The 288,358-nt window shown below is 40.4% G+C and overlaps 6 protein-coding genes and 1 non-coding gene across 10 annotated transcripts; 6 read left to right on the top strand and 1 right to left on the bottom strand.

Annotated features, from left to right (window-relative positions):
- The first annotated feature begins 31,119 nt into the window (after positions 1–31,119).
- On the top strand, positions 31,120–31,875 carry olig4 (oligodendrocyte transcription factor 4). The gene has a single exon (XM_075448465.1). It carries the CDS (start codon positions 31,120–31,122, stop codon positions 31,873–31,875), a length of 756 nt encoding a protein of 251 aa, XP_075304580.1.
- Positions 31,876–36,067: 4,192 nt separating this feature from the next.
- On the top strand, positions 36,068–44,722 carry bsdc1 (BSD domain containing 1). Its single transcript, XM_075447945.1, has 11 exons — positions 36,068–36,274; positions 36,826–36,880; positions 37,556–37,672; positions 37,784–37,951; positions 40,799–40,853; positions 41,264–41,379; positions 41,495–41,563; positions 42,173–42,257; positions 42,348–42,833; positions 43,000–43,103; positions 43,189–44,722. The coding sequence occupies exons 1-11, from the start codon at positions 36,264–36,266 to the stop codon at positions 43,216–43,218; spliced, it is 1,296 nt and encodes a 431-aa protein (XP_075304060.1). The 5' UTR covers positions 36,068–36,263; the 3' UTR covers positions 43,219–44,722.
- Positions 44,723–161,387: 116,665 nt separating this feature from the next.
- On the top strand, positions 161,388–164,245 carry marcksl1a (MARCKS-like 1a). Its single transcript, XM_075448112.1, has 2 exons — positions 161,388–161,702; positions 162,851–164,245. The coding sequence occupies exons 1-2, from the start codon at positions 161,619–161,621 to the stop codon at positions 163,394–163,396; spliced, it is 630 nt and encodes a 209-aa protein (XP_075304227.1). The 5' UTR covers positions 161,388–161,618; the 3' UTR covers positions 163,397–164,245.
- A 745-nt stretch (positions 164,246–164,990) lies between these two features.
- On the top strand, positions 164,991–165,072 carry trnas-gcu (transfer RNA serine (anticodon GCU)). The gene has a single exon. It is a non-coding gene; the product is annotated as a tRNA-Ser (tRNA).
- Positions 165,073–171,687: 6,615 nt separating this feature from the next.
- Positions 171,688–187,317, top strand: adi1 (acireductone dioxygenase 1). Of its 3 annotated transcripts, none has more exons than XM_075487998.1 (4): positions 171,688–171,945; positions 172,126–172,245; positions 172,783–172,962; positions 175,030–175,269. In XM_075487998.1, the coding sequence occupies exons 1-4, from the start codon at positions 171,823–171,825 to the stop codon at positions 175,144–175,146; spliced, it is 540 nt and encodes a 179-aa protein (XP_075344113.1). In that variant the 5' UTR covers positions 171,688–171,822; the 3' UTR covers positions 175,147–175,269. The 3 variants fall into 3 exon arrangements, with proteins under 3 accessions (XP_075344113.1, XP_075344112.1, XP_075344111.1); XM_075487997.1 differs by lacking the exon at positions 175,030–175,269 and adding an exon at positions 187,157–187,317 and having other exon boundaries at positions 171,731–171,945; XM_075487996.1 differs by lacking the exon at positions 175,030–175,269 and adding an exon at positions 173,277–173,594 and having other exon boundaries at positions 171,731–171,945.
- trappc12 (trafficking protein particle complex subunit 12) lies at positions 176,803–215,370 on the bottom strand. 2 transcript variants are annotated; one of them, XM_075487995.1, is made up of 12 exons: positions 215,313–215,370; positions 213,570–214,880; positions 212,260–212,376; positions 195,290–195,403; positions 193,501–193,639; positions 190,544–190,656; positions 188,978–189,050; positions 187,962–188,035; positions 185,936–186,034; positions 182,437–182,540; positions 180,991–181,078; positions 176,803–179,028 (listed from the first exon to the last, which is right to left on the bottom strand). In XM_075487995.1, exons 2-12 carry the CDS (start codon positions 214,872–214,874, stop codon positions 178,786–178,788), a joined length of 2,469 nt encoding a protein of 822 aa, XP_075344110.1. In that variant the 5' UTR covers positions 214,875–214,880; positions 215,313–215,370; the 3' UTR covers positions 176,803–178,785. The 2 variants fall into 2 exon arrangements, with proteins under 2 accessions (XP_075344110.1, XP_075344109.1); XM_075487994.1 differs by having other exon boundaries at positions 213,570–214,875; positions 215,313–215,362.
- Positions 215,371–215,509: 139 nt separating this feature from the next.
- On the top strand, positions 215,510–288,136 carry eipr1 (EARP complex and GARP complex interacting protein 1). Its single transcript, XM_075447735.1, has 9 exons — positions 215,510–215,674; positions 216,074–216,157; positions 226,304–226,436; positions 229,266–229,422; positions 245,402–245,501; positions 256,185–256,321; positions 276,464–276,631; positions 281,915–282,082; positions 287,842–288,136. Exons 1-9 carry the CDS (start codon positions 215,633–215,635, stop codon positions 288,014–288,016), a joined length of 1,164 nt encoding a protein of 387 aa, XP_075303850.1. The 5' UTR covers positions 215,510–215,632; the 3' UTR covers positions 288,017–288,136.
- Positions 288,137–288,358: the final 222 nt, after the last annotated feature.

The following is a 288,358-nucleotide window of genomic DNA, read 5'->3' as shown; positions in this document are numbered from 1 at the left end:
TTTAGTTCACTTTCTTTGCCATAATGAAGAGGTTCTGTTTTCATTTTTCTTTGCTAATTCTTTTTTTATGTTGAGCTTACAATTCATTCCCTGCCCAGAGCCAAACTGCTTGAAATTGGCAGATAATGGGCTCAGATAATAAGGGCACACATTACCAATGTGTCATATTAGAAGCCCTTGTTCTTGGGAAGAAAGATTTCTAAATACCCTGTTGATGGCTACATTTAAATTTTTTTTTTTTTATTACAATAAAATAACTGAATGCCAAATCACCAATTTGAAATGATATAAATTAATATACTCGAGTTGAGGCCTCAACACAGACGGCTCCCCTTCCAGGTGGCAAGACACTGACAAATATTAAGAAAATATAGGCCGAGACATAGAATGTAAAAATAGAGCTGGTAACGTCACACAACAGACGGGTGTGAAGAGGCATATTGTGAGACGATTGTCCTTTGTTGTGGTGACCTCAGCATTGTTTCTGGCATTGTTACACCAGCTTAAATTTCTACTATACAGTATGATAAACCTCAAAGGTCTGGGAAACAGAAATAAATCTATGCTCTATGTTTGTCACAGACAATCACAGCCAAACACAAATTACTAAAACAGTCAAGTATATTAAATAAGATCTCAAAATAAAGATACAATAAGCTGCGAGTTGTGTCTGCACAAACCTCTGACTGACTAATCTCAAATCAGCTTAGTAAGTATCACACTAACAGTTGAACAGAGCTTGGTCGATTAGAAGCAAATTGCAAAGGTGAAATCACATATAGACACTGCACATATTGAATATTACAGTCACCTTCCAGCTTTGGAATATGTTACCAACAAGCTGTGCAGCTTGGTGTTCCAACGATTCAGTAGAGATATCAGCACAGCATGAGCACGCAGGCAGGGGAGGGAGAGACTCAGCCCAGCTGTGACAGAGGTGCATGATCGTATCTTTCAAAATCTGTTCAATCCCATCTGTCTTTGGTAAAAGTTTGTCAAACTACCAGGCGAATAAATCAGGTGGGTGTTGCTGATAATAAAATTGATCCATAGTGCGTTGTAACTCCAGTGAGTAGGTGCACATAGAGTCCTGTGACAGCGCTGTCTGTGCAACGTTAACTTGACCTTTTATTCGAGCCGATCTGATTCACTGAGCTGGTGTGCCAGATCTGCAGTGGTGCTGCATTTCAGCTTTGCTCTTCAGAGCTCCAGTTTTTTCTTGTTTTTATCATCCCACTGCAATTCAAGTAGACTGCCCATGCTCTGCAAATCCTGTCATTGAAGGAAGTCCAACACCGCAATCCAGAAAAAATATATAGTTCTTGGCCTTTTAACATGCTCTAAGCAACTGTTGTCCCACACATATAACATGTTTCCATTCAAATATCTAAATGTGCTTTACTTTAACTTTAAAGTCCCGATGACAAAGCTAATGGGTTACCAGTGAGTGTGCGTATTTTGCCTAAAGTGAGCCTGTGAAAGCGAAGAGACGCACATCATTTTACTTTGAGAGGAGGTAACTTAAGTTGACTGCGATTGACTGGAGAATTATTCTGGTCCTTTCATGCTCTCTGCTCCTGGTCCAGCTTCTCCTCTGTCCTTCTGTTTCTTGCTCCTTCTCATTCATCCACTCACTGCATGTGTTCAGCTCTTCCATTATGTCTCCTCTCATCAGAAAATGGTGCTTTCCCTCATTGTCCCTATTGCTGGTTATCTTGCAGAAACCGGCCACCTTACATCCGAGGACTCGGAAATTTAGGCTGGGGCAGACTCTGAGGTCCCCCTGTAGAGCGCTCTGCTACCAGCCTCAATCTTGAAACGGACCCTGTTCATGTTTTTCAATAAACTGTTCCGCCTCACTTTAATGTTGAAGTGTGGATTCACGTAGGTTTGTGATGATGGGAGCTCTTATCCAAGCATGTAGTCTGTGACGATGAACAAAGTGGTCAGAATCAGGCTGCATATGTCAACCAGACGGGGCTATTTCTTCACTCTTCTGTGAATTTTTTTTCTTTCTAAATTAGTTTAAACAGAATTATAACCACACTAAATTGTGATTAGGGGACACTGACATTTCCTCCAGACATAACAACAGCCACTAACCTACTCATATTTACTTCACAGAAACTTACATGTGCAGCACATTATGCTGCTTTAATTATTGATGAAGCTGTTTTACTCCTTTATTTACTGATTTGACAAGTTTGACATCTGTAATGCATCTGCTGCGCGTTTTATGTTCGCATTCAAGCAGGACAAAAGAAAACTCTTCAAAAGAATCCTTTTGATCCACAGAAAAACCATACTGTGATTCTTTAGAGAATACAATGGACCTTTTTTAGAAGGATCTTTGTTGAATATTAAATAATTTTGGATTTACTCTGAAAGGACTGCTTTGTTTGAAATGTAAAAACTAAAGTTGTGCACAACAGCTCAGCTGTTTGCTTGTAGGAAAGTATTTAATAACATCATGGTGACATGATGACATGTAAATAATAAATGAGGTTACTCTCCTCTCAGTGTGAAGACATTATGCTGCAGCTGTTCAGTGTAGGAAGAGGAGGGAAATATTCTACACTCAGTCCTGAAAACTATGAAATCAGTTTTGTTTCAGACGGTGTGATATGGACCCAAAATTAATCTCTGACTCTAAAAGGCTCAAAGTGACTCTGAGGAATACAGCTAATACACACAAACACACCAAAACAGCCAGATCAGTGTTATACATTCTGTCAGCTTGGGTGAATATTCCTATCATAGTGCTGGGATATGTTTTAAAATGAAGTTTTAAAAAGAGTTTATAAAGATGCATTTTAAGTTAATTACACTCCACCTGGCCTGTTTTGACATTTTCTGACATTTTATTTATCTAAGCAATGGCCTGCTTTGCACAAAGGCCAGCTTTGTTGGGTTTATTGCTTAAAGTGGTCCTTATGCACAGATGCTGCAGTCTCTACTGAGGAGCTTCCTCTTCAGGGTTACCTTTGACGTCTTTGTTCCCTTTCTGATTAATATGTCATAGTCTGTGGTGGTTTTTTTACGTGTTTTGTTTTTATTTTATTTTGAGTTTTCTAGTGTTTTTCGTGATCTGGTCATTTGATTTTTTGGGTCTTTTGTTCCATTCTTTCAGTCCTGTGTCTAGATTCTGGTCATTATTCTTGGCTTCCTCAGTTCCCTCCTGTTCTATTTCTCAGCTGCATTTCCACACCTGTTTCCTCGTCAATTAGTCTCAGCTGCAGCCCCTTCCTCATTTGTTTCTCTCAGTATACATTCCCCTTGGTCACTGCTATCCTCATTATATCATCTCATGTCACCTCAGCCGGTCATGTTCTTGTTCCCATTTTCGTTCCGTTTATCTGGTTCATTCTTTAGATTCAGTTTTTCACAGTTAGGTTTATTTGGTGTTCTGGCTTGTTTTGTTCAGTTTTAAAGTAAATCAGCTCAGTTTTCTCTCAACCTCCTGCCTCATCTGAGTCTGCCTTGTGGGTCCTTCACATCTCAACCATCTGTGACATAATGCCCTTCTTGCCTGGTTTCTGAGTTTTTGTTGTCTGCCTTACCTTGTTTTGATGTCATATTTAAATATATTTTTCTAAATGGTTTTAATGGTGTTCTGTGGGACAACCCCTTCCTTAGTGTTGTTGCCTGGAGCCCTTAACAGTTCTCCCTGTTGAACACATTTGTGTGACACGAGAAAAAATGATATTATAGTGTTAGTCCAACAATAAATCATGCAAAATTAGGCTTCTCAATTCTGGAAGAATGTGTCTGGAGAATGCAGGAATAAATCAGTCCTGCATGTATACAGCAGAAGCTGAAGCTGTCCAGGACTTCAAATTACTTGTAGGACAATCAGTGGGGGTCTGCTCATGTACTAAACTATAAATATGTACTATAGTTCTTTTTTTCTTTTGTACTGTGTTATTTATTCTATTTTCGTGTTTTGTTTTGTCCCTTGTACGTTCAGTTAGTCTGTAACTTTGTGTTTTGCTGCTGCCTATCTGGAACAGGTGTCTCTTGCAAATGAGACCCTGGGTCTCAATGAGATTTTACCTGAATAAATAAAGGTTAATAAAAAATAAATAATAATAAATATATACACTCAAACTCAAAAATCACCATAAAAGTCACTTAAAGACAACGTCTGTGCATTGAATTCAGACATATTTACATGTACAATGATCTCCAACAGAGCAAGTCAGGTAGAATATCTTGAACATTTTCTCATACAGCGTCACCACATCAGATGAACTCCAGTTAAAAACTTGATTATCCTCTCGTGGATGTATACCGTTACAAGAATCGTGTTGTTACATGGCCCAGTCCATCTGTAACTGGAGCTCAACGCCACTCTGCATGTAATGCTGCTGACTGAGATCATGTGACACTTGGCAGCATCAGACCCCAATTTAGGGCTTGCACATGCACTACTTTTCACTTTAAAATTCTTTTTTTTTTTTTTTTTTTAAAGAAATCTATAAAACCTCTTTTGATATCACTTTACCAGTTTGGACCACTATGCGTAACTCCATGACACCCTAAACCACATCCATTTAAATTACACGTTGGAAAGCAATAACATAGGAAAAACATCAAAACCCCAATCTGACTTGGATAATCAAAATGGGTAGAACATCTCTAAAACTCTTTCGGTGGGCAAAATGAGCAAATTTGATTTAATTTAGGATACTACCTTTTGCCATAATTTCTGAAAATATTAAATTGGTCTGTGCCCAATTATGCCTTCATATAAACACACAATTAAGGATTTGGGGTAGAATATCTGTAACTTTTCTCTTTTTTACTGAATGGTGGGGATGCATTTGTTCTTCTTGTTCCATTGCTCATGTATCTACCCTGTTTGTCACTGTATAGTTGAGTCATATAACAGTAAGTTTACAGTTAACATGAGTAAAACTTTATGTATATCTCTTTGGGAGGAGAAGGCAACCACTCTCGTGCTACCGTGGTATTTAACTGTGTCATAAAACTGCATCTTTTTGTTATCATTTGTTGTTTTCATATATGTTTCAGATATGTTTCTTTGACTTTAAAAAAATAACATTAAGATAAATCTAAATGTTGCTTCTGGACTTTAACAAATGTCTCAGCCTTACACAAACTATAATAACCATGCCTCGTTCAATACTTTGAGTATAACTGATTTTAATGGCTTTTTGAGTTGGTTTAATTTAGATTCAAATGATCTTTTAGGTCAAAGACTTGTGTCTTTAAATGGATAAAAAAAAGTGTTGTAATGAGTGATGTATTTCTCCCACCCCCTCATTCTTCTTCTCCCCTGGGCTTTTGAATCTTTCTTCTTCTTTTTTAAGTGGATACGTTAAGCTATCGTTCACCTCCTCCACCATGCTCCCAGGGGATCACATCATACCCACCGTCTCCCATGGATACCTCAGCTCTTCCTCCCATCACCGTGGAGACCCAGCAAGCTCCCAGCAGGCAGCGGTCCACTGAATATCTTCACCAATAACATGCTGTTATCAGCTGCCCTAATAGAGCCATTTGCTGGCTCACATTCCTTTAAATTCCTCATAAGTTCCTGCACTGATGGACTTCAACCTATGGTTAATTTTCGTTTAAGTGTAGCATATTTAGTGTGAAAACCTTAGATTAATAAGTTTACACTTCCACAGACCTTCTTCAGAATCCTGTTTGAAATCTACCCTCTCTGTTATTTGCTCATTTTTGTCATATCTGAAACAACCACTTTTGTTTTATGAATTGAAAAGTATATATCATTTTTTTTTCTTTCATATTTTCGATTCCTTACTGGTTTCTCAGCTTCTGCTACTATTCTGTTCCTCTGCTTATTACTTCATAAATTGGCCCACAGTGATGCCATTGTGGCATATATTCATCAAAAATATGTATACATAAATAGTAGGTTTTATATGCCTTGTGGCTATAATTCGTAAGACCCTATTTAGACCCTGAAATGAGAACATCCTGTGTCAATACAAAACACACAAGGTCAGTACTCTTCTCTGGTGCGTACAACAGCAAACCCTGACACATACAGATTCAAGCATCCTTCTCCTCCTTGAGAGCCCTCCCCTGAGAGCTGCTGCCCTTAATAACCGAACCTTTACAGAATACTCACTTCTGAGGCACCTTCTATAGCAGACACTCAACAGTTATTACTTATTATTTTATTTTCATTAGAGCTGAAAACATTTGAATTATGAGCAAGATGTCGTTGTTGGTCTGGTTTGCCGACCCTTTAACAGCTAGCTTTTTTTTGTATCATTAATGTATAGAGACACAAGCTGAATGTGCTTTGCCATGGTCTTTGTTAAAGAAGCAGTGCTTTCCTTAAAAACGATCCAGATCCTAGCTTTTGAACAATTGAGGGATAACAATTGAGATGGGGTCTGAAGTATTCAGCGTTCATGATTTTTAACCCAGTGTTAACAGGTGTAATAGTCATGGCAAATGAATCTATTGATCGGTGTTCACAGACCTGATTTTTGCTCTATTTTCACGCAACTGCAAACAAAAAATACTCCTTTGAGAAGCATCTCATCACATATTCTTTGTTGCTTAAAATTCTATGGGTGGAAAAACATCCACATCTGAAGGATAGCACTGCACACATGACTGCTAAGTGGAAAAGCTGAATTCAAGGCCAGTGGTGACTGCAAGGTCAAGTAACTACTTCGATATGTTTTTTCAGTCACTTGCCCTCGCTGTTCTACACATCCCAAACTACCTGGTTAGGTATTAAAAGTTAGGTATTTGAAATGATGTTGACAAGCTCTATAACAGTCACTGTAATAATGTATCACATCAAGGTAGAATTTTCCTGGATTAAAACTTGTTGGACGCAAGAACCACACGTCCCATTCGACTGATTTTACAGTTGGACTGGGCTGGAACTTTATGAGCTCAGGTTTAGAGAAGGTGAAGTGTATGGACGCAGCAGACAAAATGGAGCACAAGGCGCATGAAGAAGGCCGAATCAGGTTCATTTGGGTCCACAGCTGCATAGGTTCACCAAGTGCATACTTGTTGCGCGCGCCTCCGCGCGCCTCCACGCGCCTCCGTGTAAGGCACGGACATAGACTGAGAAATAAACACTTAACACAACCAAATAAGGAAAGATTTGAAAGGAGACATCCTTAAGTTAGACCATATCTCTTGGCTAAATGCCTGGACCAAGACAGTGGCCTTGAACAGGCGCGCTCTTAAAAGAGAGGCTTCCTTTCAGGACAGGGAGAGGGTTTTTCATCTGGCTAATTGACACATACTCTCTCCAGGAGATGCATCTTTTCTGTAAATTTGAGACGGACCTGACGACAAAAATAAAGATTTCTTTGTTCGACTAAGTCCGTGTCAGCAGACTTCTTCACCACTCATCTCCACATCGGCTCGGAACAGATTTTTTTTCTTTTTCAGAGTTTCTTACATTTGTGAATTATGTGCTTTCACTTACAGTTTTTTTTTTGTATGGACTCAGGAACATTCAAGATCAAAAGTTTTTGTACCATACAATGATTTTCATGATGAAATCGTGCCTGTTTTTAATGCAATGCTATTGGAGGTAAAAGGGGAAGGAAAAAACAACCAACAACAAAAACATTACAACACTTTGGGACTGGTTTTTGGCTTTGTTCTTGTATTTTTATGTTTCTATAAAAACAGAAATTCCATGTCCAGAGTTATCTATATCAAAGCGCTTATAAGGTCTGACTGCAATCAAGCAGTTCCTGAAAGTGCTAACAAGGTTTTTCTTCCCTGGGATTTGAGAAAACACCAAAAGCTTCTTAGCAATTATGAAAACTGTCAGACTGCTGTTGTGGCAAATAACTCTCTTGCTTATATCATTTCCAGCCGGAAGGAAGAGGTGAATAAATGTTCACTATAGATCAAAGCTGGCAGTATTTTCGGTATCAAGTGTTCCTTCATAACTCAACATGATTTCGTGTCATTTTCATCCAGCTTATACTGTAATTTATCCTGCGTTTTTTTTTAATATTGTAGTTTCATTTGACTAATTTCTGTACAGGTCATTTGGTTGGTTTATTTCTGATATTGTAACTCTTACATTGTAGATTGATTCATTTTAATTTGCTTTAAAGTGCTTTTATGTTTATTGTGTAACTGATTATAATCAATCAGGAAGTCAACATTAGCGGTTAATATTGTGAGCTTTTCTGCCTCTGTTGCTGAAGAAATCAGTCATCTGTTTTCACATGTTTATTTGGTTATGTTCCCATCTCAAAAGAATGCCTTTGATACCTTCACCAGTATAGCTCACAGCTGTCTGATACTGACATGTTTAGGTCTTACATTACACTGATCTGCTCACATGGCCGCAAAGCAAAGTTTTGATGTGAGAAAGAAAAAACATTTTCTTTAATTGTTGCAAATAGATGTACACGGTTTGTAGTTTATGGCTTCTACAGTCACATTTAGAGCACGGCATAAACCAAAGCAACATAAGAGGAGAGGCAGAACAGTGTTTTTCGTTTTCTGGTACGAGACATCTGCAAGCTGCTCACGGCAACTCTAACTCAACAAGCTGACACCCACCATTTTAACTGCTTCAGCTCCACAATCAGCAAACTCGCTTTTGGTTTTCGCAGCTCCTGCCCAGAAACATTTTTCCATGAAATTATCAAAATATCTGTGAGATATTAGTTAAATGTAACTGCAAAATGTGCTCTCCATTGTCTATCAGTAACAATGCATTGCTGTGTCACTAGATGTGTAAACAATATCTACCGAACAGACTTGTAAAAGTAAGGTTGTTGTAAAAAAGGTTGCAGTGTATTTACTTATTATGGTAAAGAAAGTGAGTCTTTTTGAAAACGTTTTTTTATGAGGGATATGTGGCTTTTTGTACAGCTACTAGGAAGCGCGACAATGAAACAGGGGGAAGATTCTTGTTCTCATCCTTGGAAGACTTTTCTTTGAAGGAACCTCAGTCTCAAACTTTCCTTTGACTAAAAACTATACAGGCTGGAAATCCATCAATCCAAATCTCCAACTTCTTATCTTTCATTAATGCATTCTTTTGTAATATTTTTACAACAATTTTATGTTTTAGCGCTGACATTTCCCTTTGGATCTCTCTGGGTTTAGTTGTGTTCTTTGTTTGCTTTGGCATGGATCTCTGGATTCATGGATTTCCATGTTTGGTCTTCCTTCTGTTCCCTACGGGCAGCAACACACTGTGCGGCGCTTATCTGATGAATTGGGTTATGACATCATGATTGATGTGTGCAGACTGTACGATGATGATGATGATGATGATACCTGCTGAATCGTAGCAGACTACAACTGTGAAGAGCAGCGCAGATTGTGAGCATCACATTAAAGTGGAGTAGATTTTATGGCTGACAGACTGATGAATGACTACTCTGTTTACTACTGTGTGTCTGTTTGTTGGGATGCAGCGTGCAAGTTCTGTGAATCTGCACCAATACAGAATGAAGCCACAGCAAACAGATACAGAGATTCTTCATCATCCTGTTTACATGTGTGACAGGCGAAAGGCTGATGTATGATAGTCTGTACATGTTATTTTAAGAAGGACGCAAGCACACAGGAAAATTGGGGAGTTCGAAATGTAGCCCACGCTACTCAATTAGGGAGTCAGCACATAAACAAGTAAGGAACAAACTTTACCCGTTTACCAAAAACCATGTGGCTCACTGTCAACTTTATATAACTGCTAAGAGTAAGAGTGTCTAACAGTGATCAGAACTTTTCTTTTCTAAAGAAAGCATAATTTTATACAATCATCTATTAGTATGTCCACTGGTTTATTACTGAGAAGTTGCATTTCCTCTGCCATTTTCATCCACATCTTTCTTTGATCCTGGTCTGAGGTGGAGAGCACACAAATCAACCAGATTCCCTTTACTGTTTGAATGTTTTGCTTGTTTGGCTTTCAGCCACACTGTTCAGGTCTGCTGTGGTTTCCACGTGACGACCCCAGCATCTCTTAGGTGTTCTGGTCTTCCTGTCACTGGCTTCTTGTGTGAACTTGAGGTCTGCTTTTACCAAATAAAATAGTCATATGCTGGACAGAAGCTCTTTCACTGCTGGAAATGAATCACTATTTCTTTTCTGAAATTAGCAGTCAAGTCTTATGAAGCCTGTCTCGCAGCACCTCTGTAGCATTGCTCCTTTTTTTAAGAGCCCACTTAATCCTTTTTGAGTTCCCATCCTTTTACAATGTTAAAGCTTTTTTGTGTATGATTAAGATCTGCCAAGTCACAGAGCCCAAAGTGACTTCTAAACTGCCCAATGTGATTAACATCACACTTTTCTTCCTGGTTTTGATGACATCATAAAAGACATTTTCATTTACCCTGAGTACCGGCTTGTCCGGCACACCTCAAATAAAGACTGAGTATATACCAACCATTTTTGACCAATCAGAGAACCATGGGCCTTTTTTTTTTAGGAAAGATTAATATTATTAATTAGCAACTTTGCTTTTGTGTCTACATCTTTGTTTGGGTCTCATAGCGCTTGGCACTGAAATAAAGGGTTTTAGACAGAGGTCAACAAGAGGTGCTGCAGCAATCTAGTATAAAAAATATAAAAATCTTAAGCAATAAAGGCTGTGAGTTTGTTCAAGTGGACCTCCACATAGATTTATGTACCAATTAATGAGCATAATATGAGCGCTGAGGGAATTCCATATTAGGTTCACTTCACATATCTGGTGAGTTTGTCCATTAGTCTCATAAAGTCTATTTATACTTTCATATAACATGAATACTGAGGCATGTCTTTGCTTCTCATGGGTAAACTGACAACTCCTCTCTCCTCGCTCTTCCGCTTTACACACACTGCAAGTAAAACAGTCTCCAAGGACGCCCCACAGTTTTCTGGCTCTGCGAGATGTTTCAGGAGATTTAAAAGCCCTCACAGGGAGATACTTGATATCAGCCCTCTGCCTCTTCCTCCCTATAACTCTTTGCTTATTTATTCATCTGTCTCTCCGCCAATTAACACAATGAGCAGCAATTATCCAAGCTGCAATCAAATCTTTGATTCTGCCACGAATCGTGATTCCGCTGCGAAGGATGTAACACGGTATGGTGGCTGCTGATGTGTGACTTTTGTTTGTGAGAACATACTAGGTCTGCTGGGAGATCCACAGCTCCCCCTGTCAGTAACTGGGTACAACACAAGGCAGATATTTCAAAGTGACACTCTGTTTTATCGCACTGCAAAAGCCTCAAACAGGTCTGCATGTTAACTGCACAGTGACCTGCAAAACACAATTTCTTTTGCGAAGTCTAAAACATTCTCTCTAGCAAAGCCCCTCACATCCCAGCTCTGTCTCTCTCTGATCCCCCCAGCCCTGGCTGTGTCCTCCAAGACCAATGAAACGGTGCAAAGTGTTCTTTTGCCTGTAAAGACGCCATAAAATAGATGGTCCTGAAGTGGGGAAAGGTTCTACAAAGTCACGGTGTGGAGGTGGGATGAGAGTGCTGATGGAGGTAAGAGAGTGTACACAGATGAATATTTCACCGCCGTTCAGAAACATCATTAATCAGGACTCTACCTTTTCTGTCAGGCTGTGGTAAGACCGCCCCGGACAGACACTGGCTGAGGTCAGGTTGTGATGACTGATACTAGACATGAAAAACTCCCACTTTTACTGCCACCGCCCTTGTTTAAGCCTTGTTTCCGTCTTTGTTTGGTGTCCTTTTAAGGATATATTAAAAATACATGAGAAACGTTACATTTGGATGTTTATGGTCACAAGGAATGCCGGTTTTGATGTGAACTGTGATAACAATAACTAATTTTCTTCAATAATGGGGAAATTAAAAAAAAAAGGGACTAAAAAAAGAAAAGCTAACAAAACTGAGCCCCCGTGAGCTCTACCTTTCCTCCTCTTCATCTCTTTATTCACAGGATAAACTGGCAGCAGCCCTAAATTACTTTTCAGAGGAGGAGGAGGTGTCATTAGAATGGGCAAGGATAGGAATTGGCTTCCTCTGCCCAAGGACATCACCCCTGTTCCCTTTCTTCAAAGTTGAGAAGCTTTAGTGGAGCTATAGATATAGAGGAAACTGCGAGGCAATAATATGACAATTCTTCTGTGAAAAATGAGTGGGATTCCATAATCCACTTTCACTCTCAACATGAAGAATCGTTTTTTCTCAGTGATGTGCTGTCAGAAATGGAGTCATTGAGGCAGTATGAAAAGAATTAAAGGTGTTAAATAAGCTGAAGTTAAGTGAATGGTCTCTGTGTTCTTTCTGAAGGACATTTTGAAACTCAGTTGGCTTCGTTCACATTTCTCTTGTGTCTTACAGATTAGAAGAAGCAACAGAAAGTTGCACAACACTCAGTTCGAGGCGGGCCAAAGGACCTCAAGGGAATCGGGTTGTTTTTGCAGAGCTTCCTGCCGGTGTTCTTTAATCAGAAATGCAAGTGAATAACACCTGAAAAGCCTGCCGTGGGCCTGATGGTGCACAAACAGCAGCTCGGTCTTCCAGTGTTTATTAGCATTACCCGAGTATACAATATGCTTAAAGTAGACTGTATGTCAATGAGGTCCACAACTCTTCCTTGCTGGCAGCATGGTTTATAAGTGCTGCTGATTTGTAATTTCAATGTGCCCGCATGTCTCTCTGAGGAGCAGATTTTTGCTGCATACCCTCACACTGCATTAACTCATGAATGATTGAGAAGGCACGTGTTGGCTACAGTCTGGGCCACTTCTTAAGACAAACTGATGTCATCAAATATAAAAAAGGCACATATAAACTGCAAAGAGCCAAGAAGAGACAGGTGAATGAACAAACAGAAATTCAAGATATGATTACCAAAGGAAGAAGGAAGCTTATTCTTGACATTATAAGATTTTATCGTCAAAGTGATCATACAACTGTCTAATTGACTTGAAACCCAACAAAACAGGACATAAACAGTTAAATTGACTTTACACAAAAGCTGAGACCATTAAAACACCTGCCACAATGATACAATGAAATGCTTCAACCTTCGTAGTAACATTATGGGACAATTAAACCCCAAAGGAATATTTATATACCGTTTTTTATTTTAAAATACCTGCACTCCACTTTATAGCCAAGCCCAGCCAAGGTGGTGACTTCAAGCCCTCGGAGGATAGTGATTAATTCCAGCAGGAGGGGAAGGTTGTGGTGTGCTGCTTAGTTCAAAGGCAGGGCTGTCAAGCACCCTCATCCACAGCGCTTATGTGTGCCTGCCTCTCAACTTGACAACCAAATGGACCTTATCAGCTGCCTTCACTGCATTATTCATGGAGAGAGTGGAAATGAGTGACTCAAACACTCCATCTATCTTAAATGAATGTCTTAGCCATTGGCAGAGCACAGAGAAGTCAGGGCTGAGAGCTTGTCTGTGTGTGTTTGGACACATGAGAAAAGTGAACACAATACTCTACAGCTGATTAAAGACGAAGCAGTCACAGCCATTCAAATGACTGTATCATGCTTGTTTGTACAATGATGCATGAAAAAAATGTAATTCCGGTTAGATATAAGATATTTTTATAAAGGGCCTGCAAAGAATCTCATCCAGTGAGTGAAATAAATGTCAGAATGTGTTCAGCTTCACAAGACTGAAGATCTGGTGCTCCATGCCCTGAAGTGTGCTGCGGTTCAACAGTAATGACTTGTATGAATGCTACCACTAGAGGGCGTTAGAGGGGGTAAGTCTATCGTGGCTGCATCATGGATGGGTCACCAGTCCATCACAGAGCCACACAAAATTCAATCATGCACGCTTTAACCTGCAACAGAAATAAAAAAAAAAACTAAAACAAATAAAAGACAGACCAGCTGCTTCTCCTGATGCACTTGGAAACATTGCTTGTCTATCTACGGAAGCTGAACATTTATTCAACCCAATACACCACTAAATAAATAAATGAACGAAAAAAATTCATATTGAACTTTCACCTTATTTGAATATATACATTTTGTTTTCGTAGGAGCTACAAACTCATAATCAAGGATCTTTAGAGGCTAAAGCGCGCATTAGTCAATGAACGTAAACACATCTCATAATTCATGGTTAACTAAACACTAGATGGGCCTCAGCTGGACACTTCAGTACTTTTGCATTTGTTTTTGACTTTATGGTCCTACTTAGGTTTTTCTGAAAATGTCCTCTTTAGTTTAAGTCCTAAAACAACTGCAAATTCTGTTGTTCCTGTATTTTGTTTAGCTTTAAACAGCTCTTTGCTGGTATTAACACATGATAGATAAAGTAAAAAAATCACAGTATATTTAGTAACACACTGTGAAATGCTTGTTTAGGTATCTAACATAAATTTAAGCATGGAAGCATTATCGAGAAGAGTTTTAGAGACAAACAAAGCAAAGTTCTGCAAATTATAGTGTGAACCTGATCAGTCTATTCTTTAAAATACTTCCAGAACCGGTGCGAAGAGCTTTGATCCATTTTGAAACTGGAGTGTATGATATTTATCAACTGTTTGAACGTATGATCTGAATTATACCGACAGAGATGATGGACTGAATGATTCTCAGTGCTGCAGATGTAGCAGAGTGGGCATTACACTATAGACAACTAAGTGTTTGGTGTAATCATCTCATAACAATGGAATGATTTCCACAATCTAGTAAATCTGTATGGTAAATTATTTGTTTGATAGTGTATGGGATGCCGAAGAAGTTGATTGTATTTTGAGAGTGCCACATGTGAACTAACACAGATTTCAGTCTCATCTAAGGGTTTAGCACTGGGTGATAACAATAACATCGAGGAGGTTTATAGTTATATGTCTATTTCTTTTCCATCAGAATCAAAGCTTCACCTCTGCTATACTTTTATTTCACTTTGGGGGTAGAAATTAAGAAAACTATCCAGGGAATGCTAACCTGCTTAAGAACTTCTGCTGCTGCCTGGAGACATATCGCTGTGTTACATGGGGAATTTTTAATGCTAAATTAAATTTAGGCAAGAAAAAGTCCAAGAATTATCTGAAAGTCTTTTCAGTTTGTTTTGATCTCATTCCTCTCTCCTCGCGCTCCCTGTATGTGACCCTTTCCTCGAGCCCCAACCAAAGCCATGTAGATTTTCTTTGGGGACAAAAGCACCTCCCAGAATCCCGCTGACTCTGTGGCAGTGAACCGGTCCCATGGCCGCGCCACACTGAGTCTCCTCGGGGGCTCACGTCCCAAAGACTACAGCATAAAAGAGATCTCAGGTCAGGGGGCTGAGTAGAACCTAGTTTAACCCTCCCTTGCCCTTTGAATCACAATGTGCGTATACGTTCCCAGTCTTTAATCCTCACTTTCCCCACAATATGCGTATATGAATGTAATACTTCGTTCCTAACAACTTCGAGTGTCCCTCCCACTGTTGTGTGACATACAGTTCACATGGACTCAGGCTATATTTTGGCTTGAAAATTTGACCTTGAAAAGGGAAACTTTACTCTTAATTAGTGAAAGCCAGGACAATAACTAACTAAATTGCTTTTGATTGCTATTAATATCATGTAAAAACAATTTGTCTGGAGAACAGTCCTGACATAAAAGATCCATCCTGCAGAGCACTGATTTAAAATTTCCTTCTTGAGAACTTTTGTTTTTTCTTAAATGAAAACAAACAACAACTATCCATTTGGTTAAATAGCACAAAAAAGTTCATGGCTGTCAATTAATTATATTGTCAGCAATCACTCACCTCAGATGGCATTTTGAGTCAGAGGAAGTAGACAGTCCGAACTTTTCGGGGAGAGCTGATGGTCCCACCAACCGTATTAATCCATCCATAAAGATGTCAAGGCATTCCAAATCCCTTTATCTCTCTGCCATTTCCACTGAGATAGTGATTATCCATGCCGAGTGAGGCACATTATGCAATAGGGTAACAGACTTGCCATTCAGAGTTAATGGGATTATATTTCGGCCTGTGCTGCTCTGACATGTCTATAAACAGGGTTTTGCTAAGGGGGAAACTTTTTGCAGCCAATATGTTCCAAGACACAAAGGCATTACATTCAGTGTGGTTGATCTATTTTGAGACATTTTCAGTCACTTACTGTAGCACCCTTGAGTATTGAAATAATTGTGCTGAAGTCAGGATTTATAGGGGAGCAAAAGGCTGGCAACAAAAAATAAACAAACTTCTTCACACAAATACAGAAAAAATATCTTCTAGTCACTAACATTTCAAAATTCAATTTATTGTTGTAAGTTGGCTTTTCAGTGGGATGCAGTTGTTTCAAAGGGGACTTGGTTAACTACACTGGGAGGAGGAGAAGTGGAGGGCAAAGGGCACAATCTTACATGAGTTTCCTCTTTCTCTGATGCCCAATAAATTTGTGAAAGGGCTAAAAGTGAATGGCAGGGATGGGGTCACTGAGAGGCACAATAGTAAATGAGAGGAGAGGAAATCTAATCAGCTTGGAGATGCTAATTTTATAGAGCACCAATTAAGCAGAGTTTTTTATGACACTTTTTCAGCAAACAAAACAGCAGAGCTGGCCCCTCTTCGTTGAGGGGCTCCCGGCCGAGTGGCCCTCTGCACCGTTAAACGCCCCCGCCCCAACAACCTCGCTAAGCGGCATTGAACCCAATCTCTAATGGGATGGCACCTTCTTTCTGCCTGTCCTCGCCCACATTGGGGAAATGAGGCAGTGTCTGTTTGTTGTTCTGGATGACTGTGTGTCCCGTTTATCACTGTCAAATCACAGAAACACACAAAAAAGAGGAGGGGGGTGCCTTTGCTGTCCAATCTGTCCTGCTTTGGGTTTTACGATCACAGGCCCCACGTGGCGAGTCCCTTACTCTGGACCCATACATCTCCATATCTGCCTTTCGGGCATCGACGGCCTTTGTATCGGCTCACTCCAGCTGCCAAGATGTGTGTCTGCACTGCTAGTGGGGGCCTGGGTAAAGCTCCCAAGGAGACAATGTTGGAAGATCCAAGACTGCCAATATTTAACCAGCAAGCTGCCCACTCACACCCCTGCTTGGCCACACAGCCCCATGTGCCTTTGTGGACTTTGGGTTAATCTTTTAAAGGCCAGAGCTGGGACACTACCCCTCCTACCCACTGTCCCCTAAATATACTGCTCCACAGTCACTACAGCTATTCTTTTAAGGGCCCTTTTTTGTTCTTTTTGTACCACTTGTACTCTGCCTTTACGGAGCTTCATAACTCCATGAGCCTTAAATCTTTTTAGGAGTTAACACATCATGAATAATAGATTACACAGAAAATTAAGTAGAGTGCAGTGCTTTTGCTTGGTAAACATAAATGAAATACTTAATTAAAACCACTAAAAATGAAAGCAAGCACTGCAGAATAGATTCTGAAAACTAACATGGGTTATAAAAACACAACGAACAACAGCTGCAACAGGTGGCCCGTAATCTGATTCCCTGCAGTGCTCTTTTCATATTCTTTTAGATTTATGTTCTCCACTTCTTTCCCTTTCCTCTTCCTCCCCACTTTTCAACTTCATGCACCTGGGAGAAACACTCAGTTCTCTCTTTAATTGCGTCGTCCCTGTAACGAGAATTTACGGGCCCTCATAAACACGTATTGATATTTAATGCCACACTCAGTAGGGCATAATCTTTAGGGCCAAACGCAAAAGCCTGTTCTTCTCCTAGATGGGAAAAGTGAGACAAAGAACGATATTAATAACAAAGGTGCTATAAATCTACACTCGGCAGTCATGTCTTTTACGAGCCACAAAGCCATATGAGAGTGACCTGTTGTGGCAGCTGAGAAACACACTGTTGTTTTTAAAGTTGTTACGGGAGAAATCTCAGAGGATGCTTTCTCTTTCACAGAAAATAACGAGTCATAAAATGGCAAGATGCTTTTTCACAAGGAACATATTTGCATATATAAATAAATAGAGATGGTCTACTCGCTCAGTTTGATTTCAGTTAGATGTTTTGTTGCATGACCATTACATAAAGCAAATAAGTTAAAACCATATGTTAATTCATTTTAGGGATCTGTAAGGTAAATTTGGGTTTATGACTGCCATATATTTATTTAAAATTTCTTAATAATGTGTTTTCATATACAGCATGCATTAATTTAATTTAGTCTGTCTATAACAGAGAAATGTCATTTGAATTTTGTAATTTGAACTTGTCAACCAGCCACTGCTTGGCTGTTACTTCACTTTAGGTGACCAGATTGCTGTACTAATGCAACCAGATTAAAGATCATAACGTATGTTTTCCATTGGGGAGCTCACCAGTCCACCATTACCCTGACTGACCTCCTAAAGTGCCCATCAGCTTTTTGGATCCCTTCAGGTTAAAGACTGACTATGATCTAACTCCTTAACCTGATACCAGGTTCTGGAAGATATTTTCTTCTCAGAGCTACAGGGTACAGGAAGAAGTCTTCAGATAACAGCATTCAGGAATATCATAGACATATAACGGGAGTGAACGGCCGATGCCCCTATATATGAATATACGCGGATCTAAATATTGCCAATATTGCAGAAGGACGCCGACTTTCACCAAACTGTTATCGGTGAGTAGATGAACGTATTTTCTGACAGAAATAAGGTCCAGGTTTAAAAAAAAAAAAACTTCTCCTTTAATGCAGAACAGCACTCCATAGCATACACCCAAGTATAGTTTAGCCAGCCACCAAAGGCCTCAAATATGGCCAGATTTGTATTGCCCTCTTCCTCACTTAAATCCCACTGAGAATTTGTGCACCCTTTTCAAATGTAACATTTACAGCAAGGAAGAAAATGCACCTCTTTCAGCTTTTGGAGGCTTTGGTTGCTGCTTTAGTGAAAATTGAAGACTCACTCGATGGAAGGTAGGAATTTAAGAGTGGCAACCTTTGTCACTAAAGAGTTTTGAAAAGCCAAAAATATTATTTTACAATCCTCCTTTTTATTACTTTTTTGTGTGTCAACTTGTAAAGTTATTTTTGTAAAGTTGTTTTTTTTTTCTTACGAGAAAGACTAATCTCATGCTTCAATTGTGAAACGTGTTTGAGATTCAATAATTGTGCAAATGCTGTACTCTCTTGTTGCTTTTCTTCTTCTATTGTAAAGCACTTTGAATTGCCTCTGCAAAGTAATATGGAAATAAACTTGCTGAGGGATATGGTGAGCCATGCTAATGTAAAAATGTTTAATTTATTCCCTCAATGACTGAGCAACACCTTTCATTAATGAGTTGCCTGTAAATTACACTACAGCAGTTCAGCACTTAAAGTGATACTCCGGAGTAGATTCAACCTGGGGTCATTTGAACCGTGATATCCAGCCAAGTAGCCCACCCGCAGTTTTTTCGATATTGGCTGAACATCAGCTGAGTTACTGAGTTATCCCGAATAGCTTCGTACAAGGATTAATGGATCCTGGCAGTATCTCCAAAATTACCACACTAAAATCACATGCCATGACACCAAACTTCTACAGTAGTACAAATATGGTCTGTACTCACAAAACGATGCATTTGGAAGTTTGAAAATAGTCCAGGAGTTTATTATTATCAACACAAGCCTGATAGCTTTTCTGCTGCTAAAGCTGCGTCGACGTCACTTCTGGGAGCTGGGAGCTTCAAAGTAAGATGAGGGTTGATCTACTACTGTAGACAACAAAGTAAATGCTATATTCTACATGTTTTTTTTATGAATTTTTATGTTGTAGAGTTGTGAAATTATTTTATCAATGGAGAAATTGAGCAGCCTTGCTTTGTTGTCTACAGTAGTAGATCAACCCTCATCTTACTTTGAAGCTCCCAGATCAAGGAAGTGACGTCGACGCAGCTTTAGCAGCAGAGAAGCTATCAGGCTTGTGTTGATAATAATAAACTCCTGGACTATTTTCAAACTTCCAAATGCATCGTTTTGTGAGTACAGACCATATTTGTACTACTGTAGAAGTTTGGTGTCATGGCATGTGATTTTAGTGTGGTAATTTTGGAGATACTGCCAGGATCCATTAACCCTTGTACGAAGCTATTCGGGATAACTCTGTAACTTAGCTGATGTTCAGCCAATATCGAAAAAACTGCGGGTGGGCTACTTGGCTGGATATCACGGTTCAAATGACCCCAGGTTGAATCTACTCCGGAGTATCACTTTAATCTTGAAATTGGAGATACGGGTAATGATTGCATGTAATTATCATACAAAATTATAGGCTAAATAACTGATCTTAAATTGGTTGCAAAGAGAGCCACAGAGAGACTCAGAAAAACAACTAATAGCTTTTTTTTTGTTTTGTTTTTTTAAAACAATGTAAAAACTGAAGGAAATATGGAGCAATAGCAAAGACACAAAATTCCAAGAAGATGAAATGTATTAAATGGAATAAGAGGTATTTTACTGTGCCGACTTACTGGTTGTGAAGAGATCACCTGTAAATCCAATTTCATTGTAAGGACAAAATGCATTCCACAGTTAAGTCAAAAGTAACCATGAAATACTTCAAGGAACCTACTGACCTAAATACAAACCCAACCGAAGTTAACTGATTCATTTTGAATGAGTAGGAGGGTCAAAATGTCTGACTGGTACTGTATGTTTCACAAAAAGAAAAATCTTATTTTACAATTAAAGAACATTTATAAAGGGACCTTTCTGCCAGCATGAACAAGGGAATTGAAGTTTTTAGGATTTAGGACCAGCGGTTTGTCAGTTGGATCCCCAGTGTGTCGAAATGTCTAAGTATCCTTGTGTAAGACCCACATTGTCCCTGATGTGCTCAATGGGGCGTGACTTTAGAGAAAAAGGTCTGCATACTGGATATATAGGATGCATTTATACATGATAAGAAGAGCTGTCTGAATGGATAAATAAGTCAATATTCAAGTGCTTTGTAGAACTTAGACAAGGTTACATAAGTAAGTGTGGACCTTTTTATCATTTATCTTTTGTCATGTTCTGTGTTTTTGTGTATTCTTTAGTTTTGCCATTTCTCAACTTTTGCCTCAGTCTTTCTCCTGTCCTGCCATCAGCTTCACTCCATTCACCTGTGTTCATTATCATCAGCTGCACTCACTCACCAATCACCCCCCATAGTATTTTGTCTCCCGGTTGGCTCATGCCAGCTGTCAGATCCTACTGTCAAGGAATGTGGTGCAGACCCGAAGATGCAGACCCGAAGATGCAGACCCGAAGATGCAGACCCGAAGATGCAGACCCGAAGATGCAGACCCGAAGATGCACAAACCTGACTTAATATGGGGTGACGGTAAGGATCTGATTTGTTAAAAATAACGCAGAAATTTGAATTAATCATAATTATTCCAGCTTTGTCATGAGTTGAGCTTGCTGTAAGACAGTAAGGGCATCTGGTGTTGAACTGCTTTTACTTATCACAAATGCTCCTCTGTATACCTTAGCTGAAATAAGTTGAGCAAATCACTGCTGCCTTACTAGCAGCTGAAACCTGTCTGGCCATTTCTCTTCATTAGTGCCCAGAGAACTTTTCTCTGTAACCATATTTCAGAAGATCAGCTGTTTCTGAAACACTCAAACCAGCGTGTCTGGCAACAACGGCTATCCCATCTTGATTTGAATTTCACTCTTGCCTACCTCAGATGGTTTCATCACTCAGGTCCTCCTTCTAACACATTTACACTTATCAGGTGGTTGGATGATGAAGCATATGTCTATCAAAGTCGTGAGAGAACTTCAACCGATCGAATGAAATAAGCAAAATCACATTTAAGCTGTCAGTGAAAAGAAGTATCAACTGACTGCTGTCACACCTGAAACCTACCCGCAGTTACCCGCTTGACACTGATTGATCCGACCGTTTGCGTTTCTGACACTTACTGAAAGCTTGGAGCTTTTGCAGATGGATTCTGTTGTCATTAAGGCCTCATTCATCTGGGAAGAGCTTAGAGTAGAGCTACTGCATATCCGCATGGAAATGAATCGGCTAAGGTGGTTCTGGTACCATCCCTTTGGAAGTTATTAAGGCGTGCTGGAAGGCTTATATATTTCGTTTGGCCTTGGAACACATCAGGATCCCATAGGAGGAGCTAGAGAGAGGAATGTCTGGTCTGTTGGCCCCAGCCTTGGATAAGCAAAAGAAAATGGATGAATGCGAAGACTATGATGGGGACTGAGTTGCCACTGGGAAGTGGTGTAAATCCCACGCATGTACAGGAAGAACATGCAAATTCCCACTCTTGACACTCAAAGATTGGTGAAGCTAACAACTGGATGGGTGTCAGGCCACGACTGAGGTGCCCTTGAGCAAGGCACTGTACCCCCATGCTCCCCTGGGCGCTGTAATTGGCTGCCCACTGCTCCAGTGTATGGCATCTGTCTCTTTGAGTGTGTGACACTGTGCATGTGGTGTGTGTTAAACAGGTAGCAACCTGGATGGGTTAAAAGTGGAGGACAAATTTCGTGTCTCCCTTGACAATAGATGTGATCTTAATCTTAATACCAGGATCAGCCCCTTCATCCTTCTACAACTGCAGGTCTAAAACCACTGGATCATTCAGTTTGATTAAATTCAAGAACACTTTATTATTCCCCAAAGGGAAATTATATTGGTGCATTATAAGTTTTCATTAAAGATATACCATTGTTATAGGTAGATAACAAAAAATATTTAGAATTAAGATCAATTGAGAAACATTTTGAAAGTGTAGCAAAGATAAGTCGTAGCAGACTCCGGAGATTGCAATGAATTGATTGAGGTGCTGTTTTTGTTGCTTGGCAACAACTTAAATGATGAGTAGGTGGTGAACAGTGTAGACAACATGGACTGGAACTCACAGCCAACAGCTCAACATCTGGAGTGCAGAAACACTCCTTCTCAATGACTACACCATCTGTTGTTCAAAAGCACTTCAATCCCTCCTTCTTCACGGTTACCTCTGTCTGCAAATTTCTGTTTATCTGTATAAACTTAAAGCTGAGCAGACAAGTGTTAGTTGTTCCTACAGCCATGTCCCAATGAAAAAAAAAGTATTATTACTATCCTGATGTAGCTGCTTTATCCTAATCAAGACTCCAATCTTGTCCATTTTATCCATTTTTGACCTCATACTTCCGAAGATGATCAAGCGATCCTCAACATTTCCTCTTCAAATGAATTCCATTCATCACCTGGGCTTTGAAAAGCTCAATCAGCTGCTCCCACATGCAAACAACTTTCTCGCTGCCATGGTTATACATCATAACAGATGTTAAAAAAGTGCCATAATTACCAGCAGAAATTCCTCCAGCAGCACACCATCTAAACCAGTTTAGACATAACATTTGTGTAGAAAGACATTTAAAAAATAAATAAATCATTATTTTCACAAAAGAAGCTCATTAGAAAATCCTAAAAAGCTGCAGAGACACAATTATTCAGAGCTTCTGCAGCAGGCTGCCATTAGTGCAGCGCCAGTCTAGAATGGCTGGAAGGTCATTCAGTGAAATTGAAAAAAACAGCACAACCACTGTTTGTGCTCAATGTTTTTTTTTTTTTTTTTTTTTTTTTGAAAGTCTGTGTGATTTTCCTGCATCCATCTTTCACAAATGACAGATACAGTTCAGACAATGCAGCAGGAAGTGTCCATGTTGGAAACTGAATGACAATGGGCCATAGGATCAGATCTCCTCATCAGTATTCAGATCCAGCCATAATGTGAATTAAGGTTTAATGTGTGCCCGTAATCACCCACCTGAGCCTCTTGCATGGCTTGCATTGGGAATGTGTGTATGTGGCGACATAAAGAGAAGTGAGAAGCAGGGGTAAAGAAGAAAAAAGAGGGTTAGGGGGACCATGAGTCTAAAAGCAAACAGGAGAATATCAAAGAAATGACCCGAATACAAAGATACACAAGATATAAATCTAACAGCTCTATGTGGCTCACTTATGCAATTTTCTAGTGTCCAAACTCAGCATGTGCCCATCAAGCTAAATTACAGTTTGGTCATTTCACTATATCAAGCTAAAAGTTAATTGTGTGTCACTAACTAGTCTGATGTCTTCAACAACAAATGCTAACAAAAAAGACTCGCTTGACTCAACGGGTCTGCAGAAGCTGAATACCCACATAACACATGTAGGCGCACTCACACTCAAACCATTGATTAGCTCGTCAATCACTGGCCAATGAGGATGGCCAGTGGCCACCAACACTCAGGTTATTGTGCGCGGTGACCCCGGGGTCAGCGGTAAGTAGCCGAGTACTGAGCCTTACACAAAAGAACTGCATCATGTACTTTCCACATACAGTGGCGTTGCCGCCGGCACCCTTATGAATAGACACATGGCAGGCCTACCCACAGATGGGACAGGGAAGGGGGGGGCTGTTGCCGTGGTGAAGGAGCACAAGTGGAGGTAACAGACTGAAACAATGGTGCTGATGAAAGGCAGGAGTCGTGCCTGGGCTTCAGGGAGGAGGATTATTGGGCGAGAAGTTCCCCAGTTCTATCAGACAGGATAACACGGAGACAAGGGGGAGTGGAGTAGACGGGGGTGGGGCAGAGCAACAGAAGTCTGCAGATCGCTGACACAAAGCCACCCCCGTGCACCAGTGAGCAGCCAACTGTTCAAAAGTGTGACTGACACAAAGCCAAACAGATACACTTACTGTGTAAGTGTGCGCATTTGTATGGGCTTGTAGTAATTTGTGTTTTCTGGCTGGAATGTATCGACAGTGTTTCAGTCCCATTCTCCAACAATTTATCGCCATAGACACTTAATGTGACACTATATTATAATCAATCCATGTTCTTTACTTTCAAGGCAAGATGAGTGATTATCACAATATTCCGGTTCTGCATTATTACCTAACAATAGACTAAAAAATAAAATGCAGATTTAAGGATATCCTGCTACTTCAGTCCCGAAACTGTATTTTGGGAATCTGACAGCAATAAAAAAAAAAAAAAAAAAAGTTCAGCTGTACAGACCTCTCTTTAAACATCTCTCGTGTAAATATAGCAGAAAGTTTCTGCATAAAACCTTTGAGAGAGTGCACTTTGGAGAATCCTGAGAAACGGCTGTTTAAAATGTTATTTTAACCACATTTCTAAATGTCTTCTTTTTTTCAAGGCCATGTGTAAGATAAGTTCAATTCATCTTCAAAATGTCCGAATCAGATTTCTGAGGACGAATAAAACCAATATGTACACGCATGGATGGAAGTGTTTTTGTTGACTACCCTTTAAAAAAGCTGATCTTTGAATAGTGAACATGTCATTTAGTTAAATGTGCAAGTAGTAGATAATCATCATCATATGATGTAACCACATGCCATTTGATATTCAAAAAGTTTGTATATAATTAACTAAACATGGGCCTTTCTGTAATCTGATTATGTGTGGGTGTTCTCCTGGTGCTTCAGCTTCCTCCAACAGCCCAAAAACATGCATGATTCTTTTTTGGGGGGCACTAGTGGCCTTTATTTGATAATGGGTAGATGGACATGGGGCAGATAGTGGGAGAAGACTTGGAGTAAAGGGCCCATGGCCAGGACTAGAACTGCATCGAGAAACTACAGCCTCTGTGCACGGGACGCCTGCTCAACCAGTTGAGCTCTAGAGTGCCCCAGGTTAATTGGTGATTCTTAATTGACAGTAGCATGGTTGTCATGGCCCTGACTGGCGACCTGTCCAGGATGTACCATGTCTCTTGCCTCATGGCAGCTGAGATAGGCTCCAGCCCCCCTGCGATCAAAAATGGATGGATAAATGGATAGATTGATACAACACAACTGTGACCAGCAATACCCAAAGGAAAACTGAGTCTGAAATGTGATCTATTGACTTATATCCTTGAACACAAGACCTAATTTTTCTATGTGTGTGTGTTTGTGTAAGGAATTGCAGAACTGAGTGTTTCCACTTTTAAAGAAGCCACAAAACCTGTTTTAAGAGGATGGCCGGGTCTGTCTTTCAGGATACCAGAGTTCTTTTCATGTCTAGAATCATCATTTTCCCACATTTTTTCTCATGCACTTTGGTTTTGTTTACACTTCCTCTTTACTTTATGCAGCAAACATGAGTTGGTAAGCATTTGTCATTCAAATCTGCTCAGTTAGACAGAAAGACTTCATACTCTCTCACTGTAAATTAAGATGCAACTCTATTGTTATATTGAATCCTTTGGTTGCAACAACAATCTAATAGCCCGGTGTGACTGTAAAACATTTTCCTGTCTGACTCTGTTGCACTTACAGAAAAGTTCATTAAAGTTCACTGTCCATGTCAAATAAACTAGTGAATCTTAAAAAGAAATTAAAAAAAAAAAAAAGGTCTCATGTAGTGAAAATATTGAATCATCATTAGGCTGTTTCTGTTTTTAATTAATGCTATTTTTCCCATTTTATCGATGAGGAATTTCTCTTTTCTCAACTCTGAATGTTACTGATGATGCACTTTTATGTTGAAAGTGTCCAAAATCTCAATTACAGCTATTTGATGAATTACTGAGTATCCATTTCACAGACCGCAATAAATAAGTGAGCAAGAGAGTGATTTGGGGGTTTGTTAACTTAAGACCCTGCTCATAAAGTGAAACTATGTAGTTTTTGCTAAACACAAATGACCTCTCTTTAATGCTACAATACTGCACTATATTGTGGTGAAGTACAGTAATTATGTACATTTTATGGCAATATCTTCTTTAAATGGTCCAAATTTTGTCTTAGCCTTCAGACTTATGTACTGAACAATACATTTTTCATGTAATTACATGTAAATTTATATATAAGAAAGATGCTTTAAAGATATGAGTATTTTTCATGAAATTGTGACAGTCTTCTGGAGGCTGCCTTCGTTTGGGTCCCGGCAACCTGAAGGCCAACATCTGGACCTGGTCCCTCCACCTCCTGATAACGGTCTGCTTGGCAACCGGTTCTGCACTGTCCCCTTTCACTCTCTCCCCCTCTGGCCTGTCTGTCCTCTCTTAGTGTTTCCCCCCAGGGTAATTGTCGGGTAATTTATGAAGTTCTAGCAGCATGGAGCAGGCCAGTGTATAGGACAGCATGCTGACCGAGCCCTATTCAGCTCCAGAGGAGAGGGCCTGGGTTCCTTTCATCCCGCCCATAATCAGCCTCTCTCCCTGGGCCTGGACACCTCCTCTGCCTCCCCTCGCCCTGCAGCCTTCCACAGCATGCAATCCTCCGTGGCCCCTTAGAGATGAAGGGGAAAGTTATTGGAGTCTTTAGTGACTCATAAACATCCCAGGGGATTTTCATACAGGCTTTGTGTCTTTTTGTTGTGGCCAAGATAATGCAATTGTTTCAGGCAGTGTAAATGAATAAATCACTGAGGAGTTTGTCCAAGCAGTGATAACAAAGGGCAGCACTCCGTGTTCTCAGAAACATTTGTCAGCCTGTTCAGACACTTTGTGAAACAATTTTATATCTCTTCCCCCAGACAGTTCTTAGAGGGAAACGTATAGATACACCGATAAAGCAAACCAATTCCACACATGAGCTTCTAATATGATTTAGGAGCCTTGATATGCAAGCAACATTTATAAAGATGGTGTAAACCAGAGACTGTTGTTTGTCTGCTACAGACTCTGCTCTCTGGGCCACATGCCCAGATTGAAGCCCAGTTTGTGTGTGCGTGTGTGTACAGATCAGTAAGATCAAACCAATGATCCCATTAGACAATGACCAGCAGAGAGTGAAGGAGGCCTGATGGTACACAGCACAGGTTTGCTTTTCAGCTCAGCACTTTATTAAGCCATGATAGGCCTTAATCTCGCCTGATCCTCTGTCACTACAAGCATATGCCTGTGATAATGCCCTCATTTTCTGGTCACCTGAGCACTTTCATTGGGATGAACCCCATGAGGCGGCAGAAAGCGGGTCTCTAAAGCCTAAAAACAGTCTGTCTCAGAGCTCAGAATTGGATTGGTGCTGAAAGGTGACATCCAGAGAAGAAAGTTAAACACTCTAATGCAGGGTTAAAGATTGAAGGATTATGTAGAAACATAGAGGGTGGCTATGCTTTCATTTGTAAAATGCAAAGCTCAGAGATCCTTGTGTCTCTCTGTGTGGCCCATCGCCTCTGTAAACACATGAATAAGAATAAGAATGAGGAGGAGAATGGGATTTATGTGGCTCATGCATATAATAGCGGAGTAAGAGGAGGACTGATTACAATCCAGTAGAACTAGAGTCCCAAACAACAACCCCTATACATGCACTCATTGATTGTACTTTCACTGCACAACTCTTCTCGGCTGTTTTCTCATTGATGTGGTTTAAATCCTCATTCATTTTATACGAGGGACAATCTAACTAATCCAACATCACGTACAGTTAATCAGCAGCCTCGTACATTTTCTTCAATTTATAGATTATATGTTAAAGATACATTTGTATTTTTTTTTCATTTCCTCAGAGTATGAAAACTGTGGCAGAGAACCAACCAGTAAAAGGTCTGAAAAACTGGAAATGGTTGGACCATTGTGTCCAACATTGTTAATTAGGACCTGACCCAATTAGCAGAGGAAAGTCCTTCAGCCATGTTGGCTTGGAGCCTAATGATGGGAAAATCCATATGCTCCAAATAAATGGCTCATGTTGGCTCTCAAGTTTCCCCCAATTATAAAATTACTGAATATTGGCTGAGCCAAAGCACCCTGCGGGGCCCCGCGATGGAGCTGTGGTGGGGGGTCCTGAGGGCCCTCTTGATTCCCTCTCCTAACTTTTCTTTTCTGTGAGTGGAATCAATTGAGGGGGACTTTGTGCTTTGAGATCACACACAGAGCGACATGCGGACCAGTGTGAGACTCATCAATATTCAGAACATAGAACGGGATTTCATGCAACGTAATGCATGTCCAGTGTTTACACTTCTTTGCAGCAAAAGGAAAGAATATCGGTGCAGAGAAAAAAAACACAGACCGTAGTCTGGCGTCAGTGTTGACTGGTGTCAGAGCCAATAAATACCTGCTACAATTCCAGAGTCATTTCACCTGGGACTGAATACAGATTTTCTCATTACACTCAAATCCAGATGTTGGCAGGCTTCGTAAAAAATATCTTTAACCAGTGTAAAAACCTTTTATTGAAAAAAAATATACAAAATGACAAAATGAGATACTGGTGAAATTGCCGCTTAAGAAAGATGCAGTATGTATTTCTAAAAAGAGCACCTTACAGTTAGATTGGGTGTAAGTTCTGAAACTTTTGTTTGGTTGTTGTTTACTTTATTATAATCACCATCATTTTTATGATTTATCAAACCAACTCATACGATGAAAGAGATTCTTGCTGTGGTTGGTCCATTTGAGAAAACAACCTAACAAACAAAAGAAAAGCATGACAAAATTACAGAAAACACAGCAACAAAACAGAAAACATGCTACCATCGATATTTATTTTCACATAAAAGGTTGAAAATGGCAAAATCTAAAAAGTTTGAATGTGCATGATAGGAGATGGAAACAGCTTTTGTTTGAATTAGAAAAAGCAAACATAAATAGCATAGTCATAAACATGGTCAATATTCACTGATTTGAAAAAGTAATCAAGACATACCATGTTGAAAGCAATTCCTGAAGATTTCTCTCAATTTCTAAGTTGCAAATGGCCAAAATAACTTGCTTTGAAAGATTTTTTTTTTTTCCCCCTTAAGGTTTTTCTTTATGTTTGGCAATCACAACTGCATTAATTGAAAAAATGCTTTGAAGTTGTGTTTTGCATATCATGAAGCTGCCACAGCTGGAGAAGAAAATCTACCAGTGTTGGGTAAATATAAACCAGGGTGTCCTACTGTGTTCCATACAGAGAAAAGCAAACAGTTTTTTCGATGAGCTGACGGATAAACTCAAGACATTCCAGCCATGATTGTGTAAAATCTTTCTTCCATTTGAGTGGAATCAAATCTTGAAGGAAAGCTTATCCGTGGCTGCTCTCAGAATCACTGTAATGCCTCAATCCAAATTTTGCAAGTTTTTCTTTTTGTACTTCTCTTTTACTGTTCTGGAAGGTTCATTGTATACGTGTGTTGTATGTATGTTCTAAACCTCCATTTCTCTGGTACAATATCACCAAAGGATTTGTTAAGAAATCCCTGAGCTCAGTGGTGAAATCCACTCTCTCCATACGACAGAGATGCTGAGTAGTTCTGCCAAGATTTATCAGCAGATACATGATGAACATAAAGCCTGAAAGGCTTTTAGATGTCACAAACAAATCCTCATTAAGAGAAGATGCTACTGGGTACATTTTGTGAAGTATACCTCGATTATGAGAAAAAAAACATTGTAAAAATGAGAAAGTGTCAGCTTTATGGTTAAAACAAGGAAGATAAATGCTGCCCCCACTCATTTAGGTTATTTTTAATGACCTTCTCTCCAACTGAGGGACCCCTTTTGCGTGATAGAGATGTGATTTCACAGACTGTTCCAGTAGCCAAGTGAAATTTATCTGACCCCTTTTGTCTTAAGCTCCTGGTTAAATTGTACCTAGTCTGCCATTAACGCTGCTCTTTACATGTTTAAGCACCTCATAGGGTGCCTAATACCTTTCTCCAAAGTGTCTCATGGATACCATATGTAAATAAGGCCTGGAAGGCATCATCTATCTGGTGTCATTGAAGAAGGCAATAAAACAGTGGCCTGTTGAACTTAGTGGTGAAACTCCCACTTTCACTTAATTTCAAAATGGCTATACAATAAAAAACTTAGTTTGGATCTAGTTTTATAGTCAACCACATGGCAACAATCTACAATGGAAGTTTTAACACAATCATTGTGAAATCCTGCACGCAGAGCTTAACACAACATGTGAACATGCCCCTGCTTTGGTTAATGTGTAGGGGGATTCATCAGCTTTGGGGGAGTTAAAGGGGGTGTGGGAAGGTGAAGTGGGGACTGCAGGAAGGAGGTGTGAGAGGGGGAGAAAGTGTGTCCCTTCTGTTATTGGCTGCAGCCCTAAGTGTCTCATTATGCAGCTTATTGTTCCTTTGTTGTGTTGGCAATATATATATACACCCCGGTGGGCCCTTAGTGTGACAGTTGAGACACTCTCACTCCTGTGGACTGATCATCAGACTGAACAGCACAGACTGTGTGGCTCTGTGGAAAGCTAAAAAAAAACTTAGAGGGCATCTGTAGCATTTAAGTTCCCAGCATTCAAGAGTTTTTTTTTTCTTCAATTCCTCTTGACTTTCAAACTAAAAATGGATTCCGATGCCAGCTCGACCTGCAGCCGCTCCTCATCCCCAGACCTGGTGGTGGATGACTCTACTGGGAGCTTCTTCTCCAATAAGATGTTCCAGAAATTCTGCCAAGAGAACCGAGCAGACAGCGAAGCTAGCCATGGCGGGGATGGGAAAACCAAAACTAGGTCTGAACCCAGCAAGGACGAGGTGCAAGACCTGAGGCTGAAGGTCAACAGTCGAGAGAGGAAAAGGATGCATGACCTGAACCAGGCAATGGATGGCCTGAGGGAAGTTATGCCATATGCTCATGGACCTTCTGTTCGCAAGCTGTCAAAAATTTCAACCTTGTTGTTAGCTCGCAACTACATCCTGATGCTGTCCAGCTCCTTGGAGGAAATGAAGAAACTGGTCGGAGATGTTTATGGTGGCAGTGCTGCTGCCCAGAGCCGCTCTGTTCCCCACCCCTCAATTGCCTCGGCAGCCACGTCTGCCCACCTCCCACTACATCCTCTGGCCCAGTCCCTGCACTCTCTGGTGGGAAGCACGCCTTCAGCTCTCCATCACTCCTCTACTCCCTCTTCAGCTCCAGCTCCACACTCCCCTCCATCAGCCAGCTTTCTGGGATTCCATGCTCCAGTCCAGGGCCTACTGAAGGACCCACTCCATCTGAGCAGCTCCTACAGGCACTTCCCTGGCATGCCATGCCCGTGTGCACTGTGCCAGCCTCTGCCCACCGCTACCTCCACATTGCACAGCCTGTCGATGAACAAGTGAGCAGGACTCTCTTAAAACTGACCATTACTGCTTGGATCGATATAATGAACCAAACAGCTTACTAATGAAAGTACTGATAACATGCTGGCTGGTGTCAGAACTTGTATATATTGTACATCCAAACTGCTGCTATTTGTTATCAATTGTCGCTTCTGCTTTGTTTATGCAGCAATAATGTAAATGTACTGGGGATTTTATCAGAGTAGCAAAGTCTGTAATTTATCTGCTGTCAATGGTGATCAAACATTGTTAAAAATTGTAATAGATGTATGCGAATGTACAGCTTTCTATTTTCTTAAATTAAAACTCTGTTTTAAAAAATATTCCAGTTAGCTTTCTTCATTTTATACATTTCAAAATGTACAAAGTTGTCCTGACCGCAGTTAAACAAATGTGAAGATGTAATACTTCTTTAATTAGGCAAATATTTTTCGGCAGGAACAAATGTGTGCACAAATGTGTAGTAGTATAAGATCAACAACGTAACATCTTTGATAACAGAAGGACTTTTATTGGTGCTTGGACAAGCTGAGAGAGCAGCAAAAAAATGGGTGTTTAGGAAAGGGTGTCACTCATTGCTAACCAGCTTTGGACAGACTAGCCTCTAAAGAGCTAAAGAGGGACAGCAGGGCGAAACAATACAACAGCACAGAAGTTGAATGCGGTGTTCTTGAGCCAGGGGACCATCCATCTTCACCTCAACAGGGTGTAGGAGATGAAAGGACGACACAGGCGCCAGGAAGGCGCGTCACTTTTGTCTGACGCAGGCGAGGGACACAGCCATGTCCTCAGCTCCAGGCCAGCCATTTGTCACTGTCTCGTAGGATTATGAATATAGACACACAAAGGGCAAAATTAAAGCAAAGGACATAATGCGGTCATCTTAAAAACACTTGATATATTACACACAGGGTCACACTTTTGTTTCACATGAACATTTCCACTTAACATCACCACAATGATGCAGTCAGCTTTTGATTGCAATAGTGACATTCAAATTTAAGCTGAGTCACAAACAATGTTGCTCAAATAAACCTCATACTTATCCATATGTACACAATACACACTGAGTGCCATGAACATGATTTCTCAGCCATGGCTGGCCTTCACTTAGCAACAAATCAAGCGTGTAAAATACATGCTTATCCTCCCACGGCTGACAGATGAGTCGGAGATCAGGGGAGAAATGAAGAGATGTAACTCATTCTCACCCACCTCCCTCTCACCCCACCTCCTCCTCCTGAGACCACTGAAAAGATCTGAACAATAGCCATGCGTGGGACACAAAGGCAGGGGGAGTCCACACTCTCGTGCCTGGGACACAGACCCCCCCTTCATTCAATCTACATTTCATCATAGTAACAAGCGCTGTCGGGCCAAAAGGCCTGACACCCTCGGCCGCCACAAAGGCGGTTAGCTCTAATATATGAGGCTATTGACACTGTAAAGAGCTCCTGTCAGTGCTGGGGGATTTTCAGCTGTGGGATGTCTCAGTGGGGGGAGGCAGCTGCCAGCCAAACCAAGCGGCGGAGCTTCTGTCGTGGGGACCTGCTCTGCAGCGTCACCTGGTCCCTGGTCCCCCAACACAGAGACCCCAGTCCTCCCACAACCCCCCTCACCTACTTTATCGGGGCACAGGTGGGAATGGGAAGCAGAACACATTGTGGAGATTAGTGGGGATCGGCCTCCCTTTGCTCAAGGTAGATAATTAGAGACACTGACTTGTGCAAAGCTGGGGCTTCCTGATCGGCACCAGATGGTGTTAACCCACAATGTGGCATCAGTGGTCTGGAGAGTGTGTGTGTGGGTGTTATGACTGCGGTGTGTAATGGATATGCTTCTTAAATCATACAATATGGGCATGTCCTCTGTGTACCATTATGGTCAGCCTCTGCTGTCATTACGGTGGTCTTTAGCATACGCTAACCAGCAGTGACAGCACTGGTTTTAGTCATGATGTTGTGCACAATTATCTCTGAAAATGAAACACTGGGACAATTTTAAATTGATATTGGAACAAGCATTCAGATACTCTATTTGTAAAAGTAATAGTGTTTTAGTTTTAAAATGCTACAATGGGAAAGTTTAGCATTCAAAATCTCATCTAAGCAAATATACTTGTTTGATCAAGTAGCTGTTTTCATTATGTCATATGCTGCAAGACATATGGCAACAGTGTCACGTCAGCATGTGTAATAGCTATGTTGGTCCACAGCACAAAATGTAGCAGTATTGTGATATGTCTGTCTTTTAAAATTGTAACATACCAACAACTTACACAACATGAAACTATTTCACAGTTACAAAATGCTCAAAGAACTGTTATAAAAATGTCGACGGGGATATAAAACCATGGACTGTCATGTTAGAGAGCCTAGTTTGAGACCTATTGGACCTATTATTATCATTATTCAGGGGGAGGGCATAAAAAACATGCATTATTAGTTTTTGATATCAATTCAAATCTGAAAGCTGCTCTGCTATATAAAATGTCACCATGGAACCATTTCTGTCTTTTTTTTTACACTACTACATTTTGTACATGTGGACAAATATACCTATTATACCATTCTTTTGGAGATCAAGCTTGATATGACCAGTAAACCTGGTATAGTTGAAACAGTTGGAGGTTTTGACAAATGTAAGCCTGTATACCTGCAAAAATAACTTTTTGAAAGATTCTCTTTGATATTTTGATAAAGAATTGTAATAAGAATATTTCAATCTGTTTCTAATTCTGTCAGAATCATCAGTCCGATTTAAAAAAAAAAAAAAAAAGTTTGTGAATTAGTGTCCATATGTCTCGAAAAGCTCCAGATAATTCTTGAAACCAGATAATTCTATCACAAACAAGATATATTCTTATATATATATCTATATATTTTTTTCACATCAAGCGCTAGAAGATGCACATTTGTATTTTCATTCATATTTCATTTACATTGAAATGTACAGCAGTGACATAGAAGAGGAAACTGTTTGAGGACAGGACTTTAGCAAATGCACTTTGTAACTTCTGATATCTGGATTTGAGTCTTTTCCATATTAATCCTGATGAATATGAGTAACATGATCTATATGAGGAATGAGGAATATGAGAAAATGGCTTAAATTAGACATTTTTCTATATTTTCTTCCAACTTCAAACTGAGTCAAAAATGCACTTTGCTTTTCTCTTCAGCTGATATGCAAGAATTACACAATTCAAAGGTAGAAATGCCATTAATAACACAATGGATGAAATTATATTATTACACATTCCCCTTTTGTTGAATTAATGCTCATGTAGACAGATGGATAAGTTAACTGCTTCAGATACTGATCAATAAAGGAGTGCTTATCCCAACTTGGCTCAGCCCAACCTGCACTGACAGAGTTAATTAGGGGACTGAAAGGCCCAATTAAGTGGATTGAGGGGCTGCTCCCGCAGACATATTGGAGGACATACGCACATATTGTGCAGCGTCTGGAGAAAGGGGAACTTCAATTAAGAGAGAACACACGTCCAGAGGCTTGTTGCCTGTTCCTTTTCATTTTATGCTCTGTAAAGCCTTGAGCCCCCACACCCCTTCTTTTTCCACCCAGAATACTGATGAGGGGAAAGGACAGCTGCGTGGGGTCAACACGCATATGCAATAGGGTGTGCACATACGCTCACATGCACATACACAGATGTACAGAGAGGAAGACTGATGGGGGGTCTCAGGCAGGAATTGCTAAATGCTGATTTGTCAACATAATGGCTCAAGACGGAAAGCTTTAGTCTTCATACATTTGTTTGGTTTTGTGTACAGGTTATTGGTTAAATTAGATTGAATTAAAAGAAAACAATTTGCATATGTTTAAACTGTTATTGTCCATTTTGGTTGCTTTGTACTAAAGTTTGTTCTCATTTGATGGACTTCCATCAGCTGTGCTCTAAAGCTGGACCAATAGCAACTTAAAATGTATTTATTGAAACTGCTGACGTCATTAAAAAAAACAGTAAATCTAGAAAATGTACACACTCAAATATCTTGGCCGGGTAATCTTCATAAGTCACTGGACTTGTGATCCCACAGCTGCAACTGAAAGTTATATCCTCTTGATGATCAGATTTCTTAAACGCAGTTTCATATAATCCCGTACCATCCATCACACAGCTCATTTTGTTGCGTTGCGGATCTGTTTGGGTCTCTGCAGCCACCATAGACATTGCAAGAAAGAAGAGGACAATTTTTCTGTCCGTGAAGTAAAGAAAAGTGCTAAAGTAGTTTTGTATGTGTGTAAATACTTTATTTTTGTACATAAGGCAGAAAGGAAATCAAACTGCATCACGTGAGGTTTTTTTTCAAAGCCACGCAGCAAGGTTAGAGTTCAGTAAATACTGATGATGTCATCGTCTGAAGATGGCTGAAGGGTGAGACTGAAGTCGCAAAATAATTTCTGTTTTTCAGTTTATTATTACAGAGAGCTGTGATTTCCTATAGGTATCGTGTTCCTTATTGTGTTGTGTGACTAATGATATTTTTTTATAATTACTTTGTTGTAACTGCTGAGTTCTACTACCTACGGAATCAGTTCAGGAAGTGTATTTGTTTACAAAAACATAGCATTGCTAGCGTTAGCTTGGCCTGTTTAGCTTTAGCATAGAGCCATTTAAATCCCGCAGAGACAGCTATCGGGCTGTATACATTAATTTATTTTAGATGCAGCTTTTATGTTCAGGGTTTACATTGTCTTTTATTACTTTTTTTGTCGATAAATTGTCTTCTGTTACTCCGCAAGCTGGCGTTAGCTAACTCGTTATCTTGCTAGGCTGTGTGGTAGCTAAAAACCTTGAAAAAGTCAGCAGCTGAGAGTTGATGAGTCCCGCTAAATGTACAGTTGCGGTGTTCAGTTTGTATTTATAATGCCTGTGCTGTTTTAGCTGCGAAGAACGGATAACATTTAGCTATTTCTTGATCACAGAGAAGGCTGGTGGGGAGGCTGGCTTCAGCAAAGCTTCCAGACCGTCAAAGACAAGGTAATCCACAAACACAATGAATCCTTATTTTAAAAGAAGAGTATTCCTACTTTTATGCTAAGTTTCTGCCAAGGATTGCGATGTGCTATAGTGTTGATACCATTACAGACGGGCATTGTCTTTGTCACATCAGACAGTTTGCTCTGCATTATTTAGACAGCTGGCAAGCAAGTTGACAGTTAGAGGCAGCAGATGGTGAACAAAAAAAAAATATCAAACATAGAAATCTGAGCCGCACTCTGAGAGGAGATTTCAGAAAAGATAGGTGTGTAAGAGAAATGTCCATCTCATGTGTATTATGTTGCAATTTAAAACATATGTACCAATATCATGTCTGCAGTTCACAATACCGAACATGACGCCATCTGACTTCATGAGCTATATCACTACATTAGGGACGTTGGCATACGAGGCAGTTCAACAATAGATGCATCTGTTTCAATTCACAAATAGTAAAGAGTCATTGCATTTCCACACAATTATTTTGGCAACATATTGTTAACATAAAGTTATGAGCTTAAATATCTTTAAAGTCTGTGTACCGATCCACATGCTTGTCTCATACTGCATGATGTTATTGTGATATTCATAGTGTAAAACAACTACTTAATCATTGAGATGATAAGCCTTTTTTCTGGATTTTGATCTTATTCTTCTGATTTTTCTCTCTTGCAGTCATCTGAAGCCTTAGAATTCATTAAGCGAGACCTGACAGAGTTCTCCACTGTCGTGCAGCATGACACAGCCTGCTCAATTGTGGCTACAGCCACAGCTGTCAAAAACAAACTTGCTGTAAGTGGCAGTCTATAGCCATATCATTACTTTTATTGATATCTCATGGATACCTGGTCAAAATCTGACTGTGTTAATTCACTAATTGTGCACATGTATGCTGCTTTCCAGGTGGAAGGATCTTCCGAGACGACAGAAAAGGTGAAGAAGAGCCTGTCTAGCTTCTTAGGGGTGATAACAGACACACTTGCTCCACCCCCTGATAAAACCATTGATTGTGATGTGATCACATTGGTGGCAACGCCAGCAGGAACCACAGAGGTCTACGACAGCTCTAAGGTGGGTACTAACTGACTGAAATATATTATCTTTAGAGAAACTGGCAGTTATATTGTTTGTATAAATCCAAGTTGGTATGATTTATGAAAACATTGAGCGTCACTTTCAAGGTACTTAAAGTTGTGAATCCAAAGAATTGTTGGTAATTATGATATCCTTTGCTTTCTGAAACGACGGTACAATGTATCTTATTCTAAAGGAGAAAAAAAATAATTAAGCTCCTTTCCTTACCATTTAAGCCCTTTTCATACATGATATTCATTAGCTTCCTCAGCCTGTTAAAACAATGTCATCCAGTCATTCAGACATCTGTCTCTTTGATGTTAGTGCTCCTCACAGCTTCATTCAGACATGCCTACACCAGTGATGGAGAGCGCCACGCATTGTGGATGGTAGTTGCGGTTCACACGAGATTGGGCAGTACATTATTTGAAATACAGTCTAATACAAAAGTCTACAAGTCTACAAAAGTAATACAAGAGTCACTGTTTTTTCCAAAACATTAACTCATCTTGTCACAACAATTTAAGCTAGCATGCCAAGACTGCAGTCACTGTGTGAAACATACCAGAGGTGGATGGAAGAGTCTGTGTTAGATTTGTAGGAGTTCATTAGCACTATTTTAAAGCAATACTATGTAACATTTCTACCTTAAAATAACAGCTTGAAAAAAATTGTGCGGCTAGAATGAGTTTTAATATTACGATTGGCCTGTCTCCTATGCCCTTCGGGGGTCTGAGTTGGAATAACTGCGCTCTGTAACTTTGCTGGACTGGCCCGGGAGCGGCCCGGGACCTGAGCGGAAGTACTTCGACTTGCTTTCTGGCACACCTACCGCAAAAACAAATAGACCCCTCTCACGCTCCCAGGTACATTTGATTACTCTTACCTTCTCGGTCGAAATAGCTTGCACCTTCCGACTCCTCGCCAGTTCGTCAACAAACGTGAAACGTGGAAGCGAAAGGGTGTTGTATTTACGACAGTGTAACCGTACATTACCTCCAAGCCTGTAGGGGGAGCTCCATAGTGGGCTTTTTGAGAAGTTACATTGTATTACTTTAACAAGCATAGCTGTTATCAACTCGAGAAAAAATTTGATCTTTTATTTCACCCGAGGGCACGATTAAAGCACGCCACAGCTTTATGTTTGGTGAGAAGCTGCAGAACCTCTCAAAATCCTTAAAGTTCTTATAAAGTAACTGCTTTCTCATAACAGCATGTTATTTTTTAAATTCATATCAGCCTTATGGGAACACTACTTTATGTGAAACTAAACGGTGGTGGATGGGAGCAGTTACAGATATTGATATATAGTCGGAGAGCAGAGCTCAAGTGTTTAAGCTACAGACCAAATGCTTTTAATCACGTTCTCCTCTCATTTATTTGGCTTGGATGATATGAAAAAAATGAGTTGTTGCTACAGCTGACTAATGGTGTTAAAAGTTGGACTTCACTATTAGTTTTTATTGATACGATAACGCAGTCAGTAAAATTCCTCTGAACAGCTTATTATAAGCTAATAACTGTGCGTTAAATTGACTGCAGCAGTTCAGACTTGTGCCGGGTGGAAATGATAAACATGTGTTACAAAGTCCGATCCAGTTAGGCTGCTGTAGAAAATTATTTATTTCACACATGACACAGACATGTTCAGTTGCAGTTGGATTAATCAAAGCTGTGCATGAGTGAAAGGGAGTTTAGAGAATGTGATTACCTCTGGTCATGTCTACAGCTTGCATACCTTCATCTCTCTCTGTTTGGGCCCCTTCTAAGTAAAGGTGACTGTTGGACTGGATCCTGTGTTGTGGTATTATCTCAGTATTATCTATTATCTATTGTCAAATATGTCCAAATCTGAGCCATAGTAAATGCATCACAAAATAAATTGGGACCTCTGTTACAATCTCCACTCGCACGAGTCACACGATTTGTCTGTATTTAGACTCATTTCGGTCACGAGGCGTATTCAACTTCATGATAGAAATCTTATCATCCTTCTGCTGCAGCTGCTGAACATCACGATGTCACATGACATCACATTTAGAGGGAGGAAGGTAGCTGTGGTCAGGACAGGTCAGGTGCTGCTGCTCTCTTCTGGCTGCACAGATTTTGAACCACGTTTGTGATGACACAATTTTGTCCTCATGGGCTGATGTCTACATCGAGTCACATACTGTGTGATGCCTCTTCTCTTTCTTGGAACTTCAGATCCATTATCTCCTGTGGTTATCACTCACGAGGGTGGATGTAATTTTCCTGATTCTCCCTTTATGGCAGCTCTGTACTTGGAATCCCCAAATGTTCCAGTTTTCATTTCTGGCAAGAAAGCTGTTAAAACAACTTAGTTCAATAGTTGCCGTGCTGAAAGTAACGCCCTTGAGTCTCGTATTTTCTTATTTTTTAGGTGCGTTTTTTTTAAAACTCCTGGCAATATGATTTAACGGTATTCTCAAGTATATGGTTCAATAAAACAGAAAGTAGTAGAAGATCATGAACTCTCTTTTAAGTGTTGCTCCAGCAGGTATTCCTGCGAGATCAGCCATTAATCTGATAGTCCATTATAGTCCACTTCTGACATTGGTGGCAGTTTTTGGTTGATCACCAAGTCAGCCGGAGTTATATTGGAGTGCACCTAATGGATCAGATCTACGACGATGGTGTCATGTGCAAAGCTCTGAAACAGGAGTGCTCTTGAGCAGGATTCAGGACTACAAAAATCAATCTGTGTGCTTGTTCAGGGTATATTTGGTTTTGATTTATTTGTGAATAGATGCAAGATTGTAAGTGAGCACATGATGTGCATGTGGAAGTGAAACAAGCACTGCTAAGCTTTTGTTTTCCCCGCAGGCACGTCTCTACAGTTTGCAAGCTGACCCTGCCACATACTGCAATGAGCCTGATGGTAAGACACAAAACCGTGAAGTAGCTTTCTATAAAGACCAGAAATGTGGTTTGGGAGGTGGAAGGTTTGTTTGATTTGTGAACGGAAGCACTGTTGTATTTCATTATCTTAGCATGCATCTGTCTATTAACTTCTTTTTAGCCTCTGTGACCAGTGTGGCATAAACATGTTTTTTCTTACTGCTTTAGATTTTTGTTTATTTGGTTTTGTTCACCCATTCCAAGAGCATCACCAGCATTGTTATGCCATGTGTTGTAATTGCATCTCAACAAAAATAAGTGAGATTTTTATCGTGAACCTTTTTTTTTTTTTTCTCACATCCATAGCATAAAGGAAAGGCTGTGGAGATGAGTAGGTGGGTTTCAGGAAGGCTTTCTGAGTGTTTTTTTTTTTGTTGTCATTTTTTGTAGGTCCACCTGAGCAGTTTGACAACTGGCTTTCCACGTTCGGTCTGGAAGACAAGAAAGGAGAAATCTCTGAGCTCCTGCTCAACAGTCCTTCAATAAGAGCGCTTTACACCAAAATGGTATCCCTTGTTTTTCCTGCCAACACTCAATCTTCAGGAGCTCAGCCAATTTAATTTTTTTTTTTTTTAAACAAATATATCAAATAAAAAGAGTTTCTCTTCTTCTGCTGCACAGGTGCCAGCTGCTGTAGCCCATTCAGAATTCTGGCAGAGGTATTTCTACAAAGTCTTCCAGCTGGAACAGGTACATGTGCCAGATTACCTCAGCTGTGCCTTGTCTTTGGTTCCACCTGCTGGCCAGTTTTTTTTACCTAATTTAGGACGTTTGACCTGCAGGACGTGGGTGAAAATGTTGGTTTGAGCTTCCTCAAAACAAGCCGAATGTGGTGCTTGATCTATGACTTAATGAGCTTTGTTCTCTGTTTTATTTCTGAAATATTAAAGTTATATCATATTCCATATGTAAAACTGTGTGCATTTGATTAAACTTTTCAAATACTATTGCAGCTGTAGTTTGGAATGTTGGATTGATCTGACCAGAATTATGTTTTATGTTAGCATAATTTCTGCACGCTTGAAAAGCTATTTGGAGTTTATATACAGAATCCCACTTATACTATCATTGATCCCTTTATTTCTGTTATGTATTCAATCTACATGTTACTAACTAACGAGCCTTGTATGGAGAGTCAATTATACTTTTAATGGCTTTTACTGGATTTCTGTTGTTTTTTTTTATCCCTAGTTTTGAAGCATTATTAATTTGTGTATAATATACGTTAATTACTTCTTTCAGTATGACGATGTGCACATGTTTAAAATCATTAAACCTCAGTTTCACTGTGGTATGTAGGAGGAGGCGAGGAGAGTGGCGCTGAAGCAGAGGGCGGAGCAGAGTGCCCACACAGAGACCCTGGGCTGGGAAGAGGAAGAGGAGGGTAAGCGAGCAACAGTTTGAAGTTGGTCAGCTTTACTTTAAAAACCTGTCACTTACTCTCCCCCTTTGGCATTTCTGCTGTTTCACTCAGACGACTTCCTCGGCTCCACGTCATCATCTCAACTAAACTTCACATCCTCGTTGGACAGCAGTTCTACCCTACAGCCCAGCAGCTTGACAGCTCCCACAGAGGCGACTCTGCTGAGCCCCGTCCTCTCTCCAAGCGAAGAGCGGGAAGCCACCCTCTCAGTTAGCAGCGACAGTGTCAGCCTACCAACACAGGTGGAAGTGCAACAAGCACCCGTTGCCACGGAGCTAACCGAGAAATTGGCAGAGGCAACATTGAAGGATGTTGTCGAGACAAAAGACGAGCGGGGACCTAAAAAGAGTGACTTGGATCATGAGGCTGCAGCAGAGGCTGTAACACAGCCAGAGGTCCCTGCTGATGGGTTGTCTATTCGAGCCCCCGCTTCGAAACAACCAGAAAACGCAAAGGAAGAGGGGCCGCAAGACCTGAGAGTGTTTGAGCTTAACTCTGACAGCGGGAAGTCAACACCCTCTAACAACGGCAAGAAAGGTACAAAGTCATGTGAGCTGGCGGTGGGAATCTCACTGTTCCAGAGAAATATTGAAATGAGATTAAGTTAAAGGTTGAGGTTGAGCTTCCTACTTAATATGATTTGAAGAAGAAGTAGCAGAGCCCAAGTCGCAGAGTCCCAGATTGTCACGTCTTTTTTCCCCAGGCTCCAGCACCGATGTGAGCGAGGACTGGGAGAAAGACTTTGACCTGGACATGACAGAAGAAGAGGTCCAGATGGCTCTCTCGAAAATAGAAGATTCTGGAGAGGTTAGCGTTTTTATTAGTTGGATGACTGTTCATGTGTGGAGTTGGGGTCGTTTTTACTAACTCTTTCCTTCCCATTTTCCATCAGCTGGATGAAGACTGGGAGAACTGGGACTGAGGGCCTCCGAGACAGTGACCGTGTCCCGCTATTAAAGCTGGTTGTCGGCAGATGAACCATGCTTATTGTGTTTTAACTCTTTGTCCACACTGTCACCATGTCATGATTGTCGGTTGGGGGTTTTCTGGCTGGTTTGGACCATATTGGTAAACCTGTTCAATACAGCAAGTGGAAGACCAAGGCAATGAGAATTAGACTGCTTAGCTGTCAGATTAGTGCAGATAGGACTCTAAAGAGGGCAACGGCTCAGGTCTTTGAGTAACTTCTCACTTAGAGAGTATATGACAGGTTTCAGTCATTCTGACCTTAAAGCTGAGGGACATGCAGTGACAAGTAAGAATGGTAAGGTTTCCCTGCAGAAGCAGCAGAGGAGGAGCTGTTTTTTCCTTTTTTTTTCTTTCCTTTATGCCATTAAATACATCTTGTATGTTGCAAGTGTATTTCAAGTTGACGACTTAAATGTGGGCTGCAAAATCGCCATAAACTGTAATGCTGCTTGTCACCTCTAGAAAATACTTTGAAAGTGATTTATGAATGATGGAATCTACCTGCCCCCCCACCTTTTTTCTTATCTTTATTATGCAAGTGGATCTTCAAACTGGAAAAAAAGCATAGATTTTGGCCTTGTTTCTCAAAGCACTTTTCATTTTGGATTATCTCCTGACTCTAGATGTATGGCCTTTTAAAACGCACCGCTGGGTGATAAAGTTATCCAAATGTTTTAGTTGCATTCTGTGAAACATGACCAGCTTACGTGTCATTAGTACTTTCTTCCTCCTCCATCTCCTTGTCATATCATTATCATATGGTTGATTAGATGAGCTTGTTGCGAGTTAGTTTCTGTCACTTTTAACTTGTGTCACTTCCATGAGTCATGATGTCTTATTTGGGTAGAGGGAACTCGTTTAATCAACTTTCATGGATAAGGGGTCACCTTCAAGCCGATCCTGGTGTCATAATACAAAATCCTTTGGTTTGAACTTATGGGTAGCATCTCTTGTAATAGGAGAATTGACCTGTGTCATTTTAAGTTTCTCTGTTGGTCAGATGAGCCCAGCAGAGTGTGCCAAGTAGACCAAGAAGCAGTGTGAGTACGCTCCATTCTTTTCCGATTTCCTTTTCCATCATCTGTAATGTAATTGAAAAAAAGTGAGCCTAGGAGCATAATATTTATACTAAAATAATTGCTTAATTATTGTAATTGCTTTCAATTGCATGTCTGTACAATAACTTTATGCAAAGCATTGTGCAGATGGTTGCTGTTGAGTTGTATGTTTTTGGCTGTTCTTCAGGTTTTTGTGTTCAGACGATGTGTTGCATGTCTGTAATTCTCGGCTGTGTATTCCCCTCAGATTCACACGTTGAACTAATCGGAGCTGTTCTACACACGTCTGTTTTCAGAGCTGTCGGGTTCTTTTGTTTTTGTTCGTTTGTTTTTGTTTCCAAGTTGAGTATTTCACTATATTTTTCAAATGATCATAGTCATTAAAAGATTCATGGCTAATTGGATTTGTGTCTTTGATTAAACCAAACCAGTCAGCATTTTTATTATTAAGTTTTGCGCTTACTTTGTAAATTACACTTCGTTACAATAGTCATAGGAAGAAGTACACCAGAGGGGTGGTGGCTATAAATACAGTTTGCAGATGACAACATACTGCGCAAAATCTGATTTCCCCTTCTGTATATTTAATATTCAGATTTATTTTTAGAAAAATACAATTCTTCAGGGATAGTGGCTCTTTGTATGGTTAGAAAACGGTACCTTATATTTTACTCTTCAAACGACAAATAATTGAAGTTTTTATTTGTCATGGCCAGCCCAGCCAGCAGATGGCGCTTTTGCTCTGTTGAGACCACCTGAGTCACAACATGCCACTCCTTTTCTTTCAGCTGCAGCATCCATCTCACGGACCTGGATTAGCCACATGTTTCTCTCACACAACAATGTTTCTCCTCAGTTGCACCGATATTCTAATTCCTGCTATTATTATTTTGAACAAAACATCTCTCTTAATTTGCTTTTCTATGGTTGTCTTGAGGGGTGAGTCACTCTGTGTGGGGGGGGTGTTGGTGGTGGCATCAGATGGGCAAATGTAGGTCACGGTGGAGGGACACCTGTACAGCGGGCTGCCTCTGCAACATGGATGCTGCTTGTAAAGATGGCTACTGGCTGGGGCTTTCTCCTACACACAATAGTGTGTATGGTGGGTGTGGTTTTTGGGGGGAGGGGCGGATGATGAGCGTGCGGATGATAAAACAGACATGCAGATGCATAATCATCATCCTTTTTCACCAATGTCAAGCTTAATACAGAAAGTAAATTTAAGGATGAAAGAACATTTCTCATGTGAGTATGATTAGGCAAATAAAAATGAGTTGTCTCAACATTAGAGTCCATAAGTACTTTGACACTTGAGATGTGTTTTTAATGACTGCAATGGTTGACTGTTTATTTGTTCAATAATAATACTACTCTTCCATCCATACTCCCCATTGGTAATGGATTGTGCATATGTTGCCCCAACTGGACCCCAGAAAACATAGACACCATATACATTACACTCTTTCTTGCCCTGTTCCCACTCTGAGGCCTTAGTCAGCAGAAAGGCTGTAAAGGAATTTCCTGTTGTAGCCCACCGCTCCCTGCGCCTGCTGCCGCTTGTGTGTGTGCTTTACATTACGACTGGCTCTCACCAATGTCATGTAAAGAACATTTCAACATGGACAGACAATGAAGAGGGGGAGGCCAATCATACTGTGGAGAGAAATAGCTCTCTCCGGAGGATCTCCGCAGCGCCTCCCGCTTCCCCCTCATAATCCATCCTTGACGGATCCCTTCCTGCTTTCTGCCTCTTTGACTTTCTCTGTCCTGGTCCACATACTGTCAAAGATGCAAACAGAGTCACAAACGCACACACACACACAAACACCTTTAGACCCTCTCAAGCAGACACACAAAAAAAATGTGTGCACACAGAGAGTCAGGATGAGGTCATTGTCTTGAGAGCGACTATTATTCTCAACACCCTAAAGGGAGAAACCCTGTCACCCCTCTGCCTTTCAGTGAGCACAAAAGACTCCCTTTGAGGGAGGAGGCAGCTATGGAATGTGTTACCAGGGTTTTCTATACCAACTGCCCTCCAAATTCACAACCATTTCAAGTGTCTATGTGTGTGTATCCTCGCATTAATGTGTGTGTGGTTTGGTGGCTGAATTATACAAACCGACATCTGTGTGTGAACTACAAATCCAACATAGTTTCGTTCCTGCCACAAAGACAGAAAATGCTGCCACCAGGCTAAGTGTTGATGCATCTCTGAGCTTTGTGGGGGGAATTAAAAAAAAAAAAAAAAAAACTTCTAAGGACTCTTGAGATGCCTCAGGATTTTTCCATGACAAACCATCGCCTTTCCCAATGCTGAGCGGTGGGAACTGGCCACTTTGTTTGTATGAAGCAGTGTCTGTGAGGAATGCGGGGTTTAGTCCGGGAGGGGATGGCTGGGGGAAAAGCATGATAACTCCCACTCCATTCAGATTTATGGTGAAGACAGAGGGGCTCCTCTAGATGCATGTCAAGGGACTAGAAGAGCGCCGCCCCTCTATTCCAAGCCAGCCAAAGCAAATGTTTGGTCGAACAACCCCTGGCTTTTCTTTACATCCTGCTCTGTCTTTCTCTTCTGTTGGCCTCTCTTCTATCATATGGGAAAGTTAACAGCAGTCCTGGAAAGCTTTTCACAAACACTGCGTTCATATTTCAAGCTGCTCTTTGTGTGAACAGCAGTTTTTTGTGGTATGTGGTGAGCAGTTTGAAAGTTCATTATAAACCAGAGTTGGCCAAGATAAAACTGGAGGTTTAAACAGATCACGTAATGTGAGAGGGTTCAGGTTTTAAAAGTTTTACCTTTAAAAGGGCTCATTTCCTTTTAATCACCTGCATTAGGAGTTTGACATCTGGTGGAAAAGCCTCTTTAGGAGAGCGTTAGATAATACGATAACACTTTGCTAGCGTGTCTATACTAAATGTGAAGCTATAACCAATTAGATTTGAAAGTAAAGATTAAAAGTAAAGTTTAAACATAAAGAGGTTAGACTTTGCACGTTTGCAACTGCACAAGACTCCAGAGGGGTGTATATGATCTAAAGATGGTCATCAGAGAGGGTACTTGTGTCTCTCTGCAGACAATTGAATACCTAGCAGTTTTATTATGGCCCTGCGTCATTAATTCAATATGCACATGTGCAGCAGACCTCCTTCTGTAGATGTCCATGTACTGGAACATCAGGCTTTATGCAGAAACTAGAACAGGTATGTTTCCACCAGGGATAAAAGTTTTTCATGTGCACTTCCAACTGAGTATTATTAACATCTAAGATTTCCTGATGTCACTGAAGAAATAGTCATCTATTCAAAGAGGACATATTAAACTTTCTGGGCATCTTCTTTTTGCATCAGTGTGTGTTACACAGTGACCGTGTGTACAAAAGGTCTGCATTGTTGTAAAACCCAAAGTCCACACAAAGAGTTAAAGTCTCTCCCATCGACTGGCCTAACTTGTAAATCAAGCTTTTCTTACTTTATGTTCCTGCATCACTGCGTAGCGCATTAGCTTTGACATTAACCTTAAACTAAGAATAAGCTGCCGCCTTGAACTTGACCATTTTTTATCAAAAAGCTGGCAAATCAGAGCAGCCAAAACACAGTGGTTTTGACAGTGAGAACTGAACATTATGAGTAGGTTTAAGAACACTAGAAAATGCAATCCCAGATCCTAATATATCTGAAATAGAATTTTTGATGAATAAATAGATACATATGTATGAAAATACAAAATCTAGATTTTTTGGTACCCGGAAGCTCTTTGGTTTTCACTTGTAGTGCAAGAAGTGTAGGAGAATTACACTTTTTTAGTCATAAAAAAAGACAAAAAACTACTTGAACCATCAGCTATCTTCTGACGCTTCAGTTGTAATGCCAGGTGCACCGATGAGGATGTTGTGGTGTAGAGGGCTGTTGTCTGCTGTCTAGATATCGGTGACAATGAAAGGCTGGAAATATTAGCTGTTATGTTATTACAGTATAGCAGGAGGGCTTCAGATGAACATAAAAACAGCTATGGCATGATGTCAAGTCATTTTTAAAGGTGCTGGAAGGTGTCTTTTACTATCAGATAAAAGAGTAAAGCTGTTCTGGTACTTTGTACTGCTATGCTATTGAGCTTCATGTTTACATGTCAGGTAATATTGTAGGTAATAAAGCTACAACAAAATGTCAAACTATAGAAACCTTTAAGATGAGAGACTTTCCTGGTTGTCACCAGGAATCAATTTTTTTTTTTTTTTAGGGATAAAACTTTTAGAAAAAATTCTTCAAAAGCCATCTGTTCCCTGGATGAGCCCGACAGACACAATAGCACACAGGCCTCATTTCATCCTCCACTTCTTTTAACAACCGGACCAACCACTCTGAATGCCCTGTTTTTTTCTGTCGCTCCTCCTCTCCACCACCTCCGTTTTTCATTACTGTCCCATTCAGTCATTTATTCATTCATTTATTCTCTGTTTTCTTCACTGCTTTGGGACACCCTCGGCCCCATTCATCTTCGCCTCTCTGTGCTCCTCCTTCCCTCGCTGGTCTAATCAGACGATCACACTCTCCCTCATCTCATCCGGTGCCTAGTAATTGAAGGTGAGATTGTTTTAGCAGTGAAAGAGAGTCGAGGCCAAGCTGCCTGAGCATTCATGCAAATTAGACTGTCAAAACTTCCCTGTTGTCTCCATTATTCTATAAACAAAAGCTAACACAAAATAGCCTGTTACATAAATCTGCCTTGTAAATTGCAGCAAGAGGGAAACTGCTGCTGAATGTTTCTTTGAGAAGAGCAAAGAGTCTATTTGAGGACAACTGCTTGGCTAACTTATTTTTGGTTTTTAATTGAATCTACAGCTTATTGCATCCTCTTCCATTTCCTCTAACCTTTAACTCTTAACTCTCAGGATTTTGTTTATTTCCATTTTGTCAACGCAGGTAGTGTCTCTAAAATACATAAAGCCAACACTTGCTTGCTTATAACCAATTTGAATAATAATATATTATACTATTTAGAGTACTATATTATAGTACTACTATATTATTACAATAGCATAATTCTCTCCCACACAGTTTAGTTATGTTTAAGAACAAAAACCAGTTTGACTCATGAATATGGATGCCATCTCCCGTACCTCAGGCAATGAAATAGCTGCAATCAAAGATAAGTGGCATAAGAACTGTGACAAAAATAGGAACCACTCATCCTTGAGATCGACGTACCTCTATAAGCTTTATAAGAATTTAAAGTGTTTAATTAACACCAAGCCCCTTTTGCTCAAAGCCAACTATTGTTTATGACTAAAAACACACAAGAAAAAAAAGTTCTGCATGTGTGTGTCACGCTGACATTTCCTTCAGGCAAATACGTGCTTTAAATCACCTCTCTTAGAACAAAGGGTGTTCAGACACTTCTACGGTTTAACATGCAAAGCAGAATTATGAATGCGTAGAAGACCAAATCCAAAGGCTGCGTGTGTTTTTCTATAAAGTACGAAGGAACAAGACGGGTTAATCCTAATCCTATGCTGTCGCTGTGTCCAAAGTCAACCGCTGTGCTGAAAGTCATTTCTAGGTCTGGGCTTTGCCTTTAAAAAAAAAAAAAAAAGGTGATGGAACTGTCTGCTTCCAGACTGCTGATGTTGTCTCTGGCCCACCAAAACCTGCAGATCCTGGCACGGAGGCTGACAGCCGTATGCATACTCTCCTCCTCCGCTGTCCCAATCCAAGGGATCTGATTGACACTGTGGGAGTGCCATCTGCCCCATGACAAGATTACAAGTGCACTGGGCCAAGAAATCCTCAAGCATGGCAGATTAAATATGAAATATAGGGCAGGAATTGTGCCACATTGCCTTTCCGTGTGTGTGGACCTAAAAGAGTTTTTCCAGCAAAATGTTTGGAATTTTCTTTACTTGTCATTCTGTCTTTCCATTATTTGTGTGCATTTGTCTGGATCACAGTGCAACACACATGAATCTTTTATTGCTTTGTGTTTTTCAGGCGCAATTAATGCAATCCACCTTTGTTTGTTTACTAAACTTGTTGGTGGCTGTTTTACTAAAAAATGGAAGCTGTGAGAGAAACTGAGAAAAAGAGCAAATCGAAGAAAGCTGAGAGCGAGCAAAGACAACCGCTTTGTCTGAAAGTGGTTACTATAGAAACTGTGCTTTTCTTTCCTCTCCTCTTGTCGATTTGGAGTTGCACATTTTTGTTTAACGGCGAGAACAAATTAGCAGCACCCACCCATCCCTGTATTCTATGCATCAGTGCTAAAACACTAATAAAGGTCCATTTAAACCTTTAATGTCTTCACTGAGAAAAATGGAAGAGGTAGAGATGATTTAGCTGAGTTAGTTTTCACAAATGTTAAAGAAATTTTTCTACCAAATGGTAGAGCTGCACAATAAATGGTTAAACATGACCAAAGGGCCATTAACAACCCAGTTTTTTGTTTCTCCTGCCTATTGAATGAATGACGTCCTCGTCAGGCTCTGAAGGGAGGGTTGTACCATCTCTTGGCTACTTCAGAAAGGGATTTCTCCACTACGCTTGAAACAATCCAGATTTGTTCAGCAGTAACTCTCCCAGTCCAAGCGGGTTTCACGGCAAAAAGTGATAAAGTCATATAAATGTAATCTATTGATTTTTGTCCACAGACACAGTTTTTTTTTTAAATAATTCCACGGAGCAACGCAGCATCACATGAATAGATACTCATTTCCATGAGACTAAACTGTGCAGTCAGGGCTGTACAGCTCTGCACATTGCTGCGGTTAAAGCTCTGATAGTGTGTAAGTGACTTATCACCAGTTCATGTTCTGTGCCTGGTAACTGAGCTTGACTTTTTGGCTCTGGTTCTCAGTGCCAATTTATTGCATCATTCTCTCAAAACCAAGGTTTTATCATGCAAGTTTGTTTTATTTGAAAAGCTTTATGTGCTGGCTCCTGATGTGGTTTGCTCCATATTTACGTGGATCATCTGCTTTTTACATCTTTTTTGCTCCTCTCCTTCATTGTATTGTTACTCTCTTCCCCCCAATCCACTCCTTCTTTTCGCCACATTCTTCCTCCCCACCCCGCTACCTCGGGCTCATCAAGCCTGGATGCCAAGCTGTTTTCAGTGAGTGCCCATTTGTAGATTACTCACTGAGAAATCATGTGGCACAATTGAATTATCAGGGCTTACAGAGACTTCACTTATTGCTGAGGCATCTGGAGAATGCACTTTTTAACCAACCAATTTCAACTAAAACATCCATGATCCCAGCACACAAAGAGACCCTTCTCCATTGCCCTTGTTGCCCCTGAGGCGCTTTTGTAAATCCTTGCTTTTTATCCATATGATATTCTTCACACACAGGAAGCTTTTATACATACAGGGATAGCCCAGAAATTATGTTTCAGCTGGTATGAATTTTAAGAGAATGCATCTTTGCTTCTGCTCATCCATTTATGAATCTGAGTTGTGTTTTATAAAGCTGTTCCTTCCCTCCCTCGGTTTTTTTCCCGAATTTTTCCCCTTCTTCTTAACAGTACAGGGTGTAGTGATTTCTAACTGGCCTCCATCCACTGCTGCAGATGTTCTGTCTATTAAGGAGTCCACCATAAAGATTTCATATGCACCTCTAACATTGCTGTCCACACTGAAAAGGCATCTGTATCAGCCCATGTGTCTGAAGGGTAAGTGTGTTTTATCATTCAGAGGATTGCTTTTTATAACATATTTGATTGAAGACTGTTTAATATACTTAAAGAGCCTTTTTATGCTCATTACAAATCCTTGATTTTTTTTAACTCTAAAATAGAATTTATACACTTTAATGTTAAAAAAATCTTTTTTTTCTAATACTGTGCACTGCTGCAGCACCTCCTGTCACCTTCTGTCTCAAACACTCTGTTTAAGCTCCTGTCTCTTTGAGTCTATGCACTAAAAACAACTAGACTGAGCGAGTGAGCAGTGTGAGGCCGTAGTTCATGATATGTTTGAGTTGCATCGAAGAGGCCACAAAGTGAGTGTCATAGAGATCTGTAACGTGATGATGTAGATACGTATGGTAATATGGCCTGGATGAAATGTTTGAGCCAGGCAATGTCTCCTGAAGCACCAAAAAAACTGTCTTTGGCTTTGTAATTACTCTCATCTTTTACATCTTTTACATACTTGTTCTATCCAAATCGGGTCACAAGGGGACTGGAGCCTATCCCAACTCCCACTGGGTAACAGACACACCCTGGACGGGCATCAACACAGAGACAAAGGAGAAAAAACTACCATACACACTAATGCTCACTCCTATGTTCAATTTAGAACCACAATTTTTGGACTGTGGGAGGAAGCCGGACTACCTGGAGAGAACCCACGCATGCACGGGGAGAATGTGCAAACTCCACACAGAACAACCGGAATTCAAACCAGAAACCTTCTTGCTGAGATGGTGCTTACCACCATGCAGCCCTTGTTAGTCTATTCAATACTTCATTATCCAACTTCCTGGCAAGCTTTCACTCTTCGCAATTCACTGCAAAAGTTAAATCTTTTCAGTATACACAAGGCTAATTTCAGAGGGGGAAACAAAAAGCTGCACACCTATTGAAGATTACAGGAATTCCTGTAGGAATGAGGTATATCATTCAGCATTAATAGTGCCTTCACACATGTGCAAATGACCCATGTCATTCACGCTATTCCACCCCTATGCCATCATGAATGCAAGGCTTTGGAAGTACTTGCTGAAAACAAACCTGATGATCCCGCTTCTCTTCAGCTGTGTGATACAGTGCCCATGACTTCCATAAAGAATTTCGAGCTTCATTAATGCTGTGAGTTCATTCAGAAGGGGACATGGATTTTTGCGCCATGTGTCATGTCGTGGTAATAGAATGTCTCTAACAAATAATGTTTATAGAAATGTAACAATTCATTTTTAGGATGTTAAAATATATTCCGAGTTACATGAAAATCTGACCCCCTCCTGGCACATCATAAAAAATTATTTGGATTACAAAAGTTAACATCTATTAATCTGAGTATCAAGATTGGACATTTCAGAATTAATGACCGTCCATGTAAAAGTTGATCTTATTTACTTACGTCTGGACTAAAGGCATGGACAGAAGACAAGTCAAACATTCATATTTCCACATAGTAATGCAGCTAAGAGCTGGTGGAGAATGAAAGAGAGAAAGAAAATTAAAAGGCAAGTAAAATGATGTGTGTGTGTGTGCGTGCAATGGATGTGTGGTGCCTTTGTACCTCAGCGAGGTCCTCAGACGTTTTATTACCTGGTCATTTCCCTTTTCAGAATGACAAATTTATATTCATAGTGCTGCTATTGAAATAAATACCAAGTCCTTTAAAGGTTAATGAAATAGCTCAGGCGCTCTCCCACCACCATCACCAGCAGCCGGTCTACTGCAGGCTGCCTTGGCAACACACTCTCTGTTGATTTATGCTGCAGATAATTAGGAGCAAAGATGACAGTGCCCAAAGGTGTAAACACAAGCACTCACACATACACACATTCATACATGCACTCAGACACACACTCCGCCACAAAAACTCATTCCCAAGTGGTTTTGCTTCCTGAAATTAATGCCCCCTCCAAATTTGGCAAGTGCTATCATTGTCCTTCATTCCCAGTCAGACTGGCATCTTGGCCGACTCTCGCTGCAGATACAGTTTCTCATATTACATGCACACATTTGTAACTTGCCAACATGCAGCCACGCCTCCATTAGTCTGCAGAAGTGAGCAGCATCCCTTTGTGGGGGAAAAGGCGGAGCCAGTAAGCAGAGGTTTTTCTTTCTCTTCATCACCCATCTGTCTGCAGCTCACTAATCCTGATTGGAGGCTCCCTTCACCTCGGGGTCCATTGAGAGTCGGAAACTAATCCAGCCGAATGGGTTTCATTAAGTGAAATGGAAAGGTAATGATACCTCTGGCACCTTGGGCCCCTAAATGTCGCCCTCACTATTTTTCTTCTTATCTTTGCTTCTCCCCGTGCCATGTTTTGGGAGGTTTTAGATTTCTGCTCAACATAGGCGGAGCCTTTCTTGGATAATGGTTTTGTACTTCTACACTTTCATTCTTACGGAGTGCACGTTCAAACATTCACGCCCTCACACAAATGGGTCTGGAGTCGAGGAGAGCTTAGAAGAATCATCCTTCCACCTGACAACCCATATCCTCCCTCGTCACTCCCCAAAGGCCTTGCTGTAGGGTCACTCAACAGACTGAATTTCTACACTCGTAGGTGACATCACCAGATGGATGATGGGGGCCGCTGCAAGGCTGATGGCTCCTCTTTCATCGAACCAGTTTTTCTTAAATGTGAACACTCCTCCGGTGCACGCTCACACACACACACTCGATTGGCACATCTCCCTCCCCTTTACCACCCGCTCCACACTGCTAAAATGTGCAAAACTAAAAGTTTGCTACCTCAACTGTAAAAATGATGGATGGTGGCGTGAAATTTGACCTTTCATTTAGCATTTTTCTGCCACTCTCTCTTTCTCCCCCCTCTCGCAGTACTCCTGCATGTCTGATTTGATTTCACTTGGTGGACATGGTTGACCAAGAAGTAAAAAAAAGCTTCACAGGGATCTGTGGATAATGTGGACGCAACAGAGGGAAAGGTTTTTGGAATCACATACCATACTGTTAGCATTTAGCAACAGAATATCTTTATATTTTCAGAATATCTGAACACTGTAACCATTTATCAAAGGTATAAAGATTAAAGGTAGGGTAGGAGATCCTGGATTTTGAGTCCAGCGAAGCTGCATTTTGAAAATACACAGGTAAAAAGTCCCAACCCTTTTCTTCACTTTCCCCCCCAAGGCACCGCCTCTAGAGTACATGAACGCGCACGAGCACGAAGGTGCACAAGCGCTGTTCTGACAGCAAGCATCGATCGTTGCCGTATTTAGTATTTAGTTTATGCTAACTATACGTTTAATAATGCTAGGTGCTAGCCAAGCTGGCTCTAGTTTAGCTTCCTGCCAAGCTTCTGGACGCGTAATTCGTTCACGGAGCATGGTACGCGCACAGGGGGGGGAAGGAGGGGGAGGGAGGAGCAGATTGCAGTTTGATAGACGGCATCAGAATCCAATCATTGTGAACGGTCCGTTCACAATGATTGGATACTGTTTTTCCTAGATTGTACGTTCTAGAGGCCACTAAAACTTTTCATATTTGTGTCAAAACTTTTAATTAATTGGTTGCAATGGGGGTGTGAAGAGTATTTCAAGCAATATGTAAAAAAATGTTCCAGAAAAAGATCCCCTACCCCGCCTTTAACTGACACTACCTGGAACCTATTTTCAACGTTAGACATGTATTTACATTGGTAAGCTGATTGAATAAAATTAAGCTGGATTGAATAAAAATAACCATGGCCCAATTCTACATTTTGATTGTCCAAGGTTTTGCCTCAGATCCTTTACAGGGTAATTGCAAGATTTAAAGCTATAATGTGTAATATTTCACGGACAATGAATGTCTCCATGTCGCTCCGCCATTTTAAAACTACGGGATTTGTAGAAGGACATGTCATCAGCTTCGCATTTTCCGTTTCCAATGTGTAAACGGAAAATGCGAAGCTGATGACATGTCCTTCTACAAATCCCGTAGTTTAAAAATGGCGGAGAAACATGGCGACATCCATTGGGGTGTAACACTCTTATGTACATTCGCATGCTGAATATAAAGAATATAAGAACACTGCACTTTTGTGATGGAGGTAATTAATAACGATTGAGGTAATACTTGTGAATGATAAGACTCAAATTTGTTAATAGACAACGTGAAATATTACACATTATGGCTTTAAGTGATAAGGTCAGGATAAAGCATAGAGTGGGTCTGCTTCATGGCACAGAGTGAACAGAGTCTACTTACATAATATCGCTCTCCCCTGCTTTATGGGAATGAATTGTTTGAATTGGTAGCTGATTAGAGCCGTTATTGGCTGCAGGTTATTCAGACATGTTTTGGGTAGTCATTTATCATGATATTTTTTATAAACCAGTATTTTCTATTAATTGTTGTGACTATATTCATTGGTATAATGATCTAATTAATGATTTTAAACTTGTTTTTCACACTAAATAAATAGAGTCAAGATCACATTATTTAAAGAGAGAAACCCATAGTCCCTTTCAGGAAAGACAGGATCTGAACCTGAAAGCTGAATGCTCAGCCTCACACCAGAACCAGGAGCTCTTTTGGGATAATATGGTCCGATGCTGTCTTTAAGAAAAAATCGAACTTGTTAATTAAAGGCTTTGCATGTTTGGAGAAGGATTTTAAATTCTACTCTGGATTTCAGAGGCACCCATTGAAAAGGTGCTAAAATGGTATAAATACAACTTCTCTTATAAAGTAATCTCTGAACACTTCCTGTTCCATTTTTGATCATCTGGAGGATTTTCAGAGAATTACTGGGACATCCTGATGATGAGAAAATGCAAGAAATGTGAGTGGTAGTTTTTCAGAATCACTTTTAGATGTACCAAATTAAGACAATGTTGAGCAGCACTCTAAACTTAAAAGAGATGATTCAACACGTTTTTTGCCATCAGTTTGAAGTTTCTATTCACAACTTTTCAACTATTCTGGTGTTCTTTCAGTTTTTTTCATATTAGTTAGCTTTAGTTCCTTAGCTTATTTTCTACTTGTTTGTCCGTGTAACCCCTGGAAACAAGAGAAGTTTCATGGTTTGGGTTTTGGTTGCGTTTGGAATTTTCTGTTTTCTCCAATTTTTATAAGATTACTATTCATGTCAGATTGTATGTGCTCATTATGACTGGCCCTTCAGTATTCTTTGCCCACATTCCTTTTTTTATTTATCTCCGCTTGTTTTTTGTTTTTCTAAACCCTCATATGTAAAGATTACTACACTGACAGTCTTCTAGGTTCAGACCCTTGCTCTGCCAATACTCACCTTATAATTTTATCCTATCTGTGTCCTGCATCTCTTACCTACATCCCTAAACCACCACATGAAGCACCTCTCACATGTAGAAATCTCTCATTGTGAGATTGGGGAGCCAAGAGTAATTCTCCACCCAACAAAGAAAAATCCCCACATACCAAACCATGACACAGTGCTTCATAAAGGCGTTCACCCAAAAACACATGTTTACATGCAAAACACAGACCACGCCATTAATCTTTAGCTGTCCAGTGGCATTCTGACTTGTGAGGTGTACGCTCCTTCAGCCTGTGGCCTGAATTCATGAGCTCTTTACCGGCGAGTTCAGTCATTGGTAAACTTGTGAACACCAAACTGCAGCCAGCTGAACATGCTTTGAGGAGCAGATGCTCTAATGACTGCTGACTCCCCATCTGATTATTGTTGTCTGGTTCTCATAACTTACAAGTATGACACCAAGTGAGAAACGCATATCTGATATGGTCTTTTATTCTTTTTTTTAATTATCATTAAGCTACACAGAAATAAGGAAAGTGGAAACATGGATTACAAATACATAAAATTTTCAGGCTTTTACATCATTTCTTGTTTGTTTGTGAAGATCTCGTACATTGTGAACATATTCTGATAAGATTCCACATTAAGAAGTTTTCAAATTTAAAGCAGAAACAGCTAACTTAAGCAGTTGCATTACAAGTTTCTTTCAGGCACTGAAAAGGGACTAAAACAATTCAACAAGACTTATTTGAGAAATGGATCCAAAAAAAGAAGCAGCAGAATGTTTTGTATGTTTTTCCACACAGTCTGCAGTGTCACAGCACTAGACAAACTCTGGTCAATAAATACATATTTCAATATATACTTATATTCAATATACAGTATATGATTTTCTCATAGAGCTGCACTGCTTCGAAAGTAATCACATGTTTTGTGAATATATATCTGTTATATGTATGGACGGCTATAAGTGGGATCTGATTCTGTGGGAAACCCTACATTTCTACAAGGTGTTCATTTGCATTTGTTCTCGGACACACATCTGTAACAATATCCAGAACTGGGAAGCAAACTATTTAGAAACATGCAGGAATGTTTTGCTGTTTGAAAAACAGACAATATCTGCATAAGGAGTTTGGAAAGGTGGTGGATGGTGTAAATCACAGAATTTTTACCCTGGGGAATGAAGTTTGACTCCCAGCTGAGAGTACAGATTTTCTCATTTTCTTTTGTTTTGTGTCTTTCAGGGTTCAGCCTGGGCTAAAAAAACTACTTGGACAGAGTCATTAAAATGTAATAGATAGCGCCCCGGCCCCTACTGAGGGGCAGCTGGAACCCTTCATCCCTCGGGATGTTTTTTAAAATGTTGCGTGGCTCCCCAAACACTGAGACTGTGCAAGAGGCATTTCTTATGCAAATAAATATATCAAGCTGCTTTATTACAAAACTAATGTATGATGTTAAATTCCTATTTAACATTCCAGCTTTTTTGGAATTGGGGGTTTACTAACCGTGTATATCATGGACTGAGAGTAAAACTTGGATCACATTTTGGAATTTGTCTGTTTGAACACATTGGATGTAACTGTAGTATGGACAAAATCTTAGTTTGAGGGCACCCAGGATTTCTATCGTTTGGTCCTAGTCATTGACCTGTCCCCCAGCTGCCTCGTGAACATCCTTCACCACATCCAACTGTGACCCACAGCCTCGTGTTCACAGTGTTGTGTCTCAATCAACAGGTGAAATATGCAACACAAAACAACAAAGCAACTCTGCTCACTATCACAGCACATTCCACATTTCAAACCACAACACTCAAAGTAAAGTCACAGTCTTCTGTGGACTCTGAGTCCTTACATCCCTGAACACTTGATGCTCCAGAATAAAAAGTGAGGGCTGGAGCTCCAAAGCAGAATATCACAATAAACCTCCCCACCCCAAATTGTGGTTCCTCGCCAAGCCTCAGATATTTCACTTTTGTCGACAAGACTCTTTTCATTCCAGCACTTCCCCCTTTACTGCACCCCTCTCTATCTCCTCACTTACAAACTATCCATCCCCATGTGTACAGCGCTGCATGCACAATGAAGAATCAGAATATGAATCATCACAGATGTTTTGTTGGATGTCCACACAGTAGAGAATTGCGGTCGTGCATGAAGTCCACCCCTTTACACGCTCAACTCACATATGGAAGAGTTTACATCAGGCGAAACAAAAACTGTTTTGGGGTCGGAGCCACTGGAGTCCACAGGATCGAATGTTGGGGAAAAAAAAGCTTCACTTTTTTCACATTCGCACCAGAAAAGGTGGAATGACCGTAAAGGCAGCGTTCCCCTCTGACCGCATCTTTGACTCGCATGTGTTCTGCATTACATCCCCCTACTTAATTTTTGTCCTCCTCTGTTTCCACTTGCAGTGCTTGCCACCTGGTATGCACTCACGCATGACCATCGATGACAAACCTGAGAAATATTTATGCATTTTGCCTTACTCATGTAATTTCTGCAGTAATTCTTCCTCTTTCTAACCCTCCTCATTCATTGTCTCTCCATACTTCATCCCCACACCATTTAACAGTAATAAGTGATGAAAAAAGGATGCTTATCTCCTGTCCTCCTCCCTGTATCCAAATAAAAAGAGCTGTCTTCACAGAGTTTTATGTGGTGTGTGGAGCAACACTGGCCCCATCTCTCCTATTGGGATGGCTGGTGAAGCAAAGAGCACAAGCTTTCAGTTAATGTCAGCTGCAGTTACATTAGCCAGTTGTCCACATGTTTCTTGTTGGACCTGTGCTTCTTTGCTTGAAGAGAAACATTCAGGCAGTCTCATCTCAGTCTTGAGTGCACTTGGCCTTTTTTCCCAGGAATCTCCATGATCTCATTATTGAACCGAGGTGGCTGTAATAGTGCAACTGCTTTGCTGACCTTTGGTTTGTTTGTCAGTGCTGCAGAGCAGTTCTGGATAGTGTGTGAAATCCTCCTCTCATAATCAAAGCCGTGAAGCACTCTCGATATGCAAAATTGCTTTAGATATTGACTCTGCGCTTCCTTTCATATCAGACAAAGTACATTTATTTTACAGTATTTTACTCCAGATTGTTTTAATGAGACAGAAAGAGAAATAATGTGTTGGGAAACTTGAGCCAAGCTGTCTCATAATGTTACTGTATTCTCAAAAGGCCCTTCACACCCCAGCCCTTCCTTGGCTCGTGGGCTGTTGATTTTGGCTGAGATGAGTGGGTAGGACAGTCCATGGGGAGTGCAGAAGGCGAGTAATGAGTCCTCATCTCTGTGCATAGGAGGACTCCCTTGCAGCTGATCAGCATCACCTTCACTTGCTCCATTGTACATCCTTCTCCAAAGCTCCCTCAGCTCCTGCTCTCTGGACAGTTACAGAATATCTAATATCAGGAGCGAGGCACATCCGGACCAACTGTCACACCCATGTACAATGCATATGGAAAGTTTTCAGACCCTTACGTTGTGCATGTGTTATGTTCCATCTTATATGGAATCAAATACATTTTTTTTGCATCCCTTCATCTAGCTGCTTCTATTTAGAACTTGGGAAGAGTACACCTGCCACAGATGGGAGCTTCAGATCCTCTTGGGAATGGTCCTACAACTCTGGCAAACCTTTAGTAGAAGAAGTAGGTGAATGGCCATTTTCAAGTTCAGGTTTTTTTAAATACTTGACTGGGTTCAGGTCCAGTGTCTGGCTTGGTTACTCTAGGGCTTTGACAGTTTTCCTCAAGCACCCCCTGTAAATTCTTGGTGGATTGTTGAAGTGTAAACCTTTGTCCCAGCTCCCGAGCACTCTGGAAAAGGTTTTCATTCAGAGTTTGCTCTACATTTTTCTGCATTCATCTTTCCCTGTTTTTCAGTCTTTGTGACAGAGAAAACATAGAATTATAATGCCATCACTATGTTTGTCCGTTGGAATGGTAGTTATCAGGTGAATCTCAGTTTGTGGTTTTCTCCTCACACACCGTTGGGGAAATGTGATGACGAAGACCCTCCATCACTTAATACAGTTATAGGAAATCTGTTAGTGGTTCAAACCTTTGTCCATCTCAGAATCATTGAAGCTACTGTATTTGAAAGCCATAAATGCTACAAAACCTTTTCTGGCATCCTTTCTTTGGTCTGTGTTTTGTCTCACATGACCTGATGGTTTGGCTTTCACACTGACAAACATCATCAACTGTGAAAGTTTATAGACAATGAACTACTGACTTTGTTCACCTCTTTTGGGAGGAGGAAGGTAATTGTAATTGTATAATGCAATGAGAAAACAAACAACACTTGGTTATAGCTGTTTAGTGGGTTAGCTTGTGCGTGTATGGCAGGAACAACTCTTTGAGTAGTTGTTATGAAATTTGTGGCCCGTTCTGCCTGCCAGAGGAGAGGAAATACCATCTGTACTTTTTACAGAGCTCCCCCCGGTGATCTGGCTCTGATGTGGGGCACAAGCTTTAAATCACCTTCCAGCTATGAAATGATGGACTCATGTGAGATGTTATGTTTTCAAAACCCGAAGCAGCTGTAAAACATATATTCAGAGTTGATCATTTTACTTTAATTAAATTTAGTCTGACCCTGATTGGAATGTAAAAAGTGGGTGTTCTTTGGTGTAGGGATCATTAACTACAACCATATGGGACAATCTCTCTTGATCCACACCCAACACCCATGTTCAGCATACATGAAGCAGTGCAGCCTTTATTACAAGGTAGAAAATAAATCCTAAACTCCAGCACAGACATTTTTATGCTCTTTTTTTCTGATATCAACACATGGCAATCCTAAAAGCAATCATGTCAGAGTGGTATGAAGCCCGTCCCAGGATGTTGTCACTTTTCCTCACCCTTAATTGTTGCTCTTCAATCCCATAAAGATGGGGAAAGTTTACACCCCCCCAACCTCTTGGATGCAGTTAATGTAGGATGTCTATCTGTGGATGAATCAGGCTGCAAACAGATAGTTTCTGTAAGGCAAGAGAGGATATTATGTGTTATATGGATGGGAAATCCACTTTACATAATTGATGCGGACTTACAAGACTGAATAGTGCTGCTGTTTTTCTATGTATTCTATTCTATATAAAGCATTATTGGAATTACGTCTTACAGAAATGTAAAAACATAAAGCCGAGTGAGTTTTTTTTTTTTTATGTTACATAAATTATAACGTTTTACAATCCAAGTAGTACAAAGCTGTGACTCATGTTTGTTGCAAATTAATTCAGATTTTTACAAATAAATGATAAATTAAGCTATTTCAAAGATAAAATGAGCTGTATGAAATCCAATATTGAGGAGATGTCTAATGTTCACAATGCTCTTTGTCACAGCATCTATTAATGGAATATATGGCAGAAGATAAGCAGTTAGTGGTTGTGATGTAGTTAAAGAGCCAAAAAAGTTCAGGCTGGATGGATCCACAGTCATTCATCACCTATTTGAAAGTTAACATTTCAGTTTTGATTTGAAAAAGAAACTATATGTCCAGTCATGAACCAAGGCACATGTAGATGTTCCATACTCCATACACGTCATTGCACAAATGGCCCTCTGCTCTGTGCAGCAGCAGAAACACGAGCATACTGTGTATTATTGTATCAAGTAAGGGGCCAAAGTCCTAAGTAGTGCAGTAGTTTGAAACAATTTGCACGCCTTTGCAGACCTGCAGTTTTTAGCAAGAATTTTAGTTGGTTAACTGTAGCTACGCCTTTACTAATAATATAAAAATACTATAATATAATTTACTATAATCCAATGCAGGTTTTTCATATGCAAATTACTGTTAACGTTTTCACAAGTGATACATGAGTTTGAAGTTCTATTTACACACATCACTTAATGTGTGTCACTGGTAAATATATGGGAAAACACACACGCACTGAACGCAAAATACTAGTTTGTATTTTTAAAGAAACTGCCAGCAGACCAACATGAGGCAGTCACTGCAATGACTGCAAAGGTCCATACAGCCCTCATTTTTGTTTAAAACCACAATCTCTGTGTTTACACTGCCTGAAGATAAAACTGCTCAGATGACGTTGGTCGGGTCACCTGCACAGAAACAGTTTTGTTTTTTTCTTGTCCAAATCTGACAAACATACAGACCACTTTATCAGCTTTTGGTTTGGTCTTGACTGTATTTATGACAAACAGGAACCATATCAGGGTTTTTTTCTTGGAATACGATTTGTCCAGTGCTACACATGAAACAAATGTTTTGTACCATCAGTTATACATGTGTTTGCTGTGGTATTTGAAAAATTCATGTGCATGTATGGCAGAGACAGCATGAGAAACTTAAAAAAAGTTTTTGCTGTTTTTAGTGAGAGGATGGGCAATCTAATCCTCCAGTGCATGGAATTAATTTGGTTTTCCTTGACTCCCTGGCCCAGAGCGTAAAGCCATATGGCACGGCTGGCCGCTGTTTGCCACTGGAAAACGTAGCTTCGAGCCAGAGGTGAACCAAAGGACGAACATTTCTGTTAACACCCTGAATCAGATCAGTTCAGAAGCCCTGAAGCCCTGAATATTAGCTTGAAAGCAGGAGTGACACTTTGCATGTCTCTGAGGAATATCCTGGCTGGCTATCCTGCCACACTGTGACATCTCTGATTGACTTTTTCAGAACTGCCACTTCCATTGTGTCAGACCTGTCGTACTTGTTGCATATCACAGAATCAAGGAGAGATGTTTTTAGCGACGGTGCTCTGTTATAACAATTCCTGCTTCTCTCTAACACGCTGTGCCTCTCACGTAGTCAGCAGACATTCGACAACTGACCCCAAAGATGGAGGTAGTGACACGGCAGTGAGGGCACTAAACTGTAGCTCTCATAGAGGTACTGCCGAAAACCCCGATGTTAAAGCATTTAGACTGACACTCCTGGATTTTACTGAGCATCAGCGAGGAGTGTAAAAGTGCTGTTTGTTACTATGACGATTTGTTGAGTGCCTGTTGATTCTACCATCACTCTCTAATGTACTGAGGAGTTTCATAAATATAGACACGTTTCATTCTGGGAAAGCGAAATACGTCAGAACATCGCCACAACACGGCCATCCCACCATCCTCCTGTAGTTGCTAGTGGCAACAGAATCTTCCTGAATGTCAGGGGAGTGAGAGATGGTGCCGGGTGTCTGATTATGACCGAGCGAACAGACTACATGCTGAGAAACAATGCAATTATCTCCTGCGTCATCGCTCCGGGAGAGAAGCTGTGAGGATGGGATGTGGAGTGTGTGTTAGTCGTTTGTCATCTCTCATGCATCCATCAGTTTGATAATAGTTGCTTTTCTCAAGAGGCTGTCAGGTTTGAACATAATAGAAAGCTGAAATACAATATCTTCTGTCAATGAATTTATCACTCTCTATCTTTCTCTTTCTCTTGGGCCACTTGATGATTTGTTGTACTTTATTCCCCTGCCTTGAGGATCAATAGGCTCCTTTTGATTCTTCTGTACAACATAAATCATCTCATTAAGACATCTTTTGTTGCAAATGGCATCTCCTCCTACAATCTGCTACCCATTCTCTCAATTTCTCCCTCTTTATCCCATTCTCCAGAAGCAATCTAAAGAGCTCCTCCGGGACGCTGGCTTTGCTGTAATTCAGGAGTAGATTAAGAGAAGATACGGTATCTGAAGGCAACAGGCCCGAAGAGAGACAGCACTTTAGAGACAAAGAGCAGGGGAGAATGAAAGAGAAAGAAAGACAAAGACGGAAACAGAGAGTGGCAAAGATTGATGGCTGCAGAACTCCTGGTATAGTAAGCAAAAGTGGATCAGATAACGAAGAGAGAAGAGAGACACTTTGATAGATTCAGACAGACAGACAGACAGTGTTATTGGTCCATGGGGACAAAGTTAGACCACAGCCATTCAGTTCCTCTTAGTCTTAAAGACTCCTTTTTTAATCAGACAACATCATAGAGTTTCTCCTGGTGAAGCTTTCAGAGGATCGGTCCGAGACGCACATCATAAGCTCATAAAAATGCACCAAACATCATGATAACATCTACAGGCTGCCTGAGACAATTTAAATTTTCTCAAATAAACTGCAAGTTACTTTAAGCTTTATTTAACAAAGTCTGATGGCAGCCAGCTAGTGAGGATTAAGCTGCATTAGAGTTATTATAGTGGTACACAGTAGCCATCTTAGAAACAGTCATTTTGGCTTAATAAGACCAGGGGCCAGATGCATAAATGATGTGAGCACAAAAATCATATGTATGTTTCCTATACACATACTGGCATTTATATGTGCAATGAGAATCTTAGCAGCTTAAATAGACGTTTGAGTCTCTTAGTTTATAGAGCAATCTAACCCTGATATGGGGAAAAAAAGGAGCACGATTTAACATAAAACTAAATCATTTCACTGGAAAGTGGGGGATTTACCTCTGATCAATCCCAAATTGATCTGTTCTGTTAGTTTTTTTTCCCACTTAGCGGTTTTCATTGTTTTCACAATAAACCAGATTTCTCCTCCAGTACTCTTCAGTGGCAGATCTCTGCCTTATAGCATCTATGGCTATATAAGATAAGACATTAGCTCCCTGCTGTTTGGAGGACTTTTGGTTTTATTTCCATCTCTAAAAAAAAACAACATCAAATACCAAGAATGAAAAATCACAAAATATGTAGGCAGGTCTGCATTTTATTTACAGTCGATGACTTTGGTTGATTACCTTGGGTTGTCTTGAAAGACAATGGCTAGAACAATTCAGAGCAATTAAGACCTACTTTGAATAAGGCCCTGCGATATAAATAGCCTTTTCTTAACCCTAATAAGGTCATATTTTGTGTGCTTGATAATCAAATTGAGGTTTGTGGATGAATCTAATCTTTGCCACGTTATGATGACAAGTACACTCCATAATCACACTATTGTGGCCTACTGCACTTTCACAGCATCTTGAGAGACTGCCGCTTTATGCTTTAGCCTCCAGACTTGCCAGGTCAGACTTGTTTTTAATAACACTGTTAACCCTCTTCCCTCATGTTGCTTGTCTCTGTCACAAGATCTGGCAACACCAGCTCTGGCAGATTTTAGTGTTAAACAGGAGTCCTGCAGTTAAAAGAAGACACATATTGGGCCAGTTGAAGCCCAAGTAAAGTAATGTTTTGTGTTTTGAGGGAGATTAAATATTATCTAGATATTGGATGTGCTCAAATATTGCAGTTGAACTGGATATAATGTGGGTGTCTATTACAGACTTTGTAAGGTGTCAACGGGAATGTAATATGGAAAATCAAATCTGTAACCCATGAACACATAATTGGAATATTGTCATATTTAGAGAAAGCTCAATAGCTGGGATGTTGTTTTGCATGCAGTCCCTTTTTTTTTTAGCTAAGCTACAGGATTGTTTGTTCACAAGGCAGTTCAGTCTAATTTCTAATTTCACGAGTTTTTTTTTGGATGTTTCGAGTGGCAGGGTTTGGGTTTTGCTCATCTGCAGGGTCAAAGAGGTGGAGCGGTGGTTTAGGGGATAGTGGCAGGTGATGTTGATTAGCGCAGCTGTGATGCATCACTAATCATTCTCCCAGTCTTTGTCTGCAGCAGTGTTCTGCTCAGCCAAGCCAGACAGACGGCGCGTTGCTTTATACCGTCCGGTGCGACTTCTTTGTGTTGTGTCTTTGTGAGTGTGTGTTTTTCTAACTGGGCTCCAGGGAAACATGTGGCCAATAGGAACTCTGAATTAATCAGTGAAAGAAGTCATCTCCTTGTGCATGTTACTCAAAAGAGCCCACTGAGTAATGTTAAGGGTGGGACAAGAAGGGATTCTAACAAGCACACATAAGTGGTATTCATAAGCTTGCTATGAGAATATCATTTCTGTAACTATCTGTCATTCACACCAAGTCTTGCAGCTTCTGGTTCCCCTTCACTGCAGACTTTTTTCAACTGAATTGCAGATCTTTAAAATGCAACACAACCTGAACCAGCTGATTTCTCCAACTGGCTGCTGATTGGTTATGGCCATGTGCATGTCAGATTTGATAATGAAGTGAAGCAAAATGGAAATTGAGTCAAATTATCAGACCACGGTGAGGATTGATATCAAATAAGCCCAAAGCACTCATTGGGTTTGTTCAGGTTCATTATTTTTGCCAGCAGGACCCCATTTCCTCCACCTGCAGCCCCACCAGACAAACGTGATCCTTCAACCTGCACAACTCAGAGCTGCTCGCTCTGTTTCCCCCCCAGCTGTCTCATCCTGCTGAGCACGCCCGTCACTCTGTCATGGCTCTGTGTGTCTCTGACAGCTGGGACACGTTAAAGAACGGGTTATCTGGCCACGTCCCAGCTCAATGCAGACAAGACGCTGTTAGTCTAGCAAACCTCACAGCATCAGCAGCTTGTCTGCTGTGGTCGGGATGATATCAGACGGGAAGCATGCTGTGATGAAGGGGCTCCGGTGGGAGACAAAAGCAGACTCCTTTTTTACACCTGCACGTTTAATTCAGCAAGATAAACCAGACTTCTGTTACTTGAAGGTGCATGGTGGGCTGCCCAAAACAACACCACATACATTCAGTCTCTGGTACTAGAAGCACAAAGATGCACCCTCATTATAAAAGCTCCAAATATTCAGTAAAAATTCGGGTAATGCAATGCACTGCTGTGCACTGCGCTGTCCAAACAACACCATAACATGATGATACAGTCTGCCCCAACAGGCGGCACCCTCTGTCTTCTACTTTCTCTTTTCCTGCCTTTCCCAGAGGGGGGGCCCCCGCACCCCAGTAACAGGTTTGATTGGAAAGCATCTAGCCCCCGGCAACCAATCCCCCAGCAGTACCACACACACTCATAGACACGCACTCATAGGGTTTCCGTGGCAACTGTGGCGCAGGGGGTAGACGGAATGATTCGGTCTATGGAGCGAGCCAGACTATGGCGATAAAGGGACGAGGCCTCTGCCAGAGAGTGGGGGGAGGGCACACACCACTGGTCGAGAGAAATCAGACAGAAAGGAGGCTTAATCAGGGAATGGTTTCTGAACCATATAAATGTAAGAATGTGCACTCATAATACCTATTCAAATAATTTGGGCTCACAAGGTATGAAATATGGATGCCAGTCTAAAAGGGCTTTTCAAAGAGACGTCTGCAAAGTTTTTATCCCTCTTGGTAAAAATGTTCATTGCAGCAACTCCTCCTCCTGTTTGATTGGGGGATAATTTTGTAAATATGTTGCTATTTCAAAAAATGTGTCCTGTTCTTTTGAACATTTGAGAAAATGGGGCTGTAATGGCTGATGAGCTGGCTGTCTGCCCCTTTTGCACTTGGAACCGGACGTCATGCCGCTTCCAAAAACCGGGCTTTTTGGAGATTACTGACTCTGAACCAGTTCTCTCTGGTTACTGGAATGGGATTAAATACTGCTGCTGTGTGTGTCTGTGTGTAGGTTTTTGTGTGCATGCACACACATAATGTATGTGCATGTGTGAAAACGTGCTAGACCCAAGAGACAAGTCTTGTGTGTTTGTGCTCAGCATCCTTTGTTGTCTGGCCTGATGAATATGGCTTAGCCCTGAATCGTCTGTTTAATCTTGCCGCCATTTTGTTGTCTGCTGGTGTCTATGACTCCTCTCTATCTTTCTCATGGCAGTCACACATGTAGCGGCAGGTTTTAAGTTCCCAGAGTGGTTACTATAGCAACACTGGTGAACGTTTATCAGTGGCCATGGCGACGGCTGATGCGCTGAGATGTGGCTTGCTGGGTTTTTGGGATGCAGTGGAGTAGGGGGGGAGACAGGGGATGGCAGCCACACCTTGGTGAGGGAGATAGGAGATCCGAATTGTAGACTTAAAAGCTGTTTTTTTTTTTCCAATTACGTCATATTCATTCGGCAATCCACCAGCCTGTGTCTGGTCTACTTGTGGTTTATTTCTAAATAAAGTTGGAGACATACATGCATGAGTAAAGAGGACATTTTTTTCCTTTTTTGTCTTTTCTAGGTATGTCACAGACTCATTCCTCTGTGAGTCTGTGTGCGAGACAGCTTGACTGTGCAGCAATCAGTCCTGTCTGGTCTTAAGAGACTCAAATTTTGCCTCTCCACTGAGGTGAGAAATCTCAAATCAATTTCTCTGCCACTCTCCCTCAACCTGAAATGGATTTTTTTTTTCCTCTTCTCAGAAGCAGCTGAATCGTAATTTAAAAAGCGTTTGGTGTAAATACTGCTATTGTTGGAGGCGTAATCAAACATTCATGAGGGAGGGATGCAGGGAGAGGCAGAGAATCTAGGTCACGGATGCACTGGCAAGTCTCTGAGACGGCTGCTTCATTGAGTCTTTCTTTCTAAACCTCTCTTTATCTCTCCTCTTTGTCCTCTTCGCTAGCTCTACTGTCCTTCTCTTCTCCCTTCATCTCTTTCTATCATTTCCCTCATCTTGTCTTCACCCTTCCCCCACGTCTTTCTCATTTGTATTCCTTCTCCTCTCCAATCATCTCCCCCCTTTGCAACTTCCACACCTTTCTTTTTTCCTTCCTACAACCACATTTTCTCTCTTTTTGCCATACAACTGTAAGAAACTCATTTTTAAAAAATAGATTTCTGCCATCAACTTTGGAGATCCGAAAGCACACCTGCATCCGTGTATAAACACATTGTAATGTCTGCACACAGACCAGCCAGTAGCTCAAAGTAATAGCCCTCTTGACCATCATCTGTCAAGGAGAAGGTCATCTTGTCAGTGCTTTTACAACCATCTCCAAGCCAACTGTGGCGCACTGAGCAACACATTAGCAGAGGCTGACCTTGTGAGTGTGTCCACATCATCAGGGAGGTTGAGACAGAGGCTGCCAAAGGAACACCAGGAGCAGAGAGATGCCAAAAGGAGACATTCGGTTCTTCGGTAGCCTTTTCTTAAAGGATAATTCTGGTTTATTTCAAATTGAGTCTGATTTTGTTAGTATAAAGTGTTTGTGGAAGCTATCATTTTGAGAAAATAGATGAATGCCAAGCGAGAGGGAGGCTGCGGGTTTCTGTTTTTAAAGATGTCAAAAATGTGGATCATTTGTAATATGGCTCCCCAAACAAAGCAACACTTAAATCCAGCTTTGAAATCCATTTCTCTGTAGTAAATACATGCATTTACAAAATGAGTCCCGACTTATATAGGGGTAAGATACAAACTAAATTATGCTGCTTTTAATGTTAAAGTACTGTTAGTTAACCATTTCAAATAAACTCCATATTATTGCAGATTTACTGTGACGAAATTAAGTTTGCAACTATAGAGCATTTCTGTTCTCATATTACTCCACACATATGATTTATAGGTTGGGCATATGAGGGCGGTGACAGTATATCAATTATGGTTTTATTTATCTTGGTGTGGCTCAGTCGATGAGTTAAATAGCTGCAGTCAATTCAGACAAAGCAGTAATAATTGTAGGATAAAGAAGACTAACAAAAAAAGCTGAAGAAGAATAGGCATTGTTTGTGGGGAAAGAAAAAATTAGCCAGAGAAGCAGATAATTCCGAAAAATAACCGGCAAGTAAAACCCAAAGTCGAAGGGAAACTTTTGTTTATCAATTCTGGAAGTGAGAGTATAATTAAACTGTTGATGGATGCTTCTGTTGTTTGTCCTCAAAACTGATTACTTTCTTTTTAGACTGTGATTCTTCTGAGAAGAAAATCACTGGCTGTAAATAAGTCGTAGAAAAGACAAATAAAAGTCCTATTTAAACTAGAATTTGAACCATTTAAACCAAATTGGATCTTTGAGGTAGAATTGATTCCAGAAGGGCTTCCAGCATGCTGATCTCATCAGAAGGACTAAATTTGGCAAATGAGAGCACATTGACCTTAGAACTTGGCTGGAATTTAGGTTAATATTTTTTGAATAAGTGTAATTTAGACCCAGAGATTTTTTTAGAGCCAGCTCCTTGTGGCTGGTGGACTATTGAAAAGCTGGAAGATGACCGAAATATTCAATATCAACATGTGCTTTTGGGATTTCACATCAAAGCAGTTTGCTTTGGGTAAACTGAACTCTGCTCTGTTTTCCCCAGTGGGTTTCACCTGAGATTATCAGAGATCTGTCAATCAGGGTGCTGTACAAACACAAACCCAGCATCTCAGAGCAGAAATCACCTTGCTTTCTTGTGAATTACAGATCAAACTTTATTTACTTGACAACTGCTGTGATCATTCATGTTTGGCTGGATGATTAACAGCACATTTATCTGTGATGTGACAAACTCAGGATGTAAATTTGTTTCTGTTTACTTAACTATAGGTTTTGTATTCCCATCACTATCCATTTTCACTTTCAATGAGTTTGAAAGTGAAAATGATTCTGTTATGATAAAGAGTTTGCAGAAGCTGTTATTCTTTTAGAAAACAGATGAATGCCAAGCTAGAGGGAAACTATGGGCTTTGGGGAAGTACTGAACTATTCAGTTTCATTTTCCATTCCAAATAACTTTGAAAAACCTGAAGCCTTCTCTGATCGTTTGTGTGCACAATATTCAAAGACTGCAAGGCACCATGATACTATAAAGTACATTGAGAATGAATTATTATCTCTTATGGTAAGGAGGTGGCAGAGCTTGCATACTTTCAGTCCTTCAGCTTACCTGCAAACAGGTGTGGTAATTGTATCCACCTCTATCTTTGCATGTTCTCATCTGACCGCTTTGTAATTTTTTAATACCGGTCATGTCATACTCCAGCTGATCAAGAAGCTAAATCCATCCCACTGCCTCTTCCCTCTCTCCCCCATCTGCAGCATTATAGAGTTCGAGTCCACTGGCCACTGCAAGCCAGCAGGCCGACTCGCGTTGAACTCTCTCCAGCTAATCCATTTGTATGTTTTCAATTACATATTGGGGGCAAGGGAGCAAGTGGTCAGTAATCTCTTGGCCCCTGTCAGGAAAACGCAGTCCTCTCATGACCTAAATATCAGGCTAAAGAATAGGGTTTTGGGTGGGGGTTAAAACAAAACAAAACAAAAATAGGTCATATATTCCCCAGTTCCATGCCACAGAATTGAAATGAGCTGAAGAGAAATAATCACTGTCATGTTTGAAACTGACAGGCAAATTGCTGGACCACTGACTCCCAAAAGTCATCGAGGACAAACCAATTGGCTGGAAGAATGACTCAGTTTACTGTGGAGAGCAGTTCATAGCTGTAACCCCAGCTGAAATAAAAAAAAAACGTCTTTTGTCTTCTGTTTGTGGAATTGCGGGTTTGTGAATAAAGTAAAAACTCAGAGAAATTAGCTTACAAATCTAAACCATAATATTCCTCTACATATTACACGGTTGAGATGTTCAGGCATAAAAACTGGCTGGACCACATTAAAGAACATGACCAGGAGCTATTTTAAAATCCCCAAACTCTTTTACTATTTTCTCATTTCAAATTCCTCCCTCCTTCTCCCCCATCTCTCCCCTATCTCTGGTTTTCTGTCCAGCTCCCACTCCTCTGTCGTTTCTCCTTCTCCTTTCTGTCTCTGCCCATCGTTCACCGCTATCGGCAGAACCACTTTTAGGCTCACCAGACCTCCAGCTGAACCTGTCCACTCACCCCGGCACTCGCTCTTTCTGTCTCCATGTTTTTCTCCCTTTGACTACATCCACCCCACACACATACCACACCCCTGCTTTCCACAACCTGATGAAGAGCAGCCTTGACAGTCTCATCAATAACTCAAGTAGGCTTTAACACACCTCCAGCTCCAACTGGGAGCTTTTATATTAAAGAATTAGATGCTTTCGTCTTACTTTTTCCTCCTCCAGTTTACAAAACTTAAAGCCATCATTCTTTTCATTTCTGTCTTTGTCTTTGATGCCAAACTCATATTCAACCCCAAGTGCTTTCCTTTTTTGTAATCCTTCCTTTGCTCTTCCTGGCTGAATTTCTGAAGGCTGGACTTTAATAAATACCACATCTCATCAAGCAATCTGTGAACAGACAGATGCAAAAGAAAAGTGAGAAAGAGAAAAGAAAAGCAACAGGGGAAGACATGTTACTGCCATTCTTAGCCTCCCAACCTATAAACTTTGAAATAAAGCCACATCAAAGGAGTTTGGAGGCAGGGGAGAGCAGGATGACAATGCATTTTAGTTTCCTTCTTTCGTCTTCCAATTACCTCATTTTTTCTACATAAATGTGTGTGTCGGGTGATTTTTTCAACCTTAAAACACAAATAAATTGACAAGCTTTTATCTCTGCCTCTTCTTCTTCACCTTCTTTAATAATGACAAATAATGATGCATGGTACTGTGGAGGACGTGAGACCTTGAAAGTCCCCATGATGCTGCAGAGAGATGTTTTTTTTCCCCCATGAAGGTTGCTGTGAAAGCCTGATGAGCGGAGAAGGAGGACAAAACGAACACAAACTTATATTTGTGGATCTTTAGCAGAACATGTTTATGCATTATTTCACACTGGAATGCTTTATACACATGTGAATAATATGTGTGTTTTCATTCTTTTCAGGGGTGGAATGTAAGTTTGACTGATGTAAGCACATGTTGCAGCGTTTACTCAAACCTGACTTGGTCTCAGAGCCAGCAGGCTCTTATGTATACTTCCTGTGTCTCGCACGGCCAACCCAAAAAAACGGCGCACAGTTTACCCCCGCATGCTTCGTTGAGTCAAGTATCAAGTTCGCTCCACTGAGCAGGGGAAAGTTTTTCATGTTTGGCATTATTTCAAAGTGCTTCTTTAGAAATGACTCATGCATCAGTAATCAGCCCTCTGAGTGTGGCTTTACTACAGTAGCTAGTTTGACCCTCTGTGCCCCATATAATGTAACATCTGCCATCAGGGAATCAAAGCTTGCTGCCATTCAGGCTTTTATTAAACAATGCTCAGCTGCACAATAGATGTGTCTGCTGCCTCACCACCATGTCTGAGCCAGACAGTAAACGTCCCGCTATCATAGCAGCCTTCTGCTCTCAATTTCACAGGAGAGAACGAATACAATACACTATGTTATTGTTTTTTTCCTTTAGTTTTTGGCTTTGGAACTGAACCATGAGGCCTGTTTTTCTCTTTCTGATAAATACATTCCAATCCTGAGATTTTCTGGACATCCAGTATAGCTGCATGTGGGAACATTAATGTCTAAATCAAACAGACTGGACAGAAAGGTCCAGGTATAGCATCCAAATGAACCCCTGCATGAATAAAGCAGATAACTGACATAAGATTTAATGTTAAGCGAGTGTACAAACTGCTGATGACTGCTGCTCCTTCATCTTTGCTGCTTGAGTGTTTCATATTAACCCTCCAGTCTATATTTTGGATATTTGCATTATTGATGCCAGAGCTAAATCAGTCATTACTTTGGGTTAACCAGCACCATCATTCATCCACAGTCCTCGCAATGCTTTATAAAAACACACACTTTGATTTCTTCAGCACACTAAATGCTTAATGTCCTGCAGACAGTGCTATCTGTGGAGTCTGCACACCACTGGCATTGGTCTTCTAGTTTCTCAACTGATCAATTGATGAACAATCATGAATACATAAAATATTCACAGAGAGACCTTTAAATCTCCTAATTTGCTTAGTTCATGATGACATAATATAGAGAAATGACACATTATAGAGGCAGGAACCTGTGAGCATTAATTGTTTTTTCTTGAAACTGTTAAATCCCTCGTCAAGATGTTTGCTCATGAAATCTTCAAATCATTTCAAATATTAGTCAGTAAAAGGATCATTGGTTTCTTATATCCACATAAGCAAATAGAGATAAATGAAATGGTGCCATTTTTAAAGCCTAATGTTACTCATCTCTAAAGTGTATGACACTGAAGATGACATAAAGCTATAGTAAAGCATGACTCAAAAGTGCTGAATGTCAAGACTCAGAAAGAGCACATCAAGCAGAATGAATCTCAACGAGATGGACTGAGAGACAGCAGATCCCTGTAGGAACTGTTAATTCTTGAGGATGCGTCCACAGGGAAGACGTGGGTCTGAGCTCTGCTTCTCAGGTGGTGTCAGGGGGGTCAGGCGCTAGGCGGCTGCTTCTAATTAGGCTGTCTAAATGACAAGTGTATTTGCAGCCTTCCCAGACTACGCCACGCAGTGCAGGACTCAAATGAGCGAGTAATGAGCACCCAGAGAGAGAAGTGTGCCCTCACAGGCCCCTCCTTCAAGATACTTGGCCAATTAGATGAACAGCAGGTAATGGCAGTGGGACCATTTTATTTCTCTTTGAGTTATAGTGGAGCTCTTACATTCTGTGTGTGCCTTTCTGAATGCATGTATGAGAATGTGGTATATGTTAACTCTGATGGACACCAACTCCTCACCACCTGCTCAGGAAACATTTTTAGGTCACCATGTGTCAAATGAACATTAGTGCTTCTAATAGACCACTGGTAATATGGTAAAAGCAGCCTAAGGCCCAATGTGAAGTGTGTTAGCCAACTTTGTCAGCTAAATCAAATTTGTCATGCTTTGTGGATCCTCTATTAGAACAGGATGCCTCTAAAAAGTAAGAATTCCTCCCAATTTGACCATTTAGGAAACATCAGTGCTTAAATTTAATGCAAGTGAGTTGCATATACTTGTGAGTTTGCTCATGGGTGGGATTCCAGTGAAACACTCCCACTCCCAATCCCATCATCCCGAGTGGCAGGAAGTGCAGAGGTTGCCCTTTGACCTGTCTGGAATGTTTTCCTCCCCTGCCCCATCACCAGCTGATAGAATGGAGCCTGTGAAATAACACTGTGACCTCCTGCACTGCCCATCCATCTACATACGGATCCATACATGTGGTGGATGCCCCGCATGTACACACAGCCTCATTTTTAGACCCAACTGTTCTAAATTTATGATATCATCACACAACTCCAAGTCTGTCATTTCACAAAGTGTGAATAAATGTCAGAGAGATGATGCCTTTGATATGATGTGACAGGTAGCCTGGCAGGCTGGGAGGCTCGGCCTATCTCTCCCTGTGGCATGCTGCCAGCCACACAGTGAGGTATTGCTCCGTGGGACTGGGTGAGCTGCCTTTGGTAATGACTGTGAATGGGCTGTATCTATGGCCCATTACTCTATGGACTCAGCTGAGGCAGCATAGTAATGCTGACTAATGGAGATGAACTTTCCAGCTGATAAATAGTACACCCCGCTGATGAGGCTTCACAACGGCCACTGTCCCCGTTTCCTGATGCTTATTTGTTCGCTTGCAAACCATTAAAAAGGAAATTTAGTTGGCACAGAGCTGTAGCTTGTTGTCGAATGGGGGAGGGGACTGTTTATTCTGGCTGGCTATTTGACTGTGAATCTATTAGATTGTATGAACCAGACAGCAAATTAATTTGGGCATGTATTTACTTTATTGCAGCAGTGATATTGTTTTTCCCGCAAGTAAGCTCTTTCTTAATGAGATGTGCAAAAACCAATATTGCACTCACAAACAGAAGTATCCTTTACAAGTTGATGGTACACTGTGATACTTGCTGCAGATTATAAAGAAGAATTTCCTTCTTTTTAATAAGTCATACATAGGTCAGTTGAATGAAAATGGCTGTTTTTCCCCTTCCACCCTTCATTGACCATCTCTGGCATGTCACCCTCAGGCGCTTCTCAGGATGGCTCAGTTTCCTCTTATCACCTATTAGATCCAGATGAGACCCAGGCCTCCCCCTCCTCATGACCACGGCCCTGTCTCAACTGATCGCAATTCAAAACAGATGGCGGTTAACACGGGCCAAAGGCGCCTGCTGAAGCTGCTACGGCGTGTATGCGCCAGGAAAGGATGGGGCCATGTCAGCCAACTCAAAATTTTTCTTCCATTAAAGGGAGTGTGATTGAATGTCGGGGTCTGTTAAGCTGAACTTAAGCTCATATACTGGAATAATAGTTTGATTTGAAAACATGGATTTAAAATACTGTTTTCCTTTTTGTGCAACAAAAGCTGTCTTTTATGATTATATCTACAATGGGGCTAAGGCATGATCTCATGAAGGTCTGAGGGTAATAAAAAACAGAAGACTGAGGAGACCCCTCCCAAACACACAAATCATCACACCCACACAACCCAGAGATATGGAGCACATCATGTAGAAGATGTGTGATACTGTCACACACTTGTGAAAAGTTTGTATATGTGTCTAATGTTTGCTTTGAAGCTGCCCTGAATCCTCTTTCTTATCGATTTGACACGCCTATCATCACTGAACAATAAACGTACACATGATGTAGAGCCAAAATATTCCTGGAATGGATTCATTCTTCAAAGGTTTGGGACATTTATCTGTAAAGATCCATCATAAAACATTGAAACTCATCTTAATACAATAGTTGGGTTCGGTTTTAACAGCGTTCCTTTTTTATACTTGACAGAATGTAAAAGCTGGTTGTTGAACTCCTGGGGGCTAATATTTGTTTTGCCATCTAATTTTGATCTTATTGAACAATTGATTTAATCTTAGTTAAGAAAAACTAGTGTTGTTATTTTTCTGTAGAAACTGGGTGTCAGAACATGTCACGTCTGGGACAGGAGTGCTGTCTTGAATAAATCGCTCACCCATTACCTTTTTTTTTTTGTTTGGCAAAAAACAGCAAAAAGTGGAGAAGGAAGAGGAGATATAAGATGGACCTGACTGAGAGTAATTGACTCACACTGCAGAATGCTAGAGCTTCTAATCAACATGATTCAACATGAATCAACATTGGAAACAAAAAAAAAATCAATATAATGTTTCAAAAAGCATCCAGCAGTGTCTTTATTTCATAAAGTCATATGCAGTGAATTTTTAAATCTCTATAATAAAGATGTTTTTTTGATCTTGAAACTTATTATAAAAGTTCTTTTAAACATGAAGTGGACAGTTTGCATTAGATTGTGAAATGGACTGAGATATGATTTCAGTGGCTGATTCTACAGTTTCAGAGTAGAAAAGTGATCCTGATGTTGGAATTCCGGGTCTGTGTACACAAAAGACAACCTCAGAGCTATCGGGAATACAATAATGGGTAAAAACAAATTGACTCATAACATCAAGTTTGCATTCTCTGTAGCATTTTAGCGTAAGACTGCAACAAGAATCCCTTTTTTAGATGTACAGTCTCGTTTAGAATCTACACTTATATCTATACAAACAGTTTGTTTTTTTCCTAAAATAAATTGAGCTGTATCATGATTTGGCTGCACACCAGTGTCCTGTGTGTTGATTATCTCACACCTGTCTCCAATTAGTTATTACCTGCACACATGCGCTCACTGACTCTCTTTGTTGCTGGTCAGATTCTCCGATTAGCTTTTCTGTTCTGTATCAAGTCTTGTTGCCTTGGTTTTTTCAGTGTTTCTTGAGCCACCTGAACCTGCCTGGTTGTTTTTTGACATTTTTTCAATAAATAAAGCTATTATTTCCTTACTCGACGAACCTCATTCCCATTTTTATACACCAACCAGCCACAACATTGAAAGTCATTTCAGCAATGTTTTGCAGGGAAAGGATGCATCCTGGCATTCACCTGGAAGTTAAATTGTCCCTTTCTGCCAACCTAAACATTTTTACAGACCAATCATCCCCCATACACTCCAGGACACCCTCAGTTGTTCATCCACACCCTGACTGATCAAAAGTCTTTCGGCTGTACGAAGATGACTCAATGAATATTCAGAGGGGGGCCATAATGCTATGGCTGAATGGTATAAATGAAGTTAATTCACCAAGAGATATGTATGCTTTCAAATTCTGCCCAACAAAAAGATAGACTATATAAGCTTTGTTCACAGATCATGATATTAACGATCAGCTGGATTTCTTAGCCTAAATTAGCCAGGATGAAGAAAAGGATTATCAAAGTTGGGATTTGCTTCTGTCACAGTTAAATGATCCTATATTAACTTCAGACTTCATATAGGAAATTCCTGTAATACAGATTAACATAGAGAAGATTACCTGTGTCTCAGCAGCTCACTTGTGAGTTCCTGCAACATGATTGTTTCTTAAAGCAGTTTAAATATGAACCAAATGTAACAAAGAAACATGTTGATTCTTATATTTACACACTAGCTCACCTCACAAAGCTCACCTCACAAAATAAAAACATGTTATGGACATCTAAATTCACTCTTATACGTACACTCAATGCTAACACTTTAACCATGCTGACAGAAGGTATGGGGCGTGTTAGAGTCAAGGATCTTTTGTATACCTTTAATGTAAAACTAAATCAATAAAATTTACCCCAATTAATTTTTGTTTGTTAAATGAACTCCTCCTGATTGACAAGTTGGTGGATCTTCACTAAATAATTTCATAATATTGATATAAAGTGTCACAAATAGGCGTTTGGGGGCAGATGGTTTGACATGCCTGAGAGCCAATGAGAGTGACTGACAAACCGACGGGGATATGGATCAGGAGGTTCTTTCATTGCTGGAGACGAGACATTTTCCTCTTTTGATTCTCTGCTGTTTTTATACCTTTTTATACCTTAATTTATACACCTAGAAATCTGGGTGTAGTGATGGACTCAGACCTAAATTTGGAAAAACACATTAAGGCAGTAACAAAGTCAGCCTACTATCACCTTAAGAATATATCAAGGTTAAAGGATCTGATGTGTCAGCAGGACGTGGAAAAACTAGTCCATGCATTCATCTTCAGTAGGCTTGATTACTGTAACAGCATCTTTACAGGTCTACCTAAAAAGTCAGTTAGACAACTGCAGCTTATTCAGAACTCTGCTGCTCGAGTCCTCACTAAGACCAAAAAAGTGGACCACATCAGTCCAGCTCTGAAGTCTTTACACTGGCTGCCTGACCATCAGAGGATAGACTTTAAAGTTCTGATGCTGGTCTATAAAGCTCTGAATGGTCCAGGACCAAAATACATCAGTGACCTCCTGACCCAGTATGAACCTTCCAGACCCCTCAGGTCATCTGGATCCGGTCTTTTATCAGTTCCCAGAGTCAGAACCAGACATGGAGAAGCTGCATTCAGCTTCTGTGCTCCACATGTCTGGAACAAACTCCCAGAAAGCCTCAGATCAGCTGAAACACTCAGTGTATTTAAATCCAGGTTGAAGACACACCTATTTTCAGCTGCGTTTGAATAAAGCTCAAAACTTAATCACATTTTAACTACTGATTTTATCTGATTTTATCTATTGTTCTTATTTCTTTCTTTTTATTTCTTTCTTTATTTTTTAATTTAAATCGTGCTTTTTATTTCAACTGTTTTAATGTCTCTGTAAAGCACTTTGAATCGCCTTGTAGTTGAATTGTGCTATACAAATAAACTTGCCTTGCCTTGCCTTAATTTATCAATGAAGTGGACAACAAACTTTCCCCAGCAACTTTCATGGCTTCATATTGATTTTGGTTAGTTCTTTAATTGGACCAACAGACTCTCAGAGGACTGATGTCCATATTATTTCAAGTAAATGCCTTTTTTCTTAATAGTTTCTTGTTCTAAAATGCTTTCATGTATTTTTTATGGATACATTGCACCATAAATGTTAATGCATTTTTTACAGAAAAAATCATCATCCTGTCTTCATAGTACTGTTAAGACGAATTATTGAGGCATCTTGGTAACAAAGCCGGTGCTAGCATTAACTGATGACTCAGCACTTTAAATATGGTCAATTTTGGCTCAGAACCCCAAAACAGCTAAATGCTAAACTTGAGGTTTGAAAACATAAATCAATTCATTTATAAAATATATACCAGAGGCAAATATAATGGTGTGCTTGTAAAATTGTGGGAATTTTAGACTAAAGTTTTGTGATGTGTGTGTGTATACATGGTTGCGATTTTTCTACTTCTTCTACTTTTTGTCATTTCCATTAGCATATCAAGTTTTATTGTCATTGCAAATTGAATATAATGACATTTGGTCTGAAATACCACTCCAAATAGCATCAATTAGTAATTTAAAGTGCATAATTAGTTAAAAATTGTCATAGAAAGTCATATATACAGTGAAATAAAAACCATATGTAAACGTACTATGTCAAAAGAGAGAATTGTGATAATGTATTGAATTAGCAGTGTATTGCACTTGTGTATAAGGATTGTATCTACATCATGTTTTCTAATTTTGAAAGTGAGTCCACAGCTCTTGGAAAGAAGCTGTTTTTGAGTCTTTGCGTTCTGTCCCAGATGGCTCTCAGCTTGCCTGATGTTAAAGTGGTGAACAAAGAGCCTCCAGCGTGTGAGAGCTCCTTAAAAATATTTGCGGCCTGCTTGATCAGACAGCCATGGTGGATGTCACTCAGATGTGGTAGTGGGGAGCCATCAATCCACTAAGATGTTTTTACCACCCTCTCTAAGTCTTTCCTTTCCACTGCAGTTCAACAAGAACAGTTGAAAGAGACAATTCTGGTCTTTCTTGAGGTGTTATAGGACCCCAGGTGAGATCCTCAGATATATGGACTTCCAGAAAGTTGTAACCTGGGACCCTCTCGACCTTCTCTCTACCAATGCACAACTCAGTGTGAAGGGCTTTTTATTTGCTGAAGTATATACTCAAATATGAAATGCAACCTTATCTGTAATGTAACGCATAATTACTGAAATAAAATCAATGAAGCAGCGACATTTACCTCAACAAGGGAGTTTATGGTTGAGAGAGGGTTCTAACTGCTCAGTTAAGAGTCTACCATGTGAAGTGATGTCATTGCTGCTAAAATTGTAATATAATCTAATTCATTAAGTTAATTCAGTACTTATAGTATCAGCCTCAAATCTTATCATGAAAATAAGGTTATCAACAAATATTTTCAAAGCTCACGAGAATTAGTGAGGGATGACATCAAGACTCAAATTCCAGATATAGATAAAAGACCAGTAGCAGCGCAAATCAAAGCAAAGGCAGACATTCCAGGTCTCAATATCGTCATGCTGTGTGTGGCTGCTTCCCTTTGGTCTGCTGCTGATATGGTGGGGTTCTCTTCCCTCCCTGTTTAATCTCTGTTTACGTTGCTGTCTGTCCCAATTTGCCCTGGTTCCATCCCCCATCGTTTCATGAAACAGGGTTTCCTCTCTGACCCTCGGCGCCTGGTTGACCTTTGACATTGCGCTTTCATATCTGCATCCACACTCGTACACCACCAGGCCTCCACCCAAAACCTGCAGTACAGGACACAGTTGCAATCATGTTGAAGAAGAGGGAAAGAATAGGGAACAGAAAGAGTTGGGGGATGAGTGATGTCATCTCTCTGTCTGTCTGTATGTTTATTCTTTCTGTTTCTCATCTCTTGCCCTACTTCACTCATCCTCCAATCTCCCTAACAGCAGTTTCCAATTAAGATTGGGCCCCTATGTGGAGGAAGGCCAAAGCTTTTACTCTGCTAAGTGGTGAAATTAGATGCGATAAACGATTGGAAATTAATAGGATGTAATAAATAAATAGTGATGACGCCAATAAAGATGCTATCAAAGGTTTCCAAACAAACCTCTTGATCTCATCCAATGTGAAACTGCATATTAGGTTGAATAACTAAATTTTACCAATAATTTTGTAATTCTTTTGGGAACAATTAGCTTCCACATCATACAAAATGGCTATAAATTCTTTGTATAATAGACTATTTTACAGGTCCATACGTGTATGGTTTGAAATGAATATGTGTGTTGTTTTATCAAAGTTCACACTTCTGAAGAAGTGAAAGGAAATTATATTTGCATTTAAAGAGAAATATTACCAATAATTACGCTGTTAGATGTAGATATTGGCCCACATATGTTTCCCATTCCTTGCCCACCATTTAACCTCTCTGCTCAGAAATGTGTATGAGTTAAACAAATGAAGTGCATCATGTCACCGTCAGAGGATGGTCAGAAGAGTTGGTAATTGGAGCCAAATTAGCAGTTTACTCCTGGTTAATGTCTACCAAGATGGCTTGGTAGTAGAGCACCATAGGGCTTTGTGTGTGTGTGTGTGTGTGTGTGTGTGTTGGAGTGTGCGTGAGAGAGTGTGTATTTGTTTGTTTATTTTTGGTGTCCCTTTCCATTGTGATACATGTATGTTTGGCTTGCTCACATATTCATATACACTGATGGTAACTAGCCCATACATGCTGTACATTCACAAGGACCACAATGGAAACAAGCTCCCCAAGCTTTTTTGTGTTATCCTTTTGACATGTTGTACAAGGTTTTCAAGACATATTTACTGACTTATTTATTTGTATACCTTTTTAATGCTTTGTACAATGTCAATAAACAAAATCAAATCAAATCAAAATCAAATCAAATGTCTGAAGGTGAGTTTTTACCAACAACACCCAGAACTTAAATTTTCCAGGGCTTTTTTCCCCAGGAGGTAAGAGGTTCAGGGTAAACTGAGCAAACCAAGTCAGCTGAGTTTTGGTTCTGTTTTTAACTCCTCTTATTTTTTACAGTCTTGTCATGTTTCAAGTTTCTTTCATGTCTTAGTTATGTTAGTTTTCAAGTCCATGTTTAGTATTTCGTTTTGCCATTAGTTTCTCTTGTCCTGCCATCACCTTCACTCATGTCACCTGTGTTTTTCCCCTCAGCTGCCCTCACTCACCAATCACTCCTTCAGTATTTAGTTTCCAGGTTTCCCAGGTATCAGCGCCAGATCCTCACCTTATCCCCAGTATTTTCACTGTTATTAAGTCAAGTTTGTCCTTTTGTTTATTCATAGTCATGGTCATGTTTTCGTTTGTGTCATAGTCAAGTTTTGTTTTCACAGTTTAGTTTTTGTAATCCGGCTCAGCCACACCTTTTGTTTGTTCTCTTGGAAATAAATCAAGTTTTTGTTTTTGGAAACTCTGCATTTGGGTCCTCCTTCTCCTCGCACAACCACCGTCCATGACATGAAGAGGCGGTGGTGCCCTGTGGATCAGAGCCCCCTACAAACAAGGAAGTCCACTTTAACTGTAAAAATGTGTCCATGTTACACATTTCTGTCAGGTTTCGTATGTCTTTGTGTCAGAGCATGACCGCTATGAAAAAACAGAGATTACCACCTCATTGCTTTGATTTTACTGCTTCCTTGTCAGTCAGAACAACCTCTCATTCTGCAGCTGTTCAACCACTGCAGCTCGTGGCTGCGCTGTGTCTTTTCAGTGGACTCTGTTTTAAGACACACAAAGAAAGTCCTCATCAGCTCTACTGCCTTAAAATCTGTTAATCGACCACTTTCCTATAGGGTTTTGGGTGTTTTTATTTGTACCTTGGAGCTTAATCGTTTTCTAACTCAGATAAATGTTTAATTGCTCTGATTTAACTTTTTTGTCACAATCTGTAACAACTGTTCCTGCGATACAACTTAAGGTTTACTGCTTTTATCAGCTATTTTGGATAATAAACATGAGATGAATGACAGAAAGGTAGAAATAAACTGCTGGGAATACTTGAGCAATCAGAAATGTCCAGTTGTGAAAGCCCCGCCCCAAAGTTTAGTCTCAGTTCCACTTGCCTACTAAAATATCTTCAGCAAAATAGTTTTTGGTTCCTGTGTTCAAAATTGAAGGGGTCCAAGGAAAAGATCGCCCAAAGTCATTGGATGATTAACATTAACTGCACAAATTGCATATTTATGTTCTGCCAATCTATCCTGTAGACTTCTTTTAGTCCTACTAATGTAAAAAAGCATTGACGTTATAGGTTTTAGATGACAAAAGAAGTTTTGCAATTTATGAAATGATTGAAAGTTAATGTGATTGGAATGCAGCTTTAGTGACTTCTTGCTGTGGGCTCATGACACGTCTTTGAGGAATTAAGATTGTAATTACATTTCAGTGATTTAATAAACACCAAAGTGGCTCTCAGAGTTTCGATACTTTTGAATTGATGACATTTCCTTTTTGAGTCTTTTTGAGTTTGCTTATGTCAGATGCAGCTAATTTACAGAACTTCCCCTTTTGAGTTTACTTTCTTCACTCTCAGACTGAATCAAAGAGGTTTTACAAGCTGCAGACTATTACTCGCTCTCGTCTTCATGACAAACTAAGTGAAAGCCGAGTTCCATGAACTTTTTGTGTTTCATCAAAAAAAGTCTTATCACATACCGATACAAGTTTTCAAATAGAAGAGGCATATCTGTCTTTAGTTATGAGTATTTGTGTTTTTCCATCTGTTCAGACCGTTTTGACAATTCCTTTAAAATCGATGTGGATTCATGGACCTCCCTCCCCCTTTCTTGAGGTGCTATTAATCTCAGTTTATGAGGCCACCAAACGTCTTCCTTGACATATGCTATTTGTTATTCCCCCAGACAGCTTGGCCTCTGCCAGTGGATATTTTCTGAAGATGCCTCCTCTCTATGAAATGGAAAACATTTTCGAGAAGTTTTTTTTTTTTCTCCATACAGTGACAGCAGATGTTTAAGTTTCTCACTAAAACAGATTATCTTAAATTCATTAGAGTGTTAACAGACCTACTCATTACATCACACACAGACATAGTCTGGTCAGCATCCACTGTATGATCGGCAGAGACGAATCAGAGGCTGTAAGAGGTATGCCTCCTCCAGAGAGGGATTACGCATCTTTTCATCATTTACATGTGTGAACAGTTTGATTCACAAGTGTTTTATTAGATTACGTTGAGACAATAATTAGGTGGTCTGAGAAGTGTTTAGTCCCTGTGTCTAGACCCATGTGTGTGCATGCTGTCCATTGATTGAGCTCTAATCCCAGAAGTAGACGACAAGGTAATGGATGATGCTGCTTGGTGCTATCTGAACCTCCCTGAATGTCGGCTTTACTGACAGAGCAGGGAGAGGATCAGAGCACAGATAGAGATTTAGCTACATACCATTCATCCCAATGACAGAAAATGGCATTTTAGAGCTTAGAGACCAGAGCCACTAATTTAATTCGATTGGTCTCCAAAGAGTCCTAAAGACAGCAACTTGTCTGGGAGGGGTGATGAAGGAGTAGGATGAAGGGATAAGAAGCAGAAAGATGGAGGATGGCTGATTGAAATGAAAGCATAAGGAAGATAAAAAAGAAATAAAAAAGTGGTCTGTTGAGAGGAAGCTGGGATTTACTTTTGTGGGTCAAAATGTTTCCTCAGTCGAGTGATCTTTCAAATATGGATTTCAATCAAATTACCCCCACAGAGCCAGAGCTATGCAATGAAATATGTTTTTTCATAATATAGAGTGCCAGTTATGTTGAAATCCTGTGTGAGTGCTGTTTGTCTGTTTGGATCAGAGACTGGAGGCAGAGCCGCCACCCTGTAAGATGTGGCAGACCACAGAGACAGCCCCATGGTGTATGGCCTTTGTCCAACACTCCACCATCGTGCATTCCACAGTAGAGCAAAATGGGGATATCGAGGAGTCACAATCACTGAGCATCAGTGCTCTTATCCCACTCTCCTGTGAGGAAGGTCCCATGCAACCCTTTGTAAGTCTCTCTTGGCATTCTGTTTTTTCATTGCTCCACCGCCACGTGGAGCCCTGTGCAATCTCAATGCTCAGGTTTCCAGGATTTATAGTCACGCACTATGGCTGTGTGTTATGCATCTCCACATCTCACAGGGATGACTTCCCACAATGCCACTCAAGTGTCCTCGTTAGCAGACATGCATACCACAGAAGGATTAAAGTATGTCAAGTGTGTTGGAAATAAATCTAAAGCCAAAAAAAACATAGTGCATTGTTGACTAGTTGTAAATAAGTTGTAAATCAAAGCCATTCTTTTGGGTGTTCTGTTTTTTAAAGCATGCACTTAATGTCTGAACACCAGAACAGATTTTTTTTTTATCACCAGCTCTTGCAGTCCAGTTCCAATAGTGCAGCCAATGTTGAAGGAAATGAGAGCACCACATTTAGTTTTTGCTGAGCTCAAGATTTTCCTACATTTCTAAAGAAAGAAACAGCATCCCAAGACAAGGGGGAAGTGATGACAGTGAACTTGCTCCAGAGTAAACTTTCTTTGCTTCAGTTAGCCCTGTAGTATCATTTGAGTGGATTTCCACTTGCGTCAACCATTTAGACTGTCCGCAGTTGACCTGCTTCCCTGTGGTGATTTGGGTTGCAGTAAGGGAGTGGAGAACAGCACATTTATCCTCTATCGATCTACAGATTGCTATCATGTGGAGTTAGTCTGCCAACTCCAGCTCAGAGATGGGCTTCACATGTGGCAGTGAAACTGCTATTTTCTTTACTCGAGTGAGTTTGTAATATTTGTATTGCAAGGAATTTATAATTCTCACATTTTATGTACACTACAGTGTCCTGTAACAGGCTATTTCAAGAAATCATTTGGTAGTGATGGAAAATGAGCAAGAGGCTTGTGTTTCTTTCTGTGTTTTTCTACTGAATGTCTTCGAACCATCATTGCATTTTTTTACGATCTCAAGTCAACAGCACCATGAGCCAGAAATTTCCCAGATACATAGTCATGTATAAAAACAGTACACCATATTTTTAGTGTAAAGTTTAATGTACCAAGGCATAATTAAAATCATCTGGTCCTCATCGGGTCTTAAAATGACATCAAACAGCCTCAGAAGAACAACAACACATGACACACCATTTGATTATTTAACATTAACTAGGCCCGAATGAAGAAGCAGAATCCAGCCCATGATTCAACAGCTTGTAGAACCACCTTTAGCTGCATTTACTTGAAGTAAACATTTTCTATGTGATGTTATCTCTCACATGGCACTGCATGACCCAGTTTCAGCCAAGCTTTAGCTGGTGGACAGATGGCCTCACATTTGACTCTTGAATACTCTGGTATACAGAGGAGTTCATGGTGGACTCAAAGACTCAAGTCCAAATCATCAGCCCCCTCTACCACAGTTGTGTTTGACAGTTGTTATTTGGTTTTAGCCCTGTTCATCACAGCCAAATATCTCAGTGTTTGTTCTGTCTGTTCAAAGGACATTGTTCCAGAACTCTTGTGGTCTGTTGCTGGGATGTCCACTCATGGGAAGATTGACAGCTGTCTTAAATGTTTTCCACTTGTGAATAATCTTTTTTATTGTAGAATAATGGAGTCCAAGAAGTTTGGAAACAGCCCTATAACCTTCCCCAGATTACTGGGCAGCAACAGTTGCTTCTCTAATATCACTGCTGATGTCTCCCCCCCTTAGCATTGTGCCAACACACATCTAAATGCTCCCGACCAGAAAACTGACAAAACTGCATTTTATAGAGGTGCTCACACTCGCGGACGATCAGTTATGTGCATTTGATTAGCAGCACTTGGCTTTTACTTAGCCAATTAATTCTTATGGAAGCAGTACAAAATTACTTAGTTCTTCACACACTGCTACTGCATATTTTTCTTTTTTTTGTTGAATAAATAATGACCTGGTGTGTCTAAGAATAGATCCCTGGCTGGTTGTCAAGATGGAAACCACATTTTCAACTATTTCTTCAGCCTGCGTAGGCTCTAACAATGACAAAGTTTCATCTCCTAAAGAACCAAAAAATAGGCCAACATCAAGGTTCAAACATACTCGTTTCTTCTTTTAACTCTCAACCAAAACAAACACTGGGATCTTAACAGATTAGTTTCATAGCAGAAATTAATTTTCCTCTGTCAAGTTGCCATGAAATATAACAAAGGACACTGGAAGCACAGTTTTATCAATAACCACTATTTTGTTTATTTTTTATACTGTGGCCATTAAAACTTTATATCCATGGGAATCAGAGGGGTAGACATTGGTATGTCAACACTTGCCAGTAATATCATTTAAACTATTTCCTGCAGCTTATTTACACTCAGTCTGGTGTTGAACAGCTTTAATAAAGATCTCCTGAAACCATTTGGAGAGGCTTATGTGTGGTATTACTAATCACCATTCAGTGCAGTGAATTACTAAGAATGTGGTCAAATAACAACATGCAACAAGTGTCATTTTCTGCTAAAAAAACTTTGTGTAAGAGCGCTTCCTGGATTCATCCTGATATTAATTTGAGTTGCTCTTTAGATTAGGTAGCATAAACTTGACATTTTTAAAGCTGATTTAAAATGCCTTTATTTGCATGGCATAGTCATGGTGACTTCTAAAACACCAATGCATTTCAGCTTGCTAGCTTTCTTCAGGAAGTCAAACAGATTGTTTGGAATCCAAGCTCCTTGGAAATCTCCACCTGTAATGGAATTTTCCATCTGTACGACTCCTCCCATGGGAAATTTAAAAAAACAATGCATTAATGCAACAGGAGATGGCGTCATTTGGCCCATTAAATATGTCAAAAGAGGATGGAACATCTGATGACAAGAAATGTATAAATTTGTAAACGAAAAAATGATATCAACAAGTATCAAGAATTTGTGACATGGAGTTTGGAGAAATGGTATCATGTTTTGAAAAACGAGGATACATAAACAATGCAGTTTGGACAGCATACATGAAAGCCAAACATCTGAACAAACAAACTTTACTAAAAGAAAGAAATACCCCTAAACAGAAAAAAGACAGTACAGTACAGAGGCAAAAAAGATTATGACAGAAAATCAACAAGAACCGGCGTATTCTTCAGTGTGACACAACATGGAAGAAGATTTGTTTTCTGAACAAGCAATTCAAACAATTCATGCAGGTAATAGATAGATAGATAGATAGATAGATAGATAGATAGTTACTTTATTCATCACGAAGGAAATTCAAGAGAGGTAATGTTAATTATCCTATGGCCAGACACTTGTTGGATCACCATGATAGTGATCCATCTTCATTACAAGTCTTTGGAATTAGTCATATTCCCCTTTCCATTAGAAAAGGTGATAAGCAAAGGAAACTCAACCAAAGAGACTTTTTGGATATTCAAGTTTCAGTCTAAAAAATATCCGGGCCTGAATGAGGAGTTTGATTTTACTGTCTTTTCGTAAACGGTTATCACATTGGTTTGGTATCATATTGCTTTTTTGTTGACTAATTTATATATTTCTTGTAATCAGATGTTCAATCTTTTTTTGACATGATGCCATGTCCTGTTGCATTAAAGTATTTGTTTATTTAAGTTTCCTCTGGGAGGAGTTCTACTGATGGAAAATTCCATTACAGGGGGAGAATTATTAGTTGAATTCCACTTGGAAAGGGGCTTGGAATGCCCTGTGACGGACTGGTGACCTGTCCAGGGTGTACCCTGCCTCTCGCCCGTTGACCGCTGGGATAGGCTCCAGCCTCTCTGCGACCCGACCGTCAGATTAAGCGGGTATAGAAAATGGATGGATGAATGGGGTTTGGATTCCAATCAATCTGTTTGACTCCCTGAAGAAAGCTAGCAAGCTGAAATGCATTGGTGTTTTAGAAGTTGCCATAACTATGTCATGAAAAAAAGGCATTTAAATCTGTTTCTGAAACGCGAGTGCCTCGGACACTTCTTTACATTCAAGTGTCGTTTTCTGTCTGCAGTCAGCTACAATCACAGTTTTGAGTTGGTTTTGAAAACAGTGTGGGGCAAGCTAATTGTCCTTTGTGCAGCATGGTGGTGGCTTTTGCCTGCATTAGGCCGTAAGGTGAACCTCGAAAACTCCTTCAGAACACCAGGCTTGTTCCACGCTCTCCGTACCAAACACACTTCAGCTCATAAAAAGATTGAGTTATGTTGAGGTTTAAAAAAAAGTTTCGCCGCTCAGAACACAGTACTTTTTTAGTTCGCAACGTTTAAAGGAATAACTAGTGCCTGGCAAGGCGTATGTACATTTTCGGCAGGCGTAATAACAGTTTGGCTCGCGAGAGGTGCCACGGTTGAGACGTCATCAGAATGGACGAATCGGATAGCTGGTATGTCAGCTGAGCTTGTAAACAAACAGCACCGCAGTGGCAGCGCGATCATCCAGCAGTACCGAAGAAGACGAAATTTCGACCGAAAGACTTGTTACATGCACATATCTTCTGTTAAGCATGAGGAAATTTCACCTGCACAAGGTGGAATGGAAGGAATCAGAAGGAACAAATAAAGAAGCACTTGCTGAGTTCTTATACGATGCGTGGCCACATGCTGATCTTACAGCAGTGGGAAGAAACCTCAGCTTGTACATAGCACATCAACCCCAATGTCACTGTGTGACTGTACTGGAAGGTGTGCAGTCTGTTCATGCTGTGGTAGACCTGCAGTGTGACCACGACGAATGTGACACTGTTGTTTTTGCATGCACAACATGCTGCACAGGAACAGAAGACTGTCATTATTAAGAGCCCTGACACTGATGTAGCAGTCATTGCTGTGAGTCTGCAGAAAGATTTGCCATGCAGCTTGTACTTTTTCACAGGGCAACAGAACACGCATAATGGACATTACCAAGGTGTCATCAGCTCTCGGAGCCAGTGTGTGTTCAGCCTTGATTGGGATCCATACATTCACTGGGTGTGACACCACAAGGCAAAAAGAAGACATTTGCTGTGGCATGCGAGAAAGATGTCTACCTGAACTTTCAGAAATCTGGGGACTGAATTTAACTTGGACCAATCTACATTTGCATTACTTTGCAAATATGTATGCCATTTGTACGATCAGCCAACCGCAGAAAACATCAATGAGGCTAGGAACAAAGCTTTCTGTATGGCATCATCAGCCTTGCCAGAATTATCTATCCCCCCAACAAGTGATGCCCTCCACCAGCCCTGCAAAAGGGCAAATTATCAGGCTAAAATAATGAGGTCATGTGTAAAGAAAAAGATTGGCGCTCCATCTCCCACTGGACATGGTTGGCATCTGGAAGATGGAAATCTTGAAGTGACATGGATGACAAGAAATCCACCTCCTGTTTCTCTGCAGGACTCTGTTGTACAGACTTGTGCAGGTGTTCCAGCTGTTCAAACACCACAAAGGAAACAGAGGATAAAGAAGATGACAGCTGCCCTGACACTGACAGGGGGGAATAGTGTGTGTGTGCGCGCGTTTTTTTTTTTTTTACCTCTATTCTATTCCATTTGTATCATTCCTTTTATTATGGTTATGTATATAAGTTTATGCTGGTTGATGTAAATGCCGGTTGATGTGTATGCCCTGCTTGTTTTGATTTTGTAATGTGTTGTATAGTTATTAGTGAATACATCAGTAAATGAATACCTGAATGGTCCTTATCATTGATAATTAGAATTATTTCCATTCATTAATAAAAAAGACAACATGAAAAGGTAACCTTTTCATCCACTTGCACAATAGTTGTTTGTACCACAAATAAAGCACTGTTTGGAATCAATTTAGCCCACGTTACAAACACGTGGGTGGTTATCAATAATTATTGGAATTCCATTAATTGATCAAAATGACAACATGAAAGGTCACTTGCATAATTGTGCTTCGTGCTGTAAATAAAGCACTATTTCGAATTTATTTGGCTCAATTCAGAAATACATGAATGAGCATTATCGTTGATAATTATTATTTTATGTTCACTTTAAAATGATATTTTGCGAGATTCCTTTCTGTAGGTTAGATTTGACAGCACCTGGCAGGTTGTCATTTTTCCAGTTTGTTGTCGTAAATCGGCAACGTGATTGGTCCAGCGCGGTCATGTGGTATCTTGTGACGTCAAAATCGTCATTCAGCCCTGCGGAAAATATTTCTTCAGAAAACGTCTCGGTTTAAAAAAAGTACAGGATTCTGTGACGCGAAACTTTTTTTTTATGTGCAAAATAACTTGGTCATTTTTATCAGCTAACGGGCATGTAGTTCGGAGAGCACGGAGCGAGCCTAAACGAAAACGGGGTTCACCTTACGGCCTACATGTCTCCTTCCCTTTTCTGTGTGACACTGAGCAGTATCTTCTGTATTTACAGCAACAGAGCAGCTGAGAGGCAGCAGCGGTGTCGCTGCTAACATTGAGATCAAACACACGCACGAATAAAGTAACAACCCTCTTACAGATAGATGAGCTGCAGAAATGTTGCACATAGTTTTAACACAACTCAGCACAGATGTTCATTGGAAATTTACAGAATTTCCCTCTAATGGAAATAAAATTCTGGAATTTCAGATTAACTGACAGGATAAAGTATACACAGGACATATACTCACAAACATTCACATTCAGTTTTTGTGAAACATATGATGAGGCACTATAAACAAATACTCAGGTCATATGAGGATATATCACCACAACACAATGTCAAATTCATATTGATTACAGTCTGTGCTAACATAATCTGGTACCCCATCGGCCAGTCTAATATCATATCTCTGGGAGCAACAGACAATATTTCTGGACCTAGATATAAGATAACAGACATCCAGAAATCCAGGCCAAAACTTGCACTCCAATCATTGTTTGAATTCAGAAAATAACATTAAAAAGATTCAATGTTGTCAGGCAATAACAAATGGTTTCAAGGTTCTATTTGCCAGTGTGTCCACTGCCTTTTCCCTTCACACAATATTTACATGCATTCAAGCCAAACTTGCTCGTAACTAAATTAAATAGTTGTACTTTCAGTTTGATGTTTGCTCGCAAATGTTTGTAAACTAACATATTAACATTAATAATCTATATATAGTAAACATTGCACCTGCTTAATACTAAAACAGGGTTCTCAAGTTTTCAAGTTTGCTTGGAGTGAGATTCGGGCGGGGCAGGGGCCGGGCCGTGCGCGGGGGTTTTCTTTCATTTTTTGGGGGGGGGCTGGTCCCTTGCAGTATCCCATCGCCATAAACTAGCTACTTAAAGAACAAAGAAATTGTTTTATTTATACCAAAATCACAAATCTTCACTTTTACACTAAATTCTGCTATATTTTGAAATAAATTGTTTTAGGTATGCAAAGTCTTAACAGACAAAAATTTTTTATGAGTGTTGTTGTAAGTGTTTGTGGCAGATTTTGATGCTTGATGACTGATATTGGGGGCTCCCATTTAAAGCACAGCCATTTTCACAGTCATGATGGATGACAGAGTTCCATTCAGAGCCAACGTGTTCCTGGTCTTGGTTTTATTGAGCCCCACCATGGAAAAAACCCTCTCTGCATCAGCATTTCAGTGTGGCAGAACTAATACCAGTTTGGAAATTGTAGATAGCCTTATTGGGAATCTGCTCATACCGGTCACCTTTGAAAAAAATTAACCACGGAAGCCTAATTACACTTCTACATATTTTTCATTTTTCATTAAGTTGCTCATGTCAAAGGGTGTGTGCCGAATATTTAGGCCTACTACTCCAACAAACACTTTAATCGGCCGGTATTGGTCTTTTACAAGGAGTAGGAAAACTATAGTAACTAATAAAAGATTCAAATAAATGAAGATATGACCTGCTGATGATCCTGACGGTTCTCTTCCACCTCCAGCTCGTCTACAACTTCTGCACGCATTCAGAGCATTATAGGTTATGTCCTCTGTGCAGTCATGGAACGCATGCTTGCAGCTGAAAGCTATTTCAGACCCGGCAACAAGAAATTCTGTTTTCTGATTGGCTGAAAAATTCTATTTTGTGATTTGCAGATGGGTTGCTAAATCAAGACAGCTGTACCAAAGCTTTAGTCCTGAGCTGTAGGAGCGTACAGTAACCTGCCATTGACTCGTTTATAGTATAGGCCATTAGAATTTCTGTGCGACGAAGTTGATCATTTCTCAGCGTGAGAAATGGCATGTGTGGCGTGTGAGCGTGTGAACTTGTTGAAATGCGTGTGTTTCACGCTCATTGCGTGAGACTTGAGAGCTCTGCTAAAATGTCAGTATGTTCACTGTGAGCATGTTAGCATTTAGCTCAAAGCAGTAATTTCTAGCTAGCTGCCTCAGGGTTTCACACTCCTGAACAAACTAACATGTCAGCACACTAAACTGAGCTGCACATTCACTCTCGCTAATTTATTTTTAGTGAAATTATGTTTAACTGAGTCATGCAGTTTCAGTAACTGTTGGTTCATAACACATTTCCTCTTTGGTGTTATTTACACCTAAATTAGTGCATTAAAAAAGATTAAGAGTGCTGACTTTAATTAGGCTGCTCATGTATAACTGTATGTAATAGTCATGGGTAAGATCCTCTGAATAGGTCATTGATGTGCAACCAGTGTGCTTTGTATGCAATCATGTGTTCCATACAAAGCTCCTTTCATCAACAGCTTACACGTCTATTGAGAACACCACAGCATGTATAATAGATTTATCACTTGTGTTAGATGTTTCTGAAATAGACATTTGAGCAAGGGGACAGATAGTGTGTCATTCAGCTCTTAACCCAGCTGACACGTTGATGCGCCTAGCGATGGAAAAGATGATCATAAAGCATTTTACGTAAGAAGGAGATTGAACTAGATTATGACTGCGGGAAATGTACACAGACTTGCACATAAACACAGTGTTTGTGGTCCAGAGCAACAATGCCACAAGGTCACACAAACACAGATGTGATTTGGGTCAACCAGTAGTGGACCATGGTTTTAGATTCTGCAAATGACTTAAACCTGTCTGTCTCCTCTGAGGCCTTTTTGAAGGGTGGGTTCTGCCAGAGTTTACAATCTGAGGACACACTGATCAGTTGGCTGCTAGTTTTTGCTGTAGCTTTGGCTCTGATGAAAAAAAAAGAGATGAAAGTGGAGGGAGAAGCAGAGACTGAGTGTCTTGTTTCCTCTCCCCAAGTAGAGGAAATACTGATTGAGCTAGGGTGTGGGAACACCAAAGCCAGCAGCTAAGGGCTCAGCAGGGCACCGACAGGCTCCTTGGCAGGATGCAAGCAAAAGGGAATGTGGGAAATTACACGGGATTAGAGCGGGCGTCTAATGCTCTCATCCAGCGGGACATTTTCATCAAGAAACAGGGGCTATTGGACAGGGACAAAGCGAGAAGGAGCGAGAAACTTCAGATGACCCTTTTCTCCTGCTCCCCAGGATTAGACCTTACAGAAACCAACTTTCTTCTTCTTTGTGGTGCTTATTTGAGAAACTGTCCCTGCACATGGAAAGAGTGTGGAGACAATAACAAGGAGATAGACAGCAATAAGCATGCTAGCGGGTGAAAGTCCTGCAGTTTAAATTGTGACTGGGTTTGTGAGCCTCAACCACAATACTTTCTTTTTGTCTCTACACTCCATGGGGTTTATACCATGATAGCTTCTGGTCTCTGCACAGAACCCACTGCCTAACCTACCAGAACCTGCGGGACATCTGTCTGTATGATGAGACCAAGCACACTAATTATATATCAGAACAAGAGCAGCATTATTTGAAAAGTTTGTTAAAGTTGTTCCAGGGTGTTGGTAGCACTTGTTTAAAAATATATCATAAATACTAGACCTTCAAATAAACCCTTTGCTCGTACACATTAGTACAATTTCTCTGGTGTGGTTACAGTTCATCCTGCTAAAAATGACATTGTTGTTGAAAATACCAGTAGAAAATGTATGATTTTAAATGCCTGAAACCAGGTCCACTCTCCAGTATTCACAAGTAGTTTGATCTAAATTGTTTGGAGTTTAAAAAAAAGTTATTCTGTCTGGTGCTTAAGGTCAGTGTGTTCAGATTTTAGCTACGTAACCAAAAAGACTATCTTTAGAGAAAGAAATTCCCCAGAAACCTCTGTATCTTACCAGGAAACAGGCTATCCTTCCTGAAAATACATCTGTGTTTCTCCTTCTTTGTGGTTCACTGCACTCACAGTGGTGAGTGGGTAAAGCCTAATGGAAACATTTTTATTTAAATCTTATAATGCAATAATGCATTATATAATAATGCTTGGAGCTAAGATTTCCAGGTTTTAATCAAGTGCTTCATGTGGCCCAAAATGTCAACATACAATTGCTTTAACAATTTAAACTCATCATCGTAACAGCAGCAAATATTCCTCCTCACACATTGTTTATGTCCCTATAAAGAGGGCAAAATGTTCATATGTCCACATCAGAGAGGAAAACTGTTCTTTGCTCTATATTTTCTTTGCATTATATGAAGGTAACTGTAAACAAAAACCTAAAAAAATCCCATGGGATGCGTGGCATAACGGGGAGAAAAACTTTTTCCCAGCCAAATCCTTGCCGAAGCCAGCAATGGTGCTGGAAACTGAGACCAGTGGTATGAAATGACCATGTTTACCCTGCAACCCACTGGATCTAAACTGGTCATTAGCATGCTGAGTCAGATAACATTAGCACACTGAGGATGGCACCCTGCTGGACAAAACAGCCACCTTTCAATTTGAAGAGTTCACGCATTCTGACCTTTAACGACAAATGCATCAAATTTGACATTATGATGTGCACAGTTAGCAAGGAAATTTTGTCATTGCCACTACTCTACACTGACATTTGCTGTGGTGTAAAAAAGGATATTTTTGTCTTTCTTGAGACTAAAGCTTAATTTAACCTGTAACCTGATGTGGCCAATAGTGTGAATTTTCACACCCGATTTTAAGCATTTTGTTTTTTAATTATAGTGATATTCATATTAATATTCACAAAATGTAACACTCTCCATAATAGAGAGCAGGTACTTTTACAATAGAGTTGCAAACTGCAGGTAACTTAATTCATACTGAGGGGTCATTGGTTAGTCGCCTCTTTATTTCCAACCGCTGGTTCCTCAGTTATTATCAGTCAGCTTAATGGCTAGATCAGTAGCTGGCTTCAGTGAGGATATATTACCAACAGGATAAAGAACTCAGAACTGTGTTTATAAGCTGCCTGTAAAGAGACAGAAGTGGATACAGATGTGAGGCATCAGCAGGATAAAAATGGGAAAGCTGTGATCCTCACACTAAGTGCCACATGTGGAGCACGAGTTCTTCCGTAGTCAAAGTCAAATATTCAAATCACTTGGAGACTAGTTGCTACATTTTTGTAGGTTTGTGTGTACTTTTTAGAGTATGCAGCATGTGGTAAAGAGGAAAAAGGATAAATCAGAAAACAGCAGTAGTATGAATATGTTTTATATGTGCTTTAGCCAACAACAATAGCTTGCTAACCATAACTATACAACATATTCGTTTGAAGTTTTTAGGTTTAACTGGTATACATTCTGGGACACAGATTTTTTCCCTCTCTGTTAACATGGCTTTAAAGACATTTTGGTCCGTATCTAACGGATTTTTGGAAACTACCAAATCTGACAACAGAACCTGGCCTGCTGTATTAAGGACTGGAACTGACTCCTAAAACTCTCTTTAGTTGTTTAAGGTACTCCATCTTTCTTTATATTTGAGGGCATATTTTTAAATTGGAGTTAATTTCACACAAGCCCCACCATATTATGGCAATTACTTTTAGCTAATATTTAGCTTATCTGTAGAGAATTTGGGATGCTGTGTGGCATGGTGAACCGTGTCATAGACAGTTTTTCCCTGAGGGCCCAAAGATCTCAGACATTCAAACAGATTTTCACCAGTGTCCCTTGTGGACAAAGTTGTCTCCGGATTCCTGTAAACTTTTGATGACATTATGCATTTACTTTACTTTTGAGACTCTTGTTGAGACTGCCAATATTACTGACCTGTTACCAGTTATTCTAATTTATTGCAACATGTTCATCCAGCTGTTTATTGTTAGTACCACTTACTTTTTCCAGTCTTTTATTTTCCAATTTCCAACTTTGTTGAGACTTGTCGCTCCATTCAAACTCAACCTGAACTGATATTCTTCATGAAATTTATCATGTTCTGTTGTGAATAAAATATTAGTTTATAAGATTTGCAAATCATTGCATTCAGTTTTATTTATATATTACATAGCGTACATAGCCAACTCTTTTAGAAGTAGGGTTGTAGAGAGAGCCATAATTGCTTGTTGCGTTTAGGATATTTGTCATCTCGTAAGTGTTTATTATAATCCCCATGAACTACTGTCATAATGTGCCTCGAGTCAGTGCTTTGCCCTCAGCTGAACTGCTTGGTGTTTGAGGCAAGGAAGTCCATAAAAGTGACAAAAAGAGCTTGATCCCTGCTGCCTTTAATGACAGGCTGTAAAAGAAGATGCTTTTATGGTCACTTTGCTCATCCTAATGATTCAGGACATTTAAACTTACTGAGGAATGAAGTAAAAAACCTTTCTCAGCATACACTTTCTGTGGTTAACAAGATTGGATAAACAGGAAAGTCTTTGTCTTTATAAGGCTAAATAAAACCTTAATAAGCTTTAATATTTGGGTTGCCAGGCACTGCCCACTCTGGCATGCATTTCCCCTTTGACTTGACTTGGTCTGTCCTCTATGGGCCTCTGTTGAATTCTGTGGGAGAAGCCATTCACTAACCTTGTAGTGGTTTACATGCCAATTAAATGAGGCTTAAACGGTGCCTATATAGACATGGATGCTTCATGTAATTAGTCATGGAGGGATAACTGCAAGGTCACCGACTGTTATTGTGTGCAATCTGATTAAAAACCTTTAATTTCTGTCCAGCCACCAACTAAAAAGATGTCGGAGATAACGGATTAATAAAGCTTTGCAGAGATATTCAACAAAGCATTCAATTTTAACCCTTACCACAAACCTTAAATACATTCATTTTAATATCACTCATACGCCTCTATATTAGAACCAGATTTTTAAAATTCAATTCACATCAAAAAGTCAGATTTTGTCCTTCATTAGCTTTGAAATAAATTTTTGATTAGGACACAGAGACATTGTCTGTGTCCAACTGCAGAGCAAATCGAACTCTGGACGACTTCTAAGGCGTTTTTGTGTTATTACAGTAATGGGGATTTCCTTTTGGTGCCTTCATATTTTGCTCCTTTTTTTCCATTCTCTCTTTAAATATAGCTTTGAAATTAGAAATCGAGTTATAGAATTTTTGCCCATATTCACCCTGCAGGGCCCCAAGTTTTGCTAACTGGTACAGGAGGCTTTTGTGGGACAACAAACTAACATCAAACTTGAATGTGAATGCTCCTCACTTTTTATAAGCAAATTATTTGGAAGCCATTGTACATTTACTTTCTCAAGATGATAATAACTTTGGATCTGTTGTGGAATAGATCTACAACTTAACACGAGCTGAATCCCTGGTAGCTGCTAGTGCTTGGGTGTATTCTTATAGAAGATCAGCTAAATTAAGCCCATCAGCCCCATTAAATGGATATTATGATTTGTTCTTACTTTAAAATACATGGTGAAAAAAATTTCAGTTTTTAAACAATTCTTGAGATAGGAGCTTTACACTTAAAACATGCTCACTGTGGGTATGGTATGGCATGTGGTGACAGCTTAATGTCAAGGCAGAACATACCGCATAATAACTATATTGATACATAGAACAAAAGGCTAAAAATGTACAATGATGGCATTTTCTGCACTCGTTTCTTTTGATGTACACGTTGAGCATCCACCTTCATTTGTGCTTCATGGTGACATTAAACTTCTGTCGCTGCACAGTGACATGTTGCTACAAGATAGCACACACACATCACATACTGATTTGCTCACATATAAGGAGGAGGAGAAATGGAGGATGTTGTTGGACTGTTGACTTTCATACAAGAGCCCACAAGACAATGTTTTCAACAGTCTTCGCTTTTCTACTTCACTCTTACTGCAAAAGGCTAGGGTTAAATGTTTGAAAACATGGGCTCGGGATTAATGAATACACAGTTAGGGAAACAAAAAATATTAATTGTTAGTGTTATAAGTTTTAATATTCTTTGCTCCTCCACACAGCTTATACGTTGGCATCTTACAGTGTATAACACTGAATAGTTACACAACTATATTTTGAAATGGGGACGAATGTGCTTGTTACATTTTCTTGTGACGCTGAGCTGGTAATGACATCCATGCTCGACATCCACGTTCAGTGTCTCACTACAAGAAGATCTACTCATTTGACAGTGTTTTGGCAACAGAACAGTTATAAAGAGGAGGTATGATTGGAGTTGTTAGTGCACAGACTTTGCCATCTGGCTGGAGAGCCCAGTTTAACTGAACTTTTTCTTAACCTGGTTAAAAGAAGTTTGTTTGAAGTACCGTTGATCCAACTCTACGATGCACTTTGTGTACTGTTAAACCGCTAGCAACCGCCCAAGTTGCTTTAAAACATTTACGTATTTACTGTATGTATCCAGCATAATTGAACATGAAAGCAACACTGGAGGAGTTTGCACTGCGCTTCTGACTTGTTTTGAAGCACACTGACTTTTGTAATGAATGTCTCAGATTGCAGAGCGCTCTGGGGCTGTGATACAGCAGTTCACATCTTTGGTTTCCTTCCCCGCACCACACTGTTTGGCTTTACGGTTGCTTGACATTTTTGTGGGCTAATGATGACGTCTTTATGGCCTCTTCAACATGACAGTATGGCTGAACATGAGCAGGGCTCGCATGAAGATTTGTTTTTATGACGGCAGTGTTACATCCCACAACTGTCGTGGAAGCAAAAGAGCAAAAATTTGGGAAGTTCTCTGGGGAGTGTTACTAGTTTCTCTTAGCCTGGCTGACGCATCCACAATCTCGATGAGATGGTGGTCTGGGAACTAGGTGTGCATTTTCTCGTATTTGAGGCGTGGTTTACGAATGCCTAGAGCCGTTTATTGGGCGCTACGAATGTCTATCAAATGGCGTCTGGTTCTTCCCATGCTGCTTTGCGCGCAATTTATAGCCAATTGTATCACTTATACCAGATGACGACAGAATTTTGACGAGGAAGAAGAAGAAAAAAAAGTAAAATAAAAGTAAACTTGCGCTCTAAGCTACTTAAAACACTTTTTAAGGCTGCATCGAACGGTAACGTTGTGTCCGCTGCCATGTTGAATTAACACTCTACAAGCTTCGGTGTAGCGCATAGACGTCGTCATTGTCTTGCTGCCCCCCCCCCCCCATCCCCCATCCCCCCCGTTCTGTGATTGGTTCCCAAACTCAGATAAAACTGGTGGTTTCCAGGCTGACTTTGCAGTGAGAATGAAATCGCTCGCAAAGCAGCATGGGAATTCCCAGGCTAAGTTTCTCTTTGAATCTGTAGTAATAGGAATAAATCTTTGGGAAATATTCAATTTGAAGCTTAATTATCTCATACCACCAAGCACAAGATTTCCATAGTTTTCTGGAAAATAACATAATATGAAATCAATATAAGAACACCTACAGAACAAAATTTTATTCATTATTGGGTGAAATTCTGTTAGGCATTCAGCACAGGATATTGTAGTAACCTAATATTATTCAATGTTGCCCTCACTGATGTTTCTAATATTTAGACTGGCCAGTTTAAGACAGAGATCCTATGTTATTTAGCAGAGAACACAATACTAGTTCACTGTGACTACTTCGTAGCGCCAGAAACCACAAAATAATCCTACAGTCTCAATACAAACTGAATATCATGACTTCCAGATCCTTCACAGAAGTTTTGGCAATCGTTGTTGTTTCGAATAAACTGGCAGGAGATTGTGTATTAAATAGGAATGCAGTTTAATTAATGTTTATTGTGATCCACGTCATTTACAAGCACTTTGAGTACAGCACAGCCTGTAAAGTCGTACTTATAACACCACAGATAGTATGCTGCAACTGCCAACCAACACAAACTTGAGGTCGCATGATTCTGGTTTACTAATCCTTCCAAGAATAAAATCTGCAGGCAGCAGGACTTTCCAAAGCTGAGCTCTACTGACACGGAACAACCACAATGAGGGACTTCCAGAGAGTCAGTGTTCAAAGACTGGTTCTCCTGTGTATCCTCAGGCTCTCAAAAGTCCAAAATGCAGCAGAGTCCCTCTGTTCAAACCCGACTTCCTTGTTCTATAAGTGGCTGCACATCCTCATTGTAGCAATGAATCTCTTGTATTTTATGATGCATAACAAAAGTGATTTGTCAGAGAGGTAATTATTCATTTTGGGAGGAGAGGGGAGAAACCACAAACTTTGTCGGGGAACTTTTAGATTTATTATTTCAACTTCCCTTCAAGTTACCCAGAGTAGGCAGGATATGTAAAAGATGTGGTTTCTGTGTGTAGAGTTTAGTATTTACCACAAATAACATATGGTGCCTTTATTGTATGCGGGTATTTGCCCTTAGTCTTCCTCTGTCATATCAGTGAGTGGATTTCCCACCTCAAGCCAAACTGGGTGTGAAGCATAAATTAGTTGGATAAAAAGTCAGTCAAAACTTGAGAGAAACTTGTGGGTTTATAAGCCCAGCAACGAAATTTAAACAGTTTTAATCTCAAACATATCTCAGCTGTGAAACCTTTACATTGTGCCGCCCTCATAGGGGGAGTTTCACACATTCAGATCAAAACGATGTCTTTGCATGTTGCTTTGCATTGCTGCTCAGCAAGCGACTCATGTTTGTGCAACAGCGTCAAGACAGGAAGTAGCACACTCAGCTGTGACTTAAAAAAGAATAAGGTTCATGGGTATTTACATCACTGGCATTTTGCTACTGCAGAGACCAACATCAGGGGATTCTCTTGGAAATGTTGAATCATGATCTAAAAACATAATTGCTATCTAAATTGATAAGAAATAAAGATGAATTTTCAGAAGAGAAGTGTTTAAAAGGTTGTAGTGATAAGTTACCACAACAAACATTGGCAGGTTTATTTCACACACTGCCACCGATGAGTGAACTGAATATACAGCTTGTCCAGTGAAGATCAACAGTGTCACAGCTGGCAGCCAGTTTGTGCTGCCCAGACAACAGTTGAGCTCTTTAAACAATGGTGTAGTACAGTTGCTGTCCCACAGCTCACGTACAGACACACACATGCACCCCAGCTCTTCACTTGTTTGCATTCCCTGCTGCATGACATCACTAAACGGGGTCAAAACCCTGTGAGCCGATTGGTTGGTTGTGGCAGAATTGCTGATCGGGTCCAAAGATCACAAAGTCGTGCCAAGAGGTGACATCAGCGTGTGGAGCTTAACCAATGGCCGAGAGATGCCTGGATGACTCTAAAGCAACATCCTATTTACACACACATACACACACACTCACACAGCAAATGCAACCTGCGATGTGGCTCTTTATTCCATCCAACCAATGTGTTGAAAGGGATGTGAGGCAGCTAAGAGTAAGTTGTGTCGTAAATAAAAAATGTGCTGCTGTCGAGCTTCAGGTCTCTGTTTTTCATTGACTTCACTTCCACTATTATTGATGACTTGACAATTAACTTAATGGTTTGCTTTCACCCCTACGTGTGTTTGGCTTGTGTGCAGGTACCTAATCCGAGTACTATTGTGCATTAGTGTTACACCATGAAAAGCTTAGGACTATTAGTATTAAAGCAGGAAACTGTACTGTAGAGAAGATGATGAGTTCTTGTTCGTTGTGATAACTCCAAATTTCACAAAAGTTTAGTAAATCTGGGTTTACATTTGAGTCAGATCTGGATTAGTATCTGCTGTATGTGTAATTTCGGAGTTAACTTGTTGGAATATTTTCTTAGTATTTATCTGTGTAATCTGTAACATTTGCAGAATAAAATACACAAATGATATATATTTTGTTGACTGATAATTATAATGATGATTATAATAGGGTACATTTTCGGACACATACACAATGCTGTAAAAGACCTTAAAGATATAGATAATGCTGTAAAAACAATGTAATATTACTCAACAATGATGTAGCTTTAATACAGAGGGTGGCAAGTGGCCCATGCCAAATACAAAGGAAACACATGTAACCTTCCAACATTAAAGGTCTTTAAAGATTGTTTGGCCAAAGATAAAAGCACCAGGCTACCTAACTGAATAAATTCTCCTCCAAATAGTAGTTATTATTATCTTATTATAATCTACTAAGAGGTGCCACTGCTGTAATGTAAGCTGCTCTATATGGACATGCATATGTTCAGGATTAGCGTGCTGTAATACATGTGTGACTCAAATCAAATTGAAACTCACACCAAGTACTGAAGATAATTTTGCAATCACCATTGAATTAGCTCACTCTAATTGTAGCTTTTGACTTACAATGTTATTAAATGACATGATCCTACATGAACAAACATGACATGAATAAAAAGGTACACATGAACACATGAACTGGGAGGTACACAGTTTGTTGCAGTCTGCATCTTTATCACAAGATGTTACTAACATAGGATCCATACAGACGTGATGAGATATTGCTCTTCTGTGGGCAGGCCTGACTTTTGGAATCGTAGGGACAATCAGTCAGGCTATTTGATTGGCTGGCACCTGTACTGCCAAAGTTAAGTGATCTTCAACTTGTAGAAGCAACACAAGACTGAACTCCATTCAAAGTGAATGAGAAGCAAGACCACTGAAACCTGAAACATGTTCATGTGAATCCCCCCTAAATCCTGCATACTGCTCCTTTAAATCACCAACTCTTCCATGAACATGTTTTTGCCCAATCAATCTTATCGTCATACCATTCTAAGTGTCATCTGTGCTCATTCTGCTCATACACATAGGTCAGTAAGTACCTACTCTTTCTACAAGCAGCCTGAAGTGTTTACTTTTAAAAGCCACAAAGTCCTGAAGGTAGGATGACACAAATGTATGCAGCCCTTTCAATAACAGTTTTTCTCACTTCTTTATTTCAATTGACTCCTTCTTTTCTTTCAATTTCAAGCTGCTATATTTAATACACAATCAGTGTTAAATAGAATAAGTTTTACTCATTCAACAGTTTTGTTTGGTCTTATTTGACCATTTTTTTTCAGTAGAAAATGTTTTGGTTACCTCAAGCAATATGTTATAACTTTCTAACACAATGTAAAATTCGGTTTTCTTTCTAAATATGTAATTTATCCTTTTTTAAAATGCATTCCTGCCACATGTAAAGATTGAAACTGCTCATTATACCAGTTAGCTGGTTAGCATTGACCTAACATCAACTCTAATGAACACATTTTGTCTAAGTTGTTTAATCTGCACAAATCCCAACCCATCTGATTTTATAGGAGGTTACATACTGAACTGTGTCTTTGCCATTTACTGTTTGGACATAAAACTTGTAGCAGCACGCTCCTTTATTAAGCAAAGATGCAAATAAGTGTACTTGTCAAATATGAGACTGATATGTGAGGGGTGGGGGGAATACAGAAAATGTGTGTTTGTGCATGGATGAGTGTCTTTACAGAATGTGCCTTAGCTGAGTGAATGAAGCCAAAACCACCAAAAGAATCGTTATAAGTGAGTAACCACTTGATGGGCAGCCCTCATTAAAAGCTGGCTCTTCACAGATCAGTTCCTGGAAGAAAATCTTTTATCAGCTCAAAGTGTGTCTGTTCACAGCTGTTTGAGTTTTCATTAAAAGCGAGGAGGCCTCAGTTTCCCTTTACGATGACACTGATGAATCATTTTACTTTGAAACTGTGGTTAACAAACTTTGACGAACCGGTCTCCTGGAGAGCTTCCAACAAAAAAATCCCGGGAGCACAACAGGAGGCCACATTTACTGCTTTAGTGATGTGGATAAAAGTTGGTCCCTGTGGGCCCTGTGAGACTCCAAAAAGAGACTTTCTCTGAACTTGACTATCTGGTACAAAGACTCTATATGCTGTTCAGCCATATACTTTTACTAACTGTTAATGATGTATAATAGCTTCTTTTTCTGCTGTCCACCGTGAGAAAATTAGACTTAGAATAAAGAGAAAGAGGGATCTTTTTCCATGCTGACCTCCAGTTTAAAATTTTGACATTGCTGCCCTGAAAATGATGAAAACCATAAGTCCCTCTAACACAAATGATTTTGCGGTTGACACATGTATTTACAAAGTAGCATTTGGGATTTGGAGATTTCGGTTAAGCCAGTGTGAGCTTTCTGACCCTGTCTGTCTGCTGCTCAGATACAACAAGGAAAGATTACATTTTTATAAAACCTCTGAGTTTAGGGACTTTTTACTCATAGTTATTGCTGAATATTTACCCAAGTTCATCTCCCAGTGAAGGCTTGGAAAATAGGGAATCCTTTTTTAGCATCTATTACAGAAATTCAAAACATCTCCAGAAAAATTAATCAGAAATATGTTACTTCTTTTCCATTTTTATTTCTCAAATCTTTTTAAATTGCGAGTCAGAGCAAAATAAAACTTAAAAGAGAAAGAGTGCAGAGTAGGTGGTGACAGACATTTTGCCCCACATTTCACAAGACAGCCATTGTTTAGGGAAGCACAATGTGTGGTAAGTCGGTGAAGGTTGAATGACATGCATTTAGAGCAGACTGTTAGTCATTGTGCTTAACAGTAGACACGTCAAACAGTCATCTTACTGCCACTGAAATCACTGTATGAGAAAGCATGAAATCTCATCAGAAAGAACAATTATGTCTCAGGCACACTCATACATACCAGGGTAACACAGAGCCCTTCACAGCCTCATGCTGGCTTTACCTGGTGATAGATAGGTTAGTTGGAAGGTACCAGTTGAGGACTCTGTGTGGCTAATAGTTTAACTCAGCTCTCTGTCACTGAACATGGCTGGTAGTGGAAGCTTTGGGAAGTTTATCTGACAGATTGAAGGCTGCAGGCCTCAATTAATAAGATGACAGCCCAAAAAACAAAGGGGATAGTTATGTGATGCTTTACTTGAAGTTTGCATGGCTTCCACTTGCACAAAGTTCCCCTGAACAGGTCCTATATAAGGTACCATAAGCACAGCTGAAGCCAGGAATTTAGGTTCACAGGGGGTTAGCATTTCTCTACATTTTATCCAAGTTTCTTTTGTAAAGCTACACTTTTTCTTCACTCACATGAACTTCTGATGCTAAACAATGAATGTTCACAAACTTCTCTTGTGTTGGTTTAAGCTAAATGCAAATACCAGCACGCTAACAATGGTAATGCTAACATGCTGATATCTACAGTGCTAGCTATAAGTGTTTAGTTTTCCAAAATTGTCCAATAAACAATTAAGACAACTTGGGCTCATGGGAACACATTTTTGAAGGTATTAAGTCACAATGTAAGAAATATTTTCTTTCACCAGACTTATTTGAAGTCATGTGACATCATATAGCCGTTTTAATGATGACGGAATGATGAATAATTTTTTCCACTACCAGATAATTATGACATGGCTGGTTGCCATGTGCCATCAATGGATAAGAGAAGAAGAATACACTATGCAGTGGCAAAGATCCAATAGTGTAGGCATTTCATGAAGCAGTTCATTTTGTTGGCCAGCTTATGAGGTAATGAAACCGGACAACCCATCAGCGATCATTTTCTCTTCTGATTGTGGAGACTTGCACTGTCAGCAGAGTCTAGTAGGCTACCCCTCTCACAAACAACAATTTCTTTTAGCCTGAAAGTCACAGAAATTGCTACCAGTAAAAAGTATGAAACAATAAGTTATAATCCTGATTATCAGAGCAACAATGATTCAAATAAAATGTCAATCAAATCAATTGACAATACAATTCTCATACATTCTATCACTTCCATAATTAGTTTTTAAACGTTTTCATTACTTCTACCATTGTGGAAACCTTCCTTAAATGATAAATGGTAGATATTGCATTAATTTCAACACTGGGTTACTGATGAAGCAAGGCTTTATATCCATTCCATCAAGACTGTTTTGAACTAATTATCTTTAAACTAATTAATTACATGATTGATCAGCTACTACTTCAACTATTTTTAGTGCATTCATTTTCACTTTTTCTCCTTCTAAAAGAAACATTTCGAACTTGTGCTAAAATTGTTAAAAGTGAAAGTTAAGAGATTTTGATATGTTACTGACCCAGTCAAATTTTTATAGAAAAATGTTTCACAACAGCACCAGGGTGCTCATTCAAACATAAAACCTATACTTTCAGTTTCTGTCTTCTCAGTGGAACCCAGTGCATGACTGAAGGTAGCTGAAGTTAAAGATTTATTACACCAATCCATCAAAGTGTAAGAAAGTGGAGTTAAGAAACATATCCTAACATTGTAGTGACCACTTTCCTTTTTAAAATTCCATTAAATCTATATGAAAATACAAATGATCAAAAATGTTTTATTTATTTACTCATAATCATTGCTGTAGATTCTAGATACCTACTGCTGGATTGATTAACATTGATTGTGGGTATGATTTTGTCCAGAAATAAACATGTTTCTGCATGTCTTCTATCTTGTGCTTCTTATCGTGTAGTCTTTTCGCTGCCAGTAAACCAACACATCTAACAGTACAGCCATAACTGAAAATGAAAAAGTAGTGTCATTAAGTGTGGTAATTAGCAGCATAGTGAAATCCCGCTGGAATATGATGGATGGCTTCTGTTAATACATCACTGTGTCTCTGTCTTCTATTTTAATGGATTCTTTGAAACAACATGCCAATCTGCCAAACAAGCCACAGTCATTTTCTGGCACGCTACCTACTTCTGAAGTTATATTAAAATTAACGATACATGGCGTTCAATGTAGCGAATGAGACTGACCAGAAGACCAGACCCGGGTAACATCCCGCAGCGTTGTTGCAACGACGAGGGCCAGGTAATGCACCTTATCCACACCTCTGTGTGTCGTCAAAATTTCAGAATGTAACTGTTCAACTGACTGTTCAAGTGACGGGCTAACTATAATTTTAATCTTTCATAAATTAACAGTAAAAACTCCCTGGAAGTTTGGACATAAACTTCATTACCCAAGCTGTAAGCATTAACTGGTGCTGAATGGCACAATTTCTTTACAAGTCCAGCATTAAACTGCCCCCAGTTGGTGAAACAGTCTTAAGAATGGTGGTTGTTACACACACACCACTTTTGCTTACTCTCGTAGGAACATTACCCACAAATATGAAGTTTAACCACAGGGGTCATATAGGCTGAGGCTGCAGTGGATGTCAGATGCATGCTGACAACAGAATATTTCCAAGCAAAGCTGGCTTCATCATTCTAGTGGGATGAATGCGAGCAGGCGGGGGTGAGAGGTCAAGGCCAAGCAGGGGAGGCTGGGTGAACTCAACATAAGTGGCCTTAGATGTCAATGAAAACTTGAACAGGTCACTGAGAGAGAGATTTTCAAACTTTGGGAAAGCAAAAACTAATTTTTCAGCCCAAATATGTGCTCCAAAGAACAGAAAAAGTGATTTTTCTTTTTGAGAATGTCCCCTTTGAATTATAAACTGGCTGGTGCACCTGATGTTTTTGGCACCGTGCACAATAAACTTTTTATCTGTTTGGTGATAAAAAATCTTTGCCGTAATACAATTTTGCTTGCCAAGATTAACTACACAGTGGAGCTGCATTGTAAAACATTTACTAGAATACACTGCAATCATCGCTAATCTTAAATGCTCTTTATGTCGACATAGTCAGGAATTTTTCCCAGGAAAGCTGATTTTTACAGAATAGTCTACAACCTATACAATAAATCAGATTAGTAAATATCCTGCTGACTGACAAAGGAGCTGCTATTACTTTCAGGGCTTTTACATAACAAGACAGTCGGGTGCGTATCTCTCTATCAAAAGTCAATTCAGTAAATAACCAGATACATAGGGTATGAAACTATTCAAGGATGATACATTTTTATTAAGAACCATTTGGTTTATATATCTAACAAAAGATCTGGGAGTATTTTATTCGTTCTTTACTTTAATATACAACTCCATCACTTTCAACCCCACTATGATCATAAATCTTTAACTATAACCACCTTTGACCTCAGCGAGTTGTTAAGTTGTAGGTGGAAAAAGTCTTAAAGATCCATGTCTTTATGTTGTATTGTTCTTGCTCATGCTAGCTATTTCAGCATCCATAAATTGGTGAGTTTTAAGATCTGTCACGCCACCAGTGCGCTTAATTGATGCTCTACAGACTTTTGTCCGATGTTACTTCCGTTCAAAAAAATCCAATTTTCTATATTTGATGGTGCATTATAAACACCACTGGTCATCTAACGTGTTTCTTTTTACTTCAAAACAACAAAATCAGTGTTGTATCTTTGGTTTGCAGTCTCCACGCACTCAGTACAGTGCCGGTATATTGATGGTGCAGACCCACTCTTAACGTTTACTCTGAAGGTGATGCGAACCTTAAACCGATTCAATGGTGGTAATCTTTCCACTAGATGAATAATTGCTTCTCGTCAGGTGTCTGTGTGTGTTTTCACAAAATGCTTTCCAGCTCATTCAAACCCAGACAACCTGAGGTGACATCTAAAAATCTAATCTTGAGAGAAAATCTCTTCTCCAGCTTTCCTTTGTAACTAACCGATTGTATAACAAGAGTTTACAGACCTGTTAGGGCTGGCTATGCAAGTGGACTCAGATGCAGCGAAGCTTTAAGAAAATGCTAATGTCAGCATGTTAATGATAATATGAAGAACCTGCATTCCCTGTTTTTGATCACTGGTTTTCTTGTTGTGTCACAGGTCTGACCTCAATGAAATGAATGAGGAGATTGCAATAATTCGGTGTTCAACATCAGCTAACATAGCACACTGGTGTTAACGCATATTGTACATTTAAGAAAATGGACACATCTCCTAAGTTTGTGGACAACCATCTTATTCCCTTGAGACTATAACTTATGAGTTAGTGGTAAACCAGAACTATGCACATCTACTGGAAAGTGACACGTCACTGAAATGGTAGCTCCTATCTTACACATTTATTGTCTATTTTGCTCCAAACAGGACAATAATCTATATTAGATACATCAATTATTTAAAAGAAAAGACTTGACAGTAAAAACTAAAACCTTCCAAATTGGCTTTATTTTTGGGAACTTGAGTTGTCTTTTACATGCAGTCAGGAGATACTATCTTATCATGTATTTTTGTCATAAACAGACATCACTGATGGTTGACCGAGAGAAAAAGCCACAGGATCAGCACAATGAGGATTCCGTCTAAAAGTAGACCAACCTGACCACCACAGCTCACCAGAGAGCTACCGCAAACACGAAACCAAGAAAGAAAGAGAGTGAACAAAAAGGAAGCAGCAAAACAACAACTGTCTTTATCATATTGAGACATAATGAACATTTTTGTGTGTTTTTTTCATTTTCTAAATATACCGCAAGTGAAACTGACCTCAGCAGTTACTTAACTATTTATGTCTCCCTTCAAAAAGTCCAAGGCAATAGTTTAGTTTCGGCAGAATTTGGGTATTTTCGTGGTCCTGCACCTGAGAGAGAGAGAAAAGTGAAACATCTATGGATTTACCATCAGCCCTGATGTGACCCAGCCAGGTTTCCTGTCTGTTTCTGTGGTCTCAAAACCTTCTCAGAATCTCAAAGAATTCAGCACATCTCTTTTTCTCCACTGTGAAAGTCTTAAATAGTTGAGGTTATAAAGAAGCCTGATGAAAAGTGTTGCATAAGTGAGTGACAGGTCCTTGTCTGTGGTGATATTGTGAATATTTTATTTTAACACTAGCTGGAAGAGTCAAAACATAAGTGGGTTTCTGGAATTTAATCTGAGCTGCAATAGCATAAGGCCTGTGCTTTTCAGCAAGCTTTGATACTGAGAAGGCAGCGCAGTGTTTTGACAGCTTTTGACTGTGATGGAGAAAAAAGAAAAGGGGGGAGGTAAAAAGAGAGTGATGGGAGAGGAAAGGGGGGTGGGTAAAGACCGGTGGGTGTGGCAGAGAAGGAATCCTGGGCTGCTCAATGTCACACTGCGGGGGAAATAAAAAAGAGGATGGGGGAGGTTAGAAAGGCAAGCTTATCAGTTTGTTTGTGAAGACAGAGGGGAGCAAGCGACTGCCTGAACCACAACAGGATGGAGAAGTAATCCAAAGGGCAGGAGCTCATGGGGACCCACACATTTCATGTGTGCCACACCTCCAGCCCGGCTGTCTCTTATACACATTATGTCGAGTAACACTGCAGAAAGGCTCAGGGTGTATGGATATTTAATGAAACACCCCCATCTCATCCTCCACCAAATCTGCTCACTAGCAAAGGAGTCCAAAGGAGAAGGAAGAAGAAAGTAGGGCACGTCTGCAGATTTAATGAGGCAAAAAAAGCACTGTATGACAGGCTTATGTTTTCTTCTACACCAGAACTACTCTCATCAGAAGACAGACTCCATTCTCTTTTGACATACAGCCACAGAAATGCAACATTATTAAGACCATCCGATATGATTTTATTGTGTAACATGGTGGATTTTGTGGATACTTAACAGTGGGATGAGAGAGAAATGAGTCCCATACACAGCATGTCAATGCAATCACGTTTGATCGTTTTTAGAATGTAATCCCATTGAGGAGGCTTACACTGAATTAAATCTCAAACCCCCTTCTCATTTCCGATGTGTATTAGGTCAAGTCAGAATGCGGTTTTCAACAACAATTATTCACACATCATTAACGCAAGAATTTGCTTTATATTTTGAATCCACAGCGCACAAAAAAGCTAAAAGACTGCACTGGGATGGAAGGGGAAGAAATCTGAGTGCAGTAATTAAGATAAAGTACAAAAGTGACCACAAAAAAATAACTTTTTAGATGATGACTAGGCCTGAGGGCAAACCAGCCTAAGGATTTATGCTATTCCTAGCTTGGCTTTTTCCTGATGCATCTACAGAGCTCTGGTATTTCAATTAAGATATGCTCAAGCTGATTTCACCTGAGGGGATTTTAGTTGCTTAAACAGGCGCATGTGGTATGGCTAAAAGAAAATAAAAAAACGCCACCACATGCAAATGGGCACAAATGTAAATACTTAACAGCACGTGTGCATACTCAGAAGAAATAGTCTGGCTAGAGTCAAGAAACCAGACAATACCAGCAGCCATGTATCCAGAAACAGCTGAAACAGCTAATTACATCTTGAGGTAAGCTTGTGTTTGTCCCTCATAAGACCTTGTTTACCATTTGGAACTGATTTCTGCCTCGTTCTTTATGCTGGTATTTAAACAATATCATTGTGTGTCTAATTGAGGACATGAGATGTTTTCAACAAGGACACCTTGAATGAACTGACCCAGTGTGCAGTGAGGGGTAACGTGACTTCCAAAGGTTGGCAATTTGTTTGTCAACATTCTTACAGCTGGGATGGTATGACATAGTGGTTTGTAGTCAGGATGATATTGGGTTAAAAAAAAAAAAAAAGTTTAGGAACTGCTTTTAATTATGATTTTTAGTACAGCATTTTCACCATTTGTTTCAGTCCTGCTTTTGTTCAGTGTGTCCTTAATTTCATTTCACAGCTTTAGTGCTTGAAGTGCCAGCCATTGCTGTTACATAAAATACTAGTGTTTCTTTTTCCATGTGTGTAAAAAAGTGTCTGTCATTTTCACGCTGGGTGAAATGGAAGAAGAGCGGGGGGTACAGGTAGTGAGAGTGAAAGACGGATGCTTTCCAGAGGTCATTTGATTGCTGTCTGATTACAGCTGTTCCAGGAGGAATGCGCTGAGACCTCAGTGAAGCCATTAAAGGCCTGCTGAAATGAAATGGTTTGCTGTACATCACCATCTGAGTTGGGACATATTCTCATTCAGAATGAACTCAAACACCCAAAGAGGCACTTTGAAAAAGCAGCTGGAGACAGGCTGACATGGTGGATGTCAGAGCTTTCCAAGCAATAATGATTTGATAAAATGTATTCAGTTTGTCATGGGACTATACACGCTGAAATGCATTTGACGTTGTCATGCTTAAAGAGCATGAATACTCTATGTCATAAAACTTGCTCTTGCTTAACAGTGGTTTTATAAAGGGTCTCTGCTTTGCCTCGGGTGACTGAATCAAGCATCTCTCATCAGAAAGAGATGGAGGAAAGATGTGCATCAGACGGAGGCCTGTGCCAAGTAGGCCTTATGGTGTGTGGGTGTGTGTTTGGGGAGGGAAGGGGGGGCAGTAAGTGGAACTGAGGCCCCTTCCATACCCCTGTATCCCCCAGGGGTCCCTCTAAAGTTACCCACTGTCTGTGGCTGCAGCCAACAGGTCTCACATCGCTACATTTATTAAAGGCCTGCTGTAACCAGATAGGTTAACTTAGACCCACATCACCATCATATTTTGCTCGGCTTGTATGCGGTCACTCAGTCATGTCTATTCACACACAAGGTATACAGTATACATTAATCATTCTTGTGTATCCTTTTCAACTTCTCTTTGTCAGCTCTTCTTACTATCCCTAACCGTCTTCCCTATAACACTGTGCAGTGCAGTTTATTACCGGTCCAGTGCAATTAATGAGAGATATGAGGAGCCAACATGGTGAATCACTTATCACGAGACTGATGTGGTTCTGTGACAAACCTGCAAATGCCAGACAATGTGTGGGCAAGAATAGAAGAAAGAAAAGGTTCAAGGAAAAAATGTTGAGTTAAATTTCTCTTTGTTGGCTTATTAGTCAGACTCGGATGCCTTTTTGCTTCGTGTGGTGTAGAAACACATCAAGATTCTGATTAATCGTCATTCTAATTACTAGTTTGAAAAGGCTGATATCACATGAGTTTCATGTGATATGTTTCATATGAATGTCTTTGCTTTTATGTCTGCGATTAAAAAGGGCCACACGGCAAGGAAATGAGTACACTATAGGTAACACTGTGGATGTATTGATTTTCTTTCTCTGTTTCCCCCTCTTTGTCTTATCCTTCCCTTCCAAAGGAAGGCAGCTTCGACTGATCCTGTACAAGCCCCTGTAAGTGAGGTGTTCTTGGAGGCCGGAGCATCCCATCTTCTCCAACAAACATTAGGGAAATGAGAGCTATTGGTAGAGTCCCCAGAGGTACCAGGATGTTTAGTCTACAATGAAAGAGGCACAGCAACTCAATGTGGTCTTCCCTGGAAGCAAGCTATGAGGTCTAAATATTAACTATACCACCACCTCTGGTTTTAGTGGATCACAGAAGAAGGGTAGCATATGAGTGTGTGTGCTCTTGTGACGCCTGATTCTGAAGAGCCTCTTCTTATGTAGAAGTTAGTTGTCAGCACTCTGAGCAAAGCAGATGACAGACCAGTAAGTACTCAATCAGCATTCCACTGGCTTATCAGAGGCCAGGCGTGGAGCCACAGTCAGGAGCTCTCCTAACGCTGTCATCCTAATTGTATGTCACCATGGTCACATCTTTACACAGGGGCTATAAGGCCTGTCAGAAAGCTTGTATGCATACAAGGTTCTCATCTTCTCATCTGAAAGCATGCCCCCCTCTCCTGTCATTGCTGTAGTTATCATTGACCAATGATACTGTCAAGAGTTCATCAATATAGGAAGGAAGTACAGCAACTGAACGCTTTAGTGCTTTGTGTTATACAGTTAGCAAACCTTAGTGACACTGGTATAAAGAAACCAAAACATTTACCCAAGTCTTTTGATAGCTAGTTCACTTATACTTGTGTATTCCCTTTATATTTTCATATTCTATGTATACATCATGCTACTATAGTAACTGTGTAAGTCAGTATTTTACAATGTCCAGTTATGTTATCCATTTTTCTGGGGTTGCAACTAGCCTTAGTTAAAATCAGCATGCAGTGAAAACATAGACTTGTAAATATGGAAGCTGGTTTGTTTTTATATACATGAATAACTATGCCAATGTACCACAGTAGGGCTATCAAGCCTTCCAAGGAAACCATGCTTGCAATATTGTCTTTTTTTTCAGTTTAGCCATGCTAGCATGCTAATATTTAACTTTTTTGCAAACCATATCACAGATTCAATTTTGGGAATGTCTTTTTATTTTTTTTGTAGGTAATTACCCGTAAACTAGAGCATTGGATAAATACAAATTTTGGCCAAATAATAACCTAATAGCATTAGTTTAAAATTTTAAGGCTTCTTTGTGGAAATATTCCTGATTTTATTCAGCAAAATGAGCATGTACTGCTGGTAACACTGGTACGTATAATAAGAATAGCAGCTTAATCTTATTTTTTTTTTTCATTTATTTTCTAGTCATACAAAATACACCAATATTCTCAACAAACTTATCAAATACTGAAGCTTTTTGTGCATTTTTTTTTACTTACAAACTGATTTACTGACAGAATAAGTGGCAATAAAAATTAGCATGTCTAGCAGTGTGTGTTGTTTTCATAATGACTACATTGGACCTTGAGCCAATAAATACTTAGTGTTACTTTTACGTGCTATAAATTACAAATGAACCCAATAATTGAAGGCAATAATTCCTTGAGCTGAAATATTAGGGAAAAGTGGACACTGCTAAAAACACAGTTTATGGAAAACCCTTGCCTTTTATGTACCCAAGCTTAGAGGAAATAAGTATGTTTACAGCCTGGTACAAAAACAGTTCTGGTATCTATAGCTGATTATCCTAAGAACTTTTGTAAAACACCCATTTTAATTATTTTAAAGGATAAACGTACAGTTTGTAGTGACAGTTAAGTGCAATAAGTTACCTCAAGTTCAGAGTCAGATATATCTCTTAGGTCATCTCTGGCATCATAAATCCAAAATTTTGATGATAACATGATACATTTCTGACTAAATTGGTAGTCCACAAACCAATGGGTGAGGTAATGCTATATCCATGTGTTATATACAGTCGATAGCCAACAGTATGTTCATTAAACCTGGAAAATGTCCATTTGTCCAAAACAAACATTAGAATTTTCCCAATTTGTGGTTGTAAAATGTGAGATAGCAGCGCATCTCTCGGCTGTTGTTTTCTGTTGGGCAGCTTTGACATGACATGAACATCAATGTATGTAAGCCATCAACCATGCATTTTACAACATGTAGACCAAACCATGCACTTTTATTCTAACCCTAATCATTCACAGGTGAGAGCTTAGTAGAATAGTCAGGAAATTGTGAGTTGAGGGGAAGTAGAGAAGTGTTGAAAACAACTTGTAAGGTGAGTCTCAAACCAGCAATTTATTTAATGAAAAAGCCACAAAGACCTGGACAAATTTAAATTAGCCCCTTCTCTGTTTGCTTACACATCGAATTAACAGTACTTGCATGCAATATTATACTATGACACTGGAAGAGAATCTGTTGGTGCACAATAAGATCATTTTTTATTTCTAATACTTACAGTACATAGTGCAATTTTGAAGCTGAAAGTAGGACCAGGAACTGCCAACAAAAAGTCTTCAAACTCCAACTTACACAGGAAATATGAAAATATTCTCTACCCTTCCAGCTACCCACATCCCGCCCTATATCCCCCAAGAATACAAAGGGCACTGGGGTAAATGCATGCAGAGTGTTACTCTTCATGCCCATCTCACTGTCATGACAGTCAGAATTGTTGTGATTGTCAACCGTCCTCCTCCCAAAAATGTGTCCATGTGGAGTTTGTTCGTTCAGGCAGATATGGCCAAATAATACGTTCAGAGAAGATGCACCCTCTCATGGTTGTGATAGTAACAGCATGTGGCGGGTAATAATGGCATCCATCATGGTAGGGTCGCATTTTAACCACTATTGTTCTCTAACTCTAACCAAATGTTGTATTTTTCTAAAGCGATCCAAAAAGTGACATTTTAGTGCGTTTGGTTTACATGTAACCAAAGCAACCAGCAAAATGGCGTTCACAAGCGTGACAGTCACGTTGTATGAAGAATGTATTTTAAACCGAACAATGATGTTTCTCTAAGTTTAATCAAGTAATGTTATTGCCTCAACCCAACAAGAAAATGGCAGAAGTGTTATAGTAAATTGTTGTCATGTTGATGATGGAACATATTAACATGATTGAAAGTGTTTAGCTGCTCCATCACTCCCTACCATCTCCCACATTCCTCTTTATGGAGACTCTGTGGCTTCTTAAACAGAATGATGACTGCTCTGATGTGGAAATGCTCGTGTGAGTTGCAGGGGTGGTACATTACAGGACGCTGTTATGAGCAATATTGAGCGGCATGAACAAACAACTTAAAATGTTTAATTTGGAGGATAAGGAATGTTTGAGTCTTCCCTCGTGCTGATTAAATTTTCACTGCAATGACAATTGAGGCGATAGATATAAAAACAGAAGAGATGAGGTGGCAGCAGATCCACAAGGAGAAATTAAACAAGCAAAGTGAACACTTCAGCATTAAGAGGCATTTTCCGGACTAAGATATAAAAAGAGTAAAAGCATCAAACGTTGGGACCTTTCTAAAGAACAACGATAAAGAAAGATTTGAAATGGTAAGATATGGTTTTAAACAAAAAGGAGAAAGACTGATGATCGGGAGGGAAAAGGGAGCGTGAAAAAAGGAAAGAAGTGGAAAGAGAGAAAAAGCCAAGGGGCTAATGGGCTCGTGGCTAATCAATCCTGACTGATGGCCACTTTAGAGTGGGCCAGGCTGACAGATGGAGACCATCCCTCTCCCCTGACTCCTAACTCACCACACCAGAGCACATCAACACCCAGCAACCCTTACTCTGAACCCCCGGAGAGACTCAGACATCAGGCACACTCAGAGACACACACGGTCTAGCCAGCGTCTGTCAGATGAGATAATCTATTTATTGTGTAAGATGCAGCCATACTGTCATTCCAGACATGAAAGAGTTTGAGTGAGTGCAGCATCAGTTGTAGATTGATTCTCCATGGAATTGATTGGACTAAATGAGTGCTGAGATCGATTGCTGGAGATAGGTGGGCTGCACGGTGAGTGAGTTACAACTCGGTCAGCCACATCTACTTTTGTACGTTTGTTCTCACTTAGGAGAAAGAGTTGAGTTTGTTCCATTTACACACTGTTTTTAAGTCAGTCATGTGCCACCACAGAAAGAGTGACACATTTTCCACATTGCTATGCAGACCCACAACATGTGAAATGAAGTGGAGCGGAGGAAAATTTATGGGGGGAAGTATAATTGATGTTATTCAAGGATGATGGAGTTCTGTTTAAATACATAGGGATTGCAGAAATGTAAAAATACCTCAGATGACGATTTCATAATGTCATGTTACTCGGGACGAAGACCCCTGTATTGCCACGTCACCCTGTAAAAACACAGCAGTTCACAACCCAGCTCGTAAAGTCATATTTCTGTTTCACCCACATCATCACCAGGATTGTTTCAGCATTAAAGGTTGTTTACAATGTTGTACTGAAACTAATCCAAATACCAAAACAGAGCCAAACAAGAAAGCAGTGTCATAAATTGCTCTCTGCTGGCCCTGTTAAAAAAGATTAAAGGGAAGAAAGTGCAATCCAGTGACAGGCTGCTTGGACAAGGGGTGGATGGAGGAGTGCTATAAGCTCCTAAGAGACAGCAGGAGGGAGGCGAAGAGAAGGAAGACAGCACAGAGGTATTTACTGAGAGATATTCAGCAGACAGTTGCTTTCTGCCCTCACTATCAGTAGGGACACTGCCACTGGGTCATGCTTCCAGACACACAACCTTCTTATATGCTGCATTGTCAACAGCTGCAAGACTCCAGCTGCTACTGTGTGCACACATACATTTGTCACTCTCATTTATTTCTGCACACTAAATCAACAAGTCTTACAATCCAGTGCATTGTCCGTCCCATTCTTTACCAATCCTTTTGCAGGGGAATGGCAGATTTCTTCACCCAGCTGTCGCATCAACAGTCAGTAAGGCACCAATACAGTTCTTACCCTAGACCCCACTAGAGCTTAGATCCTTCACTTCCTGAGCCATGGAAAAGGGTCAAAGCACAAAGCACAGATGGCAGAACCCAGGCTGAGCTTTGGAGAAATCCAACTCTGCTGAGAGGTGGAAAGCTGGGAGGTTGAAAAGGCAGAGAGAGGGGAAAAAGAAATAGATCTGACTGGAAATGAGGGAGGAAACTGAGCAGAGACAGGCCGTTTGTTTCCACAACCCTGTGTGCACACACTGGAACATGTCCATTAGGATTAAGCCAAAGTCTGCATTGCTTTACAGATCATGAGCTATTCTTTTCAAAGCATATTCCTCTTCATACCTGTTCACAATTTACAGGCTTAAGTTTCGACAGTGTTCACTTTACAATGATGCATGTGAGTAAGATCAGAAGTACTCCAATGCTTCTTCTTTCTTATCTGTGAATAGCACCTAGAGAAGAAGTAAAAACCCTCCGATCTGCTGACAAAGCCTGGCCTCTTGGTGCTGTGAGAAAATCAGTTGCTGAGCTTGGTAGTTGAATGGGGCTGTTCTGCTATTATCACCTCAGAGAGGCTGACATGCTCATTAATGAAGTCTTTGGTAATTATGTTAGCTGATTAGAGACCTGATGTATAATTAAATTGACAGAAAATGGTTGTGAGGATAGTCTTGGTTTCACTGTAGACCTTTTTGGTCTTTGAAAAGGTTCACAAACGGTAACGGTTCACTTTATGTTAGCAAAATAATTCCTTGCATTGTATGAATAGATTAAACATATTTGTAACACCTACTTTACCTTTGACTTATGAAATATTATAGACTGAATATGGTATTTTCTACTATTTCAATGTATCATAGCTCACTGCAATATGGAGTCAGCAGACACATTAATCAACCTAGTAGGAGGCATTTAAATGTATAGTTGTTGGTCGAATGTTGACATCTAACCATCATGGACATGAAAGTCACGGTAATATTGGGCTTTTGTGTATTTCTTCGAGGTGCACTATTTGCTGGCGCAGAAAGACTGAAAAATTGAATGATGATAAGCAGGGATTTTTTTTCTGCAAGTGAAACGGGTTAATTGTACAAAGTTGATGGAATAATGGAGCTGGAGGACTACTTTAGGATTGATCCTATGCTAAAAACAAACTCAAGTTATGGTTAAATAGAACTTTCTGTTGCAAAAGATCAACGACTGAAGCCTATTCATGGCTACCAAAAGCATCAAGGTGCTACTTTCATGTACGATGATCTCCCACAGAGGCACTTAGAAGCACCAGAATGTGTTTTCTCACAAAGTCCAGAGTGTTGCGGAAATACTTCAGTCAATAACTCGATTCCATCCCCCGTACGTATCCCCAGTTACAAAGACAGTTATATGTTATACGGCCTATACAGTTACAGTCAAGCTGTAACTGTAGCTCTACTCAACTGTGTTTGTAACCATGCTGACTGAGAGCGGCTTTTTGGGGAATTTGGCTGTATTAGGATACAGGTTTCAGGAACAAGAAAAGCAGGGATAAACAGAAAGATTAAAAGGGCTGACACAAAGCACTATGCAAATGCACTTGCTGTAGTAATGAATATGTTAATTAGCGCATGACATGTGACACAATTTTTTTTTGCATACTTTACTAATATTCCATTGAAAATCGTTTAGCTACCATGACACTAAACTCCCAAACTGTTAAGATGAGAAAAATGTATAAGTGTTAGTAACTATTTAAGTAATTACTTGATCTCAAGTGAGTACTATAAATAAAACAACTACATAATACAACTTATTTCTAAGTAACTGGCTGATGGAGCTCACAGGGAGAGAGAATGATTAACAGCACACTCAGCAGTAATAGACTTTTTATTTAGTTTAAAACTAATTATAGTAAAGATCATCCATCCAGGAGCCTTTGAGCATTCTAGACCATAAGTTGCAAAACCAATGAATGATTTTTCAATGGTGTGACATGAAGTAGTCATGAAAGACTGAAAAATTTGATTAGTGTAGGACTAATGCTTGACAAACAACTTTTTCATCACAGCCTCCCCATAGATGCGTGGAGTATCCGGTGAAAAATGATTCCACTGGGCAGAAGGCTGCACGCTGAACAGGTGACAACACTACCCCGTCCCTCCCTGAGATGGCCAGCCAGGCTCAGTTTACTGTAGAAAGTCTCACAGCAGATGGTGTCCAAGGAAGTGAATTAGCTCAGGGTGGCCGTGTCCACATGCACCAGATGGGGGTGGAAGAAAGACAAAGAAACAGGGAGAAAAACAATGACATAAAGGCAGAACAGCCATGGTGCAGAGGAGGAGGTTAGGGTTATTGAGGCTTTGTTATGGGCTCATTAGTTTGTTTGCTTGTGTACGTTTGTGTCTTTGTTGGGCCCCTGGCTAAGTTCACAAGCTTGTCAGCTGTGATTGAAACCATTCTGTGACTCACTTAAAGTCAAAATCTCACAAACTTCTCATTTGTATGACCATGTTACATGTGTTGTGGAAAGCAAAGCTGTTCCAACTCAGTTGTGTTTTGTTAAAAATCCCCATGATATAGTGCCCTACCCTTTTCTTGTGTTTTTTTCTTTTCTTTTCCAAAAATGTTCTTGTCCTGTGAGACTTCTCGGTGACTTAGAGTGAATGTGGAACCCTGACACACGACACCCACATGTTATATGGGTGAAAAATCGCTGTCTCAAAAACAGAAACTACTAATTTAATTTGTGTAGGAGCTGGAAGGAACCAACCATTTTTTTTCTCCAGGTAATCTCCCAGTGTCAGTGGTTCAGGAATGGGCTCCGGAATGTTAATAAGAAGGGGAAAAGGGCAACATGACTTAAATGCCACACAGATGTGGCCTATCAGTGATGCAATCTTACAAGGAAATGAGTTGTAGCACTCAGCAGCAGTACTTTGTTGGAGGCTGTTGCACATAAACTGAACACAAAGATGTGAATGAAAATGTCAGAATAAAGTGTTGCTATCCAACTTTGAAAATGTCCCAACTCTATCTTGTTTTTCTATCTCCTCTGTCCACACCCCTCCACAGCCCATCTGGCTGTGATTATTGGCTAAGGTCTAATCCAGCACCCTGTCCCTTTTTCACACAATGGGAAGGGCCAAGTCTCTGTTCACGTAGTCATGCTTCTTCTTCTACTCATTTTGTTTTCTCACTTTCTTGCCCCCCCTCCCTCTCCCTGTTTAGTATTTTATCCTCATTCTCTGTCTATCTGTCTTTAACTCCCGTTCCTCTTCGCTTTTTCGCCTGACTGCTACTGCATCTGTCACCAGCAGAGCGGCAAGCGTCTGTGTGGCACTCTGCCAAAACCGACAGCTGGCAGAGAGAAATATGGAGAAAATATACGGCGGAGGATAAAGGGCAAAAAGAAAAGGGAGGGCGAGAAGGGGGAGTCGATAAATATCAGTACAAGTCAAAAAATCCAATATCACCTTTCTGACTGCACACAAAATTGAAAAGTTGCAAAGGAAATCAATAATGGTGCGGCAGGTAAAGTATGCCAACAAAAACAACAGACAAAAAAGCTTGCATGAGGAAGCAGGTGGCAGAGCACCTTTTGTCCCTTAACTTTGGCCATATCACTTCTCTTATTGTTTCTTTTTCAGAACATTCACTTCCTTTGCCTTTTGGCCACATTGAAAGTAGTTTGAAGAAGTTCTAAGGCCCTCTGTCCCTTTCTTCTCTTTCTGTTGGTCGGCAGCCGTGTTGCATGACATCAGAAAAAAAAAACACTCCACCAAAGTATTTTATTGACATTTTGCTAATTTACAGGGAGACAAAAGCAATCAGCAGATGGATTCACTGTCCGAATGATCATTAGGTTGAACTCGAGGTCTCAACATTGTTTTTACCTTCCCCTTAGAGCAACACATACAAGATCCCTCTGGTGAGCTGCAGCTTTCATGAAATGAATCATAAATTACACAAAGATGGACGAACTTCTTTAAAAAAAAAAAAAAAGAAAGAATTCCTCTAAAAGTCCTCTAAAGGACAACCTTTAGGACTCAGTCAGGACTCATAACTTTACTTATCCTGGTATGGACAGTAGCGGTGGCAGCTGTTGGCTAATGTTGGAAAACAGATATTGCTGTGTAATGAGGACTTGAAACTGACAGCTGGTTCCAGTTTAGGTCCGGTTCTGGGGATTTCTTATTGAACCCTTCAACTCTTGTTATTTATTATAAGAGCATATCAGATTCTCAATTATAGCTGGCACTAACCATTGGCTGTAGTCTTTATTTGTCTCAAGTAAGGAAAATTCTGGCATAAAATCAGTGTGTTACAGCTGTTATTTCCATGCGGTGGAACAATTGATATTAATCAACATTCCATATCTTTTGCTGCACAGCTCATTTTCCAGGAACAGCAAAGAGACGTGAACAATAATTAGTTTAGCTTCATAAATGTTAATTAATTTAAATGGCTCATCAAAGATCTGAACTGAACTATTGAGTTGTAATCATTTATACGTTAAGTCACTTGCATATGATAAAGCTAAGCTAATGAGATTTGATAAGGTATTCAAAACAAGAGGATAAAAGGCCATCAAACTCCCATACTTGTATTGACATTGTTTCATTAGTTCATTTACTTCATCAGATCATTGTTATAGTAATCTGTATGTCACAGAGTTTTTCTAAAGCAAATAATAAAGCAGGAATTCAAATCTGTCTTTCTGTAATGTAATTACCACCAGCTACAACTTGTAAATGTGACACTGATTTGCTTTTAGGTTTGTACAGTAACAAATGCAGTTCTTCCATTGCAGGGCTAAAATCAACTTGACCCCACACATTTAAAAGGCCAAGTACTTCTCTCTACTTCCCTTTCCACTACAGACAGTGGGTGCTTTTCAAAGTCAAGGACGCTTCCTTGGTAGAATGAGTCGCATCCTTTTTTTTTAGGTTAGGACAGATTCGTTGTATTCAGAAAACACTGAACAGTCCTAACTAGTTGGCATGTGGTGCATCCCAGTAAACTCTGAAGCTGGAGGTGGGAAAGGCATCATTCCTGAGTTGACTGTGTTCCACACCAATATGCCAGTTAACGGAGGAGGGAGGGTACTATCTGCATGACCGGTTGAAAGAGTCACAAACTGACATAACTGATGATAAACATTTTCAACTGCTGCTGTCACCACTTTTTATGTTGAATTTTGAACATGAGGTATTTGTGATTCGTCCAACTTTCCAATTCAGAAATCCGACATTCAGGAGACTTTCCAGTTGACTTTTCCAACTGGGAAATTCCAACGTCCAAGTTTAAATGGAGCGCACCATTAGGTGATTGCGACATTCACGATGTCAGTTACATGTGACTCACACAAGAGCTGAAAACCTGAAATGGATGTTAAATAGCTGGTAGCTGGCCCTTTTATTCCCAATAAATACTTTGCTGACCTTTGATGGAACATGTTGTGATGCCAACAACTTTAGCGTCTCAACAAATATGACAAAGCAAACCAAATATTTAGATGCATCTTGCATCATCTTCCATCTGCACCATCACTTTAGGTGCTTTTAAAAGTCAACTGTGCGTAAAGGATTGCAGCTGCTTTGAGAACATCAACGACACACAAGAGCATTCTCTAAATTTTACAGAACGAAGGACTAAGTCCTTCAAAAGATCCCTGACATTAAAACATCCTCTCTGCAAGATTTGATGACAAGCCATTTTATAGCCATTAAGGTTATTTCCCTCAATTTGAGAAGTACCTACTAAACATGGGTATGATCAACTGATTACCATGGCAGCACCATGTTAAATCATTGTGATAAAAAGATGGGGCACAGAAAGCTTCTGCATGTGTGTAGAGCAGTTGAAGTTGTTTCACTTCAAATTATGAAATAATCTCAGAAAAAAAGTTATTATGTACTGCAGAGCTCATCCTAATTTGGCTGAGAAAAAGTGAACCACGTTTAAAACAAGCTTTATAAATTGTCTCTTCTGGGGAATAAAAAAGAGGTTTGTAGGGTACCAGAGGGGATTATGTCAGTGTATGTTACATGTCACCAAGTTAAGTCCCAGGATGCATTGCTTTACTCAACATCCTGTTGAAAGATGGACTGCAGCTGACCATGCTGGGCTCCTAACACTTTAGGGTGGTCTGAACCAAAGTATCAAGTTAGACACAATTTTAAAGGAGAGCTGTGACGTGTTTATGTTGGTTAATACTGCAAAGAGAGAGTTGGTATTAAAATTTAACAACCGTGAGAAATTAAACTCCACTTCATACAAACTTGTGGTGCTGCAAAGCACCGGCCCAGCATGCCAGCGCTTCAAAGGTGTCAGATTAGAGAATCGCCTGCACTCCTGCTGCAGCATCTTTCTTGTGTTAGTATTTAATCTTACGTGCAACGTCAAAGGAGCACACTGGATGACCCATCTTACATTTTCTGCATGTTTATTTGGCAGCCCAACGCTCTTCTTTCACTGCAGAGGTAAAACAACAGTGGCATGTTTATAATATATGCATACTGATATATGAGAGTCCCAGTGGAAAAATATTTCTGTATTTTGCACGCTGGAATCTCAGGAATCACAAGGGTCCTTCCTGTGACAACAGAGAAGAGGAGTGAAGAGGGGATTTTGGGGGGAGGGACAAAACCCAAATGCAGCATTCCATCGATGAAGACGGCTTGTTGTTGTACTTTTTCAGACTGTGGTAGAGTGAAAATAAATGCATGGCTGGGATAGACTAGAAGCGGTTTATTGGAAAGATAAGCAGCAGGTCGAATGAGGAGAGGAGGAAAGGGAAAAGTCCATGTTTGATTCTACTGTGGTTCTTCAGTTTAAACAGTGGGAATGAAAACGGTTGAGAGAAATTAAGCTGTGCCTGTGCCGAAAACAAAATGGCTCGCTCACATTTAGGAATGAGCTGGCTGTAGTAAGTCTGATTAAACGGTGGGGGAGGTGGGCAGGGAGAGAGAAAGGGAGAAAAGGAGTAAATCTCCATTTTTCCATCTGGTGAATGTATGTCAGTGGGCTGCTCGATCTGCCTGCCCCACATCTCCCTTTCACTTTCTCAGCCTGTTTCAGTGCATTGAAGTACAGTAGTCTGTTGCCAGAGCAGCCAATTTATATTCAAAGCGTGTTCCCTGCACGGTTGCACAGCTCACACTACACACTCCCATTGACTGGCTAATGGATGAATTGAAGAGGTCACAGTTTTTCTACCAGAGCAGCTTTTTTACAGACTCAAACAAGGTAGGGGAGATTGCATAATGTGTAGCATATGCAAAGTGAATCCAGAATAAAATGTAAAATGTATACAGATTTGACTTCATTTGTATGTACGGATGTGCACTGGAATACAAAGAAAAAGGTAAATATATGCATATATCCATGCATATAAAAGTCAGGTAAGAACAGAAGTTATGCATATATATATATATATATATATATATATATATATACACAAATCTCTTCAGATTCCAGAAAGTGCAAGAACTGCAAGTGAAAGGCAAGAAATGAACAGTGTATGCACTACTGCAAAAGTTTAAATTTTGTGTGTCCAAGTGTAAAAATCCGACTTGCTTTCGGTCAGAAACTCCTTTCCAGTAATTTGGTTTTCACCATGTGACTGCTGAGGCCTCCACCTGACCTCGGCAGTTTACACAAACCATTCTTGGAGCATAAAAAGTCTCAAATGAGGGGGCACAAGAGGGATCAAAATTCAGTCAGGGGGAGGCATGTGGGAAATCAGAAAACATTTTGTGAAATAAATACAGCAACTGGCTTAGAAACTTCCACCCTCTTATGCCCTACACAGGAAAAGTAGTGCTGCACAAAAGCAGAAAATATAAACAGAGAAACTGTTTTGTGTTGATAGTTGAATGCAGATTTGGGGGGCAACAAAACTCCATGACAATCATCAAATTTAGTGTTGACATGAGCTGAAGTCTGGACCTTGCAGGACCAATTAAAAAGATGAGGTAAGCATCCAGCAGACCCTTAGATTTCCAAAAGCTTTGATTTGGAGCTGTTATCAAAAACACCAAGATACTTCCACCTGCACATGTCTTCAATATCCTTCTCATTCACTTCAAGAACAAGAACACTGCTCACTGACTTCTAACTTATCTCAAATACTTTTTAAAAGATAATCAACTGTATTTATTGCATCTGTAAGGCGTTTTCTATTATGGGCGTTTTCACAATCAGCTGCGGGAAGGCTTATTCAAGAATCCTCATTTTAACAGATTACTGTAAAAGACCTGACTCCCTAATATTTTCCTTAACGGTGTGATGTGCAACCCCAGAAAAACCCTACAGTATCACACTTGAGCAGGAGACTTCAAAACAAACTGACTTAAACAAAAAGTGAAACCGACATAATATGGAAACCAAAACATAGCTCACAGACAGGTGAAAACTAACCTAAAAAGGCTTTTGTGCTTGTGACACTGACCCCAGACATTGAAAACAAATCTCAAACAAGGTTTCCCAGCATAAAAAAGTGGCTAAAGGTTTATGTATTGTCATTTTTATTGTATCTTTGATGTCAGCAGTCACACACACTCGATCGTAGATATCAGTGAAGCAAATTTTATTTTATAAATTTATTTCTAACATTTTTCCCAGATAAGACGTTCCACACTACCTTTTTGTTACAGAAAAGTAGCAGAGTGCTTATTCAGGCTTAAGATTTACACTCAGTTGCCATCGAATTAATGGAAAGGACCTCATTTGTGAAAGTACCTTCAGGTGAAAAGATTTATTCCACTATTTATGCATCCAAAACAATTTGAGATAGTTTGAGATTTCTAAATTGATTGAAGTTCATGTTTATGGTCATTTCTTAGTGATTATCTCAACAGCAAGGCTCCAGTAAGTAACAAACGTGCAAAAATATAACAGTGAGATATGAGAGTATCATTTTTTTAAAACTAGAAACAATTAAGTACGTTTCTCAGGGCTGTTCAACACCTGAGCTCTTTGAGAGATTTCAGAAAGGATGTTAACAAAAGAAATTTACAAGTGTTACTCAAAGAGGAGTCACAGTCAATCCACTTCCATCTAACAGTAGCATGGATTTTAGAGATGGGACGCCACTTCTCATTAGCTCAAATGATCCTGCCGTCTGCCTGATCAATAAGACCTTGGAATGCATTTCCTAAACAGCTAATGCAATTCAAAACTTTTTAGGTTATCAGCAGCAATTGGAGAAGCATCCCCTGGACACAAACAATTAAATGCAAAAAAGTATTGCCCCAGAGCCCCTCCTCCATGCCTGAAATTGAATTGAAACTGTAATGAAGAAGTTGCTCACTTCACTCAGTTGAACCCTGAGAAAGAGCAAAGGCACCGCTGGTCCAAACAGTGGCCACAGCCTGTTGCCTCATCACCTTTATAGAGTATACCAGTTGATTTCTAGTTTCTGCTTGTGCATAACTTAAACAGACAGAGAAAAGTGCTCACACTCTGTTTCCTGTGTTGTGGTTCCAATGCCAACAGCTGTAGGGGAAGTCAAAGGGTGTTTGTGGGTTCAACATTTGTTTGTGTGTATCTACGCGAAATGTGTGTGAGGGTGAACAACATGTTCCTCCGCCTCCCTGCTGGGGTTGTTCTATTTCCTGGTTGCAGGTGCGACAGTGAGATCACGTCCTGCCGGCTCCCCCACTGTGCTCGTGTCCGTGGGCTCCAACCTTTTCCTGTCCACGGGGAAGAGGAAACTATAGGAAACAGGATGAGCATCCCGGGCGGGAGGGGTCACAAAGGGCTGGGAATGGTGGAAGGGGGGGGTGATGACCCTGGAAATGGACCAGGACCATAGATACATGGACCTATTAGGACATGTTTGCCTTGTTGAGAGCTGATTGTGAAGGCTTTTTAAACATTACGAGACAGTCGTATTGTTTTCTCAGATGGTTGAAGGGAAATCCCAGAATGTTTTGTCTGAAGTTCCTCTTTATTTTTCAGCCATTATTTTTTCTTAATATGGAAGTGATAAACAGGATGAGCAGACCAAGGTGCAGTTTGACATTTTACCAGTTCTGCATTCTCATCAAGAGCTTCTTTGTTGATTACACTGTCAAGTCTACAATACAGAAAGAATGAGCTCAATAAACACCATTAGGAGATTTCAAATTTCATGATTAGAAATATAGAATAGGAGAAATGTTGCCTTTTTTTTTATGTAACACTAATTGTAACATCATGTACAGGTTACAACTTTGTTTTCTAATGGTAGAACCACAGCCCTCATAGAGGCTTTTGAACAACTCACATCTTTAACCAGAATGGGAGGCAGGCCCTGAATCTTTGATTAATTATCAAAGGAATAACTTAAATGTCTATGATTTAGTTTTAGAGATTGCTTCAGACTTTGAAAAAGTCTTTGCCTTTATCCTATGCCGTGCCTGGAAGACCATGCCCCCTGACCCTGATGTCAGTAATATAACCATGTGATGTGATGTGGGTGACACAAGTTAGCTGAGTAAGTAACGTCACAAATTACTAACAAGATCAGGGGGGGGGGGGGGGGGATCAATCATGAAGAGTGAATGAAACATGGAGGAAGCCTTCAGCTTTGGGGTGGGGCTATCTTGTGATTGACATGTAGCAACCCAGTGAACATACATAGTTTTTCCATTGATGTTTGTGATTAATTTTTCAAAGATGTCAATGAAAGAAGACTGAAAACATTTAAGAATGAAAACTTCATATTGCATAAATGTATGTGCTCGTTTTAGTTCATTTTTGCCTGTTTCAGAAAAGATATGATACTCATTAGAGGACATGGAAACTACTTTTTGAATCACATCTGATCTGAAAAGACCAAAACTACTTTATTTACCAACTGTTTCCACTCTGAGCCAGCAAACCACAAACTAACATTACTGGCTGGAGTCTTCCCATGGAAGATAATATCCCAGATTTTCACAGAAATTAAAGTAATTCCTCAAGATGAGGTCTCTCCGTTTTCCTCTTGCGGATGTGCACTGCAGTTGTCGATTTCTTTCCGTATGACAACTACTTTTTCTGTGGCAGTATAGGCTACAGTGTTCTTGACCTATACTGCCAACTGCTGCAGACAATGTACAGCTTGGTTTACTTGCTTCAAACCAGTTGCTGAAACATGTCTGATTCATATTTCTTCTTTTTAATCGGACATGTTTTTGCTTCTTCTCAACGGATCCTGTTCAGACACCTGACTTCCCTTTCTCGATCAGATCCAGTCTTTCTAGTATCATCAGGTTGGCAGTTAAATGTCTTAAGATTTACATAATGGAAGTCATTACATTTGTTTCATTTGTCTAACAGTTCCCCTACCATACTGCAACATGTGTAGATAAAACAAAGTACAATCTAGCTCTTCACCCCAATCCAATTGTGCTTTTAAAAGTGAAGAAAGGATTATTAACTATGCTTATTGAATCCTGTCGTATAAAATCTCAAAGGACTGTTTCAATGTCAAAAATCCATTGAAATGATTTCTTTGCTCTGTGAATTTTCAAAGATCTTTTTGTTTGTTTTGTTGTTGTTAGGATGTGGAGTGAAAGTTATACAAAACTACTAAACATCCGTTTTGGCAGCTAATTTCTAATTGAGGTTATAGTGGTTGCAGCCTGAACCGCCCAGATTTCCTAACAATCGAGCAATGGTCTTGCTGAATAATAGATAGACTGGGCACCTGGTTTTCACACAGATGAAAAGTGCCTGGAAAATAAGCTGACTATGCAATGATAAGGAAATGCAGCACGATTGGAATTCACATAAATGAACTGCGCACTGCAGCGACAGAGCACAGAGATAACCCAGCCAGGATGAGTTCAGGTCAAAAGTCAGGATGACGATGACACAAACCCTCCTGTTTTTTTCCTGCCTTTAGCTCTGTCATAATTTCTGTAACTGACACGAAACTTCCCTTCCTACCTTGCTGTCACAAAGAGAAACCGACAGCACAAGACAGATGTTAGTCATGTATGCTGACATGTAGTCATACCTACTTGACACTCTGACACATAAGCCCATTCATTACAGAACTCCGTGGGCCGTGCGAAGGGCAAGCTCAGGCACATAAGTTTTACCTCTGATATTTCCACACCGCCTCTCGCTGTGGGTATTATTGTTCTCGCATTCGGGGGAAAAATCCGGTCCTGTGGTAAACATTTTGTGCTGTCACCTTTCAAAGATGGCACGGCAGGGAGGTTATTTCGATCTTTACGGCCGCTTTTGATAAATTGCTGAAGCGTTTCTGAATGTGCAATGACTTTAAAAAGGCTCGTGTGATTTAAATCTTTTTATCATTACGATCACCTGCCCTGTGTTCACAGTAAATTTAGTTTAATCTTTAGGGTCACCTTCAACATTCACTCCCTCTGTGTGTCTTTTAGGGAAAAGAAGAGGAGAATTGACCCTGAAAAGCTGAGCTTTAAAGACATGTGATCTGAATCTTTCCTGGAAATTCTTCTCCATTTTTACAGACTATCTCAGCTCAATCTGAAGATGAGGGTACATCCTAAGCCAAGGAATGATCCAGTTCCTTCTTTTGTTAACCCCTTAAACCACCCACACAAATACCAAATTAAACCCATCTCTCAACTGACCTCTGACCTTTGTATATCCTGTCAAAATTAGTTTCATCTCAGCAACTGACACTCTGAGCTTCATCTGCTTTCATGTGCTCACAGATTGAGATTTATGAATGAACCATCGAGCCAAAGCCTGGCAGAGCTTCCTGGCTCGATGGCGTGTGTTTCGATGGAACTTCCTGTGAAAAGATGTGTGCTTTCCCGTGCTCGCACAGCTGTGCTGTTAAGTACTGTGGGAAAACACCCTACAGGGATACTTGGAGAAAATGGTTTGAGCTAAACATGCCACTCCAAACGAAACTGAGTTTGCCTACGTGTTTCTATAGAATGGAAAGGAATAAGTCCCCATCTTTAACTGTCAGATCCCGGCTTGTTTTTTTTCTTGAGCTAGTTAACGGCCTAGAGGCCTAGAGCATTCTTACAGCCACGTGTCATCAGTCTACTCAAATATGCCAGGAATGTAAAGAAAGACAGATGGGGAGACGCAAGATAAAGGATGGAGATGGTTTAAACATGTTAGTCTTTGAGATTGCCAAACGTGAAGCCATAAAACAACACAAACCGTGCCACTATTGATCCAAAATCAATTCATTACATATACCATTGGATTGCTGCTGCATGGAAAGGTATGTTGTTAGTCAAAACAGTCCACTGACCTTTCACCCTTCACTTCAGGGTTTCATCCTCTGGGAAACTTGAGGCTCTCACCGAGAGAAGTTCGAAAGAATCATGTGAAATGTATGTAAGCATTCATCTCAGCTGAGTGGAGCGATTGGAATCTCTTGTTGGTAAGATGACTGAAATGATAGTCATCATGAAAGAATGCAGACCAGTCATTTACAGATCAAAGATAGCTGGGACACTCAGACAAAAATAATTAGATGAATATCTTTTTGCTTAACAATGGTGGAGTGGTGGTGATGAACAGCATTGGCACTAAGAATTGATCATTTTGATCCATAGTAAGACACTTCCTGAAATACTGACAACCTAAACCTCCATCATCTCATTTATGAGGTCCTAATTGGCAGAGGACTGCCTTCAAGAATGAGCCAGTATGGGGCCACAGTCACACACTCGAGTCCTCTGATCTCTCCTGGGGGGCATGTTAATGGGGCAGGATCAAGCAAACAACTACCTGGTCAGCCAGTCAGCCCCCAGGAGGAGTGTGTCACAGGGCCATTAACGCTTTGGCAAAAATGGAACTTTTATATGAGGTGTCAAACCTTAAGGGACAACAGATCTCTGCACTGTAAAAAAAAAAAAAAGAAAGCTAAACTAAGAAGTTATGTAAGCTGAGTGAATTGGCAAACTCAGGAAATCACGATGACAGGTGATTAATCAGCCGTTCAGGTATCAGTATGCATTGTTAGTCTGAGGTGTAGCCTCTCTGGTCATGAAAGGATTTCCTGTTTCCTTTGAGGAGCCACAGCCGGACACACTATATCCAACCTTAACTGCATATCCTAATCTTTCATATGCGCTACTTCATTGACCCCACTTATCCAAGCAGTTTATCTCTTTAATCACTAATAATAAATGGCAAGTTATCAGTGTTTGCGCTTCACAGTCTCAGTCTCATTACTTTGTGACTCAGCTTCAGCGCAGACACTCTTGCCCAACATCCTCTGGTCCAGGCTTCTGAAGATGTTGTAAATTCTTTGAAGGTTTATCAGCCTGGTACTCTGACCCTTCAAATCTCTCTCTGTCTCCCTCTGACAATCCTTCACACATGTCATCCCCTCACATCTCTGGGGAAAACATGTAAGGGCACTTCCTCTTCCTGCTGGATGCTGGCCAGGCATCCTGCTTACGCTCTGCTGCCCAGCAGGGTACAGTTAGCGGTGGTGGAGGGGGAACCGAAAGTGCTCGAGGATAAAAGTCACGAGTGTTTTTCAAACACATTTGAATAGCATTCTAGGTGTTGTGCTCACCTCAAACTTCTTTATGACTTGATGTTGTGATCATTTTAAAAGCCACAGAGGCTGAGACTAAAATGAGTGAGTGTGCAATGGCTCCCCGCTCACATAAATGCAAGTCATTAGTACGTTAGTTTTCATTCAGAAATGGTTCCAAAGCTTTTGTCCTACTTTTGTGAAGCTATTTTAAAATGGAAAGAGAAGCTTCCAGCTGAAGAAAATGTGCAGCGTGTACCGCAGCAATTAAAAGTTGATGAAGCACAGAGGAATGTGATATAACCAGTTGAAATTAAACAAATTGTCACAATGAATATGTTCAAATCTAATACAAATCCATTTCAATAACCTCACACAAATGTTTTTTAAATACAGGTTCATAACATTTTCTTACAAATATCCAGTGTGCTTTTAGACATGTTAGTGCTTAATAGGATGTTAAGAAGACTAGTTCTCTAAAATGACTTCATATTTTTGCTTTCACTATGTTAAATGGCTGGCTTTTATATATCACTTAACTTGTTTTTTTCTTTGTACACTGACCAGGTTGAGTGACTTGTTCAAGGACGCGTCAAGATGTGGTCTGGGAAAGCTTTGGATTGAACCACGAACTCTTGGTTTGATGGGTAGACGACTTGCTCTTCTTCCTGAGCCACAGCTAAAAGGTGGCCTTGAAAGAGTTGCACTACCCTGAAACATCTTAAATGAAGTCTCACCTGTGCAGGTCCTTCACCTTGTCCTTCAGCATCAGACTCCAGTTCATGGAACATGGAACACTTTACTCACCTTTCCAGCTCCTAACAATACTTTCCATAAAAATGCATTAAAAGCAAAACCTTTTGAAGTTAATATCATTGATCAACCATTACAATGAGGGACTCTAGGGTCCTACAATCATGTAGGACCCTAGAGTCCCAGCTTTCTTGGATGGGGATTTTACTCTGAGATTTATCGCACATGAAAAACTAAAACCTATTTCACCACATGATCGCAACATTTGAGCAGAAAAAAAATAAACTCATGAAGCTGCTGTTGTTCTTGTTTGGTAATTTACACAGAACAAATAAAAGCAGCACAGAGAAGAGCCAAACCCAGCCTCCAAACTACCCTGATAAGGTTTCTTTGAACATCTGGTCAGGCTCACAACCAAAGCGATCCAACTGATCCGACCCCAAAATCCTGATACATAATATGAGTAGTATTTCAATTCTGTTGATATAATGTTTCAGAATCAACTTCCACTGAAAGATCATTGGATTCAGGTTAAACAAAAGGCATGCCAAAATAACACTGTGTTGTGACTGAGAGATCAGACGACTTCACGCCTTTTACCAGCTCTGTTTTCTGTGTGTAGTTTCACTCACATACTATCTACTGCAAATTCCAAACAGAGAAAGAATGCACTTACATTTGTGCAATATAATTACAACACAGAGTCAACAAACATCCCCTGCTCTTCAATGTCAAAGAGGAGTTGTTGCCGCCACGTCAAGATTACAGATTTCCGAGGAAGTGCCACAAACATACTTATTCAGACACAAACATGAAAAGGAATGCAGCCGGGCATGCACATGCCCGCTGTGAAAAGTGGCACCGCAAAAAGTGTCGGATTGTTTGCACTATATTGTTACAGGTGTCTGTGTGTGTATTTGCATTTTGCAAGCAAGTGTAAACACTATCTAACTCATAGCTTTCATAGCTCAGATGCCTCTGGTTGCCCATGTTTTTCAAACAACAGGGTCTCTGCAGTTTGTGCGGCGATGGATTTATATGTTGATCCTGAGGTGTCCTGAGTAAAACCAAACATACAAAATTATGAAAAATAACACAATACAAAACAAATAAACAATGTTTTAAAAATGTCCAACAAAAACACAAGATTTTATGAAATGCAAAGAAACCAAAAAACAACATTTCAGAAAATACAACAGTCAGCGGTGGTGGACGAGGGACTGAAGGTGCATGAGAGGATAAAAGTCATGAATGTTTTTTTTCAAACACGTCTGAACGGCATTCCAGGTGTTGGTTTCACCTGAGTGTGCGCTCACATAAACATGCAGGTCATTAGTGTGTTAGTTTTCAATCAGCAATGGTTCCAAAGGTTGTTGCTCAAATATTGTTCTGAAAATATCATAACAATATTGGAATGTAATAAAACATTTCACAAAACCCAATAACAAACCAATTAAAAACAGAGTAGTACACATGATACAATAACTGAACCAACAATACCACAGTTCACCATCTCTTTACAAAACCAAAAATGGCCTGATTTCACAAAAGAGCAAAACTGAAAACAGTTTGAAACAGGCAACACTTAAAATTACAACCAAAAGTTTCCTTTAGGTTGCATTTTCTGTTTTGTTATTGGGCTTTTCTTCAGAGATGTTTATTGCGTTTGTGGTTTTGCTGTTGAGTTTTGCAGCTCAGAGCCACTGTGGAACATGCATTTGAAGCCAGTGAATTACTTTTAAACAAAGACTAAAAGTTTTCAGGTCTGGTTGAAGCCTAAGTCCCTCCTGAACTGGATATCTTACTCTTCATCTTCCTCTGAAAAAAAAGTATCTACCTTTGTTTGTGCTTCACTTTGTTCTAGCTTTTAAACTGCCTCTTTCTCCGTGATCCAGGGACGACTCCAGACTTTGTGCTGGAGCTCATGGGAAATTGAAACAGATGCCAAGCACGTTTATGTGTACAGTCCAAGATAGAAAGGAACCTCAAATGTGGAGGAAAGCACAGCCCCTCAGCATCTGATATCCTGGTAGAAATCCCAGAATTCCATATAAAGCAGCAATAATTGAGCTGAATGTGTCACAACACTAATTGACAAAAATCTAGCAATCAGATTCATCAAAACAAGCTTTTTGTTGATTTATTCCCTCTATACATCCAGTCTGTTACTGATGTGATCTCCACCAAAGGTTTATTACAGTGATAAAAGATACATGCTCTCAGATCCAATTGCTCAGACCACTTCCAAAGGAGGTCTGGGACAGTCTAAACGTAAAGCACTGTCCACAGGAGCACTGGAGTTTTTTCTAGATTTTCCTTGCTCTGTCAGAGTCTGGAAAAGCTTGCTTTGTGTGGGGTTCAAATAAGCAGAAAACCTTCTACACGCCCTTTAATGATATTTTCTGCAGTGACGGTGAACAAAACCCCTGTAGGTGCAGCGCAAAAAAAACGGACATATTTCTGCACATTCTGTAATGTAACTGAGCTACCAAGAAACAAAGAAGCTTCTTTTACTTCAATCTCTTACTGTATCTGCTAAATAATTAAGCCTACTGAAATGTTTTGGTGCTTTCTGACCACATTTATGATTCTTATAAGAATGCAGAAACATTTGTAGACTTTTTGGTGATGTCCTGTTTGTCCACGAAATTTGACGCGTTTGTTTGCATATAGAACGAGGAAGTAATAAATGGTCCCTTGTGACACATGTGGAGACACTTTTTAATACCATGTGAACAACTGCAGGTGGATCTATTAATTGCACTCTTGTGCTGATGGATGGATGTATTCAGAAGTGAAGAGGCTTTCAGATGAGAGGGGAAACATCTTCAGGATCCAAGAAGAAGTCCATTTGCCCTTTTTCAAGCTCTTATGATTACTATGACCTGGATGACTGAGAATTTTCATCAACAAATGGACATGTCTGGCATCTGATTCATAAACATGTTCAGAGTTCAGAGTTTTTCTATCTGTAACCAGTATGTTGGCTCTAACCGTAACCATGCTGTTGTTGCCATGAAAAGAAGATAGTTCCCTAATGATTGGGGCAGAAGGCCATGCTTCCTGGTTCTGCTAGATGATTGTTCCTGTTAAAAGAATGATGGCACGCTTTTCTTGTCCACTTTCTCCTTGTGCATGCATAGGGTGTGAGAATGAATCAAAGGGAAGTTTCGATGCAATCTGCTGGTTTGATTAGCTAGAAAAAAAAACATTATTTATTGCATTGGCATTACATGAGTTGGAGCTATTTGGATTCAAATTAATTTGCTTTAAAGTGATTATAAATGGATTACAAGGAAATGGATTATAATTGCTTTGATTAGACTGTAGCTTTAAAGTGCCCTGAGATGATATTTATTGTGGTTTAGTTATATGAATAAAATAGTTTAATCTAATGTAGCTGAATTAATGAGTATTAGGGATCCATCGCTAATGGCTAAGGCTGTTTGTTCCAGACTGAACTATCTCAGCAACTGCTGGACTGCTGAATACATTTTCTGTACTCAGAGAATCACCATTTCCTGATTCTCTCACCTTCAATCTTATACCATCTGGACCACACTGGAAAAAATGCCCCTCCAAAAATATGTAAGAAAAACAACAAATACAAGACTTTTTTCTTGAAATAAACAAAACAAATCTGCCAATGGAACTAGTGAAAATCGGCTTGTCAAGATTTCTTGAAATAAGATGTGATATTTAGTCCCTATATCTGGCTGAAATAGTACTTGTTAGGCAGTTGTTTCTTATATTAAGTGTATTGAGATATTTTGACGAGAAATGAAACAAATGTACTTGGTAAGACTTTGATTTTTTTCCAGTGCAGAGCTTCAATCTGTGACATACCTCAACATCTGAAGGAGTTGACTAAGATTTTGTACAGAATTTTGTCATAAAGCTTGCATGCTGTACTGTACAAGTAGCACCTCCTACACATGTATGAGACGTTTTAAGGGGCATACTTGGAATTTGGTAAATAAATAGATATACCAAATAGATATAGATATATACATAGATTTTTGAGCCTTTTAGGTTCCATCTGAGTCATCAAAAAATCTAATCCTGTAGTCACCAATCATAAAATGTGTTTTGAAATGCATTATGCAGAAATTTTGGCTTTGTTTACAAGGCTGAATTTGGCCTCCCTGTCAAACCCTGTGTGTGCTGAGAATCAAGCCTTTTCAAAGACCAAAGCAAGACTAATAGTGATGCCTGAGGGTTGTGGTGTTGGGGATTATTAACTGGATCATGTTCCCTTCTGAAGACCAGGGGGGCCAGACCACTTCCTGGGGCCATGCAGTAAGCACCAAATCCCATAAAGACAAGACCAAACAGATGGACAGGGCAGTGCAGGGGAATTGAGTATTTCCTCTAAAACTGAAGCTCTCATCCATTTCAAATCAAGGTTCCACCTCCTGATTCTTATATACATTTCTGTTAAGCTTTATCTCCTTGTTTCATCAGGCTCATTTATTTTATGCACCCCTCTCTGTCTTTTCATTCGCCTCTGCCTCAGCAATATTTTCCTTTAAAGCTCACACCTCATTTCCTTTGAGTCTACTCCAAGTTCATCTCGTGCGTCTGCTTGAACGCAGCATTCCATCACAGCTTTGACAACATATAAGCCTTGCATCGTCTTTGCTCTCCAAGATGAGACAGTTGTGGGACAGGAGTGTCAGATTTCTGACGATGAACATCTGGAGAATGTTAATGTAATCAACACAAATCAAATTCCTCTAACAGTCACTGGCAGGAGTTCAGGGCTCGGGAGGGAGAGATGGGCTCGGGAGAAATGGAGCAAAAAATAAAAGGTGGAGGGAGCCAGCGAGGCAGTGAAAGAGGAAAAGGCTGCTGGTTTGTGTCGCAGAGATCTTAGGAGGCATGCTGTTATAGAAGTGGCAAGTTCTATTTTCTATCATCGACATCTTTCATGCAGAGATTAAAGGGAAAACACTTAGAAAAGAGTGAAGATGGGGCCCATTTGTGGCCATAATTGTAATTCCAACCCACAAGCTGTATGGTGATCCAGCATGGAAGCAGAGAGGGGTTCAGAGTCACGTATTTGTGTGTGCGTGAGTGTGATTAGTTTGGTTTTTAAATAGTTGAACGTGAGAGTCAGCCATTTGTATTGGTAACCTTTGGCCTCTCAGTTCAGGGCTGTCGAAACTACGTTTCCTCTCCCTTGGGTAAATGTGTGTGTTTGTGTGTGTCCACATGTAATGTCGCAGTGGGGGAATCGGATGTACTTCCTGGTGCAGAATCTGCCTGAATCCCAGCTTAGTGACTGACTGGGAAAATAATGATAGTGCAGGAGCAATGAGGTTATCCAGTTGAAGGACTGTCTCGTTCTCTCCCAGCCTCTGACTGACCCAGATTGCTGCAACAGCCAAATCAGATTTTGGTCCAACCCCCAACCCCTCCACTCCCATGGACAGAGCACGGCCCCCGGGCCTGAACACACTTCTCTCCATAGACACACCGACTAGCTTTATCAGTGTGAGGCTGTCACACTGAGCCACGAGTAACCATAACCATTAATGACTTCTACACATGCTCCTGCGCAATGCTACATTCACAAAGCCTGTTTTTGTCTTGTACTCCTTCTCGTTTTTGCGCCTTTAATTTGTATAATTGTGAATATTCACACAAAAAACATGCTATGTAATGTAAATATAGCATGTTTGTTATCTTTTGTGCAACCTCTCACATAAAAACAGACCTGAAAGGAAGGAAGGCAGACGAAAGAAGACTCAAGTTGAAGGAAGGATGTGAAGGACAGGATGAGGTATAGAAGAAAAGATTCACTGAGGGAAGCCTTTAAAAGGTATTTATCCTCTCCTATTGAGCTGACTAAAAGAGAGCTAAGGAGATGGACTAACAGGCGTACAACCATTATAGAGGCAGATGAACAAAGCCAGGTTGAACCACAGTATGCAATCAAAAGTGGAGGATGTAAAATTGAAAGGTTTCAAGCAAAACCAGACATTGTGTACTAGATGTAAACAGCACAGGGCAGTGAGGGTTGATATAGTCTGGAGGACAAAGTTTATACATATTTTTAAATTTTGTTTATTTATTTAAAACAGGGACAATGCACAAAAGCATTAATCTTGAGAGAAGAGATACTTTGCGCCAGGTTGTAGCAACATTTGCTAATTTCCACCTGTAGGCCCTGGGCACGTAAAGTAAGAACAGATTAAGATTGTAAAATATGACAGATAAAAGTAATATGCAGACCATAATATTTAAAAAAAAAAAAGACAAAATACACTGGCAAAAAAAGAAAAAAGATGAATATAGTGACACAGAAAGCTGTTATATTGTGTGGATGGCATTAATAAGTTTCCTGACAGGAATAAGTAGCAACCCTAGGTCCACACCTGACCAAGAACCTAATGAGAACCTGCCTACTTTCAAACCTTCATCACATATTTCACTAGCTAAGGCACTGGCATAGGCAACTACATTTCTTGTGTATTGTTTACTGCTGTTAATCTGCTGTGTCAGATCTTTACAGAAGGACAAGCCCTTCACCTTTAATTGATGCTTTATGGGCCAACTACTGGCTAGAACCTATGATTACTGATTGGAGTTTTGCCTTAGGTTGGAAGTACAACTTAACAAATATGTCTTCTTCTAAATGCAGCAAAAGTAGTAAAAATCTTTTCCCATTACACTTTACTCATTAGATATTTCACAATATTTCACAGTGGAATAATTGTTTCTTTAACTTTATTATCCAGCTGCCAAACAATCAAATCACTCTTTTATAATTGGTGGCCTGATGAAACTACATCTAACTTTCCTTTGGCATCCTTGTCATTACTTTTTATCGCAGTTAAATTGATGGTTTATTGATTGTAGAAAAGGACTATACATTCTACAGACATTGATTGACATGATACCCAGCCAAATGGAGCATCGCGTTAGTTCTGGCAGACCACGTAGTCAACGCGCCCTTTGCCTATTGGCTGACGCCGACCCAACCCTTATGGCCAGCTGCGCTCAATGGGTAATCAGCTGCTGCTCGCAATTGGATGCTGGCATTTGGGGCACTTCATTTAAACTTGGTTTGCTGTCACTGTTTTTTTTTGCTCTCTGCTTGCACCCACCACCTCCCCTGCTCCACCGACTTCTCATTGCCAAACAATGTCATACTGTTGTTCATTGTTGCTTGCTCTGTTCTAGGGGGTTTGTTGCCTTTACAGCAAATGGAAGGCACTCCACCTGAGGATGCTGCTGTTCCCTGTCTTGGCTTCCATGGAGCTCATGGAAAAGTCGGGAACTTCCTCCGAACAGAGCCATACCGCCAAACATAATTGTATGCATTCAGAATAAGCTTCTGAAATTCATCTCTGTTATCGTCTCGTTTTGACGAGAGTGGTTCTGACAGAACTCTAGTTATCTCTATTGGATCTTGTTCATGGATAACTTATTCATTTTGGCTGCAGCTGGATCATATAGGGGTATACTTTACATCACTGTGATTGATTGTTGTATTGTGAAGCAACTGATGATGCTCCAAATGAGGTTGTAGGGATGAAAAATAATTGTGAAACTTTGATTAATGTCATATCTTTCTGCTTATGGCCCTATGACCCTATTCGTATTTTCATGTGATTATGCACTAATGAAAACACAGTTATGAATGTTGGATTGCATTTCTGCAGTTAACCTTAATGTTATGTCCTGGAACTTTCAACACAAAGAAATAGAACCAATACAATGCTAGATAAAGCAAATTATTCCATTATTTAAAAAGGGAATGCCCTGTTTCCTTTTATTAAAGTAATATGTTGCTCCTCTGCTGGTTTCCAACGCTACAATTGTGTCTATCATAATCTGAAAATTATTAAAATGGAAGATATTTTACAATGCAGTTAAAGATAAAAACACACATATACCAATATGAATGCTGTGCTGATGCTGCTGAACAGAAATGGCTTACTCAGTGGTCTTATATGTTACTCCAAGTGGGAGTTATGTTGAAGGTCACATATTAAAATAGGGAATTGTCATATCCCAGAAGGTAATAGATAACAGATAACAAATGTTGGCCAGGCATTAGGATAAGCATTGTTGGATATAATACACGAGGGGTCATGTGAGGACAGGATATGTGCCGCTCAGCTTTATTGCTATGCAGACACAACAAAGCTTTACACAACCATTTAAATAATCTTTTCAGAAAATAAACTCAGCAGTGAAAACTGTGAAAACACATGTAGGTTTTATAAGCATTTTATGAAGAGTGTTTTTCTGAGAAATTATGTATCTGATTAAGGCAAAGGGCAGTTATACTATGAATGAAGGCCAAATTGAAGAGAATAAGATGCTGTTTCAAATTCATCTCAATTATTGTAGACGCAGCTTCAGCTATGTGAGCGTGACGAGGGTCAAACTATCACCTTTCTGCCCTGCGGTTATCCCACAGCTGCCACCTCCATCCCAAAAATTACTGTCAAAAGGCCCTGCTACATATTACACACCCTCTCTGCCTCTCTCTCTGTCAAACACACACACACACATACACATAAAACACACACCGAGACAGACAGCAAACCCACAGAGGATTGAAAGATGTTGGACTTTCTGTGAAATTATTGTGCATTTTTTTTACTACTGAACGTCTTTCTCTGTATTCTGAGAGTTTTTCAGAACTTCCACATTCCACCAAGGAGCACTTGTGACTCGTGGTAGGTCCAGTTAATGCAGGCATGTCGTGTTGCACTCTTCGCTGGCATGAGGCACTTAACCTACTTTCATGAAAGCATTAAAACCCAGTCATGACAATAGTGTGAGCCAGAGGCCAAGACAACTTTGGGAGTTTGATTTAATAACTATTCTGGATGAAATTTAGCTCTTACATTTATATTACACGTGGTCAATACTGTTTTTAGAGATATAGATGACAGTGTGTGGTAAGACTTGACGGATGAACAGAGGGCAGTTGTCATGACCCGTAAACTTCACACAGAAATCAGTAATCAACATAAAAGTTTGTGACAGCCTCTGAGGATAAGATGGTGGTAAAACCACGACGCATAATGAAATAAAGAGCTCAAGGCAGCCTTTAACACAGTAATGTTATTGAGTTATCCCATAACTGGCTCAGCCAAATCCGTCTGCTGCACTTTGCTTAATGTACAACAGCTGGTGGCAGCTGGGGCCTGTGGCAGCCATGATGGGTATGATGTCACGTCACAGTGCCCGCCCATTCTAACCTCCTGTGATTGCTCATCTGCTGCAAGCTCCAGGAGACCAGCGAGAGTGTTGGAATGAATGCTTGTGGTATGTAGATTGTCCACAGTGTTTTTTTTCCCCCTGCAAAACCTGTTTCTTTTTCCTCACAGATGAAGAACTGCACCCATAATATGAAGAATCTTCTTACAGGCACAATAAATCCTCTCTGCTCCTTTTTACAATTCCCACAGAAGGTTTTCCACATTTTGTTTTGTTTGACTCATCAATTTATCATTTTCTTTCCACCCAACTGAGTTCTGGTCCACCCTGCTTCTATTAATTGTCGTTGAGATGCATCCACAACTTGACTTCAGTCTATGGAAATAATTGGACATGGAAGGTGCACACCTGTCAGAGGAAAACTATTGAGGTAATAAGTTTGGAACCAACAGCAGCTTTTTGAGGAAAGACAGCCAGCGATGCAGCACTCCACCAACCAGGACTTGTAGCCTGGTCAGACAGAAGCTTTTCTTTACTAAGAGCCACAAGATTGTTACAAGTTTTAAATTGAAGATGGCAGCATCCCTTTGTGTGGATGTTTTCTGTTGCAGGGGCTGATCAGGGACTGAGGAAAGACGAATGCAGAACAATACAGAGAAGTGAAAACGGAATGCTTGCTGGGGTGATTGTTCACATTTCAACAAGACAAGAACTTGAGCAAACCAGGTTTTTCCAACAGTGCTGGTTTGGAACCAGAGCCTTACATATAACCAGTTCTTTCTCTTTTGACCACCAAAGCTCTGGCTCAAGCCCCAAAATACCTGTGGTACAGCAGCACCAATTCTTTGTTGGGCCAGGGCAAATAACCACTTATGTAAGGGGCTGAGAGCAGACTTAAGGAGACCAACCAGACCAGCTAAAATGTTGTGACCACCATGTTTAAAAATCCAGAGCCAGCATAGCATTTAATCCGCTAAATCAAAGTAAGTAAAAAAAAAAAAACAAGCCTCAAGCACTGGCGATATTAAGACATCAGTCTGCAGTGACAAAGAGAGCAGTGCTGTTATCTGTGAAAATAAATCGTCTCTGTCTGTAGTGGTAATAACACAATGATGACTCTTTGGTTGCTATATCTGGTTGTGGAAAATCAAACCAATTCTTATCCAGAAATCCAGAAATGGCACATCACAGCTTTAGACCTGAATCCTGCAGAGTATCTCTGGAGAGAAAATAGCTTTGCAGTGGTGCTCCCTATCCCATGTGGTTGAATTTGACAAAAAAAAAACAGCCAAAAAGTATAGGAGAAACTTCCAAATAGAAGATTTGCCAAGCTTGTAGAGTCATTCCCCAGAAGACTCAAGGCTGTCATTGTTGCCAAAAGCACTCTAACAAAGTGTTCAGTGAAGAGTATTAATGCTTTTAACAGCATATTTCAGTTTGTTCATGCTGGATACCAGAATTTGCCTGTTTATCAACTGCACTCTTGCTATTTATCCACAGCCTTAACCAAGTAGCCTCACTCTAACATTAAAGAGGAACTTCACAAATTTCACACATTAAAGTCTGTTCAGAGGTCATGAAGTGTACAAGTGCATTTGTAGAAAAAGCTTTGTAAAGCTTTGCAGTGTTTTTAGAGTGACATGGACACAAATACCATACTAGATATGCACAGATAATGGAAAAAGCAATGATATGAGAATACATATACAGACATACAGAATCCATCCATGCAAAGCTGCAAGACATGAGGTTCTCTGAGTTCAAACTCCTCCATTCATATGATCCTCAAACCAGATGCATTCCATCACTGCTGTCATGGCATTGTCATGGCAACCACTCAGCTGCGTGTCACTGATGCCGCTGCTCAGTCAACAGGGAGAGCAAGTCGGAGGGTGAAAAAGGGGCAGCAGGAGGTGGAAAGAAGATAATGTAGAGTCACAAATGACTGGGGGAAATTCACAGCAAATGAAAAGATGGAGTAAATCTTTAATTTGATCTGACCATTAATCCAATTTTTATGATGTTTGGAAGCTGTGACTTCCTGCTGACATAAGCGTTACTAGTTTCACGTGATTCTTTGACTATGACTGTCCCATCTTCTCTCCGTCCTGCAGGGATCTGGGAAAAAAAGCTGGGATGCACAGCAGGTACATGGTTAATTAATGCTTATTACTCTATTTTGGGACTCTGTATGAGCAATGTTTGCCTGAGAGGGAAAAAAATGCTCAGATCACAGATTTGATTTTTAGCTAAGGGCACAAAGGCTCGCTTCTCCTTTTCATCTGTGTCATGACAGAAATATACAGTAAATGTGCCAAAAACAATTCAAAAATTTAATCAGTCACTTCTTTATATTTATATATATATAAAGAATATATAAATCTTTCCTGTTTTTGTTTTTGTTTCCCAGCTTTCACAAATGGCTACTCACACATGTATGCATATTTCACTCTGCCCTGTCACAAGCACACCACTCTATCTTCCCTTCAGACAAGAAGCTACAAGAATATTGCATTTGCACGGCACTGGAGGGGAGAAAGGATCGACCAGAGGGACCAAAATAAAAAAAAAAGGGAAGGGAAGGGAAAGTGCACTGAGGAAGAGTCGGGACTGTTTCACTGTAGGGATTTTACAATCAAAGACAAACAAATGCACAACAAATGTGCTTCGTACAAATTATAAACGTAAATTATTAACCTTTATTTAACATGATTTTTAAGATTTTGCCATTGATTTGTTTCTGCAAAGGTATGCAAGGCCACTGTGGATGATGTGTGACATGTAATGATACAAGCTGATGCAAAGTGAAAAGAGACTCAGCAGGAAAATGAGTTTCATGCCTGCAGGGAGCACGCCACAGAAGATGAGAGATGTCTTGCTCTATATGAGAGTGCATCCCTGCCTGCGAGAGGAAAGAAGACAATTGAGGTAAGGTTTGCACTGGCTGATTTCATTTTAAGGAGCATAACAGAGATGCTGCCCCACACTCATTGTTACAACGGGGACGTAAGGCCACTTTGTCTGGTTTCAAACCTTGGAGCACTACAGACACCGATGGTTTAAGCATGTAGTCTGTTTGAAATCCAACAACTTCTGGACTGGCTTTCATCACTGCTGCCACATTAGAGTCTGTGTAATTGCAGGACAGAGCTGGGCTAAGTCAATAACAGGTATCTTTCCATTATGATGCACTCCTCTCATTCGTTATCCTCATCTGAAAGGTGCATCTTGCTATTGATTTTCCACAAAAAGCTTAGTGAACACCTGCTTGCTTGGATGGACACATTACTTATCCTGGACACTTGGCAGATATCAATAATCAACCGTTTCCTCTATTTGGAATAACAAGGCCATGCATCAGGCCGAACAGTCACTACCTTGCTGCTAAATTGCACGAGGCTCCAAACCCTCTCACCCCTTATTAGGTGATTTCTCTGCTTGGACAAGGACGGAAGGAGATGGGTATATAGACATAGAAATTTACTGTTTGCATCCAACTCTAAATGCCAAGACATTCAGCTCATTACGCTTTACTTCTGCACATGGCCAAGCCATTATTGCCTGAAACAACCTCTTGTTAGTCTGTGACACAGCAACTTTGGGAACACACGCACATGTGACATGCTCATCGATCAAGCTGAGGACAACCTTGAGTGTGGGGATGTGTGAGCAGTGTGCATGCACACAGGTGTGTTGGGAGATTTTGTGTTGACTCAGAGCCATGCCGGACCCTCTGAAGGTTTTAGGGGGTTTAATGATAGCACAGGAGGCCAAGATAAAGCCGGTCAAAGCGCTTTGCCGACGCTGGTCATTAATTACGCAGATCACACTGACCTTGAGGAGGCCGGGTCACTCAGCCCATTAGGAGGAACAACCTGCCTCCACCTAGACAACTTTCCCATGACACCTCCATAAATCTCCCTGAAAGAATCCTCTGAAAGCTCTGCAGAGAGCATAAAAGACACAGCAGAGTTTTAATAAGATGCCCTTTTAAGAAGTTTATTGCCTGCTAGTCTACCAAATACAGCTTAGGTTTGCATATCTACATGACACTAGAGTTAAAAAATACTGTTGTGTTAATCCAAAACAAGACTTTGAAAATGCATGTTGGTCTGAACAAAAGCATATGAAACTGAAGTTCCCTGTGCATGTGTACTGGAAAAAAGGACAGAGGTCCAATTTACTGACCGAGTTAAGCTGTGACCGTAGCTCGACTCAGTGCATGTAACCATGCTGAGAGTAAACCTGGAATAAAGATTCTACGAATTAAAAGCACTTTTCTGGTTTCTGACATATTTCTGAAGTTAAAGTTCTCCCTCCTGACCAATCAGTGATCAGTGATCTAAAAATGACATTGGTGCGCCGTGGACAGTGAGATATTTCTTCCACTGACTCCACTGAGTAAAAGACCAGCCTAAGCTGTTTTTTTTTTTAACTGACAAGCATTTTTATGAGAGAGATCTCAGTAGAAAGGAATGCTTAAATGAGCTCAAACAAAGACTCATTCATCTGATCTGAATTAACTAACATGGATCATTTTTATCTAGTAGAATCATCACAAATATATAAGAGATTTCATGACTGTTTTCTTTGCTGTTTTCTGATGTTTCTGCATTTTATATCCTCATCTATCTTTTAAAACGTTTCAGAGACTGGTTCTGATTAACGGGCAACTAAAACCCTCTCTGCTGAACATTTGAGTGAAAATTAACTGATTTTGTTCCTTATGTGGTGCAAACCTCTTTTAAAACAATCTAAAACATTCCTACATTTATTTGATCAAATATGCAATGGTAAACCATTATATTTACTCTATGCTTTAATATGCTTTAATGATGTGGCAGTTATATTGATCAGCTTATTAATTTATGCATTCACACATGCATTTTTTGTTCATTTTCCTCCCCAATTTTATGGCAGCAGCTGTGTTGGTTTGCAGCCTGCTTGATTGTGGTTGGTCATTTGATGCTGGCTCCACCTGTTTTACGTGAAAATATCCAGATACAGAGTCATAAAACCTGGGTTAACTTATTGACATTGTGGTTGCACTTAGCGAGATATCCATAGTTAGGGTTACTGCAGCCTGTTGCGATGTAATTTTTTCTGTGAAGTTGTAATTCAGAAATGGGGTGTTTTCTAAAATGTTGTTTGACTGGAATTTCACTGTTTTTCATCTTTGTCTGGTCTTTTTTCAGCTCATGGCCACCTTAGGTTACCTTTTAAATTCGGGGAGAAAATTGGAAACATTGGAATGTTCCAGGAATGTGTGCCTTTTGGGCAAATTCTTACACCTTTGGAAAAGTAGCTGCCTGATAACAAGCTGCTGAGACATCCATCAGACGCTGCAGGGACTAATTCATGACACCAGATCGCCTTGGCTGCTCCAACAATCAAAACTGCTGTCCCCAAAGGCGTTCCAGCAGCAGAAACCAGGCTACAATGGACAGTGATCAAATTGCCCCTGTTGTGCGTCAATCTGTTCATCTCCCTGTCACTCTTGTTATGTGCTCATATTGCACATCTATACGCTTAAATCCAACAAGGACATCAATGAAGAGCTGACAATCTCATCAAATGAATGGCTTCTATCTATATATCTAAACCATTGTTACTAGGTCCAAGCAGATTATCCCCCACACAGACCTGAACGGTGCCTGATCGGCTTAAACCCTGGGCATTTGAGGATGTCAAACAGGAGCACCTGATCATATGGTGCAAAACCTTCTAAGAACTGCACCAACTAATGCCCTTGGCCCCAATACCTTGCCTGCTGTCACATCTGAATGGCAAAAGCATCATTGTTGACAGAGACCAGGGGTCCCTTAAATACCCGATCTCTAGTTCCAGCTCATCACTGACCCGCAATAACCTTGTTAGCAACCCCAAAGGGCACAACACACAAAGAGCCAGTCTCCCTTTGGGCCTGATAAATGGCTTTTTATTCCCTCGGCTGCTGTTGGAGCAGGTGTCTTTCATATTGTGCCTGTCATTCGGAGATATATTTGTCCCGTTTTGTTTTTAATGTCGCTTTCTGTCACGGGGATATCTCAGGCTTTGACAAGGAGTGAATGTATGAGAGAATAATACGGGCAGTAACAGTAAATCTTTGCCCAACCTGACTGTGCTCGTTTCCCAAAGAGACACAAACGTAAATAACTGCCTTTAGTACCTACACTCTTACCTCACTCCCTCCCTATCCCCTGTTTCAACCAATCAATACCTAATCACTCACTTGAGTGTTATGGGCTAACCAGATCCAGGCTTGCATACTCAACTGGTCAGGTTGGTCCAGCTGGATAGATCGATGGTAGCTATCTCAGCAGGCCTGGAGGTCAGAGCTGCAAACACAGTCAGGCAGTTCTGGATTAATTAAAGCACTGATAAGAGGGAGGGAAGCATGCTGGCACAATGGAAGGTGATGCAAGTTGATTTTCCAGTGTGATGATAAAGTTGTGAAGGCTGGCTGGAGGTCAAAGCCAGCAGGCTGGGTGAGAGATTGAGGAGTGGCAGCCATTTACAGTATTCATGAATACAATGGGGAGAAGAAGCCCTACTGTGGCCCTTAAGGCTGGAGACAAACATTTGCACAACATAGAGCTGTAACGTCTGTGTATCTTTTACATACATTGAAATGTATCTTGATGGACAGATGGATGGAACTGCTGGTAGGCAAGAATGCAAGTGTAATAATTCAAAGTGTTTTTTAGCAGAGTAAGAAAGATTCAGGAAAGGCGAAAGTACAGAATTAAGCACAAACGCTTCTTGATATTGTTGCATTCTCTCATGGTTAGGGCAACTGTATGTGACATATCAAAATGGTGTCCATTAACATGATGGCATGTGATGGTATTACCTGAACTTAACAAGGAAGATATGAATTATGGTTGTAATGTGTTACTAGACACTTGCCAAAGTTAAGGATGTTTCCTTCTGTGGCAAGGGAAAGAGTCCTTCCTTGCATCTGGAAAACATATAAAGGAACAGTCTTAACATGTGGGCAAATGTCACAGTAATGGTCCCACTGTCCATGACACCGGACACAAAACAAAACAGATAAAAAAAATGACATTACAATTAATAACTTGTAGCCATAAGCTGTCAACTTAAAGGGTATTTACACAGGCAATCATACTTTGATTTCCTTGGAAGGACCTGCTTGCATACTGTTCCCTGCAGCTCCTTCTGTTTCTCAAATGTGCCCCTTGTGTAGCTCATGCCAGGTTGCAGAAATTGAGTGGTGCACGACCAACCCAAAACGACACTGAAATGCCAGGTGCGCCAGCCAGAGTGACATCACTTTTGGTGCACAATGCCATGTTCAAAGGCGACAATTGCAAGTATAAAGGAAGAATAAGTCCTTCAAAGGATCCTTGATATTGGAGCCGCCCTTCAGCAAGATCTTAAGACGAAGAATCATTGAAACACACCAATTAAGGATCCATCCCTGACTTTCAACACCAATTGTATACTGCCCTACAAAGGCAAAGAGCAGTTTGTGATTTTTTTTCAAAAAATTTTTTTTTGCAGAAATTCAAAGTGCAGGGTCAGCTCTTCAATCTGTTAAAATTGTATGTTGATCAATAAACAGTTTCATGTAAATATTTGTGATTTTAATTTGCAGTGTGTATAGAAAAGTAGAGTAAAACCAAGCCAAAGTGCAGTATGTGTCTTTGCTGCAGTTTGCCTTGGTTCTACATGCTTTTACTGCAGTTTGCCTTCATATTTGCTGCAGTCTGCCTTGGTTCAACTTGCCCTTGATGCTGTCTGCCTTGGTTTTATATAAAAAGTGATGTGAATGCTAACAAGTGTGTTTACACTTTCTAGAAAGTGTCAGGCAACATACCTTAAGTATGGCATTAAAAAAACTATGATGTTTTGCAATCTTTATATGTTTGTAAACATTGGTAGAGGAAATTATTACCAGAACAATGCTAATTGTGTTTGCTAATGCTAATCGCGATTGCTAATGCTAATACACTTTCTCTACACTCCCAAGCAGCATAAACTTAGAAAGGCCATACAGAAATTGTGCATGATTGCATGTTTACAAGGATTAGGCAAGAAAATGAACAAAGAACAAAGAAAATGCTAATCGCGATTGCTAATTGTAGGCCAATTCACACTTTCTCAAGGTATGCTACCCAGCTTTTTCTTGAAAGTGTGCATTTATTAGCAATTATAAGAATCTAATAGAGCAAGGTAAATATGCATAATAGTTTATCTAATGTCTTTCTAAACACAGTCCTGCAGCATAGCTTGAGAAATTGTAATTACACTTGTTTTGTCTTGTGCTAGTTTCAACTAGCTAGCTTGCTAACTAGTGTTTCTCATATACGTTTTGTTGTTAAATATAATTTAAAACTTTTACTTGGTGTAAAAAAAACACAAAAAGTTTTCTCAGTTTGGGGTTTTTGCACTTACTGCTCTTTGGCTTTGTAGGGCAGTATTGACACGTCACCAAGGCAACCATAAAGGTGCCATTGGTATTTCAAATAGTTAATTTTATCCTTGATCATGACCATTATCTAACCCTAACCAAGTAATGTCATTGCATAAAGCCAACCAGGAAGTGAGAAATAGGTTTTAGTAAAGTGTTGTTGTGATCTACACTGAATATAACTGTCATGGTTGTTGAACTCGCATCTTATGGCTGAATGTGGGGCATACGATCGCACTACACGCCCCTTCCTTCCTACTTCAGAGGACTTTGTGGCTTGTTCCAGGAAACATTTAAAAATTGTGTTTGGTCTAATGTGGAAACTGATGAGTCATATTTCACTCCTGCTGACTGTCTGTGTGTGTGTGTGTTGGTGACGTTTGATCGTTTTTTTTGGAGGAGTTTTTGGTATTTTTAGATACATTTGAGACTTAAAAACCTTAATAATAATCTAATAATTTAAGTATGGCTGCAGATTTGTACTTTATATTACTCGTGACGTTATGAATTTAATTATACGAGAGCAACATTTTGTTATGCCTAAGTTTTACCATATCAGGGTGAACCCTATTCATCCTATTAACGGACTGACTGATTAAGATTGGAAATTTAGAAAATAGTCTCAGAGCTCAAAATGAACCTTATACTATGTTTCTTGAGTTTGAACCACAATTAACCGAAAAAAAAGCAGGAAAAATATGGAACTGGAAAGATTTTTACATTAATTCTGACTTCAGTAATTGGCAAAAAAAACCTCCTCCTAGTGTAGGAAAAAAAAGGCAAACATAAACGTGAGGGTGGAGTCAACAAAGGAGCCGCCTTGGCTTTTTTTACTCTTTTTTTTTTGTATGTTGATCAAGCTCCTTTGAGGACTTCTGAGCTAAAAATATCTTCTCAGACTGAAATTTAGATACCCCAGTCGCAACACGTAACTTCATCTCCTGAATTATTCAGTGGATTTTATGCAACCGTGTTTTGATAAACTAGAGACGGGCGAGAGAGGGAATTGGGGGCAAGAGATAGAGGGGGTGGGTTATAAATAGGTCACACTGCAATGATGCTCCATGACAACCCAGATGCAATGGCAGATGGATAAAATGGAAAAGTGGAGCAAAATGACAACCAAATAATAACCCACGCCAAAGCGGTGCAAGCTACACACAAGTCCAGACTGAGTGGAATGAGTAGGTTTTAGAATCGCTTCCACGGGAACACAATGCTGCACATTCTCAGTTATTCTTGCTTTTGTTAAAAAAGTCTGTCTCTATAAGTTAATGGTTTAGAATCCTATTCATGAAATGTCGTGTTTGTGCATTAGAAGCACAATTCATTGTAATCAGACATTAAAATGAAGTCAACAACAGAAGTATGCTAGATGTCGTCTTTTTATTTTTGGCAAAAAGGGAAGTACAAAGTCAAGGAATCAAACCCACGAATGACTCACTAACGCCCAATGATCGAGTATCAGCTCTAAACATTCACTTATTTTCACTGCAGGCCTATCTCTGCTCTCCAGAATCACATCTCTGCATTCTGGATTATTTGTTTGAAGGCGTGAGGTGAAGTATTGAAAGGGAGGGATACCAAGTGTTTAACTTGTTGATGATTTATTCTGAGAAACTGGAATAAACTCTAACAGCTGAGACGATTGTAGTTTAAAGCTGCATGACTGCTACACATGCAAAATTCACACATCTGGATATGTGTTGGTACTCATGCCACAGTACTTCTATGTTTGAGTGCAAATTAATGAGATTAGAGTAATTGTGTTCCTGTTTCCAGTCAGATTAATGTGGACTCGGCCTCATGCATTTGTAATAATTTTGCAGTTAGTTTGACATGGTATTACTCTATGTCAGAGGGAACAACTATCTGACCCCAATGACATTAAGCTCATTATGTCTAGACAGAACAAAACGCCATCGAGCATCCTATTTTTGTTTATTCCAGCCCAGGACGAGATTACTGCATGAGGATCCGAGGGGTGTGTCTGCCATCTTTTATGTCAATATGAGGCTGGGATGATGATGATATCTGATGTCTGAGTCATGTAAGCAGAATGGGGGATAATTCTCAAAGCTCTCTCTTTCACTTGAGCACCCCTCCCCCTCCAACCCCTTGTCCACGCCGGACCGCCTGCTGAGGCACAGCGGGGCAGCCAGGTCATCCTTAACACCAGCCACGGTCCCTCCACGAACCAACACACTCCCCATCCCCCTGCTCCCATCCCCCACCTGATTCCTAAATCTGCATTACAATGAAGATGGAGGAGGCGGTGCGAGAGAGTGGAGGATTCGAGGAGCCGGTGGAGAGGGAAAAAACTGAAAGACGCCCAGAGAGAGTGATCTCAAAGATTGGCCGTAAAAGCCCATCTACCAGATTACCTGTGCATGTGTTTTGTGCTGTGTTTGTGTCTCACTGTCAGTGTGGAGCTGCTGAAGGGGGGCAAGTGCATTTGCAAGTGGCTGCACGTAAGTGGTTGTTGTCATGTGTGTGTCTTTGTGTGTAGCAAACGAACAACGGTTTTGCTGCCACCTATTCCTGCCCAGTGGGATGATGCCTGTGTGGCCTTACATCACACATGCCTTTTTTTTAATATGCAGGAATGCAAAGCTGTCACATCCTATAGCCTATCACATGTTTTTGTTTTGCCTTTCACAGTGGGGGGGCGTGCCAGCTTATGATATCATATATCTGATGACCATTAAACTGAACTCACAACATACAAACAGCGAGTCCTTTTTGTTGAAGCTGTTTACACAAACAACCTTCAGTTCCGAAAAAATTTGAGAAAACTTTTTAGATGTTTCTGCAAAGAAAACTTAGGCGTTCCCATTGCATGGCTTAGTAAAATAAATGATAATAAAACAGGCCTGATAGTGTTGTTGTAAAGCTGATGTGGCCAATGATAAGCCAGCACCCATAACAGATGACTTTAAGCACTGCTGTAGTGTCTAACATAGGTAGAATGAAGTCACTAGCCTGCATGTCAGATCACTCTGCAGTCACCTTAAGGCCTTTAATGTGTGCACACTCCAGATCTAGGAGGGGCTGGTTTGACCACAGAGAAATGAACATCGGCTGACTTTTCAGTTCCAATCCAGTGGTCTGCTGGCTGGCAGATCAGTAGCTGGATCCAGTCTCTGTCAGCTTGTCAGTTTTCCTTATTTTGTGCATTTTGCCATATATTTAACTACATCAGAAATGATGCTGTAAATGTTTTGTCATTTCCTCTTCCTTTTCAAAAGGTTTTTTGCAGATTCAGACTTTTCTTATGCAATATGCACAGTTTAGTCGAGGAATGCACAGTTGGGATAGACCATTTAACTGGACTGTTATTGTTTCTGAATACAAGCAGGGGAGGGGAGTCGATGATGGGTGGCGCAGCACGGCACATCGATAGCGTTAGTCCTTATCTCGTTGGTGTGCCCTGCACTGTCGGACCCTGTCAATGTATTCTTCAGCTGAGTCAGCATCACAGATCAGTGTAGTTAATGAGCTACGTTAGCTACGCACCAAATTGAGATATTTTGCTACCAAAATCTTAACAAATATTGTCCTGACTTAAAAAAAACTTTGCTTTGTTTATGTTTTTTTTAACTGTCCAATTGTTTCTTTTGAATACAATATATACTTTTCATTATTCCTTCCTGTAATACCGATTTAGCTCCTCTTGCGTAGATCCACATGTCCAACATGGTATTTGGACGTCTAGATTGTTATTTTGTTTATGACCCAGACGCATCTGATGTGTGAAAAAGACAAAGCAGGAAGACTTTCTTGTATATGTCTCTTTAAAAAGCTAAATAAGATCATCTGGTCAATGGTCATCTGAAAGCTTTCCTTTTATTATCCATGAACAAATCATAATTGACAGCTTACAGTGTAAAACCGTTATCTGAAGGTTGTCCTTCAGGTTTGAAATGACTGGATAATATTGCCTATTTTGTAGCATCCGTTTAGATTGACCTGTCTTTCTGTTTCTAAAGCTTGCTGTGACTGTAACATTTGTGTGCTTGTAAAGTACGAAGACAATTTCTGCACAAAAATGTTTCAGGGATGAAGAGGGAGAGCCCAGGAGGAAGAGCAGGCTGCAATAATGAGTGAGATGATGGCACACTGACCTAGTAACGCTGCAGCGCCGTTGCCATTGGGGATGAGTTGCCCTACTTCTACTGTACACCCCTGTCTGACACACACAGACACATCCATATACACACATCGACTCTACCCGGTGCCTTAACTCATCCCTCAGCTTGACTCATCAACACTTTCTGTGCTCCTTAACCCCTCACCCTCTCCTCTAACGTGTCTCACCATCTGTTTTATCTCTCGCTGCCTTCATACCTGGCCTGCATGTTATGACAACGGGCAGGAGCACCACTATCTGGCTCAAGCTTTCATTCCAGAGATAAACACAGGGAGACAATAAATACAAAATGCAGGGAGAAAAAATTCATGATGGGGAGGAAAAATTAGAGTCTGATGGGGAGACTAAAGGTTAAAAGGAAACCGCGCTTCATGTCCCTGTGGTCACAGAGCGGTTGAGGGTTTCGCCCGACTCTGCGGGAGTCAGAGTCATTTCAAATAAACAAACCAGAGATGATAAGGCAAACAAAAATTACGCAAAAGTCACATCCTCTTCCATTCTCCTCCTGACTGGGTTCCCACCAACACGCGTCCCTGTGTAACACCAGCGCAAGACGTCAGGAGAAACAGCAGTTGCTATGGTAACATGATCTCTGGCATGTCTACATGCTCGCAAAATTGTGTGAGTGTGTGTGTGTGTGGGGGGGGGGGGAGAGAGTCGAGACATGTCTGCCTCTTTAGCAAAGACAGAGATAGAAAAGAGCATGAGTGAAGAAAATCTGCACATATACATCGTTGTTTCCCTCCTTTTCCAGAAGGCTGTGTTTCCAAGCTCCCCTGTGATGCGAACGACTGTTTTATCAATGAGGCGAGTCAAACATGCATGCCTGCCTGAGCACTGGATACTCCTGTTAGCATCCCCTCCTCCTCCTCTTCTGAGAGCTGCTGCCAGAGCCTGACAGAGAGATACATCTACACAAGCTCCCCGGCCAAGATGGCTGCCATGTGCAGCTTTGTGGTTGCCTGCTGGTGAGGGCCTTTTTGCAGTCAATAAGCCAGTTTATCGAATTAATTAGCATTACAAAGGGCTTTCTTTTTAGTCCACGCACCCCCATTCAGGGCAGTTAAGAGGGCTCTGCACCTGATTCTGTTTGTAATTGGGTGCTTGGCAATGCAAATGTTGTGTTTAGGCTGAACTAGATCTGACATATAAATCAAATTTATGTCAGCGTACAAACAAAGCTGTTTTTAAGCTGTGTTCCATTTCCATCTGAGATACATTAAAGTGCTTTTCCAGTTTCTCGCTTAGTTTTTTTTTTCTTTTTTACTTTTTGAAATTGCTCTTTTATAATTGTGCCTCCTGGACAGTGAGCTATCAACAGTGGATCAGACTTCAATCAGTCTTTCATAGTACCAGAGAATGCACACAGGAAGCAGCCACTATCTTGTTTAAGGGATTCTTTATGCATGCATGAACTGCTTACAAACTGAATAACCTTAGGATATTACATATTCATTAAGCTGCTGTGCTCAAGTAATCTGTTCAAGGTGACTGTCCTAAAACTAACGTTTCTCCCACATGAAGTAAAATGAACCCAGGAGACCTGTGTCTGATTCCCTTGCTCCAGTCCTCTCCTTTTTTCTTTCTTTTCCACTCTCTCTTTCTACTTGTGATGCTCATCAGTTGGCTCGCAGAGACTGATAGACAATGGAGGCTTTTTAGTGAGGATTTGAGAGCTCATCCTGTGCCGGGGCATGAAAAATGGGCAACAGCACAAACAGGGGCATTGAGTGGTTCAGAGGGGGAAAAAAAAGAGTGCGAAGAGGAGAAGAAGCGGCATGTTTAACGTGACAGAAATAAGCAGGCAGTTCGAGGCCAGAGGAAGTTCCCCAGCCACTTTTTAATTTGTTTCTCATGGAAATCTGGACCTGTCATCTTTACAATGTGTGTATTACAACTGTGTGTGTACTGCATGATAAATAAACAGTATTTCATTGTCAGTATTCCGTGTATGATCTGCTTTTCTCTGCTCTGTTGAAAACACTTACCTGGTGTTGGCAAAACTCTCTTATTGAAAAAGCGGTATAGCGCACGTTTACATTAATATAGCCAAATTTTCAACAAAGCTGCTCCCATTCCCATATTTCTCTGTCTCTTTCGTCAGACGACTAAATGCTTTAGAAATTGTGACTGCAAATCAGCCCAGTAAGATTACATGTCAACGCTCGGACTCTTAAAGTATTCACAGACTGTCGCTCTGCACTAATAAAATCTTGATTTTATAACCGCAGCGTCATCTTACAAAACCACCATTCAAGTAGCTTAAAGTAGTTGTAGTGAACTACAGAATATGAATACATAAAGTCTAAGAATAAAGCCAATTCATAACAAGACGATGTGCAGCGAATGGCTCTACACTTACATGTACGGTGGTCTCGAAGTGGCTAAAATGCCAACAATAAAGAACAACAGTGGCATAAAGCAACAAAAAAAAACAACTATTAAATCAATTGTATAGATTTATTAGCTTCATGATTGAAAAAGCCCTTCTTGGGCTAAGATCTCTGAACACCAGGGGCTTAGAGGCCTTGCTTTGATCAAGCCAAGAGCGCTCCTTTGAAATCGGACAACCTTAATGTATAGACCCCATCAGAGCAAGGAGCTGTCTCAGGCATCCCACATCAGAGAGCTACGAGGAATTCCAAACCACGGTTGAGCTATGCATGCAGTGAATGGTGAGATTGGGGCATTTAAAACACATCATGTGCCTGTCTGTCTGTCTTGACTCAGTTTGGGAGAATGTATGGAGTGGTGGAGGTTGGTTGGGTGGGGGTGCAGACTTTAAACCCCTCAGGGTGTATTCCACTCTGGGAGGTTCAGCCCTCTGAATGGCTGGAGATCATTCTCTGGGTGGCGTATGCATGCCTCACATACCATGGCTGTGACACGTTTGTGTGAGTGTGTGTTTGTGTGGTGGAAGATGTGTGTGCCACCAGATTGGTGGAAACAATGGCATTAATGATTAAAAAGAGGATCTAAAATGGGATGTCTTAGAAGAAAGAGGAAATTGTGAATTCAATGTAATGAAGTTTTGTGAGGATGGTAAGAAAATAGAGCATCGTTTTGATAGCTGAGGTCCATCTGTGGGGTAATAGTTTGGTTAAAGTTAGCAGAATTTTGAGAAATTATTATATATAAGGAAGAACACTGAATACATAAATATACACATACAGGTTTTGTATGCTATTGACTGGCTCTCATAACTCAGCTCATTTTATAAGAACCCTGACCTCGCTGGATCCCAAGAGGGACCCATTAGATTTGGGCTCCCTCACAAAAAAAAAAATACAAATCCGTCACTTCTGCGATTATGGGCCTCACTGGTCAGGCCACAGAGAACTCATCACTGTCTGATTCACCATGTCCCAGTCTGTGTTGGTGACAAAGCAGCCCCAGTTCTACAGCAAAGTCTCAGAGTTTTTGTTATGTAACCAGTTCACTCTTGGAAAACCCACCCCATCACTCAAAATCCAGAGAAGGCCATTAAAATTCCTCTGCCGGAAAACAATGAATCCTCAAGATTTGAAGAGTGCTGTTTGTCTCCCAATTTCACGCAGAGGTCTGAGGAGTTCTCGGGTTTTATCCTCATTTTGAGCTTTTGATGATTTGGGTTTTAGGGATGAAAAGTATTTGAAAGCTTTTTAGTAGTTCCACTGAATTCATGGCAACATTTATGTGATTTATAAATCCATTTACCATAGTCAGAATAAATTGAAACATATATGTGTAAAGGGGTAATGCAAAAAAGTTTTAAATGATTATGTAAAAGTATTGAAAAAAGTCTTCCAGATATGAGTGGCAGACAATTGCAGTGACAAGGAGGCCCTCCCTTCCTGCAGCAGATTGGACACAGAGCTGCTGCCCCGCCCAGGGGAGGAGACTTTGGTCGATTTTGAGGCGCGGTTGAAATACTCAGTCTCTCCCTGACATCCTTTAATTTGAGCTCAGCCGCGGTGGGGTTCATACTCACAGAGAGGGGGGTCTTCTCGTTTCCAAACCTTGTAAGGGAGAAGGAGATCCGTTCGGATTTTTCACCTCTTTTGGGAAAGACCATACCCATCCCAGAGCTGGATTTTTAAATATCCAAAACTTATCCAAGTTTTTCTTTTTCGATTTTCTTTTTTGTTCAGAACCCGTGAAGGAAACAAAAAACACACACAATGGGAGCCCAGTTGTCCAAGGGTGGAGTAGCTGTTGAGGGGAAAGCCGCTGCCGACCCTGCTGCTGCCAAAGCCAACGGCCAGGTGAGTCCGGGAGGCCTGATGTGCCGAGCATCAGCGGGGAGCCACATGGCACCCAACGCCCACTGGCAGCATGGGTGCCCCAGCGGGCTCAGGGCTACTGCTCCGTCTCACTCAGCAGTCTCAAACCTATGTCAGCAACACGCTTATTTCGTAAAACATATTAAAGTGATTTTAAAGAGGGTGAGGAGAAATCAGGGGACCTCCAGAAGAGCAGCCGTCGAGCAGCCATGCGCGTCCTCGGTCAGCGCGCACCAGACGCGCCTTTGTTAATTCCGTCTGCTGGTCCCACAGGGGCAATTTACCCACATATTGTAAGCAAAGGTGTCATATTCAGGTCGAAACGTGCGTTTGGTGCGCGTTCTCTCTCATGAGTTTGCCGTATCGGTGCAGATTGTGGCTTTTGCGTCGAACAAAGGATGCGAGGCGAGCGGTGCAAAGGATGCAAATGCGCTCTGCTGAAGGCGCATTTTGCGGAGTTGCAAACAAAGCGCGAGGAGGCGCCAGCTCAGACCCCATTTCCTCCAACTTGTAAATATTAAAGCGGGGTTTCCACCTGTGGGTGTAAGTAAGATCACAGAAGTTTATGGAAACCAACTGTGTGCTTTGAGATAGTTTCTAATTTGATGGAAGAAATAAAGAGCGAACCCGCAGATCAGAGGAGGCGTCATTTGTTGCTTTTTCGGACACGTTGATGAACTTATGCGACCCACTTACGGGCCTTTCTTTTCCTGATCATCAAGAGAGTTTAAACTCTAGGCTATTTAATGTGGTTTTAAACTGTTTCTGTGTGACAAAGGGAAGGCTGCCTGCACTCTGGTCAGACACAGCAGTAGATGTGAGCCGCAGCTCTTGGATGAGACCAGAAACCAGGTTTCACGGGGATTCCTTTGTTCCTCTAACTTGCTGACCGTGTTGATGTTTTGATAAAGCACTACTGCCCCCTAGTGTCTGTTCAGAGTAATGCAGACAGCTGTTGAACACCCCCCCCCCCCCCAAACGCTGTCAGAGCAGACTCTCTTAAGTGGTCTCAGGCCATAATGCTAATTTGTTGTGACATGATTTCATCTGTAGATTTAAAGTTTTTTTCAATTACCATAATTGATTATCGATTATCTTCATATATTAATAATGAGTCCTCTTTCCGACAGGAGAATGGCCACGTCAAAACCAATGGCGACGTTTCAGCCAAGCCCGAGGGGGAAGTGGCTGCAGATGGAAATGGAACTGCCGAACCAGCCAAGGAGGGGGAGACCAGTGCCGGAGATGCCATCGAACCTGCTCCAGCAGCCGAGGGCGAAGCCTCCAAAGCAGAGGGTGAGGCCGCCAAGGATGGCAAGAAGAAGAAGAAGTTTTCCCTGAAGAACTCCTTTAAGTTCAAGGGTATCTCACTGAAGAAAACCAAGAAAGGGAGTGACGAGGGCAAGGAAGAGGCCACCTCTCCCACGACCGAGGACAAGCCCGAGGAGAATGGCCACGCGGCCAAGGAATCCAAAGAGGAGACGCCGGCCACAGAGGCCAAAGAGGGCGAGGCCGCCGCTGATGCTGCCGCTGCCGCCACCCCTGCACCTGAGGGAGAGACCAAGGCTGCAGAAGAGGCCCCACCAACAGAGGCTGCCCCTGCCGAGCCCGCCGCCGATGCCCCTGCCGAGGACACAACACCCGCAGCCTCCGAGGGCGAGGCTAAGGCAGAGTGACTGCACCCCGCCACGGCACCTGAACTGATTTTCCAAGATTAAAATATATAAATATATATATGAGAGACTCGTGCCACGTTCTCAAAGTTATAAACAAAACTACAAAAGAAGACGACAAAGGATATATCACGTTTGCTGATTCAACCACCAGTTCACTGCCTTTTATTAGTTCTTCGACAGACGGAATCTCACCGGGCCCTCTCATGATGAAAGCGTCGGCTTGCGTCGCCCCCTCCCCCTCATGGTACACACAGGGACTGGCGTGTGGCGAAGGTAATGGATTGGATGTGGAGCGAATCAGGAATACTGACTTATTTTCCCAATTCATGGAGAAGCATCCTTTTTAACAGCGTGGCAGCCCTATAACATCTTCTATTTCTTTCTCATCTTTTTTGGGATCTAAAGATAGTCACCGTTGCAGAATGGGACAGACCATCTCCTTCACTCGAAATGACTGTTATATGGACACATAAATCTTTCAAATGATCTTATTAATTTTTAGATTCTACATTCCTTTGTTTTACCCCCAAATTTCAAGTATTTTGTCATGTATAGAAGTGAAAATCGAGGAGGGGAGGTGGGAGAAGAGCTATGTCTTTGTTCGTGCATTTTGATTCTTTTTCTGGCTAAAACCACATTCAAGCTTCTTGAGTCTTGCAGCGTTCACATTTCAGAATTTATGACGCAGGGGTTGGGGTTGTGTACAAAATGTGAGCTTTTTATCTGCAAACTGTCTCTGTAAATATGTTTTGGCCAATATTTTTGGTTCTCTTTATTTTGCTATCGTTTGAAGATGTTAATGGTTTTATTGTAACTTTTAATAAGGGTAAATAAATGTTCGATCCCCTCTGTCTGTGTTCTGCCTTGTGATTCACACACTCAACACACACTTATGCTAGCCCCGAGTATTAGGTTTACATGAATTAGCAAAAAGAAGATTTAATGACAAGACATATTTCCCTGGATAAAATATTACTTAAAGTTTTGACATCACTGATCAAAATATCACTGATAAGGAGGAACTTGAATAAATCATCTATAATAAACTAGCATTACAAGCTAATGACTTTATACCAACATTACTCCTTATTATTACTGTATAGTATTCGCTGTAATACTATTATATTACATTGCTCTTGTTCGTCACAAACTCTTTGAATCCAGTATGACACATAGCCAAAACCCTGTGTAGCAGGTTTTAATACTAGCCAAGGACAACTTCACACAATCTCTTAGAGTCAGACTAATTCCTTCAGATAATGACATCATTAATAAATAAAGATGCCAATACAATGATATTTTAGTCAACGAATGCCAGACCTTCACGCTTCACGCTTTTGTCAGAGCCGTTAATACGGCTCTGGCTTTTGTTGGTGTGTGGCGCCATCTGGTGGACAAAATGCATACTACGTATATTTCGCGTAGGGTCCCCGTCGTTTGTAAACATCACTTACACGTTGTCACGACTATTAATTAGGTATTACTTCTTATTAACAGGTTTATAAAGATACAAAGAACATGAAAAAGCCCTTACCCTGACCGTGATCCGTATAGTACTTTAAATAATGAAACTACGTAGGCGCGCTCATCATCTGACGAGGTGGCCGAGTGGTTAAGGCGATGGACTGCTAATCCATTGTGCTCTGCACGCGTGGGTTCGAATCCCATCCTCGTCGATAACTTATGATTCTTTTTTGAACTGATTTACTCATAGAACATAAAAATATACAACTGGGTGCGCATTTATGAATTAAACGTCACCAAGTTACATCCAGCATTAACTTTAAAACGAATCAGTTATGTTCAAACAGTAAAACTTTGTTTCGAGTTGATGCAATGACTTGGTTTTAACCCTTTTTCCTGTCATGAGAAATGTTACGTTTTGTTTTAGGGATTAAGAAAGTAACTGTGGGATCAAATAATGGTCAGAAAGATTTTGCACTTGTACAATGATGTTCACATGTGTAACAAAGTTGTAAAAATAGTTTGTGTTTGTGTAAACATATTTGTATCTGTGGGAATATTTTGTGCGTGTGTAAAACTAAATCCGAAGGACATACAAATTTCCCACCTTCAAGTGCGACCCTGTAGTTTACAAGTTTCCAAAAATCAAGTTACAACTTACAAGTACAAATTTTGACCCTGTTTTGACGCCTGCGTGATTAGCCAATCAGTACGCTGCTTACTGACTTGCCAACCAACCAACCATCCAATCAAGGAGCAGCAATTTCTGCCGGCCGGGATCTAAGCGCCAACTACACTCAGTGGGCACCATAATACATCCATGGTGGGCACACGTTGGTACTGATGGAGGAAAAACAGGATGGAGTCAATCGCTCGAGCTCAGGTAAGTTCATTAAAGGTAGTGACAATTTGACGATATAGCGAAAACAAAATCAGAATCAGAATGCCTTTATTGTCAGTATACGTGGTACAACGAAATTTAAAGCCACCAAAAACAGTGCAAAGTGCGAATATAAAAAATATAAAAAAATATATAAGTAATGTAAAAAAGGGAAGGATGTAAGATGCACAGTTTTTTACGGTAATAAAATAAATAAAATCAAATAAGGTGTTAGTAGGTTCAAGTATGTGGAAATATTTTAGTGCACACAACAGAGTTTGGCCATAATTTTTTAATATTGCACAAGAATAGGGAATTGTCCAAAGGGATGATCAGTGAGTGTCAGAATTGAGACTGGTTATGGCTTTAGGGAAAAAGCTGTTTTTAAATCTGCTTGTCCTTGTCCTGATGCACCTGTAGCGCCGCCCTGAGGGCAACAGGTCAAACAGGGCAGAGCCTGGGTGGGAGCTGTCTTTGGAGATTGCCTTGGCTCTGCTGAGGCAGCAGGAGGTGTAAATGTCCATCAGGCAGGGGAGAGGGCAGCCGATGATCTTCTGTGATGCCTTGACGACTCTCTGCCGTTTCTCTGCCGTTTCACGATGCCGTCATATAAGCGGAATGTGAAATGACAGGTGTCGTGCCAAAAGTTGATTGATGCCATAAATTGATTTCCGGTCCTCGGGACCCACTGCCCTGCATGTTTTTGATGTTTCCCTCCTCCACAACACCCGATTCAAATGATCAGCTCGTCATCAAGCTCTGCAGTGGCCTGTTAACATAAGGAGCCATTCATATTATTAAAAATAATAGTCATTATTAAAGTAGCCGGCTACAAGGAATGCCCTGATTATGAACTGGGAGGTTTAGCATTAACTGGTTGGAGGTCAGCACAGTTATATCAGTTGAATTGCAGTGAAACAACGCAGCCACACACACAATATTACTGGACCGCTAGAACCTTCAAGGAGGTTCTACAGGGCACTGGCGTAGTGGAGATGGAGATGTATTCATCTAAATAGTTCATGAAGCAATCTGAAAACATTTTTGAACTCATCGGACATATTAAAATAGTTTGTTATACATTGTGTATATAACATGACGTTTCACTGTTAATAAGTGAATGTCTTCAATACTTCGAAGTCTGATTGGCATGATTCGTGTCTTTGTGTCCTTTTCCAAACTCAACGCCTGTATAAATGTAATTTTTCCCGTGACACACGAATGACGTCAAAGAAATATACAATTTTTTTATTGGCCCGTAAGTTGAGGTCCCACCTTGTTCAGACGAGCATTTACGTTGTATCTCTGTGGTTGTTTCAGTGAGCAGGAACGTGAATATTACAGCAGTAAAGATGGTCAACTGGAAGGTAAATAAGCTAATATGTATTATTTTACACTGAGCAACGTCATGCTCTGTTAATATTTCACCACTGTTATGTCCTGTAAGGCTCCATATTTTTCATAATATGTCAAAACTGTGTGTAGCACAAAGCTAACGTTCCCACATTGGATCTTTTGAAGGAGTAACATCTACTGACAGAACTTTACATTAGTTTTACATCCTGGCTCTGAAGACGCTGCTGCTGTGTTTGGCTTTGGCGGGGGTCAAGATCTCCTAAAGTAAGAAAGCCGAGGCGGCCCTAAAGAAGCAACAGGCTGAGAGGAGGAGGCTGGTCCAAAATCCCCAGGAGCTGATCGACATACTTGAAGGAAGACTGAGAAGAGGCCGGTATGATGCTGCATTTGGTCATTTTTTGTTTTCTTGTTGTATAAGTTATTGTATTGCATTTTAATATTGTGAAACAAATCTACTTTTGTTGTTTTCTCCAGAGAAACGTGTCGCTGACCAGAGGCACTTTGTCCGAATGCGGGTCAGATTGAGAAACAGCTGGTGTTTATATTCCAGCACTGAAATTCCAGCAAAAGGCCATGCATACCCCTTAATGGAGACTGAGATGAGGTACTTTTTCTTTTTCTTTAACTTTTAAGAGGATTTGGCCAATGAGAGCCTCAGCATCAACATTGTAAGCTCGAACATCATCTGCTTGAACAGACTTGCAGAAACGTCACTTTGTCAACCACACAGAAGATAGTCATATGAGCTTCTTTTTCTAGGAATACAGCATTGTATTTGCTTTGTGAAATACTTTGTCATTTGTGAGCCAGATTTGTGTCTATTTTTGTATTTGTATTAAAATTTCCTTCCACGTACAACAGTGTCATCATTGATCCCCCCCTTGAGGAAAATCTGTAAACCTCCATCTTCTAGTATGTGAAGTGTCTGACAAAGAATAAGACAGTTGACCTGCTGTCAACTCCAGCAACAGACAGGAGGAGTGCAGGGACTGGTGTGCTGCCAACACCTTTTGGCAGCTTTGACACCGTCTGGATCGATAGCATCGGTGTCCCAGATGAGTATAAAGCTAGAAACCAAATAGCTGCGGGTTTTGAATTGAGTTTCTCATGGCCTTGGGTTATCCATATTAGCACTGTGAGGTTGCTGCATTACACCTCGTCTTAGAGCCGTTATTGTGCGAACGATAGATAAGTCTCACTCCTATCTTTGAAGGTACTTCTGATGGTGACGGTTAATTACTTTCCTGTTGTTTCTTTTATTGTGTCTAGTGATGATGACGTGTTTTAAATGTTTGTGAATGAACACATTTGATGTTTGTCAGGGATGTTATATTTAGTTATTGGTTAACTTAATTAGCTTCGTGAATATTCAAATGGTCCACTTCAGCCAGTTAATCCAACAGTTGACTGCTATTTATGACGCGCCTCTCAGGCCTGCTGACCCTGGTGGAGATGGTGACTTCACTGTCCTCACATCTCATGCAAAGGAGCTACAGAGTCGCTTACTCTGACAGTGGTTTTCAAAGGTTTCATGTTTACATTTAGTTTTTACTTCATTTGCCTCTTTCTCACCAACTGGGAGTCGTTGGCCTGCCTGACCAAATGTCTTTTGGTGACCAGATCCGACGTCTGAATGGTTGTGAATGTATCTGGAAGGAAAAGTCAACATTGCATTGTAGTTGCTCAGTCGGTCATATCTGACACCGCCTTCTCTGTAACAGACACTTAAATGACACACACAATGGTCAGGTAAGCCAATGACACACGTGGCCTTCGTCACCCTACGTGTGTGAAACTTATTTCCACTACTTAGAAAACCCAAAGCCCCCACTAACTACAACTGAGGAAGCTTTTCAGATGAACAAACTAAAACAAGTCCAGATGCCCTCATTCAACCTCTTAACATGGATGACTGACAATCCACACCAACCAAAGCAGTCTCCCATCACACATAGAAAACCGGGAGGCTCAACCAGTTGGTTTACTGTGTGCTTGGCTTTCAGTAACAATAAGACTCTTTGAAGCAAACAGCTCTGTTTTCCTCAGTTTATTTAAATGTTCATGATGCAAGACAAGACCAAATTATACAGAGGAGACAGCCAATCGGGAGCTGTGCATACATCTTGATAACAGATTTAAAATGTACAACTTATTCATACGATACAGCACTTAGGGAGCCTTTATATGTTTATGCTTTTTAGGGTCTTCATAGTGCACAGGTTTTTTTTCCACTGCATCCAATTACAATCTTTATTGTCTCCACACATTCTTTCAGCGTACAAAGAATGATTGAAAATGTTTTTTTGCTCATCTTAAACTTTATCCACCTCTTTACAAACTTTTTCAACATTCCCAATTTTGTCAAGGATGAAGGTGATTTTTTCTTACACTTATTAAGATTAATTTTACTGCCCTTTATAACTCAGTCGCATTCATCCATTTTCATTTGGGATATAACGGTCAAATCTTGTAAATGTAACTCTGCTGAGTGATTAAAAAGTCATTTTGAGACCAAAAATAAATATCCAGTATCCAAATGTCTTTATAAGCCAGATATAAATCACCATCTATTCAACAACGATAATGGACATACAGTAGGTAATCAAACACACAAACACAGATAAAAATAACATAATTTGATGATTATAATCCATACACGATCGTCATTATCACATCATTATATTCACGCAATCATTGAATGATCGCTTCAATAGTGCTTGATTACATTCTAAACAGTCTAACTTGAGTTTTGTATGTCCGTCGGATTTAGTTTTACACATACACAAAAGTGTTGGATTATTTTATGAATAATTATGATTACAATTAATTGAAATCCAATTGGTTTGAATTGGACTTTATTATATAAGTGCCTTGAGATGACATTTGTTGTATTTGGCGCTATATAAATAAAAATGAATTGAATTGAAAATATTCCCACACATAGAAATATGTTCTACATATGCACAAACTATTTTCAAAACTTTGTTACACATGCACAAATTGTTCAAGTGCAAAATATTTCTGACCCTTATTTCATCCCACAGATTCCAATTTTGATTCTTCGTGATTTATTCACTACTATTGACTGAATTTTTGGTTCTTAAAAGTAATTCCAAAACAACAAATTTCTTCAATATCTAATTGCCCACAAGCTATTAACATACACCATTTCTTTTTACTCTGCAAAATATTGCAAAGCCAATTCATTACTGCGCTTTGGAGGCAGTCAAGTTGCAGTTTCTCAATCTCACCATTTGAGGTCAGTATAATCTTTTCTTCTTACACAAGTTTCTGCACATCATTTACCTTCAAACTCAATTTCAGTTTCCAGTATTGTTTCACCGTCACGTGCACATTACGAGTCAAGATATCATCAGCATCATATGTAGTAAAAATAGTATTCTTCGGAAGTGAGAGGTTTTTCGGACATTTCTTTTAACTTACACACAAATTGTTGAAAATGTTTAACCAGTGGGGTCATATTCCAAATAAAAAAAATGCATCTTTGAGAGTTTGAGATCACATAAATACCAGGGATTTAGTACATTACTGGATTTTATTACAGTAGCATGTGATGATTGTTTTTTTTTTTTAGAATATAAATGTATGTTAATGAGAAGAATTTGGCGAAAATGTTGACCAGCACCAAAAATAAGATGATCAGAAAGGTATATTTTAGCTTGTGCTCCAGGCCAAATCCTAATCTGAAAAATTCACTGCAGTATAAATCATTGATGCTGTTGTACCATCGTGTTTCTTTGGCTCTGGTTAAAGTGAAAATTTAAATAATAAAATCATAATAATAAAAAAAGAGGACATAACAACAATGGTCCTTGTCAGTCGTTTCTATTATTGATTGAACTTTAAGTTTTAGTTATTTGTTGTCTACTATTTTCTCTCTTTTTTGTGTTTCTCCATAAATTTTTCACTGCTTCTTGTTACCTTTTAGTTTTACAGGTTGTAAAAGGAAATTTATTGTGCAATAAAGTAAACTGATGTCAGAAATGTCAACTAGAGGAGAATAATGAAAGATGGTCTGTTTTGTTTATGTGAATACATGCATTTCACTCAAAATTCACTATGGGTACTTAATCTGAAGTGTCATAAGATTTGTAATGACTAAGGACAGATTTCACGTTGCTGTCTCGGCTGTACTATAAAATCACGGACATATACTATCCAAATCAAATACAAAAAGTTGTAAATTGTTTAGAAAATAAATACATGTGGCGACAAATGCTACAAAATAATTTAGGCAGTGATTAAGGTCTAAAACGTGACAGGGAATGATATTAAAGCCTTAGTTTTGACCCAAATTCATTCATCTTTAAGTTAACATCCCAGTTGATTTATTTGTGATTTAATTTTTAACTAAATGTATTAATTTGATTAATATGTTTACACTTATATTTATTCTTTTTTTTTAACATAATATTTTTACAATTTGCGATTAACTAAAAAGCAAAGAGAAAAATAAAGGACACATTTTAAGATGTGAAATTGCGATACAACAGGACTGTGTGGGGCGGGACGCTGTGCTGTGATTGGTTAATCGTGTTGAAGTGGATTTTGGTGATTGGTTGCCAGCGGGTATCGAGCAGGAAGTGCTGCTGCAGTCACATTGCGTGCAATCCAAACACTTTTCTCCGAACACACAGACTCATTGAACTGTCTTCAAAAGTTTTTTTTAGGGCCATCAAAGGTTGCAGCGTCCACCAGCCTCAACATGGGAATAGAAGCCTGGTACATGGACAGCTCTGACGAGGACCAGAGGAAGCCGCACAGGCTGACCCCAAACCAGCCTGTCTCCATGGACCAGTTAAAGAAGCTCGGAGTCTTTTACTGGAAGGTAAAGTTTCCACGCAGTTTTAGTGTTATGTAACTCAATGTAGGCGTTATGTAACCACTTCGGCTGTAAATAAAATAATAACAATCTGCAGGATTTCTGTCGGCACACAAACCACCGGTGCAATACAGAAACAGTGGAAAATCTCTGCTGATAATCTCTGGTGTTTTCCTGTCTCTGTAGCTGAACGCAGATATCTGTGAAACGGACCCAGAGCTGGAGCAGATTCGGAAAACCCAAGGTTACACCTACATGGACATCATTACAATTGAGAAGGACATACTTCCCAACTATGAGGAGAAGGTAACCTGTGTGCACACAGCTAAAGCTGGAGGAGTCTCCTCGTTTTAAGCCCAACAGTTGAAGATAAGATAAGAGACTTTATTGTCATTGTGTACACAAGCACAGCGAAATTAGAGCACAGTTCTCCCGCCGGTGCAAATATGTCGAATAAATAATTGAATAACTAAATAAGGCATGCACTTATTAAAAAAGAAACACTATATAGAAGCTACATAAAATAAAGCTTCATATGATCTTTTTTTAAAGTTCTAAAGTCTTGAACCAGCCCTTGTTTCTTTATATTTTCATCCAAACAGCCAGACTTTGAATCATTCAAGCATAAAAAGGCAGCTAACTCAAGGGATGAACCAGTGTTGTGTCTACACGTAACAGACAACTTAGCAAAGAACTCATTTTGAATTGTTACTAGCAGTAACAAAGACACATAATTTGTTCCCGTTTCTTTAGGAGGGCTGGATGAAGACTTTTGAACCGTACGGTTTATCCAACTATGACTTGTAAAAACCTTTAACAGTCACACTTGTTTGTCTTTTTCAGCTGAAGATGTTCTATGAGGAGCATCTACACCTGGACGATGAGATCCGCTACATTCTGGATGGCCAGGCCTACTTTGACATCAGGGATAAGGAGGACCGATGGATCCGGATCGCCATGAGCAAGGGAGACCTGATCACCCTGCCGGCCGGCATCTACCACCGCTTCACCCTGGATGAGACGGTACAAATGAGGGGTCAACTGAGCAGCTCACTTTGTGTTAGCTGGATTTAGTATTTTTATAACTGACAGGCCCCACCCCTCTGTTGTGGTGAGATACGGTGGCCCTTAGGAACCATGGGAACATAACATAACGTAGCATTAATTTTGCACTGGAAAGAGGCATTTGTGAATCTAACTGTACTGCAGTACTTGACAAAGGTTTGACAGCGATCACGGATGTGCCACAGATTTTTGGAATAGTTTCATGATTTATGAATCTTTCTTTGAGGAACATTGTTTGCAGATATTTCAATGATTTTCACACATGTCTTTAGAAACTGGATGCTGCTTTTGGACCAAATCTGCGGTGGCCGACACGTGCAAACGCGTTGGAAACGGCAAAACAAATCCAACAGTAAAACGCTGCAAGAGAAAAATGCGGCAATCCCAAACACGACCGGAGCACAGGCGACGCAAACGCCAAAAGACATACAAGAGAGAAACGTGCTGCAAAATTCAAAACACATGCAAGAGAGAAAAACACAACGGAAGTTCGCCAGGCCACTAGGGGGTCTCGACCTGTGTGCGACAGGCCTTATCCGACAGGGGATCGACTATGGGAGATCGACCATAGTAACGAAGGAGAAGAAAGTCAAAAGGTATGTTGTCCTTTATGTCTTTATGCCAAATGTTTAAAAAAGACAACGTACCTTTTGACTTTCTTCTCCTTTGTTACTCCTCCGATCTCTCATAAGCCCCTTTCACACTGAGGAAGAACCCGCTTTTAATTCGCGAATTTAGCGTGTCCGCTGTTCCTTTCACACTGACGATCCGGGCTGGCGTGTCAACTCGACTCGCCATTCGACCTGCGTCGGACCCTAGTCTTTTTGCCGAGCCGAATTTGATGTGAAAGCAATTGACGCGGGATGGACGTGGGCGTGGCGTGACGTGAGGAGTTTAAAAGACAGAATGGACAGCTGATTCAGAACAACAGCTTTCTCCACTTGTTGTCGTCAAAACTGTTCAGAGCATTGGACCAAAACGCCAACCCTTGTGGTCTTGCCATCTTCCACACTCTTCTTGCAGACACGTGTGTTCAGAGCCATGACAGCTAAACGTCTTCGTCGATTGCGTCGACGCTGTTCGCGTTCTTCTGCTTCAAATTATCGATGGATTTCCTCAACTTGGAGATTATAGTGCTCTTGTATTCTATGCATATGTTCTTCGGCGGCATCCCACGTTGTAACCATCCACACTACGTAAAATAACATCTCCATGAACTGCATATACAATTGCAAAAACAAGTCCTTAAGGTGTCCCGCCATCGTTGGTTTGAAAAATTTGATGCAGACAGGTGTATTTAACCCTACCTCCGACGCATGGCTTGTGCCTACGTCATTGTACACGCCCAGCATTTTATGTGTTTCGTGTCACGCTCTGCCACTAGGCAACGCCCCTGAACTCGGCTTCAGGCGACACGGATCACCTAATACGCCAAGCTTTCGTATTGCTCGACGCGGGACGAAGTGGCAATTTGGATTCGCGAAGGTAGCGGATCTCAGTGTGAAAACAGCTATAGTCGATCCCCTTTCCCAAAGGTCGAGACCCCCTAGTGGCCTGGAGAACTTCTGTTGTGTTTGGAGTGAACTTGCAGCTTTTCTCTCTTGCATGCGTTTTTAATTTTGCAGTGCGTTTCTCTCTTGCAGTCGTTTTGCCGTTGCAATGCGTTTGCACGTGTCTGCCACCGTACAAATCATCCGTTTCAACTAAGCTGTTTTCGTACCTCAAAGGTAGCCCTGGAATGTGTTGCGGGCCTGAAACGTGAAAATGGATTTATAATCACAAATAAAATTAAGTTGCAAAGACACAACATGAAAAATCTTGGGTTATTATGCATTATTATCATTTTCAGTACACTCCAAAAACGTGTTTCTTTGGGTAATTAGCTGTTCAGTACTGACTGTTTAACATCTGTAGACCGTAGTGGATCGTGGGACACTCCAGCTATTTCAACTGCAGTGTTGGAAGTGATGAAATGATGACTTATGGTCACATTCAAGCTGATCTGAACCCCGTTTCTTTCCACAGAATTACACTAAAGCCATGCGGCTGTTTGTGGGCGAACCGGTGTGGAAGGCGTACAACAGGCCGGCCGACGATTTCGAAAAGCGTCAGAAGTACGTTGCTTCTCTGCAGGCATCCTGAGAGGCAAAGGAAATGGATTTCTGTCTGACCGCTGCGAACACTAAAGTCCACTAAAGCTCTGATGTTACTCTGCTGAGGAGAATAGTCTGCTCACAAGTAGATTTATAAAGAAAGTTGTAATTTTATGGAAAACAATAGGTGCGTTTATATGGACACGTTTAATCTGATTAAATGCACGTTTAAACCGATTACACCTGTAAAGAGATTAAATATGCGTCATGTAAACAGTCAAATAATCTCCTTAAATATAAATGGTTTAAATATTTAAGCCGATTACAATAGGTGGTTTGGACCGTTCATATAATCCGATTGAAGGAGGAAATTCCCCATATATACAGGCGCACCTGGATAAACCGTTTATTAGAACACGTTTCATGTTACTGCGCAAGTGTAAGGGCGCGCGAGATAACGTTAATAAAGACTGTGTAGTTCTAGTTAAACGGCAGATAACGGAAGATATCGAAGTTAAAATGACGGCGACGGTGAAAAAGAACAAAAATTGGTCGGGGGAGGAAACGGTGTTTTTATTGAAAACGTTGCAAGAGCAAAATATAATGTCAAAACTGGACGGGAGGAAGATGAGGAACTCGGAAATCTTTAATGATGTCCACACAGCCTTGAAAGAGGCAGGGTCCGTTGACCAAATTAAGTCAAGATGGAAAGCCCTGAAGGCCGCCTACTCCATATGCCAAAAGGCAAAATGGTAAAAGCGGATCAAGCCCGGCCAATTTCGCGTACCAGACAGAAATGGACGACATACTGGGAGGCAGACCCCTTTCGGACGTCAGCCATGGTGTCGATGTCGGATTTGAGGAGGAGATAAATGTTACTAGTAAGTAGCCAAATATCTTTTTTCTATGTGTGTAGCACAGAGGCGGCGCTACAGGGTTGCTTGCAGTTGCTATAGCAACCCCAAGAAATTACTCAGCAACCCTAAAGCAACCCCAGACTTTTTGTCAAAACAACCTATTTAAAACAATAATCCACGCTTTGCTTGACATTTAGTAAAACGGCATTGAACACGTCCAAATAAACCTCTGGCCGATTGGCATAAGAGACGGCATTTTCACAGCAATGAATGAGATGGACAGGTATGCCTGTCAGTGGTGCGTGTGTGCTTGCGTGCGCGGACTGGGGCTGTCCTGCCCCTTGGCCTTCTATGCAGTTTTTTTTTTAAAGAAAAAAAAAAACAGAGCACCTCATTTTTTCATGTAACACAAAGCAAAGAAACAGCTCAGACATACTGCAACATTTGTTAAAACATCGTCCTATCGGATTAAATTGCTGTAACATGTAAACTCGGAAGAAATTTAATCTCTTTATTTGTGGCTCATGTATACAGTTCGGTCGAATTCTAATAAACCGATTACATGTAATCTCTTTAAACGAAACGTGTCCATATAAACGCACCTAATGTCTTCAGTCATGGATGAATGAAGCCTCTTCTTGGTGAAATAAGCTGTTCGACACAGTTTAGAACAGGAGATATTCAAACTCCTCAGCATCTTACAGGTTAGTGCAACATGATTAATAACGTATTAATATCAAAGAGGCAATGCTTCAAGAGTATTCTTTTATAAAATCTCACCATGTATGCACAAGAGACTTTGTTACTGGTTTGTATGAATGAGGAGGAGCATGGAAATAAAGCTGCTGCTAAGTTTGGTCTGTTTTTGTGTTTTTTAATCATCGTTCCATTCATCCAGAGTTTGATTTAAAAGAACAGATTTATTTAGGATAAAACATTTCTTTTAATATACATAAATACGATCAACACAACGTGGAAACTGCAGATGGAGGAAAAAAGAAATCTGTAAAAGACAGTCATTTAGACAAAAATCAAACATAATGTGCCTGTGTTCTGTACAACTTTGGATTGCAAATATTTTACATTTTCATTTAGTGGACAGAAACTGCTGCAATCTGATGGGCTCGTTTATGTTCACTGCACAAGCGATGAAATCAAGTGGTTTGTTAATCCAGAATTCCAGTAGAGGAAGCTGTTTTTAAAGTTTATTAGTCTAACCACACTGACGCTCAGGATAATGCCCATGCCAGGTCTCATAATGAGCCAGCAACTCCTGTAGTGTAATATCTGTTCTGACTAAAAATGGAGGATTTGAGGACTAATCTGTAGTGGTGTTGGCTAGAATGTCTCTGCTAAAATGTAATGAGATTAATTGTTGAGAGTTTGGCGAGCTTGCTTATGCTCCTCGTGTCTGGAACCTTAATATGAAGCTAAGCTGCAGAAATACTGAAAACAAGGGTTATGGTTCTTGGTGGGACACTTGGAAGACCTCCACCTGACTCAATCTGCAAGGAGAAGATCATGTGACAGACAGATTTTAAGTAGACAGCCTAAGACTGCACACCACAGCAGAGGTTGGACAGAAAAAAAAACAATAGATCATGATTAACATCAAAACTTAAATCACCATCAAACTGGTACATTTTTTCCAGGAAATATGTCCTTAACCCTTTGAGGAATCCTGCAAACAGACAACATAGCCTCCCTGCTGGAGCACTTGACACATCTTTCTTTGCAAAAACCAACAAATCTCCCGCCAAACACACACATTCTGTCCCTTATATTGAATTATTAAAGAAACAGCGCGTCATTACTGTGACTCACGTGTGATTAATGCAACTTTTTCCAACATTGTGAAGGGGCCTGCGAGAGAAGCAAGCTAACGTATCAGCGAATATTCCTGACAGGACTTGACGAATAATCATAGAAACACCTACAGCTGATCAGAACTTCACTTTCAGAGAATTCCCCTCAAATTCTTTGACCCACTGGCAGACGTCTATCAGCTGTCACGATGTCTGGCTGTGGAAATGCTAAACGTGGAGGAGAAAATGGTGCGATGTGTAAGAAAGACACAAACAGACCTCCCGAAAAGTGCATCAAACACAAAACATGCGGCCAATGTGAGCGGAAACGTTCAACAGCAGATTAACACACCAGTGGTGATTAGCTCACAGGCAGCAGCCTCAGTCGATCATGGGACCGTCTTTCATCTCGGTTCAGCGACTTCATTGAGTTTCTGCTTGTTGCTTAGCAACACTCAGTGGTCAGGAGTTCATAACCCCTGTAAAACTGCTCTCTTGTTTTTTGCACAAATCAGACTACAAGTGGAGATCAGCTGGTGGTTTGTTTTAGTTTTGGACGGAGCAAAGCGAGTAATTTCCCCTGTTTTTTCAGTATTCACGCTGAGCTGGTGTAGCTTTATACTAAGCATAGGCTGAGAGCAAATGAGCACATTTTTCAAATCTATCGTTTTAATCTGTAAAATAGAATAAACACCAACTCTTGCACGTACAAGATGCTTACGTGAGCTGTTTTTGCTCTGATTAGTGAATCATTTCTGGGTTGCTCTTCAGATAATAGGAGTGCTGTGCACCCTGCAGGGTCATCAGAGGAGAAATCTCAAATCCATCCTGTACTATAAAAACAGTTCTCAAACACCCCGTTAGAACTTACTTCTGGGAAACTAAGCAGAGGAGGAAACATTCACTGTTCCATCTCACAGATGTAGCTCTTGCTTCCTTCTCTACAGACAGGGTTTTAGTCCCCGTGCCACAGAAGGGGAGTGCTGCAGCGTGTTTGTCTTCATGGCGTGTTGGTCCCCTGGCCTCTTAGACCAGTTTGAGGCACTGCGTGTTGAAGCTGTCGCCCTCCCTGCAGGCCACCGCCTCCAGCAGCGCCTGCTTCTTCTGCGTGCTGCGCGATGACTCCAGCTCGTACATCGTGGTCAGGTTGAAGAGGACACTCTCGTGGAGGTACAGGGTGGGGTCCTGCTGTACCAGGCCCTCCAGCTGGCCCAAGGACTCCTTCAGCCGGCCCAAGTAGAGCAGGCAGACCGCTGCGTTGTTGCTGGCCTGGGAACACACAGACGAAGAGGAGGAGCCCGACAAATCAAAGCAGTAGAAGTCAAAACCCTTCCACATACATTTTCATTCTGATTTTAGATCAGCTCCTCTCACTTGAATGCATTTCATGGCATTTTTAAATCCACATAGTATTGCTTTTAATTTTACTGTCAAAATTCAAAGACATGTTCAGAAATGAAAATAATACCTTCTTTTACCTCTTACGTTCACAAATTACCGTGTAGTATCTTGTGTGTTTACCACACTCACAAACAATGATGTAGAAATAAGTTTTTATTTCCTGGTGAACGGCTGTTATCTGAAAATACCTCAGGTACCCTGCAGAAAGCCTGAACCCTCTTAGACAAGCTTTCTCTCCTTTCTTTAAAGGACAAGACCGTTTTTTTGACATTGGGCCCTTCATTTCACATTATAACATGATGTTCTACTCACCCCTGCTTGTTGTTGAACATTTGGAGCTGTTCTGAAGATATTCGCGAGGCGTCTGGCTGCTCTCTTGAGATATTCGGCCATGAAACGGTTTCCTATGGGCAACGTTATACAGGCACAAACTATGCTGTTTATAATTTATTAATTACTCTACACTAGCACTGATAACGTGGAGGTGCGTCGCTTACTTAAAAAAATCCGGGTTACTGTAATTTTGAATTTTTGTCGTAAAGTGGGTGTTACTGACGTCATCATCGTGCTACTACCACAGACAGCCCACAGACCCACTTTACGACAAAAATTCAAAATTACAGTAACCCGGATTTTTTTAAGTAAGCGACGCACCTCCACGTTATCAGTGCTAGTGTACAGTAATTAATAAATTATAAACAGCATAGTTTGTGCCTGTATAAGCTTGCCCATAGGAAACCGTTTCATGGCCGAATATCTCAAGAGAGCAGCCAGAGGCCTCTTGAATATCTTCGGAACAGCTCCAAATGACCAATAACAAGCAGGGGTGAGTAGAACATCATGTCATAATGTGAAATCAAGGGCCCAATGTCAAAAAAACGGTCTTGTCCTTTAAGGAGTCTTCAGGAATAGTTCTTCAGGCTTCTTGAAGGACATCCCAAAGCTCTTCTTTGGATGTGGGCTGCCTTTTGTTCCGTTCTCTGCCAACATGATCCCACACTGCTTCAGTAATGTTGAGGTCCGGGCTCTGGGGAGGATTCATCCCTCCATCAGACCTGCTGCCACTGATTTTCAGCCCACTTCTTGTGTCATTTAGCACAGCTCAGCCTTTTCTCCCTGTTTCCCTTCCTTAAGAACGGCTTCTTCACAGCCACCCTTCCATGGAGCCCATTTCTGATGAGGCTTGGGCCAACAGCAGATGGATCAGCTGAAGGTCCAGATGCATCTCTCAGGTCCTGTGTCGGGTCTTTGCTGGACATCTTTATTGGACACTGTTCATCTGCTGTAGGCCCAGCGCTTCTTTTTTTGTCTTCCACATGTCGAGTTTCCTCATCTTTTTAAGGACACACTACACACCATGCTGAGATATGCCAAGTTTTCAACTAATAACTTTGGAGACCACCTTGTTGGTGTAAAAATACTATTTTATGTCCGTCAAACTGTGTTATCTTTGGTGTTTTTTTTATGCAACTAAAGAAATGGCAGCAAATGAAATGTCTTTGTCACAGGCTGCCTAAAGATACTATTTATAATAGGATCTTTGCTGAGTTGTCTTATAATGTGTTGACACAACTCTGGTTCATCCCTTGAGTTAGATGTATTTTTATAATTGAATGATTCATAAGTCAGTGTTAGAAATCAGGGCTGGATAAACACTTTGATATAGTACTGTAAATTAATGGTATTAAGAAATCTTAGATTACCTGTAGATTTTATGGAGAAACAGTTGCACCTCAAACTGATGCAATATCTAACAAAAAAGTTGCCCAATGCTAAAATTTTAAACTCACAAGACCGTTCTTACTGTGTAACACATGAGATTGTACTTACAACAGGGTTTTTTGGGTCCATTTTTAACACTTCAAGGAAAGATGCATGTGCTTCAGCGTAGTTGTTCTGACTGAGGTAGACAAAGGCCCTGAAACAACAGACAGACACAGATTTATTCTCAGTGGTGATGATTTAAACCACGTGCGATCTGAACCTTTGAGCATCTACTGCGAGGACGTCATACATGGAACAGAATTACGTTTTTGAAATCCTGGTGGGTTCATGTTATACGACTGATCTGCACTCTTCCAAAATATTTAACACACTAGACATTTGGTTGGAGTCTGTGCCAACAGATCAAGTCTTTATAGTGTTCACACATAGTGGGTTCATAGAAATGGGCATTTTGAAAAATGGACTTAAAATCTTAGTAGTGAAAACCTGGTTAATCTGTTTATAACAGCTGTGTGTAATGTAGCCTTGAGAAGCCAAGTCAACTTTATTTATACAGCTAATTCCAAAGCAAATGAGATTAAACAAAGAGTTTCACTGAATAAAAATACAACGATAAACAGGTAGATATTCCTCCACCAACATACTTAATTTCCTCTGGAAAAACTCAAGGAACATAACTAAAGTCCTCCAAACGTCTCACATCCCTGTCAATCAAGAATTCTCTGAATGTGCCAGAACGAAACAAATCCCCAGCTCTCAAACATCCTCTGCCTACATCCTGACTGCTGACACCACAGGAAACCCCAAAGGGGCTTGAGTCCACCACCAAAGGTCAGACACAAAGTACGATAGCTGTCATTAGAACGTTTTGGTTGCCAAACTGCGATAGCACAAGCGGCGTAATTCAAATCATGATGATTGGAGCCGATCTGTTGCGTGTCATCCCGTTGTTTCCCATCTGCTATCATTCTCAACTGTTCACTGAAGGAAAACAAACTGCTGTCTACTGTAACAGCATCCACCCGTTTCTCTCCTCCAGATTTCAGAACCTGCAGGGATTTGCTCCCACTCATGCACAATGGTGTTAATGAGGTCGGACTCTGACTTCACATCATTCCAGAGGGGATGGCTGACAAGAGAGAGCTCAGGGTGAGCAGTTAAGTTCTTCCACAACAAACAGGGATCACCATGAGCTGCTGCGTATGAAGGCATCGTCCCACTGAAACAGGAACACTTTAATAAAGCATTGTTTGCTCAAACACTTGGAAGAAAGATCAAAACTAAGTATGGAGACATGAAGACAGTAGGTAGGGTATGTGCATATAGTTTGGACCACATAGTGTATTGATACTTGAGCTTTTTTGATTTAACTGCATGATATCAACCCCCTGTATAATCATGAAAGACATTAACCTCATACCAGAGCTGCAGAGAGCCGAATTCCTGCTCTGAGGATGAAGCAGAAACCAAAAGCCTCGAAGAAGGCAGCCTGTTTACAGAGCCAAAGTAACCCCGAAGCTTAAGGAGCTTAAATGCACAACATGCACGCACCTGTTCATTAGCACACATGTGGTGTGAGTGAGGTGGTTCTCGTTGGTCTGGCAGGCTTTCTCCACATCCTGGAAGTACCTCTCTGCCGTTTTCACGTCTCCGACCTAGCAGGGAACAGAGCAGCAGCAACATATTAACCCCAGATCTGTGTGTGTGTTTTGGGGAAAAACATGCAAACACAAATAAAATCATACTCATACTTATACTTCATACAGAGCATAAATGCACCCTGTATTGGCATCGGCCAAAAATCAACACCAACATTACGGATACAGTCAAATCTGGCCTGGTTGTGGCTAATATCAGGATTGTCGCTAATAGAGGATCCTCCAAGCCTGTCAGCGTGGGATTAGGTCTACAGTTTTAATTCAAAATGTAATCTAAAAATCCATACTGAATGTTTGGGATTTAAATTTAAACTGTTTTATTTCTTTTTTTTTCCCCTCTGAAAATGCAAATTTGATCCATCACAATAAGACTAGAGATAATAAGTCCATTCCTCCACATGAGGCTTGATCATTATATATCTGTATCGGCTTTGGCATATTGGATATTGGCTTAAATGCAGTCTTGTGCATCTTTAGTGTAGAAATGATAACAAAGAAAATAATGTTGCTGATAATTCAACAAAGAAAGTTTGTTCAATCCATCTTTTTGCATTTACACTGAAAGGGGACAGTTTAAATTTAAATCATTTAAATCACCTCTCATCATTAAAGTCGTCTAAGTGCGGTGGAGAATACCTGCAGCAAATAAACCTGTTAAGGAACTATTAGATCATGTAAATTCATGACCAAGCAGCTTACCTACTCTTTACTTAGCAACAACAATCAATGAGTTATGAAGCTAGCAGGAATAAATCAGCCTTTGCTGCTTCTCTTTTGTAAAAATAATCTCTTCACTTCGTGTCAATCAGTTTTTTATTGAGACATTTTACTCCTGTTACACCTATTAGGTTAATTGTTTAAATCCATAGCACGTATAAGCCCAAGTGTAAAATAAAGTGCTCTGGTGTGACTGCATCTGTCAGTTAGCCATTCACCCCCCAGGTCAGGTGTGCTGTTAACTTATCTCTGGGGAATGACCTGCTGAGACACTCCCAGAAACTGAGCTTAGGAGGTCTTTCACAAAAACAAAGGAGGGTTTCTGTGTATGCAAGAGATGTCAACTCTTACTGCATTTCAGTAAATAATAAAACTTCCAGTCAGTTTGATTCCAGCCGCGGGAACAAACTCTTCTCAAATCGTCCTCTCAGTAATCCAGGCAGAAGCTCATGGCTGGTATTTAAAGTCATCCACTATAACATAGCTAATAAAAAGGCATTTTCTCAGAGAGCGGAAGCGACTCAAACTGATGACCTCATAAACCTTTAGTAATGTGATATTATCTGTGAGTGCTTCTTTATTAGGACAGATGAGGATGTTATTCAAAGGAAACTTTGAAATGAGATCTCAAAATGGAGAAAATGCATCCAGAAAATGCGCCGGGCGCCTGAGATCTCTGCAATAGACGCGGAAGTATTCAGTTAAAATACGTACTTTACTCCTCATTTCAGCCTGGCCAAGGATTTCCTGGATTTATTTGTTTTTACTTCGATCCATTTTACTATTACACAACCATTATGTGTGTTTTTTGACAGTGACAGGAGAAGATTTGTATCAATCTCATGCCTGTGTGTTCAGTCGGGAGTTGGATTAATTAGCATAAAGATTTGACGTCTAAGCTTTGAGGCGCTTCAGCATGCTTGTGTGTTTGCAGCGTTATTACGCTTCACACTACGGTGGCCGACACGTGCAAACGCGCTGCAAACGGCGAAACAAATCCAACAATAAAATGCTGCAAGAGAAAAATTTGGCAATAACAAAAACGACCGGAGCACACGCGTTGTAAACCCCAAAACACATGTAAGACAGAAACGCTGCACACATCAAAACACATGCAAGACAGAAACGCTGCAAACATCAAAACACATGCAAGAGAGAAACGCTGCAAACATCAAAACACATGCAAGAAAAAAACGCTGCAAACATCAAAACACATGCAAGACAGAAACGCTGCAAACATCAAAACCCATGCAAGAGAGAAACGATGCAAACTTCAAAACACAACGGAAGTTCGCCAGGCCAGTAGGGGGTCTCGACCTGTGGGATAGGGGATCGACTATGGGAGATCGACCATATGAACGAAATAGAAGAAAGTCAAAAGGTAGTTGTCATTTATGTCTTTTTTAAACACTTGGCCGTAATCTTTTACTTTATTATAGAAGAGCAGCGGAGTTATGTCGCTATTATAAGGTAAAAGATTACGGCCAAGTGTTTAAAAAAGACATAAATGACAACTACCTTTTGACTTTCCTCTCTTTCGTTTCTGTCTTGCATGAGTTATGAAGTTTGCAGCACATTTTTTTCTTGCATGTGTTTTGATGTTTGCAGTGCGTTTTTTTCTTGCATGTGTTTTGATGTTTGCAGTGCGTTTTTTTCTTGCATGTGTTTTGATGTTTGCAGTGCGTTTTTTTCTTGCATGTGTTTTGATGTTTGCAGCGTTTCTGTCTTGCATGTGTTTTGATGTTTGCAGCGTTTCTGTCTTGCATGTGTTTTGATGTTTGCAGCGTTTCTGTCTTGCATGTGTTTTGATGTTTGCAGCGTTTCTGTCTTGCATGTGTTTTGATGTTTGCAGCGTTTATGTTTTGCATGTGTTTTGATATTTGCAGCGCGTGTGCTCCGGTCGTTTTTGTGATTGCCGCATTTTTCTCTTGCAGCATTTTATTGTTGGATTTGTTTCGCCGTTTGCAGCGCGTTTGCACCTGTCGGCCACCGTATCACACAGACTTGCAAACACACGTCTACCTGTTTAGTAGAAAAACCTAAGTAGAAAAACCTGCTCCTTTAGTTTAGCTTCTTCTACAGAAAAGATCTGACAAAGATCTGCTTTGTGTGAGACTGTGAGTTGAAAATAATGAAGAGTGTATCTGTTGTATGTGCTTTTCACCCTGCTCCTTTGTTCTTTACTGTTATCATCAGCTTGGTCCTCTCTGTGGTGAAATCTGTTATCTGTTATCTTTTAACCAATCGACATCTGACTAAAGTGTAACATCACCTTTGCACGCTATAAGCTGTTAGCTTTTTGGAGGACCACATACAAACTAATCTGCTTTGGTAGAATACCTATTTTGATAAAGCCTCTGTGTAGAATGAGAGCAATGCAGTTGGATATGTTTTAGCTCCCGTAAATCCTGCCTTAGAGCCTTCTAGTCACAGTGGTGTTGGAGCTGTTTGAAATATTCACATATTTGTTTACGTATTGATTAACTTGTCCCACCTACGTTTTCAATTAAAAACAATCTTCTGGTTAAACTTAAAACTCAGTCGCTATTTGTTTCTTTGACTTTGAAGAAAAATGAATCAAGTACCATTTAGGAGGTCCAACCTGTAGCTTTTATTGTAAATGACTGTCTTTGCTCTCAAGCTTATCAATATTTTTTTCGGAAAACACAACAGACCTGCAGGAAGATGCGTCCTATACCACTGAGCAGCTGCACTCTCTGCTGGGGTTCATACTGGATGATGGAGTGATAGGTCTCCACAGCCAGAATGTAGTCCTGAGGACAAACAGAGAGGGACATACAGGTTTAAGAGAGGAGGAGGTGGTAGATATAAAATAGCAAGTGAGGAATGGGAGGCAGTGAAAGAGAAGACAAGTTAGAGTCGAGAGAAGCAGAGACAGGTGGAGGGCGACTGGGGTAAAAATGAGCAGAGTTTAGGCAGAGAGAGAAAGAGCATTAATCAAACATATGGAGTATTAGCAGGGCGATGTGACCCTCCGCCCACCTCCACATTGAGCTGCTACACATCGCTCACACAGTGACTGAATGCTGAGCGGCGCGACAGAGAGGTCAGAGAGGTGTGTGTCTGTGTGAGGGGAGTCAGCGTGGAGGAGGGCACAGGAGGTGTGTACCGAATATGTCGATGCATACAAATGTGGGAGAGTTGCTAAAACCTTTAACAAAACTGAATTCAAAACTGACACACAAAACCAGGCAAAAGTTTGGTTAAAAAAAAAAAAAAAGTTGTTCAAATCTTCAAATTCCCTTTTCTGGTGTTTTCATGCACGAGTGAAGCAAATTTAAAGCAAACTTTAAAAAGGGAGTGTTGATCAGCCTCAGTTCTATTGATGGTTTGAAGTGAATAAACTTGGCTGTGTAGGTGTCACCAGAAGGTGGCGGTAGAGGCTTCCTGGCTCATGGCTGTCGTTAAGTGGAAAGAGTATTTGTCCAAACAGGAAACAAACCAAGAGACGGAAAACAATGAGTGGGGTGGAGACCCATAAGAGGAAAATAGAGAGCTCTTCTTCAGGAATCATTTTCATTTCTGGGAATATCTGGGATAGTATATAATATCTGGGAGAACAGTTGGGTTTATGGTTCACCGGCAGCTGAGATTGTTGTTTAAATCTACCCTGAATGCACATCGAGTTTTCTTTCTAACTAGCAAAAACCACCCAATTTATGTGTATTAGTTGAAGTTTCCTATTTTTACCATTTACATTTACCTTTTATTATTTCTATATCAACCCGGCTACTGTCTCTACCATCACCTCTTTGCTGTCAGATAGAGGAGAGGCTGTAGGAAGGCAACAACTATCAGAATGCTGTATAAATATTAAGCAGTGTGCTAAAGGGTGGTCTTGCCTCCTTGACTCATGTCTCTTCCTTGTATCCTAGCTCCTCACAGCAAGGATGTGAGAGGTGCAAGGATGGACATTCTTTGGGATGGCAGAGGGGAAGGATTTCCAGGCCACACGAGGAGCGGATCCAAGGGAGCAGGAGTTAGTTAATGAAAAGAACCCCACATCGGTATATACTGGATGAGAACTGGCCGATATGTTGACATTTAGAAAATTCTTACTTGATTAAAACTGTAAAAAAATCCAGAATTAGTTTGATTTGAACTCAATTTTTGTGCTTTTTTTTAAAGCAACCTATGAGATACTTAGTATGTTTATTTGGGTTTCAGCTTGTTTAGAAATGACTGTGGTAATATTTTCAAATCTTTTTTAAGCAAATAAATCTTAGAATGTACCAACCCAAAAATGAATATTACCCCCATCGCCATTATGGACTTTAAAAATGTTAAGCAAAAGCAGATTTATTTTTGGGTGGCACCTTGTGATTTTGCAAAGAAAGACTAATTGTGAGAATTTTGCTTAGTGAGAACCAAAAATCCTGAAACTGAGCTTAACAAGCTGTAAAACTGTATTTTACCAATTCTCACCAGTAGATGGCACTGTGGCCCTCTGTACAATCTAAGCCCACGTCCCCCTCCCCCTTCTTTACTCTCACTGACCAAGAATCCAATTAGTGGTCAGTCTGTGGGGATTTCACTGTGAATCCTCCACCAACCTGGCATCAGAGATCTCTGAGACACACACACACACACAGAGACACACTCACTCCAATGAACAGCGAAACACAGGCGTGGGCTGATAAACACACACACACACACACACACACACACACACACACCTACCTTCATCAGCAGCAGGCAGTTGGCCATGGAGTACATGACCCGACTGAGACGAGACCTCCACAGCTTTAGAGACGCTATAAACAGAAAGAGAAGTAGAAGGAAAAAGGAAAAATGAGCTCAATGATTTCATATTTTCATTCTACCTGCTTATTTGGATTTCCCTGTATTTCCTCCAAGTCTACACATCGCATCTATACACCTGGTTTATTTTAAGGTGAGATGGTGTAGAAGACACTGCAGCACCCTCCACTTTCCCCTTCTTCTCCTGTGGAACAGCCCGTTACTGTTCATTGCTGCATTGGTATGCGTTTGTGTGTGAGCCAAGGAGAAGAGCTAATCACTCAGTAGGGTTCTGATGTGTGAAGGCAAGGCCCCGCGTTATTGACTCAACTGTGTGGGTAAAAGGAGGACAAAACAGAGGACATAGCTTTTCTGCTGCTTTGTAAGGGCTGAGAAATTGGCTGAACTGAAGCAGCCTCATACGCTGGCATTTTTGTAAAGCAAATGTATATTTAGCTCACAATACATGACATGACCTTTTAATTTCCAAAACTGAATAAAAGATATATTGGAAAAGTTATCGGAAGCTGTAAGACCAACAGATACGAGACTGGACAGAAGAGGGGAGAAACGAGGAGCGTATGAAGTCAGGTTGTGCCGAGGTGTGACCACCAAAAAACCTCAGACAAAGGTGCCCACCCATTTCCCCAACCCAGCAGTGCAGATGTGAGTGGATTGGTAGGATTGATCTGTATTGATCTGCTTGGCGTGAAGAACTAGAGAAAGCATTTGATATTCAGCGAGAGTACCGGAGCGGCGAGGTGCTAAACACTTTTAGAGCACCGCATTGGTGTGCGGTTGAGGCTGAGTGTGTATGTGTGGCTGACGTATGCTGCAGTCCTGCACCAGGTGTGTGTGTTAACCATCGAGGCCCCTGACCTCACTCTCCTCCCACAGTGTGATGCAGTCTGGGACTGCAGCCAGGTCTGTAGCCAAATGTCTATGTGCGTGCTTACCTTCCCTGTTCTCCTGTGTTAGGGTGATCATGCTGCCGTCCTCAGCCAAGCCTTTCTCCAAGTTCTCCAGAATCTGTCCAGGCAGGGAGAGGATTTAGATTTCAGTGGGCAAGGTTGGCAGCATTGTATGAGAATCTGCATTTTCGACAACTCTAAAAATCCAACATTATTTAGCTGTTTGCAAAGATTGGATTTAAAAAGCAACTCGCAGGTTGACAATATCAGGGACTGAAAGTGTAGAAACATATAGGAAGCAATTGGATTTTAAAAAGTGTCCCTATGTGACTTACAATAACGTTAAAATAGCACAGCTCTGCAGTTACATAGCATAAGGGAGAACAAGTTCAACAATAAGAAATATGGATGCACACAGGAGTTTCGATACTTAAGAGATGAAAATGTAAATGAACATGCACGTAGGAGACAACAGCCCAACAATTATAAACCTGACAAAGAGCCAGGAAAAACCCGCGATCAGGGGAAATATTGTCCATCAGGAGTGGTCTGGTGACAGCCAATGGAGGGTGAGCTCCACTGGACAACTGAGCACATCGGCATCAATGAATTTAGCTGACGACTGCTAACATTTTCCCGGAGCTAGGAAGTGTTTTGACTGGATGCACCTTGTGCAGGTGAAGAGACAAGAATTTGCTGACATTTCTGCAACAAAAAAAAAAAATGCAACCGTGTGGGGGACTCATGTTGGACAAGAGGATTTTGTACCAGGAGATTTCCAGACTGGATGCAGAAGTCAGCAGAATCCTTTGAGAGTGATAACATGTACTAGTTCAAGCCATGCAGCTGGTTCTACTGCATATCTCCATCAGCACCAGGCTGATAGCACATCAGTGTTTAGGACCGGCAGATTACCAGAGATGGAAATTGTGTGCTAGCTAAACTTTTCTTTCTTTCTTGATTTGCCATCCCACTCTTGGTCCAATGTTTCTGGTAGCTTCATTGTACAGAGCGTAATGTAATTACCAGCCCATCAGCTGATCCTTGGATATTAGGTTCTGTTTTGTGTCCTGTTCAAAGCTCCAGCAGTAAACGACCACCTTTATTTATGTGATGGCAAACTTTACAACACTGTAAAAGCAGCATAATGTCACCAACACCGATGTGCTTCACTGGTTCATCTCACACCACAAAATAACGTCTCCCTGATGACTTATATGTCTCTTGATCCTGGTCTTTTCCTGGTTATTTGATGCCCCTATGGTGCCTGTGTATTTACATCCTCAATCTCTTAAAGCAACAAAACTCCTGTGTGGTTCCATATTTCTTATAGTTAAACACATTCTAGATCTTCATTGTGTTACAGAGCTGTGTTTATCTAAAGTTTCCCAAACTGATACTATAACATAATCAAATATTACTGCATTGCACATATAAAATAATCTTTTAAAAACGTTGTTCTTTCCAAATGTTTCGACATGTTTTAAGTCACCATGGTTGCTATAATGCAAGTGGCACTTTAAGGATTTCAAAGAACTAACGTGTGTCATTTATTGTGTGAACACTACAGTCGTGTGGAGGTTGTGCTCTGATATTTGTGTGTGTACTAACAGCATTGCAGACGGTTTTGAGAATGTGCAGGCGGTCCAGAGCCTCCTGAGGCTTGGCCAGGTACTGTGGAAGCTCAGCATGCAGCATCCGCATGGAGAAGGGCACCATCGAGCCTGGAAAAAAAACAAAAAAAAACAGGGAAGGATGGATAGAGGAAAATGTAGATGAGGGAGCAAAGGAAGAAAACGGGAGATGGAGGGAGAGGACGCATGAGGAACAGGCAACGACGGGGTGGGATGAGAACATAGCAGGAAAGTGTGGAAAAAAAGAGAAGGAAGGCAAAGAGACAGAAAGACACAGAGAGCAGAGATGAGAATTTAAACCCATCCACCCACACACAGACTGTACACAGCCCTGGAGGCAGGAACCTACAGATGGCATTGAGCTACGTATGGCTGCTTATTAAACCCTCTCATCTCGCTCTCTCAGTGTGCTGCACAGCTCCATCACTCAACTCTGCTTCATCCCTCTGTTTCTGCCTGCCATCATTCACTCTTTCTCACACACACACACACACACACACACACACACACACACACACACACACACACACACACACACACACACACACACACACACACACACACACACACACACATAAGCAAAAGCCTATGTTCAGGTGAGTCCCCAGGCTTTGATCAGGGTCTCTTTGATATTATCATCCGATCTGAAACTCAGCTTGCTAGTCCATCTTTGGTGGCTGCTTCTGTGTATATTCTATATTCTCTATCTGCTGGTGTTTTCTACCCTGACTGGACATATCGACTCCCATACTGTGCTGTGCTACATGATTTCATTATCATGAATATTATAATAGTTATTTTTTGGAATTAAGTGTTCGAGCAGAAGAATAAGAATCACAACACTGGACACACTTCCTGAAAATACATTTAAAGGTTCCTCGTGGAGGTTTTTCTTTATTAAAATGGATTTGCACAAATTTTGCAATGGCTTTTTCTGCAGAAGTAGAAACTGCTCCACCAAAAATACGGTACTGTTTGCTGTCAGTAGGGCCAACCTGTAAAATCTTGCCTTGTTAATTTATATTTCACATACCCAAATGCTAAACATACCTGCAGAGCACAAGTAAAATAGCATTTTTTTCCTAAAACAAGGTTCATCATTCGAAAATCTGATGCCTATGACAAAAATTTTTAACATCAAAACTTTGGCAAAATGTGTCTATTCAGAACAAAAATAGTTTAAATGTGCAGTAATGAGAGCAGAGGCAGTGCAGCAGGATCAGTAAACCAGTCCAGCATATGGTTCAATGGTGTTTATCTTGTTTCTTAACAGCATGACTCAGTTTCTCCCAGTAATGTCCAATTTTCCCTTTTTTCTTTGTCTCATTAATAACATTTGAACATTTTTACCAATGTTTTAGCCAAACAAAGGGTAAACAGTAACCTTGGTAACAGGCACAGGTAAGTCCAGGAAGACCTCACAAGATGGTGTTCCCAACACGCAAAGCCGCGTGATGTACCATCAAATTCTGTGCGACCACAAATAGTCGACTGAAGTGTTATTTCAGTGTTAGTTTACATATATGTTTACAGTAAAGAGTCAGTTTAAACGCCCAAAGATTACACATCTTAATCAATACAAACGAGAACCTAATTTAAACGTTAAGGATGCAAGCACATCGTGATGCCGACCCCTTGACTGAATAAAATGTGTCGTAAGCCGGCCAGTGATTAAATTCTCAGTTCCAGTTTAAGAAGATTGAACTAAAGATTATGATTTCAAAGTCAAAAACAGAGATATGGAAGGCTTTTTCCAACCACAACTTAAATGCAACCCGGAGAGATCAAAGACTGTTGACATGCTACTATTTTAGAGTTGTAGTAACAGACACCTCCTGGACTGTATTTCACTGACAAATGAGTGACTGACTTGGTTAAAGTAAAGTAACAAATTAAGTCAGTCAACAGATATCAAATGTCTTTTTTCTTCTGTGAAATGAAGTATCAGAAATACTTTAATTGTCTGGTCTTTTCTGAAATATATCTAGCTGAAGGTATCTAACCAATGTCACATTGTAGAAATACATGTTTCCCTAAAATAAAATAAAGAGGAAAATAAGATGAATGTTTGTTATACATAAAATACACACAGTGCATTTAGCTAAGAAACAAATGTAAATGGTCATGTGATTGTTGACAAGAATAGTGTATCTTTATTATTCCATTTATCTGTTTTACATTAATAATAGACAACCCCCCCAAGTGCTTAGTCGATCCCCATTCTTGGAAGACCGATACACGGTGCAGCCGCCTCTTAAGGCGTTCACAGAGGGTGATAGATAGTCGATGCAAGCGTTAGGCTACAGAAACGTTCGAATTCTGATGCCAGGCTACACAACTTTTGCCAGTTTGTCTCTGAGTATCTAGCAGGGCATAAAGCGTTTAATATTGAGCAATGGAAAGTCAATCGGTGCTTTCTTCAGAAGCCTGTGCAGTGTAGCTTCAATGTTGTTTTTTTTTTTTTTAAATGTATGAGTGTGTGTGTGCAGCTGTGTCTGTGCTACTGCCTTCACTGTGGTAGCCTGAGGGGCGAGGCAGATCCAAAGTAATGGGAATACATTAGAGAGCAATTCATGCAGTGTAAAAAGAAGAAAAACAAAACCAAAGAACTACTGGAGACAAGTAGGGTTGTTGGAGCTTCTCCACGATGCAGTCTGATACCAAGCTTCTGGCAGAAACTTTCCTTTGAATATTAAATAGGACAGTGATGGTACGCTTGTGCATCCAAAAAGTTGTGGGTAAAATGCTAAATCTTTTCAGAAAGGTTAATAACATATTGAACACTCAGGAGTTTTAAAGCAGTTTTTTTTTTTTTTTTTTAACATCGCTATTATTCAGCCTTCCATGGTCTCAACGAGGGAGTTTACAGAGCAGTTTTTGGACAAATGAAATATGAAAAATGCTGAATATGCTTGTGTGTTTGTGAACACATACCTCTCCTCCCAGGGTAAACAGTGGGGTAGTACTCATAGTAGAGATCTGGTTGATCCAGGTTGCCAAAGGGTTCAGACTCCAGTTCAGCATTTTGGAAGAGGTTTAACTTGGTGAGAAGAGCCAGCCTCACAAACCAGAGCTGGAACACACACACAAACACACACCTCCCTCTGTTTGTACAATGTCCAAACAATAATCAAAAGAGATAAAACATCTGCTCACAGCTGTATTGACTACAAGTGCTGCACATGTGTACACCTGTTTGTCTCCTGAGGCTCATGTAGTAATTAAAAAAAAATATTTGTTATCAAATGATAGCGTCAGGCTCAAATCCAAGCTACTGTCTGTTAACTAATTTATAACATCGTAAAATGACCGTGCAACATTTATACTGGTGCATATGATAAAGGTTTTTTGTTAGCAAAACCCAAAACATTAATGGCAAATTACACAATGCGCCCACATCTTCAGTGGGTGGCACGTCTGGACAAAAGGCAGGCCAGCTTAGACAGAAGCATGCTGTGGTATAATGTGCAGAATTTAGTTTGATATCGTGTTGCTGAACTAAGCAAAGCCTTCTCTGAAAAAGACGTCGCCTGTATGGCTAAACCAGTTTGCTTATTCAATATTTTCCCTGAGCTGAGAGTCTGTACTGCTCAGAAACATCATCAAGAAAAGGATTAGTGGAAACTGATGCTTTCTAATGAAGACTTTAAAAAAACTGAACATTTTCTGTTCATGTCCAGTCCCTCATGAGGACTGTTATGGCAGCAGTGATGACAAAGATGATATGACAGGATTATCATTATTGTTATTATTGCACTAGCTAATTGCATACTGTTTCAGGAATATCATATGTGGGAAAAAACGTCATTGTAGTTTTGTTTAAACACAAAAGACACTCTTCTTTTGTTGACTGCTCATTTACATCTAAACAAAAAGAAAACAATTAACTGATTGTCAGACCCGAAATAATCGGTGGAATGCTCTGCCATGCACTGTGCTTTGTGTACACTGAGAGCCCAACTTATCTACCGAGGTCATTTATCTCAAAGCTTTACAATTAATTGCTTCAAGTGAAAAACAACTTAACAGAACATGTTCAAATACAAGAAGTGTTAAATCTGGGCTTCGAAATGTGTTTAACAATGTAAAAGAAACCGAACATATGGCATGAGGCAACAACCTGGACAATTAACATAAAGTGAGACAATTCACAGAGAAAACCACAGGAGGGAGTGACCCTCGAAATGACATCATACTGGCATCCATTTTGGGTAGAACCTCAGAAATACTGGCATAAAATGTTCTCAAAAATACTAAAAATGCAAGACGGGACAATATTGCACCAAAACACAAATCTACACTGAATTATATCCGAGACAGTATTACAAACACATTAACTATGAAAAAGCACAAGTCAAATTTGACTTCTGTACCTCTAACATGAAATTCAACATGTTAAAAATAGAATGGATAAATAAATATATAAAAAGCAAATAAACAATCTGCATGAGATAAAAATCTAAGCAAAAAAAAAAAGACAAAAGAATGAACCTCGTAACTACAATATGGGGTATCAAATGAAATGCGAGAGGATTTAACATTCTTGGGTTCATTTTCAACTGAAAGTCCAAGGTATTTCATTTTCTACAGAGGACACATTGCATGACTGTGTAATACCAGACATGTCTTGGCTTCAACCACATTCACTCCCACAGAAACACAAAGATCGACTAGTTGAAAGACGAGGGAATAGATGGAAGGAGAGAAGTGACTGGCGTCCTACCTGCAGTGAGTCGGTGGTGTGGGAGGTTGGCTGACCGGCCTTACCGTATCCCTGACCGTGAGCGGTCAACAGCCGGCCCGTCAGATCCACTGCAGCCCGCCAGTTCTTACTGCTCTGCAAGGGAGACGAGACAAAACAAGTCTGAGTCCTGCCACACTGATTGATTGAATTACCACAAACACTTTGTAATGAGCAGTAAAATGCATCCTGACCTACTTGCCATTTTCCATTAGAAGCATTTTTTAAGTGTTTTCATACAACAGACGTACAAAAATTGTGGTTTATTACTGGCTCTAGTTTTTATGACATTAGCCATCATTTCCATCAGTTAGAACAGAGCATTCACCAAAGTCCTTAAAGTGATAGTTCGGAGTAGATTCACCCTAGGGTCATTTGAACCGTGACATCCAGCCAAGTAGCCCACCCGAAGTTTTTTCGATCTTGGCTGAACATCAGCTGAGTTACTGAGTTATCCCGAATAGCTTAGTACAAGCGCTAATGGACCCTGGCAGTATCTCCAAAATTACCACACTAAAATCACATGCCATGACACCAAACTTCTACAGTAGTACAAATATGGTCTGTACTCACAAAACGATGCATTTGGAAGTTTGAAAATAGTCCAGGAGTTTATCATTATCAACACAAACCTAATAGCTTCTCTGCTGCTAAAGCTGCGTCGACGTCACTTCCTTGATCTGGGAGCTTCAATGTAAGATGAGGGTTGATCTACTACTGTAGACAACAAAGTATATGCTATATTCTACATGATTTTTTATGAATTTTTATGTTGTAGAGTTGTGAATTTATTTTATCAATGGAGAAATTGAGCAGCTTTGCTTTGTTGTCTACAGTAGTAGATCAACCCTCATCTTACATTGAAGCTCCCAGATCAAGGAAGTGACGTCGACACGGCTTTAGCAGCAGAGAAGCTATTAGGCTTGTGTTGATAATAATAAACTCCTGGACTATGTACAAACTTCAAAATGCATCGTTTTGTGAGTACAGACCATATTTGTACTACTGTAGAAGTTTGGTTTCATGGCATGTGATTTTAGTGTGGTAATTTTGGAGATACTGCCAGGTTCCATTAGAGCTTGTACTAAGCTATTCGGGATAACTCAGTAACTCAGCTGATGTTCAGCCAAGATCGAAAAAACTTCGGGTGGGCTACTTGGCTGGATGTCACGGTTCAAATGACCCTAGGGCGAATCTACTCCGAACTATCACTTTAAGTTACAAAAGTGTTGCAACATCCAGCTGTAACCTGAGCTTCAAGGTTCAATCTTGACTTTGACAGCAACTGTTTCCCATCAGTCTTAACTCATGATCCACTCTTCTGCTTGGTCTGGAACATTTGGACAAACAAGACAGACCTAACATGTACCTACAAATGTAAATGTTTAAACTTTGCCTAAAGCTAATCAGATCTAAGGCTGCCCCCAAAAGCACTCAGAAAAAATCTTTAAATTCATTCAGTTTTTAGAAAACATTTCAACCCTGACCAATGTCAACAGTAAAACTGGATTAATAAACAAAGTAAATGGTAATTATATCAGTAACATGAGTCAGAAGGACAGAGAGGGTGGGATAAGTGTTGCTCAACTTAAAATCACAAATAATTTGAGGATTTTATCATCGATGGTACAAAATCCAGAATCCAGCAATAAGTCTAAACTCAATGAAAGAGACGAGGTTGAAAACCAAAACTGAATGGTCATGATCTACAAGGTCTTTTATTCTGTAGCAGAAATAACCAATTGGGCTCAGCAACACTTTTACGAATCACTGTTCATCACTGTATTCACATATGAAGTTAAAACTCTTCCATGCAAAGATAAAACACACAATAAAGATCCAGAAAACCACAGCCTTCTGTGAGCCTGAGCTCATTTCAGATGGACAGAGATGAAATGAAGATTTTTTTTAAATTCTTTTTGGAAACCGTGGATGTTGTGAACTGCAAGTTAAAGAGGAGAGGAACCATTCTGCTTATGAGCAGAACAGTTTAAAAGCCACAGCAAGGAGGTGTATTAATGCTGGGAAGGCTTCGTCATCACTGATGAGATGACGTAACACGCACGTAAACATGCTGATATGATTTATTTCTTAATGCTGAAAATACCCACGCTGCCACAGTATACCTGGGAGTGATGACGCACAGTCACAATGATTCATAAGTGCCTAAAATCTAAATTTACACAGTGTTTTTTTCTTTTAAAGAAAAAAAAAGAGACAGATATTGTTTTCTGGAAGACCTCAGAATACTGAGATGTTTTGAGACATTCGAGAATAATCTGTAATACTCTTTTGGCTTGGCTTCTCGTAGTGAAGCAGAATTAAAGGCATGGTTAGTAATCCTGTTCTGAAACACATTTTGTAATACTGGGTGAAATGGTCCGTCTATCCTGAGAGTAATCTATACATGATGTATTTCGAAAAAGGGCCGAAAATAATCAGACCTCTGTGGCAGATGCAGGACTGACAAAAAGCTGACCAATCCAAACTCCTCGGGCCGAGGATACAAAAATCCAGGATACAATAAAACTCACTTATTCTGAAAAAACAGTGGAAGAATTAACGACAAAATGATAAAAATGATGAATTATTTCATTTTTCCTCTTTTCCACATCATCTCAACTTTCTCCGATTAAGTGTCTGCATCAATAGGCAGGACCAGTATCGACACCTCTAAAGTTCCTAACAATGTCCACCTCTGCATCTAAAGCTGCGAAAGAGAAGTCACTGCATATGAAATGAAGCAGGTGCGTAAATGCACACTGATAAGGACAAAGTAGTCACACATACAAACATGCAGATATTAGCAGCATCTGCTTCCACAGGAGGTGGTGCGATAGGTAAAAGGGGGGACAGAGGAGGGGGGCTGTAGACTAACCCCACCCCATCAACACACATGACAAGGTCGGCTCGCCGATCGGATCCTAAGTGCTGGGCCATTCATCACAGCCAGGAAGCTAATTAGATGAGAGAGGGAGCGAGGGGGTAACTTTTTCAGCTCATTTTTATTGCTCGACTCATCACTGTTTTCTCTGCTGTTCTCTTTTGTAGTTGCCCTCTCCTCCTTCTTCATCTTTTCCCAGCATGCTACCTTTCTCTCCATCTCGTCATCTTTTCTTTACTTTCCCACCATCTCCTTCCTCCCCTTCATCTGACTATCAATTTCGCACTCCCTTCTCTTCCTGCCATCATTGTTTCCTCATATTTTGCTCCTTACTCATCACACCCTCCTCTCCTCTCCATCTCTGTGCCAGTAGCTGCGCTGCCTCTGAATCTTCATTAGGGGGGGAAATGAAGCTGAAAACGAGGAGGCAGCCTGGATGGCCAAAAGCAGCTGCAGTCACTCACACACACACACACACACACACACACACACACACACACACGCACACGCACATGCACACACACGCACACACACACCCTGCAGTAGTCCACCGCTGCCCTGCCATAGGGTGTAAAAAGAAGACAGGTGTGTGAATAAGTGTCTACGTGTTACTGGGATATGGGATGAGTTGAGTGTTATACAATAGCTGCATTCCTCTACACACAAAGTTAACACAGAGCACAAATGAAGAAAGATTTTAGCTGAGGATAAGCAGGATATGAATGGACAAAATCAGGTCCACGTCAAAGAGTGCAACTGTCAAAGTTGATCATAGTGGAAGGGGAAAAACAACGCAGGAACTCTGAGGGAAAAGTCTGAAAGAAGAAATAAAAAGGAGCAGTGGGTAGCAGAGCGGAAAGCAAAAGATGAAGAGAGGGGAGCCGAGGGCCAAGGGAGCCACAGAAAAACCCAGCAAGGAGCCGAAAGTGAACTCCTGCTCAGCCCTGACGTAACAATGAAGCATCACTGCTACACATAACTTCGTGCCCTGGTATTATCTCACACCAACCCATGATTTAAGGTCTTGAACCAAACCAAACATTAGCGATACAGAGGAGCTGTGATTTGAGTAGTCAGCACAGGGCTGTGTTGTTCAAGTGGCAAGGTGAGAGGTCAGTATTCAGTTAAAGATGTGATGTGAGCATCCTCGAGTGAGATAATAACAGACATCTGAGCCTCACTGCAATTTAAAAACGGTGACGACTGAGGTCCGACCCCACTGATGGAAAAAGTATGAGAACAATCACAGACGGACTGACTCAACATGCTAATCTAACATTTAGAACAAACAGGGTCTTGACTCCAACTGCCAGCATTCATTACTACATTGGAAATACTATATCTTATTCCACTATTCCATCTTTTCAATATTACACTTGTCCACTTTTAACTGTTTCAGGTCAAATTCACCAAGCTGACCTTCTCTATTGTGGTCCTGCATGTTAACAGGAAATCATCAAAGTGTTAACGACTCCTCATAGTCCCAATAGCTTGAATTCAACCAAAAGTCCCTTTATTCCGTGGGACAATTTCTAAGCAACTAAAAGGATACCCGACTGTGGATTTAAGTGTCCCTCCTGCAAATCAATTCCTGGGGAAATTAGGTAAAATATTTTACAGACTCACTGCCGCAGGTTGCCAAAGCACAAAAATCTGTGCTGATGTGTGGCCGTTTTCATTTGTGCTTTCGAACGTAACTGTTGTCAAACAATCACCTTTCATTCCTCTGATTCACTGCTTCCACTCATTAACCTAACATTTGTCTCTCATCCAATCACTGAGCTGGTCACGAATCACAGTAATAACTATTTCTGAGGTAGAACAGGAGCTAAAGTGTAGACTGACCATGAGGTGACCAAATAAGAAAGGCATAAAACAGAAGCCCGGAGTACTTCATCCATCGGAATATTTTAAACTACACTGGTTACTCTCGGAGGTCCTGTCTACACAAACACGGATATTTTGCAAAACAAACTGAATTATTGTTTGCAGCTCTCATCCGCATGCAAACAGTGTTTTTCTTTAAGAACTTAATGCATCCTTGTTTGAATGATGAACACGGGTTTTGGCCATCTCAGCCTACTTTCGCCACAGGAGAATCAGCACATGCTCAGAATGCTCTTTGCTTGTGTTCTCATGCGCTGTTACTGTAGACTCAATCACCACCGGCACGATTATCATTTGTGGGAATATCTGCATTCTTGTCTGGAAAGAGATTTTTTGGCTCAAATGGAGGGGGAAAATACCCATTTAAAATGAAATATCCAGAGCAGTTTAGATGAAGTCCTTTCAGGGATATTTTTTGGGTTAAATATGTCATCTGTGCTTTAAATCTCTTATCCCTGTGGTGGAGATGTAGGGGTTCAGAGACAAGGAACCACCCACAAATCCCTAGCTACTAGATCAGGGTGGTATACTGACTTTTAATTAAATTTTATGTGCACTTGCCTCCACCTACTCCTTAATATCATGTTGCTTTAACAAGAAGAATGACCAGTAGTTGCAATTTAAAGAAAATACTTTAGTAACGCAGTTGATGCAAAAAAAAAAAAAAAAAAATCTTTATTTCTTACTGCATAAATTTTTATATTTTACTGCTGAAATAGTAAAATCTGCCATTACAGAGCTCAATGAAATGCTACCATTTTAGTCCTCCCGTCTTAATACAGACACACAACATTAATTCAAATAAATGCTCATCGGTTTTTAGTAAGCAGCCAGACTTAGCGACTTTTAGACTTCTTTCGAGCCTTTTGGTATGTTTTTTTCAAACCTTTCAGCCAACATTAATTTGTGTAAGAGGAGCACCACGACAATTGATGTGAATGTGAGTGCAAGAGAGGAAAATTAAGGAATTCTGCTGCTTGTAATGTAAAAATAATGAGTGAATATTTGAGTACAGGCAAAAAGTTAATGGCAAAGTACTGAGTGGGGAGGTTTTAATTTGATTAGTCTTTAAATATTTTAACATAATACTTTCATTCAAATGAGTTAAAACTCAAAATTTAATCCAATTTGTATGAAATACTGATATATATTGCACGTTGCCTTTCATTCATATTGCCAAGAAAGAAGGAGATATGAATTTTGGTTCATATCGCTCAACACTGATATCTTGGCAATACAGCCAATGGAGAAGATTTCATCAAACACTAAAAATGTTTACATCATGGTGATAATGATAGTTCCACTTATTTCTACCTGTCAACAAATTCCATCATGTGTACAAACCATAATGTCACTGCCCAAGTTTGAATGGTTTCAATTAACGCAGAACGGGTGGTGGGGTGAAAAGAATAAAGACAATAGGCTGCTGGTGATTAATAATTTAGCTCAGCTCAAATGACTATGCAATAATGCCTAATCAGATTCACCCAAAATTAAATGAGGAGGCATTACCATGGTGATTTATTGCCAGTGATATTAAACAAGGAGTTCAATATAAAGACTTAGTGACAGACGTGTGTGTTGGGATGCTTATGCATGTCTCTGGTGTGATAGTGCTGAAAGGCCATTTTTGTGCTTGTTTTAGAGAATGCTGCACACCTGCATAACAAAGACGCCAACAGATATGAGCTAATAGAGCGATATGGTGGCATTTAAGATGGCTTTTAGAGCAGGCAACTAAAACCAAAGTTTAACAGAAGAGGTTAAACTAAACTGCCCACACCAAGCAAAACAGTTGAGGCAGAACAATTTGGACAGCAGCTACCTATAAATGTCTTTCATTTACATGTGAGTACATGCTTTGAATATGTTCAGTTCTACAGAAAAAAAGTTAGTTCTAATTAACAAGTTTGACTGACTGCAATGCTTCATTCAAACTCATACTGACATACTCGCCCCCACCCAGATTAATATGTGTAGTAAAAATGTGCACACACCAGCTCCTCTGTCTCTCCCTCAGACACACAAAAACGTACACATAATTAGTCTCATCGTGAGTTTAAAAGGGGTGATGCTTCTTAATTGTGTTGAAGATCGGAAGTTCAGTGTGTCTATCCTTTGGTGAGTTGGAAAAAAAAAAAGTCCTGCATCACAAAGCCTGACGAACAAACGAACGCCCACTTGTTCTCTCGCAAGACCCAAAGCCTCCAGGCGAATAAAACTTAAAAGGGCTTCATCGCATCAGCTCTGGTTAACACAGGGAGCTCCAGTGTTACTTCAATTAAGCCCCTGCATTTTGTATTACACAGAGGGTATGAGGAAAATACCATAATAAGCTAAAAGAGTACGCCAGTCATTGCAGTGGTGGCTAAATTTACTTTGATGTGTCTGTTGTTGGTCTGCGGAAACTTGAACCAGGGGACAGATATTGCCCCCCAGCTGAGGGATGCTATCCACGGCCACTGTGCTGATATGAACTTCACACAGCAGCCATTTTGTCTCCCATAGGCAATTTCTTGGACTCTTCAAACAGTATCACAGACTAGAGCAGACAAAGTAACATAATATATCATGCGAATACACTGTGTTTGCTCATAGCTTGTAAGAGAACTCCCAATAATACTCCCAAAGATGGCTCAACACAGCTTCAAGTTCTCAGTGACGCTCCTCTGGGTAATATCCACCACTGATTGACTAGTGGGCTACAGGATAGCATTTGATGGTTTGCTTGTCAACAACAACAGCATGTCTCCTTTCCCTAAGAGAGTTCTTCTGAGGAAAGCAGTCGAGTTCTGTCAGGCCTGATCCACAACCAAAAGCTCCCAAAGTACACAATCCAACGACTAATGTGGAATCTAAGCTGATGAGCTATCATTTCCGTTGGTTCTATTTAATTGAATGACTTAGTACTTAGCTCTGCCCGACATCTAAGTACGTAAAATGTTCATTCTGTAAAATTTTAGTTTACATATCACCTCACGCGCATCAACTTTTTTAAAAACAGCAAAAAAAATCTAATCAATGAACAAAAAAGTAAAAAGTGAAATCGCATAAGTTTGTTGAAATTTTGCTGCTTCCATGTGTATTTTCAAACTGCACCAAAGGCAGTTTGAATGGAAACATGACTGACACCAATAGGCCAAAATGGGAATATGTTCAGCATTCAGTTTGAAGATACCGCACACTCTTGTCCATCATGCTGAATTTATTGTACAAACAACGTTTCGGCCAGTGTGGCCTTTCTCAAGTTTTTACAAAAGTTTTTACACAAGCAAAGTGAAAACACCTCTTATAAATTGTCCTCTAGTATGTGATTGGTTTATTCCTTTTGGTTTAAATGTGGAATTTGAACTGAAATGTTTTCTCTAACTAGACTCATTGTTACTCTGCAGGTCTGGACTCTTTTGATGGGTTGACAGGGTGATACAATGCTTTTTATGACGGCCCCTAGTGGCCTGATTTAAACATTGCAAGTATTGTCTTTATATTATTTTGTCTTCCCACCCTGGGACTATATTGTATATAGACCACTAGGTATTTGGATCTTTTGCACTCACAGGGGCTGGTGTATTATTATGTTTATGTTTTTCTTTTTTCTTTCAATACTTATAAATTGTCTAAACCTATTACCTGTCCTCTACCTGTCCTTTTGACACTATTTGCCAATGTAAACATATGTGATTGATTAATGTGTGACGAGACTCCACCTTGATTGGCAGGTGTCATGGGACTAATTAACTGATTGTTGTCAACCAATCACATACTAGAGGACAATTTATAAGAGGTGTTTTCACTTTGCTTGTGTAAAAACTTTTGTAAAAACTTGAGAAAGGCCACACTGGCCGAAACGTTGTTTGTACAATAAATTCAGCATGATGGACAAGAGTGTGCGGTATCTTCCCCTTTGAAGTGAACTAGTACCCGCTACCTGCACCTCGAAACTTCTGGTGTGCGTTGGTTTCTTCCTCCTAAAACAGCATTCAGTTTGAAACATACCTGCAAAGTGATCTCTGCTAGAAAGGTAAACATTGTGATCATTTGTTGTTTCGCTCATAAGTCTTACCCCTACATTACATGATAAAGTACAGCACGGCTCTTCAATGCTTTGGTTTCCGCAGCAGACAGTACCCCCTCAACATGGGCAGAGGTGTGTGTGAAGCTCAGCAACACAGGCAAGACAACTTTGTTGTGTGTGTTCATTACATTCCACTGAATTAGCAGAGAATTTTACTTAAAGCACCTTACAAGTGAGAAGTATAACATGGTTATTAGACTGAACGTGTTTGCCACAGCCTTTTGGTTCAAAAGGCTTTGAATATCTTTTGGGAGTGATCCTAACACCTGGGCACTACGAGCTCAACTCGTCCATAAATCCATACTTACAGTTAACAAACATTCGCTTGGATTTATACACACAATACATATAACACACATACAAGAAATATGCAAACTGTGCACACAAATGGGATAAACATGCTTTATGTTGTTAACTGCGTGCTGTACTTTCATACAGCTTCATATAAGCATGTTAAAACACAGCCGCATGCCTATATGAGTTTAACCCCAAACGGGTCAGATACCACATCAGTGAAGCAGCAAACCTGCCCCTGTCAGTTAGTATGGGCTTAAGAGTTACCACACGCAGTAATGTTGTGCCAGAGGAACAACAGAGAAGCTCTGGTTGGAAGTGCCATAAACCAGCAGAGTGGCAGTGACATACCACTAAGGATGCTCCTAAAACAAGAAACGCATCTCCCAAGTCATCTCTATCAGTGTCGCTCCCGAGATGTAATGAACTGGAATTATCCTCTACTGTATGTTGGCAGACCGACAAGAGGAACTCCATCTGCACTTTTTCAAGAAGAAGCATTTGGCTGCAGCCAAAACAAACAGTGCAAGGTGAGAAAAACTTCCACTAAGGTTTAAAGATGCCCTTCAGAGCGACAAAAGCTGACGTGGCATTCCGCAGACCTCGGCTTGTGAGTGTAACTGGTGGCGGAAATGACAGCTATGTAGAAAGGTTATGATAATGACAAGTAAAGGTTACAGCACTGATATCAAAGTGCGACGCAGCAGCTGGGTCGTTGGAGTGATTATAGGGGTGTGTCTGTCTGACCCAACCAAGGTGGGTCTCTCACAGCGACACACATACATGCACGCTGGCCTGCGGCCCAGACGGCATCACACTGTGGGAGGAAAGGGAGGTTAGACTCTCCGGTGCGTAGTACACAGGGAAGAAAGTGAGAGACAGAGATGAAGGGGAAGGAGGGAAAAAAGGAGAAGAGGAAGAGAGAAGGGGGTGATTGCTAATGAGAGAGACAGATGAGGCCAGCCCAGGGTGGTGCTGAGCTGGAGACGAGCTCACTGCTGAACACACAACAGCAGGGACAAGAGAGGAGATGGAGGTCACCGAGAAGACAAAGGGAGAAGTTGCAGACCAAACTGCACGAATTATCCAACGTTATGAAAAACAACAGTTTCTGAAACGTATACTTCTTCCGATTTCCAAAGAACAAAACAGACAACATAATTTATTTTTTATCAATTATATCAGTAACTGGTGATAACGACAAAGTAAAAAAAGAATGTCATCGGGGAGAGTTTTTTGGCTAGAGGACAGGGAAGTGGGCAGAGAGGAGGCTCCGTCAGGGGCCACTAGGCCCTCAGTGAGCGCTTAATGTACTCTTAAAAAAGATCTAGTTGTAATGTTATCTTGCAAATTCCTGATTTAAACTAAGTTCATTTTGTGCGGATATGTGAAGGCTAAATTGAAAGGAGGCGGTTTATAATAACTTTGCTCTTTATCGCTAAGAAGACAACTGAATGTGTTCAGGTATTTGATAGGTGGGCCCTCTGTAGAATTAAAGAAGGCACATAATAGTAATGCATCTATTTAAAATTACAGGTAAATTGACCAATCATGTCTTTTCCTTAAAAAGGTCAGATATGTGACAAGTTCCGCCTGCTGTGGGAGGATGAATAAGATTGAATAAGTTTTAACTGGAGAACGGCTCAAAAAAGAAAACAGTAGCCAGCTCGTCTGCTGCTCAGGACAGCAGCAAACAGGAAGCATGTTTACATGGCATCGCAAAAAACTCAACTTCTGCATTGCATGTAAAGATGTTAGTCTGATCGAAATAGTACGAAATCAAACTTATCCAGACTGGACTAACGAACCCAGATAATATCGCTGGGGCTTGAATCACTCCAGCATACATATGCTCACCTAAACTCAAATGGGCAAAAGGGTTTTGTACTAGCTCCAAACTTCCATCTTTTTGCATCTTTTGTGAAAACGTAAAGTGCATATCGATACAGCTGAATTCCCAATAAAGCTGCACTCATTCATATTTCTTTTTTCAGACTACATGGCAATTTGTCATCACTTAGAGCATTTCCAGACTGTCACCCTGCTCTAATAAAATCCTAATTTTATAACCACAGCATCATCGGGAAAAAAAACAAAATCACCATTCAAGACGAAGTTTGTGCAGTGAATTCAGCTATCTGCATCATGAAATCCCGCAGAGACAGTTTAAGGCAGCAGAATCCGTTGAATGTTCTCTCCCACAGTCCACTGTGTCTGACATACTTTAGTCAGTAACTTGATTCCCCTCCATGCATTTATACTAGAACAAGGACATTGGTTCAGTTGGCCCGGCCCAGTCGAGCTGTAACAGTAGGTTGTTCATGTAACCGTGCTGATTGAGGATGTGGCCAATTTATTAGCTGTGGAGCTCTCAACATTAACATCTGAAGAAAACCCCTGACAGAGCTGAATTTGGTGCGGAAAATCAAAGGAATTGTGAGACATTCCGACTCCACCAGCTCTGCACGACACTCCAGGATGACAGGCTCAGCTGAAGCGTAACAATGTTGCCACTGGGATTGTTTGCTGTTTGGAAATATAGATTTCCCACTAAAACAGTTAATCCAAGTCAGCCCATTGTCACTAGCTTTCAAGTAACGCCATCATTAAACTGTAAGTCATTGAAATTTCCACGTGCTGGCATGCCAGATGCTTTTATTCTGATTGCTGCATCCACTACGGTGAAGCCGGTGTTAAAAACAGCCATTACACTAAATCAGTGACTGAAATACCACGTTCATCTTGCACCTTTACCCAAATTGACCAAATAAAACATTTTCTTAACGAAACATGACTCGCATTTAATAAGCTGCTGTTCCAATCTAATATAATTCATCAGTCAAGATTCTACTTCTTTATATGTGATCACTGGTCTCTGGTGCTTGGCTTGTGCTCTCATAATGTGTAAATTTAGATGTAATCCTGCTATGTATCACCTTTCAGCTCCTGAGTATACACATAACTCGCACGATGGTGTGATCATAGGATTTGGCCATTTTTGTTTTTGGTAATACCACAGTTTCCAAATCAAACTGCCAGACTGAAAGGGAACATTTGCTGTTGGACAATTATATGAAAGAAGAGTAGCGAGGGTTTATTTATTCCCTTATGTTCATTTTTCCTCCAATGAGCAAACGAGATTCAGAGGACAGAGGTCTGGAAGTCGTGGTTCACGACTGACTCAGATAATACTGCTTATATGGATATAGTCTGACACTATAATAGATAGCTTGATACATCGCTGTGGTAGACCAGTAATGCTCGGACAACCAAGGATTGGGAGAAACTGAGACTCAAAGGAAAAAAAGTCCAGCTATTTTCATTTTCCTTTCGATAATCACGATGCACAAAATAAGATCATACTGGAAGATTTGTCCAAAACACAAGTTCTTTTTAAAGATCTGCAGTGGAAAACTACGGTTAGGCTTTTTATAGTAATTTTGGAGCAGTGGCTTCTTCCTTGCTGAACATCCTTTCAGATTAAGTTGATATTGGACTTGTTTTATAATTATATATTTTTCCCCCTCTTCTGTTGGGCATCTTCTCAAGGTCCTTGGGAATCCTTTGCACTTTTCGCACTAAATAAGTCAGATTTTTAAGGCAAATTTATATCTCAAGAGATTAATCTCTGAATTGTAAAACAGTGGTAGAGTCTGCCTGGCCACAGCATGCGAAGTTATATCAGAGAGCAGCACTAAATGTGCTTCTTTGAGCTTAGTGGCAGCTACTACCACTATGAGAATTACCGATGTCCTGATTCACCACATGGCAAAGAGACAAAAAGAGGGGAAATCCAGATTCCTCTCATTGTTTTACGTGTTTTGAGTGTCATTAGCGTTTACTTATATCCTATGAGACCATGTATGCATGAGCAAAGGGTGCATGTGTGGTGGCAGTGGGTGCAGTCACACTCTGACTCTGCAGTGTGACTCATCTGCCAGCTCATAGCAGGGCTCAGCGACAGAAGGGTGCCACAGCAGAATGCAGCTCAGTGAACTCAGGACTAGTCCCACCCAAGGAAAAGGACATGAACAAAGGGAATTCAATACTGAACACATCAAAACAATAGCATAATGTGTTTAAACTATGTAAAGAGATACCAGTACATGTTGGCGATACTCCTGGCAAGGTTGGCGGTTCGATTCCCAGTCAAAAGGATTGGTGAAACTGACAGCTGGAGGGGTGTCAGTCCACTTCCTTGTCACGGCCGAGGTGCCCTTGAGCAAGGCACCGTACCCCCATGCCATGAATGGCTGCCCACCGCTCCAGTGTATGGCATCTGTCTCTATGAGTGTGTGACCCTGTGCATGAGTGTGTCAACAGGTGCCAACCTGGGTGGTTAAAAGCGGAGTGTGTTTGCATGTATGCATGACAATAAATCTGATCTTAATCTTAATCTGGCATGCATATAAGCACACACAGGAAATACAAGACTCACACATGGGAGGTAAAGAATCCTCCCATGTTTCTATAGAATGTAATTGATCAGCTCTTGATGGCCACTAACTTTCTGACATCTTCCCTTCCCTGTCCGTATGAATAAGTGCATGTGTGGGTGTCTGTTCTGCTTGCTTGTGCACACCCTCTCATTTTATCAGTATTAAACTCTCCACCCAGCTCAGCGAGCTACATCACCTACGACAGCTTTGATGAATGGGTTCGTTTGATCTTAGAAGTTTAGAAATTTCACAATTTATTGTCAAGTAAATTTGACGGGGAGGGCCGATGGTGTCTGATCCATTTGTCAATGAGAGGGACTCAGTCCTCCATTATTGTATCAGTGAATTCACAAAAAAAGCACTCACATAAGCTTCTGATAGGGGGGCAGGGATTTCTGCTTTTAGAGTGTTTGTTCTTTCGCTCAATGCTCTGCCTTGAAGTCTCTGTGTTGGCAATCATCTGCCTTGTTGAGCTGCTTTTGAACAAGATGCTAACACTAAAACACTGCCAAGAGAACTGGTCTGCTGCTTGCTCTGACCTTTGGGTTTCCCAAACAAAGCAGAATTACTCTCCAAGGATAACAAGTATCACATGTTAAGTGTTCAGCTAGGTCTCTTGTGTTAAGATGCTATAATTTGCCAGAGGAGGTTTATAGCACACTGCTCTCACTGTGTCCAAGTATTCATGAAAGAAAATCCAAGGTTTTTCTAGAGATTAGTAATTCAGCTCGGGATCAAATGTAAAGCCATGGAGTAAAACAAAAGAAAAAAATCTTTGTCTTACGTATCCACATGTCTTGGATTGAAGTTTTGCATTCAGCAGTCCAGAGTCCAGCTATTGTTTTAGTTCCTATATCTGATATTTGTGGGCACGGATATTCTAGAGGGAATTTAAAATTCTACAGTTGTTTTTGTTTAGCAAGCAGTAACAAGTTTATTTCTCTGCCAATGCAGGAGCTGAAGCATGCAATTGTTGCTGTTTGTTCAGAGCTTTTTTGTATCTCAGCAGTAAGAGACATAGAGGAAATAGACCTATATGTGATGAAATCTATGCCAAACTAATATATCTGAAACGCAAATATGATGGAGCAAAAGCAAATAGAGTAGCATTAGACAAAGATGAATGTCAACTAACACAGAACCCTTTGGAGGCTGTTCACCTTCTATAATTGACTAATAACTTTTAACAAATTCCTGGACAACTTACTAAAATCATCCATCAATCCTTTTTCTATACCCGCCTAATCCGACGCAGGGTGACGGCGGGAGGACTGGAGACTATCCCAGCTTTGGCAGGGTACACCGATGGGTCGCCAGATCACTAATTACCCTCACATGCATCATTTTTGGATGAAGGGAGGAAGCCAGAGTATCTTGGGAGAATGGGGAGTGCATGCAAACACAGAAGGGTCCCAGCTGAGATTGGAACCAGGAACCTTTTTGCTGTGAAGCAACAGTGCGAACCACCACGCAACCGTAAAGCCTTAACCAAAAACCAACCATCGATATTTTTTTTGCCATTTGTGGATTCAAAGGCTGCCAACTTTCACATTAGGTTCCTCTATATAAAATAATACCAAAGAGTCCGGCACACAGCAGCCTTCCACATTCTCAGGTGTAGCCTGCCCCTGTTTATGCTTAGGGCCAGGTGAGGCCCTCCTCTGCCTCTGCATCTCTTTTTCTTTGCTCATCAGTCTTTGACATCTCTGCTGTAGGCTTGAGTTACTTTTCTGACTCGCCATCTCTCCCTTTCATTTGCAGAATGCTTCAGAGAGACACCCACACCAATCAGCGACAGCATATGATCCTTTTACTCTCACACATACATACACTCACTCACCTACACCATATATTGCAGTTGACTGAAAGCTGAAAGTACCAGCTTGTGTGTGTTTATATATACACCAAGTCCAGAAGGCCCTTGAAATATGCACAGCAGTCCCATGCATAATACATGGGCACAGCAGGAGAAAAGAACTTGTGAGCCGAGTGGATCTCCGCCTCTCCATCTCCTCACTCCACCCCTCCCGTCCTCCTCTCTGCTTTCTACTCACAACACTTTCTGTTGCTGTGCATGTGTCTTCAATAACAACCGTCTCTCAGGGTCATTTGTGGGTCAAAAATTGTGTGATGGAGGGAACGCATGAAGGCCAGGTAGAAAGATAGATTGATGGCAACAGGAAATAGAACGAGGTGAGACCGCACAGTCACACAGAAAGACACATTTTTATGCTTGGTGGGCAAAGAAATATAATCCGAAGAGAAAGGAGACAAATGATTCAGTGTTTTCACTCAGCTGAGACCAAAGCAGCTGGCAGTTTCAACAGGATCACTAACTTTACAGGCTGACTGTCAAAAGGTCAGACGATCTGCAGACGCCACAGAATGCTGAGGCAACATACCTGTAGGCTTGTCTTTTAACTTCAGAAAGTGAGGTGCAGCTCTTAGAAAGCAACTGCTCTTGAGTGGTGCTTTTTAGCTGTTATTTTTAGATTTGTTGAGTAGCCTTATGCAAGACTTACAAATGCATCAAGTGAAACCTCTTTAATAGATAGGCTTAAAAATCGATCACTCGCCGACCACTTCGCATGTAGCAACTAAATCTGCAGTTTTCAAAGTCAAATCTGAGTCATTGGTTTCTGTCTTTGACTAATAATTTAAATCCCTGATGTGTGGAAGCCTTATTTTTAGTCCATTAACACATTAAGATTCAGGGTGTCCTTTAGAAAAGTACTTTTAAATCTTGGCAGCCAACTAAAAGCTTTGAATTTTCTGGAAAACTTGACAAAATTGCCAGTCAGCTCGGTTATAGGCACAGTTGAGTCCGGCTACGGTCTCAGCTCTTCTGTCCCATATAACTGGATCACTGTCCTTGTCCCAGTATACGTGCAGAAGAGTGGAATTGAATTATTAATAAAGTATGTCCGACACCACAACACAGTGGACTGTGTGAAAGAAGATTCGAGACGTTCTTCCGCCTTTAACGTTCTCTGTGGGAGATCATTGTACATGTAAGCGCAGCTGAATTCGCTGCACAGACGTTGTCCTTCAGTTACTTGATGGCTAAGCTGTTAAAAAAAAGTTTCGATTTTGAGAATAAAGAACAAACTCACCATGACTCCAAAGAAAAACTCATCTGCAGATGGTTTTCTGGTCAAGAAAACCATTTAACTAAATAACCAAATCTAACTAAATGCAGATCTTTCAAAGCCAAAACAAATTAGCAAAAATGTGCAACAAAGCTGAAAGGACTATGCTTCACTAACGAGATGATACTTTTTTCCACCACGTGTATTTGTCATGTTTTCATGGTTTCATGGATCTCAGGACAGAACTTTTGGACTCATGGACAAAAGTGCAGGGAGCAACTTACAATGAGCTGTTTGAGGCCAGTGAAGGACTGCTCCACAGAGTTGGCGGTGAGAACCTGACGCTTCATGGCTGCCTGCTCTCCAAGGAGACGAATCATTAGGTCTTTTACAGCGTCGCCCTGGATCAAAGAACATCCATTAAGAATCATTTAAAAGGCCACAATGGGACCACACCAATAAAAGGCAGGAGAGTTGATAATGGTATTTCTAACAATCAACTTGAGCTTTCACTGCAATTTTCTTAGGTCAACAGATCAGGGTGAAACTAGAACTTTGTAGTAACTCTGAATGAGATACACTGGACCAAAAGCAAAAAAAAAAAAAAGGTCCTTAAAAAGGGAATTAATCAAAAACAATATCCATCTCTACAAGGGAGATCAAAAAACTGCAGAATACAGAAAGTGGTTTTTTTTTAAAGAAACTTTAAAGTGAAACTAATTTGCTTACTTAAAACTGGTTCTTTGAGGAAGATAATGGAAAAATCCTTGATTTTTATTCATTTATTCAAGCAGGCAATCAAACACATTCTGAGAAAATAATAAACACAACTTGAGCCATAAGATTCCTGTGAATAATAAAGTAAACTCATGTTTCATCAGCATTGTTATTACAGATAAATGAAGCTGTTGAAGGAGCACTGAGGATATTTCTCAGAAACAAAATATACCATGACTTGTTGACCCTGGAGTGAAGAAGAAAACAGGTATCTGGATTTAAAGATGTTTCGAAATTACGGAGAAAACTGATAAAAAAAAAATCTTATTGCGAGGAAACAAAAGAAAAAATTTCAAATCCGAGTTATCAAGATGGGGTTTTAACACAATAATAAAATACTTAAAACACAGAAAATCAAAAGATGTGTAAAGCATAATGGTAGCCACCAAGATTAGCAGAACGTTTTCACTGAGCATTATCGCCAGAGCTGAGACCTAAATCACTAATTCACTAATTTAAAAAAATTGCTCATTAGCATTATCTGTAATCAATTCAGTGGTTTAATTAAGCAAAATCTGAAAACTTTCTTATGTTTTAAGCCTCCTACATAGCAGTAGTAACATAATTTTGGTTGCCCAAAGCAACAAGCTCTTATATGATATGCAGTTCATTTGATTATGCATATTATTTTGCCAGAGTGTTCATTTTTAAATAGTTCTCTCTTTGACCAAACAGGAAAATATAAAGTAAAGAACTAAATCACAGGCTAAGCTCCATTAGCCATGATGTGTAAAACTGCTGGAGTGCACTTTCAAATAAAGACACACACTGACGTACTGTAAACAAATATCGCATACTTCTTCAGGGCTTGTCCTACCTGCAAGTTGTCAAACTTTAGTCCAGGCATGGTGAGTTTGCTTGTCTCTACATAGGCTGGGCTGTACTGCTGAGTGGCAACGGAGATCAACACCTTCCTTGTCGCTTCACATGGCAACCAGGCATCATGACGCCTGTCCACCTCACTCAAGCTCAGTGCTGTTGCAAACGGGTCGTCACTGCCTGAAAACACAACCTGGAGCTGAGTGAAGGGCTGTGCCGGGGAGGCTGAGGTTGAGACCGGAGGTTGAGTCGGAGCTGGGACAGTCTGGGCTGGAGGAGGTAGGGGCTTGGTGGTTGATTCAGTGGGAGCAGGGCCAAACACAGAGCTGGGAGTGGGAGCACCAGAGTCCAAAGGCCCTCCTGGGGTGGAGATGGAGGAGGAGGTGGAAGACAACTGGTGCTCAGGTGTATGAGCTATCGGTGCAGGGCCCGCTCCAGGAGGAACCTCAGCATTAGGGTTGGAAACAGAGATGAAGGAAGATGGGACAGTAAACGAATCAAAGAAGTCGGAGGCTGGATTGGTCTGTCCATTGTCACTGAAGAACTTACTGAGGCTTGGGCTAGGCTGACACACGAGCGGGGCAGTCAGCTTGCTGGGAGTCACTGCCTCATCAGGTACCCCACCACTCCCCATGCTAAAGCTTGGGGACTTGATAAGGGTGGGCTGGAAGCCATCGGGCAACAGTGACTTTGGTTGGGTGCCCTGGCTGAAAATGGTGCACATTGGCACAGGCTCATCTTTTGGGGTAGTCCCTTTGGTCGACTGAGATTCTGGTTCCTCAATCCCAATAACCAATTCACTCTGAGTGTCACATTGGGGTGAAACACAGACTGTAACTTGCTCTTGTGTGTCCATCTGCTCCTTTGTGTCCTCTTCTGAACATTCTTTTTCCTCTGAAACCTTAATCTCAGTCGTGTTCTGTCCAATTTCTTCTTCCTCCTCTTTGTTAACTGAGACTGCATCCTCCTCTTCGCCTCCATCCAGAAAGGAGTCAATAGGTGCCACATCATCCTCCTCACTGTTATTAGGCGAGTCAGAAATCATGACGCTCTCCATCATCTGCTCATTGAGCCTGTCCATCAGGCTCTCTGAGGGTGTGGCACTGCTGTTCTCCTGAGGGGTGACAAACTCCCCGCCGCAGAGGTCAATGCTGTCCTGTTGGGGTAAGACGATGCCTTTGGAAGGGGTCTTGCTGGTGGTTGCTTCAGAGAGGTCTGGAGCTGAAGCTTCCTTGGTGACATCTTCTACTGTGATGTCTAAAGTGACAGGCCGCTGGGCATGAGCCTCCCCTGTGTCCATCATACTGTTCTTGGTGGTTTAAACACAGCAAAACAACCATTTTAATGTCAATACTGGATTACATTAGTTGTTACACACCTGACTGTCGCTGCCCGAGTCACTTCCTGTCATTACATTCCAGTTACTACTAATTACACACTATCATCATCAGGACTGAATTACAGCTAAGGTTATCAATCCAGTCTGTAGACTTCTCTTCGGGTTTTTAATTCACGATATAGCGAGAGACTGTTTCTGTTTGGTTCTAGTTATTTCGGTAACGCTGCATTAGCCGTTTAGCTATCGTAAGCTAGCCTAGCTGAGTAGTTAGCTGCAACTGTCATGTCCTGCTCAACGCTGTCCACCATTTAAAATTAACGGAATATACTGCACATGTTCTAACACAGTAAAAGGGTTTATATTAAAAGCCGAAACACAAACAGTTACGACGCCTTTTCTTACCTTACTGCACTGACAGATGGAAGTGTAGTGCGCATGCTCCAAGAACGAAAGCGCCCACTTACGGTACTCCAGATGGGACAAACCTCATCTAAGGAACGTATCTGCTATTCTCGATGACCATATACGTAAAACGAAAAGCCGGCGCAACGTTTCACGACAGTCGTTACGCATCTGTCGGACGCATTTTCTTTTCTCATCTTTTTAAATCGCGGAAGTCCTGCTACTGTTTTGTTTTAGAGCAATACGTAGCAGAAATACTGTGTTTTTTTCAGGATATTTAGTTTGACAATAATAAGGAACAACTGGAAACAAACTTAAGAATGGAAGACGACGCTCCCGTCATTTATGGTCTTGAATTTCAGGTACACATCGCTACTTCTCCGTCACACCAGTCATTACTATCCGTACTGATATTCTGTTCGGTTCTATTCCTTTCTGTACTGTTCTGCTCTGTTCTCCGTTCTTTTCTGCCCTATTCTGTTAATTTTTTATGCAGTTTTGCTTTGTTCTATTCTGTGAAGTCCTGTTCCAGTCTCTGTTTAATGTTTTGTTCTGTTTTTGCCCTTTTCTGTAAAAATCGCTGCTGCTGTTAATGTGTTCTGTTCTGCTCTGCTGTGTTCTCATCTGTTTTATTTTGTGCTCTTTAGTTCTGTTGTCCATTTTTTTTAATTGTCCTGTTCTCTTTTTTTCTTCTCTATTCCAGTCTATGTTATGCTATTAACTTTTCTGTTCTGTTGTTTGTGTTCTGGTGTACTCTGCAGGCACGTGCACTAACTGCCCAGACAGCTGAGACTGATGCTATTCGTTTCCTCGTGGGCACACAGTCACTTAAATTTGACAACCAGGTGAGAAAAGCAATTCAAAGTCTGACACCATGTTGAATGTAGATCATAGTCATTCAGACACGGCAGTAATCTGGAATTCTATAGGTTTAGAAACAGCTTACACCAGAGCAACATGTAAGTTAAAGAAGAAATATTTAGAATTTCTCACTCTTCTATGTATATTGAGTGATTCATATCAACAACATTTGTATCACTGAGACTTTTTACTGATGAGATATACAGGAGTTGATTGCAGCAGTCGTTTGAAGCAGCAAATTATAAAAAAAAAAATAGGAAGAATTCTTTATCTGCCAGCATGCTTTGAATTTGACAGCTGTATTCAGTTAATTTCTATGTGGCATAGAGCATTGAGAAATGTTCGTACAGACACTTGAAAAACACATGCCCAACTCGCAACTCGCATCGCTGAGGGTTGGATGCTCTCTTCAGAACCTCTTCAGGCATGAATGTTAGAGCAGGACAGCACGACCATTCAGTGACCATGACCTGCATTTTTTTCCCAGCCATTCAGGAAGCGAACCACAGGATCTGTTTGCCTGACATTCAAAACAAATTTGCAATTATTCAGAAGAATCAATTTGAAGGCGAGAAATTCACTTACTGCAAAAAGTCAAAGCACCTCGTGTGAGCAATTTCCTCAGTATGACAGTTTCTTACCTGCAATCAGAACTCCCACCTAGATGTGTCTCTGGTAAACCTGCTTTATAGTTTCCGTGTCTGTGTTCCTGTATGCTGAATCCTAATCAGTTTGCACAAAAAGTGCTCTACATACGATCCTTTGGATCAGGCTTCATGCAAGCTTCCCATGCACGTCCATATAATCAATCTTTGATACATTGTAGATGCGTGGATAACAGTATATAGATTGTTTTTCCGATTACACTGCTAATTATTTTAATTTAATTTTCCGCTTTAAAGCACGGTGCTTTTCGTTGAGGTGTCAAATAAATATAATAATGTGTTTTATCATTTTTGTTATTATTATTATTATTGATATTATCATTTGGGGGCTTTGTTAATGTTAGAATTTGGTGGCCAATGACCAATTCAGCAAGCTTAATGGGGCATAAAACATAACCTGTCGAGTTTTTAGAGACGGATTCAACATGAGGTGGTTGCTGTAATGAAAGATCTTAACAGCCAAACAGTCTCTCAAAGTCCATTTTGCACATATAAAAGAAGCTTTTATGTTTCTTCTTAGCTTATAATTGAACCACAGGATGTAGACCTGCAGCAGTTTTGTCATATTCTAAGACTGCCTATGTTCAAAATAAGCAAACCTAAAAAGGGTTTCCATTAAATCTGAGTATATTTTATACCTCACCTCTTCGTCACACTGAGTTGTGATATTAGGGTTTTTTATTTTTTTCAAGCATTCATGTGTGTTTACCTTCTAGCTGCTGTAACACTTGATCGGTTGTATCCTAATCTGGATCAGCAGAGCAAAAAATGAGCACACCATCAGATGATTAATACATTAAATTTCAATCACTAACAGGTAGGAAAACAGAAGAAAGCTGTTAGGAAGAGAACAAATAGCTTCTTTAAACTTCTTCACTTTTCAGGTAAAGACAGAATATCAAACACTTTTTGCTGGCTGAGACATAGCAGCAGTTCAAAGTAGACACAACTTTTTGAAATTGTATTAATTCATCAACAGTCCAAGTAACAAACCAAATCTAACAAATATCCACAATAAATCCACAAAAAATAAAAACAAAAAGAAATAGTACAATATACATACAATAATCAGTGACTAAACAGTTCATTTCATCCTATCATAGCCATCATTTCAACACGTACACTTCTCCATACATATTCAAATCAAACAGATTATTTACTTTGTCCTCATGTTTTTTATAAAAACATCCAGTACCGCTCCACTTGTGCTCACCACATATTCAGTCGTATTGTTTTGTAATCTAAAAACCAGCTCTTCTAATTTACTACCTTTCAATTGCCTTGATTGTCTAGTTTCTGTGAGATGGTCTGGTCAGCTCTGAATTTTTAGACTTTTTCTTACCATGACTGAAAAGCGTTTTAAAAGTCACACAGATCTCCTGAGATAGTTTTTTAGCTAGAATATCACAGGGAATACTCTTGCACCCTGACCAAGGAGAAGAAGCACTTTAGTCTTTAGAGGCTCGCTCCATGCTGTGGTCGCTTCTTCTTTTTTGGTTTGACTTGGAAGTTTTAATCCACATCTCAGGGTTTCCAGCATTAACCATCACATTGTTACTTGTAGCGAAACATGAAATTCAGTCCTTGAAAAGTCTTGTTTACTATAAAATGCTTCTCCTAATAAAAGGATTAAATAAAAGCTATCATATTATTCTTGAGCCAAAAAATTCACCAAAAATTCTGACTTTGATTTCATGTGAAGGGAAATTTAAACAACATCTTTGTGTTGTTTAATTTTCAGAAACCTTTCTGTTGTAACAATAGTGTAAAACAAACTTGCATATTGGGTATTTAAAATGTCGTTAGAGACACAGACCGTGTTTTTCTTTTTATGTTAACGTGGGGCTTCAGATTTTCACGTCATTGTAAAAAAAAAAAGAGAGAAAATCCTTCTATGATGTAAAATATTCTGTTAACACAAATTCTTATCTGCCTTTTTGTGTTCGACTGACTGTCAACAACATGTTCTTTTACAGCGGTTGATAATAGAGGATGCGAATGAAAAGCTAAAAGCAGCGGATGTTATGTAAGAATATAAAACACTTTATCATCCAGAGTGACTAGTTGGTGAAACGGTTTGTCATTTTTCACGATCGACCAACTGACTCGATGTTGAAGTCCTTAGTTAGGCTTGAGACAGATCACGATAAACCTACAGCAGTTACTGTTTATATTGCCAGTAAACTAACTGATTAGTCAATGAGATCATCCACCTCTAAATAGTTCATCTATAAGTGTAGTTGTTCTTGTGTCAGTGGATGATGACCATCATTGATTTCAACCATTTGTTTCAGCATATCTTCATGTGTAAAGCTGCATTTAAGCAGGTGCCATCCTAACTGACTGGCAGATAAATACTGGCATGTGCATCCATTGTGTGTATCAATCTCTGAAAAGCTCTGTGTGTGTCTGATTGTTGGTGAAGGTTTTCTACTGTGAGCCTGTTTGTGTATGTGTGAGTGTGAAGGAGACAGAATAAGAGTGTGCATGCGTACATGCACATCTTGCAGAGGTCATTACAGAGACAGATGACAGAAACAGTTGGCTCTAAACGGGAGGAGAAATAATTAGCTCTCTGAGAAAGAGGGAGAGAGATCTCTGCCTGAAAAAAGGAGCCTATTTTCTGGCCGACTTCAGTGTGAAAACAGTCTGGCACTGAATGCAGACGCAGTTCAGTCCAAGTCTTGTGTAGCGAGGCTGATACGGAGCTGGTTGGGAGTGGTGAGAATGCATCCCAGTCGATCTGTGAGATTTCTTTTTTTCTGCATTTTCAGTAGCTTTATATATTCTCCCCAACTCTTTTCTCTACTCTGCCCAGAAACCCAAGTAAACAAAAGAGAAGGCTTCATAACAGTGAAGGATTACTAGGTTCGGGATAAATGCTGGTGACTATAGCTCTGAAGGGTAAAGTGGTCATCGTTCAGGTGGAAGATTACTGGTTTAATCGCTGCTTCACCCAGTCTGCATGTTGAAGTGTGCTATGGGAAGACACTGATCCCCTCCCAGGAAAAGGCAGAGTAGTCAGGACTCGTGTTCGCAGCCTCTGCAGGGAATTTTATTGACAAACTCCAAGGAAATGCATTCAAGGATTCCAGAAAACAATAGGTTCTTGAACTCTTTTATACCTTTTGAAATAGTGCTGGGCGGTATGACCAAAAATACATATCACGGTATTTTTTCACGGTTTCACGGTATATCACGGTATTTTTTTTCATGCATAATTAGGTGTTCACAGCATTTTCTACAGATTGAGAACAGAATTACTGCAGTAGATTCATTTAGGATGGTCTGTTTTACCGTGATGCTGTTTACAAAGAAGTGCTACTCATGAATCTAATGAAGTGAGGAATCGGAATGCAAACACAATTGCAGTCAAAATACAGAACTTTTACTGTGCAAATTTCAAACATCTTTTATGAAAATCAATACAAAAAAGTAGTGCAACTTGCAATAATTATATTTTTGCATCAATATGAGGTCGTAGGCAGTCCCTCTAGCAAACGCGTCTTGAAGTGACATTTGGCTCGACTTTTCTTTTGCTTTCCCCGTGTTACCTACTGATGTGGCGGGTGCTGACCTTAACTTCATGCATTCTTGATATTCTAAGACATGCTTACGGCTAAGGTGATGGAGCAAATTGCTCGTGTTGCCACCTCCAGCGACAACTGAAGCCCGACAACACTTGCATAAAATGGTTGTTTGGTCGACGTCGGATTTTTTTAAACCAAAAAACTTCCAAAACTACAGACACGGCTCCTTTTTTTGGCACAAGTTCTTCTGTGTCAGCATGTTCTACTAGTTCTGCAGCTTCGATTTCGGAACTTTCCATGTCTATCCCATGCACCTTCACCTTCGCGTAACGCAAGTGTTTATTACCACCTCGCATCCATAAGGCCCATTTATGCCCTACGTTAACTACGGAAACGGACGCTTTCACCCGGTTCCGGGGGGCGTTTCATCCGTCAGTTTGTCCGTAGGTCAAGAGTTTAGCAATCCGGTGAGCTCCGGGCGAAACGGAGCAATACCAGAGGAATTCGTGGGGGCAGTAGAGAGTCAGGAGCGTGTTGGCTCCGGAAGTTATGGAGGAAGAAGAAGAACGAAGAGTAGGAGATTAAAACATTTTAAGATTTAAAAATGCCAGGTAATGGAGGAGAGGATTTGTGAGATGGTCAGGGGGTATATACATTTGTATGACTGCAACTTCCTCAATTGACGCCATGTTTCTCAAACCCGCGGCCGACAATGACTCAATATATACCGCCCTCTAGAGGATTTCTTACGGACGTGCGCAATACGGACGGAGGCATAAACAGAAGCTCCGGGAGCAACGTATGGACCGGACAGACGAATTTCGTCCGGTTCCGTAGGGCATAAATGGGCCTATAGACAGTAAACATGCGTGTTTAGAAGCGCAACACTGAAAAGGGTCCCGTCTCAAACAATGTCGCGCGACGCAGCGTTCCCCCCGTTGTGTAATCAAATACACTGGTATGGCGGTATATTAAAAATTCATATCATAACGAAATTATAAACCGGTATACCACTCAGCACTATTTTGAAACCTTTTGTGTGTATTACCCCCAAAACTCTGCTGTCTGGGCAACTCTGTCAGTGAGAAAGGATTTGTGCAATTATTCCACAATTTATTGGTCATTTTGTCTTTACCTCACATGAGATCACCCTGATCAAGGATTCTAGGATTAATGATTGATATAAACCACTTGCATACTTTCTGAATGCATGAGACATTCGCCCACAGTTTGGAGCATATATGAGCGAAAACCCTTTTCTTTGTAATGTGCGATCATGTTGGCAGCGATTACTTCTCTCTTTTTTTTTTTTTTTTTATAAATATTTTTTTGGGCTTTTTATGCCTTTATTATAGGACAGTGAAGAGAGACAGGAAGCAAGGGGCAGAGGAGAGGGGAATAACATGCAGCAAAGGGCCGTCCGATGCGGGATTCGAACTGGGGCCAGCTGCACGAGGACTATAGCCTCTGTACGTGGGGCGGCTGCTGTACCCACTACGCCACAGGCCGCCCCAGCGATTACTTCTCATGGTCCCGAGCAACCTCTCAACTCCCAGAGGTCCCAAACTGTCGACTTGTGAAAAACATGAATGAACCAGAAAGCATCCTGGAAGATAACCTTACAACAGACTGATGGAATGAGGAAACATAGAAGAATCCTAAACCATAGATGATATCCAACCATTACATGTGCACATATGTATATGAATATATGACTGTTTAAATAGTTTTATTAGAGAAACACACTTGTGCTGACCATAGGGTTTCACATAGAGACTCTGAAACTGACAGCAGCAAATGGCGGCCAAAAAAATGACAAGATTGATGCATTTTTACCATCTGTAAGGCATCCTGCAGCTCACTCAGTCCTGCTGTGTGGGACTTCTGCCTTTCAGTCAAAAAAAAAAAACGAAATATTTCAGAAAGTCATGATTATCAGAAACTGTGATCCAACACAGGCTGCAGGATATGGTGTAATACCATCTGTTCACAAGTTTGTCCCTTGGGAGGTACAGGTAGTAACTGGATGTAACTCCATTTCTGGGTTCTTTAGATCCCTCAGCGCACAAATACTTCTCCTGGCAATGGGAAAGGCTTCAATCAGTTTGTTTTAGCCGCTATATCAAAATTGATTTAACTCAGCCATTACTTAGTAAAGAATCTCTGGTATCTTAGCTGACTCTGTTTGCATTTAGGAGCTTGCATGTTTTCTCTCTACATTGTTGTGCCAGGCACAGTCGCTGTAAGATGCCTTTAAAACTGGTGCAGTTATTGTTGCTCTTATTTTTTCGTTTCTATGTAATTTTACACCAAATTCAATTCTTTTATATTTTTTTTCCAACATGTTTTGTTTTCTGCCACTAATCTCAAAGAGCAATCAGAGCTTTAAAACCTAACTGCGGCCATTATTTATCCTTTAGGTCACGTTCTTCGAGGTGAACGATGGCTTCGGTCTGTGCAGTTTGCTTTATTCTTGAATCTTATTTTCTTTCCCCACTTTGCTGGCTAACATTTGGGAGCTCACTTAGCTGAGTTTGAACTCGCATGAAAAATGTTTTTTCGATTGGCATTTCAGCCCTGATGGCTTCTGCTGTATCCATAAGCCTGCTGGCCTCTCCACCTCCCATTAAGCATAATGCAGGGTGGAAATGTCTCTCTTAACTCGCTGAGCACCTCTCAAATCCCTCTGAGACCAATAGTCGGAATGACAGATCGGAGGCTGCTTCGGCATGGCATTTAAGGCTGCTAACGAGATAAAGCGCCCGAGCTTGGCACCTCTCACCCGCTTGCTACTCCTCCGTCCCGCTTGCTGTCATCTGTGCGGCTAAAGAGCTTTAGCTGTGAAGCCCATGAAGTGGGGGGCCGTGAGCCAGCTTGGCTTTATCCCACCCTCACCCCCTCCTCTTACCAGCCTCCCTTCTCTTCTTCTCTCTGCCTTAATTCCTCCCACCACTGGCACATAATTAAAAGCGCTGGGCTCAGTGCCCAAGTGGCTGAAGGCTATGAGTCACTCCCCAGGCTTGGAAGGATGAGGGATAAATCACCTGGGGGAGGAGGGCTGGAACTTCTCTCCTCTTACACCTGGGTTCATTTGGGGGGACCCTATTACCAAGCCCTCCAATTACCCTGTCCCACCAGCCTGAATTTATTTGTGATGCACCCCCACCACCATAAAATTATAACTTTGCGTAATAATTTTTTCCTCAATGGAGTCCAACCCAAGGTTAATGGCTGCCTCGCTAACTTCGAGGTGGCTGAAGGATGCTGCCGCTCCAATGCTCTTCTCCTCCCCCTTTACTCCACCTCCTCTCATCCTCTGGTTCAGCTTGTAAAAGTTCCACTGGAGAGGGGAGTGGAAGTGCCTGGCAGGAGTTATTGTCCAGTTCAACCCTATTAACAGTCCCCCAAGGTGCTGCAAGTGTCTTTCTTACAGGACAAACCACCATTGTCTGATCAAACCTTGAGACCTCCACTCTTTTACTGCATTGTGGACCCTGAACTGCACTCATTTGAGGCCCTCGCAGAATAGATTTTCCTCTAATGAAAAGATCTCTGTAAGGAGGTGCTTCCGTTAACTGCTCATGAATAAAAGTTAAGTTTGTTTGTTGAACTCGTGCGCTGTAAAATCTTCACCACTGTGCAGCCAAAGCCGCAGGTCAAGGAAACTCTGGGTCAGAGAGAAGTGGAGGCTTTTCTGGGCTCTGCTAGACAAGGTGTGACTGCTGAGCAGTTTTTAGTGTTTGATTCTTTCAACGCTGATTTTCTCATATAGGGAAAATACGCTCATTGCATGTGAAGCTCTTTTCCACGGGCAGTCGCCAGAAGCCTCTGGAAGTGAATTCAAGAGAAGGTTGATTTTGAAAAGTCAGGTAGCAACGATTTTACAGGTTCGGGGGCCTTACTGTGAACAATAAGACTGATAAGGCAATACAGCATACATATCTGGACATTCAATAACTACAAATAAAACAATAAGATAAATACAAACATTAACATGCACTAAAAGATGGAAACAAACATAAATGAACACAACTGTAAGGAATGAGAGTGATAGAAAAGAAGAACCAAATAAGAAACAACACAGTAAAAATATGAGTGGGGATTAAGCCGAGAAAATCTGGATCCTCTGCTGCCGGCAGAGTGGAGCCTTGTTGCGGTCAAGAAGATAAATCAGTTTGATGGAAAAGAGAGTTTTGTTTAGTGTTTCAGGAATCTATTGCATGATAATTATCCAACAAGAAATTAGGCCTTTCTGGATCAGATGCCCTCAGTGAGTTCGACTTCTAACTAATGTCACATTGGTTAGAAGTATTACATTGATGGTGTGCTATTTGTACTCTTGCCAACCTCCCAATAAACATCTTAAAGTCTTCATCTGAAAGTATGGCTGTGATACTCTTTGGAAGTGTGGGCTCTCAGGCGCCCCAACCAAGAAGACCAAGCTCACACTCCTCTGTCAACTGGTCTGGTATCATGTGTAGATAACAGTGGTCTGCAGTGTTTTTTGATGTCTCAGGGTGAGTTCAAACTTTGGTTTCCAGGTCAGGTTCACTTTGATATCCTGGTTTGCCTCGCCATTCACACTGGTATTTTTTTTTTATATGAACACCACAGATACCTCATAAAAAAAAAAAATGTGGATTAAAGTCCAACCCTGGTTGGATGGCTCTCACGTACAATATGCTGACTGATCTTAAAAACTTCCTAAGCAATGTGCAAGATTTGAGGAGGCTCAATTTTTTTACAAGCAGAGATTTAACTAAGAACTTTTGAAATGTATAGAGGAGGAAAGTCAAGCATCAGGAGTTTCAGTGCTGCACATACAAATGAAGATGTGCTGCAAGGAAACTGTGCTTCTGATGCCTGTACTGAACTATAATGAGTCTGGAAGAAGGAGGTAAGATTGAACCAGTTCTGTACGTTTCTTTCTTTGGTCCGCGCTTTGTTCTTATTTAAATCCAACTGCACTAGAGTTCATGTTTGAAGTGGATGAAAATACATCCTTTAAAGGATTCTTGGTTTGCTTGTTTGTTGTGCACAATGGTTTGGATGACAGCGTTCACATTTCTTCAAATAATCCCCATCAACTGAACAAACGCTCCAGAGTTTGTTTTAATCAAACTAAACGCATCGAGTGTGAGCACACGCTTAACCCAGCGTGAGGTTTGTGAGCAAAACAGGCAACATTTGGGTGATGGTGACAACACCATGGGGAGGTGCAGGGGAAGAAGGACACGTTGTCCGTGCTTTATATGTCCAGTGCTTTCACATCTGGTTTGATCCACAAAATTTCAACAACAAAATATCATCGACAGCCATAAACAACCAGCGCACATGTAACATTGTGTTCCTAAATGCAAACTTACTCTCTAGGCAGACTTAAACTAGACATATGAGATTAGGGTGCCATTAAAGCTGAATTATGACTTGTTCCGAAGGTTTGCTTACAAGAAATGTCTTAAAAAAGTATACAATTAAACGTTTCAAAATGTTTCAAAAAAGCTTTCTTGGATAATGGACCTCATTCTCCGCCCCTTTAAAGCGTCCATTTGCCTGGAGAAAAAGAAAACGAACAACAACTAATGAGCTTTTATCAAATTCCTTTCAGTTACACCTTTTCTCCTCACGTCTCCAACATATGCATTACTCGCATGAATCCAGCATGACTTCTAAAAGTGTCTTAATAGCTGCCTTTAGGGCCAATCAAGCTGAAAATCTTTAGTCTTGTGAAGTAGACGGGAGAGAAAAAAAAGGAACAAATTGACTCCTGCTTTGAAATTACTGTCATATTAAAAGAGGGGACTCTCTTCTTCTCAGGGGAATCAGAGGAGCGAATGGAGCTTTGAACTGCAGTCGGGGGAGTGGAAGAAGGTGCATTTTGTCTTTCTCAGCTTCATCCTCAACACGTCTTTCCTCTCTGTGCTTTTTTTTTCAGATTCACATCATTGACTTTGATGATGAGAATAACATCATTAATAAGAATGTCCTTCTGCACCAAGCTGGAGAGATATGGCACATTGGCGCCAGTCCTGCAGATAAGGCTGTGCTTACCACCTGCTACAACAGAAGTGAGTCCTACAGTTTCCCTCTGTTTGGTCCATTCATTGCCTGATCTCTCTTTTTTTTTTTTCTTTTTAGCACACACTTAATCCTCCTTTTCTTTTTTGCTTGTTTTATATCTAATGACCCTGTGCAATGAACTTAAATGGCTGGTCAGTAAGATACCATGCAGTCTTTAAAGGTTTAATAGTGCCAGCTGTGTTAGAAGCTATGTTAAGGCACTGATAGAGTCAATACTAATGTGTGCACATGATGAGCCATAAGAGGGATAATGGCCTTGGCTACAAAGTCATTGTGCAACAGGAAACTCTTAATGGTCACATGCACATGATCTGCATTTTCATGTTAGGTTTTGTCACACCCCAAAGCCAGAATAGCTGTTTAAACCAAAAGTGAAATATTTTCATTTGAGCTTTAAAGACACCTTTTCCAAAAAAAAGTTGAGATGCTGCTTTATTCACAGTAAAATGTAAATGTACTTCATTGATACAGCACTTTACAGACGATCCTTTTGGTGTACCAAAGTGCTTTACAGCAGGTAATAAATAAAGAGAAGAATAAGTAAAAACAATAAAAGAACAGTGAAAGTAATGAAATACAACAATCGAATAAGATAAAAGTGTCATCATACTACTGGGTATAGTAGATCATAGAAATCACATCAAATGTTAAAAGTGAGACATTTCCATGTAGCTCCCCCTCTCCTTTTAACAACAGTCGGGAAACATCTGGGAACTGAGGGGACCAGCTGCTGGACCTTTGGGAGAGGAATGTTAACTCTTTCCTGTCTGATGTAGGATTCTAGCTGCTCAACAGTTCTGGGTGTTCTTTGTCATATTTTGTGTTTCATGATGCTCCAAATTTTTTCAGTTGGTGAAAGGACCCGACTGCAGGCGGGTCGGTCCAGCACCTGGACTCTTCTACTCATCTAAGATTTTGCTTGGTCCATCTTAAATGAACCTAATGTTTCTGGATCTCTCTTTGCATGGAAACATCTATTTTAATTGTGGCTGCAGGGGTGAAGTGTTCACTGACGATTTTCAGAAGTGTTCCTGAGCCCATCAGCCCATTTCCTATACCCGCTTCATCCTGTTAAAGTTGCATGGTGGCGGGGGCCCTGAAGCCACAAGATGTCACCAGTCCATGATAGAGAGGCTATCATACACGCTCACATTGATGCGTACGGCCAATTTATAATCATCAGTTCACCTTGCCTTGTCTTTGGACTGTGGAAGGAAACTGGTGAATTCAGAGAAAAGCCAAGCTGGCTCAGGGACAACATCCATATAGACGGGCCCCAACCACAAACCTTCTTGCATGCTGTGAGGTCAAAGTGCTAACCGCTGAGCTGTCCTGTACCTGAACACATGCAGTGTTCCAGACTCATATCAGTGTTGGTTTTCAGGCTCATCCCTAATGCATGGAGGTTTCCCCAGATGCTGCCGCACAGTTGTTAGCACTGTCGCCTCATAGCAAGAAAGTTTCTGGTTTGAATCCCTGTTGGGGCCTTTCTGTGTAGAGTTTGCATGTTCTCTGCGTGCATGCGTGGGTTCTCTCCCAGTATGCCGGTTTCCTCCCACCATTAATAAGCTAACTGGTGATTCTGAATTGACTCCAGGAGTGAGTTTGCATGATTTTCTGTCTCGTTATCTCTGTATTGACGCTGTAATGGACTGTAATGATCCGTCCATTGTGAATCCCGATTAATTTTTATTATTCTTAAACCTTTATTTAACCGGATAAGTCAACTGAACACAAATTCTCATTTACAATGATGACCTGGCATAAGGCAGCACAAATAAAAGCCCATTTAAAGCAAGTGGTTTCAAAAATGAAAGTAAAGTTTCTCTGTTTCAACATTAAATATGTTGTACTATTTCCATGTCTTTGACAAAAATACTACATTTAGTTGAAGGAGCAGAAGAGTGATATTGGCTTCATCAACACAAAAAAATGTGGAAATACATGCAAAGTATCCCCATCTCTGAACAAAAAAAAAATTCAGACTTGTATTTTAGAGGTAAAATGACTGTCGGGTGCAGTCCTCGTGTGTCTGAGACTGCATTACACAGGAGAAGACAGCCAGGTCAGGAGGGACACAGGGTGAAAAAAGATGGGACGGGAAATGGTTACCTCTGGGACAGGCTACCGTCTCCATGCCGACTCTCTGTCTCCGTCCGTCCTTCGTTCTCTGTCAGCTGAGTTCTGCTTGCGTGAGCTCGCAGGATGACAGCTACTCTGGACAGCCGACCACGCACCGCTGCGCTCACTCACACACAAGATATGTGTAATTATGAACACACGTGCTTGTGAGCATTGATGTATTGTTCCTTAATGACTTTCAGTGGCACTGCGACGTGTAAGTGAGGAAAGGTTTTTGTTCAATCTGATTGCTTAGCCACTTACTCTAAATGCAGCATTGTGTAGAAGCACTCAAGAACCTGTTGACTCGCTGCACGTTTGTTTTTAACTTCACAAAAACGCCTAATGCCAGAGTTTTGCAGCCCAATGGCTTCGTACACGCTTGTCAATACTTACACCACGAGGAAACTTTAGTCAAACTTTAGTCCAGTTACTGTATCAGCTCCACACTTACTTCACTGCTTCCAATTAGCATCTCCAGCTCTGGGGTGGATTTGTCAAAATAACTCATTTATGATGTGGATTAGGAGGAAAATGTTTCCACATCACCACATTAGCACCAGTCAATCTTTCCGTCACACATTTCCATGTTACACTCTTTTCCTGGAAGCTTCCTCTCAACATAAATCATGGTTATCCTAATTTTAACTCTAAATTTGCATGTGTGTGTGTGTGTGTGTGTTATCCCTCTTTAGCCAGTGACAGCAGGGTGGTGTCCTGTGCAGCAGTATGGCGGATGCCCTCCGACTGGGAGACTGGAAGCCATGAGTCACCTGATGACTCCGCCCACAACCCCCAAACCCTGGAGCTGCTCTGTCACCTAGACGACAGTGCCCACGGAAACGTCGCCTGGTAGGTGTTGCTGGGGAACTAGTGTAGTCACAGTGCAAGTGTTTCAGATGCAGTTTCTCTTTTGATCAACATTTCATTTGGCTTCTGTGCTTATTTGTAAGGTGGGGTGTTGATGATATCTTAGCAGACTGCTGGTTGCCTAAGGACATACCAGTGATCATAGCATTACTATTACCATCAAATCAGTTCAATTTATCTTTATAGAATGCTGTCAAAGCTTTACCAAGACAGGGAGGACCTTTTCTTTAACAGAACTTGACATTTAACCAGTCAAATATGAAGTTTGTGATTTTAATAACTATGAATGCCTGTTGCATTATTAAGATATAGTACATATATTTTTCTGGTCTATATTAATATTTAAAGATTATTTACAATAGTCAAACTTTGCATTTGCACAGTTACAGTGCATAACCATATATGATCATTTCCACATGTATAAAACCAAAAAAAGGTATAAGCTCCCTAAGCAAATGTTTTGGCACCCTGTACAGTCCGTACTTGACAGAGATCACTGCTTGTTAACACTTGCATTGCAGCTAAAAGTCCTTCAGTTCTAATTTTTACTCGAGTTCTTTTGTTTCTAGTTCTTTGACATTCTTGGATGGTATTGCTGCTCCTTTGAGTTCTTTCCACATATTTATAATGATGTTCAGGTCAGGGGACTTTGTGGGGCCGTCAAAAAACATCAGCTTGAACCTCCTGGGGTAGTAAAATTATCTTGTGCCAGAAGCCATCCCGTTCTCATCTAATGATGTTTTCGGGCTCCCAGAATTTGCTGGCATTCTCTACGCTAACTGTAAGCCCAAAAGATGATCAATACACCCATGTGATTAAGAGTTATGGAGGTGTTCTTTTCAAGAAATTGTACATCTTTTCTTCTCCAAACATGCCTTGGCTCACTGTGCCCAAAAAGCTCAATTTTAATGGCATCAGTCCTCAGGATTTATTTATGTTTTTTTAGCCTGCATCTGAGTTGTTTAGATGTTTGTTTGCAAATTTGTGATGCTGAATTTTGTTGTGAGGGTGCAGGAAAGATTTTCTTTTGATGAATCTTCCATGCCTTTTGCTAACCTATGAGCAGTCTTGTCGAAGGGTTTTCTTGACTATTCAGCTCAACCAAGGGCCAGATGCATAAAGGATGCATATGCACAAAAACCATGAATCCACCTTTTCCCGCATACAAACCGGTATTAGAATGTGTGGTGAACATGTTTGGTCCTTATGCATTTTTATGCATGTTCTTATAGCGATTTAACACTGATTAAGATTAAGAAAGATAAAGGCAACTGAATTAAACAGGAAACAAAACTCATCGGTGAGACTGGATCACATTCTGTAAAACTGCCACTTCTATACTGTTGCTTTCATCATCATGTCTACTTAGTTGTGGTGCACACAAAGTTTTAATGATGAATTATGGAAGAGTCCACATCTATTCGGGGCAAGAACTGAGTGGAAATCATGTTTTGCTGATAGTTTTGTGATGATCGAGATTTATAAGAGATTGAAACATGCCCAAAATCTGGTGAAAATAATTTGCGAACCACATCTTATATCCGTATCTTTCTTTTTAGGGGCATCGGTTCTTTTCCTTTCAAACTTTTGGTAACCTGCATAGAGGAGTTGTGCAGAGGCTACAAATATTTGGGGCAAGGTTTGAGTGTTAGAAGAGCCCTTGTGAAATTGTGTCGATTGGAAACCTTTTTTGGTGGAATGGGTAAACAAATATACAAAAATGACCCCAACACTTTTTTTATTGAATTTTTGCGACCATAACGCCAAAGGATCAGGTAGGTATTTCCTTTTGTTTGGTGTTAATCTTTGGTGAAACCTGCTACTTTCAGTGTACAGTAGGAGATTTTAAAGATTGTAATGCCGAGATTGCAGTATGGGAGGAAAATGCCAGTCAAAATGAGCCCAGACGGCAGACTTATCCCAGCAGATCACATCTGGTCAGGCAGACTAAAGCAGTTTTCACACTTGAACTGCAGCCTTTAAATGTACAAGACCTGCTCTGGAGCTGCTGCATGTGAGAATGCTAATGTTGGCAACATTTTCTTCTCCGGCTGAGTGTTGAAATATATTTTCATGTAGAACAATGTCTGTAAGTCTCACCTGTCTGGTTGTCTCGAAAACAGAAGGAATTACCACACACATCAAAACTGTTTCGGTGTACAATTGTGAGTGTAAGCAGAGGTTTGAGACGGGTTTGAAAAAGGTGTGAACCCTCCCTTTCAGCTTGCTACAGGTTGAAGTTGGTTTATGTTTGATGTTCCCATTCACAAATTACATACCCAACTGTGTTGTTTAGAGAAGCTCTATTTATTCTGTAGTGCTTTTTCAAGCCCCCAGTGAAGATTTTGCATGATATGTCCTATTTCTAGGTGCCATATAGGAGTGCGTATTGAAATAACTGTGCAGACAGATGGACATGTTGTAGGCCCTCAGAAACTCAACCAGCCCATGCTCTCCACATGTTTATATTCTGGAATAAGTCTCCTCTACGGCTCCCCTCCATATGTGTTATTATTTTTTCTGGATTGGGCTATTGACTGGCCTAAATCTCAGATTTTAATCACGCCTCGATCCCTTTGTTTTACAGTCAGAGCTCCTCGCCATAACTCACTGCCTATGAGAATGAAAATCAATGGTCATTCCCCCTTTTATTCTGCTGTTCATCGTCTGCTCGCTGATTGCTATCATTTTTAGACACGCTTGTCAGTTAGTGTGATGCATACTGTAGCAGGAGCTGCGAGGGAGAGATAAAAATTAGGAGAGAGTGATGGAAAATGGAGAGGAGGATGGACAGAAACCCACAAAGAACAAGGACGGAGAACAGAATATGGGCAACTTGGTGTGTTTTACAGACCTTATTTTTCAACGTTTCCAGTGATTTACTGCAATGTGCTAGCATAAATGAAGTATATTAGATAAACAGTGTCCGTGCATTTCAAGTTTGAAAATCGACATTTGGTCTGAGCTCCTTTATTCTCCAACACAGCCTCTTAGACAGCTTTCTGTCCTTTCTTTAAGGAGTCTTCAGGAATAGTTCGCAGGCTTCTTGAAGGACATCCCAAAGCTCTTCTTTGGATGTCGGCTGCCTTTTGTTCCGTTCTCTGCCAAGATGATCCCACACTGATTTTCAGTCCACTTCTTGTGTCCTTTGGCACAGCTCAGCCTTTTCTCCCTGTTTCCCTTCCTTAAGAACGGCTTCTTGACAGCCAACCTTCCATGGAGCCCATTTCTGATGAGGCTTAGGCCAACAGCAGATGGATCAGCTGAAGGTCCAGATGCATCTCTCAGCTCCTGTGTCAGGTCTTTGCTGGATTTTTTCCTCTTTCTTAAGGACATCACTTTCAGATACTGTTCATCCGGTGTAGATAGATTTTTAGACCTGCCACTTCTGCTTTTGTCCAGTTTCCTCAAATTTTACACACAGCACAGACAGTACACACTGTACACCATGCTGAGATATGCCAGGTTTTCGGCTAATATCTCTTTGGGAACCACCTTGTTGCAGAAAAATACTATTTCATATTTGTCAAACTGTGTTATCTTTGTCATAGATGCAACTAAAGAAATGGGAACAAATGATGTGTCAAAGTAAGATTTAAAACTGTTTTTTCACAAAGTGGTCTGTTATGTGTAGACACACACAGCACCGATTCATCCCTTAAGTTGGGTGTCTTTTTATGCTTAAGTGATTCATAGGTCAGTGTTAACTGGTTCACCAAACAAAAAACCCATTTTCTGATGATCGTCGGGTACAAAGACTGGACTGAAAACGGACTTTTTCATGATACTATTCTTTATATATCATTTGTCCTTTCATGTTTTCTCCTGCATTTAAGAACTGTATTTGGGTTTTGACCTGTTTTTTTTTTGTTTGGACAAAAATGTTTTGAAGGTTTCGGTGAAGGTAAAAGGTAATGGAGTGTATTATGTCAACAATTGTCCTCACAAAGATAGCCATAAAGATAATAGTGTGTGTGTGTGTGTGTGTGTGTGTGTGTGTGTGTGTGTGTGTGTGTGTGTGAGAGTGTGTCAGAGGACAGGTCAAGCAAGGCTGCTGGGTAAAGATTGATGGCTCCAGGCGGCACCATCTTAGCACCCTCAGAGCTGTAACCCTCACAAGGGCACCACACTGTGCACATACTGTACATGTGTGTGTTTGTGTGTGGTGGGAGGCTGAATTTGATGCTGTGAAGCCTGTAGCCTATGGTCTGCACTGCTGGCTTCCCTAGATGGCTGGCTTTGGTCTGCTGCCTACCTCCTCCATCTCTCCCCCACACACACACTTACCCTCACTCGCTCTGATAAAACTTGCAGCTCACACCAATATGTGCATGTTTGTGTAAGAAGACAAAGAGTTAGTGTTCTTTTGAGGTTGTTTTTTCTGTTTTGTGTGAATATTTGTTCTCCTGCTCGTGTGTGTTTGCGTCCACTGTAGCGTGTCTGCCCGCGTGCAGCTTGCGCTGTTCACGTGTGTGTTTTCCGATCATTGGTGTCCCTCCACTTCCACTAACAATAGCGCTTTCTCCTTCCTCCAAATCCCCTCATTGTTTGGCTGGGCAAATAATTTGAGCCTCTGCCCTTTTGTGAAGCGTGCACTAAATGAAAATATTTGCAAAATACACCCAAAAAAAGGTGACTAAACAAAGCTCAAGAAAAAAAATCTGTTTTTTGTTTTTTTTTTGGAGGGGGGTTGTTGCTTTTTCTGTACTCTGTGGCAGCTTCCCCCCCCCCCCCCCCCCCATCTTATTCCTCCCCTTGCACTTGGTTTCGATTGGGAGACTTGCCAGTTGAGTGAATCGATTCCCGCGGAGCCATTTGAGCCAATCGCAACTCTAGGAGGGAATGGTAAAGCGCAAAAGGCAACAAGGTTGATTTTCTAAAGTGGGGTGTGACAGGAGGGGGCAGAATGTGTTTATGGGGGTGATTGTGTGGGTTTGTGAATACACGCACGGGTGCAGTCATGTGTATTATTGTGTGATCGTTTTAAGTGAGGGGCTCTGAGCCTGTCTGCACATATGTCGAGCCTCTTTCATCGTGTAGCGGCAAAGCCTCCCTGCTTTTTGTCCCTGTTTGTGGCAAACGTGTGTATGACATAGCCAAGATTGATTTATTGTGATCACTAAGCGTTAATTTCAGTGTGAATGCCCCAATACACCCCCCCACCATGCAGCCTGTGAGCCCAATGCGTGTACATTAAACACCACGCTAGATGCACTGGACTGTAGTTTGCAGGTCTGGTGGTTTTTCTTGTAGGTGCAGGTCAGAAAATAATCTTAGTGAAGCTCAGATAAGTGGCAGGTTCATTACAGGAGAATTCAAGGTTATCCATCATGTTTGTCTGTAATATCACAGTAAGAGCTGACATTTTATTGCTTTCCATTGAATGTCAACTCAGTATTTAAGCATCTTTGTTAAGAAAAATCTTTTAGAATATGTCACATAATTAGGTTGAGACTCATGCATTGTAAATTGTAAAAAGACACCCGCAGTCAAATGGACTTTTTTCTTTTTCAGAGGACTGAAAGAGGGTTTTTTTTCTGGAGATGTTGCTGTTTTATTATTTCTAGAACCCAAAACTTCATGCTGTGTGTTTGTTGTTACCGTTCCATACGTAGCTACTTTTCGTTGTTTTAAACTCACTTCTACAGTGTGTATGTGTGTGTGTGTGTGTGTACCTTCTTTTTTTACTGCTGAGCTGATATTTAATGCCAAGCCATGAATTATTCCCAAACACTAACCAGGGGCCCTCATGTTTAAAAGACTGCTGCTTTCATGCTGAAATAGGGCGTAGTCACAAGTATCTGCTTCACTTTCCTTTATAAATCCCAGTGAAGGTGAAACTGATGCACATTCACGGGGACAGTAGCACCACCTTGGATCCCCCCAAAAATGACTATACAAAGTACATTAATACACTCCTCCTGTGACAGATTGTCCAATTAACAAAGCCTGCAGCAAAGAACAAGAGAAGGTTCATAGAGTGTGAGATTAAAATGCTGATCAAAGAGGCCGAATATTTGTTTTTTTAGTCTTTTGATCAGTAAGAAAGGTAAAACACTGAAGTTAACTGTCTTCGTGAATAGAATAATAGTTTATAATCGTATAAATAGTTTTCTGCTGAACTTGAACCGAAGGTCTTACAGGTGAAAGTGCTTGTTAAAGTTCTACAATACCTAATTTTTGGGAAAATATAGCAGCAAACGACGCCAAAGTGGTTCTTGCATGTGACCCAAAATTGGAGGAGAAGGAAAAGCCCAAAATTGGTTCTAAAGTACAGTTTCCTGATTCCTGATTTTAATTTTAAAGGCCTGACTGGCTGATTTCAATTTTCTCTCTTATAAATAATCAACCAATGTAAAATCGTTTTAATTGAATATTCTATATATATATGTGTATATATATATATATATATATATATATATATATATATATATATATACACACACACACACACACAAAAAGACAGGCACATTTACCAAAACCCCCCAGGCAACACGGGGCCTTTACCCTCTGTCATTAGAAATCGCCCCAAAATAAACTGCTCCAAGTTCCTGGATGGAATTCTGTTTGTTAAAAATCCAACATACACGTATACAGTTTGTCCTCCTTCATGCACCAGTTTATTGGTCTAAACCTTTTTATCTTTTCTATTGATCTCAAAATATAAAAGCGCATCAGTTTTGTGCTGTATTTGTATTTTTACAAATTAAAATGTACCACGTAGTAAAAAAAGAGAAAGTCCTAGAGAAAGTGTAGGTCCTAGTTTTCCTTGACACCAGCCAAGGTAAAAGCTCTGATTCCCCCCTTGCGGGTATTACAAATGGCCTTTTTTGGGTTTTCTTTACTCACTCAGATATGCAACATTTTGCTGCAAACACTGAAGAAACGTGACGTAAATGTCGTCATGACAGGTTGTGCTGGAGACTCTGTTTGCATATGCAGAATACCTCTTTCATAATGAATACCTCTTTCTGTAGAGGCCTTTCTTCATGTATGAAATATCGTCCTTCAAGTGGACTCCAACTATCATAAGAATCACTTCTAGTTTGTGGTGCCTGCAGGGGTCCGAATGAGCAACTGCAACCAATTATAATCAGCCTTTATGAGTGCCTCAGCTGTTAAGAGTCAGGCTGGGATTCTTTTGCGGACGTTTTTACTGAGCTTATGACCCTAAATTTGCCCTTACCGGTCACCTGCATACTTCAGCTTGCAAACCTGTAGCATCAATTTCTGAGGATGTGCACAAACGTCACTCCAAACAAATCCAGGATACACAAGGCAGTCATGATAAACACTCATGTCTACAATTAAAGTCAAGTATATTCCTGACCTAAGAATTGTGGTCAGTTGTGGCTTTTTAATAATATTTTCAGTTCTGCATTAGTTTTGTTTCCTCCGCTTTAATAAAAAGTTACAAAACGATAACTCCAAAATACCAAACTGTCAACTTTGTGTACTGTTGCACCCCCACTAGATAAAAATGAAGGGACTGTAACCTCACCACCATCAACCGTGGCTCATGGTGCATATGTGGACTTCCTTGGTTTGACCTTCTAATGAAGAGAAGAAGAAAAACATAAATCAAACTATCCTGAGAAAGCGTTCTCAGCTTTCAGAAGCTACTTAACTTACTGCAATGTAATATTTGAAAATGATAGCTTAAACAATCGGAAATAAAACCCATATTGTAATACCACAAACAGGTTGCCACTTTGCAAAGGTAACCTCCCTCTAAGTCTAAAGCATTGTAACAGCATCTTTACAGGTCTACCTAAAAAGTCAGTTAGACAACTACAGCTCATTCAGAACTCTGCTGCTCGAGTCCTCACTGCGACCAAAGAAGTGGACCACATCAGTCCAGCTCTGAGGTCTTTACACTGGCTGCCTGTCCATCAGAGGATAGACTTTAAAGTTCTGATGCTGGTCTATAAAGCTCTGAATGGTCCAGGACCAGACTACATCAGTGACCTCCTGACCAGTATGAACCCTCAGGTCATCTGGATCCGGTCTTCTATCAGTTCCCAGAGTCAGAACCAGACATGGAGAAGCTGCATTCAGCTTCTATGCTCCACATGTCTGGAACAAACTCCCAGGAAGCCTCAAGATCAGCTGAAACAAGTTTATTTAAATACAGGTTGAAGACACACCTATTTTCAGCTCCGAATCTGAAGCTTGAGTTTCAAAACTTATTCATATTTTAACTACTGATTTTCTCTGGTTTTATCTATTGTTCTTATTTCTTTCTTTTTTGTTTAGATTTTAAGTCATGCTTTTTATTTCCACTGTTTTAATGTCTCTGTAAAGCACTTTGAATCGCCCTGTAGTTGAATTGTGCTATACAAATAAACTTTACTTGCCTAAAGAACGAGACTAGTTCAAACAAAAATGTGACACACATGCATGAATTTCAAGTGATGCCACGACATTAGGAATTCTTATCTTCTACCTTATCTTATCCAGGAGGAAGAAGAAACACACGCATGCATCCCTGTGTTTGTGTAATCTGCTGGCTTTGTACAGGATGGCCTAACATTAAACTCCTATAGATGCAAAGCACAATCTGAGGAGCGAGAGACATGGAGAGACACATAGGAGAGAGAGAAGTGCATCCTTGTCCCTGACTTAGATATATGGGGCTGTAAAACCTCCATAGCTGTACCCGACAGTATTTACATACCGTTCCAGAAGCTGGCTTGTTGCAGAGCTCAAGGTCAAATGCACATAACTTATAGTGTTTAATAAGACAGAAAGACGATATGAGATGCAGCACACCAACTGTCTGCCTGTATCTATACTGCATGGATTAATTGATACTATAGGGAAGCATACGGGGTGTAAATCCCAAAGTGCGAAGAGTATTTTAATTAGTCCTATGGTGTGCTGATGCATGTGTGAGAGTGAAAGGAGAAGAGCTTCTATCTGACAAGCTCCGGTATCCATCTATAGGCTTTACACACTGGGGTATCCAACCAAGGTTCATTTACATATGGACATATATTATTTACATGCTGAGGACATGGGAAGGTAAAAGCTGTTTTATCACAGCAATGGTTTTTGTTTAGGAATAAGGTTCTTATTTGTTCATTTTTCCTGATTTACTTTCACAAATGTCTTGAAGCAATTCCACAGTACAATCCTTGTCCTGTGCCAAAAAACTATTTGCCTTTACTTGAAAACTTCAAGATTAACAACATTTTCTTCCCTTATTTATGGGTTATTGGTAACCTGGGAATTCCCATGCTGCTTTGCGCGCGATTTCATTCACACTGCAAAGGCAGCCTGGAAACCATCACCCTTATTTTTGCCTGAGTTAGGGAGCCAATCACAGAACGGGGGGGGCAGCAAGACGATGATGACGTCTATGCACGACACCGAAGCTTGTAGAGTGTTAATCCAACATGGCAGCGGACACAACGTTACCGTTCGATGCAGCCTTAGAAAGTGTTTTAAGTAGCCTAGAACGCAAGTTTACTTTTAAAAAAGAGCAACGTTTGGCGTTGAAAGATTTCATTGCCTTCTTCCTCGTCGAATTTCTGTCGCTCTACATACGTCATCTGGTATAAGAACCAGACGCCATTTGATAGACATTCGTAGCGCCCAATAAACAGCTCTAGGCATTCGTAAACCACGCCTCAAATACGAGAAAATGCACACCTAGTTCCCAGACCACCATCTCATCGAGATGTGGACGCGTCAGCCAGGCTAGGTTATTGGGGCAGTTCTCTCAAAAATATAGATGAGTCAATTTCAGAGTCTTTAGCTAATAATTAGCTTAAGGAGCTAAAATAGCTATTATCAGTTTTCCTTCCAAGAACTACAATATTTGAATAAATTGTATCAGAAGTGTCTTGTTGCACTCTGTTTCCAGCTTCAGTCTGACATTGTCTTCACTCTAATGGTTTTCTGCTGTCTAGGTTGTAAGATTTGACCGAACTAATAACTAGATATCACCATACAGATCTAAATTTAATGGAATTTCAAGTCGGCACAGAAGTGTAGCTACGCCAACATACCAGTTTAGACTGAGTTTTAGGAGAGGAGGAGAGCAGAGTTAGAAAAAATTTATCATTGGTTGTTTAGCTGCAGTGCCTTAAGAGTTCAGAAGAAAAGCAACTATTAGCCAGCAACTTCATTGAGGTTTTAGTCATGCCCATTGATTGGCTTATTGTTGGTTCTCCTGTGGCAGCCTTTCGATCTTTCAATTACCACTGTGTCTTTTGACGAGATCATCTTTCAAGTAACTAAAAGCAACGTCTTCAGTGAATTTAGCTTTACTTAGATGTGTAATGATCTCCCATTGAGAAGGTTAGAAGCAGCAGTGTGTCTTTAACGTTTGCTCACACAGTCCACGGTGTTGGGTTGGTGGACATTATTCGAACCAAATCCTGATTTGCGCCATGTGCATGTAAACTGGGACAGGAACAGTAGTCCAGTTAAATGCCCCATTCAAGCTATAAGCATAGCTCAGTTGTTTTACTAGCACTAAAGCAGAGTTTTCACTCACTGGCAAAGCAAATTTGAACGGGGCTTTTTTGAAAATTTACAAAAATAAATATAAATTAGATATGTTTTCAATGACTGGTTTGAAGTGAATAAACTAGGATGTCTAGTATAACCAGTGAGTGGTAGTATAGGCTATGTTTTTTATGGTTGTATTTCAGTAAGAGAAGTAGTTGTCCTGTAAGCTGTCCCTGAATTGAATTGCACCACTTCCGCTCAGTTGGGAAAAAAAAATAACATCCACAAAGATGCTGGTCAGTCACATTTCCATCCCCCCTAAAGCAAATCTTCTTTTGAAAAGGCAAAAACCACATCAAGCGAGCTTAAACTGTACATTTTTTTCCCAAATTTTTACGGTTAGTTCACCTTCATTACATCTTCTGAATACGGAGCAAAACCAGCAAAACAATTTCAGACATCTTGCATTTGTCACATTGTCAGAAGTAGACAGCCACAGTTTAAGAAAATGAATAATATTGCTTCTTTTTGTCATTTTTATATCACATTTATGTGAGAAAATAAATTTATGTGTAACAGTAAATTAATGTGTAATGTCACCATTTTTATTTTTGTATTGGTGACTTTTTTAAGGAAAAATATACATTCATATTTTTGGGGTCTCCAGGTAATGAATTTAAGTCAGTGTATTGTTTTCCTGAATGACAAGATGTTTGCTTTCTGTTAGTATTCAGGCCTGTCTGAGCATGCCGGGTCCATGACTGTTAGCTCCTCAAGAGGGCAGTAAAAGCTGTCCCTCAGCAGCCATGAATTCACAGCCCTGATAAACACAGCTCCTCTGCCTCCCTTGATCACTCCCACTCACTGCCCCACGTTTCCTAATGACACTATGCATATTAGAAACCTGTATTCAATCCAAAAGAAAACTTAAACTTTGTCTTCCCTCCAGTCCTCTGTCATTTTCTTTATCTCTCTCCAGCACACTCACCTTCTCTAACACGTCTGCTCTCTTTCTCTCAAACTCTGGCTTTGTTGCTGCTGCTCCAGGTTGACAAATGAGTCCAAGAAAATGGAGTTGTCTAATTTTTTAACTCCTTAAATAAATGGCATCATTTGGTAAATGTTTAATGACAGCAGGTTTAGCCAGGCTACATCTGCACTTCTGTGACATTTCACATCCTTTAACCCAGATTAAACATGGCCTTTTCTTCTTCTTCTTGAGCTGCAAAGTCTCACTAAATCAAAACCGTAACAAGCATATAACAGCCTTTTGAGGCCAAAGTTATTTTAAGCGTATTGCCAGGTCTATGACTTCACTGACATGTGGCAGGGTTTGGAGTTGAAAGCGCTGCTTGGATTGTGCCTCCTCTCTGTAGTTGCTTCTGTCTTTATTTAGCAGCTAAAGCTATTCAAACTAACAGAAAGTAACAAAAGCACACAAGTTATCCAGGCAACATCAAGGGAATAATGAAAAACAGTGAGCGCAGCCCTGTGCGCAGAATACACTCTTTAAGTAGAGCACAGTGGAGAATCACAACTCCGAGAGGCGTGCAGTAAAGAATCAATACTCTGTAGACGGTTGTATGCAGGGAGCGATCAAAGTAAAGTATGCAGTAAAAGCTAAATTGTAACAGCAGTGAGGCAACTGTGTGTTCCAGTCTTGTGGAGCTAGATTGACAGAATTGGGCTGCAGCATTTGCCAATAAGCACTCTGTGCTAGCCACACAGAGTGCAGCTATGTGTCATCGGCACTCTCGTGGACAGTTTATAATTCTGGCTTAATTAGTAAAGATTGTAGCAATCAACTAAGATGACTATCCACGCACACAATTAATCAACAACACAAACCCCCTGAGGAGGATCATGGCTGATACGTGCATCTGGGTTAAAAAAAAAAAATCCATAAAATGAATTTGTGATCTGTAGAATCTGATTTAACTTAAAGGAACAGTGTGGACTGGTTACTGACATCTAATGGTCACGTCGGAGATAACAACCACTTCAAATGTCGTCGACCCACCATCTAGCAACAAAGTGCTCTAGTCTCTATTAGAAAGCTAAATTACCTGTCAGGGAGAAGCGAACAACTTCAGCATCACTATGATTACTTCTTTATCAGTGATTTCAGCCTGGGAAAGGCCACACCAGTGTTTATCCTTCTTCTCTGCTTGCACCTATCCCAACCTTTTTTTTTGCTTCTTTATGTTTTCACTTCTTTGACAAGGTTGATTCATGCGCTGTTGCCGGTTCTTGACCTTTCATTTTTTAAATGTGCACCCTCAAGCTTCACATAAAACTCGATTCCCTACCGATGATTCTTCAACGTTCTTCTTCTTCTTGATCGTCACCCTCGGAACAATATTCTTCTTCTATATGCCTTTTTTGACGATTATACGGCTTTTCTTTGACTTTGAAGGATCCGCTGCACAAATCGATATAACTGGTTCATGCTGAACTAATAAAAACAAAATTAATGTAGAGATTACAGGCTAATTTTTTATTTTGATATATTTTTTCTCATAGATCTTTCTCGTTGTTGCACACTTTAACCTTTTCTAAAAATAAAAATCATGTAATTAGGAATATTTCATTCTTAGTAAAGCAAGAAAAAAAATCCGTTTTGAGTTCATCACATCACAAAAACCGTCATTAAACATTTAGCTAAACATGAATGATTTAAAAAATCCCCAAGTAAATTAAATTATGTTTTCAAATGAGCAGTATTTTCAGCTCTAAGACACCTAATTAACAGATTTAAGATCAGTTTAGACAATCCAGACTGAAGGGCAAACAGAGCTGAGCTTGATTTAACCAAAGAAGTCTGCCCAGGTGTGAGGTCGCTAATGCACACTGGGCAGATGTTAGATACTTCAGAGGCCTTCGAGCGATGAACTATTTTGCCAGCATTGTTGAACTGTATGGCAGCCATGTTGTCCCATGCATTCGGATAGTATATCGACACAGCGTAAGCATCCCAGCTGGGAAAGAGTCTCAATCCTGCAGTCACATGGGTGTATCCGTTATAATCCCTACTGTCTCTGGTGAAGGTTTGTGAAACCGCCAGGGGCCAGATGCATAAACGATTCATAACACACGTGCACCTTATTTTTTACTTACTTTGTTTCATTAAGTATAAATTGTGTCAAAGATAATGCTTAACCGGCAATAAAAATAGTCCTAAACGTTTGTAAATGCACAAATGATCTTTTCGAGAAACTAAGTCTAATGTAATTTGAGTCAGGAGGATTTATCAACTTTAAAAAGTTGTCATGAAAAGAGTTTGGGAAACACTTTTGCTTTAGACTGTACGCACACACAATGGTATGTATGCAACGTAACCTTGATATGAGGAAATGTTTACCAAAAAAACAAAATAGACAGTTTCACAGATATTGCTCATTATGATATTGATTTATTCTGATTTTGTTTGTCATCAAGAGTTTTCCTAGTATATTCATATTTGCAGTAATTGTGGGAGCTATAATAACTGCAGCTGTGCGTTGTGGAAGACCTCTCTAATCAGACTTTAAAAAGAAAAATACTATTTAGAGCTGGCTCTGATTTTCTGGCACCAGATTGTCTCACAGGCTTCGACACATCTATTTAGGAAAACATCAAACATTCCATGATGCATCTGTACATCAGTGTCATCTCCAAAAACCGTAGATGCGTGTGTTCATCCGCTGCAGAAAAAACAGAAGTTTCCGTTCCTCTGCTGTTGTGTGAGCTGATTCTCGTTTTGACTCCTGTTTTCTATAGTTTCACCTCTGCTGGGTCATTTGCTCTAAACTTACAGAGCTAATCGCTTGTTACTTTTTTAATTCAGCTGATTTTTTTTCTGTTTGGGATTACAGAGACAGAATAAAACTGATTTAATTTTCCTCTGCTTCGGTGTTGAATCTCAGTTTTATATTCAATAAAACTGTACTTGTTCTGTTGGTCGTGGTGCAAATTCTATTTAGATATGAACGAACTAATTCGGGGGGGCGGGGGTATCTGCTTCCATTCATGGCAAAAAAATGGCGTAGAAATCCGGTTTATGCACATGTGTAGAGTTTCTTGACAAAAAGAATATGTATACACATGTCTGTCTCTGTAAATGCATACAGTTTTGGTCATGAATCCACAGTTTTATGCATTTGGCTCCAGGTAGAAATACGAGGCAGGTGGTATAACCATGGCTCTTCACAAAATCAATCCACCGAGGGTCCTCAGAGAGCGGTTGCTCCTGAAACCTCAGTTCTTACATTAAATGCACTGCTGGCTCTTTACGAAATCAATCCACATTCTGTAAGTCCTGTAGGTGCACATACAGCCCTGTAACATCTGTGATACAAGATGGTTAATATAAATAATTCTGATTCTCTGACCTTGTGTGTTGCCAGGTCTGCGGTTGTGCCATATTTCAGCTTTGCTATTCACAAAATGAATCCAGTTCTTTCTAATCTCATCTCTGCAGTTTAAATAAACATCCCCAGTTTGGCAAACTCTGCCATCCACAGAGGACACGTGACTCTGAGTTAAAACATTTTACAAACATTGAGGACCATGCTGCCCTAAAGGTTAGGAGAGCTGGACTGGACTGGAAGTCACAAAAGACCACCAGGATGGAATCTGAAATGGAAAGGCAACAGTTGGTGCTCCTTCTTTAACACCACCCTGTGGTGCTCTTCACGACTGTTAACCCCAACTTTTCCAGTGAATCTGACTGCTGGACAGTTTTAACCTGTCAGTTTTAAGACTGCTGTCTTCTCGCAGGTGTCACTGCGTATAACTGTGCACATGTGATCAAATTATTTCCTAAAGAGTGGTTACCTCACAGTGAAACTGCCTTGAATAAACAAGCTGCCAAGAAACCTTTCCTGGTATTTTTTTAAATCAAAATGAATATGAACAAACCATTAGGCTCTGTTTTGTTGTCCAAAAATGATGTTAAACGCAGTGATACAACCAGACCTGGCAGCGCCTTAAACAGCACACCTCCAACTCTGTAGTCCTGTATGTTGTTGCGCAGCAGGGCTGATTTTAGTTGCAGACCTTCAAACTTAAGTTGTCCACCAATCGGCAGGTCAGCGTTTCCTCAGCTTGTCTCATATCTTGGGAAAGATACTGAGCACCACATTGCCTCCAAAGTGTAAAATGCTGAATGTGTAGGAATCAGTGAAAATTACCTTGCACTGTAAAGCACTTTGAGATGTCAACAAGATTTGTTTTTTTCTGCACTTTGAAAACTTTCCTAAATACTCTAATCTTCATGTGGATATTGTGCATGCAGAGACATCTTCAGGCAGTCCTACGCTGTATCATCAGATGTTTGAAATGGGTCAAATTGTGGTTCTGTATGTAGTAATCATGTAAGGCCCTACATCACCTGATGTGTGTTTTATTTGCAGATTAGCCTGAAATGTCTGCACATCTGATCAACTTGTGTGTTCGGACTGTGACTCTGGTATTTTGTGTTTGTGTGTGTGTGTGCTGCGTGTGTGTCTTTGTGCATTTACAGCGTGCTGTGGGAGCCCATGGGGGATGGCAAGCGTGTGATTTCATTGGCTGATAACCATGCGCTGCTCTGGGACCTGCAGGAGAGCTCCACACAGGCCAAAGTAAGACACAAACTGTAAAGCACAGTGCGCACTCAGACACACACACCACATCGCACAAAAGCTAGCTCATTATTTGATAACCACCATATCGTCTTGGTGTTATCGGTTCCATACACACACATTCACACAGAGAATCTGGATAGATCTAAGTTGAAGCTCCTTTCATGTTATTCTGGTCAAGTCTGTCCCAAAGTGATAGTAATAGTCTTGTGTAATAAGAGAAGTAATTCAAGACCTAGAGAAGTAATTACTAGGGGAAAATAACTGATATCTGCGCATAAATGGTTAAAACTAGGGCTGTTATCATGGACAAAAGAATACAGGGATATCAACATAATCAATCATTTCAAAGTAAAAAATGGCAAATGTCTTTTTTGTCATTCATTTTCAGCAAATGAATATGAGTCTATAGTATACTCAAAATGTGAGTATAGAGAGAGCCTGCTTTTAACTTGGGAGGTGACACTTGCTATCAATTCATTTTCAGTGAGAAGAGGGTGCACAAGAGGTGCTGGGGGCAGTCACTTCCCATCTGAAAGCATCTCTAATGCACAACAACCGCACAAAAAAATACCTGCCGTTAATAACATGATGATTCTGTCAGCTGAGAGAATCATTCTTATGTATTATTACCACAATACAAATATTTATTTTTCCTTAGATCACAATAAACCTCCATTCTGATTTATCACAAAACCACTTTAAAAATCCCAAGCCACATTTTGACCAAATGCACTCAGTACCTTTTTACAACTTCAAGGAGTTAATAGATTATTCTGGCCCTGAGTCTTCTGTCCTTCCATTGGGGAATAAGTTACAGGGCAGATTAGGCTAAAGCTAAGTCTGAAGCGTAAGAACAACACAGCGTCGTGGCCGCAGCGCTAATGCAGCGCTAATGCAGCACAGATGCACACATTATCATCAATGTCACACATTTCTATGAGTCGAGTTGTTTTTGTTTGTGCCTTAAAACATAACTGCTGTGAAACAGTTTCTAACAGTTTATTTCTATGATTTAGTGCTTTGTTGTTGCAATCGCTGTTCCCCCTCAACATTCCTTCTCAAGCTTCTGATTCATGTTGTCTCTTCTCAACTGATTGAAGCAGATATGAACGTTTAAGTCTAAATATTGTGTTTTCACAAACGGCAACAAATATTCCTGTGGTACATCTTAAAGTTAACAGACTGTTACTCAGCTACTCAGAAATTTTCAGCGCTGGAAGCCTAATCCCAAAAGTTCCAATTAGAATTATTACCTCCCCTCCAGGGCCCTTTTTGGGGGATTAAATAACTTAATTTGGCACCTGGTTCCTGGGGTGGAAATGCACGAGGCAGAAGAAACAAACCTCCAAAAAAATCCCTTGTTCCTAGAAAAGGATCTTGTGGTTTCAAAGCAGGTTTTGTTCAATTCAATTCAATTCATTTTTATTTATATAGCGCCAAATACAACAAATGTCATCTCAAGGCACTTAGATAGTAAGTCCAATTCAAGCCAATTGGAATTCAATTAATTAATAATAATCATAATTCATAAAATAATCCAATTCGTTCATATAGAGCCAATTCAAAAACAATTTCCTAGCTAAGAAAACCAACAGATTGCACTGAAAACTTTTTGTTTTTCGGTCCAATCTCCCGGCCTGAGCGGCGTGCCTGAGGCAACTGTGGAGAGAAACGACTCCCTTTTAACAGGAAGAAACCTCTGGCAGAACCAGACTCAGGAAGGGTGGCCATCCGCCTCGACCAGCTGGGGTTTGAGAAGACAGAAAAAGGGGGGGGGGGGCAGGGGGCCACCGCGACGGCGGCACTGTAACACCATTCAAAGGATATCACACCATTCAAAGGATATCGATAGTTTTGTTGTTGGCCTCTGTGATAATAATTATGTTTCAATTATTTTTATTGAGACCTTTTCGGGGCCTTTGTCTCTTCTATGGTGAGCTCTAGTTATTAATTGTTTAATTTACAGCCTGGTGCGTGGAAACATGCAATGTCACACTTGGACATGTTTTGGTTTGTCAAAATTACTGTAGCTTTCATAGCTTCCCTCCAAAATTGTCCATTGAGTGCTGTGACTGCAGGACCGTCTTTGTGTGGTGAAACAGTGAAGAAAATGTATTTTCCTCAGCGTTTCCTAGACCTTAATGAGTTTAGGGTAAGGAGATTTAATGTCTCCTAAGACACCTTTGCTCTGTCCATAGCTACTTCATTTCTATATTAGTTTTGACCAATTTGATCAAATTGTTAACCAAACCAAACAAAAGGTAATCATTTAGTAGACCTCACAGGATGGTCCTCACATCCCAGCATGAAACATTACGTGACATAACCACCAAGAAATCAAGATCTAGGAAAGGTCTCAGAAAGGTACATATGTTTTCCCAGCTGTGCTTAAAAGGGTACAAACACTGAACCTTGAAAATCACATTTTTGTACGTTCCTGTCTGTATCCTTACGATTCTGCACCACCTGTATGAGGCAAAAACCATACCCTCAAAAACACATGCTCACACCTGCAATCAGATAGGAAGCCAGAGTACTAGAACAAAACCCATTCGGACACAAGGACCTGCAAACTTCACAGGCCTCAGCCAAAAGAATCTAAAAATACCCCAACAGATCAACTATGAAACTGTCTCAATGCTTATTAAACAAATAAAAACGTAAAATGGGAAGTAGCTATGTTGGAAAGTGGAAGCATCTAACTATGTTATGCTGACTGAATGAACAAACTCTACAGTGAGAAATATTCTGCCATTGAGTTTGATTTATAGATTATCTAAAACATCTATGAATAATTGAATAAGAGTTATGGAGCCTATGGATAAGCCTGAGCCACGTGGGTATTAAAGGTACATTTATGGACCTCCAGTCGTCATTGATGAGTTTGTACCAATAGAATGAAACAAATGTCCACCTTGAGAACCATTTCTGTACCTTACAGGGTACTTTTCAACTTACAACTGCAGCTTTGGGTACAGAAATGATACACTTGTTTCTTCGCGTGCCTTCACAGTCTTCATTGAAAGTACATGTACATTAGACCTCTATTAAGTGTAGTTGGCGTTCCTTTTGTACTCTTGTGGACATATATGGCTATATATATATATATATATATATATATATATATATACACATATGTGTGTGTGTGTGTGAGAATAATTTTGACAATAATTATGTTGTGAAGAGTGCTGTCATCCATCATCCAGACACAATCCCTTCTGGCTGCTAAATTTATCACTTTAGAAAGTTATGAAAGAAAACATCGTTGGGTGGAAAAAGGGGAGATAGAAAGCCAGACTTAGGTTGTCAAAATTGTCCCTGGCTGGCAGAAACACTCATTGATGATTTTTAATACACCAGAAGTGCCATGGAACTAAATTGAGTGTAAATACTTGTGGTCAATTTTCCTGTGGTCATGTCCTTCATAATGCAAGGTGAAGAGGCTCTTCACTTTAGATTCACCGTCTCCAACCTGCCAGTTTTGCACTTAAAAGCCCCATTATATATTCAAAGCCTACAGACAGTGGTGTGTGTCAGGTGTGCACGCATGTGGCTCAAGAAGTGATGTTGTTTTTTTTGTCAGCCAAGGCTTTCGTGGCCGTGAGTGTTCTGTTCTATTAGAACCCAGGCCTGATAAAGAATATACATTAGTTGACTAATTAGTAATTCATACACCCGCAGACAGATTCACATTAAGGGCATTAAGGTCCCACATCTAATGGTTCCAGGTATGTGTGTGTGCATTTTGTGTTCATCTCAGTGAGTTCACAAGGTGAAGTTTGGATAAACGCATGCACACGACCACCTTCTTCATGGCCTCTCACTCTGCCAGTGTGTGCCAGGCTAATTATGCAGAGTTTTGGGTCATTTCTATTAAACTGAAAATGCTGTGATATTATGGAAGCCATGTACCCACCCTCACAAAGCCAAAGATGTTTATGCTTATGTTTATGCATTTATCAGACGCTTTTATCCAAAGCGACTTACAATTTAAAAAATATATAACATTACAGCTAATATCAAAGCTAACAATAAGCTACATAGAAGCAAACCACTAGTCAGGCTCTGTCAGAGGTGACAGGGGTGACAGTGTAGCAATAGAGTGCAGGCATAGAAGGAAGTACCGAAAGATAAAGTGCTGTAGAAGGCGTAGGGAAATACAGGGTAAGTGGTAGGATAGGAGATGCTCTCTGAGGAGCTGGGTCTTCAAGAGTTTCTTGAAGATATAGCCTATCATAATATCTGTAGATACCAAAACACAGAGCAGTACAGGGTTTTCTCCCGCGTGGCAAAACTATGTCTTCTTTCTTTTTGCAGTTACCTGATTTGAACTCAACAGAACCTAGAGTATTCCTCATTAGAGTCAGAATTGAGATTAAAGTGTATACATGTCTATGTAATGTGGCCAAGGTCAGAAATATACATGCTTTTTATTCACAAGCTCACGCAAGCAGCTCGCTTCGTCATGGGTGTAATTGTTGACATACTTGCCTGTGTACCATGCTTGTTATCGGAGGCTTCCACTAGGGGACACACTAGATGAATCAGGCCGGAAAAAACATGCCATCGGCACTGTCCCCACTCTGTTTTTCCAACATTTTTCTCTACGTACGGACTTTTCCAAAATGGTACTGATCTCTTGCCAACAATTTTCCGAGCATGTTTGTCACTGTGCAGTGGGGAAAAAATACATCTTAAGGACACGGATGATTTCGGACGTTCTCAAAACTACCTACTGTTTTCACCACTGCCGACCCTACAACCTCTTTATCCGGTCGAATTCGCCACACAATGTACCTACCTGCCTACATACATATTGCAGCATGTGAACGTGTAGAGTTCATTTTTGAGGACATGCACAAACGATGCTCCAAACAAGTGCAGGATATGCTAGGAGCCATGATAAACACATGTATCTGTAATTAAAAGCAAGTAAATTTGTTGCCTAATATTGGACTCCATCTATCCATTTTCTATACCCGCTGAATCCCTCGGTCGGGTCACGAGGGGGCTGGAGCCTATCCCAGCGGTCAATGGGCGAGAGGCGGGGTGCACACTAGACAGGCCGCCAGTCCAAATATTGGACTACATACCTAAATATCATTGTTGCTTACTCCATATATGACTTCAAACAGGTTAATGTGATCTTAAAATGCAGTTTAAATGGCCTTTAGAGCGAGGTTTTAAACAGGCTATTGAATTATTGCTGTCCTTGTAAAAGTGGCCATTGTGAGGGTGTCTGTGGTAAGATGAGACATTACGCTTTCTCAACAGTAAATGAAGGTTCTGGGTTGGAGCGGAGATAAATTAGAGTCACTTGGGTGATGTACATAACTCCACCTCCAAATCTTCGTCTCTCGCCTTAAATGGACTTTTTTCAACTTTTAAAATGGTTTGTCACTATACTTTCATAACAGTTTCACTAAATATCCTCCACCTGTATTTAAATGTTCAGTTATCTTTTAACCTATATACACAGAAAAATAGAAAATCATGTCCTGGAACACAAAGAAAAAGATTACATGTGCCACAGTTTCAGTGACTTCTGTGCCACTAAATTGGAACAAAATACTGAAACGAGTTTAGGATTAACCCTAACTCGGTGTCACCCACCGTAACTGCTTTATTATGAGTTGTCTTATTTACGATAAAAAGTGTATGAATGAAAATAAAAACATTTAATCGCCGTCAAAAAGCTTTCAAAGCACGAGTTATCTGATGCCACATTCTGGTGGTCCATGCAGATCAGATTCACCTCACTTTGTTTGCAAAATCTTTACGAGATGGTTTTTTTTGCAAGTCATGTTTATTTCATTCTATGCAGGACCTGTTCAGACACAGAATGAGTTTGCTATTGTCGTCTAACACAACTCGCTCTCATGCGTCAGAGCACCAACCCCATCGGATAACTTGTGCGTATCTCTGAGACGCCAGCAGCTTTGCAACAACGGCAGTAATTGATGCCCTGGGAATAAGTAGTGTTAATCTTCAGAGGTGTGCTATTGCTTTGGCTGGCAAAGTGTAATCATGGCAAATGAACCAAAAATAAACGTGATCATTTTAGTTTAACCTTTGACAACATTATAGCATCCCTTTGTGATAGTTAGTCAAATCTTACTTATTATATCCATCAGCACATACAACGTTTAAGATGTATTTGCTGCTTGTGATAATAATTCTGTTTGTTTGTGAGCGTCCGACGTGAGGATGAGTGGACGGCAGAGGTGTGTGTTCGATGCAGTTATTATTCCTGCATCGAAGGAGAAGGAGCTTGGTGGACAGTAATATCCAGGGAAGGAATATAATGAGAACGGGATGAAGGAGGGAGGATGGAGAAAGAGCGAATGATGAAGGATCCTGCTGATTTGAAAGATGAAGATTAGGAGGGAGGAAGAGCGTGTCTGGATAAGGAAAGAGAGCAGGCTTGATGAGGAGAAGGGGAATGTAGAGGAGAAGGAATTTGACAGGCAAGACAAATTCCTCCAGTGCTGATGAGAATGCTAATCTCCTTACTTCTCTCCCTCCTCCCTTCTTCATCCCACTCTCCTCTCCTGTTCCCTCAGTCTGTCAGAGGATGATATGTTCATCTCAAGCCATGTCCAGCTGCAGCATGGACGTCTCTCTCTCGAGGGTCTGGCCTAGATTAGAGCGTGTGAGTTTGATGTGTGTGTGTATGCATATATACGAGGGGATTTGGGGTATGAGCGTTCCAGTTTGCATTGTTTGAAAAAGATTTCTTGTTTCTCTGTGTGTGTGTGTTAGGGACTCATCAATTAGACTCACTGGTGGAATTGAGTGAGAACATCTCTGATGCCTCGACGCACACCCGCTCACCTTGTCCTACACGTCTGCTCACACACAAACAAATGCAGACGCACCAACACACTGGAGTCTGGAGAAGGCACGAATGCATGCCGATTTGACAGATAGCTCTGCATTAGTGCTGCTGGCCTCCTAAATGAATGCGTCCCCTTGTGTTGTGTGCACTGCCTTGTTAGGCCGCCTAATTTGGTTAGTGCACTAATAAAGCTGGGAACTTGGGATGCACGAAGTTCGAGCTTTACTGTTGCACCATCAGTGCAGCGCGAGTCCTGCTGCACTGATCGGGGAGTTAAAAGAGGACCCAGGAATTACAAATGTGAGTCACTTTGTGGGAAGAGAGCGGAGATTATATTACACCGGTTGTTTATTGGGACAATTATAAATGTGGCTAAAAATACAAAAAGGTGGTGATTTGGTGTACCTGCTGTGTGAAAACAGTCTTACACAAACAGGCTGAAGGCTGAAAGTGAAATCTGATTTCAAGTAGCTGGAAGGTCTCAGCATGAAAAACCAGAGCAGTGTGGACTGGTTTTCTGCTGCATTCCGCTCGCCTCAGAAGTCGGAACTTGGAGCTGGGAATGATGTCACACCCATGTTGACTGTGTTCCAGTTTCAAGCCGAAAAAACAGCAGAATTTGTTCTCTGACCAACTATTATTGTATTGCTGTTGGACATACATGAACTGAGTGGATTACCCACTTCTGAAGTGGAGGAGTTTAAGTGTCCCGGGGTCTTGTTCCTGAGTGGGTGCAGAATGGAGCGGGAGATTGACAGGTGGATTGGGGCAGGTTATACCGGTCTGTTATGATGAAGACTGAGCTTAGCCCAAAGGCGAAGCTGTCAGTTTAACAGTCGGTCTACGTTCAAGCTCTCACCTACTGTGGATAGTGACCAAAAGAATGAGATTGCACATACAAGCGGCTGAAATGAGGGTGTCTGGACTCTCTTTTGGGATTGGGTGGGGAGCTCAGGGTAGATTTACTTCTCTTCAGCATCAAAAGAGACAGTTGAGGCGCTTTCAGCTTCTGGTCAGGATGCCCTGACTTCTCCTAAGGGGGATGTTTCAGAAGTGTCCAACTATGAGGAAGCCTCAGGGTAGAGCAAGGACTTGCTGGAGAGATGATATCTCTCGGCTGTCTTGGCAACGCCTTGTTGTCCCTCCAGACGTGCTGGAGGAGGATGCTGGGGCGAGGGAGGTCTGGGAATCTCCGCTCAGACTGACTGTTACCCCTGCGACCCCATCCTGGGTAAGAAGAAAATGGACGGATGGATGGATGGAAGATGATAACAGCGCATTTCACTGCATTTTGTTCTTATTAACACTGTGGCAATATGTTCACTGATTTTTGGACTGTACTTTGTGTACAACTGATTTAATTGGACACAAACTGACGTTTTAATGAACAGTTTGTTACTGCAGATGTCACCACTGTTCATATACAAGACAGCCATGTTGGAAATTCCAGTTTCTGGGTTCAGAGGGAAGGCACCATAAACCCCTTTTTTCTTTTGAGAGGTTTTCTATCCAAAAACTGTAGAAAATGTAGATGTTGCTTGTTCATTGTTTAGTGGCGGAGATGCACTAACAGCAATATAGAGCAGAAAAACTCAATTTGCAACACTCTCACTGGGATATAAAATGTGCTATCAGTAAGAACATAATTGCATCAGTACATCTTTACATGGCAAATAGATTTTGCTGCTGTTGTAAGCTTTAAAATATCAGACGGGGAACCTTGAAGCACGTGACTATGGTAAATTTTCCGCCGCTTCTTTTCAGTGCTGATACACAACCACAGTAGACTGTTTAGTTTGATCAGATTTTTTATGCTAATGTGACCTGTTAATGTGGCGCATAAAGACTGGTGTTATACGTCACTTTATGGACTGTCCAATCTCACATAAATGAAACATTGTGGGTGTTGTTGGTATGTCTGAGGAAGCCTCGAGGAACATAAAAGTGAACTACGTCTAAGATTAGTCTGATGATAAAACATGGTAATGAACACTAATGAAATTGTCCTGAAATTTGACTTCAAGGCAAAAGAAGAAACTATTCTTCTCCCCCTTTTTACCCCGTCTTTATTTTCCACCCCTCTTTTGCCACTTTCCTTTAGCTTCTTTCCTTTCACTCATTCTTTTCCTAGTCTCCCTTCCTTTAATCCTCTGTGTTTTTCACTCTCCGTCCTCCTCCCTCCTGCTCTGTCGGCTTCTCTCTGTCTCCCACCCTCTGTCCTCCCTAGCTGAAATAATGAGAATGTACCAGGGAGCTGCGTGGTGACGGACCGATCGATGATCCTTGCTCCAGCAAGCAGAGATGGGAGAGAAAGAGGGAGGGGAAGAGAAATGGGAGAAGGAGAGAGATGAGGATAAAAACCTGCAGATAGTCGAGGAGCAGAGAAAAATGGAGCAGTGCGATTCTGCTTTTTAGAATTGCGAGATGCATCATAGTTTGAGGGAGAGATCATTTCCAAAGCCAGCCTGCTGCATTAATTGGATTCCATTTTTAAAGCAGTCTGGTGAAGTGATATGCTTTATTATTCAAAGACCTTAACTCGTTTAACTTTGATTAATTTCACCTTCATTTTTTACCTGTGGAAAACAAGGTTTGAACAGGTTTGATAAATATCTTATAACAAGCATGTTGTCGTGTTTAAAAAGCCTGACATGCTGCAACTTAACCTGCTTAAACTTCTCACATCCAGTGTTATTAGTCATGTGCCAAAGATATCACACCAAGTTGAAAAGAGTCGCATCCAGTCCGAACAGCTTTGATTCCACTTTCAGAACTAATCAATCTTAAATGCTCTCAGGGCCCATGCTCGACGTGACAGCTGATCCATTAAAACTGAGCGATCTCATGTGTAGATCACCGCCATGAGACAAAGCTGCAATAATTGATCTTTTTGTGAGCTGGAGGCAGCATAACAAGCTGAAAACACATCATCTGACATACAGTAACTTAAGAAGAAAATTCCTCCTGAGGACATTCACTTTTCCAGGTATTGCTCGTGTTTCCTTGACCACAAAACGAGGCATTTAAAGGTCCTAGACCACAGGCATTAGTGGTCCCTTCATGTTAGGAGATCGGCGGTTCGTGTCATTGTGCTTTCCTACTTTCCTCTCACTCATGACTCCTTAGTTTTCCGCTGCACATTCACCATCACCAACTTATATTCATGCATTGCAATTCCTGTGACATCAAGTGAATGCTGCCCAACAGAAAACGACGGCCAAAGGATGCCATTGATCTCACTACTGCTGTGTACATACTGTATTATCAATTTTTTTGTTAGGCTGGCCTTCACTGTGGTGATTTTATGTATTCATTCATATTTTGTGCAAATAAAAAAAGTAATAAGTGAAACCAGCAAACGAACGGTATTTTGTATTTCAAGTTTGTTATTTTTTTCCCTCTAGTGCGACTAAAGGGTTTACGTGAGTGCAACTTCTAAACAAAACAAAGGAAGTCCTTCAAGGCAACGGTGCAAACGGAAAGTTTATTTTGTTTTGGTTGATAGATCATCTTGAGATTTAAAATCTCTATGAATGTTGTGGCCATCATAGGCAGCAGCTCAGGTCAGCAGAAATAAAACAAAGCACACACTCATGTAGATATGAGGACTGCACAAAATATGGGAAATTGATCATAAGTGTCTGTGGGTGTAAATCTTCAGGTTAAGGTTGTCCAAGTACTCTTACAAAGTCATATTGTGGATGTGAGTTAGGCCTGCAAGGAAAACTTCTTTTTTTTTTTTTTTTTTTTTTTTTTTTTTAAAATGCCTCATTTTGCTGATTCAATGCACTTGTCACAGGTATGCTCAGACATGTTAATAAAGGTGTTCCGGTCCTCTGCAGGTCTCCAGCACTGTCACCCTGGAGGGTAAAGGCCAGTTGAAGTTCACATCTGGCAAGTGGAGCCCCCACCACAACTGCAGCCAGCTCGCCACAGCAAACGATACGGCCATTCGAGGCTGGGACCTTCGCACTATGAGGTGAGATCAGTTACATGAGGCTCGATACTCCAATAAATTCTAATACATGCAGGTTTATTATATATTTCAGAGCCCTTTCTGTAAACCCTGTTATTGATACTTTAATTGTCTCTTATTTAAGGGAAAGGCAGATTTTTTCATATATTTTTTTAAGTACCTCTCCTTCTGTTTCTGTATTGACCATTTCCCTGGAAACTTGAGGAAGTGCGCTCTGTTAAAGAAACCCACAAATTCACATTAACACTGCGCAACCAGGAAAAAGAACTTAAAAGCAGTGCTTTTCCATTTTTTTTATTTTTATTTTTATTTTTTTTTTTTGCACGCTTTGCCGCTTTATATTATGACGTGTTTTTTTCAGTGGCAAATTTCCACATGTACCTGACTTAAAGCCAGTTGGATGTTTGAACAGACTGCATCATAATCTGACAGAAGTGAGTCATGAGAGAGTCGTCTAAGTCAAACTGTCAGAGATTTACGCTTTCAGTGGGTGTTTACACGTCATTACAAGACATTTCAGTGCAGTACACAGAATTATGTGTTTAATTGGACTCATGCTGAGTGAGTTTTACAACAACATTTCTTCTAATCCTTCTAATTTTTTCTAGTTTATGAGTTTGCTTATTTGAAAAATAAAGTATGTTTTATTCTTTCACTGTAAAGCCTAGATGTAAAGTGACTATATAATTAGATTTATCTTTGTGGTATTTGCCTTTATCAAATCTACCTACTAAACAAATTAGTAATATCTGTATTCACATATGATTAGTCACCATTTGACTGATCAGGCACAAATCTGGACCCTGACAGCCCTTGGTCCTCATTACTGGCATCTTAATAAACTTTCTGCTTGATCCCAGTGGAAACACGCACGTAAATCTTAGCTGTAATTTATCGGCATCATAGTGAATGATGAGTTTACCACAAAAAATAATAAATCTGGAAAATAAATGGGGAGAAAAAAAAGGAAATATGCAACGAAATAAATTACAAAACATGCTGTAAAAGAATAATGAAAGGCTTTCTCAATTATTTTCAAATTTTCTAGATGTTTTTTTTTAATTTCACCATTTTTTTTCCCATTCCCTTTATTTTTCCTTATCCTTTCCCTTTCCCCTTCTTTCTGTATACCCTTTTTTTTGTTTGTTCCATTTAGTGTTTTCTTCTCCTTTATGTGTGAGTTTTCTGCTTCCTCTTTGTAAACTGTGCATGTCGTATGAGATGACTCACATCGCCCTTATCTCCCATCAAGATATTCTTAAAGGTAAAGAGGGATGCCCCTGCGCCTGATAGCATTTGGTAGGTCGTTCCACCATCGTGGAACCATAAACGAGAGCAGCTTAGACTGAGAGTGCCTTGTGTGTGGGGATGGAAGTACCAGGCGACCTTCCTGAGAGGAACGCAGTGGTCCAGAAGGAGCATAAGCCTGTATGACAGAGTTGACTGTAAATAGCTGGCTGCAGACCCAGAAGTCCCTCCGTAGGCAGCATTAGTAAGTTGAATTTGATTCAGGCAGCCATGGGTAGCCAGTGGAGGTCAATGAGTAGTGGAGTGACATGTGTCCTTTTTGGTTGATCACACACCAGACCCACCGCTGTGTTCTGGACCATCTGTAGGGGTTTCACTGTGCGTGCTGGGAAACCTGCAAGAAAAGCTTAGCTGCCGTGAAGATTAAAGATGACTGTGGCCTGTACCTGGCGTTAGTTGGCATACTGATTCTGATATGAACTGACTTTTCTTATGTTGGAAGCTGCAAAGTGACACCAACACCTTATTTTGTGACTCATATAGGATTTGGAGTTGTGGTCCATGTCCTACAGATCAGACCAAGTCCAAATTACAAACTACTTCACTGGAAGCAAATTGTACCGTAGGCTCATTATATCTAAGTATTATTTCTAAGAATATTATCAACGATGTAAAGTGATGATGAAATTCAAACAGAGCTTAGTAGTCCGAACGAAAGATATGAGCAAACACAACTTGAAGGCTCCCCCTACCTCTCTGCTGTGCTTCAGCTCTGCCTCCTAAGCCCATCCCACCAGAAGAGGCTGTGCATGTGTGCACATACTATCAAACAAAAAGGAAGAATGGCTGTGACTGCAACCAGTTAGAGACTTCTCCTGGCTCCGATTGGTTGTTTTCACTCAGGCAGGGTGGATTCTAACAAATCACACTTTAGGGAACCAGAGGAGGCTGCAGTTTTACAGCAGGTCTCATGTGTTAGTGATGTTTTCATCAGTTTTCTTTTCTTTTTTTCCTTTTTACTATCAAGTTCTTCTTTTATGACAAAATTGGCAAAACTGTCTGGCATAATATAACCTGTGAAAACACCAGGAAAGCAGGAGTGCCATTGAAATACTTTAGGCATTTTGCCTCCGTCTGACGGTTGTTCATGACTTGATGGAAGTGTGTTTTTTTTCCTATTCAGCACATGATAAAGTAGGATCGGCACAACACTAATGTTCCTGCTTGACATGGAGCATGTGTACTACCACACATTAACCTTGTGACTGCAGGTTATCAGCAGTTCACCTTACAACCTCTAGCTTTGTGTGTGTGTGTGTGTGTGTGTGTGTGTGTGTGTGTGTGTGTGTTTGTGTGTGTGTGTGTGTGTGTGTGTGTGTGTGTGTGTGCATGGATTACATTGTATGTGTCTGTGTTTTGTTTGTGTTTCTGAGCTTCTTGATGAGGGAGGTCAGGATGTGTGAGCGTGTGGGCTGTGCTGGAGGAATAATAATCACCTCGCTATTGATCGCCATGATAACTGCAAAGTGCTGAAGAGATTGAGAGGGGTACTGCATGAGGCAGAGAGAGGGACAGGGAAAGTGAGAACATATTTACAAGATGTGTATCACAGGGCCAGATAAGATAGTTGAATCATTGATATCACTCTCCGTCGGCTCCATAACAAATTAAAAAGTTCCTGCACACCCCGTTTTGGCCTTTCTCCTCCCGTTGGGCTGTTTTGAAAGATGCAACAGAGCTGATTTAGCCATCCGCACAAAGGAAGGAGGGGGCGGCAGTACAAGGTTTGTTAGCATATCATAGTGTACTCAAAACACACAACTATTTTACTGAAAGGACATCTGTAACCAGTGGAATGACAAATGTGTTGAGATTTTTCGTCAATATCAAAATTGTCTCATACAGAGTAAAATTCTGCTTTCTTCACATTTAAATGCTTTAAATTTGAAAAATAATTTCGTTCTTTAAAACCTGTGATGTATTATTATTTTTTTAGCCTTGTGGTTAAGTTAAATAATGTCTACTCTGGGTTAACCAAACTAAAATCTGCACATTTTTAAATGGTTTCTCCATCTCATCAAATTTAAGTACTCTTGGCACTTTTCTCATGGTTTAGTCTGGCATTACCTCCCATCTTTTACACTGTAAAAAAAAAAAAAAAAATTGAATCTGAGAACAAAATAAGTCCAAGAGTTTGCACTCAATTTCTTTGGTAGATGCAGTGAGTAAGCCACTGTTTTGATTCAGTTCTAACTAAATTTAACTGTATAAAAGACACCAAAAGGAATTAGTTTCTCATTACAATGTAAAAGTAGTCATAGAGTCACGTTTACCATTGCGTTCATGCAGCCCCATACTATCACAGACGCTGGCTTTTGCACCTTTTTCTGATAACGGCCTGGATTGTCTTTCTCATATTTGGCACATAAAACCAGACATCAGTTTTTTTCAAAAGCAGCTGAAACACAGACTCATCTGACCACAGAACACGTGTCCGCTGTCTTTCTGAGATGAGGTTGTGTCCTGAGAACTCGGCCGTGTTTCTGCACGGAGTTGATATATAGCTTCTTCCTTGTGTAATACAGTTTCAGGTTACATGTTTGGAGGCAGGAGTGGACTGTGCTGAGTGCAAATGGTTTTCCAAGGTACTCCTGAGCCCCTGTGGCTGTATTGATCGTGATTGCATGACGATTACTCCTGCAGTGCTGCCTGAGGGCTTGAAGGTCATCCAACAGTAGTTTCCTAACATGGCCTTTACACACTGAGATTTTCACAGACTCCCTGAATTCTCTGACAATATTCTGCTCTGTAGGTGTTGAACGATCAAAGTTCTTTGTATTCTTGCAGAGAGAAATATTCTATTGGAACTTACTGATAATTGTCTCACTGTATTGGGCAAAAAGCAGTGAGTGACAACCCATTCCTGCTTGAAAGGACTAAGCCTTTGGTGAATGCTCCTTTTATACCCAATCCTGACACCCACACCTGTCACCAATCTTCCAGAATGCTGTTATTGTAGATTTTTTTATAAACCATTTTGCCTTTTTGAGTTTGTTGCTGCATCATGTTCTAGATTAGTTTCTATTTTCTAATTGAAAACAATGACAATTATTTCTTTGGACTTGTGTCTGTTAAATAAAGATTTGAACAAATTTCCACATTAAATTCTTTATTGCATCTTTGAAAATTTCCCAACATTTCTGAAAATGGGGTTTGTATGTAGAAGTTGTTCTCTTGTAGATTTATTGCATGTTAATACTGAGCACATCGGAATGTCAGTGCTGAAACAATATATGATGCAACCATTATATTCATTAGTTATTCTTGTTGCTATCCAGCTGCAATGCTGGTGAATGAAGTGTTGATGATGAAAGGAAACAGAAGTCTCCTAACCTTCATGTTCACAAGTGTGATGACAAAGAAAGGCAGGAGCAACGGCAACAAGCTGCGTTCACACTAACGCACACTAATCCTGATTTAAGGATTAATAGTCTCTTTTTTTGGTTTTTTTATTTTTTTGCCTCTTTCATTGTCTCATTTTCTAATCTTAAATGGCTGGTCTAATGTAGTTCTAGCCTCTGAAATGCAGTGATGTGCTACTTTTCCTTTTGTCTCCTCATTTTTATGCTAATATGTTTAAAAGTTAATCAGTTTAAGAATCAATATCATAATCCAAAGTTTACCTTAAAATGGTTTAATCTAGAAAGTTAAGACTAAGTAAATCCTCAAACACTCAAGTAGCTTCAGGTTATATTTGGGTTCTTAATAATACGTCTGTGGTTTCTTGCCATTTGTCCATTGGAGAGAATAAATGATTAAATCTCTGGAGCCCTCTTGACTCCCTCAGTCCAAGATTTAAGACGGACAGACAGCAACCAAAAGCAGTGCTCTTTGTATGTTCGGTAAGCGCAAGTGTACTTGCATGCACGTCCGTGCGCAAGTGTGAAGTGGTCGCAAGTGGAAAGCTTGCAAGTGTGAATGATCGGTGTTTGCCTGTTTGAGTGAGTGGCTTGTTAGTGACAGCTGTGCATGCCAGTATTTGCTCTTTGTTGTGTGTATCCTTCTGCTTGTGTGTGTCTGGTGTTGTGTGGCCATACATAAATAGTGCCTGTTTGTCCGTTTATAAGTCTGTGTGATTTTGCGTGTGCCCAGTTGGTGAGGCACCTGTGTGATGGCAGGCTCTCAGCACGCTCCACTGCCTCCTCAGATGACCTTTGAGATGTCCCCTCACACCTGCAAACAATAAAAAGCATACATGGGAGAACACACTCACACACACACTGCTCTCTCTCCTTGTCACTCCAACACACACAGTCGTGTGGCTTGTCAACTGCTCTGCCAGCTAAAACCCTGCTGGCATGCTCTGAAATCAGCACAGACAGCGCAACCCAGCAGCAGTAGATGCCTTTAGTTGGTTATCTAACACCCTGGAGAGGAAGACGGGATTCACAGCAACCCCGTCTTGCAGACACACACACAAGAACAAAGATAACACTCCTTATAAAACATATATGGATCCTGTTCTACTTTGTCCTGATGTAATATGCAGCATTATGTAAATTATAGAATATGCCGCTCTAATACTGAGGACAGAGTGGTGTTTTATGGAAAATCCTGACACATTTTCACTTTTTCTCAGCCCGTTGGCTCAGTGTACTTTTTCTTTGACAATATTCAGAGACTGATCCCTGTTGTGTGGAGCAGCTGTTGTGTTGTTTTATTTTTTTTTGGAAAGGTCTATTTCATTTATGTATTTTTCATGTCCTTTTTAAATAATCCCACAAGCCATTATATGTAGTTGTCATAATTTAAAAAAGTTCCCATGGAGCATATGAATATGAGTAGAAATATTTTTAAACAATGTGTATATTTTCATGTTTAAAAAAAATAAATCTTCTAGATATTGTTCTAGCCTTGACTGCCATGAGGGGTACCACAAGGCTCTATTCGAGGACAAGTTTTGTTCACACATCATATTAAAAGTGGTTAACACTGTAAATTTCACCTCAGACACCCAAATATAGCCTCTCAAACACAGAAAAAGCGATATGTTTAAATTTTTTGTCACCTTTTAACAATCATCATGAACAAGCTACAGTCCTCAAAAGCTAATTAAGACCTTAAAAATAATGTTTCAGCTCTAATTTCATCTTTTGGAAATTAGCTTCGATCCATTAGCAATGACAGAAACATGGGCTTAACTCTTCCATGCCACTACAATAACTATTCTGAAAGTTACTTCATAATGACTTTATAGAGAAAAAAATGAGTAAATGTGTTTTGTGTTAGTTGGTAAGGAACCAACTTCTGGCTCACCTGGGTTCCTTAAGCCTTTGAATTATATTAGGCTAGCTAACTGGCATGTAGCATTAGCCATTAGGCGTATAGCTCTATTTGTGTGTGTGTGCCATAGAGATGTATGTCACCGGTGTCCACTTTCTCCACACCTCCCTGAATTCCCACTTGGACCCACAGTGAGGGGTGATGCACACATACACACACAGACACACACTGAGCCGTGTAATAGCTGTCAGGCCTGCAGCCACACTATGCACTGCAGGATGCATACTGAAAAGCAATGCAGTGTTGCAGTAAAGCATGGATTTTCTACACTATCCTTTGGTGTGCATTTTTGTGTGTGTGTGTGTGTGTGTAAGACAGAGACAATAAGCTCAATGAGCAGAAAAGAGGGCAAGATGATTGATGGTTGTGCTATTTGTTCCTTTACAGTCCAGGTTAAAAGCCAACTGTCTGTTGGTGGAAAGACGACAACTTGACACCATTAAAAGTCCTCATCCAGACAGAAAACGCAGGGTACTGATCAGACATTGAGCTGCCTGGGTAAAAACAGCCTTTTCATACTGCAGCCTGCTGTAATGACAGGGTACCCAAGATAAACCATTATTCAAAAGCGGTCTCTATCAAATTTTATTCACATATTCAAATATAGCTCTTTCATTCAAAAAGTGTTCCCTGTTAAGAGTATCTTATTTCGCATTCAAATGAGGCCATTATGCTAAAGACATCAGGGTTTTGTTGAAATGGTAGACTTCCATATGCTATTGTTGATTTGAAGGAGACCTTGTGAACTCTGCTCCTGTCAAATCGATCATCCGTAACCTTTTCATGTGCTATAAGTCCCCTCTCCCCCTCAGGAGGCACGAACCAGGCGTTACACTGTAACTCTCACGATCGTGTGGTCAAGACCTTGTGCAAAACTTCAAAAGAAAGAATAAGAATAAGCAAGAATACTTTCAGATCCGATTCACCTGCTGATGTTTTCATTTTTTTTGTAGAAGGTATAGAGTGCAAAGTTGCCACATTTGATGCATGATTTGGATAAAAATGCCTCTAAACGCCAGCTTGTAGTTCTGAATTGTTTTTATCTAGTTTGAAATGATCAATGCTGATACACATTTTTTATCAGCAGCCCCTTGCTGACTTTGCTCCACATACAGTTGCGTGCTGAGTTTTGAGGTCATAAACATGCACTGAGCAGCTGCATGTATATCATGAATATAAGCTGAATTTGTTACTTTTCTTTACACTTGGAGTTGTTGCTCTATGACAGTCCTGCATGTTTTTTACAGGGGGGAGCAAGAGTACAGCGGGTGCACCTGCTGTCATTCACAGCATTGAATGCTGCTGTTCTCTGAAATACACGATACTTTTTCATGCTATGATTGACAAAAAAATCCCACAAATCAACAACTGCTCTGAAAAGAGTAAGAAGTAGTGTAGTAAATTAGAATGTGTCATTCTTTGTGTGGTTGTATTTTGCAATCATATGATTTACCATTGTCACAAAAACACATGACACATCTGGGATTTTCTCAGGCCATAAACCAGGTCTCCACCACCAATTTGTTCTTCATTCTTTACTGATTTTTTTTTTCCCCATTCAGTGACACATATACTGAGAAAAAAATCACCCTGGTAATTGACAGCTCCATATTAAGACGCATGTTGTTAGAAACACTATCGACCATTGTCAAATGCATTATTACGAACAGTGGGGTCAACGTAGAATTCTATTTAAAACGGCTTGCTAAGAACAAACGTAGATACAGCAATATTATTATGCATCTCTGCAATAATGACACGATTCATGAAGATAATAACATTCAAGTTTCATTTCTAAAACAATGTCTGCATCCATCCCAAATCTGACCAGCAATGACATGTTTAGCTCCATTTAATCCTTCAAGGTTCTCATGTCAATAAGTATGGACAAATTCAAAGCAAACTTTCAGCAGAACCAGGGTCTTCCTGTGACTCTCTACTTCTCAATTTGTTTGCTTTCTCTTTAACGTGCATTGATGACACTTTAAAAAAAAAAAAAAAGATTTAAATGCTATATAAGTAAACTAAATTCAAAACTGAATTGATTTAACCAATTACTGATCGTATGCTGTCCTTGGAAGTAAAGCAAACATCTTCATTATGGTGAGCTAATTAACCAAACAAGATTTGCAGATTAGTACAGATAAGCTTGTTTTTTAATCAATTTTTTCATGTGCTCTTGTTTTTTTTAAGTTTCGCAAAGGCTTAAGTTCACCAACAGTTAAAGTGTTCATGTGCTTCTCTCATCACAACAATTACAGACGTCACTTTACGGAATAATCTAAAGCTTGCTGTACGTTGTTAGTGTTGCTAAGCCATGATTTGATATTCTTGTTATGACTACAAGTGTTTAAATCAGTAAATGAAGCATAGGGTATGTAGCTTCTTTCCGGAAGTTTACACTTAGTTCTGATGATATCTTTTCTCTTGTCAAATCTTTTTCATATTAACCATCATGATCTCCCCAATCATTTGTATATGCTGCTTGATGTAATGATCCCTTACTTTCATGCATGGGCAGACTCATCCCCCCGCTTCCTCCTACCCTCTACCTGCCTGCCCACCCTCCTCCCATCTGTCTTTCTCTCCAAAGTCTCTGTCTCAAAGCCGGGCTTTAATTTTGATCAGCGATGAAATGATTGCTCTCCTCTTTCAATTTTTCTTTTCTCCCCCTCCCCTCCCTGAGCAGTTGTCATAGAAACAGAGGAGTGTGTGTGCAGGACAGGGTGTGTGTGTTACTGCGAGCGTTGTGTTCCAGTCGATCCCCTCAGCAGAGAGATTTATCATCCAGACTAAGTTCGGAGGGTGTGAGAGAAATGTGTGCATCCCAGCCAACCTTTGTTGCTTCTTCTTACACTCTTTTATCTTCTTCTGTATTTACACACAGAAATAGTATTTGAGGGTGTGCGTTTCCCCGGTTTTATGTTTTTATCTGCGTGCGACCAACAGTGTGTGTAATAGGTCCCCTGTCCCCTCATCAGCCCCCCCATCACACACACTCTAGCTGGCTGGATGACTTTAGATTGAGTGCGTTTGGTGGCTTAGGCCGACCACAACTCTAATCCTCTGCACTCAAACAAACATAAACACACACTTGCACACATACATGGAGTCCCAGGTCCCTCTACTATTAGCTGAGGCTGAGGGAGTTTATGCATGTCTCTGTGTGTGTGCGTGCTTGAAGGGGATTGCTCTGAGACACAAGAGGGGGAAAGAGCGAAACTAACCCAATTTCCTGCTCCATTTCCTTTTCACGCGGAGGTTGCGTCCCATTCCACAGCGGCCGGGTTGAACGCCAGCCACCCTACAGCCCGTGGTCACGCCTTTTACCTCTGAGTCACACTCAGGAAAGGGAGGGAACACTGTAAATAAATCATGAGGCCAAGCTCAAAATTACACACGAAATTGCTATTTTGAGTGAAATTGAAGTTCAATAAAAGTTTCAGGTCGACTCAGATTAGAAGGTTCGTGTTCGATAAGAGCTTCTTTCAAATATTTACATGCTCTGTATTTATTCTTATCACTGGCCCTCTGTTTGAAGATTGTGTAAATGCTATGAACGAATAAATGTTCCATAAAGAAATTGTTACTTCATAGGAGGAGGCAGCTGAACATACAAGCCCTATCTTACTCTTTGAGTGGGATTAGGCACTTAAATAACTTGGTTAGGTTCAAGAAAAGATGGCTGTGTGGGCAGCCCAGCTACACCAGAAAATAACATTAATACTTTTGGTTTTTAACTAAATTAGACGTAAAGTCTCCAAGCTTTTCACAGAAATGGTAAATTCATAACCATGGCCATGTGGAGAAGCTTGTTGGTTTTTCTGGTAATGACTCCAGCTCGAAAAACGAGTCAATCCCCAAAGGTTCCGATGGTATAACCCCCAACATTAGAGCTGAAATAAACATGTTAAGAACCTGAAACAGAAATGGTTTTGGTATATTTAGGTGATTTGTCCCGTTTCAGTTAACTGGTATGTAATTCACTAAATTCATGAATATTAAAATTCTAAATTATGCTCTGAGTGACAGGTTAGTTACCCCATGGATGAGCAGTGTCCTCGGTTTCTCAATTAGGTTCTTGAGTGACGTTTTGATGTAAACATCCATCATTTGAACACACTCAATGGTTTCAGCCTGTAATTTTAAAATGTTACTGTTACTGTCTTTCAACTAGTGAGGATGTTGTCTTGAAGTATTTCCTGAGACCAGCCGGGAAAGTTCTAACCCTTTAGAAAGTATTTAGACCATTTTAACTTTTTTTTTTTTTTTAAATGTGTAGTTTGGTAGATATTACATGAGTTATTATTAATTTAATTTTTTATTTTAATTACATTTCATCCAGCCTAAACGCTTTACCTGGACTTTCAGTGCCAATACAGTTTGAGAATTTTTTTCTAATTCTTCAAAAATCAAAAGTTTAAATGTAATTTATAAAAGTATTCGGATATTTAATTTAATATTGAAGTAAGGAAATCTATCTTTATATAGATTTAAATTCGGGGAAGGTGGGACTGGAATTTGCCTTAGCCCTGTCCCTCCATTTTGTACATTATAAGTGAAAGGCTTGGATGTCCTATTTCTTTTGTTGATGGAGGGTTAGGTTATCTGTTCCTGCCAGTAGAGTCCGTCGAAAATCTACAGTTTAGAATCTGTTTGCAGTCTGTTATACAGTGCATACTATGACCTGATCCACCAGCATTCCCAGGTGTCGCAGATGTTTTATTACATTTCTCCAATTTGCTGCAGACAACCACCAAAGGAGGCATGTAGCCCACAAAACAGAGATCACAACAGCACCTGTTTACACCGTATCTGTTTACAGGAAAGGAATTGTTGACAACTGATTGTAGAGTATATTTCAGCAACAGTACCTTGTAATTCAGTTGAAAAGGACAAGAGGACATTCAAAATGATAGGTTTCAGGTAATATTAAGAAAATGGGATTGGGCCATAATCTGATTTAAGGTTTAACTCTGAGCTTTGGCACTCAAAAAGCAGTCTGAGATTTCTCTTGAAGCTACTCCAGCCTTGTAATGGCTGTTTCTTTAGGTTCCTTCTCGCTCCGTTAGATAACTATTGCCCCATTCGGAAGTTTCAGCACTCTAGATCACATCTTCTTCAAGGAGTGTGTAATTAGTTGCATTAATCCTCTTCTCAGTTCTGACCAGCCTCTTTGTGTATGCTGCAGAGAAGCATCACACAGCATGATATTCAAACCACCATGTTTCACTGCTGGAATGGTATTAAAAATGTAACAGGCACAGTCAAGTATTCTAGTATACCAAATCTAGACGTTCGGACTTTGACTCATCACGGAATCTTCTTTCCTTGCGCTCTCAGTCCTTTGTACGTTGTTTGGAAGGCTCCAAACAGCCTGTCATATATCTTTTGCTCAGAGTGGCATCTGTCAAGCTGCTCCACCATAAAGGCCTGATTGATGGAGTGCTGCTGACATGGTCATCCTTCCAGCAAACCTCTAGAGGGAGCATTTAAAGCTGTGTCACAGAGACGGTTAGGTTCTTGGCCACCTCCCTTTCCAATGATCTACTTGCTTCAGTTACTCATGTGAGTATGAGACCTAACTCAAGTGGCTCTTGGTCTCAGTCTTCATTCATTTCACACTTAGCGAGGCCACCGTGTTCCAAGGGGAGCACTCAAAGCTTTAGAATAAATTTTATAAAAGGGGTGGTTGGTTGCTTTTGAAGCAAACAAGTGTTCAAGTCGTCATCTTCACAACTAGATATAATTTTGTACTGCGATGTCAGACTATTGTACACTGGTAAAATCTCTTGATGTTCAGGTAAGAAGCTCTTAATTACATGACCAAACAGTGATAATACCCTTTGTTCACTTAAACTTGATAAGTCAGGGTACTTCATATTATCAATCCTGACACAAAGCCTTACGTATAAGTGATTTCAACGTTCCAAATGATAGCATACTACAGAATCTCAATCCACTACATACATGAATAATTTTTACTTTCTGCCCAGATCCATTTTGGTTCCACTACAGAATCAAAGCTATGAATATTGGCTTTAGCTGCTCTAAACTTTATTATTTTTTTTATGGTTTCCCTATTTTTCAAACATTTGTTTTAGTTTAAAATGTCAATACAACAAGCTAATTCTAGATTCAGAAATATTCTGTATTAACTCTAATATGTATATATATACATATGTGCATATATACATATATAAAGTTTCAGGGCTGCAGACCCAAGTCACAGCTTTAGGTAAAGTGTGATTGGATTATCATTGCAGCATTGTTGTGTTTTCTTTAGTCCTTAAGAATTTTTCCGACCATCATTCCTTTTCTCCGTGATGTTTTCCATCAAGGTCACAGAAAAGAGCTCATAAAGATGATAGGAGGTCATGTTTTTTTTACTCTTCCATCAGAGCCTGACTCCCTAATTGGACCCTAATGTTTTAGCAATTTAGCCATTTTGAACAATAGACTGTACAACCTTTGAATCACTCAGTTTGCTGCTTGATTATATAATCATATCTTTCAAAAATAGAGGAAGATGTTTTGATTAGCAGCATCCCTAATGCAAACTTTTATGGCTAGTATCATTGTCTTCTGAATCTGAATCTTCTCCCACGTATCTAATTTTTTATGTTTTTAATATTGGGTTGAATAGTGTATGCTCTATTTGTTGGGTTTTTGTGCATCTAAAAGGTTTAGTTTCCAAGATCAAAATTCACACCAGGAGGTTTCCTCTCCCACAGAAGACACTGCTCATGAATGCATCATGTAATCTAGTTTTTTTTTTTTTTTACCTTAACCTAATGATGTCACTATTAAATACATTTGCATAATGCTTTTTCAGTGGCTAGTTTGTTGGACCTTAAACAAAGAATAAGGCAGCTGCCTTACACAATGTATTTCTGGATAAATCGGCTAACCCAGCAGAACAGACTCTGCTCTGCAGAGAAGGACCTTAAGGAGACAGCAGACAAAATTAAATATTTCGGACAAGAAGTCAAAAGATCTGCTATTGCAATCTACAGGAGAAGAAAAACGACCAATTTTTTCAAGCTTAGACCCCAAAAATAAGATTTTATACCTGTAAATGAACATAATATGATCTATAAACTTCTGCCAATTCTTAAAAATCTTTTATTGCATACTTTAGATAATATAATAGCATCTTAACTGTGTAGCCGCAGCATTTAGAATATGACTGAACAGTGTCTGTCAAATGTGGTAACAATGTCAGCAGGTCAGTCACCACACCACAGCTAAAATATCGTTTATGAAACAGTAGAATGTTTTCCCATCCACCACTAGTTCTGATAAATTATTAATGTCATATGCATTAACATTTAACCCAGATATTCTGACTCCTGGAAGCAAGGTTTTTGCAGCTCGAGTCGTTTTAGCAACTCACTCGGTCTTGTGATGTTAGAGATTGATGTTCATAAATGATGGAGATTATAAATAATCTTCAGACAAACACCAGTATGATTAATTATGACATTAACATTAATGATCAGCAGCTGATACAGTACACCCCAGTGATGTCTGTCATGTTAGCTGGAAAAAGTAACAAATACTAACAACTAGAAATGTGACACTAGCGTATTTTATTGTAAATATTTAAAAAAGTGTGGAAATACAAAACACGTCTGTATAGAATTGGACCCATAACTGATCCAAAGCCCATATTTTTGTTTGCATGTATGATTATAGACAGTTATATCATCACAGTCATATCACCCAGGCCCTTACACAGTGAACATGGAAACAAGATGGAAAATAGCAAATATTAATCCTGCTGTAACTGTGGGAGACTTATTAAAAGATGATCACCTGTACTATTGTACACCTGTTTTTATCTGCTGTGTTCCATGAAAAAGTGATTGAAGTCATCAATCTTGTTTATTTCCAATCAGGATTCACTACAGCTACACACCATGTAAATACAGCACTGTGCAAGAGTCTTAATCCAGCCCTCGTTTCTTTATATTTTCTACCAAGCAGGCAGACTTTCTTGGAATCTTTTAAAGTGGTGCTGAGTTATAGTTCTCCAGGCTTTCTGAAGGTCTTACAAGATTTTTCTTTGGACATTGGGTGCTTTTTCACTCATTTTTAGTCCAGTCCTTGTACCTGACCATTATCAGAGGTTGTGATTTTTGTTTGTTAAGCCACTTAACACTGACCTCTGAATTATTCAAGTTTAAAAAAGGCACCCAACTCAAGGGATGAACCAGTGTTGTGTCTACACATAACAGACACCTCAGGCAAAGAACTCATTTTAAATTGTATCTTTGGAAACTTTGCTACTAGCAGCCTGTCACAAAGACGCATTATTTGTTCCCATTTCTTGAGTTGCATCTATAAAAAAAAAATCAATGAAAAAAACTGAGAAACTGAGCAAATGGATGACAAAAGAGGAAGTGTCAGGCCTGAAAATCTTGTAATCTTTTAAAGTTGTCTTGAGCAATAGTTCTCCAGGCTTTCTGATGGTTTTCGGAAGTTTTTCTTTGGACATTGGCTGCTTTTTCACTCTTTTTCAGTCCAGTAACTGACCAGTGGAGGACAAAAGAAGTGTCAGGCCTAAAAATTCTGTCTACAGCACATGAACAGGATCTGAAAGTGGTGCCCTTAAGAAAGAGGAAAAAAAAATCCAGCAAAGATCCAACATAGGAGCTGAGAGATGCATCTGGACCTTCAGCTGATCCATCTGCTGTTGGCCCAAGCCTCATCAGAAATGGGCTCCATGGAAGGGTGGCTGTCAGGAAGCCGTTCTTAAGGAAGGGAAACAGGGAGAAAAGGCTGAGCTGTGCCAAAGGACACAAGAAGTGGACTGAAAATCAGTGGCAGCAGGTCTGATGGAGGGATGAATCCTCCCCAGAGCCCGGAGCTCAACATTACTGAAGCAGTGTGGGATCATGTTGGCAGAGAACGGAATAAAAGGCAGCCGACATCCAAAGAAGAGCTTTGGGATGTCCTTCAAGAAGCCTGGAGAACTATTCCTGAAGACTCCTTAAAGAAAGAACAGAAAGCTTGTTGAAGAGGGTTCAGGCTGTGTTGAAGAATAAAGGAGCTCATATTGTACAAACTCTATTTTTCTCTTATATACGGAACTTAAATTTATGTTTTCACATGTTTCAATAAATTACTGCTCCTATTTCCTGGAAACATATAAAGAAATGAGGTGTGGCTCAAGGTGTTTGGGACACATTTCATGTTTGGAAACACATCCAGCTAGAAATTGAGTGAAAGCCTCATAAACCGGATGGGAGGACTTTTTGACAAAGATCAACATTTGTGCAAATCCAAGTTGATCAGTGAAAACCTGATGCACCCTAGTTTGCATAGAATTAGTAATGCATGTGTTCTCCCTTTACACTCCACAAACAGTGTGTGCTCTCAGTGGAAGTCCTTACTTGTTATCTGACATTTTCTGTCAAACATATTCAAACAGTAAAGCAACGGTCCACTGGCAGTGCTAACACACACACACACACACACACACACACTGTTGCACAAAGTCCCTGAGTTGTCTTGACCTAATTGAAGCCCAGTGGTCTGCCCCAGGTCATTCTCTTATACCTCCCTTATTTTAATGAGATTTTTAATTAGCATGTTAATTGCCTAACACAATCAGCAGGGTGACTAGCATGCTGGCTAGCTGCTTTTGGCATCCAACTGGGCCATAACACTGAGGCTTTCCACTCTACTGAACAGAACCATGCAGAGCTGAGCTGTGCGAGTCTAGCCTGGAGAGGAAATGGTGTTAAAGAAAACAAGTAGTGATTTTTCTACAGACTTGTGTTGCATTCATGGTGATGACAGAGCGCTAGATCTAATTAATTACCAGTTTATTCAAAAAAGGTTTCCATCCTCTGACCACAAGTTACTAGTTGCACTGTTCTGTCGTCTGGAAAACCGTTTCAGGAATTTAATAACACTACAGTATTTCCATACACACGTGCAAAGACGAATCGTGTAAACACAACCAGAGAATCAGAGAAAGTAGAAATGGTTTTCAAAGTACTGGTAAGAAAAAAAAAAAAGAAACATACTGTTGCTTACATGTATTACGAGTTTTATTTCATTGACAACATGAACTCTTGAAAGATATTTCATGTTTTGTATTATCGGCTTCATTTGTTGACATTTTTTACATTCCAGTCCAGCAACACATTCCAAAAAAAGCTGTAAACTTTAAAGCTTGAAATCACTTTTTCATGTTTCCGTTCCTTCTCGGAAAAACTTGAGACGCTCTGGCATTGAGGATACCAAGGGATGAAGATGTGTTATTTTGTCCCATTCTTCCCAGGAGTACGGACACGTCGTTGTTTCAAAGTACATCCTCTGTTGGGGACGGGTTAGGACTATATCAGCTTTTTATGAAAGTCGCTTCATGACACAGTACCGTCTAAGGAGTCATACATCATGGGTGTCCAGCTTTGTCCTCCTTTGTTCTTTACACAGAGGAAGAAATGGGATTTTGGAAAGTGATTTGATCTAAAACACAAAACTGTATTTATGTTAACAATTTAGATTAAGTTGGGGAGACTGCAATGAAATAAAAGTCCAACTAAATTAAAAAACAATTTCTTTTTTTTTTTTTTTAAACCTACATAACAACATTTGCATGTCCTTTGGAGATTCTAATATTTTGTAACATTGTCACCAAAAAGTAATTTTTTAAACTATTTTAATGACTTTTTTTCCAAGCTCGTACTTCATTTTGTGCATGAAAGTGTCTTTGAGACGCTCCCTGTACCTTGAATATGGTTGTTTTTCTCATTGTAGGTAGTAAATGTATCCACAAGATGTGCCGTTTCAATCCAAAACACAGTCAGCCAGTTCACACAGTCACATGTTCCTTGTTCATACATATTTGTCTTGCAGTTCCACATAAAGCACATGCGCTCGTCCACAAGACAACCACCTTTCCTGTGTGTAACCGAAGGCTTTCATGCTCAGACAAGTTTTTCATAATCCAGTAAATGTGAATCTATTCAACATGTGCAAATATAATTTTGACAATGAATTCTTAAAAGGATGCACTTTACCAATATATTTGTTTGTGATCCCAAATGAAAATCAGAGGATTCCAATGTTTGAATTCCAAAACTCGATTGGTTTACACACACACACACACACACACACAGCTTTTAGACAAGGTTGACTAATCTCAGTTTCACCAATTAATTGACTTTAAGTGTTTAATTTGACTTAATATCTTCTTAAACAGAGAAATGTGGCATGATGCAATGATGCTTGCAACTTCAGTTATAGACGCACAGTATTATTCATGTTTCACTTCTTGTGACAAAGGATATCGTAAAAGGATATGTATGACCTCAGGAAGTTGAATATTATGTGATTTTCTTCTCTTTTTTTTAAAGCCGATCTCCTGCTAATTACAGTGTAAAAAACGACCTCCGTCTTCTTTAAATGCTCTGATGAAGGTCACCGGGCTGAATCATCAATCGGTTTGACATGACCGGAATAAACTAGTGAAATTGAGATTAGTCAACCTTTTATTAAAGTTTGGGATGTTTATGTGTGGGCTACTTCTACTTTTGTTCATATATTTTTTTTTTTACATATTTAAGTACTTTAATGGCCAGTACCTTACCTGCAGTAGTCAGAAGTCAGAATGCTCTCAGTTTGGAGAATCGGGGAGGATTTATCACAGGAAGCTTCGCAAACAGTTTCTCAGAACTCAGAGTCCACAGTAGACCAAATTTTCTCCATCTAGAATAACTCAATCCTGAAGAATTTCTCAGCTCATTGAGCAAAATCTGTATAAACTGAATTTATACCACTTTACTTTTGCATCAGATGCTTTGTTTACTGCAAACAAGAAGGAAAAATCAGAGTCTGGAAAAGCACATCTTTTACATTATTGCAGAAGAAATGCTTCCAACGAGTCTGACAAAACTCCTGACAGACTCATCTGATCTGCAGAAGGACCCAGTTTGCAGCCATTGTGGATGCAAAGATTCAAAGCAACACAGATATTCTTTGGTTGAGAAAGTAGTAACAAAGTAAACAACCCTCTGATAATAAAGTGAAGCGGTGTGAATAAAAAAAAAAAAAAAAACACGATCAAATATTTTAAGATTTAAGTTGTTTTAGATGTTTTAGGAAATTTGCTATTGTGTGTGGTTGACTCCCACAGACTCAGTTTTTTACACAACCCCAATTTAAAAAAAAAAAAATTATAGTTTCCGTTTAACTGTAAAAATAAATTTGGGTGTTTACAAAATCCAAGTTGAAATATTTGTGAATTGAAAGAATTCATTCTGATTTCTTCTTGAATTTTCCAAGGGTTTTTTAACTAGACTTCCCACTGAATATCGTTTTTATAAATATATATATATATATATATATATATATATATATATATACATATACACACTGTATATATCTATTTAAGTTCAGTTTCAGAGAAAAGAAAATAAGACTGCACAACACTCGAAACAGCCAGCATATTGCAGAGTAAAGTTTTTAATGTGATTATTGATATTTTTTAAGCCTCTAGAGTGAAGTGTAACAACCTGAAAATGTCTGACGCACGAATACTTTATGACGGCCATTTGAGGTGAGAATACGTTCTGATGCAACAGCTTCACGGAACAACTTCTCCTCTCCTAAATGACCTGTCTTCTTTAATTGTGTGAACATAAGTGTTTCTCATCTCATCCGAAGGATTTTCTCTCTTTTTTTTGTTGTTGTTTTGTTTGTATGTCAGAGACATTAAAGATATCCATGTCTTTAACTTGCTAGGTGTTGGATTTTCCTCGACTTGTTGTTGTAGTACAAGAGAGGAAATGAAAGGAAAGTGAAATGAAAGTTTTTTGGGTGAAAACAGTTGCCTGCTGTGTGTGGGAATGAGCTTGATGAGAGCAGAGCGTGTGCACAATGAGCTTAAAGATGTGAAATCAAAGAGGGGAGGTGATCCACTGTCAAATGGATTTATTTGTACGTCTTTTTGTGTTTTTTAATGAAGAAGCTAGAGCAAGTTTACAAAGAAACTATTATTAGCAGGTCATAACCATCGAAAATGGCCATTATGGTGACTTTGCATTCTGAAATCAGGCCAATAGATGAAGGAATAGCATGGCTGTAAAGTCAAAGGAAGAGTCAAATAGAAGAAAGGCAATAAATATGTATATTTAGGGTGGGAAGATGTAAGAAAGTGGAATGTATTGGAGATAAAAGGAGGTGGAGGTGGCCAGACAGATGGAAAGAAACTCATTACAGAGTCTATTCCTCTGTCACGTCACTCTGTTAGCTTCACTGTAGCAGCAACTCAAGGCTGTCAGTGATGAGACTTGCCTTTATGATTTACCTCTGCCGGCATCGGCTTCTTTATTGAGCCTGGCCTTCGCTGACAGACAGAGAGGCCTTTGATTTAGCTCAGGTATGTTTGAATCATTGAATCATTTTCTTTCCATTGTTGTTCTGTCATATTCCCTTCTCTTTCTCAAATTCCTCTTTCCTTTATTTTCTCTTTCCTTCGTGCTTTTCGTCTCTTCCCTTCGTTCTAATTGCATTTCTCTTTTATCTGCCCCTCTCCAGTCAGATCTACTGTATAGAAAATGCCCATGGCCAGCTGGTGCGTGACCTGGACTTCAATCCCAACCGCCAGTACTACCTGGCCAGCTGCGGAGACGACTGCAAGGTCAAGTTCTGGGACGTTCGTAATGTCCAGGAGCCTGTAAAAACCTTGGAGGAGCACTCGCACTGGTGGGTGGATCCGCAGAGGTTAAGGCAGGGGTGGGTTGGATGGGGGCATAGTCCTTGAATAGAGATCATTAGTTCCCATGTCAGCAGGCATTTGTCCTGCTGAAGTGGCCCTGAGTCAGACTGAATCAGAACCTTCTCATTTTTCCAATGTTTGGGTGGCACACGGGCACTCTTAATTCATGCTTAATGACGTGTGCTAAAAGTGCTGCTTTTGGGGCAGTTAGTGTTTGATCAGTTTGGGCTTTGAAAACTGAGCTATCTGATAGGAAATAATGCTGATGATTTTAATGAACCCTTTTTCTTGTAGGTGTCTCATTTTCTGTCTCACTCTTCGTTACAAAGTTGCTCCAATTCATTGAGGTTTACAGCGTTCGTTTATGCACAGCTCTCTGAAGGTCCCACCACAACATTTCAATCAGGCTGAGGTCTAGACTTGGTATGAGGTGTTTGGGCTGATTTGCTGTGTTTGATTGTGTTTTGATTTTCAAACATGCTGCTGATTGTGACCATATATCTCCACTTTGGTCGTATCTATCCCAAGGGGCAATATTCCAGAAGTCTTGTGGTTTGTTCAGATGCAGCTTTACAAACCTAAGCTGTGCTGCCATGTTCTTTTTAGAGAGAAGAGGCTTTCTCCTGTTTACCCTTTCAAACAAGCCATACTCGTTCAGTCTTTTTCTCATTGCACTGTCATGAACTTTAACATTTAAAATGCTATCTGAGGCCTGTAGAGTCTGAGATGTAGCTCTTTGTTTTTTTGCCGTTTCTCAGAGCATTGCACAGTGCGACCTTGGGATGAACTTGCAGTGACATCCACTCCTTTGGCAGATTGGCAGATGTTTTGAATGATTTCCACTTAAAAAAAAAAGGGGGGCCTTATAACTCTTCCCAAATCGATAAGCAGCAACAACTACTTTTCTGAAATCATTGCTGATAAGCAAAGTGGCAAAATTTATTTTCTAAAATTGCTCACACTTGTGATCTGATGATCAATTAATCAAGTGCATTTGATTAGTAGCACCTGGCTGCTACTTACCCTCATTAAACACCTAAACATTAAGTTCTCATTTTTCTAATTCTGATTATTTTCATTTCTATGAAGAAACACCAAAATTTTATTCCACAAGCTTATTTTAATGTTGTGAACGTTGATTCTAAACTTTTGTTGGGGTAAGTATGGTGTTCTGCAATATTTTGAGTAAAACTTTTGCATCTCCCTGGACTAGTTGTAAATTTAATTCAAATTGGCTATTTTAGTGTTTGAAAAGTCAATTTTTGTATATCATAAAATCTGCATAAAGGACAAAAGGCCCCCTACGCCTCAGTAGAGGATAATTCAAAACATATTCAGGAAAGCGCACTTAGAATGACAATAAAACATGATGATAACTCCTTCGCTGCACTGTTGATTGGTTTCTTGTTTCATTGATTGCTTTATCTTCTAACTAATGAAATGCCCCAACTACTCCTGATGTAATAAAATGTAGTAATACACTCATTATTGATTAAATAGACAGCCACTCGTTTTTGTCATAAAGGATTGAATCACTGTGGATTGAATGCGGCTCCAGGTTGTCTTCTGTGAGGCTTCAGGCATCGCTAAGAGCGGAACAATCTACTGCAGATGTGTGCGTATTAGTGTGGAGGACACACACTCTCTGCTGTGTGAGCTGAATGGGTGATCAGTGTGTGTCTGTGAGCCAAACACCAGATCCTGCTGCAGCACACCAAACCTTACCTGATAACGGCACACGCACACGCACACACACACAATAGAGTATCCGCCAGCGCATGTACACACGTACTTCACACAGGAGCAGACGTTATCTCCAAAAGAGAGACAGGCTTGGCAAACATATCCATAACTGTAGATTACTGCCGATGGGATGTCTTCTGATGGGAGATAGGTGATGCGTGTGTGTGTTCACCATCATCTAATCTGTGTTTTTGCTCGGGCTCTCTTTTTATCTGTGTGGCCACATGCATTTGTGTGCGCTCAAGCATTTCTATAATGCATATTCTCATTTGTATTTGCCTGTTTAAGCGCCTATCTTCAGTGTGATGCATATTTGCGTGGGTGTTTCCCTGCTTATATGTGTGTATTTGTTGTGCATGCTCATTTTTCGGAGCGTAGCCAGGATATGGCCTCGGGGCTGTTGGGGGTATTAGGGACTATTTTTTAGCAGGGAAGCGGATTAGCGGAGCGCAGGGAACGGCGTGGCCGTGGCTGATTTTCTGTCAACAGCCTTGGTTATCCCTCAATCCCTCCCTGTGAGGGAACTGGGACCACACTCTGAGCTGTGCCCCAGGCTCACAAAGAGAGACACACAAAGAGCAGGAGGGAAAAGGCGCAAGTCAGGCAGTCAGCGTGGATGGCAAGAGAAGTAGAAAGAAGGGGAAAAATGGAGAGACTAAGGGAGGAGAAGTTTTAAATAAATTTAAAAGGAAGTAAAACTGGGGAAGAAGTAAAACCAGGCATATAGAGTTTCTGATAATGATCACATGGGAACAAAGCTCAAATCTAGATTTAAACTGCCAAATCCCCATTTCTGGAATCTGAATACAAACCTAAATTGAATTTTTTGAATGCCTGCATTTTCTGCATGACTTGAGTGGGTGGCTGAGCATGTGAAATAGAGACATCTATGTGTTTCAGCATGTGTGGTCTGCCCATACATACAGTCGACAAACTGTGCAACAATCACTATAGTCAAATCCCAGTTGCAGGGCTGTTTACCCACATACTGTACTGTATGTGGAGTTCCTCAGGGGTCAGTTCTTGGACCCCTTCTGTTCACTCTGTACATGCTGCCTCTGGGTCAAATTCTGAAGAACCCTAAAGTCAACTACCACAGCTATGCAGATGACACACAGATATATCTCGCACTGTCTCCAGATGACTGCAGTCCTATAGAGTCATTGTGCGACTGCTTAGAGCAAGTCAAAAAGTGGATGAACCAAAATTTCCTTCAGTTAAATCAAGGAAAAACTGAGGTCGTTGTGTTTGGCAACAAAGAGAAGAAGTTTGCTGTCAGTAAACATCTTGAGTCACTGTCTCTAGAAACTAAAGACCAAGTCCAGAACCTCGGCGTGCTGATAGACTCAGACCTGACCTTCAACAATCGTATCAAATCAGTCACCAAATCAGCCTTTTATCAACTTAAGAACATGTCCAGAATTAAGAGTTTCATGTCCCAAACAGATCAGGAGAAGCTGATTCATGCTATCATCTCCAACGGACTTGACTACTGTAACGGTCTTCTGACTGGACTCCCCCAAAAGAGTCTCAAACTGCAGCTCATTCAGAACACTGCAGCCCGAGTTTTAACCAGAACAAAGAGATCAGATCACATCACCCCAGTTCTCAAGTCTTTACATTGGCTCTCGGTCAGATACAGAATAGATTTTAAAGTTCTGCTGCTCGTCTACAAATAACGGAATGGTTTAGGTCCAGAATACATGAATGACATGCTAGCAGAGTATAAACCCAGCAGAGCTCTGAGATCTGCTGACTCAGGTCAGATAGTGGAGCCTAGAGTTCAAACTAGACACGGTGAAGCAGCTTTTAGCTGTTATGCTGCACACAACTGGAACAAACTACCAGCAGAACTGAAATCAGCCCCAACTGTAAGCACTTTTAAATCCAGGTTAAAAACATTTCTCTTTCGGTGTGCTTATGGTTGAGTTTATAATTTTCTTTTTCCCCTCTTCTTTGATTGCTTTTAACTGTGTTTTTAATTTTTATTCTATTTTTTTTCTCTTTAACTTGCTGCTTTATGGTGTTCTTTTAAATGCCTTGTCTTTATGTAAAGCACATTGAGTTGCCTGTGGTATGAAATGCGCTATATAAATAAAGATGCCTTGCCTTGCATTGCCTATGAAAGAGTTGATCAACCCCTCATTTCTTTATATTTTCTTCTAAGCAGCCAGACATTCTTGTAATCTTTTAAAGTTGTCTTGAGCAATAGTTCTCCAGCTTTCTGATGGTTTTTCTTTGGACATTGGCTGCTTTTTCACTCTTTTTCAGTCCAGTAACCGACCAGTGGAGGACAAAAGAAGTGTCAGGCCTAAAAATTCTGTCTACAGCACATGAACAGTATCTGAAAGTGGTGCCCTTAAGAAAGAGGAAAACAATCCAGCAAAGACCCGACACAGCACCTGAGAGATGCATCTGGACCTTCAGCTGATCCATCTACTGTTGGCCCAAGCCTCATCAGAAATGGGCTCCATGGAAGGGTGGCTGTCAAGAAGCCGTTCTTAAGGAGGGGAAACAGAGAGAAAAGGCTGAGCTGTGCCAAAGGACACAAGAAGTGGACTGAAAATCACTCAGTGGGGTTACATGTCACTGAAAGGATCGGATAATCGGCTAAATTACAATAAGAATGAGTTGAGCAAGGGTAATTATCCTTGGATATATGGCGGTGAATGAATCGAATCAAACTCAGGCATTCAAGAAAATGGCGAATGAAGAGCAAGATGAAGCTACGTCCCTCTACATTTCATTTGTGGTGAGCTGCTTAATGCACAAACGCGATGCACAACGGCGCATTCTCCATCGTGTTGTTTGTTTGTTTCTGACGGCGACAACAATTGTAGTATCGTCTCTTCCGACTTCTGGCTCATGACCACGGGAAAAAAATCTCATTCACCACGTGCTTCACCCATCTGCATATACGTTTAATTTGACTTTCAACCGAGTTATCTCAGGGTCTTAATCTGATCGTGAGTAATCCGATCTGATCCAATCTCTTGTCAGAATAAGGTGTCTACATGCACTTAATAACTCAATCTTATTGTAATTTAGCCAATTATCCGATCCTTTCAGTGCCATGTAACCCCACTGAGTGGCAACAGGTCTGATGGAGGGATGAATCCTCCCCAGAGCCCGGACCTCAACATTACTGAAGCAGTGTGGGATCATGTTGACAGAGAACGGAACAAAAGGCAGCCGACATCCAAAGAAGAGCTTTTGGGAAGCCTGGAGAACTATTCCTGAAGACTCCTTAAAGAAAGGACAGAAAGCTTGTAGAAGATGGTTCAGGCTGTGTTGGAGAATAAAGGAACTCGGACCAAATATTGACTTTTAGGGTGTAACACTAACTGTAATGATAGCACAGCGTGCAGTTATTTCTGCAGGATTATTCAGCCACACGGATCTTTGTTCTGAACAGTGAATTTATTTACATCCAATTCATCCATGCATGACTATAAAAAGTTCCACACTGCCCCACGTTGCTATGTTGTCTAATTCTGAACGAATGCCTCATAATGTGTGTCCTCTAGGGTGTGGAGTGTCCGCTACAACCACAGTCATGACCAACTGGTGTTGACAGCAAGCAGCGACAGCCGCCTCATCCTCTCCAACATGGTGTCCATCTCCTCCGAGCCTTTTGGACACTTAGTGGATGACGATGAGCTTAGCGAAGGGGAGGACAACCACCAGGAAGACAAGTAAGAGCAAATCAGACGAGCTGAAGACGAAAATATTTCCAGTCTAAAGAGCTGGTTAATGGTGGATTTTATTTAAATAAGGTTGTTAATTGTCTAACTACTTAAGACAGACACAACATAATACAGAGAAGTCTTTAAAGAATAGCCAGCCGTGACTGTGTGTGTTAGGATAAACAGTTTCAGCAGCGCTTTGTAGGACAAACAGTAAAATATTGGAATGCATTCTCTGGAAAAGAGTACAGAATCAAATCAACTGAATAGCAAGCACTTTGGAGGCCATACTGTGTTCCAAATAGACAAACCAAATGAGGCCGGAGAGGCTGATTAACCAAAAATCAAGAAGCAGTTACTAATACGTGCCACACTGTGATGGTGGAGATGACAAAACGTAACACAGACGAAAGAGTCCAGACAAAAGAAAACGGAGAGAAATGGCCAAGATGGCAGCTGCTGGGTCAAGATAAAGAAAGATCTGGTGACAGCTGATTTCACCTGACTGAAAGCTTGGACAATAGTTGGGGAGAAGAGATCATTCACATGCTTTAAGATTTTAAATAAAGTAATGACTGGATGTTAGCACACAAAAACTCATTCATCCACTTTATCTGAGGACATCTCTTTGTGTTTATTATGGAAATATAATTCAACAATACCAGGCTGAAAAATACTTTGACAAAACAGACATTAATAATTAAACCTGAGAAAGATGTATTTTGTTAATGTTTATATAAAGTATATATTCAACAAAAGAATCCTATTCCATAATGTTCATGATTGTACATTAATTAAGACAAATGGTAAATGGACTGCACTTATACAGCACTTTTCTGGTCTAGTTGACCACTCAAAAGTCCTTTTACACAACAAGCCTCCTTTCTCCATTTACACACACTCTCATCGAGCACGTCTTCATTTATACATTGTTACATTTTCTTCTCTATCACACACATTCACACACACCGATGGACACATCGGTAGGCAACATGGGGCTCCACGGATTAGTCCTTTGTCCAACGGTTCTTAAAGAGCAGTTCATTATTACTTCTTATCTGGCCTTTAAGACACTGTTTTTCCTCTGCTTTGATATTTCTGAAGGGGGGGGTGACCTTTGTTCTTGGAACGTCACCACTATCCTCCCAAGAGCAAACAAGGCACAAAAGCTTATAGGAAGGCAGTGTGATGCGGACAATTAAGAATATGTTGACGTAGCTTCTCATTTACCCATGTGGCACTCTGCTACACATGAGAATAAAACTGGTCTTAATATTAAGTATTCATTTGGATACGTCTGTGAGACATTTTGCTGCACAGCATAACAGCTGTAGCTTTAAGCTTGTTCAAATCTATCATTAGGAATGTTGGAGGAACATCAACATAACATGTTGTACCACCCTACAGTGCCACCCTGCCAAAACCTCTGGTAAAATGTCTTCATCTGCTCCTGGATAACACACAAACAATTGAAAAAAAAGACAAAAACAGCCATATCAGAAGTTTGAATTGTATGAAACAACAAGTTCTCATCATTGGTACTTAGTCTTCATCTCTTCTTTTTTTTATTTTCTAGACATGAAAGTGTCATAAATGTATTGTCCTTGCTTTCATTCCCATGTAAATAAGGTATTTTCATTCATTCAAATCCTGAAAATCAGAACAAAATGTTAACTCGGTTCATGTTGAAAAAGTCAGCAGTCTCCATGGTAGCTGGATGCAGGATCAAGTCACCGTTATATTTGTCTTCTCATGGGTTTAGATGACAGTAAAAAATACTCTGATATTTATCCCATTACAATCAAAGGGTTTCATGTAATAGGTTTGCTGGGCAACATCTTGTGGCATTTTGGCTGTCGAGCTTCACCAAACATACAAAGATTCATGCTCCGGGGATGATGTGCACTAATTTGAAAAAGTGTCTTCAGACTTTTAATTAGATTTTTTCTCTTTAGTACACTTTGTATAATGTTAATTGACAGATTAAGGACATGTTGTTTTGAATTATCTTGTCATTGAAGAGAATAAATCTTCATTTTAGTGTAAGGCCTCTACATTTTTTACACAGTGTTGCACATCCAGATTTGGTTGTCTTGCCATCATCAGGTTAAAAGGTTTAAATTTTGGTTCTGCAACATTGAAAAGTTCATGAACGTATTGGAAAAATTGAGTTGCACAATCGATAAAGATAACTGCCATGGTTTCAGGTGTTTTCCTTCGAGAAAATCATCAACATTCACAAATTCTGAATACACGGGAGGAAAATAAATTGAGGTTGAATGGTACCTGATCAATTTCACAGCAAGTTATTGATGTTTGTAATATCATCGGTCACTACCCTTCCTGTGAAACACTAACAAGGATTTTCTTTTTCACTCGTTTTTTTTTTCACTTAACATCCCCTGATCAGGGATCTTGACTGTCTTTAAAGTTGCTGGACAGCAATGCTCTTTGTTGTATTAGAATTCAGATCATTTCAGATCGCAGTCGTTTAGGATTAGATTTCTTCTGTGAGACTTTTCTTGTGCTTGAACTTCTTCAGTGCTCTAAGTGGCCTAATGACACAAATTGCCAGACATTGAAGAGTGTAACGAAAAGTGCAGTATGTGTTTTAACCTGCTCATTTGATAATAGCCCTCGAAGATTAAATCTGACTGCCTGAACCTTCACTCTCACATTCACTGACACTGAGAATGATAAAAGGAGAGGTAAAACATTAGAAATGTGTTACTGTCAAAACACTTTGAGGGTTTTTTTTCTCTGTAGCATTTACAGTTGATTTTAAAATTGCAGGAAAATCCACTTTGTAATGGTTACTGCTGTCCAGATCTGCCCCTGTCCTCCAGTCGTTATGGTCCCATTCCCCCTCTCAGCCTTAACTATCAGCTCTTATACTCCGTATCTGACTCTCACCCACAATTATCAACTCTTCTTCGTAATTACCACCACTCAGTTTTACTTTCCACTCTTCCACTGCAGTTTTTGACCCCTCTTGTACATAGACGGCATGTCCACTCATCAGTACCTGGACACTATGTGCACACCTCCTCTAGTGGTCAGACCATCTTGGGTGATCATTTTTAGAACCAAAGCCAACCCGAGTAGGCTTTAGTTTTTGTAGGAATTACAGGAGAAACTAACATAAAGTGTCATAGCAAGATGTCATTGCAGCACAAGCTTATCCAAGTCTTTGTAGCGGGGGCGGCAGCTTCAGCCGAGATGTGCGGGGACAGTAATGACATTAAGGTATTCTTCATCTGAAGCTCAGAGATATTAGAAAAAAAGACATCCTATTTTCTTTTCCTGTGCTCCTTTTCTTGATCTTGTTGGAAAACATCATAAGATTAACGGAAGATTGAAGGAAGAATGTACGTAACTGCAAAAAAAACAGCTGCGCTGCATCAGGAATCTGACCTCATGGAGAGCTGTGGTTCAATTTAGGCTGCAGTAGTGGAAAGAAATATATATATGTTTAGATACTTTGTCTGTTGTAATCACATTGTTTCACAGATCCTATATCATAAAAAAATGATACTAATATAATAAGGTGTAAAATATTAGTTTATAATAAGGTTGGTAATTAAAAAAAGAAACCAAAAGTCACAGGCTTTCCTGTACTCGTATCTATAGCATGAATCACAGTTAGTACGACTGGATGATTTCCTTTGCTTTCATAAATTATGTTTTCTATACTAAATGAGAACACTGAAGCTCCTTTCCTCAGCATGTAATCAAACCAAATCCTCTAAGTTTTGCTAAAAACTATCAATCTGTCAATTAATCCACAAATCTAAAATTGAACACTCTTTGATATATTACAGTTTTATTTAATTCATCTGTTTTATATAAGTTTATCTCTCCGTCTTGTCCTTGGATAAACAGAGATGTTCACAGACCATAAACATCCTTTATTAAATTCTAATATTTTCTCCAACTTATTTGCATGATGTTTCTTTTTAAAATCTCGGATGCATAGGTTTATTACTCTGAGTACAGTTTCAGGAAGATTCTTTGTACTTTATCTGCATAGAACATAATTTCCTGTAAATTGTCTTATCGTTGAAATAAATCTTGATTAGAAGTTCTTTTTCCCCCTTTGGATGAGCCCAGTAAATAATTTCAGTTCCATCCTTTAAATCAGTGAGCGCTTCAGGTCTGGTTCTAACATACGTACTTGGGTGATCCAATAACACATAGACTGCACAGAGAACAGGTGCGAAAACATCAGGGCGAATTAATCCATTCACCAAGACCACATTCTGAGGTCCAGGACACTTTTATCCACATTATTATGATAATCTGAATCCTAGAGCTTAAATAAGGGCAACTGAAGTCCAGTTGCCCTTATTTAAGCTCTTCGGACTACTATGACCTGAATGACTGAGAATCTACACCGACGTGATAATCTGAACATAATCCGTCCTGGGGGCTCACTCTGGGACCACCTACTGACCTGATGAAACTCCACTCAAGCAGCTGAGTTTCCACTGGGATGATTTCTTAGCCCCAAAACTCATAAAATGTATCATTCACAGAAAACTTTCTGCTCTTCTTTGTTGTTCATTTCTGCCGCGATGGTGAATGAAGCAGCTGCGACTGCAGCTCCAAAGCTCCAGACCTGTCCCGCTCGATGTAGAAACGTTTCTACAAATGTGAAATAACTTGTCTTTCATCTGATCTGCACGGCCAAGATTGTCTGCATCAGATTACATTGTAGAATGACCAACTTTCCCTTTAAACTGCTAAACATGTGGCTCCTGCTGTGTGATGAATAACAGTCTGTTGGCAGTTAAACCGTTCAGTGGCATTATCCCTGAAAACCTTTCAATCCTCGGCGTAACTCAGTCCAAGCCCAGTATTAGTCTGGATCAGTCGAGTGCCCCCATATGAGCTCTTTTGTTCTTTTCTTTCCCGCTGAATGTATACGAGTGACACACTTAAGAGTGATTTTATTTTAGGCTGCAGTCCAGAGGGAGCAGCTACTGTCAGTGCGAAAAATTTAATGTGTAAAATAAATCCAAATGTTTATGTCAGTGTTTCCCCTCGGGACTACTTACAGCACGGAGTTTGGGAGGAATTTGGGATGGCAATGATGCTGGATCATAATTCTAAAATCTTATTTATTGTCAAGTTATTGCAGCAGTGGGAGAACTATGTCGGAGCCAGGCAGGATGTTATCTGAGTTTTTAAACAAGGTGTTCACTTTTTGACAAATACTCTTATTTTAACTACACTGCACCCACCTCTCTAACATTGTGTGATAGAAACATTGAACTCCTATCGTGTTAAGCTTCTCTTTAAGTTCTTAAAATGATATTTTATGACACGTTTATGCAGAAATTTTGAGAATTAGAAAGTGTGCAGCTCTTCTGCTCACCAAAGGTGCTCATGCTGCCTGGTGATCTGATGATGCTTGTTCCTATGGATACCATCGAACACTGTTGATAAGATACAGATTTTTTTTCACAATTAAATCTGCATCCTCTCTCCATGTCCCGTAGCTCAGTGTTTCCCAGACCTGCTCCTCACGGCCCACTGCCCACCATATTTCAGATGTTGTCCCCTCCAACACATCGCTCAGATTAATGGATCATAAACAGTTCTCTGCAGAACTGATGAGGTGATCCATTCATTTGAATCAGGGGCGTTGGAGCAGGGAAACACCTGAAACATGCAAGACACCAGTTCTCCAGAACCAGGACAAGGAAAACACTGACATGGCCGACTTCTTTGCATCATGTGTGTGCCTGTGTGTTTATTTGATACAGGAGTAAGGAGCCCCTGAAAGACAGCGTGGTGTCCACCTATGAGGAGCACGAGGACAGCGTGTACGCGGCAGAGTGGTCGTCAGCTGACCCCTGGCTGTTTGCCTCACTCAGTTACGACGGACGCTTGGTCATCAACAGGGTCCCCCGAGCCCTCAAATACCGCATCCTGCTGTGAGAGGGGCTGCAATGACTGTGAGAGAGTGCGTGTGTGTGTGTGTGTGTGTGTGTAATGTATCTCACGTACATATGTTCAACTTATCACTGTAAAAGATCAGATTAAAGTAAAACAATGATCTCTGGATAAGTGCGTGACTTTGTCCTTCACTTGCTTATCTACCATCATGTGTTCTCCTGTGGCTAATGGTGATTATTTTGCTTTTGTTCAACAGTATTTCTTTCCTCTAATCTAAATTACATTACTGGTGTCTGAAGACACAAAATCGAGAAGTCAAAAACACGAAATTCATGTAAATAAGGAAGTGTTGTGCTTTGTTATTCAGGTTAATCAGCAGCACAG

Source organism: Odontesthes bonariensis, chromosome 17, assembly GCF_027942865.1.
Source record: "Odontesthes bonariensis isolate fOdoBon6 chromosome 17, fOdoBon6.hap1, whole genome shotgun sequence".
NCBI classification, from domain to species: Eukaryota; Metazoa; Chordata; class Actinopteri; order Atheriniformes; family Atherinopsidae; genus Odontesthes; species Odontesthes bonariensis.
Note: the sequence above shows the minus strand (reverse complement) of the source record. Positions and strands in the feature narration are given on the sequence as shown.

Coding starts and splice junctions, on each gene's coding strand:
- olig4 (XM_075448465.1), top strand. CDS start 31,120: ATGGATTCCGATGCCAGCTCGACCTGCAGCCGCTCCTCATCCCCAGAC.
- bsdc1 (XM_075447945.1), top strand. Junction 41,380..41,494: donor GAGCGCTTTACACCAAAATG/GTATCCCTTGTT, acceptor TCTGCTGCACAG/GTGCCAGCTGCTGTAGCCCA. Junction 42,834..42,999: donor CTCTAACAACGGCAAGAAAG/GTACAAAGTCAT, acceptor TTTTTTCCCCAG/GCTCCAGCACCGATGTGAGC.
- marcksl1a (XM_075448112.1), top strand. CDS start 161,619: ATGGGAGCCCAGTTGTCCAAGGGTGGAGTAGCTGTTGAGGGGAAAGCC. Junction 161,703..162,850: donor CTGCCAAAGCCAACGGCCAG/GTGAGTCCGGGA, acceptor TCTTTCCGACAG/GAGAATGGCCACGTCAAAAC.
- adi1 (XM_075487998.1), top strand. CDS start 171,823: ATGGGAATAGAAGCCTGGTACATGGACAGCTCTGACGAGGACCAGAGG. Junction 171,946..172,125: donor TCGGAGTCTTTTACTGGAAG/GTAAAGTTTCCA, acceptor CTGTCTCTGTAG/CTGAACGCAGATATCTGTGA. Junction 172,963..175,029: donor GCTTCACCCTGGATGAGACG/GTACAAATGAGG, acceptor TTCTTTCCACAG/AATTACACTAAAGCCATGCG.
- trappc12 (XM_075487994.1), bottom strand. CDS start 215,347: ATGCGCACTACACTTCCATCTGTCAGTGCAGTAAG. Junction 212,377..213,569: donor TAAAGTTTGACAACTTGCAG/GTAGGACAAGCC, acceptor TCTTTGATCCAG/GGCGACGCTGTAAAAGACCT. Junction 186,035..187,961: donor ACTGCCTGCTGCTGATGAAG/GTAGGTGTGTGT, acceptor GTTTGTCCTCAG/GACTACATTCTGGCTGTGGA.
- eipr1 (XM_075447735.1), top strand. CDS start 215,633: ATGGAAGACGACGCTCCCGTCATTTATGGTCTTGAATTTCAG. Junction 245,502..256,184: donor AGAGCTCCACACAGGCCAAA/GTAAGACACAAA, acceptor GGTCCTCTGCAG/GTCTCCAGCACTGTCACCCT. Junction 276,632..281,914: donor TTGGAGGAGCACTCGCACTG/GTGGGTGGATCC, acceptor TGTGTCCTCTAG/GGTGTGGAGTGTCCGCTACA.